The 266514-nt window shown below is 33.3% G+C and overlaps 19 protein-coding genes, 1 long non-coding RNA gene and 1 pseudogene across 42 annotated transcripts; 13 read left to right on the plus strand and 8 right to left on the minus strand.

Annotated features, from left to right (window-relative positions):
• Window positions 1-416: 416 nt before the first annotated feature.
• LOC149487658 (facilitated trehalose transporter Tret1-like) lies at window positions 417-22197 on the plus strand. Its single transcript, XM_089696292.1, has 4 exons — window positions 417-747; window positions 17858-17998; window positions 19437-19693; window positions 20091-22197. Exons 1-4 carry the CDS (start codon window positions 702-704, stop codon window positions 21057-21059), a joined length of 1413 nt encoding a protein of 470 aa, XP_089552418.1. The 5' UTR covers window positions 417-701; the 3' UTR covers window positions 21060-22197.
• On the minus strand, window positions 2103-66707 carry LOC149487659 (uncharacterized). Its single transcript, XR_016315735.1, has 4 exons — window positions 66332-66707; window positions 3769-4350; window positions 3581-3642; window positions 2103-3506 (listed from the first exon to the last, which is right to left on the minus strand). It is a non-coding gene; the product is annotated as an uncharacterized LOC149487659 (long non-coding RNA).
• Window positions 31793-45391, plus strand: LOC149487660 (facilitated trehalose transporter Tret1-like). The gene is made up of 4 exons (XM_089696230.1): window positions 31793-32206; window positions 39240-39637; window positions 42257-43018; window positions 44834-45391. Exons 1-4 carry the CDS (start codon window positions 32155-32157, stop codon window positions 45020-45022), a joined length of 1401 nt encoding a protein of 466 aa, XP_089552356.1. The 5' UTR covers window positions 31793-32154; the 3' UTR covers window positions 45023-45391.
• LOC149487661 (myrosinase 1-like) lies at window positions 45068-62835 on the minus strand. The gene is made up of 7 exons (XM_089696229.1): window positions 62563-62835; window positions 53527-53645; window positions 51587-52162; window positions 49640-49734; window positions 49200-49505; window positions 47988-48229; window positions 45068-45338 (listed from the first exon to the last, which is right to left on the minus strand). The coding sequence occupies exons 1-7, from the start codon at window positions 62604-62606 to the stop codon at window positions 45128-45130; spliced, it is 1593 nt and encodes a 530-aa protein (XP_089552355.1). The 5' UTR covers window positions 62607-62835; the 3' UTR covers window positions 45068-45127.
• Window positions 66708-72485: 5778 nt separating the features above from the next.
• Nhe3 (Na[+]/H[+] hydrogen exchanger 3) lies at window positions 72486-85250 on the plus strand. Of its 14 annotated transcripts, XM_089696291.1 has the most exons (17): window positions 72486-72918; window positions 73152-73301; window positions 73605-73765; window positions 74781-74996; window positions 75294-75367; window positions 76789-76935; window positions 77169-77269; window positions 77563-77765; window positions 78037-78148; window positions 79657-79828; window positions 80991-81042; window positions 81709-81738; window positions 81977-82042; window positions 82425-82499; window positions 82804-82992; window positions 83356-83442; window positions 83701-85250. In XM_089696291.1, the coding sequence occupies exons 1-17, from the start codon at window positions 72690-72692 to the stop codon at window positions 83764-83766; spliced, it is 2130 nt and encodes a 709-aa protein (XP_089552417.1). In that variant the 5' UTR covers window positions 72486-72689; the 3' UTR covers window positions 83767-85250. The 14 variants fall into 14 exon arrangements, with proteins under 14 accessions (XP_089552417.1, XP_089552405.1, XP_089552412.1 ...); XM_089696279.1 differs by lacking the exon at window positions 82425-82499; XM_089696286.1 differs by lacking the exon at window positions 81977-82042 and having other exon boundaries at window positions 83356-83453; window positions 83567-85250.
• Window positions 85251-85265: 15 nt separating this feature from the next.
• LOC149487663 (metallo-beta-lactamase domain-containing protein 1) lies at window positions 85266-86147 on the minus strand. The gene is made up of 4 exons (XM_089696299.1): window positions 86015-86147; window positions 85769-85933; window positions 85590-85700; window positions 85266-85510 (listed from the first exon to the last, which is right to left on the minus strand). Exons 1-4 carry the CDS (start codon window positions 86106-86108, stop codon window positions 85311-85313), a joined length of 570 nt encoding a protein of 189 aa, XP_089552425.1. The 5' UTR covers window positions 86109-86147; the 3' UTR covers window positions 85266-85310.
• A 1944-nt stretch (window positions 86148-88091) lies between these two features.
• LOC149487664 (uncharacterized) lies at window positions 88092-110539 on the plus strand. Of its 2 annotated transcripts, XM_089696255.1 has the most exons (16): window positions 88092-88417; window positions 88491-88679; window positions 88864-88973; window positions 89579-89737; window positions 89829-90233; window positions 91622-91745; window positions 92228-92337; window positions 101923-102034; window positions 105177-105254; window positions 105390-105607; window positions 105683-106067; window positions 106389-106486; window positions 107918-108152; window positions 108337-108442; window positions 108573-109283; window positions 109614-110539. In XM_089696255.1, the coding sequence occupies exons 1-16, from the start codon at window positions 88366-88368 to the stop codon at window positions 109762-109764; spliced, it is 3243 nt and encodes a 1080-aa protein (XP_089552381.1). In that variant the 5' UTR covers window positions 88092-88365; the 3' UTR covers window positions 109765-110539. The 2 variants fall into 2 exon arrangements, with proteins under 2 accessions (XP_089552381.1, XP_089552382.1); XM_089696256.1 differs by lacking the exons at window positions 89579-89737; window positions 89829-90233.
• A 57-nt stretch (window positions 110540-110596) lies between these two features.
• Window positions 110597-113539, minus strand: NKAIN (Sodium/potassium-transporting ATPase subunit beta-1-interacting protein). Its single transcript, XM_089696295.1, has 5 exons — window positions 113268-113539; window positions 112862-112999; window positions 112702-112782; window positions 112095-112347; window positions 110597-111890 (listed from the first exon to the last, which is right to left on the minus strand). The coding sequence occupies exons 1-5, from the start codon at window positions 113319-113321 to the stop codon at window positions 111169-111171; spliced, it is 1248 nt and encodes a 415-aa protein (XP_089552421.1). The 5' UTR covers window positions 113322-113539; the 3' UTR covers window positions 110597-111168.
• Window positions 113540-121418: 7879 nt separating this feature from the next.
• Uch (Ubiquitin carboxyl-terminal hydrolase) lies at window positions 121419-122539 on the plus strand. The gene is made up of 2 exons (XM_089696231.1): window positions 121419-121599; window positions 121680-122539. Exon 2 carries the CDS (start codon window positions 121692-121694, stop codon window positions 122379-122381), a length of 690 nt encoding a protein of 229 aa, XP_089552357.1. The 5' UTR covers window positions 121419-121599; window positions 121680-121691; the 3' UTR covers window positions 122382-122539.
• A 558-nt stretch (window positions 122540-123097) lies between these two features.
• LOC149487667 (major facilitator superfamily domain-containing protein 12-like) lies at window positions 123098-127744 on the minus strand. Its single transcript, XM_089696294.1, has 8 exons — window positions 127219-127744; window positions 126937-127144; window positions 126568-126652; window positions 126193-126378; window positions 125513-125810; window positions 125109-125259; window positions 124710-124837; window positions 123098-123380 (listed from the first exon to the last, which is right to left on the minus strand). Exons 1-8 carry the CDS (start codon window positions 127496-127498, stop codon window positions 123322-123324), a joined length of 1395 nt encoding a protein of 464 aa, XP_089552420.1. The 5' UTR covers window positions 127499-127744; the 3' UTR covers window positions 123098-123321.
• Window positions 127745-130505: 2761 nt separating this feature from the next.
• PIG-T (phosphatidylinositol glycan anchor biosynthesis class T) lies at window positions 130506-132494 on the plus strand. The gene is made up of 3 exons (XM_089696233.1): window positions 130506-130796; window positions 130881-132170; window positions 132250-132494. The coding sequence occupies exons 1-3, from the start codon at window positions 130637-130639 to the stop codon at window positions 132468-132470; spliced, it is 1671 nt and encodes a 556-aa protein (XP_089552359.1). The 5' UTR covers window positions 130506-130636; the 3' UTR covers window positions 132471-132494.
• A 2930-nt stretch (window positions 132495-135424) lies between these two features.
• Window positions 135425-139198, plus strand: LOC149487669 (uncharacterized; annotated as a pseudogene). Its single transcript, XR_016315678.1, has 6 exons — window positions 135425-136937; window positions 137238-137242; window positions 137519-137623; window positions 138000-138177; window positions 138257-138395; window positions 138469-139198. The product of XR_016315678.1 is annotated as an uncharacterized LOC149487669 (transcript).
• A 2066-nt stretch (window positions 139199-141264) lies between these two features.
• On the plus strand, window positions 141265-152855 carry LOC149487670 (uncharacterized). Its single transcript, XM_089695782.1, has 7 exons — window positions 141265-141312; window positions 143782-143866; window positions 143950-146291; window positions 150631-150735; window positions 151491-151668; window positions 151902-152040; window positions 152126-152855. Exons 1-7 carry the CDS (start codon window positions 141265-141267, stop codon window positions 152853-152855), a joined length of 3627 nt encoding a protein of 1208 aa, XP_089551908.1.
• Window positions 152856-156149: 3294 nt separating this feature from the next.
• RagC-D (Ras-related GTP binding C/D) lies at window positions 156150-160053 on the plus strand. The gene is made up of 8 exons (XM_089696296.1): window positions 156150-156339; window positions 156416-156549; window positions 156645-156873; window positions 157685-157780; window positions 157863-158081; window positions 158678-158820; window positions 159299-159447; window positions 159751-160053. Exons 1-8 carry the CDS (start codon window positions 156337-156339, stop codon window positions 159918-159920), a joined length of 1143 nt encoding a protein of 380 aa, XP_089552422.1. The 5' UTR covers window positions 156150-156336; the 3' UTR covers window positions 159921-160053.
• Window positions 160054-173927: 13874 nt separating this feature from the next.
• Lpin (phosphatidate phosphatase LPIN) lies at window positions 173928-204633 on the plus strand. 4 transcript variants are annotated; one of them, XR_016315734.1, is made up of 17 exons: window positions 173928-174082; window positions 183589-183878; window positions 185991-186223; window positions 186769-187242; window positions 187540-187635; window positions 188450-188832; window positions 190356-190494; window positions 192956-193148; window positions 194149-194270; window positions 195773-195990; window positions 196528-196634; window positions 198463-198611; window positions 200425-200563; window positions 201003-201218; window positions 201539-201642; window positions 201974-202096; window positions 203443-203581. XR_016315734.1 is itself a non-coding variant. In XM_089696257.1 (16 exons), exons 2-16 carry the CDS (start codon window positions 183699-183701, stop codon window positions 203588-203590), a joined length of 2901 nt encoding a protein of 966 aa, XP_089552383.1. In that variant the 5' UTR covers window positions 173928-174082; window positions 183589-183698; the 3' UTR covers window positions 203591-204633. The 4 variants fall into 4 exon arrangements, 3 of the variants coding, with proteins under 3 accessions (XP_089552383.1, XP_089552385.1, XP_089552384.1); XM_089696257.1 differs by lacking the exon at window positions 201974-202096 and having other exon boundaries at window positions 203443-204633; XM_089696258.1 differs by lacking the exons at window positions 173928-174082; window positions 201974-202096 and adding an exon at window positions 179710-179901 and having other exon boundaries at window positions 203443-204633.
• Window positions 204634-205656: 1023 nt separating this feature from the next.
• On the minus strand, window positions 205657-218317 carry RpLP0-like (ribosomal protein LP0-like). Its single transcript, XM_089696298.1, has 5 exons — window positions 218285-218317; window positions 207477-207610; window positions 207098-207342; window positions 206358-206606; window positions 205657-205937 (listed from the first exon to the last, which is right to left on the minus strand). The coding sequence occupies exons 2-5, from the start codon at window positions 207502-207504 to the stop codon at window positions 205719-205721; spliced, it is 741 nt and encodes a 246-aa protein (XP_089552424.1). The 5' UTR covers window positions 207505-207610; window positions 218285-218317; the 3' UTR covers window positions 205657-205718.
• LOC149487674 (uncharacterized) lies at window positions 207719-210830 on the plus strand. Its single transcript, XM_089695815.1, has 5 exons — window positions 207719-208523; window positions 209040-209252; window positions 209677-209751; window positions 210516-210575; window positions 210754-210830. The coding sequence occupies exons 1-5, from the start codon at window positions 208478-208480 to the stop codon at window positions 210828-210830; spliced, it is 471 nt and encodes a 156-aa protein (XP_089551941.1). The 5' UTR covers window positions 207719-208477.
• Window positions 212616-218139, minus strand: LOC149487675 (uncharacterized). 2 transcript variants are annotated; one of them, XM_089696235.1, is made up of 8 exons: window positions 217744-218139; window positions 217078-217152; window positions 216915-216992; window positions 216455-216556; window positions 216007-216078; window positions 214934-215731; window positions 214408-214707; window positions 212616-213824 (listed from the first exon to the last, which is right to left on the minus strand). In XM_089696235.1, exons 1-8 carry the CDS (start codon window positions 218024-218026, stop codon window positions 212632-212634), a joined length of 2901 nt encoding a protein of 966 aa, XP_089552361.1. In that variant the 5' UTR covers window positions 218027-218139; the 3' UTR covers window positions 212616-212631. The 2 variants fall into 2 exon arrangements, with proteins under 2 accessions (XP_089552361.1, XP_089552360.1); XM_089696234.1 differs by having other exon boundaries at window positions 215992-216078.
• An 802-nt stretch (window positions 218318-219119) lies between the features above and the next one.
• 14-3-3zeta (tyrosine 3-monooxygenase/tryptophan 5-monooxygenase activation protein zeta) lies at window positions 219120-224256 on the plus strand. 4 transcript variants are annotated; one of them, XM_089696236.1, is made up of 5 exons: window positions 219120-219269; window positions 221349-221686; window positions 222343-222466; window positions 222593-222756; window positions 223321-224256. In XM_089696236.1, exons 2-5 carry the CDS (start codon window positions 221387-221389, stop codon window positions 223474-223476), a joined length of 744 nt encoding a protein of 247 aa, XP_089552362.1. In that variant the 5' UTR covers window positions 219120-219269; window positions 221349-221386; the 3' UTR covers window positions 223477-224256. The 4 variants fall into 4 exon arrangements, with proteins under 4 accessions (XP_089552362.1, XP_089552365.1, XP_089552364.1 ...); XM_089696239.1 differs by lacking the exon at window positions 222593-222756 and adding an exon at window positions 222855-223018; XM_089696238.1 differs by lacking the exon at window positions 219120-219269 and adding an exon at window positions 219288-219425.
• Window positions 224257-230175: 5919 nt separating this feature from the next.
• LOC149487677 (uncharacterized) lies at window positions 230176-232445 on the minus strand. Its single transcript, XM_089696240.1, has 2 exons — window positions 232110-232445; window positions 230176-231177 (listed from the first exon to the last, which is right to left on the minus strand). Exons 1-2 carry the CDS (start codon window positions 232246-232248, stop codon window positions 230276-230278), a joined length of 1041 nt encoding a protein of 346 aa, XP_089552366.1. The 5' UTR covers window positions 232249-232445; the 3' UTR covers window positions 230176-230275.
• A 2370-nt stretch (window positions 232446-234815) lies between these two features.
• On the plus strand, window positions 234816-257085 carry LOC149487678 (A disintegrin and metalloproteinase with thrombospondin motifs 14-like). The gene is made up of 13 exons (XM_089696276.1): window positions 234816-234907; window positions 239181-239356; window positions 241239-241410; window positions 244358-244678; window positions 244802-245010; window positions 245165-245356; window positions 245717-245845; window positions 246306-246420; window positions 246698-246838; window positions 247980-248192; window positions 248600-248723; window positions 253966-254141; window positions 256605-257085. The coding sequence occupies exons 1-13, from the start codon at window positions 234833-234835 to the stop codon at window positions 256869-256871; spliced, it is 2310 nt and encodes a 769-aa protein (XP_089552402.1). The 5' UTR covers window positions 234816-234832; the 3' UTR covers window positions 256872-257085.
• The last annotated feature ends 9429 nt before the right edge of the window (window positions 257086-266514 follow it).

Here is a 266514-nt window from a genome sequence, read left to right on the forward strand (position 1 = left end):
TGTAAAAAAATTACTAGTATTTTTTAATTGGAGGTAGGTACACTGGAACTAAAATTATTACAAGTATTACCCATGTCATTTATGGTAATAAACGTCCTAGTATCCTTAAATACCCATTCAGAGTTCACATTATTGATTAAACAAATGATCAAGGTTCTGACATAGACCTACTTAATACGTTGTTAATTGTCCCAGAAACAACTGCTCGCATGAGAAAATGATATGGTGCCTTGAAATGCAAACATGGGTAAAGGTTAACAACTTGGAAAAAGTCAGTTACATTTCTTTCGCAAGATTAACATAAAATGAACCGATGTGCTTTGACTATGGGGCTCTGCTCTGACGTTATCAGTCTCTTTGACCAGATCGCAATAAATGATAACGCAAAATACAGCGTGGTTTTATCTGTGGCGGCGCACAGACACGCTCGCGGCGCCCCGCAGCGGCCGTCTGCTAGCAAATATTGACAGCTGAAACCGTCAACAAAATGAGAATTCATTCCGCATAAACACGAGCAGCGATCAGTTACCATTCACGATCACGCCGAAACGCGAATAGCACGTGGGGATCTAATATTAGAACGAAGATACTCGTTTCCAAAACATAACACAATACGGACACAGTGTTCGCCCACATGGACTGTATTGCCGGCACAGAACATTCATAAATGTTTTTTACAAGAAATTGTGTGAATATTAACAATGATAATCAGCCGCAAATGGAGGGAATATGTCACTGCACTCAGTGGTGAGTAATTTTATTACATTTTTAATATTCATTTATAATGTAAACAGTTGTTTTTCCGTACGAGCAACACTGCATAAATTGTAAAACTTGGCGTGTTTATAATGTATTGTGAGTAACGCCTAAGCTTGTCTAGATACAAGTTTATTTTTGTTACAATATAGTTTGGCTTTGAATTATAATTTGAATAAATTAATGAGCGGTATCGACTCTCGATTTAATTCTTCGATAGTCTTGTGTGATCGATATCCGTGAAATACACATAAACCGTTTGTAAATTTGATTATTGAACAATGTGATCTAATATGCCCAATTTAAATATAATAGCCATATTATACTAATTGGTTGCGCAATCATTACGTATATTTATTCAACCGCTAAACGAATTAATTATCTACCCACTTACCAATTTACATTTTGAAAATATTCAATTGAAACCGTTACTGTTAGTTGAAACAGTCCGATAAAAATGTTGTGTAGTACCTATCATAATTTATTTTATGTAAGTATTTTAGTCAGTCAACTTTATCCTTTTGATATCGTTAAATGAGTGTTTTTAATACATTTTCATATATTTTAAATTATGTTTAGTTAAATAATTTTCTAAATTTGATATACTTACCTTGTTGATTCGTAGAAGTGTATCTAATGTAGATAATAATAGGTAACACTTCTTCGATACTTTTTTACTTGGTATAGAGTACACATTGCAATTTTCTTACATTACCTACCCATGTCAAATATTTTCTCTGCTATCCTTCTAGGATCGCAGTACCAACCATCAAAACGTATTTTGTGTCTTATAAATAGTATTTATAGAAATGTTATTAGTTGATTAATGAGAAACTTAGCCAGATCAAATACTTTTGAAATAAAATGCGACTTTTACAAATATGGTAGGAAAATGGCCAGTAAAGTAAGTTTCAGAGGAAAATGGTGAATAAAACATTATTTATACCATATTCGAATGGGTCAGTATATACGTATATAAGAGTATATACGTAAATGTATTTAAATTTAAAATGAAATCCAAACAAAAATTTATATTCAATAAGTTCGATATGAATTTAAAATTAGTGTACGCATTAATGCCGTTCACGTACCTATCCAGAATACACTATCTTCTTATCTTTTGGCCTCATCTCGATGTCTTCGTTCATATAAATCAAATTGTTAGTTAAAATTTTTAAATACAGTATGTAAACGTGAAGAATAATTGATAACCAATCAACTTTTGTGGAATAAATAGAAAAATACTGTACTAAGAACGTAGAAAATAGGATTATCCTAGAATGTTCCAGAGCCGCGCTCGTAATTAAGACGATACACAAAAAAAATCTACTGCTTGGCGGGCGGAGTCTAATAGCTCGCTATCGCGAACGCGGGTGTGCGCGAAGTCATTCTTGCAATCTCGCCGCGCTGCCGCTGGCCGACTCGGTACAAACATGTATGGAGTCGTCATACAGTTATAATATTCTTATACATATATTTAATTGTTGATTTATTGGTTTTATTTTCTTGCTTATAAACAAATAATCTTCTTTTTAACAACTACTTAGACATTATTAATAATTATTATTATTTCGTAATGTTTACTTTATTACAAAATAATACAGGTTATAAATAATCTTTAAAATAACAAAAAATATTGTTACTCTGAAAAAATGAAATGGTACTCAATAACGCGGACTACTGAATGGATTTAGATAGAATTTGATGCTGACGTAGATATTACGTCATGCCCAGAAATGAAAGGTAATATTTCTGAAAGAAGTTATAAACCCTAATTCTTCTCAGTCAAAGTCAAGAGTGGAAGATATCACTAATACAGTAAAACTGATGCGAAACTTTGGATGTTAATTTGTATATTTTTTTGTTAGTTGTTACTTAATCACGTCAAGACTACATTACCAATTTTGATAAAATATAGCTAATTGCCGGGATTTACACATAGGATACTTTTTATCCGAACTGAACACTTCTGTGGGATAAGACAGGATTCACGATATAATCTAATTCCACGCGGGCAAAGCCGCGGTCGGAATGATATTTTTTTAAATAAAAAAATTGTTTAAAAAAAACACAAAATATATTGACGCATGTATTTATTTTTTGCACTCTATTATAATTGTAATTATTCATTACAAATAATCAAAATAAAATAGCCAGAACAAAGTTAGGCCCTGGTAGGGTAGGTAGGCAGGTACAGCAATGTGAGACGAACACTGGCTTATTTATACCAATAATAATGTATTATAAACATTAAATTAAGTTTACTTTCTAACAACAAAAATACATAATATTAGCTAATGTGAAAGCGAATCAACCAATCATCCCACAAAAATGAAATGTGCACACAAATATTCATCCAAATCGGTTCATGTCATTAGGAGGAGTGACTGCAGCGCCATCTTCCGGGCCCAATTGTGTTTCCAGATCACCCAGGAACTCAATTTAATATACTTACACAAAATTTTTCGAAATGAAAACTCACATTACTATGTAAATATGAATATAAACCTGTTTTATTACTAAGCAATTTCCCGCACAGGTGTAGTAAGTATAAATGAAATAAATATCAACATCAAATTCTTTATACAACATACTTATCTACCACCTTCTAAGAAATGTAATTCTTGAAATTATTTCGTATTTTTTTAAATATAATACTACTCCAATGAGCTCCTGTTCCATATTATGTCCGCCATACTTCCACTAAGTTCACCATGATTTTTTATTTCTTTGCACTTTGTTGCTTTTTGCTAAAAATGGAATCATGCGATAAAACCAGTAGAGCTTTGATAACATACATTTTTGACTGAATAAAGGTACTTACGAAGGAGTGGATTCACATTGTGAACAATCAGTGGGTTTATTTTCCTTCTGGATTCCGGATTTCTGAACAGATTATTTATACTATAAATGAAAAAATCTTACACATTCGTTATGTACTTAAAACAGGGGTACATATCAAACATCGTCTATAATACAATTATCATCAAATTTAAAATAAAACCAACTTACTTCATTAATTTGTTCCAATTGTAAGCATTCTTTTTCCTCCAACCTTTATGTTTCTTCTTCTTATTTTCTTTATTGTCCCCATTTGTCTCATTTTGTCTTATCGTGTTGTCACCCTTTTTTACGATTGCGCGAGCGACACAAGTTCCCCGTGTGACGGCCGTAGCGGGAATGACTCGTGCAGCGATCGGGGTAGGAAGGTACAGGGCGGCTCTCGCTATATTGGCTGGTCGCGCGCTAATTTCAAGTATTTCTTGTTTATTTCAAAACCATCGCATATTTCAAAATTCTAACACGGTAGACGTATAGGTTGTATATTTTATAGTTAATATCCAAAAAGTCGTAACTTAACGTTTGTTATTTTGAAGATGCCAGAGATTAAAAAAAAATAACAATGATAGCTTTGTATTTTTTTTCTATCGAGAAAATATCATGGAATCATGTTTCTAAAACGGTAGACGTATTGTGTTACTATTGAACTTTCTTGTCAAGAATTTTCATCACGATAACTTTAATAATATAAAAATTACGAAGGTTTGAAAAGGGCCGTAAATGTTCGAAAAATTAATTCATCACCTTAAACTACTTTATTAGACTAAACCCGAGCCGTGACAGCAGCATTCCTTTTTGATTAGTCCCGTTGCAATCGCCATATAACCTAATTGTGAATGAAAAGAATCTAAGTGTTATACCGAGAACTCGGAATAAAATTAGGTTAAAAATAATATATAGTGTTGCGCAAATAGAACAAACTTCCAACAACCAAACGCCATTACTACAGATTAAAAAAATTGTGCAATGTTGTAATGATTTTGGCAATAGTATACTGAAAAGATAATACAAGTTGTACAACGAGATAGAGAAGTTATCACAGAAATCTGTGATAACTTCTCTATCTCGGATTGAATAGATAACCCGAGTTCATAAAAATCAATCTGAACCGCGCCTCATTTTGACACCTGTCAACAGCTGTTGTTAGGTCACGAAACTGCTAGTTGATGTTGGCTACTCACGAACAAATTAATCATTTAACTTGTGTGAGTTTTGTAAATAAATACCTTTACCTATGCCACCACTTAGTTACTACGTTCCTTTCTTATTTTTTTAATACATATTTGTAAATTAAATCTAATGATATGAAACTATTTTTTTGCATCTATGTTCACTTGCATTTCAAATTATTATCAGGCGACAGCTGGTCGTGCTAGATATTTCTATTCCCTATTTCACCACTGACAACTTTTTCTCTTCGTAGAAAGAGTCCTTATCGAAGATTCTATTAGGCTATACATAAAACACCAGCAAGAATGTCGGCAGTTCAGGCATGACAGGGAAAACGCAACATACAAAACAAATAGGGTTACTTTCGCATTTATTATATATCTTAATTATGAATGCCATACGTCATAGTACAAAGTATTTTATAAAGTAGTTAATCTTACACAGAATAATAAATTGTTATTGTAAAATGTAAAGCATACGGTGCGTAATATACGAATGAATAGTTGGGATTCTTTAGATGCATACAATTGATCTTAATTATTTTTAATCACTACTACTAACCATGGGTGATGGGGCCCCTTTGAAAATTCCAAACAAAATGTATCGCTATTGCATAATATTAGGTCTTAGGCCAACCGTTATTTCTAGAACGTTTGGCAAAAAAGTTTATTCTGCGAAGTATAAATTTTTATATGAACGTTTAATATTTATAAGTCTACTAGCGGCCCGCCCCGGCTTCGCCCGTGGTACATATGAAAAATAGATGTTGGCCGATTCTCAGACTTACCCGATATGCACAGAAAATTTCATGAGAATCGGTCCACCCGTTTCGGAGGAGTATGCAGACTAACATTGTGACACGAGAATTTTATATATAAGATTGCTATTCTGAGAATTGTTTATTGTTTGCTGGTATCATCAAAATCGTCAACACATTCACACCTTGTTTTATGTGAAATCCGATTACTTATGCAGAAAAAGTTTTATACTAAAAAGTATATACACTCGGTATTTACTATTTAGTCAGATTATTTTCTTTGAACGTGATTTAATGATCTATGATCATAATTCATAACCCAAACAAATTGCGTTGCTTACCTATACTAACTGACAAGAAATTTTTTTTTTAGTTACCACTGTCTTTCTTTTACAATATAAAAAAATACGTAAATTGTATTATAATCCACGGGTTGTATTGTCATAAGGTTTATGTATGAGTACGTCTGATATAAGCTACTCAATACACTATGATAAAATAATGTCGCCGTCTGTAATTAACTGCTGGTATTATGGATTATTAACGACGTATCAATTAAAACGCCCCATGGAATTCACCGCACATAGATAATTATTATATTGTACATTGTAGGAAAATTGCTTAAACAACCCAAGAATTCGCGTGGTCAGTGCATAGTGATTAGTGGCCTATCATCATTAATTGTTTAATGCGTCACCTTCTTTCTAACTACGAATATGTTTGTCACGTATTCATTAGATACTAAGCGGCTAGATTCCTGAGATCTTGCTAGTTTTCAAATGCATCTTCAGAGTCATCGGAAGCAAAATAAGGGAAGCTTATAATTATAGTCATCAACTCATTTGAGAAAATAATGTAGGTACCTAGGTAAAATGTTAAGGGCTATACAACAGTTTGATCTTTTTTAATAAAGCTGATAATAACTAGCAGATAAGGGTATATTATAGATAGCATGTGTTCAGTTTCTATCACTAAATGCAATTCTTGAATGAATATCGATTCTTTCAGGACGTGTTCATATGTTCGGAGAATATTGCTACATTGGACTTGACTACTAAATGTCTTCATGTGAATTAAAGTTCTTTCGTCAATATCCTAAAATAAATGTGTAAATATTTCTATTCTTTAACTAAAATGCTATTTTATATTCAGAAACAAGAAATCAAATTGACAACAATTTAATATTGAAGTTCGACTACGATTAAACCTGACCTTAAGAATGGGTATCGTTAAATAATTCATGATTGAGATATTGTTATTGTCTAGAAAATTTTAATGTTAAGTTGTCTAAAGATATTTAATATTCATAGACCTTTTGATATAGGTACGTAGAATAACTAGTTACAAAGAAATCATTGCATTTTAATATTATGTTTTTACTTTTTTTCGTTTAATAATAGTTCTCTAGATTTCGCAGAAAAATATTAGTTGTTGATCAGAACGGGTAATAAAAGACCTTCCTGCAAATAACACTTGAAACAGAACCAAGCTCACAATTCTGAACAACGTATATTTTCTAGATTTTTGCTTTCCTTTTTATCTTAGCTAGATATTATAAAATAAAAAAAAATGTTGTGTGGTTTTATGAAACCACGGTAAAAGTGAAACTGTTCGAACGGTTCCGAACACTGCTTTGTGTAGCGCATGTCGCGTGTCGGTCGGCTGCCGAGTAGGTATACCGGCAGCCGCGATACACGCGACATGCGCTACACAGACCAAAAAAATTGAGACGATGTAATAAAAGTTTCACATTAATAATTAAGGGAATTTACAATGAAAACTCATTAAATGTAACAAAAAAATATTTTTAATGTGTAGTATAATTACAGCAATATTTTGAGTGATGCAAACAGTTTAAAATCTTACTTAAAAGTCCTGTGACACATACCTATAGGTACATCATTTACCTATCTCTGCAAACTCTCAATGACCGCAGATATTTTACCATTCAGCTATAATCCATCAGCCTATGTTACAAACAATATACAAAAAAAATATTATTGATGACTTTTGTTCTAGACAGGCAGTGACGAATTTGATTCGTAACGTTATAAATAATCAAACACGTTTATGTATTTATTTGATATCGAATTCGTATTAAAATGATTTCCAATTTCTTCCCTAAACGTTATGGTTATAGGCGATATTATAGTAATCAACCTCGCAATCAATTAATTCGCGTGTCAACCAAATGTGTCATAATGGCTTTGCCAGATAGAATGCGTTCTTAGAGCGCGTTAGAACGCTAAACAACCGCCGCGCTATGACTGTGCTATGACGCCGAAATGTATTGTACTACGCCCTATTGGCTTTGTCAAATTGAAATCGTACTTTGCACGCGTCATGGCGCGACGCTCTGATGGTATCTTCCCGCGTAGTACAACACAATTCGGCGTCAGGTAGCGCTCTCACTCGCGCTAATAACGCGTTCTATCTGGCAAAGTATTAATGTATATTAAGTATGTATGTATATAATATATTAGCACTTCCTGTTTGTTGACGACGCGTTTCTGTCAAGCCAAGTGTATGAAACACGATATCCTATAAAGATAGACGTGTTATAAAGTTGCAGTGGTTTTTCAGGTTTTCCTTTTCACTGAATATAAATAAAAACTAATGAGGAAGTATCTTTACTGCGATATTCAAATAATATATTCAATATTTTATTATTTTATGAAATAAAATGCAATTTTATTCATAGCTCGTCCTCATAAGCTAAGTTTGATACATACCTACATGTAAATATTTCCAGAATATAAAAATAATTTATGCGTAATGTATTCTCTATTCTATCAAAAGAAGCTACTTTCCCCAGTAATGACACATTAAAATAATTACAGATTACATTTTCTTTTTATTTATACATCTATGTACCTACTGTCAAATCTACTTTGATAAAAGGGAATCGCAATTTTCATAAGGGGATAAGTCTTATCAAGGGCCTGGTGTCATCAGCCACAAGTCAAGCAAATTTATTTCAAATATAAATTGGGATTAGTCACTTTACATACAGTTTATATTAAGCCAGATAAATAAGGTACACTTTTAATTCGGATAATTTTAAACTATTTGCTGCCAACACAATCATGTATTCTTATTTTCGTATCAAGTAATAAGCCGCTTATCATTTTTTTTTAATAACTTTAATATTTTTTCCATTTACAACCTAATGAATGAACTACTGTTACAATCAATTTAATAATCAGTTATTAAACATTTTGTTTACTTCTAGAGAATAAATACATTATTATAATAACAAGATTTCCGCCCGCGGCTTCGCCCGCGTTTGCAAAGGAAAACCCGCATAGTTCCCGTTCCCGTGGGATTTCCGGGATAAAAACTATCCTATGTGTTAATCCAAGTTACCCTCTATATGTGTGCTAAATTTCATTGTAATCGGTTCAGTAGTTTTTACGTGAAAGAGTAACAAACATCCATACATCCATACATCCATACATCCTTACAAACTTTCGCCTTTAGGCCAAGCACGCACCACGATTTTAATTTTTGCGACACGATTTCAAAATCGCGCTGTAGAAAATCGCAGAGAGTACGGTGCGCGCACAGCGATAATTTAATAGTGATCATTACTCACTTTCATCATGGATTTCGTACAAGTTGCTTGTCTTTATTTACTACTTCGAAGGATAAGAATAAAAAAAAAAGAAAATTCGTCAATATTAGACTCATCCTTTTACAGCAGATAAAATTGTCAAAGGTTTCTTTTATCAGAAATACAATGAACTTCCATGTATGGTATATATTTCTGATATGGATGTATCCCAAAAAATTCTTTGGCTATTATAGAATGAAAATTCCGCCAAAAGGCCACCCTTTGTGCTTTTTTATTTTTTTTTATTATTGTAACCTTTATGTATATTAATTTGTTTCTTGCACAATAAAGTGTTAAATAAATAAATAAATTCAAACTTTTGACAGATTACTGAGTTTATGTTTACCAAACAACACCTATAACACTATGATGTTTACTGTTGGACAGACGAAACACAAGTGAAGTGCCAGCCGGGCCCGAGTGTGCGATTTTATGATCGCAGTGCGCGCGGTACCATACAATTTCATATTCTGCATTTCATTTTCGCGACAATCGCGTCGCGAGCAGTCGCAGCAAAATGTGACAAATCACAATTTTAAAATCGCTGCGATTATTTATTCGCATGTGCGCGCATTGTCATAGTAACTCATACGTTGTATTTCTGCGATAAAATAATCACGCTGCATAAAGTCGTGGTGCGCGCTAGCTCTTATAATATATATTAGAATATTAGATATTAGATATGTATTAGATAAAACATAGGTAGCTAGCGTTAGCTACTAGGTATTAAGTATTCTGTGACAAGGGTTTAACTTAATGTGTGAAATTGAATATATTATTAACGAAAATTGCTACAAGACCATGCAAATCTATATATATAAAACTCAAAGGTGACTGATATAATGATCTATCAACGCACAGCCCAAACCACTGGACGTATCGGGCTGAAATTTGGCATGCAGGTAGATGTTAGGACGTAGGCGTCCCCTAAGAAAGGATTTTAGAAAATCTAAAGGAGTAAAATAGGGGATGAAAGTTTGTACGATGAAAATTTATCTTTTCCACGCAGGCGAAGCTGCGGGCAACAGCTAGTTTAAATATAAACGGCTTTTTAATATAAGTATGCTTTTATGTTTGTTTATGTTTATTCGATATAAATAAGCAACTTGTTTGACCTGTAACAGCAACGATACTGGTAATGACTAATCAAATTATGAACTGAACCACATAAGCAAGTCGTATAATGACATTTTGATAAGTGAACAATGATAAAAACCGTTTAACTGTAACGTCACTGAGAACTGTTATAGTAATTATATAGTCATATAAACTGTTTCACAATACAGTTTAATCATTAGCACAATAAATGAGTTGCTAACTAGTAACTGTGAAATACGTTACATTACATGCCATGATAGGCACAACGCTGTAATATTTTGTCGACTATATATTATCCTATCCTATCCTATCCTACCAATATTTTAAATACGAAAGTTTGTAAGGATGAATAATTATATGTGCATGTGTATGTGTATGTGTATGTAATGTATGTTTGTTACTCTTTCACGTAAAAACTACTGAACCGATTACAATGAAATTTAGCACACATATAGAGGGTAACTTGGATTAACACATAGGATAGGTTTTATCCCGGAAATCCCACGGGAACGGGAACTATGCGGGTTTTCCTTTGAAAACGCGGGCGAAGCCGCGGGCGGAAATCTAGTATTATATAAATACGAAAGTTTGTGAGGATGGATGTATGTGTACGTGTATGTATGTATGTTTGTTACTCTTTCACGCAAATAATACTGAACCGATTATAATAAAATTTAGCACACATAAATAGGGTAACTTGGATTAACACATAGGATAGGTCTCATCCCGGAATTCCCACGGGAACGGGAACTATGCAGGTTTTTCTTTGATATCGCGGGCGAAGCCACGAGCGGAAAGCTAGTAGGTTATAAATAAAAATGTTGTTAACTTATTTATAAGAGTAAAAGCAATAAAATAACCACTTAACTTATTATATATGCGGCTCCCAGACTGGACTTGCAGAACTTGAATTTTGTCCATTTGTGTTACGAACAAAAAACTTTAATGTCATCATTAGGATTTTCAACAATTAAAATTTTATTTCCTCAGATAACAGTTTTACTACGCGTGAATACTCTATTATCGCCTTTACAAATGATACGTTTGCTAAATAATAGCCAATGACAAAATAAACGAAAATTAAACTTCTAAAAAAGGAAATGCGGCTAAATATACTTACATTTTCATATTACTTAGTCTACCTGTATTTCGTAGATTTTCCTGCATTTTCAATAATATATGACTGGAAACATAATCAGATATTACATAGGAAGATATTTTTTATTGTTTCGATTTAAGAAATTCTAATGGAATTGCATCGATGATAAATGTAGAAATAAATGATAAGTGTATACAAATAATGTACCTAATATAAATATAAAAAATAATCTTTAAAATAATTCTATTATGTCGAAATTTGAGCTCAAACACAACAATCTACTTAAGTTTTTATTCAAATTGATAAAACTAATATAGATTTTCCGCAGTAAATTAATGCAAATTTGAGTTTTTTATAGAAGACTATTTTGATCTTAAAAAATGCATAATGCCTGGTTTGTTCTTTCTGTAAATGATTTATTTAAACATATGTATAATATGTTTAATTTTTGACCCTCGAATAAAAAATATACTTAAAATGTTCATTATGTGTTTAAATGTATGATTAATGGATGTATTATTATTGCTATTCGGCGTTTAGAATTCAGGTTGCGAATAATGACAAAATAACAAAATAAATTCTTATAAAGATCACGTACAATACAATAAAAATGCAATTCATCTAATTTATTGTTGTCTTGTACGAAGTCAGCAAAAATGACCACACCAATAACTCTCAACAATAACTAAAAGGAAAAAAAATGCGTTGTCATGTTTTTATTTTATCGTACCGTTATGATTATCTCTTTCATAGATATTTTTACTATATTTTTTTCCTCCTAATTATTACCTGAATCATTTTTAACACGCTTTTATTAGCTTGTATGTTTGTATAGCTTTGTAAAGAACGCTTTTTTCACAAAAATACTATGTATTGGTTATTGCTTGATTCCTAGATTAAGAATTATTTTTAGTTGTATCTATCTTGCAAGCGTGTTTTTTAGTTTTTCAAACTATATTTATTAAGTATATGAATATTTGATTTCGGGTCTTAAAGAATTGGCTCAGTTACTAGCAGACAAAATTTAGATGAATAAAGAGAAAGAAAAAGAAATACCATTACAATTATTCTCAAAAGACTCGTTTAACACTTTATTTGTTAATTTTGTGAACGACCGAAATATATAGGTAGTTTTCTAAAAATATTCTTAACCTGTTATTTATAGCACGTTACCAGAATACCTACAAATTTGACAATTAATATTTTATGAAATGTAAAAATATGTTATGTAGGTCATGCGTTGATGAGTCACCCAACTCGAGGTAGGCAAACTTTATCGCGTCATCACGCCACTTATTTGATATTCTTATTATGATGAACATTTTAATTTTATTGTTAACCAAAACCCCTGGGTCCTCTATAAAAGTTTAATAATTATAGATTATACTTAATCCAAAGTATCGAAAACATTACAATCAACTCAATTAAATGTACCTACTTAGGTAATTGTATAGATTTCAGTAGATTTATTTCGAAAATATTAAGAATCAATAATCTTATCAAATGAATAGTAAATAGTTAATGATATAAAATTGAAATGGTAAATGAATAATCTAATCCTAGCAATGAGGTTAACTAGATAAGGAATGTTAATAAGTCTAATTACTAAGTCCTTGTCCATCTACTGAAAATTTACATTCTGCGGATGATAAAACTATGATCTTATTCATTGGATTTAAGCTTGATTTAAAATAGAATGTGCTAATATATCACCTAAAACATGACTTTTTAACCTTTAATCTTTTTACACGCTTTATATTAGCTTCACCTGTATGTTTGTATGTTTGTAACCGACTTCTTTGGGCGCGATTTTGACCAACTTTAAACGGCCAGATTTCGTTCAAACTTTGTAGATTTATTTAGGACCGATGACAATACACTAATTTGATAAAATAAATAATAGTTAAAAAAAAAAAACCACGCGTTTTATAAAAAACCGAACTAAAAGCGTGTTTTTTAGTTTTTTTTAACTATTATTATTGTAGATTTTATTTCATGGCATCTGTGGCATGTGTATTCTGATACAGTCCGTCTGGAATGACATACAATTTTTACTTTATATGTATAAATAAAGCTCAGACTGTAATAGTACCTACATATTATAAATCGACTTACAGTTTAATTAATAATAAATATGTAATTATAAAAAATAACACATTATGTAGTACCATTTCGTCCATGGTAGTATTATTATACATATATGCTGTGGTTGGTGACATTATTCATATTATGATATCTTATGATTTATGTCTCGCCGTTAATAGTAGGTAGTTAATTATATCATAATAATGAGTACTTATTAAGAAATCCAGATTCTTTGCTTATCTATAAATTTGTCCCATATTTTAATCGTTATCTATAACTCCTTTGAACCTATCTGATATGTAGATGATAGGCCGAGCGATAATCATATGTAAATTGTTTATTTATGTTATTTTTCATTTGATAATAATTATCTAAATCAATGAAGTTTCCGCCAACACAGCTTAGAATAACCTCGTATAAAGACAGCTGCTGTTTAAGGAAACGCATGGTAAAATATACGTCTTCTGCATGTAAATTGGTTTATCAATTTTCAATATTGTATGTAAAATTTAACTTCAAAAGGAAATATATTGGCTATACTATTAATCGATATAAATAGTAACAAATTTAATATTTAGTATTTGAGGTTTTCCCAGGACAGTCCTCTATACTCATTCCAGTTAATTCAGGAATAATTAGGAATAATTAAACTACAATAAATTTATTATTTCTGTTGTAATAGGCAAATATTATTATCTGTATTTTGGTTATTGTATTGTCTGTATTTGTTAATTGCTCCGAGGTCTGTATCATGTATGGTATCACAGTTAACTGCAATTGTCTTTGCCCTCCTCCTGTCTCCGTGATTCGTGGTGTAATGTCGTGTGCGCACAATGTAGTTTGTAATAAAGTATTATAAAAATAAAGATAATTTATCAGCATCCACAAGTTGTGTTTTAATATACAATTATTTCAACAATTTCAATAGTACCTTCATCCAGGAATGCCCAATTCATTTTTCAATAATTTGATTTTTAAAATCAATGAGTTATTAATTAATAACGAATAAATCGAGTTAATTATGGAGTACCCAAACCAAACCCAAACCTAACAGTATCTACATATTGGTACCTACTTCATAAAACCTACGTTATTGAATTGCATTTAGCACACATTCAAAAAGCTCCATCATCAGGTTGTAACCATAGAATTAAGATTTTTGTTATATCTACCTATACAGTATACCTTCCAATCGCGTTAGAGTATATATTCTATGCTGTTACTGAAAACCTGTGCAACATTCCTGTATTGTGTAACCCGCGCACCGTAAAATGTGAAAGGATTTAAATTGAATTGAGCTACATTTTATTCCCAACTTGAACTCAAAACTTCACTTTTCAGGTATACTTGGGCGAAGTTTAATCAAGTTACTTTTCGACTTAAATTTGAATACAAAACTTTTTGCGCAGATTACTAAATATGCAGTTACTCTGAGTGTGATTTAAAATTGAAAATTAACAGTAAAATTCAAAATCCATACTAATATTATAAATGCGAAAGTAACTCTGTCTGTCTGTCTGTTACTCAATCACGCCTTAACTACTCAACCAATTTGCGTGAAATTTGGTATAGAGATATTTTGATACCCGAGAAAGGACATAGGCTACTTTTTACCCCGGGACATAGGATAGGTTTTATCCCGGAATTCCCACGGGAACGGGAAATATGCGGGTTTTTCTTTGACTGCGCGGGCGAAACCGCGGGTGGAAAGCTAGTACAGTATAAAGTGCTAATGAGATCTGTCTATCATCTATTTGAAAATTAAATGAATTAGCATTTGTTGTGAAAATTGGCAATTATTTAAACGTTTAGTTGCAATGAATCTAGGTTCTGTTGTCACATCTAGGTTACCGATTTCAATTGAATAAATGGAATAGAATAGAACATCTTAATAGAATTTTACAGAACTACTCACAGATTTATGCATCGTCATTCCTTTAACTTTATTTAATTGAACAAAAGTATAACCCTAATTCAATTGTAGGTACATCATATTTAAGTTTTTAAAACATCCAACTTTCTAACCAACATTCTCTGTCATAGTTTTCCTGTTAGTTCTTTAAAATTTTCAACAACACGTTCCCAAATCGATACAATAAATAGTTTATGTATTTTTGAACAAATACTTCATTTGGATATTATTACAAAGCGCAGCTGAATAAATTAAAAGAGATATAACATGAGTCAGATAATAGCATCATTATACAAAAATAAATACAATACGAAATGGCAAATCACTTCATATCTTTGGTATATTTAAAGATTTTTCTGACAAAATATGAATTAATAATTCATTCGAATATGCAGCTTATTAGAAATGTTAAATTATAGACCTGTACTGTCGTATAATCATGTTAAATAATTAATAACCAGAGTGCGTGTTGAACCACATATTATAGTGAAGGGTGGAAGCTAGGTTGACGCTTTAAGATTGCGTTTCAACTTTGAGATTATTTGAAGTACATAATAATACATTGAAAGTTTTTTATTGATTTAGAAATTTTCTTTTGGAATGTCACCTATCATTGCTGCAATTGCTATTTCGAATTAAGTTTTATTTTATAAGAAAAAATGAAAACATTGAAAGCAATATTGCGAATAGACTAGACTTGTTAGTTACTCGGTTACAACTTACACTATGTATCCTCCTAATTAGGAATGTTATAATAAAACAACCTAACAAATAATGCATAGTACATACAGAGAAAATCTATATACATATTATACCTATAAAAGAAAGTCGTGTTAGTTACTCCACTTATAACTCAAGAACGGCTGAACCGATTTAGCTGGAAATTGGCAGGGAGGTAGTTTAGAGCCAGGAGAAGGACATAGGATACTAAGAATGTACCGGGGCGGACCACTCGTAGATCATAATATAGTACCTAATCGATACGAAATTTCATAATATTTAGCAAGATGTTTTCATACAATGAGGCAATCATTAAAAAGTCTCTCGTAACAGGTTTAATGTTTTCGACAGGGGCGTAGCTACCGCCGTATCTGCCGTATAAATTATACGGGGCCCCCGCGCCAAGGGGGCCCCCAACGTGCGCTTTTATGAGAAATTTTTACCCTTCCTGAGGGCCCCCAAACAAATTTTTATACGGGGCCCCGCCAAGGCACGCTACGCTTCTGGTTTTCGAGATAAAAGAGGATCAAATATCAAGGGTTAGACGATGCGTATAATGCAAATTACATGCAAATGTAAGAGATAACATCTACCTTTTATGTTTCTTAAAATAAACCATATATTCGACTGGTATAAGACGCAATAAGATCTTTCCAGATCAAATAAGATGCAAAATTCTAAATAACATAAATTGAGATTGGTCGGAATTTCTACTATTGGCAATTTCATCAACAAAAATAGTCATCGTCGTCGTCGTCGACAATGTTGACTGATTCTCAGATCTACCCTGTGCTCAAAATTTCATATCATTCTATTAATATTGACTGAAGTTTGATATTAGGTACTGTATACTGTATTATTAATATTATAATAATATTAATATTTAATGTTAATCTGACTTACACAATTTTTCGAAAAACATTTTATTTTTTGTCCTCTAACTGAACTCTATAAATAGACGAAATACAAATAACGTATTTTATGTTCGCTAACAATATATTTTGCTATTGAGAAATGTTATGATATCATACAATTTATCAAAATAAGGTATTCTCTTAATTATATTCAAGACACGAATAGTACTGTTTTCAATACTAAACAAAGTACACCACGTATTCCTTTGTTTCTCTGTTTACCTAAAACATGTACTTTGGTGTACGCTATTGTAACTATTATATTAATAAAATTGATATACATAGTATTATTATCTTTTGTAGCGGTTGTTGTATGCAAAATAATTACATATCTACCCATTGTAATGCTGTTTACTTTGTTAGAAATTCATACGCTGATACCATGAAAAGGCATTTGAATATCTTTATATTCTACAATTACTTACCAATTCCAAGTGCATAAAATAAAATGAGTATAAAAAAGAATATATTTCACCTCCTCAGACAGTGTGACTGAAATTAAAGAGAGCAACAGCGTAGGTATAGGTACTATAAAGTTTAAGGAAAACAATATACTTAAACTAATTAATTGTCGTCTATTAGGTCGTGTACTTTAGGGAGAAATTTCCGAAATCACTGGTCAATCTGCCTTCATATTACATTACTAGCTGTACCCCGCGGTTTTACCCGCATTGCCCCGCTCCTGTTGGTCTTAGCGGGATGGTATTGCCTTCCTTGATAAAAGGACACTAACAGTGAAATAAGTTTTCAAATGTTACCCGTAAATCCTGAGATTAGCGCGGTAATAAACAAACTCTTCAGCGTTATAATATTGGTATAGATGATTACTAATTCTACTACAAAAATGTATACTTGTTGGAAATATACTAAAGAATCTTGATGTATTTTTCAGCGACTCTGATCACGGCGGCGGCCGGCACGACGGTTGGCTGGACCTCCCCGACGCTCCCAAAGCTGCTAGCAAAGAACTCCCCCATAGAAACGACGCCAGATCAGAGCTCATGGATCGCCTCTCTTATGATATTGGCTTCAGGTAAATAGTGTTTTGGATACATTTTCGACATGCTTATTTAATGGTAGCTACCGCGCTGTCTATAGAGAACTATACTAGTTTCGTAATGGCAGAAAATGGTAAGAAAAAAAGACGGGTTGCACTCCGGGAGTGCCGGCAGAAGTGAAAACTTGATTATTAACGTTGAGCATGTTTGATATTTTTGAATGGTATCCGTCTTACGCTTTTTCGATCAGGTCACGTGTCCTGACGCGAGTTTAAGATTTTATACCCATTACAGAAAAAGTGCTCAACGTCGCTAAAGAAGTTTTCACTTCAAAAATTAAGTCAATCGCAGTGTTTTTAAACCCTAATCAGCGACATTTAAACTTTATTTAAATAGTAAATTAATAAACAGTTTTGAGTTAACCACTCATAACCAAACTTCCCAGACTAAATATATTAAGATTTAAATATATTATCTGATCTTCACCGTCGAGTCACTTGATCGAAATAGTTTAAATTTGTCCCATTCAGACAGATGACGTCGTTTATACCTGTGGCTATATATATTTTTCATGAAACTAGCCGTGCCGCGCAGATTCACACGCGGACGAACCCGTTAGCTTGTGTTTTTCTGATTTAACTTTTATTAATTGTGAATTTTTTTCCAAATCCGTCCAGTATTATTTTCGTGAAAGAGTAACAAACATACCTACAATATATCCATCCATACAAATTTTCGCAAATTATATTAATCATTACATAACAATAGTCAATGGGGAACCCTATAATATATTTGTCATTTATTATAACCACAAACTGGTTATACAAATAAACGTGTTTATTTTTCTAGATCGCAATGTAGTTAAAAAATCTGCAACCTATATCTTTATTACGTTGTTTGATAATATTCCACTTATGTCTACGTAATACGTATTCACGTAATTGTATGTAATTAAGAATACTTGCATGAAATCCCATAATAGTCTACATGTACAAAATAATCACCATGAACTCTGATCATTGTCCAAATTTAGTGTGCGCTTCAAACTTGAAATATCAGTTGTCAAATTCAATTATCATCTTTAAATCAACCGGGGAAACCAGATATTACTGATGAAAAAAAAATTATGCATACGTTTACAATGTAACACGAGTAAAATTATTCTAGTACGAAAATCATATTAAAAATAACACTTAGATACAAAGCAATCGAAACGGCAATTTTACGATACAATTTTCGCAATCAGTTATGCAATACTGTATTATTAAATCTAGTAACTACATATAGGAAGTACATATAATTCAGAAGTATTTAAAACGAAGGTCTTCCAATGAATTTACGTATGCAAATCTAATGATGATATAACTATTCTAATATATATGTATCAGGTACCCGCTTTACAGACAGACTAAAACTATCTACTTTAGAAAACACATAAAAATTAATACTTAATATTACATTTATACATTTCAGCTGTAAGTCCGATCCCTGCGTCGTACCTGGCCGACAGGATAGGCACAAAGAGAACACTTCTGCTCGCCGCGATACCATATATAATTGGCTGGATCCTCGTGATGCTGGCGAACAATGTGCCAACCATATACGCAGCTCGGCTCATATCAGGGCTCGGCTACGGCATCGCTTACACCGCAGCGCCTATGTACCTTGGTGAAATCGCCTCCAATGAAGTGAGAGGTGCCATGGCTACTCTAATCACAGTCATGTCTAAGGTAAATGTTTTAAATGGGCAAATAATTGCCATGATTAGTAGTTTAACATCATATAAAACAGCTATTGTTGACAATTGAAAAAGAAAAATAGCAACATTTGAAGATTAGTTTGGAATTGTTTCAATATCTCATTATCATGCAGAAATATTCTAATACGATGTATAATAAAACGATTAATGAGCAATAAGTCCAAAAAAGATACCTTATCGCATTAAAAAGTATACAATTTGCTCCATTACAAAATTAGCATGTCATTTAAAATCTTCCAATACATGTAGAAGACCATAAAACGAACAGCTTATTTTCTGAATAAAGAATATAAAATAGAAATTTCAACATAGCCCATTTGATGGATGTACCTTAGCCCTGTATAAAAATATTTGATTTTGTGTTTCAGTTTGGAATCCTGTCACAATACTGCATTGGACCATACGTCTCGATGCTGGGACTGGCAAGCTTTAACATCGCGATACCAATTCTGTTCGTGGTCACATTTAGTGCGATGCCTGAGTCTCCGTACTATTTCCTCAAATCGGGACAGAACAATCTGGCTGAAAGATCCTTAAAGAAATTAAGAGGTCGAGACTACATGATGGAAGAACTCGAAAGCATGACTCATCTCGTCAACGAAAACATGAAGGAGAAGAGCCGGTGGAAGGATCTTATCGCCGTCGGTGGAAACAAAAAAGGACTGATCATATTATTAGGAATCTATTTTACTCAACAGTTTTGTGGAAGTACAGCTATAATATCGTATGCGGAACAAATATTTGGAGCTGCCGAAGGTGGATTAGGTCCTCAGGAGTCATGCATTCTATTTGGATCCGTCCAACTCCTAACATCTGCTGTATCATCCCAATTAGTGGATAGATTAGGAAGGAAACCACTGCTATTGGTGTCTTCGTGCGGAGTCGGTATAGCAAATATTATTATAGGCGCGTATTTCTTTATGAAACATGAGAATAGTGAATACATCGTTAGTTTAAGGTTTATTCCTATCGTTGTGATACCAATATTTATATTCTCTTATACTATAGGTTTAGCTACAGTGCCTTTCGCTATTACGTCGGAAATATTTCCCACTAACATCAAATCAAAAGCCACATGTATTATTCAGATATTCGTGGCAATTATGACATTTGCTGTTACTAAGTTGTATCAAGTAATTGCCGACAATTTAGGAAATTACGTAGCGTTTTGGTGTTTTGCCTTGTTGTCTGTCGGTGGTGTTATTTTTATATTAATGTTACTTCCCGAAACTAAAGGGCAATCTTTTGCTGCAATACAGGAAAAATTATACAGTAGTGAAAAAGTTGTCTATGAAAAGAGAGAAGGTGATGTGGCCAGAGTACGAATTAATTTATGAAAATTGTATTTAATACAGCGTCAATTGCTTATTTGATGTACTTAATGCTTCCGTCCTATATATTTATTGAAAAGCATTCCGCATTTAAATGAGCCCTACATAGTCGGCTTAAATTGTCTTATTACATATCTCATTCAATTACTTACCTTACTAATTCTGTTAAAATATTCAAGAAGATGAATACCTATCGTAAAAAATTCCTATGATTTGTTCACTTCTCAAATCTTCGAATATCTAATTAATTCATTCATTTATTTAAATTATTGATTACAGATTAATTTAGGATATTAATATTAATGTCTCATTTATCATTATCCATAGGTATGCTCCAAGACAAACAAGATTTTAAGTATTATTATAATTTACTAAATTTTATTATGTATGATTATTTAAAATATTAATAGAACAAAATATCGAACTTATTATAACTGGAATATGAGACCATTAGTTGTAAGTAAATAAATGGAAGTAGCATAGTATTATTTCTATTTTTATGTATATGTACCAAAAATGTATAGAAAAAAATGTAAAAATATGTATGGAGTTTGAAACTTAGTTAAATTGCCTGTAAGGTACAGCTGGTAATTATTATACAAAGTATTCTTGAATTGCGGTTAGATATTTTTTGTTTTCATTCAATTTATGTTACTATGTATTATAAGCATTATAATAAATCTATTTTTAGGGTAATAATTAATTCACCTATTCGAATAAAAAGCTTTATTACAATCCGATTTCTGGCATATGTGCATTTGCATGTTTTTATATTTATTTTTCAAGGTACTTTAGTGAGTTTAGACGAATATAAATCCTGCAAATAAGTAATTTTGTATTGTTCTAAAAAAAATGATATCGTTAAATATTTTAGAGAATATAATTATAGGAAGTTAAATTTTTAATATTTTTCTACTCTACTGAATTTGAAATGCCTCGTAATTTCTTAAGGTAGCATAAATCTGCACGAATTAATATGAATAATAGAAATAAATTTAATAATTATATGCCAATGTGATGTTATACATTCCTAGTGCCTTACTTATTGTGCCATTTTCATCTGTTGTGCAATCTCGGTTATTATAATAAAGGGAATCTAACATTAGTATACTTTTAGGAGAATAAAACTATTTTTGATTGTTTATTTCTTGTTTTTATTTGCATTCCTTAAACGTTTGCTAAAATTACACCTCACACTCAGAAAAAGCTAAATATTAAAATAATATTATAGGACATTATTACACAAATCGACCTAGTCCCACAGTAAGCTCAATTAAGGCTTGTGTTGTGGGTACTAGGCCACGATAAATATAATATTTAATAAATACATATATAGCTATAATAACATCCAGACCCAAGAACAAATAATTGAGTTCATCACACAAATATTTGCCCTGACCGGGGATCGAACCCGGGACCGTCGGCTCAGTAGGCAGTTACTTTAGCACTGCGCCAACCGCGTCGTCAAACTAACGCTAAGTTTTAATTATATACCTAGTTGTTCGTTGCTCGAAATTAAAAGAACTAGGTTCCTATAATCTATATATACAATACCTACTAGTTTCAGGACTCATTGCAGTGAGTTACAGTTATGAACTATAAGTATGATTTTTAATCATATTTTATTAATGAGACCGATATGGGAAATTCTTCATTTTTAGATAAATCGATTTCTGTGCAGAAAATGACAAAAAACATCTTATACCTACTTAAGACTCTTATGAAGTACAAATTACAACTTGAAGTGTTTTATGGACTTGTTAAACGCAAATGATTGTAGGTACATAAATTATATACGTACATAAATAAATACGTTTATAATTACTTCCAATTCAATCTTAATTATTTGTATGTTAGTATCTAGTGCCAACTAGGTCAATAAAAAAGTAATCAATTTGTACTCTACACAGGATATAGAAGTCATAATTTTTACTAAACATGTTTATTGACTTTTTAAATATTAAATGTAGGAAAGATAGATCATTTTCATACTCAAGGAAAACAGCAAAAGATTCTGTGGAAATCATAATTTCAATATGTTTTCGAAACGTTGACAAAAAGACTTTTCCTTTCATGTTTTCCTTTCACTGAATTTTAACTGAGCTTTTGGAATTAAACTTAAATAGATCAGTCAACAACATTTTTATTTATAACCTACTAGCTTTCCACCCGCGGCTTCGCCCGCGTTTTCAAAGGAAATCCTGCATGGTTCCCGTTCCCGTGGGATTTCCGGGATAAAACCTATCCTATGTGTTAATCCAAGTTACCTTCTATATGTGTGCTAAATTTCATCGTGATCGCTTCATTAATTTTTGCGTGAAAGAGTAAAAAACATACATACATCCATCCTGACAACTTTCGCATTTATAATATAACTAGATTTCCGCTCGCGGCTTCGCCCGCGTATTCAAGGGAAAACCAGCATAGTTCCCGTTCCCGTTAGATTTCCGGGATTAAACCTATTCTATGTGTTAATCCAAGCTACCCTCTATAGGTGTGCTAAATTTTATTGTAATCGCTTCAGTGGTATTTGCGTGAAAGAGTAACAAACATACAGACATCCATCCTCACAAACTTTCGCATTAATTATAATGCTACTATTAGGATTGGATAGGGTTCAGAGGAAGTATTATGATTCAGACTGTTATCTATTTATTACCAATAACAAAACGTTATCTTTTTAATGAGAGAGAGAAAATGAGCAAGTGTTTCTCTGATAACATTACCGACCCGATTAAAGGAGTTATTAATTATTTCTATCAGATTAAATGGTTTTTATCCAATCTAAGTATACATATATAATAAAATCGTAGAAAAAAAGATAAGAAATCTGTACATTGAATTTTTTTAAAGAATACTTGGGGCGTGATCTACAATCGATATCGAACCTACATTATTATATTTATTTATACTAAGAATTATTTAAATAAGAGAACATCGTTGTACCACACTTAAAGCAAGCCAATTTGCGTAGGCGATATAATTTTCTAGTGGTAAATAATTTAATATTAAATCACTGAAAATGTCTGGATAACTATTTTAGCCATTATGTGATTTCGTATTTGAATAGCTACAAAAAATGTATGCAATGTTTAGTTTTGTATGTTTGACGACACTAACATTCTATATTTATTTATTTCATTAAGGATCACCAACATGACATACACTGATACATAGATAAAAGCATTAAAGTAATAACAACCGTAGACATAGTGCTGTCACAATTATAGGCAAACACCACTTTATATTTGTTAAAATATAACATTAAATCAAAGACATAAATATAAATACCTATATAATATATACTTTGACTCTACTAAATGACTTAATTCATTTTCTAACTGCACAGTCTAACTGCTTCTTTTGATGTTCAGGATTACCATAGTAGCATAAAAAAAATTAGAGTTAACAAGTTAAAAAAAACTGATGAAGTTGCCTTTTAAAAATAACCAAAAAACTATTACTCTCAAATGGCGGATTAAAAAAAAATGGAAGATTTCATTCAAATAAAATCAATCAAAATTAGACTTTATAAACCTGAAACACATTCTATAACTTATTGTCATTTCCTCAATTTATTTGACCCCATTGTCACTAATTGGATGTCAAAAATAGCATAAAAGGAATTTATTAAGTTATCGAATGTATTTGGAAAGTAAATATGTATGTTAAGTTAACTAGAAACTCATATTGTTTTACACATTGAAAGAATGTTTCGAACTTTCATGTGCTACTGCTTATCTACTGCTTTACTCGGTAGGTTTCAAAAGGACCTAAATACATTAAGATAATTCTGAAGTAACAAATGCCATATGCAAAAACTACATATGTCAAAATCCATGTAACGTGATTTTTAAAACGATAACAAATCTATTAAACTCACACTTATTATTATTTATTTATATTTATTAAAAATTCTACGCTTTCTACAGTAATCCTAAAAAGTATTCTGCTCTTCACAAGTGCATTACTTCAAAACACTAAACAAGATAAAAACAGAATCACTTTCATTCACCTGTTTTTCCACGTCAAATTGATGAAATTTACATAAATTTACCCAGAGATAATTATCATTAAATTATCCAAACATCAACAAGGGGTGACGCTATCCTACGCATTAGAAAATAGAATTATATTTATTCACGGAGTAACGTGTTTAACTAACAGTATGTTTACAGTAGGTATAGGTAGGTATAGCATTCGGTTATCGCTGTGGGTGTGTTCATACGTCACTGTGGAACATCTAAATACATCTAGATAACAGTTCACCGTTCACCCGCTTCATTATTGAATATATTATTATTATTTTAAAACTACACCGACAAGCGCATATCATTTAATGTCACTGGGTCAAGGTGTTCATATTATCATGTTTTTCATATAATAAACATTTATTAAGAAAACTAGATACTCCATTTATTGTTTTTCCAATTTAAAATGCTCAATAGCAGTTTTTCTGATAACAAAAACTAATTGTTTGGGATATAAAGAAGGGACAAGACCACACTAAATTAATCTATTAAATTTAACACCTTGTATGTAAAAATATAATAACTTACTACATATTTAATCATAGAAGTATACATGTCTACATGATTAATTGTTTTAAACAAGGTGTAAAAACGCTACCACCTATTTTCTAACAATTAAAACCGCGCAACTATGAGTTCATTAGTTAATGACGCTGGCTGTATAATTTTATTCATATTTTATAGTCACAGAACGTACATGAAAATTTTATAAATAGGCTTATAGAGTATACTGTCTATGACTGTACCTTTAGTGAGATATAATCTCAATGTAGAGCAATTGAACAATCAATTAAATAGTAGTAAAACTAATTTACTTTTGAAAAACATGTCATAAACGTCAATTAAACATTGTCAAGATACACATTTTCACGTCAAGTGATAAGATTATTTGACACGATTTGCACAATTCTGTTGTTGGCTTTCATCAGATCACGCTAGCAACAGAACAATTTAATGTAAATTTTCAGTATTCGTCCCCGCATGTAATGTACTTGTGTGCAGTTATAAATCTCTCACACATGCTGAATGCCAACCGTGTAACAACGATGTGTATAAATGAGTAATGAGACACACATGCACGTGGTGTGGTTTCCATGTGTGTGTGAGCTTCACGTGTCGAACGGCTGATACCACGTCCACATTCCAGCTCACTCGTGAACGATGTGAAAAGATACAATGATTGTCACATATCTTATTTTAATTAATAAGCTTGGCCGGTGATAAGGAAACAATGTGTCATTTTTAAAAATAGACCATAAAAACCTTTTCACAATACACTGTGTATATACCCGGAAGATAGATAAATCTATTACAATGTTTTTATACATACTTATGACCTTTGTGTAAAACATTTGAAAGTACATAGCAAAATAAATTATTTTGAATTTATTCTGTAGGTACGTATTTAAGTTACATTTAAGTACCTACATCCTAGTTAAAATATAAACAAATGTTATCAAATGCATCCGTGTAAATATTTCGAAAATCGACTGACTTAATCCCTAAAGAAATATAACGTCGACTGCAAGCAAACATTATACTAACAGGCGAACCTAAAATTTCCCTTCCCTTTAAACAAACAATAAAACTAATATTATTTGTTGATCAAAACAGTTAAATATGTTATAACAACTTCGATAAGATATGGCTGAAAGTGGACGCATGTCGGTATGCACTCTTGTCCTTACAAGCTTGGAATCTTTTCACTTCATTTATACATTAAATGGTTTACTTGTCTTTATTTATTTATTTAATACTTTATAAACATAGAGAAATACTGAAAGAACATAGAATAAAATAAATATTTTATGAAGAAAATGGTGGTCTTATCGCTAGGTAGAGATATCTTTCAGAATATCTTTATCATATGTATTGCATCAGAAGAGATATATAATGGAGGTGGGTGAACAAAAAATAACGCTGTAGGAAAAATAATACTTATATATTTTTACTCACAATATTTGGCAAAAATTTTCATTGCGATGATTTTTCCAGATTCTATTAGATAAACATTCCACTTATTGAAGCGTAATTCGTAGCTTGGATACCTATTGCAACCAGTCAATCACTACATAGTACTTAAAAAACAAAATCGCTTTCTCTGTCCCTATTTCCCTATGTCCCTTTGTATGCTTAAATCTTTAAAACTACGCAACGGATTTTGATGAGGAGTGATTCAAGAGGAAGGTTTTAATATATACTTTATTAGGTTTTAGACAAAGCGGGCGAAGCCGCGGGCGGTAAGCTAGTACCATATAAAATTGGAAAATCCGAATCTGACTGATATAACAAGCAATCTCATAGTACGAGAAAGTATTACTACAATAATAAAAGCTCGTGCCAAAAAATGCACATTGGTTCATCGATTTTGTAACTAAAGCCACATGTAGAGCTCTGATGTTGATAACGCTTAACCTATTTTATTGTTACGAAAATAAAAAGCAATCATTAAGCCACATAAGATACGCATAGATCCGTTTGAAGTGTCGCCATAGTATAAAATACAGTAATTAAATGCTTTTTCTTAAATGTTTTTAAATATTTCAGGACATTTTTGACACACGGTACGACTATCTGATCCCATACTGAGCTTTCGTTTGTGTTATGGAAACCAAATGGTTGATAAACATACTTATATAATTTTAAATGAATACTTATAGATATAGACTAAGTATAGATAATTAACACCCAGACAAACATCACAGCAAACATCGATGTTCATCACACAAATGTTTGCCCTGGGTGGGAATCGAACCCACGACCTCTGGCTTGGAAGGCTGGGTCACTACCAACTACGCCATCCGGTCAGTCAAAAAACGTTAAATAATACCCGTAAGTTAAAAAATTGAACTATCACTTAATAACTAATATCATAAGCAAAGTTCACTTCTATAAGTAACTTACAGTTTACTGCAAAATTTGATAGATCAACTATTATTATAATACGTAATATGTCAAAGCAAAGCTTTCCTATCTGAGCTTTTATGCTAATGAGCGGATGTTATTATGACGTTAATCCTCTCATTAATTTATAATTCATTATCATAATTTACACGATATTATAATAAAATGTGGGCTAAAGGACAGGTGTTCTCTGTTTCACTAATTGATTTTTGTAAAGACAAGTACGAATATTCTTTTTTACTGCCAAACTTAAAAGACTTCTTCTACAAATATAGAAAGACTATATAGAAAGTCGTGTTAAATTATTCGTTTAAATTATTCTTATCTCTTCAGATTCTTTAACTTGGAATAGGACATACATGGAAATTTGTAAAATATACAAAAAATGTCTACTGAGTGGAGCCGGGCCGAGTAAAAGCATATTACATATAATATTATAGTAAATAACAATAGAACCATTAATGATATAATAGCAATTTTTATAATTATAATTGACGATTTGATTGAACACGCTCTTATCTCATTATCCATACAGTTATGGATATTAGAAGCTAACAAGCATTTGTCATTGTGCACAATTGCATTATCCGTTTATTAACAAACTATACAGGCTATTGCCCGCGACCTCGCCCCTTATATTTTGGTATTATTTTAGTTTTCCAGAAAACGGTACATACTTAAGTTATCTGTCTTATACTAATGTAGTGGCCGATTTGAAAGCATTTAAAGTTATCAATAAAAATAAAGTTAAAATTAATATTGGAGCTTTCGTTATATTCCTGTAAGTTGTATGCGTAGTATATTATTATAAGTCTGTGCTGTAAGTATTTATTGAGAAGATTCCTAATAAGTTACTTTAGTCCATTCTTTAGTCACATTAATGTAATGTAACGATTAATGTGACTAAAGAATAGTTAATTGAATCGTAAACAATGGACTATTGTTAATTATTTAAAATAATAATTTAAAAAATATATTCATGAGTTTTCAATCTATAGTGGTTTAAAGTTAACTCAAAAATGGAGCATTTTCGTAAATTTTCTAAAAAATCTTAGAGAAAGTGTAAGAAATGTTATAGTATGCTATATATTCGTGATCTACTCAATAAGCTCTTTCATTTGATACCCCACACGGCATGTTTTGGAAATTTTTATTTTTTTCTTTGTATGCCATATTTAATTACCGGGGTGGGGAGAGGGGGACCACAAAACTAGTTGGCAACATCTGTCTATAGGATGTCTGGGATCTATACAATATATATCAGAAGTCAGATTTAGGTCCGCTATTTTTGCAAACGAAACTCCACTGAGAGTCTGGTCTATTTATAATTTTTACCCTTTTTAAAACTGTTTTTAAAAAAGTCATAGATTATATTTATAGAGCTTACAATCTGAAACTTACCGAATAGTAAAAATAATAACAAACTTTTGTTAAAAAAAATTAAAAGAATTTTTATTTTTATTTTTTATTGAACAATAATTGTCTCTCAACAAAACTGCCGCTTTCACAAGTCACTGTATCCACATATACGACTCAACACTATAAAATAAATTTTCTTTTTACGACACACCAAGATAGGACTTCACTTTACACTAAATCTTTATTGCCCAGACGTGTTATCAAAACAAAATAAAGACAAAGGTATTATCTTGAAGGTATTATTATAAAATACATTAATAAATAGTCATTATGTAGTTAGCTCATGGTGGAATTGCACATAAGGAAAAAATAAATGAGAAGTGGAAAAATGTGACGTGATATTTATAGTGTTACTTAGTTTTAGTGCAATTTTTTTATAAAAAACCCCAAAAATATGATTGAAAAAATTGTCGCTATATATCGCAATATTTTTCAAGAGTTTGCTTTTAATATATACTTAACTATAAAATCGTGTAAAGTGATTAATACTTTTTAAAAAATCTTTTACGGTTTTGCACTTCCCCCTAAAATTGGTTAAATAAACATTTTCTTAAAAAATTAGTAAAAATTTATGTTTAATTAATAATTTAATAGAAAAATGAACCATAAACTGTGCTTAAAAAAACTTACTCCACTATACATTTATATTTTCCCTTCATCATCACTACATAGTATAAAACAAAGTCACTTTCTGTGTCTCTATGTCCCTATGTATGCTTAAATCTTTAAAACTACGCAACGGATTTTGATGTGGTTTTTTTTAATAGATAGAGTGATTCAAGAGGAAGGTTTGAATATATAATTTATTATGTTTTATACAAAGCAGGCGAAGCCGCGGGCGGAAAGCTAGTTGTAAATAAACAACAATTGCTATCATAACAAAGCCCGCGACCCACAGAACAAAACTTACATTTTGCTAATCTTGTTTAAATATTTAATTGTAAGACAAACCTTAATTCAAAATTTTCATCTGTGAATAAATAAACACATAAATAAGTTTCTAAATTAATATTTATTTATATAATTAACCAGCTTTCCGCCCGCGGCTTCGCCGGCTTTGTCTCAAACCTATAAATTATATAATAAAACGTTCCTCTTGAATCACTCTATTTATTAAAAACCGCATCAAAATCCGTTGCGTAATTTTTAAGATTTAATCATACATAGGTAGGTATAGAGAAAGCGACTTTGTTTTAAACTATGTAGAGATAACTGCAACCCTAGAACTATGACAGATATATAAATATCAAAATATAAGCTATCAAAATATAGCTATCACCATTAATGATAGCTACCTACAGATTTTTTTATTATATTGTACTTGCAACTCTAAGAAATTATTTTCTTTAAAAAATAATCGCAATTAATACCCATAAAAGTAAACAATGTAAAAAAAACAAATATCATACCTAGTAGGTAACTCAATTACTAAAGATAGGTAAAGAGTGCCTTAGTGTTGTGGATAAAAGCAATTATTTTTATCTCAACTAATGCAAACAAGAAATACGTCATATATAAAGCAATAAATAGTACTTATAATTATATAACTCTATAAAATTTTCCTTTATAATCGTTACGGTGCTTCACTTAATTATTTCAAGGTACCCTGCTTTTATAAACCAAATCATGTGATGTTATTTTATCTATTTTACTTTTTTTTAAAGTTACTATGGAAATAATTTCATTTTTTTTAACAAAAATAAAATTGTAATAGAGTCTCTACGGCGCAATTCAATTTTTTTTTATTGTAGAATTGAAAACGCATAATTCAAGAAAACTTTTTTTTTTATTTCTATGTTACAACTTGTTAATTTTTATTTTATTTCCTTATAGGTACTTATTTCATTTATAGTCACACGAATACGCGTCTTAGAAAAGGCAAACCAAAATGTTCAAATGATAAAATGGCTCTACATTTCTTTAAATAGATACGCGACTGCTGGACTCGCATAGTTTTGATTAGATAGTTCTCCAAATAATACAAACAACTTAAATGTATTAAGCCCACTAAAGATATCAATGCTTCATTAATTATTTTAAGCCTACCAAGGTCCTAAACTCTTCATTGTCACATAGAGCGGTAATTATGCCAATATACTATTGTCTCGTAAGCGTCATGTCCGTTCTAGTGTCCGAGATATTTTTGGATTATATTGGCTAAAAATATATTTGTCTTTGCGAATAATCGAAAGCGGGATGACTCTTGCAGTGTGGTAAAAAGCGTGCTACTGACGCGCTGCGCTCCGTGTGCCGATAGAAACTTATGTGATATCAACATTTTCGTTATCAGTTAGAACCGCTCGAGTCACCGGCAAACCAAACCGACCGATAAACACGGAGCAAAAGCGTGCGCCTACGCCGATCCACCTCATTCCATTCCTCTGTGTGCGATCCGTTCAGTTCGTTCGCCTCCGACAGTGCTTCGTTCAGTTATTCACTCGCTGCCGTCGCGTTAACATATTTTGCGCGTTTTCTCGCATTATGAATCAGCAGACCAACAACACATAAACCTTCCAAAATGAAGCCAAATCGGTTATAACGTTTGCTTTTAAAAACTACATTAAATTTTAGATCGAATATATTATATTGTGATATTTAGCTAGTATCTTCTGTTATTATTTATATTTTACCATGGGGTCGAATTATATTTTATAAAATTTTAATTTTAATAATCCAGTGCTCAAGATAATCTCATTCCAATCGATACAATAAATTTTATAGATTTGTAAAACGTATATAACATTGCAATGACAGCAAAAACTCGTTCACATTGGAAGGAATATGGAACAGCGCTATGTGGTAAGTTCGTTTTCTAACCTATCAGGAATTCGTCGGCATCGACTGCTCATTGCAGTTCGAACTCTAATCTTTACAGTTACAATGTGTATTGTTCAGTTTTCAGTTTATAAATAGAGTGGTCATGTAACGCTTTCCTGGTAGAGACAGAAGCTGAGCACAGCATTATACGCAGTCACGTTTTTTGCGAACGTATGTGAGGCTAACCAGTGTCGGCAGACTCTCGACATTTTAATGAAACGTGTCGCATTCCTCACATACGTCAAATGAACTTATTAGCTTCACATTGCTCTTATCACAGCATGATCCCATGACCTTTATTCATCGTACCACACAATGAAGAATACTAATTAATTTCAATACATGTTCACACAAAAAAAATAAATACAAGATTCCTATAAAAAACATAAAATAACATGTGACGATGTCTTCGCGACTTCTAAAATCCTATAAACGAGTGATTGGTACCAGTTTATAGATTTTATTATACTGTCTCGATGAAAGCTTTTCTAAATTTAACACCCATACACTATTTTAAAACTAAGTCACTGATTAACTTCATTCTCACGAAACAAAAGTTGTTTAAAATCTTCATATAATTTTTTATCAATGTATTTGTAAACATCGATAGGTTTTTTTCTACATTCGGATCACGAAACATGCCAACTATTTAAAATAATAGACTAAAAAGGGATTTCCTGGAAAGGCTTCACGCAGGTAGGTATATGCTGGCTGCACTCTAAATATTATTTTGTGGCTTATTATAAAATGCTTCAAATGGTAAAACCCGCCTATTCATAACCTATATAGGGATTGGCTATTGACAAGCCCAATCCATAAATGTAGAGTCGACTTTTATTACTTTTTTACCTCAGCGCGCAATATTTTATATCTAAGTTTGCTTAGGCATTACTACGCAAATATTTGCAAATATTTTTTATTTGATTATATTAAGATGTAATATTTAAAAATATTACATATTTAACAACAGTCACAAACTCAGAACAAATAATGACATTCAAGATGACATGCAAGATTCTAAGAATGCAAATAAGTAGGTTTCTGATTGTACTGTAATTATGTTTTCATCAATTACATAATATTATGATCAAATAAAGATGTTGTCTAAAAAGTGCAGTTTGAATTTTCAAGTTGTACATGTCATAAAATAACGGAATTTAACTGAAATATTACAGCTGAGGTGTTAAGAAAATTTGCAGATTACTTTGTGCCATGTAAAACAAAATATTTCCTTAACCATGAATGTATGTATTACTTATACATCATACGCTCTAGGTAGAGCGATCAAGAATATTAAAATATATAGCGGAGCCCCGTTTCTTTTTCTTCAGGCTTTCCAGTCCTTTACTCGACAACCCTTTTCTTATAATTAATCCCTTGAAGAAACGCGTAGGGCGTTTCTGCAAATATTCATGATGATCTCTTACCAACAGGCAAATCGGCAATTTGATTGACCGATGTGACAAAAAGAACTCATACATTCCCTATTCCCATTAAAATAGTATATTTGCTTCATCAAAGAATTGAACGGGAAGCAATCACTTAAGAAATAATTTGCAGCTCCTATTTGGGCCGCTTTAATTTCCTAGAATCGCAAACGAAACTGAACGGTCATAACAAAATTATGATTAAAACTTTCGTGGAATTGTTGATTTTAAATCAAAGTTTTCCACTTAAATAAACAATTTAAATCAAAACAAAATTAACTAACGAAGTTTAATTCACAAAAAAAATATAGGTACAACTATGTAAGAATATAGTAAATGTTAAAATAAATACATTAATCATTGTTTTACTTAATTTAAGACGCAAAATATAAAAAAAAATATCGTTACAATCAGTCTAAAGGCTTAGACAAGATATCAATGGAATTATTCCAGGTATTAATTATTATAAAGATTATCAACTTTACATCTCTCAAATTAATACAACATATTGTTATTATATTTATTTAATTACGTGTACACATAAATGTACCAATGCATTCAACATTCCAAAATTAACCACGTAATACTCTCTGGAATAAATTCATTCAATGCTGCAATTTTATCCAAAAAAATAAAGGTCAATATATTTATAACTGTAATAAAATATATAACCTTTATATTTTCCATAAAAATTTGCGAGTAAATAACAAAGTTATTGTTGTTATACAATATTAGACACGGGGCTATAAAATCAGTACCGCTTATTAGCTATTGTAATAATGTATTTATTATTAGGTATACATTGTTCTATAACAATATTCACACGAGGAAATCTTTTCGGTAAGTTTATTCATGGTCACGAATCTAATTAGATCATTGTCGGTAATTGGCGAGTTGCACTATAAAATTAATTGGACAATTTCTCGCTTGGCTTTTTATGTCAAAATTACTGTTTTCTTAACTTTCTTTTATTAACATCAAGATGTGATTCATTCGAAAAAATAGTTATGGTTAATCTTTTATACTATCTCAGCTTTTCACATTATGCTTTGAAAATTACAATGAATAATAATAATATTTATCAACATTTAAAGTATTAATATTAATAATTAAGTACAAGCCCCTTAATTATTAATAGTAACAATATAATATTTGTCTATGTGTCTATTAAAACACAAATAATTTTCATCAATAAATCGATTTTCAACTAAAAGGCAAACTTTTCAAAAATCTTCAAACTTGCAAACTTATTCATATGTCTATGATTAATCGAAACTAATTATAAATAATCCCGATAATTTACGATTGCTTAGTAAATAATCTCCGCGAATTCATTTTATGTTGGAATATCTAGAAACGTTGTTTATAAACACTAGAATAACGATTAATGCTTCAGCGATTTAATTCTGAGAAAATAATATGGATAATGGAGTTATTTGTCTCAACATTGGCGTTTCTAAGAAATAGTACTTTCACCGCATTTATTATTCCACTGATTCTTATTTGTATTAACTCATATCTATTAGTTTTCGTTGTTTTAGAGTTCATATAGATTAAGGCTCATCAAAAATTAATAAGTGTAAAATTTATAATGTACTAAGTACATTCTAATAAATTAAAATACTTTATATTTTCCATTTACATAGAACTTTGTACTGAAATGAAATAACATAATAATATAGAGTATAGAGTATTAGGTATTAATACTTAAATAATTTTGAATAAGTACAACTAATTACAAATTTATTGTATCGCTAATTGTTTCATAAGTGATACCTATTATCTAACCTGACTGACTCTGATCTGACTATGGAAATGTAAAAAAATTTCGACAGAATATTTAAAACTAATATCTGTAGGCAGTCATAATGTTTTTCCAACTCACAAATTTCTACAAAACATGCATGTGAATAGAAAGGCACGTGTTACATCAATAAGCGATTTATAAGGAAAATCTTGTTACTTGTGAAAGTCGTATGTGGTTTTCGTTATAAATACCTTTTAGTGTATTTGATTTAGGTATTTTATTCTACCTACGCAAAGAAATTTTAATATTCATCCGGTAATTTTGGATCCACCCAAAATAAATTTTAATACTCATTCATAGTTTCGGAAATTATTGGGTTCCTACCAGGAAATAAAAATTATTGTATAGGTACCTATGTAAATAATAATTAAAAGATTTGATTATTTGGCTGAAAACAAGAACAAAACATCTAGATCGTTGACACGGATCAAGAATAACACTGGTCATAGTTTATAAGTCCACGATCCGTAGTCACGTGCATTCCTATTTATAAAATAACGTATACTATGTTCCAATTAGATTGATACCAATTTAATCAGGAAATCCAATTGATAAGTTACTTTCTAAATTCCAGCTATAAATAAAATAGATTTTTCGTTATATTGAAAATGTAGAGTCGTTCCAATAAAATAGGTCAAACGTAAACGGTAGCCATTAAATTAATACTTATTGTATGTAAAAATAGACATCTAGTAGATATTTGGACATTACGTATCTCTTCATATATCTATCTAATTAGATCTACCACATCCATAGTCATAAAAATGCTCCATTTCTGTTTAATTAATTCCGCCGTTACCTTTGTTGGAAAACTGAAAGTTAACATAGGTGTATTTCGAAATAACACGCATCTATTTCTTATTACTAGTTGTTGTTAGTTGTGGCTTTGTAAATTTTTATTCAATTATATTTATAAGTGTATATATTTGTGCAATATCCTTGTTGACTAACCATGACTAATTTTAAGTTTTTTGCGTAGCACGCTTAAAATGTAGGTACCTGATATTAATGATATGCATTAGGCAGAGGTCACAATAAAATAACATATGTTACATCACGTCTGTTTTACGGTTTAGATTTGAAACTCTCAGGAACACTGATTTGATTTCATAGACAAATTAATTATTGATGTAGAGCCATCAAATAAAAATTGCGGCCGTGTAGCTTCAAACCAATATGGTTAATTGTAGTTGTGACTTCAAATTCCGCTCTTAGTTTTGCCCCACATACATAAACATAACAAAAATATGATAAAATATTCATGACAAATTTAAATAATTACTAATTTTCATTTTGCGCGTTATAAAATGAACTTTAGCATAGCTTGCGTCATCGCAAGCGCCAATCGCATTGAATTGCGACTGCCCCTCCCTCCGCACCTCCCCCGGACTTGTGATACAAACCCATAATAATTTATAGTTTACACACACATTATAACATTCAGTATAAAATACACTTAAATGCGAGTGTGGGCGTGAATGAACATTAAAACATTACACATACTTAAGTATTTTCGTCTGTAACTTAAAACGTAATATTCATAGCACCTTAACAATTTGCACAGCGATCCACTTAGGATAAAAAAGCTAATCTTGCACGTTATTATATGACTTCGAGAAGTTTCCACATGTAACGCTTATCTTTGTGTTATAAAATTAAACAAAACTTCTGAACAATCATTCTTGCATTAACATTTATTCACCTCTAACAAGGAAGAATAATTATAAATACATAATTTAGTTACTTATTTACCGTTTTCATTTGACGCGTTTTGTTTTCAATTATTTTAATCGAAATAACCTTGTTTTAAAAGACGATAATAACAATATTTTGTCAGAACCGTACAGTAGGTATCAATTTAATACGTTTTATAAGAAATCAAAATTGTTTTTTTGATGATGAGTCATTGATAAAAAAAAACATAAATATTGTGCATCACAACATTTGAATTCGCGTAATTAAATCTAGATCAAGATAAAAATGATAATAGCAAATTGCAAAATCATTTTTACATAAAATCAAAATAAAAATGAAGCAATTTATCACCAAGTTGTATAGTTTTGAATATTTTTTTTTTCGCAAGATTAAATTTTAAAAGAAAAATATTATTTAGATGTACAACATAGATCACTGATAATATTTAACTTGTATGTAACTGATTGTTCCTCAAAGTTAATGAGAAACAGATAAAAAGAGAAAGATTTAACTGGGCATTCAGGAATATCGTTACGCTGTCCAAGTTTACACCACAACATAAATTCTGAAAGCTGTGCCAACTGGCAATCGTTCTTTGTCCACAAACGCACTACACTGTACACATTACCCATTCTATACACGCTTCGTTCAAACAACTTTCGTCCAAATTTGCTTTATATTAGCGTGTAATACGACCAACGAACCTAAAATGCAGTAACGATCTTTCAAAAAATGAAATAAACATTTTAGTATCAACATTGTTTGACGACAAACTGAAAATTAAATTCTGAAAATATGTATTACATACACCCTAATAATATCCACATGACGCTTGTTGAAAAGATTCTCATCCAATTACAAGACTATTTAAGTTATCTTTAAAAACAAAAAGCTACTTCTAACTTTTAAAATAGTAATCGTAAAGATGGAGAGATATGGTATAATAACAGTTTCTCATAGAATTATTCTATTACACGAAGCGCTACCCCTTTCTTTACAAAGTGACTTGGTTTCCGCTCTCAACGGCAAAAGCTTCTCAAATTATTTAATTTGCTCTTACTCGACAATTGTTATCCGCGTCCGGTAATTTAATACCAGATAACCTCTGTCGTCAATAGAATAAAAGTGACATTTAATAAAGTCAATAATAAGTACAGCTTGAGATAGTTGTTCAAATTGCAGTATTGATATTTAAATCAACCGATATTAACCATATCCAGTAGAAATCGTAATCGATATTATACATGAAATAAATGCCTACAATTAGCAATCATTACGTGCACAATTAATTCATTATTTCCATTAAGCAATGTAATCATTGACCTGAAACCGCTTTAGCAACATAAATATGTACGTACCGCGTTCACATTTTATTTCTTTGTTCAGCAAATTTAATGCATTTCAGTGTTTTTAGATGCTTTAAAATTATCAAAGTCAAGTAACATTAACAATAATATGACAGCTGTTATTTACAAGCGTCAAGAAAAATTATCATACATAACTTTCATCACTTCAGATAAAAGAGACTGTAAAAAGATTAATTACAATGTATTCAGTGATAGAAGTAATACTTTTATTGGTGACTATTATTTCCGAGTGTTTATTGTAGATAAATTAGATCGGAAAACGTTGTTCTCAGAAGTTTCCACTAATGTATGATAAGACGGCCACGATAACTGGACAACTTAATTACGCAAATGTAAAAGATGCTGTCCAAAAATCGACTTAATTGAATTAGAAGTTAAATCTATTTTATGACGCTCTTATCTATTAAGCGCATTTATAGATACTTATATCATTAATCCGTGTAGATATCCACGAAATAGCTTGTAAACTTTGAAAATAAATAATGTACATTTCGTAATTTATGAAGTATCTACGCTTGTTCTTTATCTGTCTGAAAGTTAACCGACACCTTATCTAGGTAAACATTTTCATGCTTGTTTTTCAACACGAGTTACATAGATAAATACATCAATCCGTTCGTGGAAAACTGTTGACAATTGACGTTACTTGTAGCAACCTCTCTAATCTTAGTTATTATTTACGTGACACAAATACTTATATTATGTCTCTCTCATTTCAGCGACGCTAATTACCGCAACTGCGGGAACCTGCTACGGTTGGCCATCACCAACACTATCCTACCTACAGTCCGCTTCGAGCTTGATACCGACGACATCAGACGAGCGATCATGGATAGCGTCCATCATGATACTCTGCTCGGCACTAACTCCAATACCATCAGCATACTTCGCTGACCGTTTTGGAAGAAAAACAGCACTCCTCCTCGGTGCAATACCGTTTATCCTCGGCTGGGTGCTGGTCATCGTAGCTAAATCTGTGGCCGTGCTCTACGTGGCCCGTATGTTCTCCGGCCTGGGCTATGGCATCGTGTACACGGTGGCGCCGATGTACACGGGAGAGATCGCCACCAGTGAAGTCCGAGGGGCCCTCTCAACGCTCATCACTTTAATGAATAAGGTAATCCATACTAATATTATAAATGCGAAAGTAACTCTGTCTGTCTGTCTGTTACTCAATCACGCCTTAACTACTGGACCAATTTGCATGAAATTTGGTATAGAGATATTTAGATACCCGAGAAAGGACATAGGATAGGTTTTATCCCGGAAATCCTACGGGAACGGGTTTTTCTTTGAAAACGCGGGCGAAGCCGCGGGCGGAAAGCTAGTCGTCAATAAATTCATATCATAAACACCTGTCTCAATAACGTCACTTTAATTGGTTTACACAGGTGTCTTATAACAGACACGATGAAATGATAAAGGTGTGAATTTAAAGTATTATAAAAACCAAAGTGACCTCAATATTTAAGAACGTTGGGCTAAAATATCCAACGAAACTTTTCTTTATTCTTTGAAGTTATTCCCGACTTATTTGTAAATAAATTATTCTTAACGATTTTGAATTTAACCTAGAAAAGTTTTATTCCTTACAAAATGACTTTATATGTCTACTTTTCAACAATAAAATAATAATCGACTCAAAATAATTATTAACACAACTAAGCACAACCAAAACGACCGTTACGTCCGAGAGCCCAACGGAAAGTGTGTCAAATCCGCTGTTCAGCTCATTTTTATAAACACCCACTCGGTTCGGGTTGCCAGTTGGGAATTAATTTACAACACGGCCGTTCCTGACAGTGCGGCGTCCTCGACCGCAGCATGACTTCTACCACTAGCAAGTAACATCAGATCCATCCAACCTGCTTGCTTCATCCCTTGAAATCTACTCAACATCGCCTTAGCACTGTCTCAGGAACATAAAGGAAACTTGTTAGCAATCAACCTAGTTTCGCGTTATAGTCTGAAGCGTATATGTTATGCAGGGGAACGAAAAATGACCTTCATCTCTATTTTACCATTACCAGTGCCATGGACGCAAGCGTGCACTCAAGCGGCCATAGACAAGGTGTATTAAAAAGCAAATACTTATTACAGAATTAGATACCTTCAGACTTAACACGAATATAGATAAAACTCAAAATGTAATACACCGTCGTAACGACAGTGGCTCCAAGTGCTCTCATAAGCGACAACCTGTAAAAAAACAGAGACCCATACATTTTGCATGTTCTCTAAGTGGCCTAAACACATTAGCACCACAAAAATTTAAAACAGAGAGACCCATACCTTTTGTACGTTCTCTAGTGGTCTATAAACAATAGCACCACAAACTTTCAAAACAGAGACCCATAGCCATGTATGTCCTCTAGTGGTCTATAAACAATAGCACCACAAACTTTCAAAACAGAGAGACCCATACCTTTTGTACGTTCTCTAGTGGTCTATAAACAATAGCACCACAAACTTTCAAAACAGAGACCCATACCCATGTATGTTCTCTAAGTGGTCTATAAACAATAGCACCACAAACACAAAGTCTTCGACAGCAGCGGTGAGTGGCTACCGTCGTTCCTCGTTCACGCAGGCATCCCGGCGCCGTAGATTGGTTGCAAGCAGCCCGGAAGCCCGTTGTCAGCAACTGCAGCGGCGCAGTGGATGTACAGCGCACGTGCCATTGCCAGCGCACAGCACATCGTACCACTGGGAACCCTTGTTGCCTCCTTCAACACGTAGCATGTTGAGAACTGTCCCGTAGCACCTGTTATTATCATAGCAACTAGTTATTTTCTTAACAACTTTGCTTCCCCGACTCGGCCTAACCTGACCATGACTAATCAATAGCCCCAAGGTACTTAATGACTCCCGCTCACAGGACGCAACGGATGTTATTTCGCTACGGTTGAGATAATGTTCTTTCAACACTGAACAACTGAACTGAACAACTACTAATAAGCACTAAATTTAGATGGCAAACGGTCTAAAACGCGTGGCAATCCCAATTCTGATCTTAACGATTTTAAATTTAACCTAGAAAAGTTTTATTCCTTACAAAATGACTTTATATGTCTACTTTTCAACAATAAAATAATAATCGACTCAAAATAATTATTAACACAACTAAGCACAACCAAAACGACCGTTACGTCCGAGAGCCCAACGGAAAGTGTGTCAAATCCGCTGTTCAGCTCATTTTTATAAACACCCACTCGGTTCGGGTTGCCAGTTGGGAATTAATTTACAACATTATAATAATTGTATATATCTGTATTATTGAAGTATATTAAGGGCCGATTTTTCAATGCTTGGATAAAACTTATCCGTCCAATAAAGTATTACACGATAATATTAAAATGTCACGTAAACTGTCAAAAACGGGCAATTAGAATACGTTTTTAAAATGGTGGTTTTACACATTATTCGACGAATAAGTTTTATCCAAGCATTGAAAAATCGGCCCTAAATCGTTTATATTACGCTTATGTCAAGTTATTCTACTTATCTCGATGTTTTGTCTGAGACTTGTTACAAAACCATTTCACGCTATATTTACAGTGCACACGGCCCGGCCGCGGCGCTGTAACTATTATGAGTTTACCAGAGTTAATGAATAAGTGTTTGATGATTCATTCACTTAATAAAAGCGACGCAAATCTTAAAAGTAGAATAAAATTTCAATAGCATTTTTAATCTTTCAAAATACCTATCTTATATGAGAATTTTTCAATTTCAGGTCGGAATACTGTCTCAGTTCTGCATCGGGCCATTCGTAACGATGCGAACTTTAGCTGCCATCAATTTGATCCTACCCATTACTTTCGTAATTACCTTCATCTTTCTGCCTGAATCGCCGTACTATTATTTGAAATTCGAACGTAGTGAAAGAGCAGAACGTGCTCTTAAGAATCTTCGCAGTGGAGATATCAGATTGGAATTAAAGAATATAGAAATCAACGTTCAAGAGGATATGAAAAATAGAGGCTCATGGGGCGACTTGCTTTCCGAGGCCACCTACAGAAAAGCATTGTGGATCAGCTTGGGTGTATTTACCATTCAACAACTGTGCGGCAGTGCCGCGGTTATTGCCTACGCTCAGGGTATATTTGAAGCTACCGAAAGTCATATAGAGCCATACCAAGCATCCATTTACCTGGGATGTGTACAAGTGGCAACATGTTGCCTATCAGTGATCTTAGTGGACCGTGTTGGCAGAAAGCCGCTCTTACTCCTTTCTGCGTTAGGAGTTGGGTTGATGAACGGCGTAATCGGAACATATTTCTACTTCTATTTGACCAATAAAACGTCAGTCGCTCATCTCCATTGGCTGCCCATAACGGCGCTTCTAATTTACATCGTGTGCTATGCCATCGGGCTGTCAACGGTGCCCTACGTGATCATCGGAGAAATGTTCCCGACTAACGTGAAATTGTACGCCTCCTGCGTGGCTCACATTTACACAGGCATATCCATGTTCGCAGTTCAGAAACTCTTTCAGGTAATATTTCTTTATATTTGACGCTTCTTATCTTAGAGCTGATTTCACCAATAATTTTTATCGCGATCAAAGTCATATAAAATTAATTTAAGCGTTTAAAAAAGATCAACGCTTGCAATTTAAATTTAGATGATTTTTTGCTAGCATAGCACATAATATTTAAACGAGTTTAAAGTTCAGTCAGTGTCAGTGTTGTCTGTTAGTGTCATTTTAATTATAATATGAAATTTTGTATTATAAACGTAACAACTGGTGAGCATATAAATTAGGTAAACGCCCTTGATCATACGGATTGTCTACTTAGTTTATTTTTTTTAGTTTCTAAATATCACTAAAAACGCGTCATTGCAGTATTTTTCTAAAGTAATGGAAAACCTTTGATTCATTTCTTATTTGCTGTTTACGATATTTGCAAGTATCGTTGTCATTAACCTACCAACTAAGCCTACCAAGTTAAATTGTACATATTAGGTAAATAAAGTTATACTGTACATATGGAATAAACGTTAAATTTTAATTTTTTACGTAGTTTTGAAGAAGATTAGTCTCTATTTGGTAATTATATACCCTATTATCCATGTCTTGTGAACTTTGTTTTAATGGTGAAATCGGTTTGTTTTAATCGAGTTTAACTGACACCAGATTGGCCCATAATTTCAGAAATTAGTTATCCAATGTACCTAACAAATATATAATAAGGGGATCGTTTAACTATCAGATAATATAATAAAGTCGACAATAATTTTACAATAGAAAATAACCATGCATATTATATTTGAGGGATCATGGATTGATTACCGTATTTGCTCCAATTGCATAACTAATAATGTTATAAAATAAGAATCACTACATAGTATAAAACAAAGTCGCTTTCCCTGTCCCTATGTCCCTATGTCCCTTTGTACGCTTAAATCTTTGAAACTACGCAACGGATTTTGATGCGGTTTTTTTTATTAAATAGAGTGATTCAAGAGGAAGGTTTATATGTATAATAATATCCATTAAATAGTGGAGAAGTACTGTTATTTTTGAGGTTTCTAATATGATGTCGTAAAAAATTACATTTTTTCCGCTTACATTGCAAACGCAGGCTGAACCCTACGAGTTTTATCAAAATTATGTACTAAGTATTATACACATTGAAAAGGTCAACAGAAAAGTCCGCGATGGTATATGTCTATCTCTTATGCATAACCCACAATAACTTTTTTTTGTCATTTACTTTTTACGACAAATAATGGCTAATTTTCGATGCGATTTCAACCAATACAGCATTAATTCTTAACCAATTAAATACCTTGAACACATTGTTCATTTAATATAGATCTATATGGCCCTTTACACCGAATGATTTAAGTGAATATTTTCGAAGATATTACAGATTTAAAAATTGCGGGACGTGGCGTTTGCGGCGGTACCGGCCGGCCGCCCGGCTATCTGTTTTCTATTTTAGACCCGTGCGAAGCCGGAGCGGGCCGCTATGTTTTTATATACAACGTTCACAGTTTTTCTGTAGTGTATTTATATTTAGATTATTTAGTATCAGCATTGCACCCGTGCGAAGCCGGGGCGGGTCGCTAGTTCAAAATAATTACTAAAATGATTTTTTTTTTTTGTTATATAATATACCTTCAATACGTTAAGCTTTTTGAATATTTTCTTATAATCATCCCTGGATTCATCCCTGGACCCTGTCCCATTGAAATTTTTATTTTTTATAACAATTCATTCATATACAGCATATTCATCAACCGCAATAATTATAAAAATAAGCTTGATAGTAGCATTTATAAATGTGTATTTTTTCAATTTCAGGTAGTGGATGATGCCTTCGGTATTTACACAGTATTCTGGGGCTTCTCCGCGTTTTCCATACTCGGCCTGTTCTTCATGCTCGCCGTCCTCCCCGAGACCAAGGGGAAATCCTTCGCGTGCATACAAGCCCAGTTACGAAGAGACGTCGCTCGCGACAACGCTAGCAAGCTGATGACTGTCGAGTATTAATTCGAATAAGCGTAAATTAGGGATCAATTGAATCGAAACATAAGATATTAAATACTTAATTTTATTATAGTTTACATACGTAAAATATAAAAACTACAGAATCGTTCAGATAATTAGTCTGTAGAGCGGTATGAGAGGAAGGACAGTGGGTATGAGGAGGGTCGGCGCCCCAGAGAAGGCGACGTAGTCTTCGGGGTCGTAGTCTTGCGGTAATCCTCTCGTGGAGACGACGCTAGAGTAGAGGCGCGCCGAATCCTTAGCCGTCCTCGTTTTATTCGGGCTCTTGAAGTCAACCAAGTAAAGACCGAAGCGGGACCTGCAAATGCATTTAAAAACATGACGAGTGAAATTATATCATGATTTGACTGACACGGAGTTTTATTTATCTCTTTATCGATAACTGACCTATTTTCGGCTGTCTGAGTTGGCCTAATCAATACAGATAAAAATAGTAATACGTTTTAGACGTTATATTGTATCGAATAATAATATAATGTTATTTTAAGGTATATTGTATTATTACAATAGCTGTTGTGTTTGTATACAAATAAACTTTGTATTACAACGTAGAATTTGACTTTGCTTTTTTTAAGTACTTTCCATTTTATTATTAGAACTTTTTCCTGAACTACATTTTGATAATTATATAAATTTTGTTTAAGTACATTAAAATACAAATCTGTACATAACATTAACTAAACTTATATATATTTCCTAGTTATACATAAAGTGAAGGCGGAAGGCCTTTTGTTATAAATTTCTGTAAAATATCTGTGGAACGGCATTGTAAATTTATAAAATAATTTTATGCATATTATAAAATCAATCATATTACACTACATTATTAAAGTGTTAAACCAAATTCCGCCAACAAATTATATAGAGGAATTTCAATTTAAAATGTAATTTATGTATTATATTAAGACTGGAATTACAGTTCCTTGACTCAATATAATAAGCTAATAACGGTCATTACTTGCATTTCGATACAATAAGCAAGACTATATTGAATTGAGGGAATGTTGTTTGTGTATTACGTGACATTCCAACAATAAATGTAACTATGAAGCTAATAAGTTATAACTGAACATGCAATGTAGTTATTTTTTATTTATTTCGTATAACTTCAATGTAATAAAGTACCTAGGAATTGAATACGCTTACAATTTTCAACTAGTATTTCAGTTCAGCATAAGTCAGAAAAAATAGAACACCGAAAATGCCCCCGAAACCATTATTGAAATGTCCTAAAATTCTTCGACTAGAGTATGCTAATTATTATAATATTCGGAAAATGTATGCTACGATTTTCAACTATTCTAAAATGATGACACGGTGAGTACATGCTAACTTATAACCAAGGGCTTTGTTTTATAGTACAAAAATATAGAAATTTGTAAATGTGACGCGTATCTTTAAAAAAAAATTGGTTGTCTGTAAAGTCGGTTTACTGACGATAGTTGAACGTGACAACGTCCGATTGTGTTTCTTTGTCGCTCGTTCCGCGCTCTCGCTTGCACTTCAAGCCTTACATGGAACGCCTCAGAGCGAGGTAACGCCGCATGAGTCATAATAATTTAACAGAACATACAATACAAGTAAGTACCTACATATTATGTTACATTTAAAATCTATGAATGTCTTAACACGTTCACTGCGACATCATTATCAAAGAACTTTCAGCTGGTGCTTTGGAGACCTAAAAGATCTCGAAACTTATCCACCCTTTGGTGCGTTTGAGACCTAATCAGTCTCCTAAAGATACAGTTTTGAAAATAATTTATATCTTCCAGAAAACAATGACATATACTTTGAAGTTTTTGTGGATGAAAGATAGTCTATTGTTTTATATTTTGCTAGGTTCGCACGCAGTTATGACATTTGAATAAACTACAAATACCAAAAAAAAATTAGATATCTATTGCATCTCGTACCGCAACCGAAGATAGTTCAATATGTGTAGTAAGTAGTGATGGGAATGTCAGTTGTCGATTGAAATATAATAGTTTAATTAATTATGCAAAGTGTTTTTCATTAAAACATGGTAAGCAAATTGATTGCTTGCATTGCGCGCATATGGTAACAATTTGTTTTCCGAACATTTTCCAAAATTTTTATTATACTGGACGATGCAGCAGTATAATCCGGCTTTGATTTTTTGTTCTTCTCCGTAGATACTGCTTTCCGAATCGGTGGTAAATGTTAAAAATATGTAATGGCGTTTCAAAAGTGCTTGTTGAAGAAGTCTAATTGAATAAATAAATGTTTGAGCTTGAGTTTGTTAGAAATCTCACCAAAATAAATAGATTTTTTACACTTTTTTCTTTTAAAAGAACTCTGTTTCTCATTGTTTATAAAAAATAAGCAACACCTAGATACGCAAGTATTATTTCCAAAACGAGCGAGCTCCCACATCGATGCTAGGACAACACTAAACCGAATCAAGCAGCGCCCGCGCCGCCTACCCTCCCTCTCTTGCGTCTACGAGGCCTACGTTTCCACGAGTACCGACATATCTCCTAACGCAAGGAATGAATATAATTACAGTACTGTGCGTTAGGGACCTAATCCATCTCTAATTTATTTTTTAATGTTATTGAACTCAACTTTTAGTAGGAAGCAAATATGTATATTTGTCCTACTCATACTTAAAGAACTTTACAAGTTAGACCTTCCCGCAAGGAGTGAAAAAACACGATCATATTCAACGCACAAAACAAAAGTCCTGCAAGGGATCTGATAGATCTCGTAATGCAGCGAACGTGTTAATTAATAACAAAATTAAATATTTGAGAGCACAACATATATAACAGGTACCACAATATGATATGTACATTGTACAATATAATCAATAATGGCGCTAATGTAGTTAGGAAGTATCACGTTCTACCGTGAGATACCATGCCCTTCCGCGCTCTTCCATATTACACCCAATAAAAAGAACATTATACTATTAAATACTCACACAAAACCATCATCCCACTCCCAGTTATCCATCAGACTCCAAGCGAAGTATCCTTGCACGTTACTCTTGTCTTCATGAATCGCATGTAACAGGGCATTCAAATAATGACAGTAGTATGTGACTCGGGCCTTATCATCTGTACCGCTATAGTCGGCGTAACCGTTCTCAGTGACAATGATCGGGATGTTGTTATATGTTTTAGTTATCCAGGCTAGGAGACGACGGAAGCCGAAGGGTACGACCTGTAAGTGAAGGTCTTTTGAGTTTTGAAGTAGTCAAATTATCTGGTTGTAGCCAATAGCAACGCGTATATGGTCTGCTATTAAATTTCATTAAATCTAACAAAAAATAAATTTGAGCATGATAAGTATCAAGTTATAGAGAATGAGAGTTTTAAATCGATCGGATAATTGCATTGCCTAATTTCCTTGTATTGCAATATGATAAAAAAATATCAATTAAACGTTAAATAATTAACGATCGAATCGAAAAGTATATGAAATTTCAATATTAATTGAACTATAAAATTACTTTCAAATTCCTATACATTTTATTGCTCAATAAAAACCTATAAACCTAATTCTCTCCTTAAATCAATCTGATAATGTTATTACAGAAACAGACATTAATAATAAATTAAGGCTATTATATTGTAGATACTGAATATAAGATATTTTGGTAACAAAGAAAAACAACGACTACCTGTTCCAAGAAACCTCAATGTTTCGGCCGAATGTTTGATAAAAAATATATGATATACGCGCAAACATCAAATTAAAAAGATTATTAAAAATATGTAGGATAACAAGCTTAATCTAAAATATTTATATTATGTCCTTTAATCTGAAGTGAATTCTACGCAATTTTCCCTTATTCAGCATGCATGATTCAGATGTGGTTTACCCGAGGCCCGGACAGTAGGAATAATTGCAGTAAAGATTTATGCAAAAAGTTATTAGCGACACCACACATGTAATTACCCACAATCCTATTGCAGTAAAATATGAATAATAATTATAGGTTTTAATTTATATGGAATCAAGTAGGTGACAATTGGAGCTGTGCAATGTACATTGAACAAATGTAGATAACATTTCTGTTTTTTTTTAAGTTATGAATACGGCCTCATAATTGATTGTTCCTAATTAAATTCCTCAAAGAATATCCGTATATGTAAGTTTATTAAAGTATAATATATTTTGTGAACCTCACCTTCAACCAACTTGATGACGACATTGACGGCCAGTTCGGGTCTTGCACTCGAACTATACCAACGTCATTCTCATGAGATGGGATTTGTCCCACTTCTTCATCCGCCATACTCAATAGGTATGTTGTATAATGATTGAGTCCGAAGAAATCAGCTGTTCCCTTTATAAATTCCACTTCTTCAGGTGTGAATTTTGGTAACCGGGAGCGAGAATAATTTTGTTGTCGGCTCTTCTCGTCTACTAATTTAATTAATTCTGGAGGGTAATTGCCTTCACTCGAGTATATTGGATGCGCGTACCAACCCAACTGTATGAAAGGTTATTGATATAAATATAATGGACCATTTTTTCGTAAAATGTACTCAACTGAATTTTATCAAGACATTCATTATACCTAAAGCTTGTTTAAATTATAGAATATATAGAAAAATACATTCTTACGTGAGTTCTCAGATATAATTCAGCCGCTTTAATATCACTGGTAGAATTCGTTTTCGGTTCAGCCCAGTTAGAATCTAGGGACATTCCAATCTTGCCTAAAACATATAAATAAAGATATTATTGATCCATATAATAACATTGTATAAAGATGACCCTGAATTTGGCAGACAGCAGACAAAATGTAATTTCAGATTGGGATATCTATAAGCGAAATTAAGTTTTACATGTTTACCAAATTGGAAATTGTTTGTCGTTGATTTACCTACAGGTGATAATAAAGAAAATTTTATTTTATTCTTTAAATTTTTTTTTAAATAAAAAATAAAATTTTGGGATGCTCTCACCGTGTTCCCAAATGTTTTATAAATCTGAAACTTTCAAATTTAGTTTATTATTGGATTCTGAAAAGGTGATATCGGTTAGTTTTTTCATTTCGGCTTGGAATATTCTGGGACGTGTATCTACCAGAAAAATTAATTTTTAGTGGAAAAAAGAAAACTCATATTTTCGTCTTTAAAAAATCTAAAGGTGATATTTTTTTAATTTTAAATTTGTCAGTCGGATCCTAAGATATCCTAATTTTTAAATTTTGATGCTGGATATCAAAGTGAAAATTAATCAAAATAAAAATCTAAAAAATGTCATGTCTTCATTTTTAGTAAATCTACAGATGATGTATCTCGGATTTTATATATTCTTGTTTATTTGTTGTATATCCTCATCTTTCGATTTTTTATCCGAAATGGAATGCATGGATAAAAATTCTTTTTTTTATTAAATAAAAAATAACATATTATCAAGGCAATGCAACTGTTAATATTCAGCCCATAATAAGAGAAAATTATGGAATAAAATATTTTCAGTGTTTATATCATAGCCCGGTCAAATTAGACCTAGGTATTTTTTTATAAATTTACCGTCCTGTCCATTTTTCCTTTGATCCCGAATAACTTTTGTTGCACACATGGGATCTTAAAACTTGTACTTTCAAAACTTTATTTGTTTTGGTACACCCCTACCAAAATTAAGCTCTGTAGGAATTATTGTTATTGCATTTGACCGGGCTATGAAAATATTTTATTCCATAATTTTCTCTTATTATGGGCTGAATATTAACAGTTGCATTGCCTTGATAATATGTTATTTTTTATTTAATAAAAAAAAGCATTTTTATCCATGCCTGATATTCCATTTCGGATAAAAAATCGAAAGATGAGGATATACAACAAATAAACAAGAATATATAAAATCCGAGATACATCATCTGTAGATTTACTAAAAATGAAGACATGACATTTTTTAGATTTTTATTTTGATTAATTTTCACTTTGATATCCAGCATCAAAATTTAAAAATTAGGATATCTTATGATCCAACTGACAAATTTAAAATTAAAAAAATATCACCTTTAGATTTTTTAAAGACGAAAATATGAGTTTTCCTTTTTCCACTAAAAATTAATTTTTCTGGTAGATACACGTCCCAGAATATTCCAAGCCGAAATGAAAAAACTAACTGATATCACCTTTTCAGAATCCAATAATAAACTAAATTTGAAAGTTTCAGATTTATAAAACAATTGGGAACACGGTGAGAGCTTCCCGAAATTTTATTTTTGATTTATAAAAAAAAATTAAAGAATAAAATAAAATTTTCTTTATTATCACCTGTAGGTAAATCAACAACAAACAATTTCCAATTTGGTAAACATGTAAAACTTAATTTCGCTTAGAGATATCCCAATCTGAAATTACATTTTGTCTGCTGTCTGCCAAATTCAGGGTCATGTATAAAGTCATATATTGTCTACTTATTGCTATTTTTATTGGTTTGTTATTATCATTGTCAATGACTGCATGCCATGCGGTGTCAAACCAGTTTGTAGATAAAGCGGAAATATTTTACCCGACAAAATATACAGATATGTATCTATTTATAAATTCTTACCTCCGTATACAGGCCGGTACTGTCTGTTGAACAAGTGGTATACGCTGGCATGAGCTTTCAAAAGATTGTGCGTACATAGATACTCAGCAATGCCATGTCTGTTGATCGCTGGTGCCCTGTATGTCCCACCGTAACCTTCTAAACAAGTCTGCATCGGCTCATTGAAAGTCACCCAGTATTTAACCTTATCAGCGAAGTTCTCAAACAAAACATTAGCGTAGTCCGTGTAATAATCGACTATGTGTGCGTTTGTCCACCCTCCGATATCTTGGAGCCTCTGCGGGAGATCCCAATGGTATATCGTTACCATCGGGGTAATTTTATACTTCTCGAGTTCATTTATAAGATTACGGTAATACTGAATGCCGAGGTTGTTCACACCGTTCGCTAGACCGTTGGGCAATATCCTGGGCCAAGAAATAGAGAAACGATAAATGTCAACGCCCAGTTCATGGATCATCTCTGCGTCACGTTTGTATAAGTGGTAGGAATCAGCAGCGACCGCAGGAGTGGACCCATCTCTTACAAAGCTTCGATTTGTCTTGACTAAATGGTCCCATATACTTTCAGTCTTACCTAAACAAACAAATAAAATAGGGTAAGAATAATAGTGGTTGCATAAAATCCGGTATAGGAACTAGTAGAGCCACAAGTAGAGCACACTGCATGACGTCCATACTTAAATGCCATGCAAAGAACTCTAAATTATTAATTTGAATACATATTATATTTTTAAGAATGTATTATGATCTTAATCCACGTCATATTTGTAATAATATTTCGCCTGAACTAATTTGCATAATAGATCTATGTCATAGCAAAAGCAAAATACCAATTGTGAACCGAATACCTTTACCTTCCTTTCTTACATATCGCATATTTTTACAAGGATAGACTACTATCTAGTTCGTTATTCAGATGCCTGAGTACTTAGCGAACTAAGTCGCGGGTAAAACTTGTTTCTTTTACGTTGACATTTAAGAAAAACCCCCGGGAACCTTTGCAATCACTACTTAATGTGAATAATTTGTGGTTACTGGATTACTTACAGGTTATTTTTTTATCACCGACATAATATGAATATTTATATTCGAAATGAACTTCGTATCACCTGCATTTATATATTCGCAAAAAATATATTCCGTTATTTACAGATACTTGGGTGATACTGTGGTGATACGAAGAAATTATGTTTCTCACCCTTCACGAAAGTTTGAAGAACAAAAAAGCTAAATTGGTCTAGCCATTGCAATTGGTTGATTTCTTTATTTATCTTCTAGATTATAATAAATAAAACCGGCCAAGTGCGAGTCGGGCTCGCGCACAAAGGGTTCCGTAGCAGCAAATATAATAAATTACAGTTAAATCAACCTATCTCAAAAACTATAAGAGATACTTTGATCAAACCAAAAATCGTTGAAAGAGTTAATTAGCATGCATCACCTCTATTTTTTTTAGAATTTTATACCCCGTAGTTATAAAAATAGAGGGGGGGGGACATACTTTTTACGACTTTGAGAGCTGATATCTCAAAAACCGTTCACTTTAAGAAAAATGTTTTTTAGAAAACTTTATATCATTTTAAAAGACCTTTCCATTGATACCCCACACGGGTATGTACATCGAAAAAAAAAATTTCATCCCTCAGTTACATGTATGGGGGGCCCCACCCCCAATTCTTTTTTTTACTATTTAGTGTCATATTTTTGTAGCGGTTCATACAACACATATTCCCATCAAATTTCATCACTGTAGTACTTATAGTTTCCGAGTAAATCGGCTGTGACAGACGGACAGACGGACAGACGGACAGACGGACATGACGAAACTATAAGGGTTCCGTTTTTGCCATTTTGGCTACGGAACCCTAAAAAGATATATTAAAAATGCCAAATACAACAGCAATATAATACAGGATGTTATAAAATAAATAAAATTACCATCCTCATCCCAAGCACCCTCTATTTGTATGGCAGCTGTGGAAACCCCAAAGACGAAATTTTTCGGAAAAGTATAGTTTGACTTCGGTCCACCCGAAAAATTTACCGCCTCACTATAACTGAAACAAAAGGAAGCAAATTAAATCGCAAAAATTACAAGAATAAAAATTAATTTTATTTTGTAAATATGTAAATTTTTTAATTAAATACCAATGTTCAGTGTCGTCAGTCGTCACCACTAACTTTTGAATTTTAAATTTTTTTACTCGTAAAAATTTTACTTGGATATCAAAATCTAAATTTGTATATACAAATTTTGTGAGTTTCAATAATTTATTTTTATATGAAAACTTCAATAAATGAAACAAAAGATTTGCTATGTACTAATAAATAATACATTTAAGATATTATAGGTAGATATATAATAATATTATAGTACAACAGATTTTCAAGCTGTTGAATGTAATAATCATAAATTACAAAATGTTTTTTTGGTTAATTAACTTTATCCTGTATAATTCCACAGCAGAAAAGAATTAACAACGTCAAATAAGAAATAACAAAAGCTTTATTTTTATACAACAATTATTATTATCACGTCATTTAAATTTTAAATTCACTTTTTCATTATATTTTGTTTATCTTATAATATATATAAATCTCGTGTCACAATGTTTGTCCTCAATGGACTCCTAAACCACTTAACCGATTATAATAAAATTCGCACACCATGTGTAGTTCGATCCAACTTGAGAGATAGGATAGTCGGGGCGGACCGCTAGTACTTTATATGTTTATATCTTTACATACATATACAATACATTTTTTATAAACACATAACATAAATAAGGCATGCAAGAAAAAAATATGTCCTACAATGATGAGGATATCAATTAACTATTGAATTCTTGACATAGACATTTCACGGTCTCATATTGTTTAATGTTTATGTCCTTGACTTACGAGTTTTAACATGTATGTTAGCATGTAAATAAAAAATTGTCATACCTGCTTATTTTTTATTCACATTTGACACGTATTTACAATTCAATTTAATTTGAAACTTTCGGCTCGCCTGTTCCACCTAGGTAGATTAGGTACTTAATATTTAAAAAATATATATTATCCTAATCCAAACAAGGATAAATCAAACTAACAATTTTTTTTTATTTAAATCCGTGCAGCCGTTCTTGAGTAATAAGTTAAATAACACTACTTCTTTTATAAGTATACTAGCGACCCGCCCCGGCTTCGCACGGGTGCAATGCTGATATTAATACACTACAGAAAAATTGTGAACGTTGTATAAATGTATAGGTATAAAAATATAGCGGCCCGCTCCGGCCTCCGGCATCGCACGGCCGGGTATAAAATACATAGCCGGGCGGCCGCAAACGCTACGTCCTGCAATTTTTAAATCTGTAATATCTTCGAAAATATTCACTTAAATCATACGGTGTAAAGGGCCATATAGATCTATATTAAATGAACAATGTATCCATGGTATTTAATTGGTTAAGGATTAATGCTGTATTGGTTAAAATCGCTTCGAAAATTAGCCATTATTTGTCGTAAAAAGTAAATGACAAAAAAAAGTTATTGTGGGTTATCCATAAGAGATAGACATATACCATCGCGGACTTTTCTGTAGACCTTTTCAATGTGTATAATACTTAGTACATTATTTTGATAAAACTCGTAGGGTTCAGCCTGCGTTTGCAATGTAAGCGGAATAAATGTAATTTTTTACGACATCACATTAGAAACCTCAAAAATAACAGTACTTCTCCACTACTTAATGGATCTTATTATACATATAAACCTTCCTCTTGAATCACTCTATCTATTAAAAAAAACCGCATCAAAATCCGTTGAGTAGTTTCAAAGATTTAAGCGTACAAAGGGACATAGGGACATAGGGACATAGGGACAGGGAAAGCGACTTTGTTTTATACTATGTAGTGATAAATATTTAACAATTTATGCACACTTTGCAATTAATTTATTTATAATATATTACTAGCTTTCCGCCCTCGGCTTCGCCCGCTTTGTCTAAAACCAAATGAATAATATCAAATTTTATATTGTAATACTGTGATAATGAACTGAAACCTTCCTCTCGGATCACTCTATTTATTAAAAAAACGCATCAAAATCCGTTGCGTAATTGGTTTTAAGTTTATTTAGGTAAAAGTTCTATTAAATAACAAGCTTTAAATTGTTATTTGCTTTGAAGATATTCAACCATTACCATAAAATTTCCAACCATATTAATGAATTCTATAAAAACAACTTTTCATTAAAAAATGTTCATTTTTTTATTTGAAAGATAACGACAGTGTCATCATGTCCTCGAATTGTTTTCGCGTTTTTAAAAGAATATTGATACAAGCGAATCTAAAAAATTACTTCATGTGTAAATACTAATTGTTCGTTATTCATAATGAAAATCATGAATATTAGAGCTTATATGGGAGTCAAAAATTTCTATAAGTATCAACCAGGTATCCAAGACATACTGAAGTCTGAAATAACATTATTGTATATTCAAATCAATATAAAAAAATATTGAAAATAATAATAATATTGAAAATACGTGAAAATACGTAATATTGAAAATACGTGAATATAAATGAGAGTAAATATGTTTTGTGTTTCCTTAGTACCTTTATTATCGAAGTAATTGCAAAAGCACAATTTAAACGGAGATTATCATTTACGATACCATCGTATGATCAAATGATAGCATAGATAATTTAAGGCTAAATATAACAGATCGTGTTATAAGTAACATTCATAGGGAAATCCTTCGACTGTCACCTGAACATTTACGGAAAAGCAAACTCACAGACCATAAGGTTAACGTAATACAAACACACGCAAATAAATAACGGCTTTCTATTAAAACATGATAAGGATAAAAGTTGCTTGCTCAACAGTGGCCTTAGTTGCTATAAACTTTATTGCACCTTGCTCTCGTGATCAATTTAAAACCTTTTGCCATTGACACACGAATAAATTAACTGCGTTTTTATAATTATTGCATTTTTACTTTTATCTCTATTGCTCTACATTTTATTGTGTTTCGTATAATTAAAGCATTATACAGTCAATTGAACTTGCATTAAAACGTTTTAGTAACAAGCAATGGCTTTGCTATAAAGAGACTTGCAATAAAAATATAATAAACAATGCAACATAAAACAAGTCGCTAAATACTGTTTAATCCTTATAAGATAACGTTTGTTGGCACTTAAATGATATTCAAATAATATTTCGCATACAATTTCAGGTGCATTGAATTTAAAGTAATATAACTGTTTGGGAATCTACTACATAGGTAGGGTCATTGCGCCTGTTCGCGTCCACATGCCTATTCGCGTCCATTTTGCGGATATCTTTTAGAAAATTCACAAAAATAAGTATACTTTTAGTAAAATTGTAATAAGAAAAATTTCCGATAATACCTCAATGTATAAGAGACATGCACACATATTCAAAATATGCCTGCGCACCGCCTATCCTATTTAAAAAAAATATTTAATTTTGGTTATTAAACGAGAGAGCTAAAACGCGCGGGATTTTGCGAAAAAAATAGTGCGCAGCGTCGCGTTTGACGGTAAGTATCTTATTATTAAATGTGAATTTTTGAATATGTAACTGTTTCTTTACTTTGCTAACAAAACATGGAATAGTATGGATTATAAATCAGCTTATTTCTTTTACAATTAATAGCTAAAATAAGGTGGACGCGAATTACTACACCGAATTTGTACAACTTCCATTTTGCGTCCACGGTGGGCGCAAACTATACCTATAGTGCATAACAATAGAACATATTGCGTCCACATTGTTTTTCACTAAGTAGCAATGAATTGTTTGTTAAAATATGTAATTTAAACTAGATTGTAAATTTTTGACTAAGACCACAAGTTGATAATTTAAATTTTCATTCAAATTAGCAAATTTTTATGCAATTTTTTTCATTTTAAAATGGGTTTTCTAAGAATGAGACTAGTATCTTTGAGAATGAGAATCAATAAGTCTGTGGTTAAGAAAATAATATAAACAAAAAAGAAATTTAATTCATTAGAAACTAAAAAAAGGGTAGGTAGGTAATCTTAATAGAACTGCAGATTATTATTTATTTACATAACGTAACTTTGTTTTTTGTTAATTTTTAGTTCTATTAATGATGAGAAGATAAATATAAATAAGTTTTTCCAGTTTCCTTACAGTGAATTATATTAATAATAATGTTGATTTTAGGGTTCCGAACCTCAAAAGGAAAAACCGGAATCCTTGTAGGATCACTTTGATATCCGTTCGTCTGTATGTCCGTCTGCCGGTCTGTCTTTCTGTCAAAACCCTTTTTCTCAGTAACGCGTTGAGATATAAAGCTGAAATTTATATTGAATACTCAAGTCTACGGTCCCTTAAAGCAGTGAAAAAATCAAACTTATAAGCCAAAGCAATCAGAAGATACAGCCGTTTATGCTGCAAATTTTCGCAAATTTCGACATTCGCAAGGGAATCAAAACCTACAGGGTACTTTACGTGAACACAGACACTTGAAGTTTGGTACGAAGCAACGTCTTATAGCACAAATAAGGGAAACATTGAAAAAATAATCATTTACAGTTAAAACATATGAAAAAAAACAGTTTATACAAGAACCCTCGGTGTGCGAGTCCCACTCGCATTTGGCCGGTTTTTATTAAATAACTATATTCGTAAATAAATAATTTATTAAAATCTAATTTTTATTTGCATTTATCTGATAAAATATCACCCAATACACTCTTAATTCTTTTTCTAAGCTGGTGGACGCGAACTGGTCCACGGGTGGACGCAAACTGGAATTTTTGGACGCGAACTGGGTAAAACGCCTAATTCTGCTATTTGTCTAGATAAATAAAAACCACATGATATTTCCAACACAATTGAAAGTAAATCTTAAAATAGACTATGTAATGAACACGTTACATAAATTTTGCGTTGAAATTAGTTCTGGAACATTTTTATTTTCTCCTTCAAACTTTCCAACAGCACTAAGTGGACGCGAACAGGCGCAATGACCCTATATTTTGTTTTAGCAAACGGTGTAGTTTTATGTATTCTGTGGTGGTAATTATTCTTTATCTATACCTATAAAACACTAATATTTCCCAAGACTCAACACACGCAAAATTGCACGCCTCATAAGCGAAGCGTTGAGGTGGGTACTACTGTCACTTCGCGCAAAACATCTGATTTTTCAAACTTAAAATGTCTTTATGTATCATACATTGCACTTGTAAGATAATACATACACACACATATTAAGAAAAAACACTATTTTTAACGTTCATGATATTTTTGATGTCATTTTTGTTATTTAAACTAGTTAAAAAACAGTTTAAAAAAGTTCTGTCTTGGACGTCCGTGTGTCTGTATGTGCGGATCCTTTTTCTTGTTAACACGATAGCGACCGAAATAATTTACTAATCGAGTCTTTTTTTTTCTCTTACGCTTGAGTATGCTCAGGAATAGAACCCTTTCATTTTTCAGGGTCTGATTCGATGTGGTTTAATTGTTATTAAATAAACAAAAATAATAATTAATAAATATTTATAAAAAAAAAATTATGAGGCGTGCACTTTTGGATTTTCCAAATTATTTTTCAATGCACAGTCAAAATTATAGATTTCAAAGTTTATGTAATACTAACATTTTTTTTAATAGTTTACTGACTTATAAATTATTATTTTGTATTAGTTAACACGTATATAGCCTTCGATTCAAGGGTGTGACGAAAATCATATTTGATCAATTGTGACCGTCCTTTGTTAAAACTTATTTTTTTAAAACTATATAATACTACTACCTATATAACAATGAATTCACTAGATAAACATAGATAGTACATAACTATTATTAAAATTAAAAGGTCACTGACTTCTAGCTTAAACTCAGATTTGTTCTACTTCAGCCTCTATTTAAATTAGGTCCCCCTCCGTATTCGTCGATTTATGTAGTTCCCTTTCCCTAGCTAATTTGAATAGGTAAAAAATTACTTGTCCCATATTATAGTAAAATGATGACCTATTTGCAAGGACTTCAGAACGTTTTATCTACCTATATCATATTTTATAATTAATTTCTCCAGTAATATTTAATATTTAGGGCCGATTTTTCAACCCCTGGTTAAAACTTACCCGTCCAATAAAGTATTACACGATAATATTAAAATGTCTCTTGTAAACTGTCAATTGCATGCAATAAGAATAGGAACATTTTGAAATGTTGTGTAGTTAAATACGTTATTCGACGAATAAGTGTTAACCGAGGATTGAAAAATCAGCCCTTAGACTATATATTTGATTTGAAACATATCCTATCTATTAATGTATCAAAATATTGAATACCTACGTTTAACATCAATGCAATAGTTTCATTTGAATGGCATGACTGACATGAATGACATGAATGGAAGTTTGTTACTCTTTCACGCCAAAACGACTGAACGTATTTTGATGGTACTTGGCAGTGCTGTAACTATCAGCTATCAGACCAACACATAGAATATAGCAATTCTTGCTTTTGCCCGTGGTACAGCTATTACACAATAACATTTAAGTGCGTGATTCTATAAACCTGCAATTATAGTATAATTGTAATGTAATTTGTGCCGTTATTACAAAATAAACAATTTGAACTTCAGGTTTTCCTAGGCAAACTGGCTGTGTATACCTAAAATTCTTATTTTCAGGCGCAAAGAAAAATTGTTAACGATATTTACAATTTACATTGAAATACAGATGCATAAGTAATATGTATAAAGAACTATGCCGCGCGGTTTCACCCGCATTGCTCCGCTCCTGTTGGTCTTAGCGTGATGATATATAGCCTATAGCCTTTCTCGATAAATGGGCTATCTAACACCGAAAGAATTTTTCAAATCGGACTAGTAGTTCCTGAGATTAGCGCGTACAAACAAACAAACTCTTCAGCTTTGTAATACTAGTAAACCATGTCTGCTGCTCGTATTGTTCAATAGAAAGAAATGCATATAATTAATACTAAAACCGATTAAACCTAATATTATGTAAGGTACTTGTTGTTATTATGTTGCCAATATGTAGTAGGTAACAATTAACTAGTTATACTTACTAATTATAGCTATAAGGTAAAACTTTGTTGAATTTTTTATCTACATTGTAATACATTATTGTAGATATTTTTTCATCTTTAGTTTTGAAATAAATGTTACCAAATATTTGTATATCTCTAAGATAATATTATCCTATAAACTTATCTCAAGTTTTACTGGCATGTATAAATATCTTTAAATATCTTATATTCTCAAATGTTTTACCTGATGATACCTAGTTGGTATTAAAATTTGAAACATACAAGAAATGCGAGGCAATTCATTAATAATTCAGTTTTTAACATCGAGATAGAATGTACTACGTACTAGAGAGGCGATCGCTACTACACTCTCTTTAACACGAGCTAGAGGTAAGAATCACAAGTCTCTTTAGTCTGTGTCGGACTGTGCCCCCCGCTTGCCGCGTCAACACGTGTTATTGCTCTGTTCAAAATGCCTTCGTGTTTGCTTAGATATTGTTTTAACAGTTCCCATAATACAAACAAAGCCCGAGGAGTGACTTTTCACCAGTAAGTTTCCTTATTATGAGTAAGTCATGCATTTTACTAATATTGTTATCATTTTGCGAAAAATCACCACGCGTTCTGCGTTTCGCGCCATTTTTCATAGACTAACAGCACAGACGTGACACTATCGATGAGTCTGTTAAAAAAATGTAACTGGATTTTTTTAACTATGTATATACAATATCTACTAGGAAAGATTACCGTGGTGTAGTACCTAAATATTTATACTTTTACCCGACTACGCAAAGTAAAACGGTAGGTTATATTAAGTAATATTTATTTATTTACCTATTTTTATTTATTAAAAAAAGCCTAATCAATAGTTGTTCCAATAGGATTTATAAATTATTATGCACAACAATTACAAATAAACACAACATTCACAGAAACTAATACAGTAAAAGTTCATAATCGCGCTTCCTTTATTCGTGTTTTCACTATTCGCGGATTAAAAAAATGCGACCCAATTTCTATATTCACAACTAAAAATTTTTTTTATTCGCGGATTTAATAAGTACATACATAATAATACAATTATTCCAATAGGTATCTTACCCAATATCCTTGTCAAATGGACTAATAAGAAAGTAAAATAGATCTTATAACAAGTTTGCCTAAAGTACATAATATTATGTTCTTAAATGATATCGCCGAGGCCTTTGACACAAGCCGCCTTTGTCGCAAGCCACCTCTGCAGCGATTGATGTTTTTGAGAATGTTAATAAACAGAATGGAAGCAACCTTATAACTCAATAAATAAAGTATATTTTTAAATGTAGTTCCGTTTATAGTAAAGTTACAAAAATTGTGATCGAGTAAGGGGGCGTCCATAAATTACGTGAGGTGTTTTTTAAAATTTTCTGCACCTCCCTCCCCCCCTGGTGAGATGTCGTGAGAATTTATTCAACCCCTCCCCCATCCTCGAATCTCGCGTGAGATTTTTCAAAATGTGAGTTTCTTATACGTAAACGCCATCAACATTGAATCATCATATCCATTTAAATTACATCATGAAGCAAAAACTGATAAAACTATTGATTACTACACAAAACGACAAAAGCTTAATAAATTGATATTATTTAAAGGAAATTAAAATACATAGTTTAATATAAAATCCTCGTTTTATTAATTCCCTAGTATCAGTACCACCAGATAGTACCGAGTAAACAGATTGCACAATGTGTCGCATCTGCACGCATTGCTTAATCTTTGAACTTGAAGCCACGCCTCGCTCGTTCCACACGTACCCCACCACATCGGCCGCGCGCAATGTTTTTGTTTGGAATAACCCCTCTAGTAATATATCTCGATGGTTTTTAATTAGTTGCAGAAACAACATTGTGTTCTTAATAGCTCGTTAAATACGTGATAACTTACCAAATATTGTTTAAAACAGCAACAAATAAAATAAACTTAATCATTTTAAATAATAACACTTTGACGATAAATAATTAATTTCTGTATAAAATATCACTTTAAATATCACACTTATTTTATAAATTATATTGAGTGCATTGCTACGAATACTAGTTTAGATTTGTTCAAAATGCAGTGACGGTATTCTGAAGGCTGGCAAGGAAGCGTGCAATACGCACACCTAACGAACGCGCACTGCACGTTCAAATATTACTTCGGTGTTGTATCGGTGCAACTCATTCCGCAGACACACTGTAGGATTGAGAGCAATCCTTGCTATATAATCATTACGTCTCGCTGCCAGCTCAATGGCAGATAACCAAATTGAATCTTAGTTGATACCTACGTAGGTACCTATACGCGCAGCAAAGGTGCAACGTTCATATAGATATCCTATCAATTGGTGCATTTTTAAAACATATTTCCACAATATTTCGCTATTATCATTTTGATATAATATGAGGAAAATATTTGACAATCAGATTAACACTATGACAAGTTTAAGTTTATGTATCTAAAGGATTTAGATACAGAAACTGCATCAGAGCTGAAATACATACGAAAAATGTTGACACAGTTTTTTTCAAGTTACATATATGTATACAAGGATACATGTATATATTCGTCGACATTATACATACTAGATTTCCGCCCGCGGCTTCGCCCGCGTTTTCAAAGGAAAACCCGCATAGTTCCCGTTCCCGTGGGATTTCCGGGATAAAACCTATCCTATGTGTTAATCCAAGTTACCCTCTATATGTGTGCTAAATTTCATTGTAATCGGTTCAGTAGCTTTTACGTGAAAGAGTAACAAGCATCCATACATCCATACATCCATACATCCTTACAAACTTTCGCCTTTATAATAGTATTAAGATTAAGATTATGATATCATCGTAGATATAAATAAAAATTCAACAAATTTATTACTGGTCTTTTTTCTATAATTGCTCGTGAATTTTAATTACCTATCTTGAATGTAAAAAAATAGTCAGTGTATAACAAAAGTAATTATACTGTAACTCATTTCGTTAACTTATCAAACACAGAAAGGATGTAGAAGATTAAGTTGTCATCACCTGCCCCTATATAATATATTTAAATTGTTTATCAAATAATTATTTTAACGCATTTAAATTTATGAACAATTCATTTTTATTTTAATAGATATTATTTGCATCTGAGAGATGAATTTCGGAATAGAAATCGTAAATTAAAATTATATAAATAAACATCGTCTAAGTCCTAAGATATCGTAGACTCTTAGACAAAATTATTTGAATGTAATCCGTAATCGCATTGTTTAGTTAGATTCCAATAAAGAGGACGATTTTAAACCACACATGTATGAACTTTTTTTGCCTGATCTTTGGATATGAACAGGTTCTCATAACCTTTTTTTACCTCAAACAAATACAAAATAAAATTGATATGCGAGAAAAGGTCAATCAAAATTCAAAATATTATTACCTATTAAATACTATAAAAACATGGGCCACTATGAGTCTACGACAATAAATAAAATACGTGTGGCACTCGGGGACTGCTGCGATAAAGCTATTGCATGCTATGCCTTCAAGCCACACCTCCGTGCCCGTCGGAGTGGGGAGCGTGAGGTTTTTTCGTAACGGAATTTCTCGATTCGGTTCCCGCGCTCAAGGCCGGAGTTATAAAAAGTAAAAACTGAAGAGTAATAGTTTTTCTTTTCCCTTTCCTACAAATTCAGTCGATTCCTACAAATTCAGTCGAAGCACGAGGCACGGCACACGTGCTGATTGTAGGTGCAAGGCTTCGTCGCGGATACATACTTATACCTACGTAGTATCCGCACTTATCCGCAGGTCGTTTAAAGACATCGATTAAATAATTAAAATTAATTGGAATTAAGATCTGCGTCAAATGTAGCTTTGCCTCTCTGCTTCATAAATTCGATGCATTCATGTACCCACACTTTTAAATCTATGTTTATATCCTTTATAGTCAAGTTTACGAAACACGTGACTATGTTATGTGGGTTTCATTAATACAAAAAGCAAAGGTACTTTTTATTCGCGCGTCACCTCACCGTTCAATCACCCTCTATTTCAATGGTATTTAAGACAAATAATCTTCTAATCTATTCACATTTTAAGCAAGTATTGAGGTCAATCAACAAGGAAATCAAGACAGAAAGTCTGTGACCTTTTTGTTGGAAAAATAACTTTGAAATTATTTTAATAGTTCACCCACTTCCATGTAGTTACGTAGGTACTCAACAAAATTTAATTTACGTGTCTTCTATCATTCACTGATACAATCGAATATAACAATAATTATAAAGATTATAGAATTATTAATCTACTAAAATTCATTGCAATTCGGGTTTACCTGCTCTTGGACCTTAGTCAATATCAAAGAAAAATGCAATCATTTCAATAATGTAATTTCCTATTCATTTTTAAATTTAATTCACATGCCTGAATTTTCCTTGTGGGTTTTACACATGGGATGAAGTGTTAAAAGTACATAGAGAAATAATTATTAATTTTGTTAGAATATCCTCAACTAATTCATAATTTCCAATAAATGTTATCACTGTATGACGTATAATTTTCAGATTTAAAGAACTTCATACATACAATAACACGTCATTTTAAAACACTGAGAACAAGAGCAATTTGAATAACAATATTATATCAAATAGTTAACAATTTTAGTCAAAACATAGTTTGTTTATTAATCTACTCCTAATTCCGCTAATTCCTTTTATTTTAGATGCAATATATTAATATTATTGCATAATGCAAAAACAGCATCCGAGCAGTTTAAACGAAGGAATGCATTTAATCTATGTATTTTTATTTACCGTAACGGTTACCTTGACATACAATACAGATATTTACATTGAACAAAAAAATAATAGCGTTGTCAACATAATTTATTTGTAACCAACAGATCATAACGAAATAAAAAAAAAAAAAGAAACTCAACTAAACCAAAATCAATGAATCAGAGTAGTTACGGTAATCTATAATATAATACATACACATACATACATACATAGTATAAAACAAAGTCGCTTTCTCTGTCCCTATGTCCCTATGTATGCTTAAATCTTTAAAACTACGCAACGGATTTTGATGCGGTTTTTTTTTAATAGATAGAGTGATTCAAGAGGAAGGTTTTAGTTTATAATTTATTAAACTCAAAACTCAAACTCAAACTCAAACATTTATTCATTCAATTAGACTTCTTATAGAAGCACTTTTGAAACGTCATTACATATTTTAAAATTTACCACCGATTCGGAAAGCAGTATCTACGGAGAAGAACCGGCAAGAAACTAAATAGTTGCTCTTTTAAATCATGTCAGTTTTACAATTTTACAAAATACATATAACATTATAATATATTATAATAACATGCCAAAGAACTGTCCTGTGGTTTTTTCGCGACAACCCTCCATGGGTTTTTATCGTCCATATATTCCTGAATACTGTAGTACGCTCTCTGAACTAGTACATTTTTTATATAAATTTTAAATTTAGAACTACTAAACTCTTTAATATTATGAGGAATTCTATTGTAAAAGCGTATACCTTGACCCATAAATGAATTTTTAACTTTAGCTAATCGGAAAAATGGCATTTCAATTCTATTTCTGTTCCTTGTGCCATAACAGTGTCTATCTCCTACTCTTGTGTGTAAGTCGGCGTTTTTGTGTACATGCAAAATATTATTAAATATATACCTACTGTGATGGTACAGTAAGGATACCAGTATTCTTAAAGAGATCTCTTAGTGAGTCCCGAGCACGTAAATTATATATAGAACGAATGGCTCTTTTCTGTAAGATAAATATAGTTTCTATATCTGCTGCCCTGCCCCATAGTAGAATTCCATAGGACATAATACTATGAAAGTAGCTGAAATAAACCAATCTAGCTGTATCTTCATCGGTGAGTTGCCTTACCTTTCGGACTGCATATGCTGCTGAACTGAGCTTACCTGCAGCGGTGTTGACATGGGCTCCCCACTGTAGTTTCTCGTCCAATGTTAACCCAAGAAATACAGTCGATTCTGTAGGGTGTAATACCTCCCCGTTCAAGGTAATATTTCTGCTTAACTTTTTATTATGCTTTAGATAAAGCGGGCGAAGCCGCGGGCGGAAAGCTAGTTGTTTTATAATGAAAATCTGTAACAAATATGACGTTAGGAAAAGTCATTGAGCTACTATTATAGGCCGGAAGATACTGACACAAAATTTCGGGTCATTTGTAACATGATGGCGGTTCTACAGGGGTCTGAAAAAGAAAAATGATGGTCAGAACGCTGGTACCGGCGCGGCCGCGGCGGCTTAGTCGCGTGGTCCGTTAGTCGAACTCGTCGCAAATCGTTTACAGGGGTGAAACCGCGTGGCACAGCTAGTATGTAATTTATATCAACAAAATACTACAAGACTCTTCAGCTAAGTTCATTTTATTCTATTTCACATGAGACAATCTACAGCAAAATGCACTATAATTAGGTACAAAAGTTTATACAACGAATACGAGGTGGAAGTTAATAAAAGGAAATAAAGCATTAGCTGTTGATACCAAGCTAGTTTAAATTTAAAATATGCACCTCGACTAATTCATTGTCGTGAGTTCCGCATGTAAATAATTATTATCTATAGAATCATTAAAACTAAGCATAAAATCACAGTCAATCAATCATTATTAATGTTTAAGATTCTGCATATTATTAAATAGTACTTACCTTTGAAGTACGTACGAAGTTAATGCAAACGTATTTTGCGTGATTTAAAAAATAACCAGATTTAAAATTATTTTACTAAATTATTAACACTTGTATTTTCCAAAGAAGATAATTTCCGTGAATGTTCGTTTTATATTCTTAAGGTGACAAGTACGCATATCCTATCCGTACTCATACTGAGACTTTCCACTTGGAAAACCCTGAAAACAAAATACCCAAGCTTGAGTTGTAAAAGCTCATTAAAAAGAGCATGCAGTAGAAATTATTATTATTATTTTGCACTAGGTAATATCACAGTATTACCTGTGGTAATATGTAGTTTTAAAGACACCTTATGAAATTATGAAATGATTACCTTAGTAAATGAGTCTCGTCATTATCTTTTTGTGTTTTTACCATAAAATATAATAAGAGAATATTTATGTCTTCATGCGTTCAAATATTCTCAACTACAAAAAAAATAATGGGACCACGAATGCATCCGGTGATTTCAAATAAATAAAGAATTGCGAAGCACAGATACAGTCGAATTGAGTATCTGGCATCTGCTCCTTCTTTAATTCGGCTGATAAAGTATACCTACTTATTCAAACTTAGATTAACCTCGTATGTCAACGCTAAGTTAACCCTTTAGGCTAAAACGACATTAACCTTAAGAAAAATAGGAAGTAATGCTAACCGAGGGTCAATTATCAATTTCTTCATAAGTCATTTGCTACCTACCTAAAACATGTTCTCTTATACCTAACGCCAATAATACATTCTATCATAGTACCTAGACACATACTGTATCAATGGAACCGATTTATGAGAATTTTATATCTGGATTCGGAGTAGGATATCTTGTAAAAACAATGTGCATGGTTCAGTAAAGATCGAACAGCCCAGATAGTATTCGAAATTGGGAAAAAGACGTGATAGAGAAGCCTGATTGTTGTAAGCTGAACCTTCTCATGCTCGCTGGTCAACATACAGACTACTTAAGTTTAGAGCGTTAGTATCTACCTACCTAGAAGGAATATCGAGTACCATCCAGAGTTTTTTTTTAATTAGAAATCTAGAAAGTATTTAATGGAAACAGTCACTAGTGTCGGCATCTGCCAAAATCCATTCGCAAGTTTTTACCTCAGACGCACATAATATAATGCTCTTAGAATATAAAAAAAAGTTAAAATAACACACATACATGCATATTGTATAATACCACAGACTAATAATAATATACTTCGACAATAATACTAAAGGCTCCCTAACAATTCTTCGGAACTCACAGATAGGTATTAACTACCTTATGACCTCCAACATTGTCTTAGCTTCCGCCCTTCACTTTTACACACCAATGTTTTAAACTGAATTTTTTAAAACGTAGTTATGAATAATTAATATATCGAGAGATTAAGCCTATTGAGAATAAAAAAAATTGTCTACTTACATATCTAATTGTAACACTTACAATTACTACTACTACTACACTAGTAGGTACTCATAGTCATAGTTCTGCCTTGACGCTTTAAATTTGTATTTATTATTTTACATTTTGGTTGTAATTAAAAATTCTATTACCTACACTTTATTTGTCCATTGCAATTGTCACATTTTTTAAGTCTTCGCGTGCATTACTTAGCCTTACTTAACTTCAAGTTTGTGTGATCACCAGACACCACCCTAATCCCATAGCCATCAAGTAATCAATGAATTGACTGTAATTATTTTATTGATACGGTGGTGACTATATAAATAATATTCATTTATTTGAAGCAAAAAAATGTTATTGTTTTGTAAACTAAAAATATTGTAGGTAATGTTATTTCATTTTCATGAGTAAAACACTAGATTCGCGACTTTCGATTTAAGTCGCATTAAACTCAAACTCAAACTCAAACATTCATTTATTCAATTAGACTACTATTTAGTAGCACTTTCGAATCGTCATTACATAGTATTTTTATTAACCAAATCAATGACAATATAAATAACTTTAAAAAACTACAATTTTATCAATGTTTTTAGAATATCTTTTTCAATTGTAAAGTTTATTTACCAGTAAAATTTTGTCTAGACTCTAGAGCACCATCGCTGTCCATATCTTTTCTATTTTTTCTAATGATTTTCTTCGTTTGAATGACCCATTCAGCACCATAGCGTTTTTCACTTCGGAATTGGGTACCTAGTGAAAGATTATTTTTTTGAAGTTATACTTCTTTTGGCGCGATGGAGAAAAATGATGAGAGTGAATTTTTACGATGCGCGCGCACACCGAAATTTAACAGCATGAAGTTAGTTCTAGGTGGTATGAAAATTGATAACTATGTTTAAGTTTTATATTCTAGCTTAGATTACAAAATATCTTTTATTTTGTAATCTAAGTATTCTAGTATTTTTTTTTATAAATTCAAATTCAAATTCTCAAATATAATATTTGTTTGCTCGTATATGGTCATTAAGGTGTTATACAATATTTTTTCTCGCATATACTGCTATTTTAAATGGGTATCATTTAAGCTATCACCAATTTAATTAGTTTTGTGTTTCTTAAATAATAGGGTTTGTCCTCAAAATAGTAGATCTGTCACCAAAATGTAGTCACCAAACAATGCAAAATCAGTTCCACAATAAATCACCTAAAATCCTGAGATATAAGGTCTAGTACCAAATAAATGTTTTTGTATGTATTATAATAGGTGTGTCCTAATAAGTATTTAAGCAAACTAATTTAAAGAGATCACCAATAAATCATAATATTATGTTACTAGAAAATTGCATTAAGTTCAAATAAAAAATTAGGGTTGTCATCATCGTTTCAACCAAAATATTCTGCTACTTAACTAGACTCCCAAGGTTCTAAATTTCCACTGGTAGTATAAATTATATTTAAATAAAACTTTTAGCAGAGTAGTAAATAAAACAATTAAAGTCAAAATAATCAATATTTATTGTTTAAAATAATTACCACTGAACAATCAGCGCTGGTTTAAAATAGCTGGCTTATGGCCAGCAGAATAGTAGATAAAACACTTAATTAAAGTTAAAATAATCAATATTTATTCTTAAAAATAATAACCACTGAATAATCATTTGGTCATCATTGGTCAATTTTTAAAGCGCGCCAATTTGTCTCCGCCCCTTTGATCATTTTTTCATTAAAATTATAAATTGATGTATTAAATTGATAACGAATACTATTATAGTCCTTTCCACCTAAGATGATTTCTGTGACAACTGACACATCGATTTTTGACACGTGTAGAGATGTCGGTTACTGAAATCGTATCAATTGTTTCCGATAATCGATAATATTCTAGTATGGAAATGAAATCGATTTGAATAATGAACCAAAATTAGTTTTTTCGGCATTTCGCCAACAATTAACTAAGGAAACTTAGCAAACAACAGCAACAAAAAGTCAACAATAACAATTAGTAACAATAACAGAATACCACGTAAAGTATCAATATAAAAATGCAACTTGTATACAAGGCTGACGCACTCGTACAGACGATTGACTCGATTGACAAACGATCACAAGATGGGCGCCGATTATATGATTTTCCAACTCTATGATTTTTCAACGATCCATTTCATGTACACGAATTGCGTAGGTATTATATTTTTGTGTTATTTTATTTTATTTTTCATTATATTAAACTAAACATAACTGTTTTTTATTTATAAGCTTACGATGTTTCATTTTTATATTTTTGGTAATAATGCCGCCATAAAATAAAAATATTATGCACTAAAATTATTTTGACTTTTTAAACATAAAATACGTAATTCGGAACACGATGAAGTGTCACAGGAATCATCCTAGGTGAAAAGGACTATAATTTAATATCTGAACGAAATAAAATGTTACTACTGTATTGGTGACAAAATATCAAATAAAAAGGAGTCGCAGTCAGGGATCGATAATCGATTTATTTGGTGACAGATCTACCATTCTGAGCACAGAGCTATTATTTAAGTAACAAAACTGTTATTATAAGAACGAAGTTTATATTCACGTAATGCAATATAATTTTATTGGTTATCGATCTCTTATTTTACACATATATTAACATTAATTTGATAATTCATACCTGGGAACAATTTTTGTTTATCTGAGAACGAAAATATTTCGTGGTGATAGATCTATTTATTAGACAACTTGATGACAAACTTAATGACAAATATAAATTTTGGTGATAGAAAATATAGTTCCCATTTTAAATGGCGTGCAAATTTCTTTTTTACAAATTAAAACATTCAATTAAGTAATAACAATTACAAAAATTACAAATTTAAATTAAATACCAATTGAAGAAGTTGTTAGGCTTGTAAGGAGGGCCCGAGGGCCCACAGCAAAATAACTTCCTAATATTAAATGTATTATGAATAGATAATTTGTTGTACATAAACAGCATCTAAAACGCATTTCATTAAAGAAACGAATCTTAAATGGCGGCGCTTATCATTCCCTCTCGCTTACACACGGCTGTACGGCATGCAGAAAAAATAGGGAAAAGTAAAATCACTAAAATGTATTTGATTTTCCCTATAATAGTTTTTATCATAAATTTACAATGACAATCATGTATTTACGATAGTAAATAATGTTTTATTGGAATTTGACATAATAATAATATATTCTTTGGGAAAAGTTGTTCAGTTTTATGGGCTCATTACGAGTATTATGGGGATTTTCTTGCATTCTGTATACGTAAATATGATAATTCATATAAATACACAAATACCATAACAAAATAGTTTGTCAACAAACAAATTTAAATAATTTATAAAATAATTATCCATTTACGTTATTTTTATTTTCTTTTTTGCTAACCCTACCATATGTCAGTGTCAGCTTTGGCCGCCATTGAAGATTCGTTTCTTTAATGAAACGCGTTATAATAATAATTTCATGATCTTTTATTTTAACATAGAAAGTCGGTCAATTCCCACGAACCCGAGTTAAAATGCAAAAAAATCAAAATGTCAACTGTATTGACATTTCAACGACAGCTATCTCTTTAAAAAGAACAACTTTGGATTTCTTGTTTGGATCTTTATCGCTAAGAAAATAAAGATGTATTTCCAATGTCAGAATTAGAAACGAGCAGAAGCAGTTGTTTATATGTCAAAATTATGTCAAATTGTCACAAAAGTTGAAAAATGAAATCGTTTCGGTGTTTTCAATCAATCCATAGAATCGAATGAAGATTAACAAAAGAGGACAATTCGTTAAATAGCTAAAGCCGAAGAAGTTCAGACAACAAATCAGATAACGTAACTGTAAAGTGCTATGTGATGTGTGCTAAACATAATTTTTAATCGATTTTTCCTGTGATGTGATAATTTCATTGTGCAAGATGAATCTATATATTGCTTTCGTAAATATCTTTTTATACATAATAGTGTCATGTGACGCATCAGGAACAGATATAGCCTTAGATGCTAAAGCTACTTTGCTTCATAGAATAGATAGTTTGAATCTACTTATTTATACATGTCTTCTTACTCTTACTGTACTGACTATCTGGGTATTTAAACATCGTCGTGTGAGCTGGCTCCACGAAACCGGCTTGGCTGTTATATATGGTAAGCTAAGACAACAGTGGTTCTTATAAATACTCCTAAAGTTGACCTTGATATTAATGGTACCTCAAACAAGTATATATATATATTGTAATTAACAATAGACATTTACTTATATTAGATAGATTAGATTAAAAGTATCTACATGGAGTATCAATTCATTAAAGTTTATTGTACTCAATACAATACATAAAATTCATTTGGTGCAAAGTTTTAACAACAATAAATGTTTTCAGGTCTCATAGTAGGTGCCATAATCCGCTATGGAAGCAGTACAAACGAAATCACATACATTGATGCTCACCCAGACCCGGACTCCAAATACAACCTGTCTGTCCCACCAGACATGGTGCGATTTCACTTTCCAGATAAAATAATACCTGGAGGTCAGTATATCATTTTAAACAGCACAAGCAAAAAGCTATGAAGGTTACCTAAACTAATAGTGTAAAGAGGAAAGGTTAGATTTTTTGTTTGTTACCTCAATACTCACTAGTATACCTAACTGATTACCAACTACTGATTTTAAAATTTTTTACCATTAATTAATGCCATACTTAGTTGGATAACTTGGATCAACCCAAGTGAATCTGAGGAAACTGATAGTTCATTATAATATTATTTGATGTATTGCTTTACCAATCAATATAATTTCTAAACTCTTACTTACTAATATATTTCTATTGCAGATGCTTCTATACCAAATAAAACATATGCTTACAGCTTTAGAGGAGAAATTGTGAATGTGGAACAAAATGAAATAGATCTCAAAGCAACATTTGATCCAGAAATATTTTTCAATATAATTCTACCGCCTATTATTTTTCATGCAGGGTATTGCTTAAAGCGGGTAAGTCCCAAATGAGTTTTTAATAGCCACATTTTTATTCATCATAATGAAATAAGATAACATATGCACAATAAATGTAGATTTTATTACAAGCACAAACATTAGTTTTAATCATATTTAAAGATATCTGCCCCAAACCAGATTGAGTTTATATTTTTATAATGATGGCTATACAGAAACATACACATACAAGAAGTTCTATTGGTACGTGAGCTAGTAATGTTTTAAAAAAAGTCATTTTAGTATAGTTCGGTTTTTGATATACTGTTTCTCTTGCTATTTCGGTTAGAGTCCGGGTTGTCTGGCTGGCGGTAGTGGTTGTGTTTAATGTTGCTAGCTCCTATACAATATTTTGTTAGGATGATGACACTTAAATAACTCTAATAAAATATATGGATATAACAGAGTAGTTGTTATTCTACCTGTGAAATATACATAAAAATATTATGGATGAAACTAAAACTATCAAATTTGTGTTACAGTACTAGGAAATGGAAATTTGAACATTTATATTAATTAACATTCATATTAATAAACAATTGTTATAGGAAAATTTTGTGATTGATAAGGAAAAGTATTCATAGCACCAATAGCTAAAATAGCCTTTGTAATATGTATGTTTTGTTAAAATAAAATAGGAAGAATTTATGTGTTTTGCTATTGTAAAATTTTCGTTTACACTTAAATTCTTAGCATTATTATACTTCTAGATGTTGTCACATTGTTGAAAACACCACTTCATTTATGAATACAAGCTATTTAGACACTATTTATTTGTGAATACAAAGGACTTTGATTTTATTTGAATGTTAAACAGGACATTATACTGTAAGCAATTGAACATACTGAATTTGCAAGTTATTTTTAAGAAAATATTTTCATACAAACTTTAAGACTGCTTTTTAGTCCTGTACAAGAAGATCCATATAAAACGGATTCTACTTTACTAGTTTTCAGATCAAATTATAATTATACTTTTCATGTTTTAAATATTTTTTTAATGATTTTCTTCCAGAAATACTTCTTTCGTAATTTAGGTGCTATATTGACGTTTGCTATGGTCGGAACAGCACTCTCTGCTCTCGTTATTGGATCGTTAATGTATGGATTCGTACAACTGATGCCTGCGTCGCTGGCTTCGAGTTTTACTTTCCTGGACACCTTGTACTTTGGTGCTCTAATTTCGCCTACCGATCCATTGACTGTACTAGCTATTTTTTCGCAATTGAAGGTATGTTATTGTTGTCTGAACTATAAAATTACAAATGAATTAATATTTTAAATAGAAAATCTTGGACATTTCCTATATATTGTTATTGTATTAAATTTGAATTAAATAAATAAACTACAAAGAATTAGAAGAAGAATTAGAGTGATTATGAAAATTCAAGTAAAGATTATAAAGTTACTTTGTTTCTGCCAACCCAAGGGCGCGCAGCTAGTATTTATATAAATACGCTCTTTAAATAAGATTACTTTTAAAGAACAGCACATGACATTTATTTACTCTTTGTATGTTTACTTTTAGGTTGATGTCAATCTCTATGCAATGATATTTGGTGAGAGTGTTCTCAATGATGCAGTGGCTTTAGTACTCAGCGGGTAATCTTTGTATAAATTTATTCAGTAATCTACACTAATATTATAAAGAGGAAAACTTTGTTTGTTTGTTTGTTTGTTTGTTTGATTGTAATGAATAGGCTCATAAACTACTGGACCGATTTTAAAAATTCTTTCACCATTCGAAAGCTACATTATCCACGAGTAACATAGGCTAGGTTTTATCCCGGAAATCCCACGGGAACGGGAACTATGCGGGTTTTTCTTTGAAAACGCGGGCGAAGCCGCAGGCGGAAAGCTAGTTAAAGATAAATTGCATGCATGCACTTTAAAAGATCTGGACTCATAATCATTAAAAATAATCAAAATGTGTCCGAGTGGCGTTATATAAAACTTTCATTGCAATTATTCCCTTATTTTTTGGCAATATTGTTCAAAGTCCACTGTTATAAAAGTCTGCCTATTACACACGTCGGCAGAGTTTTGCTACGGGAAATTTTTGAATGTTATTGTAAAGGTGCGTATAAATTAAGCGCGGCAGCCGCGCGAGCCAATGTTCGACCAGAGTTGATGTTCATTTGCTGCGCGAGCCAATATGTAGATATATTTTAAGTTGAACGTAGTTGCCGCGCGCGGCAGGCGATCCATCACGAACATCTCTTCTGTAGGACGCCAAAAGTGTAGTCATTTTCTTTTTCAAGTCAGGAATAGGTATATCCATTTTCTTACTGATTTCTACCCACACATCATACCTCAGCGATTTATTGTGGTATTGGGAGGATTTGCTGTTCCACAAAAATTCATTAGCGCCATACAATTGTATTAGTAAACGGCACTTTTCGTTGTCCATTTTTACGTAGTCGCCGCGCGAGCCGAATCACCAAAACTACAAACCGTCCACACGGCGCGCGAGCGAACGCCTGAAGCTCCTTTGATGCGGTCTCAAAAACCGACAGTGAGCGGATCGCCCCGCGGCACGTTCGAGCGCGGCAATGTTCGCGTCGCCGCGCGCGGCGATCCCGTCTACATAGTGCGCGGCCGCCGCGCGCGCCTATGTTCGATGGTTTGCCGCGCTTAGTTTATACGCGGCTTAAGCCTAGTTGTTAATTATATGACACTGCTTGCGTGTCTATTTTTAAGATTAAGATTTAATACCTAGTCATTTCACATCTTCAAAATTGATTAGGTACACAGATTGAGTTTAAATTATTCAAATTATAAAAACCTTTATTTAAGTCTTTGTAATTCATTCAATTAATTGTCATGATATTTTTATTGTATTCTGTTTGTATATTAATGACTTCTGCAAGACTTAATGTTAGAAGCTATTTAATTAATGAATTGTGCTATCAAACAATTATAAAAGAATATATCAATATACATAAGTTTCTGAAGAAAACGCAACTAACGATCAATAAAATAATGCAGAATTTTATACATTTTCTTAAAATATAATATTCCAGAGCCATACAAAATTATGAGAAGAGATACTCAACGGATGGTGAATTTGAAATAACAGCATTTCTAGCGGCCATTGGCGACTTCATCGGAATTTTCAGTCTTTCACTAATCGTTGGTGCTCTGATGGGATGTTTGACTGCATTTATATCCTTTTAAAATACATTTTTATGACTTGCCTCAGTGTAATACAGCCAATTTTCAGTTAATTATTAAAATTTATTTGAAAATAAACTAAAAATACTAATTTAAAAAAAAAATCTAATTTTTCCAAAAATTTCCTTGAAATGAAATATGTTCTTTGTGTACATTTTTACGTTATACCTTTTTCAAATAGAAATAGTATGTGTTTGTTAATTATTTCCTTAACTCCGTAACACATGACAAAGTTCACTCACGTGCGTGATTGGCCGCTGCTCGAATCTGCCCTCTTCGTGCTCATGTCATATGCTGCTTTTCTTATTGCGGAAGTTTGCGAGCTTACAGGTAATTTTTTGTTTATTTCTTTTATATTTTGAATCCAATGGATACCGATTTTTGCGTTATTCAAAAAAAAAATTCAATGAAGGAGACTAATAGAACTTTTTTTTTCGTTGTGATATTTCTAACTATTTAATTATTTTTATCCGATTATAAATCAGCCCAATCGGTTTTGTTATCGATTTAAGAAGCCCGGTTTTGTAAAAAAAGGTAGATTTTTTTTTTTCATAATACAAGACGGCGCAATTAGTTAACAATTATTTATGATTTTACATTAACAAATCACATCTTTATTACAGGTGTCGTAGCTGTACTATTCTGTGGTATATGCCAAGCGCATTACACATACAACAACCTATCTGCAGACTCAAGGAATAGGACGAAGCAGTTGTTCGAATTGCTCAATTTCCTCGCCGAGAATTTCATATTCACTTACATCGGCGTGTCTATGTTCACATTCCCGAAACATCACTTCGATCCATGGTTCATTATTGCTGGATTTGTATCCTTTTTAAAATAAACAAACGATTCTTCACATATTGATACGATACTTTGCAGCTTTCACAGCTTCCTGATATGATCTGTTTGTATGAAAATTTACTGCAAAATTAATCAAATAATCTGTCAGGGACAATATGAGGAAGCCTTAAAACATATTTTTTAAGAAAAAATATATTTGAAATATCCATTTCACTATTATAAATATTCGCCAATTTTTAACTTTTTACTGAAAATATTTTAATGAAAAAAATAATCCTTAACATAAACTACAGTTAACCTCAACTCTTGGTCGGGCTGTGAACATCTACCCTCTGTCATTCTTGCTGAATCTCGGACGAAAACCACCTATACCCCTGAATTTCCAACACATGCTTTTCTTCTCTGGTAAGTTAATATTTATTTGTACTTTTTATTAGTAGATTTTATAATCATAAAGTTGAAAATATAAAAAAAAAATCCGCTGTCTATCTGATCCGGATGTTACTTTTATACCTATTGACGTGAATAATATTTACTATCACACAAAAAATATTATAAAGTTAATAGATTATAATAAAACAAAAACAACACGTGTTTTGTCATAAATACATAAATGTAATATGCTTCTATGTGTGGGAGGTGTGTCGGACTTACCTGTCTTGCACTTTAAACAAAAGGAAATCGTCTTGCTAATAATTATATCTTTTGTTTGATAAAAATTGCATTACACATAAGCTATGATAATTATTGATAAATCCAATAAATAATAAAGAAATAAATCAAATATATCTTGTATACGTAATGATAACAACTAATAATCTTGTTAACTTTGGTATTTTTCTATTTACAATAACTTTATATATAATTATGATGCCTTTGTTAGCATTACGACTGAAAATAATAGTCATAAACTAATAAAAAATAATCGTTTCTACATTACACGTTGTAATTTTATTTAGTCATTAAAATTTTCATTTGTACAATGATAACCCTAACCTTAGTATGTCATTGTGACGTCATTCATAATGAGTGAATTTTCTATTGTAAGAATTTTAAGTCCCTTAAATTGCAAAGTGACTGTATGAACTTTTTCGAGTGTTCGAATAGCTTTCTTGTTTTAGGTTAAATTTCAAGTCCATATTTATATATTATTATGATACTTAAAATCTAATCTTCTATGGATTTAGAGAAAACTATAATTAACCTTTGCACATCACAAATGATTAAAATGACGCCCACTGGACATCGAATAAAATCAATTGCGCTTAATGGACAGCCAATTAGTTACAGCTATAATTGTCACAAATAGGCAAAGATATTAAACTAACATTAATATAATTTTACTTCTATTAATAAAATATGAGCTATTGATGGTTTAAATGTACTACTTTCTGTTACAAACTTAGTAATCATATTAGATTCAATAAAGTATTCATAGTCTATATGAAGAATTTGTTTTATTGATTGAGTTGGATTTTAATTTAAATAAACATTGGTGGCAAATTAACGTTTCAAGCTATCATGGTTAGGCTCGCACTGAAGTGTGAACTGGTACTAACAATATGCTATCGAGTATCCCATTTCATACGGTGAGTGAGGGATCTGTAGACCCGAAAACAACCCCTAAATGCAAAGTACCTGCGACAAAACAAGTGTTTCTAGGCGGAAGTGACCATAGGTGGCCCATCTGTATATACTATATAAATCATATACATATATAAATCTCGTGTCACAATGTTTGTCCTCAATGGACTCCTAAGCACACCATGTGCAGTTCGATCCAACTTGAGAGATAGGATAGTTTTTATGAAAAAAAAGTAAACATGTAGGTACCACGGGCGAAGCCGGGGCGGACCGCTAGTTTACTATAAAACCTAGTCTTAATATTATAATTATGTTTTCTCATCATCCAGGACTCCGAGGGGCCATGTCTTTCGCACTGGCTATCCGGAACACGGTATCCGAAGCGAGGCAAGCGATGTTAACAACCACATCGCTAATAGTGATCGCGACTGTGGTGCTACAGGGCGGGGCCGCGACGCACGCGCTCGCTTACTTGCGCATACCCACTGGGTACGAGCTTAGGTTGAACGATCATTCCATTTTATATTGTGCATGCAAATTAACGAACTAATCATATTTCATTGCTAATTTGGGTGGGTTGTGCTCGATTATTTAACGTGTTAGTTGCAAACACATTAATTGTTCATAATATGCTTTCGTGAAAATAGTATTTCTAAGTTTTCGTAAAGACATTCTTAGACTGGTCAACTGGTACAGCCCGCTCTCAATCATTGGACTAATACTCTTATTATTATTTTTAGTTCAATATTAGCTTTATTTATTTATGAATATCATCCAATATCTGTTATACTTATGTTATGTTAGAAAACCAGCTAAGTATTGTTTATCGTTAGAAAACCAGCGGAATAGATTATATTTTCCTGTATTGGTGCCTTAATTTTTAAAAGGTTGCTTGGTAATTTTAATTTTTAACCTATTCTTATCTGCTTCTAAATCTCCGAATCAGTTTGTAAAATTATTTGCAATTGCACGCCGCATAAGCGAAGCGTTGAGGTGGGTACTACTGTCACTTCGCGCAAAACATCTGATTTTTCAAACTTAAAATGTCTTTATGTATCATACATTGCACTTGTAAGATAATACATACACACACATATTAAGAAAAAACACTATTTTTAACGTTCATGATATTTTTGATGTCATTTTTGTTATTTAAACTAGTTAAAAAACAGTTTAAAAAAGTTCTGTCTTGGACGTCCGTGTGTCTGTATGTGCGGATCCTTTTTCTTGTTAACACGATAGCGACCGAAATACTTTACTAATCGAGTCTTTTTTTTCTCTTACGCTTGAGTATGCTCAGGAATAGAACCCTTTTATTTTTCAGGGTCTGATTCGATGTGGTTTAATTGTTATTAAATAAACAAAAATAATAATTAATAAATATTTATTAAAAAAAAATTATGAGGCGTGCACTTTTGGATTTTCCAAATTATTTTTTTAAACTCAAGATAATTAACCTTAACTACACAATTCTTTTACCATAGACATGACATAATCTGTAATATTTTTCATCTCGTGTCTCCCCGTGAAGCTGTGGGAACTCAATACATAATTCAAAGATTTTATTCGCAAAATAAAATACCTAATTTACTCTATAATTTAAAATTGTAAGTGAGTTTATATATGTCTACAATCTACATGAATCCTGTTTTCATTTTTACAGTCAAGGGCAGAACGATGAAAGTGACGCTCTACCATTCAGAGACGTGAGAAATGTAAGTATATGGATATAAAAATATTATATTGCACGATGCTGGTATCTGAGCTAACTTTAAAATACACATTGCAAGTTTTTTTCTATTATTCATAGCAATCTCTATTCTATTCTGACGGCATATGGTACAAAGACAGTATTTAATATTATGTAAAAAATAATAGTGCTAACAGATTGCTCTTGCTTAGCAAATTATATAAATGCACTAATTTTGTAGTACTTTATGCTTTGTTGTTACGTAATAGGTTCAGGTAATGTTTAGAAACATCGAATCTTTTTAGATTCATCACTTCGTGTTTACGAGATAATCAAATATTAGTTTAGTCGTCATTCAGTGTCTTGTTATCCATAAAATGTCGCTTCACTCATTAGTAATGCATCCTCACAAAATAAATTAATATATAATAGCAGGCAACATTTTGCTTTGTAATGTTCAGTGTTGCCATTGCAAATTTATTTTTTATTTTTTTCAATGTTCCCCAATTTATTGACGTATCTGAATTTTTTAAAAGGAACTTTTATTAATAGCTATTATAAAGCTGTTTCAAGTCAAGAAATATCTTATTTTTATGTGTGTAACAAAGTGAGGTTGCATTATTACCGGCAAATTGCGTAACGTACTCGGATCAGTACCGCGCATGTGATTAACAAACGATTATTGTGGCAGCTGTACCAGGCCACGGAGATGGGCAGCCCGGTATGTATATACAAGAGATATTTGCAGAGCTAATACGTGTGCTTCTGTTACCATTATAACATTAATATCCATGAAAATATCGTGTTAGGATACCATCCAACGCTAATAATGCCTGAGAAATTTCCGCGAAGCAATTGTGTGAAAGTATTCGATTTAATTTTCCCACGAATTACTTATCTGTTTTCAAATATGGAATATTGTACAATTTTTATTTTAAAATAAAAATATTTGTCACCAGCCTGCGGAAATAAGTTTGGGGCTCCGAAATTTGGACGGACATACTGGCAGTTGTGACAGAATATCTGTAAGCCGCTTTTATTGCATGCGGAAATTTTGATGGTTTCTAACCATTCATTAATAAGCGCATAATTGCATGATTATCTTCTTTAACTTTTAATATTTTTTTCTTACCTGAGCAATAATATTACCGAGAATAACACTGACATTTCACTGGTATTGTGCGCTTTCTTTGCATGTTTTATGCTAAAAAGGAAATTAATTACTACTTATTCTTTCTTGTCTGTCATCTTTTCAACTTACGAATATTTTATCTGTATTTCTTTGCATGTTACACTGCAGTATTAATTTGCATGAAACATACAAAAGAAGAATGAAAAGGCACGCATTAATCATTATGCAATACTGCATGTTATATTATGTTCAATTTCTTTGGTTTTAATGTCTAGAGCGGCCGCATGGTAGTTAAGTGGGGCAAAGACGAGAGCGGAGTGATAATGCCTTGGCAACTAAACTATCAAGAAGTATGTAATTTACTTTTCTTCTTTTATGTGTTGTACTATACAAATGCATGTGCTGCATCCAATTTTAGTTTTAATGTTATCTCTATTTTTAACTAAATGTGTTTTATTTGATTTAAATTCATATCTTGCCATTGAAGACTATAAAAATATTCGTAATTGCCCCTTTTTAATTAAATTTACTTATCCTTACGCTTAACCAAACGTGTTAATTCTGACCTTCCTCAGTTTCTAACTTTGTTTTGTTACTTCATGTTAAATCAAAACTCCTAACCTTTTCTCATTGCGTTATTTTTGTATTCATCAGGATAGCCAGCGAGGCAGTGGTGACAATGGTAGTGAGAAGGCAAGACTGGCCAAGCTCTGGGGTGCTATAGACTCGCGTCTGCTCAAACCTCTGCTAACACACGCGAGACCACCGCTCACTGAAACTTTGCCAGCGTTCTTCAGACCTCTAGCACGTTTATTGACCACCACACGGCAATATACCCAAGGGGTGAGGAATTTTTATGAATTAATAACTCAGGTCCCGAAATCACAGACACAATAGAAAATCTATTGTGTCGTGGACCGATCGGGCCGTTCGGGGCTCAATGGGTTAATTGCTTTAGGATAGGAAAATACAAAAATATAGTCGCAGGTCACTCCTCACTGTTGGTAATTGGTAAACGACACCACCGAAAAAGATGGTAGTAATACTTATAAATAACGATTAGGTACCTAAAAAGTATTTTTTAAGAATATCCAATTTCGATTTTCTTAATCTCAAGCTTCTGTTTTTTTTCTGACGTGATATTTATTAAACTTAATTTCTCAGTCTCTTCAGTTATTTATAAAAAATATTTAATTAATTTTTCAGGATAATAATGGTCTTCGAAGGACCGATTCAGACTCCGACTTGTGTATTGATGAACCACAGCCTGTTCCTACAAGTATTGACCCACAGGTATTTTAAATGTAATAATAATTACTATGCCTCATTAGTTATTTGCTTGAGCATTGGCTTTATATTAATATTTAGTTTATTCTTGAAGTTATTTACTACTATATATTTTCTTTTTTGGTTGCAGCTATCTTTTAGCGTTCGGAATGGATATGGGAATATATAAGTGTTTATCGTTATCTATCATCGACTGTGATATAAGGTCTTAAACAGTAATTTAATTAGAAAAATTTAACATTTGTTTTTAATTATTGCACGCAGCAACTTTGGCCAGGATTAGTGGACACACGGATTTCTGTAGAAGGTATAACGGGAAGTAATATATAAATGATGTTTGTGCGATTGCTCTTTGTGCCACGAATTTTTTATGAATTTGAAAAGTCGCGACTTCGATTTAATAGCGTATTTCCGGTGTTGTGGAATACGGTAGCTTTCGGAATGTCCAAGCGCGTAGTTGTACAAGCCGTGTTTAGTTTTTTGTAGATAATTATGGGTTTTAATTGTCGCGTCATGGAATGAGACCAGACTTTTACTTATTCGGGTGTTTTATTTTTCATAAAAATCTCACTTTATATAATAAATTTATTTTAATATGTTAGATAAGATATCGCATTTAGTCTCGATCCATGACCGATACATTGAAACTCCAATTTAAACCAGAAATATAACCTCCGATTATAAATCTTTATAGGTACATTAAATTTGTACGCATTATCTCTTTTCATCTTGATCGTAGTGTATTTCTTTTGATAGTTGTAAGATAAAATCTTTCTTATGTATCTATTTGAAAGCACATTAAATAGCTTTATGTGTTGTGTGCAAATTATTTATTAAAGGACACAGTTTAGCACTTATGTATTGTATTTTCTTAAAGATAACACAACAGTGCACATGAAATTATTATTATCCATGTCAAAGATTTTTCTTTATATGTATTTCTTAAACTGGAAGCTACTTTTGATTGTAATCCATTTAATGGACATATTACGAGTTCAGAAAGGTTGTAAAATTTTTCTTTTTTTGTTTTATATTTGTTATTGTTAATTTATTAACCATACACGTCCCTCATTTGGCTTGTAAAGCGTAAAAAATCTAGGATTGTATTAAATTGAATTTGTTTTTTTATTTTTAAGCATTTTTCCATCAGAAATTTTTATTAAGTAAGTACCTAACACAGAAAATGTAATAAAATCGGTTCAAAACAATGTCGACCAATACTTATGAAATATAATTTCTGTATAATAACATTTGTGCCATCTAATACTATGAATAAATTGATAACAATCATATTCATATGTCTACAAATACTTCAGCATAAATAATTCATGACATTCTGAATAATAAAGTATTATATTTTAAGCTGAACATCTTCTTAATTACTCTATTAGATTAGATATTTTAAAATAAAATCCTAATAAAATAAAACCTAAATTGATAGAAATAGTTTTGCTTAAAATGCAAGTACATAATTTTAATTAATAGATCAGAATAATTTTGGTAAATATTATAATGGATGGATAAATTATCGATCTAAATAAGCCTTTTGCCTTTAACAACTTGGTTGTTGGTTGCTTGAGCAAGTAAAAGAAACAGCAAAATTTAATATCTCTATTTTGTATCCAATTTGGTAACCACTCAACACTGTGACCAACATTTCATATAATGATTAAATGATTACCACAAATTTATAACCTTTCGTTATTTAATTGAATTGTCTTAAACAAATGTGATTTTATTATCTCAATATGTAATTGATTTTTCACCAAATTTTTAAAGAACATTTGTAATATTTAATAAAACTGAACCAAATATCTTGTGTTTATTTTTATTAACAAAACATTATGATATCATTCCATTTTACATACTACATTTTAAGCACCTGTAGTTTGTTTTTTCAACAACATCCTGATTTCATCTGTGATTTCAAATTTTGGGCCATGTCCAGGAATTATCCAATTTGCGATATCAGCAATCTTTGTTCTATTTGTCAATTGTTTGGCAGGATCCTCTGATCCTGCTTCTTGCCAAATGCTTTGGTTATTAATATCTTCATACTTCTCAAACAAATCACCTTTAACAATTAATAATAGTATGAATTTAATTGATCACAGATACACACAACAAGAATACTCATAGACTATCTTTCTTACCAGCAATTGCTATATTCTGTCCTTCAGATTTGACTAGAACTGTTACATCTGATAGAGTATGACCAGGCGTTGGAATTATTTTAACAAAATCATTTATCACATACTCTTCACCTAAAATGTAGTTAAATGCATTATACATACACTATAAGTATTACACTTCAATTTAAATTTTTACTTACCATTTTCAAATGGATGAATATAGTACTTATCTCTAAATGATATGCTAAAACCGACTATATGGGTTGCTTTAAGAAAGAGATTATTATTGCCGGTATGATCTGAGTGTCCATGTGTTGATACCACAAAATGTATATCATCAGGGGTTAATTGATGTTTCATTAGAGCTTAAACAAATTCAATGAAAAGTGAAGTAAACACACAACATAGTACAAACAATCCTCATCATTTATGCAATCATTTTATACCAGTTAATATTATTTCCGAGTCCCAGGGAGTCATGGTATCAACAATTATATTGTGAGAACCTTTTACCAAAGTACATGAACAATTTGCCATCATTTCACCCTCATTATTAATAAAGGAATAACCATCATGCAAAACAACGGCTAAAATGTACCTTAAGGGCCATCGAGTTGGGCAACCAAAATTTTTTTGGAGAAAGGTCTATGCCTAAGTAACTGACCCGTAAAATCTTAACCGGCGGAGATTTATAGTTTTTTAGAAATTAATTATCAAAGTTTCATAATTTTTCATACAATTTCGAGCAACCATCTTGACATTTGTTTTTTTTGTTGCGTTTCGTTTTTGCAAGTACAATTCTTGTAAAATGGAATTGTTTTCAACGATGGAATATTATGTATTCAATATTGAGCTGCGAAAGTCCGAATCTAGCTAAAAAACGTTACGCTAAAATAAGCATTGCATTATCATAAGACTTGCCACAGAACCGAAGCTGTCAACCCCGAATTCCACGTGGTCTTGTCTGCCCTACCCCTAGAGTGTATGTAAAAAGCCGGAGGCGCGGAGGGAGAGCAGCCCTCGCCCGCCGTGACAAAGCTCGGGAGCCGTGCGGAGCGGAGCGGCTGAGGCTGGTCGCTGAAGGCGACCAACAAGCCGAAGCTGCGAAGCGGAGTACGGGCGACCGTGCTTTGTCACGCAAGGGCGGAAGGGCTGCACTTCCCGTAGCGCCGGAGCTAAGGCAGTGTCTGACACAATATAAAAATCGATTTCTGAAAAATCGATTTTTTTCAAATTTGTATTTGCAATGTAAATATAAATCATTTTTATGTAGCCCAAGAATGGTACCATAATAAACAATCTCTGGGATCTCTTATCAGTAGAATCAGGAATTTTTTTAGTTCAGGGAATTCGATAATATTGTGAGTACATTCAGTTAATTCTAAATATTTTTTTTACCATAAAAGAAAAAATCGAAAGTCGATTTGAGATCGAGCACACCAATTGGGTTAGCCCGCTTTGAGTAGCAGATCTGAATCGGAGCACCCTGACTTGAGTCGATTTAGGTTACATTGAGTAGCATATCCGAATCAGAGCACCCCGACTTGAGTCGAGTTAAGTCACTTCAAGTAGCAGATCCGAATCGGAGCACCCCGATCCCACGTGGTCTTGTCTGTCACACAACTAGAGTGTTTTTGTAAAGCGAGGGGGCGACGAAGTGAGTCTTCTGGCAAAGCCCACTCGTTTCCCCCTCCTTAAAAAAGTTTACATTTTCTCCCGAAACTATTAAAAAAAATGTCAAAAATTACTGTATTTTATGTTGTATTCTTATCCCCCCTCCTTTTTCCAACCCTCCCTGCCAAATCTCCTCTCCATTACCCCCTTTTTCCTATTACATTTCGTAACATAACCTCAAAAATTGTTTTGCACATTTCTCGAAAAGGGGGGGGGGGTTCCGCACCTCCCCCTTCACAGAGAGGGTTCCTCTCCCCCCCTCCTCACCTCCCCCCCCCCCCTTTACCCCCCTCCCTCAACGGCCCTTAAAGTACATTTTTACCAAGTGAACTCTTATCCTTTATTGTATGATATTCTTATATAAATATAAGTATTTCGTATAATAAAACTATATTTAATACGAATAATACTTTGTATGCAATCGATCAGCTGTTACACATGATCAATTGTCATACTTGAAGTTTATAAACAGCTGACACTGACATGATACCTGTAAACAGATGATCAATACTCCCAAATTCTAAGGAAATTTTGCTCATATTATGTGGAAACAATTTGATCAAAATGTTTATATAAAACATGTCATATGAAAGAAGTCTAATGTATTCCATATCAATTTTGGTTGTTTGGTCGTCCTCAATTTAGGATTAGGATTTTTCCATGCCAAAGTTTTTATTTAATATAAAAAGGTAACACCTTTTTAAAAAAATACTATTCAATTAATATAATTTAATATAAATTAAAATGATTTATAGAATAAATATAAATATATTTATATAAAGTTTACTAATGCCTACTGTATCGTTTGGTCAAATTTATAATCTTATGACTAGTAACACTAACTAGGAGATCCGTCCCTTTCTTGAGCTGTCTTTGCCGGTTATTTTTAGGTTAAAATTCTAAAATAAATTCAAGAAAGCAGCAGTGATACGTTTGTCATGTAGGTTATTTTAATGAGAAAACGTGCGCAGAACTTAATTAAAGAAATATTTAAGATAATTGCGCACTTATCCTTCTTGAAACCCCTTTGTCAAGTGGCTTAGTCCCATTGTATTCTTTGTTTACCAAGTGTTATGAAACAGTAAGAAGCACTGTCGCTAAAGCAGCGTCAGGCAAATTAACAATGTCGGGAGATGTACAGCCGAGAAAACGTAAAGATAAGAAAAGGAAAAAAGGTCAGTATTGATTTGATTTATTTTATTCTTCACAAATCTAGATGAATATTATTCCGGTCTGTATATGTTACAGATGAGCTTGGCGTAGAAGAACCTCGTGGCACAGCTGCTGCTCTCGGCGAAGGCGATGTTTTCATACACACTTACCATGATCATGGCACTGGTGGACATTGGTGTGCTAAAATAATATTCTTTTCACTCCTGGCTGTCTTAATTACACTGATTGGACTTATTATATTGGAAAATAGAGGCCTTAGTGAATGTAAGTATCAATCTTCAAACATATTTGCTCTCAAAAAAAACAATTAAATAATTATTGCACAGTTGCTTTGTTATTGAGTTCAAAATATAAAAAAACTTCACAAACAATGGGTTATATTTGGAAAATAAAATAAAAAATATTGTATGTGCTTTGTTAAGTTTAATTCGTGATTATTTTATTACAGTGGAAGCTAATGCTGTTGAGTCCAAATACTCTGGGGTTTTAGAAGGTTGGATTGAGGATGTTCCAGATGATGACCACCACGATGAACATACTCTAGAATTGAAACATCCGGTAAGCAGCTAATATACAATCAAAATCAAATATTATTTCACATGAGGGTCAATTTTCATACTATCTCAAATTTATAATCTATTCTAAATCACAACCCTATAATTCCAACATGGAAGCTCTGCTCAGATATTTAGTTTAAAAAAATCAATTCATACCTGTTCTACCTTTTTATTATCAATCTGTCTTATTTTTTGAATTAACATAAATATTACATTTTCATTTGTTATTCAAACTTGATTCAATTTATTATTTATTAAGAGATTTACTACATATACTTATTACACAGACACATTATCACCATAATATTGATTCAAGGCTGCAGAAAATTATATCTTTACTTTTAATTAAATTAAATTGCTGAGCACCTGCATTAAAGTTACATTGCAACCCAAAATATAAAGGCAAATATTTTTTCTATTAATTAATACATAGTAAGTTAACTTACTAAGAGGGAAAAAATTGTTGTATTAAATATCAAAAACCTTAAGTTTTTAAAATTCTACTCTTATTTCAAAACAAATGTGTTACAAGTGCACATTACAGTTATAGATTCTTAAATAAATTTTGAATTCCTATTGTACCATACTGTTTGTAAACATCACAAGGATGATGATGATGATCATGACGATCTGCATGATGATGATCATGAAGATGAAGAAAGTGATCATGAAGAGGAAGATGATGAACATGAAAGTGAGGAAGTTGATCATACTGAGGATGACGATGCTGATGAAGTACAAAGTGATGATGAACAAGAACAAGAGGTGATTAATAATAGCTTTGAGTTGCATTAATAACCTTTATTTATGTATTTTTTCACTACAATTTTTGTCTTTATTGTTAACATATGAACAGGAGGATGAATCTATTGCATATAGTGCTTACCGAAACATTTATGAAAAAATCATAAAGAGCAGTAATATAGATAAGGATGATGCAAATGATGAATTAGTTGATGAACATGTTGAACAAGATGATGAGGATGCAGATGAAGATTATGTTGCAAATGATATTAATGAAGACGATGATGAAAACGAAAGTAAAGAAGAAGATAATGGTGATGATGATGACAATGAAACAAATGAAGATGTCGATGATGAAAACCAAATCGATGAAGAAAATAATGATGATGGAGACAATGATGATGAAAATGATGAAAATAACGATGGTGACAATGAAAGTAATGAAGAAAATGATGAAAATGAAGTGGAGAGTTTTAACAATGACGAAGTTGATGAAGACACATGGCAGAATGATGAGGTTCTCAATCATATTAAATGAGTTCCTATTTTTGTTTAGTTTGGGGTTCCATAGTCAAGTATTGATTTCTAGTTTTTTTTTATCCATTGTATTAAATTAATACAGTATCTATGGAACCCTGTGGTGTGTGCACTGTTATTTTGTAATCGTGGTAATCTTTAAAAGATACTAAAAACAAACATATACTTCTCTTTTGGTTTGATTGGCAAATAACAGCATTGCTTTCTAAATTTAAATTTAACCAAGGATTATTTTGAAGTGATATAATAACATGATATATCTATAATTCTATATATATTTATTACTATTTTTTATGAAACATGTTAAAATTAGACATATAACATGAAGAATTTAACAATAATTTAACCACACTCTTAAAAGCATGTGCTTTTAGACCTGTATCGGTTTTATTGATTGGATTTTGTTTTTTAATTTTTATTTACATAATTTGTAAGTAATATTATAATACCTATTACATTATCGAGAATAATGCGAGTTGTGACTTATTAACTGAAATTGATTGCGTTTATTTTGTTAGATTTATTTAATTTACTATGTCGAATGAATTAAGTATTATTAATAAAATAATTTGTCTATTTGCTAGAAGGCTCTATCTATACAGGGTGTCCCGCTATTGGTATACTAAGCGCGAAGCAACTTGTAGTTTTGCATACACTGATCACGTAAAAAATACATAAACAACAAAATTACGTTAAATTTTTTTTGATAATTTTTTCCTGAAAATCCATGTTTTCTTCTCTAGCTTCGCGCAGCCGTCATATACCGCTTCTCTAATGTGAGCATTTTGTCTATGAAAACATAATCTTAAACGATAGCTCACGTGCTAGTGGCAAAAATGGGCGGGTTGCTTGTTATGGGTGTACACATAGAGTTTTAAGAATTCATCTATTTGAAAAAAAATGCGTCTGGATTTTTTTAAGTATTTTTTACATACTCAGCGTATGCAAAACTATAACCTCCTTTGAGCTTAGTATACCAACAGTGGGACACCCTGTATAGTTATATTAAAAATATCTCCACTTATCACAATCTCGACTGACGCTAGAGGCCCACCACACATTCAAACCTCATGTACAGAAATAAAAAGTTTCACATTTATTTATCTTTAAATTGGTCAATAACAAATTTCATTACAATCCTACCTCTGTTCATTTACGTAATAGAACAACAAAAGTTTTAACAGATAAGTTATAACTTTTTTTTAATATTCGTGTTGGGAGGAAGATAATAGAAACTGTTGCTCGATTAATTTTGTCATAATATTATTTATTTTTTTGTAAATTCATAGTACATAAAAAACCCAAATACAGTCGAATGGAGGAACTCCTCCTTTTTTGAAGTCGATTGATAATTGATTTATCTTTGAGGTCGAAGATAACGAAAACGATGACGATGATGACGACGACGAAATCGTTGAAAAGATCGAACGAGAGATATCTGATGAGGATATTATATCTGGAGAGGTTACCAATATGAATGATGATGATGATGGTAATAACAAAATCTTTATTTTACAAAACCTTATGTACTCTCATAAATAAGCTCTGTATATGAAAAGCCAGTGTTCATCTTTATTAGGGCCGATTTTTCAATGCTTGGATAAAAATTACTCGTCGAATTATGTATAAAACTACCATTTTAAAAACGTATTCTAATTGCCCGTACTTGACAGTTTACGTGACATTTTAATATTATCGTGTAATACTTTATTGGACGGATAAGTTTTATCCAAGCATTGAAAAATCGGCCCTTAATGTATAAATTTTAAGGGTGTAAGCAAAAAATTGAGGTTGCTCCCCCTTGTAATACTAAAATTGAATATTTTCAGTAGTTAAATTAATTTATGACTGCTTGCTTCTGGCTTCTAGTCCTTTATGTTGCAAACATTACAATAGTAAATTTTGGCTATATGTTTTCTAATAAAGCAGGGTTATTAAGTTGAATTTCTAGGAACATTTTTTTCTCACAAACAGATGCATCAAAAGAAGAACAAGAAGAAACAAAAGAAGATGCGACAGAAGATGACGATGAACCACCAGTCGAACGCATCACAATACCACCAGCGGGCAAGCCATACACAGAAGTAAGTTTATATTCAGCTCATTTTGTCTAGATACTATAATATACTATATAATACTATATATATACTATATTACTATACAGGGTGTAATCGTTAAGTGTGCACAGGCGATTTTTCCGTAAGTATTACAGATAACAAAAAACTTTAAACTGATATCGAAAGTACTTAACCTAATGAGTAAAATGGCCGTAATAAATTTTTAAAAATAAATCGAGAAATATCAAAAAAATTATCTTTAAACCCTCCCATACATTAAGTATGAAATATGAATATCCCGTATACATTTAATATGAAAGATTTTAGCTTTCTTTTTCTTTTTTGGTTTTCTGCTTTAATTACTTCGCAAATTTGAAGTGGCATTTTCCGAGCATTTTCCGGACATTTTCCAGGCTTTTTCCGGAATTTCCACGCATTTTCCGGATATTTTCCAGACATTTCCCTGGCATTTTCCGGTTATTTTCCGGGATTTTCCAGACGTTTTCCGGGAATTTCCCAGGCATATTCCGGGGATTTTCCGAGCATTTCCCGGGGATTTTCCGAGCATTTCCCGGGGATTTTCCGGATGTTTCCCAGACATTTTCCGGACATTTCCCTGGCATTTTCCAGGGATTTTCCACGCATTTCCCAGGCATTTTCCGGACATTTCTCAGGCATTTTCCGGACATTTCTCAGGCATTTTCCGGACATTTCTCAGGCATTTTCCGGACATTTTCACGCATTTACCGGATATTTTCCGGACATTTTCACGCATTTTCCGGATATTTTCCTGGGATTTTCCACAGTTTTTCCGGAAATTTCCACGCATTTTCCGACCATTTCCCAGGCATTATCCGGTTATTTTCCGGGAATTTCCCAGGCTTTTTCCGGGGATTTTCCGAGCATTTCCCGGGGATTTTCCGGATGTTTTCCAGACATTTTTTGGACATTTCCCTGGCATTTTCCGGGGATTTTCCAGACATTTTCCGGGGATGTTCCGAGCATTTCCCGGGGATTTTCCAGACATTTACAGGCTATGTCAGGGAAATGTCCGGAAAATGCCTGGAAAATATCCGGAAAATATCCGGAAAATGCCTGGAAAATCCCCGGAAAATGCCTGAGAAATGTCCGGAAAATGCCTGGGAAATGCGTGGAAAATTCCCGGAAAATGCCAGGGAAATGTCCGGAAAATGTCTAGGCAATATCCGGAGAATCCCCGGGAAATGCTCGGAAAATCCCCGGAAAATGCCTGGGAAATTCCCGGAAAATGTCTGGAAAATAACCGGAAAATGCCAGGGAAATGTCTGGAAAATATCCGGAAAATGCGTGGAAATGTCCCAAAAAAGCGTGGGAAATGCCTGGAAAATGCCCGGAAAATGCTCGGAAAATCCCCGGAAAATATCCGGAAAATGCGTGAAAATGCCACTTCAAATTTGCGAAGTAATTAAAGCAGAAAACCAAAAAAGAAAAAGAAAGCTAAAAATCTTTCATATTAAATGTATACGGGATATTCATATTTCATACTTAATGTATGGGAGGGTTTAAAGATAATTTTTTGATATTTCTCGATTGATTTTTAAAAATTTATTACGGCCATTTTACTCATTAGGTTAAGTACTTTCAATATCAGTTTAAAGTTTTTTGTTATCTGTAATACTTACGGAAAAATCGCCTGTGCACACTTAACGATTACACCCTGTATATAATTACTATACAGGGTGTACCAAAAAGTAGTGATGAACGGAAGCTGAGAGGTAGAGGACCTAGAGGGCTATCCGAATCACCCCCATGTATGTTATGCGATTTTTCGTATTTTCGGAGTTATGACGTTTTTTTCAATTTTTCACCTATCGCCGAGTACGATGATATTTTCACTCATGCTGACGTCAATGATTGCGGAAGATGCTTGATTTTTTTTGTGTGCTAAGCTGAAAGATAGGCCAATTCAGTATTTATTTATTTATTTATTTAAATAAATAAATAAATACTGAATACAGATACAGATACAGAAACCGGAGACCGAGCAGGCCAGGCTAAAGGGCAAAGATACCCTGAAAGATGGATTGGTCGTTGCAGCCTGCGCATGCGCCGGTGACGCCTGCCTTAAAGCCTGGCCTCTACGGTCCCTCGACCTAAACCCCATTGATTTGTTTCAATGGGAATACTAAAAAGACCTCGGCTACTTGAGAGAATGCCACGATTTGGACGAAATAACCCGGAAATTCATAGTAGCAGAAGAAACCATTAAAAATGATAAAAGGGCATTCAGACATTTAAAAGACAACTTTTTACGGTGATGTCGCACTTGCATTGAGCAACAGCGGGGTTATTTTAAAAATTTCTGGTAATTAAACACCTATTTATTGGTTTTAATGATCATCATGTTAATTCAATTTTTGCACTTACCACATTTAGATTTAAATTTTTCTATTGAAGCCTTCTGAATAAGTAAATGAAATTTTCAGGGTAGCTATCTGATAGATAGAGCAAGTTTTTAAAAGTCAAACGGAAAACTTTTTTTATGTGATTTTATTTTTTTACGGGCCCTTGAAGTGGTGAACATACTGGGTAATTTTATCTTTCTTGCCATTTAATTCTTTTTTTTATTCCATTCAAAGATCTAACGATAGTAAATGTTACCATACTGAATTGGCCTATCTTTCAGCTTAGCACACAAAAAAAATCAAGCATCTTCCGCAATCATTGACGTCAGCATGAGTGAAAATATCATCGTACTCGGCGATAGGTGAAAAATTGAAAAAAACGTCATAACTCCGAAAATACGAAAAATCGCATAACATACATGGGGGTGATTCGGATAGCCCTCTAGGTCCTCTACCTCTCAGCTTCCGTTCATCACTACTTTTTGGTACACCCTGTATATCACTATCACTACATAGTATAAAACAAAGTCGCTTTCCCTGTCCCTATGTCCCTATGTCCCTTTGTACGCTTAAATCTTTGAAACTACGCAACGGATTTTGATGCGGTTTTTTTTAATAGATAGAGTGATTCAAGAGGAAGGTTTATATGTATAATAACATCCATTAAATAGTGGAGAAGTACTGTTATTTTTGAGGTTTCTAATGTGATGTCGTAAAAAATTACATTTTTTCCGCTTACATTGCAAACGCAGGCTGAACCCTACGAGTTTTATCGAAATAATGTACTAAGTATTGTACACATTGAAAAGGTCTACAGAAAAGTCCGCGATGGTATATGTCTATCTCTTATGGATAACCCACAATAACTTTTTTTTGTCATTTACTTTTTACGACAAATAATGGCTAATTTTCGAAGCGATTTTAACCAATACAGCATTAATCCTTAACCAATTAAATACCTTGAATACATTTTTCATTTAATATAGATCTATATGGCCCTATACACCGTATGATTTAAGTGAATATTTTCGAAGATATTACAGATTTAAAAATTGCGGGACGTAGCGTTTGCGGTGCGTGGTACCGGCCGGCCGCCCGGCTATCTATTTTATACCCGTGCGAGGCTGGAGCGGGCCACTATGTTTTTATATACAACGTTCACAGTTTTTCTGTAGTGTATTTAGTATCAGCATTGTACCCGTGCGAAGTCGGGGCGGGTCGCTAGTAATATTATAAAGAGGAAAGGTTTGTAATTATGTATGTATGTATGGTTTTCACGCATAAACTACTGGACCGATTTTGATGAAATTTGGCACAGACAATCTTTAGACCCTGAGAAAGAACATACTACCTTTGATGTACCACGGGTGAAGCCGGGGCGGACCGCTAGTGCAAAATATGTTGTTTTGCACGAAGCTGAAATCTCAGATACTCTATAGTATAGCAAAAAATTGAGTCTATATGAAATGAAATGAAATGAAATGAAATGAAATGAAATGAAATGAAATGAAATGAAATGAAAATAATGAAATGAAAATAAGTTTATTATGGACACAAAAAAAAGATACAATTTAGTTAAAAAAAAGGAACTTAAAAGATAATATGCCATAATTAGGCCAACCACTCAGTGTGTTATCACTGATTTTCAGTGGCCGCCTTAGGATGTCTTATTGACAGTAGATGTATTTCCGTTCAGGTATCCAACAATATGCAAGTATAAATATAATTGAATCGATATATATACTTTATAAATATAATAAGTAAATGAATAATATATAATATATTGTGTATTAAATTAAATTTGTGCACATTTAATATACATAAATAAAAGTCAGCAATATAATATATTCAGATATTGATACATAAATATTTATATTTATATGAAATTTGTATAAGTGAGTGTATTTTGACAAAAAGAAAATTGATCAATAAAGGACAATTGGATGGGGTTAAAATTTCTGATTGCGCTTTTGAATGTCAAGAAGATAAGACTTCAGTTTGTTTTTAAAAGAGAATAAACTTTGCTGGGAACGAATAGGCGGCGGTAGGTCGTTCCAGCATTTTGAAGCTTGGTATCTAAAACTCCCCCTAAATGCGGATGTTCTGTGAAGAGGTATTTCTAATAAAGAAGTTGCGTGACGAGTCTGGTAGGCTGTATTATGATCCGCCAGCCATTTCAGTTTGTCGTACAAATACACAGGCACTCTGTACTTTAAAACATTAAATAGAAGCGTGGCCAGATGCACGTGGGTACGGTACTCCATTTTTAGAGAATTGTTATTCGACAAAAATGGTGTTACATGATCACGGTAGGGTATTTCATAACAAAAACGGGCACAGGCGTTTTGCACCCGTTGCGCAATTTTTTTCGTGGATGTAAGCAATCTAGGCCCAACTACCGTATCAGCATAATTAAATTTGGATAATATAAGTGATTCACATAACAATTTTCTAACATTAACACTTAATGAATGTCTAATACGATAGAGCAGTTTTAGCCGATAGAAACAATTTTTTGATATGTTTAAGATATGCTTGTTGAATCTCAAACCCTCATCGAATATAACACCGAGATTACGCGCTTCAGTTACTCTTTCGATAGGTTCTCCATTTAGAAATATAGCAGGTTTTTGAGCTACTATTGAATCAATTTGATGAGGTGAACCTATGACCATGTACTTGGTTTTACTGGAATTAAGAGCAAGGCAATTCGACTCTGACCATACTGATATGCGATGCAAGTCTTCGTGGAGCCTTTTTAGAGCCATATCCATCTCACTGACCTTGAACGAAAGGTATAATTGAATATCGTCCGCATAGAGATGGTATTTACAATATTTTATGCATTGTGTCACATCGGCCGTATACAGTATGAACAGAAGGGGACCAAGAATGGAGCCCTGCGGTACTCCTCTAGAAACTTCCGCCCATGCAGATGAACATGCCCTTTGTCCACTATCCCCTTTTATTTCGACCATTTGTGAGCGACAAGAAAGATAGCTTTTAAACCACTGCAAGGTATTTTCATCAAAGCCATAGTAAGACAGCTTACTGAGAAGCAATTGTATATTAATACAATCAAAGGCTCTAGAGTAGTCCAAGAGAATCAGAAAAGTTCCTTCTCCTCGATCTTGAGCCTCAAGCATATTGTCTACCACATCCAACAGTGCTGTCGTAGTGCTTTTTTGCTTCCTAAAGCCCGATTGCCTTGTTGGTAATATGTCATTTTCGTCCAAGTACCGCCTAACCTGCGCACACACTACTTTCTCTAGAATCTTTGATAGACACGGTAAAATGCTTATTGGTCTGAGATCTTTAAAACAATTTGGGTTGTTAATTTTGGGTAACGGTTTGATGAGCGCTTTACGCCAAATAGAAGGGAAGGTGCAAGTAGATAAAGATGTATTTATGATACTTGTAATTATTTCAGCAGTATAGGGTAACGTTAATTTAAGCATGTCTAGTGAAATTCCGTCGCACCCAATGGCATTAGAATGCAAAGACCGACAGTACTTAAGTACCTCGTCTTTAGAGACAGTCGCAAAAGAAAACTGTGAAATGTATTTTTTGTTATTTACAAATAAATCTAATTCCTCTTTAGACACACCAGATTTACCTGGAATATCCAAAAAGTGACGATTTATATCATCTGGGTGTCTAAGATGATCTGGCAACGAAATTATATTTTTTACATTTATGTTAACATTTTTCTTTATATTATTCCACAACATACGAGGATTATTCAAGTTTGAATTTACGTAAGTTTCAAAATAACACATTTTTTCACGTTCAATGGCTTCTGCAACTACCTTTTTTAACTCTAAGTAGTAAGATTTGTGACTGTCTTGTTTAGACAATTTAGCTCTAGTATAAGCACTATCCCTGCGTCTCATTAACAACTTGATATTATATGTAATCCAAGGGTAGTTGTGATTTTTTACATAAAAAGACTTTAAAGGAGCAAGCCAGTCAAAAATTGATAGAATAGTTGAATTAAATTTAAAAACGAAGTTATCAATGTCTTGGTGATCAATTACAATATCCCAGTTAATTTTCGTCATGGCGGTATCAAATAAATCCATGTCTATATCTTTAATTGACCTATGTTCTATTTTTAAAGGAATGGGCTTATCCTTAACGATATGAAGTTCGCACGTAACCAAGGCGTGGTGACTAAGATCATTAATATAATTGACTGCAATCCGTCTAACACTTATATCAGTACACACAAGGTCAAGGATGGTTTCACTATGATTAGTGAAATGGGTGGGTTCGTTTACGATCTGCGATAAACTCGTCATCGTTAAAAATTCGGTTAATTTGCGATATCCCATAGTGCTTGTATCTGTAAAATTAATATTAAAGTCACCCATTACAATCATATTGTCAGCCCACGAAAAACTTACAACCGACTCATAAACCGCATTAACGAATGTGTCGATATTTAGCCATGGCGGGCGGTATGCCGTTCCTATTACGAGTTTCTTACATCTTATGTTTAGCGTTATCCACATTTGTTCAACATTAGAACAACAAGGATGTTTTAACACTTTAAAATTCAAGCTATTCCTAACATAAAACCCGACACCGCCGCCGCGAGCTCGCACATGGGGCGGTCGAGGCTTGTGAACAAGGCGATAACCAGAGATTGTAGGCGCACGACCCTCCTCCCCTTCCTTTAACCACGTTTCGTTAATACCTATAGAAACTATAAAATACCTCGGTACCACTATCGACCAACTTTTATCTTTTAAACCCCATGTAGACACTCTAGTCTCCAGACTGCGAAAATTGATTTATGTTTTCAAAAGTCTTACACATGTTGCTGACAGAGAGGTGATAAAAATAGTATATTTTGCACTTTGTAATTCACTGATAGATTATTGTGTTACATCTTGGGGCGGTTGTGCAAAGTCACACCTTATTGAAGTTGAAAGAGCTCAACGTGCTATCCTTAAAGTGAGTGCTGGACTTCCATATCGTTACCCCACGTTAGAGCTCTATAGAATGTGGGGTGTGCTTTCGGTCAGACAAACATTCATACTTCACACCATTATGAAGCAACATTCAAAGCTGGTATTTGACCCCACTTTACTCAAAAATAAGCGCCGTAATAACACAATTTGTTCATCTGCCACCTATTCATCAACTCATTCACATCATTTCTTTTGCTTTTTGGGACCCTTTCTTTATAATAAAATAAATAAGAAATTAAACATTTATCCCTTGAACAATTACAACTGCAAAAAGACAGTTTCTACTTTTTTAAAATCACTGGATTACCAACAAACCGAAGACCTTCTCAAACAACTCATTTAAAATTGCTGTGGGCTTATCTTTCTACTGCAAATTAATAACGCTTTATGTAAACTGATATAAACATATAATCACACCTACACATACGATTAATCACACAAACACATACACTTGCGCACACACTTACTTACACACACACACACACATGCGCTCACACACACTAGCATACTAGCACTAACACACTCACATTCATACCTTTTAGATTTGGTAGGATTAAAATTAAATATATATATACATATATATATATTTTTTTTTCTCTTTACTTTTTTGTATTAGTGTTTTTAAGGTAAAGTTGTCTTCTTATAAAATTTGTAAAACTTTATGCATTTTGTAGGTACGTAAACTTGTGTATTCTCGTATGATATCCGCGAGAGGGGCTGGTGACCTGTACCTCAGACTTCTATGTAGTCTATTTCAGGCACCAGTTTCTCACAACGTTATCTTCTACTGTACATTGTGTAGTATTAATAAGTTTTTGTAACCTTTCTAATGTTGTGAGAAACAAATAAAGACCATTTTATTATTATTATTATTATACCCAGTACGTCCACGTTATGGTGTTCCATTGCAACAATAAGTTCTTCGTGACCAGTACCAAGAGAACATATGTTTATTAAACCAATTACGAGATTTGACTTAACCATAATTAAATACATTAAATATATAATTTAAATGAAGTACATATATGTAATATATTGGCCAAAAAATAAAATAGATAAAATAAAACATATAAAAGCTTGAAACACGAATAATACACACCACCATCAATAAGGCAAATCCATACGAAGGTACAGCAATAAGGATACTTGCAAACATCTTTGAATGTATAAAACAAATTATAAACACACTATAAACTGTTCCAGGAAGCACAAATGCAAAATAAACACTATAAAGCCTAAGTTTTATTTCTATTTCTGTGAATGTAATGCTTAAATAATAATTAAAATTAACTGTAAAATAAATTATCACACCCAAGACAACATCTTTACTGTATATATTATGAACAAAATTGCTGTTTAAGTATAACAATATAAAATAATGCATCTTATCCAACCACGACAAAAACATATTATACGTCGAAATAATAAATAAAATTGTTACATTATACAAAACAAGCTCATTCCCAATAAAAGGAGGTGTAAGTTGGTGATAAAAATATGCTTCATGTTTGTATAGAATACAAAAACAATACAAAAGATTTTTTAGTAATATAACAGATAATAATATACTATGCAATATGTTCTTATAAGGCATACATTTAACGGCATTACATTTTAGGCGACAAACCATAGTGACATTTATACATATAAGTAGAACCACGTAATTATTGCAATAAAATTTAAGTGTATAAAGGCCAAGTAAATCACTCATAACACAGTTCACAATTATTGCAATATTATAACAAAAATCAAGAATGAGTACATATAAATATGAAATAAACATATTCGTATAGGTTGGGGATAATTGCGAGTTCAAAAAGATTATGAATAAAAAACCTTATTTATGTCGTCTTCCGACTTAATATTAACTACTTTAGATTTATTATCCCGTCTAGCATACACATGACCCGCGCGAGTCCAAACGAAACGCCAGTTCTTAGACCGCCCTAACTTCTCACGCGCTGCAAAGAACAGTTTTCGGTTACTGTACGTGAGATGTTCGTTCACATAAAAGCGGCGAGGCTTAATAATAAACCATAACCATTCTAGCATTGTGTTTTTTTTGTGGCAAAAAACATTATTGTGATTGTGGTGTGATTGTTACTGCTTAAAATTATTATTATACTTTCCGCATTTTCCCATTAAAAAGATGAAACTTCTACAGCATCATATTATCCAAATTACTAGTAATCTATTATCATATCATATACTATTATCTCCTTGAATTCTTACAAATATTATTTTTTTAACAGATCGAAGAAGAACTTCTTCAAAGTACACCAGACACGCTCGCCGCAGAGGAAGAATACGAAAGACAACAAGAGGAATTAAGGCGGGAACGTGAAGCACAGGCCTCACAAGGCAGTGAGTATAGTCATAGACATTTTTTATTTTTTATTATAAGTACCTATATTTCTTTTTTTTTTTTCGCTTCCTGCTTTATGTGCCTAATGTTGTGTGGTTAACTGTGGCATTATTTGCATATTTTACTAAACATAAATGTTTGAAGAAATGAAAATGTGTTCCTCTTTAGGTCCATTTAAATAAAATTCTACGTATTTTAAGTGTTGCACTAAATACATATCACGAATATTAACCTTGACTAATTCTTAAATTTTATGTTCGAAGTAAAAAAAACTTATACTAAGAATAAAAACATTCCAATTTTTTTAACATCCATTTTAAATAAAACAATTATAACATTTTCTATCATTTTGAAAACAAATAACTATAAGTAACATACAGTATTCAGCATCCCAAGGCACTCGCTTTAAAAATGTTAAAAGCGAAATATGGTTTTTATTCTTTAACCTACGTAAATACGTGGCATATCGATATAGCATACTTAACGAATTAAATACGAAAATAAACTTCTTCTGGCTGCTGTTTTGTTTTTGCATTTGACATACATTTGATTTGAAATAATAACAAAAACGCCCTCAATGGCTGTAGTTGTAAGCTATCTTAAGGATTTGTAGCTTTAGTTTTTTTTATTTTTTATTAACTTAACGCTATTTAGTTGCAAGCATTTATATTAGGATATATTTATATAGGATCCTTATTAATTTATGAGCTGTGATTATACGATATGAATACTATAACCACTGATTTTTTTTTCATAAAAATCAAAATCTAATTTAAGTAGGTACTAAAAACAAATCTATATAGAAACCTTCCAGAAACCACGAACAAAAATAACGTGGACTGTTTCCCATGGTAATTTCTTAATACCGAAACATTTTATATGTATTTTATCAAATTTACAAAATTACATGCCTGAATATCGCGTGTAAATATTAAAAACCAAGGTAGTATTTTGCTTACTTTTAAGTATTTCCACATTTATGTATAAAACGTCTTCCAGTCACGATTCTACATATTATTCATCGCGATACAGTTTGCGATGACGTCAATCAAAATACAGGAAAATTATAGTGCATTGTTTAAATGGTGATAGATCGTAATTTTAAAATAATTTGGAAAATCCAAAAGTGCACGCCTCATAATTTTTTTTTTATTAAATATTTTTAATTATTATTTTTGTTTATTTAATAACAATTAAACCACATCGAATCAGACCCTGAAAAAAAATGAAAGGGTTCTATTCCTGAGCATACTCAAGCGTAAGAGAAAAAAAAAGACTCGATTAGTAAAGTATTTCGGTCGCTATCGTGTTAACAAGAAAAAGGATCCGCACATACAGACACACGGACGTCCAAGACAGAACTTTTTTAAACTGTTTTTTAACTAGTTTAAATAACAAAAAAACCGGCCAAGTGCGAGTCGGGCTCGCGCACAAAGGGTTCCGTAGCAGCAAATATAATAAATTACAGTTAAATCAACCTATCTCAAAAACTATAAGAGATACTTTGATCAAACCAAAAATCGTTGAAAGAGTTAATTAGCATGCATCACCTCTATTTTTTTTAGAATTTTATACCCCGTAGTTATAAAAATAGAGGGGGGGGGACATACTTTTTACGACTTTGAGAGCTGATATCTCAAAAACCGTTCACTTTAAGAAAAATGTTTTTTAGAAAACTTTATATCATTTTAAAAGACCTTTCCATTGATACCCCACACGGGTATGTACATCGAAAAAAAAAATTTCATCCCTCAGTTACATGTATGGGGGGCCCCACCCCCAATTCTTTTTTTTACTATTTAGTGTCATATTTTTGTAGCGGTTCATACAACACATATTCCCATCAAATTTCATCACTGTAGTACTTATAGTTTCCGAGTAAATCGGCTGTGACAGACGGACAGACGGACAGACGGACAGACGGACATGACGAAACTATAAGGGTTCCGTTTTTGCCATTTTGGCTACGGAACCCTAAAAATGACATCAAAAATATCATGAACGTTAAGGCGTGAATCGGGTAGAATGACCTTTTAATACCGAAAATTAACTCTAGTTATAACCGTTTTTCTTCTTAGATTCTTAATGTACATATCTAAAAAAAATGTATATTAAAATTTCGAATATGATAAAGGGCATGGTTGTTTTAATTTTTTTATTTTACAATCAGGTTTTTTGGAAAAAAATCATGAACTGAGGTAGATTTTTTGACTTTAAACCAAAACGCTAAGTCAATATAACGTCAATTATTGTAGTGTTTTTACAGTGTGTTTATGAAATTGAAACACAGGGCATGGTTGTTTTAAATTTTGATTCCATACCCAAATATAATTTTAAATAATTTTTATACGTACTTTTACTACGGTAGATTCGCGCCGGTCCCCCGATCCCGCCTTGTAAATCGTCGTCAAGGTCGCTAGCCCCTATTAACGCCTTAAAAGTAGTGTTTTTTCTTAATATGTGTGTGTATGTATTATCTTACAAGTGCAATGTATGATACATAAAGACATTTTAAGTTTGAAAAATCAGATGTTTTGCGCGAAGCGACAGAAGTACCCACCTCAACGCTTCGCTTATGAGGCGTGCAATAACTCAAATTAAATAATAAAATTTCACAAAGCAGCTCGAGAAATATTTCTTGAATGCTTTCGGTAGGAACGGCGGACAATTAGTGAAACAAAAATACATCGTTGTTGAGAACGACTGCGTAATTCCGCATCGCCCACGCACCTCGTAAGTCGTACGAGAAACTCGCTTATTTGTGTCAACTGCAAGTGCGAACGTGCACGTATGAACTATTTATAAAAAGTATTCAATTTACATAATACATGACATGAATTCAATACTCTCACTGGGATTAGACATTTACCATGGCTTCGTTCGTATGGAAGGTAAATTAAACTATTACGTAACACTTGCAAAAGCAACGCGATCAAAATAAATCTGATGCTAAAATTACTCAAATTTTACTACAAACACTTTCTTACATTTGCCAGTTTTTACCATTTAGTGGAAATTGACAGCATAATATTTAAAGACTATAATGAAAGCGATGGATAGAAAATGAAAATAGACGATTTCGGCTAAATCACGCGTATTAGTTACGGAAACATGTGTTCTGAGATGGCGCATATGTTGCAGTGTGGCTGAAGCTGGTGGTGGGCGGCGCACTGCTGGTCGCCACGCACGCGGTCGTGCGACGCGCCACAGCACGCCGTGGTGCGTACTTTCTCAATATATTACGCGATTTCTTTTGTCAAATATAAAACAAATATTCAATTTTTATTTAAGTTTTCATAAATTTACATTCAATTTCGATAAAACTTATACTTAATAGTAAAATTAATCTGACAGATGAACCGGATAATGACGAACAAGTAGTTAGGGAAGATCCACCCGTGATAGATAGGCGTATGACACTTATTCCACCAGCGACTGAAACGAAACAAATTATTCAGCCTGTTCAAGAAGAAATTGTACAAAAGACCGCACCTGCACCTGTACAATCTGCACCGGTATTGAAAAGAGATTTAGAAGACGATAAAGTCGAAATTAAAAAGCATGTCGAAGAAGTAAGTAAAATACTTGGCCTTGGTTCTACAGACAAACCTTTTCAAAGACTATATATATTGTTTTACATTTCCTAGGAAATTCAAGAGCATTATAAAGATAAAGACAATGAAAAAGAGCTTTACAGTGACGAAGATGAGGAAGAAGAAGAAGAGATAGACGAAGAAGAGTTAGAAGAGGAGGAGGAAGAGGAAGAACCGGTGAAACAGGAAGTTATTGCTAAAAAAGTTGAAGTGAAGGAAACTAAGAGTGCCGTTGTAGCAAAAGCACCTCCAGAAGTAGAACCCGATGAAGATTCAGAGGATGTTGAAATAATTGACGAGGAACAGATTGAGGAAGAATTGGAAGAGGAAGAGGATGAAGTGGAAGAAGAAATATCAGATGTCGATGATACGGAATTATTAAATCGTCTAGAAGCTAAATACGGTCGACTGCCGGAACCGGAGAGGCCGGGCAAAAACAGTAAACACCTCTCGTCAACGTGTACTCGCTTCATAACCACAGCCTTGGCATGCGCAATAACATAACATAAATTCTTATTTGGCATGACTAACATGTGAGTGAAATTAACTTTTGTTTGTTGTCCGTATTATTCGAGAATTACCTAAATGATAGCTAAGTTCAAATTGGGTAAAAATTAAAGATACATTCTACCTACTTCGTTATTGATATTGTTTGGTGTCGTAAAATATTAATATATTGTAATTACGAAGGTTGATGTGTGCTGTAGATGTTACAAATAAATCTACAAATCATGATTATATGTAATGTATATTTTTGCAGAAGGTGGTGGAAACAGTATAGAAGACGACTGGCCGGGCGAACCTAACGATCCCTACTGGAGTGAACAACTTGACCTTGCCGAAGATGAACTTCGACAGGTATGAATGTTCCTGATACTTTCTCGAATATGTAAACTCGTGAAAACAATAGAAATGGGATATCCACATCGTAAAGATTAAAAATCTGTCTACTCTCGGCACTAAATAAGGGCTGAATTTAAATATTTCTAAATTATCTTTATAAATATATGCATTGTGCCTAGAAATATATGCTAGATGCTTAGATCATTAAGTAAGGGATAACACTCGCAGGCGTTTCCCCTTTTGCCGAGGTATAAGATTATTTTCATCGAAAAATCTTATCCTTTCATAAAAACTACTTGCGTTATCGATTACAAGCACTCTGCGTATTCGTAAAACGTCGAACGGACGTCTGCGAGTGCTCCGCTAAAAATGCCGTTTTGTACTGTCAAGTCTTGCAGAAGCAATTCAAACATGTCGAATATTAAAAAAGATGGAATAACCTTTCATTTGTGTATATTTTTTTATTTTTTTAACGTACATTTCTAATAAAATGCAATTTCTAATAATCGTCGATGTATCGTTTAGCGATATGATCAAGAAAAATAATCGAGTCATGTTTACTCGATCATTGATGCGGCCCCACGAGACTATCATGGAAAGAAAATATACAAATTTAATCTTTATGAACTAGGAGATAAAGTTGAATTTAAAACGCCTTAATGAACCGCATTCCTTACGAGAATATCTTGTAAAGAAATACAAATTTAATCTTTATGACCTAAGTGATAAAGTTGAATTTAGAACGCGATATTGAACCCCACTCCACATGACTATCTTGGAATGAAATACAAATTTAATCTTTATTATCTTAGTGATAGAGTTGAATTTAAAAACTCGTCGCTTAAAAGGTCGTAAATTTTTACGACTTTCGTGACACAAATTATTTTTGTGAATGTGTGATTATGTTTCATTGTGTTTCATCAGTGTGAGTTACCCTCCCCGCACCAAAATCAGCAGAAAGTTTAGTTAGAACATTTGCCAGCGTACTCCATCCATTACTTAATGATCTAAGGCTAGATGTATATCGGTCATTGGCTCAATTTTCGCTTTAACCGATCTTAATTTATTGTATAAATTATAAAAAAAAATGTAAAATTTTGAAAACAAAATTTCAAAAATTTGCTTTTATGGTACTTTAATACAAATTTTTAATTTAGAATATTTTATTTATTGCCTTTCAGGATTGGCTAGAATAACACTTTTTTGCCTATAACTGCTCGTTGTGCCATTTTTTTCATAATTTCCTCCCCTAAAATCTCGTCATCAGATGCGTCAGACTGTTCTGCGCGCCTGCACCCTGCGCAAAGTTCTTCTGGCGATCTCTTGACGATAATCCTTAGAATAGTTGCCATCCCCTGTATCTTAAGTGTCTGGTAGACATTGTAGTTTGTTTGAAATGTTGTGTGGATATGCATGTGAATGTTTTTTTTTTACTAACGTATGGAGGGAGCGTGGTCTGCGTGCGAGCGACGTGTGTCAGCAAAAGAGCTACAGAACAGTGCTCGCGGGCAATGGCTCGCTGCGAGAGCGTTGGACATGATGGCTGAAGCAAAAAGGGATAATAAATTACTGTCCCGAGCTATTGCAGCATATCTACAATTGCTCAAAATGAATGAGCGCTTGTCTGATAAAAGGCTGCTGGAAATCGCTCAACGGGCCATCGATAGAATACAGTTTAGAGGTTGGTGTTTACTCCTTACATGTTGTATAAAAACTCGAAATATATTACATTTAAAAAAATACTGAATAGTAGGTATTTTTATGGTCTCTTGTATGTTAATCCTACTTTTTAAAATAGTCAATTCGTTGTTCTAAAACAATACATCTACCTACTAATAGTTATATTAATATAATGCCTGTTTTAGGAACATATTTGAATGCAGAACCAGTATACCGCTTACTTATCCGTCGGTTTCCAGATGATGTTCACTATAGAAACAATTTAACAATATGCTTCTTGATGGCTAACAGGTGAGAGATTTGTATTTTGAATTATTGAATTATTGTTGAATTATTGTATTTTGAGTTATTTCGTACTTAATTAATCAATTATTTAAGTACGAAATAACTATGTACATACTATTTTGTTTTCGAATTTCAGAGCCGACCTAGCAGACGAAGTCCTCAAGGAAACTATTCGAATTTGGCCAAATGATCGTGTAGCTTTAGCTCATTATGGTTTCGTTTTAAAAACGCAATATAATAAATTAGAAGAAGCCATAGTATATTTACGAAAAGCTCTCGAAGGCGATACAGGGCCGGCGTGCGAACCGCGCTTTTATTATCATTTAGGTGATGCGCTGTTACTACTACAGAGGTTTGATGAAGCTCATGAAGTGCATAAACGTGGAGCACGCCTTGGCCATTTCCTCTCTCCATCTCAAAGATCTCTTTACAACGTGTCACGGCTCAAAGGTCAACCTTGGTGGTCCATAAAAGAAACGCCATATGCGAAATTAGCACAGGCCTTGGAAAAGTCATGGCGTGAAATTTTGAAAGAAGGCCTTGCTCTTAAGACGTTATACGAAAAAGAAAAAGAAGGCTTAAAAGAACGCGGAGAGTGGTCGCAATTGGATATATTCGTGAGAGGTCGAGAAATTCCTGGAAGATGCAAGAAAGCGCCAGTTACTTGTTCAATAGTTCAACAAGAAGCTGCAGCTGCGGGATGTAGGAGAGGCCAAATTAAATTCAGCTTAATAGATCCGGGAACCCATGTTAGACCTCACGTCGGCCCAACGAATTGCCGACTTCGCATGCATTTAGGCTTAAGTAATACCAAAGATACCTTTATAAGAGTGGATAAAGAAACCAGGTAAGAGAAAATGGTTTTAGGTAACGCAATTAGTGAAATTTAGAAAAAAAAATTCAAACATTTATTGCAAACATTTAAATACCAAAACATAACTTTTTAGTCTAATTTTCTCTTTTCACCAGAGCACTATAAAAAAAAGACGGGTTGCACTCCGGGAGTGCCGGCAGAAGTGAAAACTTGATTATTAACGTGTTTGATATCCATCCGTCTTACGCTTTTTCGATCAGGTCACGTGTCCTGGCGCGAGTTTAAGATTTTATACCCAACGCCGCTAATGAAGTTTTCACTTCAATAATGCCATTTTTAAAAGCTAACAATTATTTTCCATAGGCAATGGGAAGTTGGTAAAGTATTCATATTCGACGATAGCTTCGAGCACGAGGTGTGGCACAACGGCACGGCGCCGCGGCTCGTGCTCATAGTGGACGTGTGGCACCCGGACCTCACGCCCGCCGAACGACGCAGCTTACCCGCGATATAAATTATCTGTGCTATGCGATTCTTCTTAGGAATGTCGATGTCCCAATTTCAAAAAAATGTCATATGTCAATGTCACTCGCAAAATACGATATTCTTGAAATCTTTGTTTTTGCATTTCCATAATCGTTTGTTTTTTACTGTCTGTCTCAAAAGCCCTATCTTATCTTAGATCGTTAATTATTTTGAAGTAATAATGATGACGAAACAAAATGTCGCAGAATCGATCCTGTTCTTGTTTGAATCGCATAGTATTAAGTTTGTTATTTTTATTTTTTCCACGACGTGATCTGAAATTTAAAAAAAAATCTAAAAACTTAATTTTGAACGTCTCCACACCATTCTTTGTTTTGTATGAAAGATTCCCAATGTAGTTTGTCTTGTGATTAATAAATAAAATAATATTATGTTAAATGAAACATTATGTATGATTGGACTTCTTTAGAAACTAGATGTAATATTATTCATAAGTTTTAAGTCAATTAAATTTAAGAGTCAATTGTTTTATACCTATAAGTATGTTTAAATTATAAGGTAAAATTACAATTACAATGCAGCCCTATTTTAGTAACCTTTAACGCTATTTTGAATTCAAATATCTCAAAATAATATCTTTAATGAAATTGAATTTTCTGTTACAACAAATTAAAGCATTTTCAAAGTACATACATTACATTATGTTTTAAGAAAGTAATTTTAGGATTTATCAAATTGTTTCAACCAATTTTTTATTATAGATATATATAATGTTTTGTAATAATATATTTACAATGCTCATATTTATGCAATTTTATTTCACACTCCATATATAACGTCACTAAAATAAAACTACGTAATAATGTATTTCTTGTATATTTGGTATAAAAGTTTCCCAAATTTTGTTTTAAAAGTAATCTTAAACTAATAAAGCTCATTTTGTATTTTAGTTACAGATATGGTGTGTATAGTACACACGCATATTTTAGGAGATTAGGTGGAAAACGACATACGTCACTCTTACTGTCTAGTATTTGTAAAGTTAGAAATCTTATATTAAAAGAAAAAAATATTTCTTTGTTTGGACGGATACAAATTTGTGCAAACAGTTTGGAATGTCGCTTTAAGTACCTAGTTATAAAAAGGAAATAACAAATTCCAACGTGATCTATCACGGCGAGATTCATAAAAGTGAATAATAATAATATTTTTTGTATATCATGATTTTGTTTACAATTAAAAAGAATGTATTTTATACATCAACAACAATTACTAAAAATATCTAAGTACATTATTACCTACCCAATTAACAGTGATGTCTTATCTCTATTCTTAAAGTTAGGTTTTTAACAGAAAAAGAGTAAATTACTTAAAAATATCAGGGAAATTCGTTGAGCTGCAGTGAGCGTTACTAGAAGGACACTTGTAAAATTTAAGGCACTACATTGTAAGGGTCATTCACTTGTTGATATGCTGGTGGACCGGGAGCTTGGGGCGTGGCTCTTGCGGTGTAGGGAGGAGCCGGAGGAGGAGGCGCCTCCCAACCTCCATCGACTGGATATCCTCCATACCCATTAGCTCCATACGGAGATTCATTTGGTGACATTGTGTCAACTCTTGGCTCATAGTTTTGGGCGTCATATCCCCGGCCAACATTATCATAAGATGGCACGTTTGTATCGTAGTTGCGAGGAGGGGGAGGATCATATCTGTTAGGCTCATTGTACGGACCGACGACGTCGTGGCCGCGTTCGGACTTGACACTTCTCCGTACGGTCTCATACCTATTTGTCATGATTGGAATAGATTCTGCGGGTGGTGGAGGTAGTTCATACGTGTCTTGTGATCTTAAGGTACCATCTCGGTCAGTTGGATGATATGAATTCGGGCGAGCTGCATGGAAATTCGAATATGACGAGTGTGCTGACGTTGGCCGCGAAGGTCTCTGATCCGACGGTAATGACGCATTAGATGCCATATAACCAGCGTTTCTGTATGACCGGCGCGATCTCCGCGTCGAGGATCCTGCTGCGCCTCTAGATCTACGTTTGACACGACGCGGTGTCATGGGTTTGAGAGAACTTTCACTCATATTTGTTTCGGTGGGACTTAATTCTATTGTATATACTTGACGACGTGGCAAGGTACCTTTATCTGAAAATAAATATAAATACTTCGAATTAGCTTCAGCATATAATTATTGATCATAAATTGGTCTGATACAAGTTTTATTAAGTACTAGTTATGTGAAAGTGATTAGCCAAACTTCAGAAAATTGCATTTACAATAATAAAGAATTTTTCACTTTTCCTCATATCTTGTATATTTGTATTCCTGAAACAAAAATAATTATATTACCTGAGGTAGGCTTCTTTTTCTTCATTGAACGGTAAGCAAGAATTATGGCAAGCGGCAAGGCTATAATAGTGAACAGAGCAGCGACAGTTGACTGCGCTAGTTCAACATGATGCCACTGGAAGAAGCATCCATCAACATGAGCTGGTCTCCAGGTCCCTGGCCCATCAACTTCCCCCCACACAGGCTGGCAGCCCCATCCATTGCTCTCCCACCAGCTCACACTGCCTGTCCCCAGTGATAAAAGGCCACTTTCCTACAAACAGGGTACTATGAAATATGAATTAATCTAGTTTGATTCATACTTAATGGCAGTTCAAAAATTAGCTGCAAATGCAAGGTACCATTCCTTCAACATCCTACTGATATCTAAAATTGTTTTCTGCACATAGGAAAATTTGATTTTTCAAGCTGCCATTAAGTTTGAATCATACTGTGTTTGTTAGTGTAGTAAATTAATTTATTAATCATGATTATAACCCTTATAGATGGATTCTAGATGAAATTTTTTTATACCGAAAAGTATTTACCATTCCAAAAATTTATTCCCAACAAACTCAATATAAAAAAACATGCATTTAACATAAATATTAAAATTGCAAAAACTCACTCTGTTTAAAGTTCCAAGATTTAGATAATAACATATCAAAAATGTATTCCAAGTCAACCACATCAAACTCCAAATAGCATACTGAAAATTGTTCAAATAATGTCAAAACACCTTAAATACGAAATAATTAATTGATGTATTTAAATATCAAATTACTTACAGCAAAAAGATATTTTGTCACATATTGCACTGCTCCAAAAGATCCAAATATTATCAAGAGGATATTAATAAAATTTGTTATAATAGGTAACCACATATACCCTAGAAAATCAAATACTTGGCGCTGTATAGTAACAATCTGTAAGAATTCAAATCATTAGAATATATTCTACCTGAGTTATTTCAGCATCTTATCAATATATTTAAATTTTAGTAATGAATAATGATTTTACAGCATATAAAATTGAAGAACAAGTCAAGAATTAGGGCATCGATTTAACATAACACTTGTTGCTAACAATGTGAAGTTTTGTACTTGTTAACTGAACGTGAACAACAGTTTTTAACATTATAAGATTTAAAATATAATCGAGTGATAATCATATACAATTTATAAAAATAATTACCAGTTCGAGTATACACACAATCAAAAGTACCGTTCTAAGGCTACAAACTGCCATTTTTAAAACTAGGAGCCACACAAGAATGTGTTTACAATAACAAATTCATTTCTTGTTGTAAATTGAAGATCTCCATTCACAAAAGCTAAGAATCTTCATCGTAAATCCAAAACATAAAAGTTTATAATAGTCACTGTAGGTACGTGCATGAAACAAAAGTTTATTAAAAATTTGAAAGTTCTAACATTGTGAGTTGTGACACATGAGTATGACAATAGTGAATTGACAGTGTGACAGTGATGACACATTTTCATAGAAATATGAGAAGTTTTGACGCTGTCAGAGGGGCGTTGGTTTTGGTTTGCCCAAGGTTTGCCGCATGCTGATATCTAAAATTTCCTTTGTTTTAGGGAATTTAAACAAAACCATTTCATTCTTTGGATTTTTTTTTGTTATTGTAGTGTGTAATGTGTAAACCTGTGGTGTAGACGCTGAAGTCACGATTGCGTAATAATTAATTTATGTAGGTAATTTGAGCTATTGAAATAAAAATAACTACGTTAAAAAAAACCACTTCAAAAAGGAAAAGCAAAAAATAAAAAACATTTGATGTACATATTATTAATTACTAGATATTATTTAGTTGTGCTATTTACTATATAGGTATGATGCCGGTGCCAAGCCAATGTAAAACTTATGTTAATAAAAGCATCTACAGACGCTCCGATTCGGTTGGTGCCAACCATCCGACCACGACCAAATCGGAAAGTGAAGAGAGCGGTCGGTCCGACATAATATATGATCAAACGAACTTCAGAGTGAAGTTCGATCATTATTATATGAATCGCTTCATTCGAAGATATTATTTACTATGTAGTTCCCTTTTTCAATGCTAGCAACCACGCACGCCTTTAGATTTTTTTTTTTTTTAATTGAGGGTATTACGACCTGACAAGTATTTGCTCGCTTTGAACGATATTCATTATTTTTAGAGTCTGTAATCTTACAAAACTTTGGGTTAGGGTGTGGTGGGTGTTAATATCTTCGAATGAAGCGATTCATATAATAATGATCGAACTTCACTCTGAAGTTCGTTTGATCATATATTATATTTCATCGCTTCATTCTTCAGATATTATTTACTATGTAGATGTTAAGAGATAAAAGTTTTGTAAGAACCATTTTGGGTGCAAGTTTAGAATAAAACGTAAACATCAATATTATTAATTTTGTTTTATAAATTAACGAAAATATAATTAAATACTATTTCTGTAAAATCGATTATGCAAATTCGTTCTCATTAAATACATTAAGTTTATGCAAAGGTTTTGGAATGTTTTGTCCAACCAGCAGATTTACGTATATTATTCAACACTAGAACAGGCAGCAGAAGTTGAAGCGTGTCTTGTGCTATGTGAATTAAATATTGAAATGTTGACACTACTTTTCGATAACACATTTTTGATCCAACAACTTATTGTTTGAGTTGTGGCAGGTTTCGTAAAAAGCATTCAGTTTTGTAAAAGTAAGTAATAATCTATTTTCCTCATCCTTCCTAAAATGTTTTGTGACATAGATAATATAATCAGACAGTGCAGTAGCGGGGCAAATACTTATATTTTGTTTGAAATATGGAAGTATAAGAAAAGGTTGATCTCTACCTGGAGCCGAAGTTTTTACGAGGTCTGTAATGAAAAATTTAGCTCCACTGCCTGAGAAATAAATATTATTAATATTTATAAGAGATAACGTCTGCAGTCTGCACTCGCTGTGCTGTACACAGCGCTAAAAAAAATTACTAATTTTTTATTCAATTGTTCCAAATTTACGTTTCTATTAGGAAACCAGCTTGAAATATGGTTCAAAACTAAATGTGGGTCCCAAGAATAATTGTATTTAGGCATTCATCTGACCCGATATTATTTCCTAATATTAAAGATAGGCAGACGTGTGAGTTTAAAGTACCATACGAAGCCCCTTTGTTAAACTCTTCTGTTATAAATGATATGACAGCCGCTACTGTACTCTCAAAATTGGAAATATTCCAATTTAGACAAAACTGCCACCATAATTGATATGTTACGTTATATCATGGACTTATATTGCTTCTTAGTGTTACTCGAAAGCGATGCCAACATAAGTTCGATAGCTTCCGATGGGATGTATCTCCGTAGGAAGGCTTCACGGAGAGCCTCGCTGCAGCCAGCGTAAGATGTGAGTGCAGTGGGCGCGACAGGTTACTGGGATGAGAATGCGTTAGATTCGTATCTGTTTTCAAATATATAATGTTTGATGATATTAGCTTTCTGACGAGAGGGAACCATGGCTGCGAAGGCCACCACGGAAGAACTTGTATCCCACACGCTTCATCATTAACTATTTTTTGTAAACATCTCAAAATAAAAGTAAATGGGGAAATGCGTAAAAATTTATATTATTCTAATTTATGGTGAATGCGTCGACACGTGACGCATCAGGGTCGAGACTCGAGATGCCACGACACTTACTTTCTGCATTCAGCATTGTACCTAATGCTCTTCCAAATTTTTTGATATGTTTCATTGCATAAACTCCATTCGATATCCGGATTTATTCTTCTTGGCTCTGTGTCAGTGTCGACGTTATCTTTACTATTAATATAAGACGCGAACCACCATATGTTTCGATGCTCGCATCATTGCCACAGTTACTTTGTTAGTTTGTTAAGGTGGAGAAATTGTATGCCACCCATTTTATTTATGTTACTAACTGCAGTTTTGTTATCAATTCGTAATAATATTGCACAATTAGAATAGGTGTTTGCGAATGTTTTTTAAAGTTAAAAGGCAAAAAAAAGGCAGCTCTAAATAATTTATGAGATAGATTTTTTCACATTCTTTCCATGAACCATGCACTCGTTTATTATTGCAAAAGTCACCCCAACCTGTCCTTGAGGCATTTGAAAAAATCTCTAATGTAAATTTTGGATATTTCATAAAATTTGTTTTATATAATATGTTGTGACCACCAATTTAATTCACCCAGAATATAACTTGATAACTGAACTTTGGAATCATAATTATTGTTATGTTGATTTAAAAATAAATATTTTTGACGTTCTAATATCTTAGTATAAAGACACTAACGACACGAATTCTCGGATTGTGCAAATAGGTCATTTTGAAAATTTATTAATTAAATGTGCAATGTTATTACGGTTATCATCAGGCAAAGAAAGTTAGGTTACATGAATCATATATAACCCCAAGGAATTTACATTTTTGACTTGGAACCAATGAAGTTTTTTCAATATTGATTACAAAGCCTAGACAAGATAATAGTTTTATTGTCTCTTTTAAATTATTTAGGCATTCTGTATAATTTTTACCTGTACATAAAATATCGTCGAGGTAAATGACAGACTTAAAACCTCGGCTTAAGAATGCTATAACTTCCTTCATTAATTTAGTAAACACTCTTAGCGCAATAGAAAGACCATAGGGCATAGCTTTAAACTCTTTAAGTTACGCTATTACCTTTATTTATGAAAAATTTGCGAAATACCGGCTCAATTGGCATTAAAAGGTAAGCTTCTTTAAGGTCTATTGTAGCCCATGAAACCATTTTCGGGAATAAGTTTCCACGCCGTCCTATGATCTTCGATTTTTAAAGTGACATTTTTGATGTAAATTTATTAAGATTAAGTATGAATTTTTTACCGCCGTTTGATTTATGTGCTAAAAATATATTTGGGATATATTTGCCCTCTACTGGGTTACAAACATGAATATCTCCCAAGTCTATAAGGTTATTTATTGCCACAGGCATGTCAGCTTTATATTGCCCCGACCAAAATTAAATACGCACTGAATTTTGAAAAACTTCATTAAAAAATGGTAAATCCACACCGTCTTTAACCCATTTAAGAACGGTTGTATTATTAGTAATTTTACGCCAACAATCGTAAAATAACGTAAATCTTTATTGTTATTTTGGTGCACAATCTTAGCTCGAGCTGGTCATCTTTGGCTACGAAGAGGGGATTGGTCTTTGTATGTCCCTCTTGTAACCTCCTCGCCCCCCCCTGTTTGAAAGCGAGAAGGTGTCTGCCAGTTTCCCTGGAAACTATTGCGAGATGTGTGTGCTGTATGAGCATGTGAACTAGAAGGTTTTGGTGTAATAACCTTCGAAGCTTTTATTTTATCCGATAAATTGTCTCCAAACAATATATTATCCTTTTCAGAATGATCGACAACTTGCAAAAAAGTTTTGACTAAACAAGGCCTAATAAACTTTTTTCTTGATTCCGTTTGTCGATGATGGAGGGTCCGAGAATATGCGACATATACACTTATAAACTTATTGGCCTCCATCTTATATTATTTTCTTACTACGCAAGTTCTTACTACGTAAATAGGGGGTTATTATTAACGCCTGTTATAACGGCCCCCAATTATTGCCAATGCAAATTAGCCATTTTCTTATCCCAGAATTTACCGGATTCAGCCTGAATCTCCGAAATAATACGCAATTTTCGGGAATCTAATAAGTTTTTAGAAAACTTTCTTATGGATCGGCAACCATATTTTGGCGAGACTTTCGTGAAATTTTTCACCATATTCTGGAATCACATCATTATCTTCGCCCAATGCTGCTAAGATATCAGGTTCTAAGTCGACAGGCTCCGATTGAGGGGCCGTGGTATCAACCGTTACTGGTTCATTTGCTTGAAGCGCAGCTGGATCCGTCGTATTATACATAATTCCCGGCAAAGAATTTGTTGGTGGATCAGTTTCTAGGATATCTGGATCCGGTAACAAAAAATTTTGTTATCGAGGGTACTTATAAAATTATGATTTAGGGTTATTTTATTTTTTATCATAAGTTGATATTCAACTAACAAACCATCGTGCTATTATCTCGAATAGCCTCCTGGTAAGCTGGTAATTATTAAACAAGTAATTACTAATTATATATGTACCAATAAAGATTTATAATTTTCCAATAAAAATACCATTGTGATATCATCGCGGATATCCTCCCGGCTTTTATTTTTATTTTTTATTCTATTAAAAATTTTCGATTTTAACCTTCGTGATGCTATCTCGAACATCCTCCCGGTATAAATATGTATATCAATACATTAATGAATGATATTTAAGTATGTACTCGAAAGTAAAAAATTACATAACCTTTGTGATGCCATCGCGGACATCCTCCCGGCATAAATTGAGTAATATGTAAATATTATTTCACTTCTAGAAGTCATGAACTATTAAATTACCTTTGTGATGCTATCTCGAACATCCTCCCGGTATAAATATGTATTTAAATACATTAGTAATACTTAAGTATGTACTCTAAAGTAAAAAATTACATAACCTTTGTGATGCCATCGCGGACATCCTCCCGGCATAAGTTGAGTAATATGTAAATATTATTTCACTTCTAGAAATCATGAGCTATTAAATTACCTTTGTGATGCCATCTCGGACAACCTCCCGGTATAAACGAAAAATATTTGAATATTTTTCAACGCTTCGATTTCGTAAGTTATAAGAAACTTTCATTCGTCGTATTACAGATCGAAATAAAGACACTTTAAAACTCCAAAGTACTTACTTGTGTCGTCTTCGGATTCCGAAGATGATATTATAGGTTTTATGTTTCTTCAACTTCCTAATCTTCATACTATAATCAATTTTCTCCTTCTAATTTCTCTTCAACATGACGAAACTTGCACTTATTTGAGACGTCCGTATGTTGCGGCGCACGAAAAAGGAATGAATATCGTTCAAAGCGAGCAAATACTTGTCAGGTCGTAATACCCTCAATTAAAAAAAAAAAAAAATCTAAAGGCGTGCGTGGTTGCTAGCATTGAAAAAGGGAACTACATAGTAAATAATATCTGAAGAATGAAGCGATGAAATATAATTATTATTCTTCGTAGTACATTAATTTTTAATTATAGTTTTGATTTCACAATGCCCGGTCTACACGGGTTTAATACCAAGTACTTAGTCCTTTTAATTTTTATTTAATACTTTTTAGTGTATTTTTCAACAGGAATCAAACGAGCCCAAACTCGATAAAGTTGAGTCAATTAATTACTTAGTTCCTATCGCCACCTTCCATCCTCAAATCCATGATTCCATCATCAAATCAGCAGCTCTATGCTATCCAATTTACATACGTATACAAAATTTCAGCTCAATCGGTAACCGTGAAGTGAATCAAAATAACTTGCTTGATTTTCAATTAAGTCAAAAATGCTCATAAAATAAAAACTACTGGGCCTACCCGAATCAAATTTTTAGGGGACCAATTCGAAACTATTCCGCATCAAACAAAAAAAAATCACGTAAATCGGTTCAGAAACTTCGGCGTAATCGGTGTACATATATAAAAAAAATGTTGTGTGGTTTTATGAAACCACGGTAAAAGTGAAACTGTTCGAACGGTTCCGAACACTGCTTTGTGTAGCGCATGTCGCGTGTCGGTCGGCTGCCGAGTAGGTATACCTACTCGGCAGCCGCGATACACGCGACATGCGCTACACAGACCAAAAAGTTTGAGACGATGTAATAAAAGTTTCACTTTAAAAACATACCAGCCGAATTGATAACCTCCTCCTTTTTTTGAAGTTGGTTAATGAGATAAGTAATAAGCAAAAATAATTATAACACACAATAAATCCAACGATCTGATGAAAAAACGTCTTAGGAACGTTTTACAAAAGAACAATAATTATTTAAAAGCTGCAATAGTTCGGAATTACGCTTCAAGACGAATTTTCTGTGTAGGACTATATCATATTATATTTTATTGATAGTTAATATAATTGAAACTTAGATCATTAAGTAATGGATAACACTCGCAGGCGTTTCCCCTTTTGCCGAGGTATAAGATTATTCGAATCGAAAAATCTTATGCTTTCATAAAAACTACTTGCGTAATCGATTACAAACACTCTGCGTATTCGTAAAACATCGAAAGGACGTCTGCGAGTGCTCCGCTAAAAATGCCGTTTTGCACTTTCAAGTCTTGCAGAAGCAATTCAAACATGTCGAATATTAAAAAAGATGGAATAACCTTTAATTTGTGTAAATTTTTTTATTTTTTAACGTACATTTCTAATTAAATGCAATTTCTAATAATCGTCGATATATCGTTTAGCGATATGATCAAGACAAATAATCGAGTCATGTTTCGAGAGAGAAAGAGACGAGACTATCATGGAAAGAAAATATACAAATTTAATCTTTATCTACTAAGAGATAAAGTTGAATTTAAAACGCGATAATGAACCGCATTCCTTACGAACCTATCTTTTAAAGAAATACAAATTTAATCTTTATGACCTAAGTTATAAAGTTGAATTTAGAACGCGATATTGAACCACACTCCCCACGAGACAACTTGGAATGAAATTCAAATTTAATCTTTATGAACTTAGGGATAGAGTTGAATTTAAAAACTCGTCGCTTAAAAGTTCGTAAATTTTTACGACTTTCGTGACACAAATTATTTTTGTGAATGTGTGATTGTGTTTCAATAGTGTGAGTTACCCTCCCCGCACCAAAAACAGCAGAAAGTTTAGTTAGAACATTTGCCAGCGTACTCCATCCATTACTTAATGATCTAAGAATTGAAATCATTTTCTACTAATTTCAAAAATCCTAACCGCCGACCATGTTTTATTTCTGCAGCAATATGTCTTTTATATTATTAATGTTTTTTCAAAGTTTTTTATGTGATTATACACATTAAATAAGTCGTGGGCATAGTGTAGATGAAATACAAAATATGAAATGAGATATGGCCACGACATATTAATATATAAAAATAGTCGTGCCCTGCGGTTTTACGGGTAATGATAAAATAATATTGCCTTCCTCATCGACAACACAACCACTGGTGGTTGTGTGGTCGATGGCCTTCCTCTTCCTCGATAAATGGGCTATCAATTAAATAATTTTTCAAATCGGACCCAGTAGTTCCTGAGATTAGCGCGTTCAAAAAAACAAACAAACTCTTCAGCTTTATAATATTATAGTATAAAGTATAGATGAAAATACAACTTCTTATTTTATTATAATTTTAAAAATATTAGATGTTATCAATATACACGCACCCTCTAAAAATATAAATAGAAAGAAACGGTGACTTTGCAGTTTCAGTGTTTGTAATTTTGACATTTGACAGTAAAACTTGGATCAATAAACCGTCGGAAAGCTTGAATCTAGTCTAGACTTGTATTGATTTTTAATTATTAACTACGAGAAGCGAGCGGTGTATTCGTCTCTCTCAAAGTTTATCGCATTGTCACATTTTCTCACCTTCATCTTCCTAGTTTGAGGTGTGTATACAGAAATTGTGCACTTATTCTTTAATTTGAAAGTAGAAATATTTTCCCGGTAACCTTAAAAATATTTTCAGACCCAGAACGACATGGCGGCTGAAGCTCTAGTTCCTTTGGAATCGAATCCTGATGTTATAAATAAGTTCCTTCAGAAGCATGGAGTTCCTACTAAGTGGAATATTGTAGATGTGATGGGACTGGAGCCTGAAATGCTATCTTGGGTTCCGAGTCCAGTAGTCGCAGTTACTCTTTTGTTCCCAATATCTGAAGCATATGAAGAACACAAAAATAAAGAAGAAGCTGAAATTCTATCCAAAGGCCAAGAAGTCTCCAATAATCTTTTTTATATGAAACAAAATATAAGCAATGCTTGTGGTACTATTGCAGTTATTCATGCAGTTGCCAATAATACAGATAAGATAGAGATTGCTGATGGTCACTTGAAGACCTTTTTGGATGCTGCAAAGGATTTAGACCCAGCTGCTCGTGGTACTTTGTTTGTCAATAGTGATGGCATTATTAATGCTCACAAAGAACTGGCCCAAGAAGGACAAACTCCAGCTAATCCCGATGAACCTGTTAATCATCATTTTATAACTTTTGTACATAAGGATGGAGTATTGTATGAACTGGATGGTCGCAAAGCTTTTCCGATTAATCACGGTCCTACAACTCCGGCAACTTTCCTGGAAGATGCAGCTAAAGTCTGCAAGGAGTTTATGGCTAGAGATCCAAAAGAAGTTAGATTCACAGTGATGGCACTGGCTGCTACCGAGTAATGTCTTTCATATATTATTAATCTTCAATATTTATTTTTTTCTACTTGTGCTTGTAACTGCCAAGCTTTTAGTATTAAATTTTGTCTAACATTTGAATACCAAAATTTATATGCTGTGCAAGCTTACATGTGATATTAAAATGTGACTGTACTTTTCAACTTGTTTTATTTTGATTGTCCATTATGTAAATAGTACTCATCATAGATCAAGTTTAGGTTCACATATTAAAATTAAACAGTTAAGAAATACAAAAAAGATTTATGGTGTTATACCTATTTACATTTTTTTTAAATGTCAAAAAAATATAACCCTAAGAGCATATACGCACTATGCGGGTAGCCGTCCGGCTGACCGCAAGCACAATTATGTACGTAATATTCATTTCTATGCGCACTGTGCGGTCTGCGGTAGCCGCATCGCAGTGCGCATAGAAATGAATATTACGTACATAATTGTGCTTGCGGTCAGCCGGACGGCTACCCGCATAGTGCGTATACGCTCTAAGGCCTCTTGTACACACGGTTTTTCACTGTGAAAATAGTACATATATGGTAAATTTGCCTTGTGGCGCTCAGTCACCAGTGTTCTACATGGTTCACTAAGAAAGCTTAATTTTCTAGGCAAAAAACAGTATATGTACAAGATCTTAAATGTATTTAACATACAAAGAAATATCTATTTTATATTTATTAGTGTGAAAGAAATGAAACAACTCATAGAAAAATAGGTATGTATTTTCATAATATCACATGTTCATACTATCAAAATAGACGATAAGATTTCTTAAACCTTAATTAATACAAAATATATTTAAATATACTAGTGGCTAATAAGTTTCGAGGGCTTCTTTGCTAAAATTAGTTAAATTCGGAGCCTTTAGCAGATCTCCTAAGGTAGCTGTCTACCAAACTCGTTTTATTTGAGCAAACACAATAAGTTATTATATCTCTGGCCCAGATGGTACTACTTCTTGATCCGAGGCATTTATAGATCCATCATCTGTAAAATAATCAAAGAATTGAATTTTTAAAAGATGTCATAGTTATCATTTTATTTAATAGGATAAGTATAATAAAGGTTACATGTGAATGAGAAGTAAGTCATCACAGCCATAATAATGTATTTTAAGATGTAGAATATATAATTTTAAGACAAAAATATTATATCTATATTAATATTAAGTGTTTGTTTGTTTGAACGCGCTAATCTCGAGAACTACTGGTCTGATTTGAAAAATTCTTTCGGTGTTAGATAGCCCATTCATCGAGGAAGGCTATAGGACACAGGCTATATATTATCTCGCTAAAACAAACAGGAGCGGAGCTCTGCGGGTGGAACCGCGGAGCACAGCTAGTATAGAATATTGCTCAATTAAATAAATCTAATACAGAATAGAATAGTAATATTGCAAAATTAAAATATTCATCTATACTAATATTATAAAGAGGAAAAGTTTGTAAGTATGTATGTATGTATGTATGTATGTATGTATGGTTTTCACGCAAAAACTACTGGACCGATTTCAAAAATTCTTTCACCATTAGAAAGCTGCATCTTTACTGAGCAACATAGGCTATATTGCATTTTCAAAAAAAATAGAGATCCTTACCATAAATGCAATAATGTAACCCAAGGTGTAAAAAAATCCTCAATAAAACTTCTGTCATCGCGTGCGCTGCGGAATCTATTGAAGATAGAACAAAAAATGTTCTACGGTATTATAGAATGGATCAATATCTACAAGAAAGTCCGCGATACCATATGTCCATCTTCAGTAGTTATGTTACTACAACAACTTTTTTACGTTTTCAAAGTAAATAGAAGTGCCGACAGTAATCAAACCATGTTATCCATACACATATATTAATCCTTATCCCATTAAATGATGTTTTATTATAGACTGTTTCAATACCAGCAAAATACTTTTTAAATGAAAAGAATTGGATATTCCATTCAAAAGATATAACGAATTTTTAAAAGTATCAATCTACAGAAAATAGTAGGTATACTGTTCGAGCAGGCCGTAGTGCGGGGGTCACGGAGGAATTCTACCAATATGCGTCTTGACGGAACACAGTGGGGTTTTGGTCGGTAGGAATCCGACATAACCCACGGCCCCTCCCCCGGAGGCCGTGGGTATCTATGAAAGATTTCCCCACTAAAACAAAAATAAAGGCCGTAGTGTGGGACGGGGTAAAGGTGATTTTCATGTGATTAAAAATTAAACCTATAGTCCGACCTATAGACTTAGACTTTTCACAGTAACGATATCGTTATCTATGCGGGTGAAACCGCAGGGCATTGCTAGTTTAATAATAAATTACTTACTCGCAACTATTAATGTATTGTGAGTTAATTTAGGTAGACAAACTGTGAAACATAATCCTAGTAAACATGCTGCGCCGCAAACTATCGACAATGCATAACGGTAATACATTGCACCAGACTGGTCGGCACTGAAAAAGAAACTTTTATGTATTAACTATATACTTACCAAAATTAATTAACTAAAAATTTATTTATAGAACCTCACAAATTCTGAACAAGGTACTAGATCTGTGCTATAGGTGAGCCGTGAGGTTCAATGCAAATAATTGGAAATAACTATGTACTTAATCTTCTTAATAAATATCCATACCTATTTAATACTTGTTAGTTGTTCCCTATTTGCTTAAATGCAGAAAACAAGTTTTAGTGAATAAATAAACTAAATAGAGTACAACTTACTATAGCTGTATCAAAGCTATTGCAATTCCACAAGAGAGCTTATCTGTAAAACTCATTAAACCATATACAAAAGCAGATCCTTGTGTATTTTCGCCAACTAGGTCAGCTGTTAAAGAGAGGCTAGTCACTAGCATTTGTGCACCACCAAATCCTGTAAAATATTATATTAAAAAGTCAAATATGAGTATAATAATATATTTTAAATAAAAATAAAACAGATATGTTATTAATTTCCTATTGCTTTTGAGTTTTATGTTCTAATATACAAAAACAGATAATTTGTTATATTTATAAATAAGTTATCAAAGGGCTGATAGACATAATATGGTTTACTTAATTTATTAATTATATTTGTTTCAATATTGACAGCAGAAAATGATAAACTAATTGTCCTATGTACTAACCTATTAAAACAGCAACAATATAAATGAAATAGACTTTAAAATTATAGTCAGTGTCAAAGTAAATCCACACAAAACCACAAAGGGAAAATGCGGATCCGATAAAATAGCTTAGTTTTCTAGTGATTGATCTTGGCGCCAACCTCTGCACGCCGGCAGCCGCGAGACTCCCGAGGTACATAGCCAATGGCACTACAGCAAGAGAACGAGCAGCTAATCCCAAAGTGCGGTGCAAATATAAGGGAATCAATACTTGAGAAACATTCACAACAAGCCTTGTACACATATAAACACCAGCTACCTAAAATTTTTAGGGATGTTTAGTTTAATATTGAAATGTTAAATGATGAAAGCAATGCTTTTAATGCACAGAGTAAAATGAGAAAACAAAGGTTTTGTCTTTCCAAATTAATGTTTATGTTAGTATAAGTAAGCAGTGCATCTATTTCAATGCTTCTTCAAATGTAGACCTACACAGTTGTTGCATATACTACAGTCTACACAATAAAACATAATATTTAAGGCGTCACATTCCACATCAAAAAAGATAAAATTACAATGTGTTTAATTATGGATATTTTTTAAGGTTGAAAACGTTTATATAAGAACAAAATAATACATAAATTACTACATATTAAAAAATAGCAATTGCATATAAAATTATAAAGCCTCTAAAGAAGTACCTGATATAACAACCATTTTTTAAAAATGCTGCAGTGAAATGTTGCATTTTGAGTGTCTTCTGCTATTGCATATCTAGCTTGTTTTTCTGTTATACTGAAGTGAAATAGTATAGTTGCCAATGTTCCAATGCTTAGAACAATTAACATTATCTGTTTAAATTTCCAGGCATCTCCAGGACCAACTTGCTGAAATTTTAAAATATTTATTATTTACATTACTAGAAGACTATTATAGTATTGCAAAGTATCCATTGAATATTACATAATTCAACAACAAAAGTTAGTGAATTATACTTGCAACAATGAAAAATAATATCTTTAAAATAACCAGACACATTTTATTTGACCAGATTTTTTTCATATATATTTTCATACCTCCTTGTCACATTGTCCAGTGAAATGTAAAATGGCCCATGTTATAAGATACACAAACAAGTTTGAGAAAACAGTAAATCCATATCTGTAATCATAAAAAAAATGTGAATACCTTAAATTTTAGTAAAATTAAAGAAATAATTGTAAATTATTTGTATGGCCTATATTTAATTGTTTGTACTTTGTAGTTGATACAGAAATTAATATTTAATATTCATCAAATGTTATTTGAGTTTAACAAATATCAGCTACTAGTTAAAGCTTAGAAAATGTTCTTATAACATTTGCAATGATTTAACATATTGTAATGTTTTATGTTTTGTTTTTAGTAATATCTATAACTTTTGTATGCAAGATTGTTATACTTAACTTATTGCTGTAAGATGAGTACGGACATGTGGATCTTCAGCTAGTTCTGGTATTAAACTCAAGTGTGATATTTGTACAGCTGCCCATCCAATTTGAAATATTAAAATAAATGATGCATAATAATACATCTGAGCCCACTTATGTGTTAATGAACATCCAATACATTGAGAGAATATAAATGGAAAAGACATAAGTACACATGCTGAACCTGGAACAATTGATTAATTAATTAATCAGGAAGTGATTTAGTTATGATTAATGCAAATTGCAAACCATACATACCAAACAAATGCCAAAGCTTTCTTCTGCCATACCATGCACTTACAGAATTATTTGTGTGATCGGAATGGTATCCAATAAAAGGGGTGGATACAGCATCGACCACTTGTCCAATTAACATTAAATATCCAGCTTGAGAGGCAGTAAATTCAAGCACAAGGTGAAAAAATACTAAGAAGTACGTAAACCATAAACTAGCACATACATCGTTCAATATATGGCCAATTCCATATCCGAGTTGCAGTCTTAAACTCGTCGATATATCAAAAAATTCATTATCCATTGTATAGGTACCAAAACTACCTCCAAAAATAAAAACCACAAAAATGAATCAGCGATACTTTTTACAATAAACAACATAAACAAAAGATGACATTAATACAAATATATCCAATACATTTGTATAAAAGAGTTAATTAAATATATCTTTTGAAACACACGCTTTCAATAAACTTTATACTATTAAAACTATAATTAAAGTTACAAAATATTATTATAATTAACTTGCAGTTTAAAATTCTCACAGCTGACAGCTAAGTATTTGACAAGTATCAGCTGTGCCACAGAGCAAGTAATCTGCGCTCAAGCGTCTTATTTACGGTCCATCTTGACGTACGTCCCGCCAAGGTCATACACGATGCACGACGCAAAACGACAGTGAATAGCGTTGACGTACGTCAATAATTATTATTATTATCTTGTTGGATGTGCACGACCAACTTTTCATCCAGCAAGCACCCCCACCACCGCGAACGTCGTGCAGATGGACAGTGAATAGCGCGGACGTACAGCAGATCAGTGTTGCCAACAGAAATTAATGTAAATACTTGGAAACGTGGCCTATTGATATGATTTTTTTGTGATAACTTAGTGAGTAGTGAGTACATGAGCAAGCAAGAAACAGTTATTTTATATTTTTATGTACACAGGAAATACCCAATTATCATTACTTTTGGATCAACCTAGTACACATGGACAGTTTATATTCAGAAGTTATTATTTTAAAAGAACTCCAAGGCGAATTGTTGAATAACACAGCAAAAGTCCACTGCAGAAAAATGGCAATTTATTTAAAAAAAAAATGTCTTGACGAATTTGTTTGTTTAAAAAAATGATTAGCTATATACTCTCTGTTCCCGCCACTTCAGCATTTACTGAAAGAGTCTTTTCGGTCATGAATGTGAAGTGGCGGGAAGAGAGAAACCGAGCTTCATTAAAAATTAATTAAAAATGAGCTCTTGAAATATATAAATTTAGATTTGGAATGTTTGGATTCATATAATTCATTTAAAAATAATGAAAAGTTTTTAGGTACTGCTAAAAGAACAAAAAAATACATTTTTAAAAATATTTATTTACTCTTTATTTACCTCCTTTAAAATCAGATTTACTCTATTTCTTCAAATAAAAGTTGGCAACCCTGGCCATGCTTGATGCGCGCACGATCGTCAGTAGGATACATCCAGCACCGCGGCCTTGAGCCGACGTACGTCGGGGATTGACCGTGAATAAGACGCTTCAGCAAATCCTATGCACAGATTATTAAAGATAGTTAAAACATTATATTACTTGCTCTGTGGTTAAAACGTTTATGACCACAGAACAGTAAAGTAGATAGAAGTGTGATGTGGGCGTGGCCCACGTGTCACTTGTAAGGTAAGATCACCTAACTTGCTCTCAGTAATTGTGCGCAGAAAAATATTCGAGTCGGTTGTCAGCTGTCAAACCTTTATTCCATATATTTTATTCATTAATTAGGACGTGTTGTTCGGTATTAGAGTGCAAAAATGATAGCAGACGAAATAATATCAGCAATGGAGACATTTAATACCATCGGTAAGTCTTATTTTTATTTATTTTACATATAATATTTTATGTTATAACTTCGCTTGTAATTTGTCAAAATTGTATACAAATATCTAGTCAAAATGAACCTTAATCCGTAAGAAATTAGTACTATTATAGATTGAACAGCAAACAAGAATTTCTGGAATATTATTGCAATAAACAAACGAATGTCGCTTTAGTGATGCTTGTGGCGCATATCGACAGTATCGATACTTTAGAAAAGACAAACATTATAAATATTAAATTTTATTTTATTTTTCCTTAGCTTTCATTTGTCCAATTTATTTATAGATTTCCCAAAGAGGCTAATTTAAAAGAGAAATGGATAAATGCAACGTGACGAGTTAACTGGATCCCGAGCAGCACTAAGCAGTCTAACAAAGGCCACCGATACAGCAAACCTACGGCAGTTCCAGGATTTAAAATAATGCATATTTTCTGTTTGTATTTTGTAATTATATAGATTAATACTATTCTATTCCGTTTTTTATTTAATAATAATAATATAAAAAGACGTACTTAGTAGTAATAAACATACTCCAAAATGTGACACATTATACTATACTCGTATAATAGAAAGAAAAAAAATACACAAAAAATATTTATTTGTGAATTATCGATATCTCGATATCGATAACAAAGCTGACATCCCTCAGGGCATAGCATCAGATAAATATCAAGTTAATGTCATTAATGTTGAGTGACACAAATTTCAACCTTATCTCTATGTGTTGAGGATCAAAGTTATATCTATCGAAAACTAACGCCCTCTGTTGTGGAGTAGCTGAATGTTTTCGAATTTGGAATTTCTGTGCAATGAGAAACAAAACAGCTAATATACCTAGAGATGTTATACTAAAATAAACCGTAACATGGTGCGTTAGGGTACATAATGAAATGCTGAATTTATAACCTAAGTCAGTTTTTACTCAAATTAAGCTGTCCAATCAAAGGCATAGTTTACTTGTAGTGCACTGTATAACTATCGGTTTAAATGTGTGGGTTTGGCGACACTGGTTTTCATACTAATTATGACATTATAGCACTTCTATTTGTTTTTATTGTTCTGTGAGCTAAAATTTAGATAAATAACAAGCATCTAACCCAATCTAACCACATTGTCCTAAATTTAGTAACTAAATCAAATAATGAATCAAGTGTTTTAGAACCAGTGTGTGCAGAAGTAATTGAAGATAGTTTTACATAATATTGTAAAATCTCATGCTTCCTATTTATTCAAAGAAAGGTCGTAATCTGCGATAAATAATTTCTGCATCACAGTATTGTTCGTTTATCTAAAATATAAGTTCTAAATGAGCTTCTAAATTTTGTGCCTAAATTAAGTGTTGTGTAGCTTTGCCGTGGGACTTTTTTGGTGGCGAGTTCTCTATTATTTACTCTGTGGTCTATACGTCATTTGTCATCACAGGCCACTGTTGTCATTTGTCAATCGCAAAAAAAAGGTTGATGTCTAGTCTTTAAAAAAGTTAAATATAAATATTTACTAATTTACTAGTAACAAATGTAATGTTTTAGATTGTATTTAGTCTAGTTGTGAACTTAAAACTAAAAAATGACGAATCCTTTCTTTCTCTGCTTTACCTTATTTTTATCTACCCAAATATTCTGTGTTACCGGTGATGTTTTTAAAGAAGAAATATTCATTAAACCCTTACTTCCCATTCATTTATATGTTAATTTTCAATTCATCACACAAGTAACTGGTGGCGCTTGTAAGTTATTTTTACATTGATTATAATATTTACACTTGTTTTTGTCTCGTTACTAATTTGAAATTTCACATTGTTTATTTCCAGCTGAGCATTCTCATTTAGCCCCACGTTCACTACGAGAAATTATGTCTCATTATCAAGTTGAAGAGTTACATTTAACTTTAACTGAAGGTCAATGGAGACATAAACAATGGGGATATCCAGTCCTGGATGCCGCACCTGGTGCAGAACTATATGCATGGTTTTCTCCAAATGTTTCAAATATAGATGATCAATTTAAGAAATTGAGTTCTACTCTTTCTGGTCTTTTTTGTGCTTCACTAAATTTTATAGACAATCACAATACAATATCACCACAAATGGCTTTGTGGCCTCTAGGAGCCATGCATACAAATATTAATAGTACAGCATATTTGAGATATGCTTCACTACCCAGAGAAATAGTATGCACTGAAAACTTAACTCCTTGGAAAAAATTACTGCCGTGTGAATCTAGTCATGGATTTGCAGCACTTTTAAATTCAAGGCTAATTCATAATACAAATTATCATTCTATAGGAATCCATGTGAGAAAAACATGCCAGAATGAGGATTGTACTGAACATAATTTGGAGATAAAACAAACTGTTTCTCTTGTGTATGACTTTAAAATAATTAATAATGTAAATTGGTCATTCAAATCACTATTTGGACAAGGGCTATTCGGGGCATGCCCCATGTCCACATCAAGCAAAATCTATGTTGATATAACATCAAATGTAACAGAACCATTTAAACTATCACCCACACCAAATAGTATAGTTCAGTCAAGCAGGGGTGGAAGTGAAACCATATTTGCAATATATGAAATAAAACATGACACACCAATGATAAACATTGGTGCAAAATATGGAATACACACTAAATTTTTAGTACCAGTACCACCACCTCTACATTTTAATAGATATGTCCTGGGATATGGAAAGGAGTTTGGTGGGATAGTAACTGAAATTGTAAATAACTATTGGGCACCAATTGATATTGTATTATTAGAGAATGCCCCGTGGTGGCTGCCAATACAATTGAGCACACTTAGAGTTAATGGAGAGGCTGAAAGTAATTTAGTAATGAAACAGTATTATTCCCCAGGCAGAAGTAGACAGAGGCCATACCACTTGGAATTATTGCTAAGGTTGCCACCCAAATCAACAACAACAGTGACAATTGATTTTGAATTTGTATTCTTAAAATGGCAAGAATATCCACCAGATGCTAATCACGGTTTTTATATAGGGTCTGCAATAATTGCAGCAAATTTACCAACAGCAAAAAATTATACTAGTCTTCCTGTAGACGGTGTGTCTTTTGATTCAGTTTTTAATGCTTCCAAACCATGTAAGTATAAAACAAATTTTACTAATTTAATTTCTTATTATGTTTCATAATGTTATAACTTGATTTTTTATATTTTTAGGGTACTCTGCAGTATTCAGAACCAATGGAGCAATGGTCTCATTACCTACACCTGACTTTAGTATGCCATATAATGTTATTTGTCTTGCATGTACTGTTGTTGCATTGGCATTTGGCCCTCTTCACAACATATGCACCAAAGAATTAGTATTAAAACCAACAGGATCACCTCTATCGTTACGCCAAAAAATTATTAACTTTTTTAAGAAAAAGAAGGATTAGTAATAAATTGATATAAATATACAACAGCATTTTGATTTCAACTTTCTCTACAATAAGAATATTATGCTTTATCACTTACCTATCCCATTTAAAACAATTTTGAAACATCTGTTATAGGTACAAACACCAGCATATTATTCTGTTGGACAGCCTCACATCTATGCTCCATCTGTGCTCACATTACCACACCAAATTAAAAATTTATTTACAAGTTAGTATACCATATAGGGTATATAATATATGTAGCTGTACATACATAAGGCGGCCTTATCGTAACCTTCTTTTTAATTAGCGATCTCTTAGTTTAGATTGTTAGGGATAAAAAAGGTAAAATAAATACGGGTGGCTCTTAAAACTGAAGCAGAGGGAATACAAAAAAATTAAAATACATAAATCTCTGCTGCGTAAATGAATCTTGTTCTGTTACATTGTCACGTATAACTGCAGACTGGATTTTGATGAATTTAGACGTGTAGATAGTAGTAAAATCTGTGGTCTACTCACGGTTTAACACAAGTAAGAGCTAGCGCGCACGAGCAACTTTGTCTCCGCAACTATTTTGTCTCTCCCATCAATTTGTATGGGGAGTTGCGTCGCTACGTGCGCGCACTTTCATACTAGCCCATAGGTGGGAGAGACAAAATAGTTGCGGAGACAAAGTTGCTCGTGCGCGCACTGTCTTACACAACCCACAATCTGTTGACACAATTTGTTGAAGTCGCGATTGAGCGTTCTCTACTCACGATTCATCCAACCCTCAATCTGATTCACAATTCAATTTGTCTGGTTGCTTCCGCGCCGATGCAATTCGCAACATTTTGGGTTACACCCCCAACGTGCCCTCAACTATACTATTGACGACACAATCTGTCGGCTTACTGCAGATTGTGTCAACAGATTGTTGCTGAAATTGAATCGTGAGTAGCTAGACCTTACAAGTGACACGTGGGCCACGCCCACATCACACTTCTATGCCACGCCTGCCCTGCCCTGCCACGCCGTGCCGGCAGTGGGCGCCGGCCCTTACTGTTCTGTGAGTAAAATAGATTTATACGTGCAAAGCCTTTCTGGCCTATAAAAATAACTTCTTTCAATCATAACAAATCTTTGAAGGATTTATGGTGGATCACTAAATAGTGCCTTAGTTCTTCGTAAAGAAATATATTATTATCTGTAGTTCTACAAAATAACCATATATATAGCTAGGTAATAAAATCGTGGGAAAATTACGCCAATCACGCCCCAAGTATTATTTTTAAAAATACTTTGAATATTTTTTAAAATAATACTTCGGGCATGATCTACAATCTAATATAGGCGAATCGAATATAGTTTTTAGAATGTTTGTGTGTTTGTCTGTACTCTGTATTAATGGGCTAAACTTAAAAAAATACTGCATGGATACGTGACTACGTGGGCGAAGCTGCTGGCGGAAGCTAGTTTGAAATATGTGTTGCCGTTTTTAATGTTCCGAACCACAAAACGAAAGGAAAAAACGGAACTCTCATAGATCACTTCGATGTCTGTCTGTCTGTCTGTCTGTAAAGATGATTATTCGACAGAACTCGTGGAGGTCTCTTGAAGTTGTGAAAAAATCAAACTTCTCAATCTAAGCCAACACAATCAAAAGATATTCGTCTGCTAAAAATTTTCGACATTCGCAAGGGAATCAAAACCTACAGGGTATTCCCCGTGAACGAAAAATCTTTTATCTTGGTATCATAAGAAGCAAGGTAACTTCCAATAAAATACTTTTTTTTTATATATATAACTATTTCTGTGATATATTAAAAAAATGCTTGAAGGATGGACTGTCATTTATTAATAATCTTCAATCGTTTTGTAGCACACTGTTCTCATTTTCTTCTTTTATTCAACCTTGGTATACTTGTTACGTATTTGTTAGTAGATAATTATTTTATTATTAATCTGCAAGTAGTTAATTTTAGTGGATATATATACCTATAAATCATATCTTTTACGTCGATGAAATTTTAGACAAGGTGAAAAAAAAATTAGGTAAGGTCAATGGCTAAGGTGTAAAAATGTGTGTTTTAACTTCTAGCTTTTATAAATAGCTGCATGCTTCGTTCGGCTCACTTGAGATAATATATAGCCTAGTTGGGTCTTATGTACCTATGTCCAGGCTAAACTCAAAAAGTATTTCATATATTTACCTAAAATATGGTAGGTACAGAGCTATAATAGCCTATTGGCACCCGAGGAAGGACATAGGATAGGTTTTATTCCGGAAATCCCACGGGAACAGGAACTATGCGGGTTTTTCTTTTACTACGCGGGCGAAGCCGCTTACAGAAAGCTAGAACATATACGGGAAGATATATAAATATTTTTTCTTCATATTTTTGATCTGTTCTAGAATGAGCAACGATAATATGGACAAAGGAGAAAACGTTAAAGAAAAATCAGTGGAAAAGATCTGTAAGTAGTTACAATTATTTAAAATTACACAAATATCCTAGTTACCTAACTAGTTAGTAGTTAACTAAGGTACTTTTAATTTGCTTTAATTTTTTGTAATTTTTTTAGATAATTTAATAAAATGTAAACGATGTAAGCGAAACGTGAAGTGTATGCAAAGAAAGGTTTTGAATATTGGAAAAAATATATATAACCACATTTGCGATCATTGTTTAACTGATTATTTTCTTCATAAAACAAGTAAAACTCGAATACATAAGAAGATTTCTTACAAGAAAAGTACATCAAAAAACTACATTAAAGAAAAGGTTAAATTATGGTTGACAAAGATTATAGAATTGTTGGATAACAATGTGATTTTTATGGATCCCACTTATCCTAGTACTAAATCATCGATAAAAACATCGTGTAGTTATAAAATATCGTTGAAAACTGTCCAGGAACCTAAAATAGACTTTTTGTTTAAAACCACGAAAGATGTGGCATCTTTGGCTGAGGAAAAGCCGGAAAAAATGAATGAATATGGACTGATATATAATGAAGATTCAATAAAAAAGGGAATAATTACTTCTATTGAACTGTTGGCGCCCTCTGAAGACGAACTAACATTATCATCTGAATCAAGTCTCAGAAAGCCGCCGAAGAAATGTAAGCATGAACTACATATTTTGAGAAAAGAAAAGGATAAAGAACATCATTTAACGATACAAAAATTGTGCAGTCACAAAAATCTGTTTCAAAAGAGCGTTAAAAATGATTTAAAGATGCTTGAAGAAAACAATGATAAGTTCTCCAACTTACCAGATGATTCAAGCTCTAAAAACTTTAGAAATATTTGCGGTAAAAGCTCTTCCTCTGATTTTCAAATATCACAGTCTGTAGAAAATTTCAATTCATCATTTTCCAGCCTGAAGGATAGTACTTTTAAGACCAATTTTAGTTTCTTTTTTCCTAAAGAAAAACTTAAAAAACCTGTTAATCGTCAAAGAAGTTCCTCAGAGATTATAAAAGAAATAACCGAAAACTTACTAACTTTGGAATTAGAAAAAACTAAGAAACAAACAGATCAAATAAGTAAATTAGGAGCAGAAAAGAGAAACGACAAATTTCAAAAACAAGTACAAAAATCTGACCTAGAAAAAATAATCCTGCAACCAAGTATAAGGGACAGTTTAAAAAAAGTTTTGCACAAACCAAAAGAAAAAACAAAAGAAAAACATAATGGTACATCCACACGCGCCAAGGATCCACTTGATGCAAGAAAAAATGAGAGTGAAATTCAGAAAAGAGATAAAAAGCTTAAAAAAATGGATCAGACATCAAAGGAAAAGGAACAACACACACAGATAAAAAACAAAGAAGTTGAATTGCAGTCCGAAACACAGGAAAAAGACGACTTAGGTTCCGAAACGCCGAACGCAGCCAAAGATACTGCACAAAAAGACAAAGATTTTGGCCTAGACATCATCAAAGCAAAAGAAAAGGACATGAAATTTAGAATGAAAAACAAGGAAAAAGAGAAATCTAAAAATTATAACACTCAAGTGCAACCCACAACCACGGAATTATCTATAAGTAAAGTCAAATTGAGAAAACCATCTACCGACGATTTAGTTCTACAACTAGTAAAAATTAAACATTCCGAAGGTGAACACCGTGTAGTACCGAGACGCTGGTCGGAATTAAATATTTCCCCGCTGATCATAAAAAGACATCAAGGTCATAAATTGCATCAATGCATGCCTGGAACCCGATGTTTATTTTGTGAAGATTCTGAGCTAGAACTCGATATAGATAACATTTTATACAACGAAGAAAAAAAAGAAGAACTAGGCGATGTTATCATAGGCACAAAAATTCAGAAAAACCTTATTCCTAAGAAAAAAATATGTAAGGAAATAGATGTTTATGAACCCTTAATTTTCAATACTAAGTACGAACAAATTCAAGAAGATAATTACGTGAATGAAAAAATCAAGTCTTCAGAACCTCTCAAAAAACAGGTAAGAAGGTGCTAGTCCACAAGTAGTAAGTGTTTCTATTGCAGTCCAGGAATTTTAACAACCAAAAAAAATTTTTTTGTAAAAAACCCGATTGAGACGTACTTACTTACTTATTTAGATATTACCTACTTCGACGAATCGGAGCTTTATAGATTTTTCTATGGTGAGGTACGTGCCATATGATATATAAACATAAGTAATAATAAAATTATGTTACTCCTACAGTCTACAATTGTGTAGTTGTCTTACTCATTGGAGTAAGACGAGAAACAGGGAAAGAATTAAGGTTATAGTGATAGATATTTTTAATAATTTCAGTCAGGAATAGTTATCTTATTAATAACTTATCTTTAATTGTATCAAATGTAGATCCGTTGGTTGTAGGAATTGGTGTATGAATAGGTGTCCTACAGTTCGTTCAGGGTAGGAATCATGATTGATGATTATTATTACCTTATGGCGTATAGATATAGACACTAAATTAATCCAGTGTTGATGATTAATAAAAACAGATTTAATACTGTTGCTGTAAAAATGTTATATAAATGAATTATACCTTTTGATTTTTATACAATTTACCTAGTTAATACCTATATATTATAGCAAGAAAAAGAAGTGACCAAGGGTGTTATGCGATATGCTTTATCAGATCGCTCATTCATCGAAAAAGGCTGGACAATATTACCTACTGAAAAAATTGTACGACAGGTACCTTATTACTCGATATCTATAGGTATGTTAATACAAGAAGCACAAACGTGGATCCGAAAGTCCATTATACCTCGACAATTTAGATATTAGGTATAAACTACGTATATTGACTCATCCATTTAGTATCGCTTTTATTACGCTCAAAATAAATACATAACACTTATATTTTATAATATTTATCGAAGCATGTCCTAAAATACATTTCAACTTATGTATTAATTCCAAAGCGTCTTTAATACAACAGGAATAAAATATCTACAAGAAAATGTTCTCGGACAAAAAATGCAAACCATTCATATTTACCTCACAGCTATCAATGCAACGTTTAGGTATAGGCAAAATTCATTACTGATGTCGAATATTTATAACACAGATGAATGTATATCGTATGAAACCCGCAAATCCGGAATTTAATTGGTTTGAATACAACAAGAACAAAAAATTAGTGCTGTATGACACTGGAGAGAAACTAGCAGAAATTGATGATAATGGTAAAGGACACTGGTTTTATAGAAATGGATGTAAGGCGCTGGATTATTATGATGCGGAAGGTAATTTAATTAATGACTTATCTATAATTCTATATTCTAAATCCAATATATTCAATCATAATTATTATTATCTTTATAGAAATGCATGCTCAGCAAAGATATGTCATATACAGCAACGGGGAACCCGATGACCGTGGGCGATCACGGCCCCTAACAATTTTAGCCATGTTTGATTATTTAGGAAATGGTATTGTTTTCGATCACAAAGGAAAAATAAGGTACGTTTTTACAAAGTTTTAGATTTGATAGGTAGTTTTGTAAGTAAATTTACGTTGAATGTTTTATTTTAAGGCTTAAATATAACCAAACAGAAGGAGTCGTATTAGATCGGAACATTGGGCCAGTTTCTCATTGGAAATGGCATACATTAAACGATCCTCCTGTTTTACAACAAATTTTGATTGATACTCATTTGACCCATAAAGATCCTGATATTCTAAAATTCAGTGGACCTGGAGATGATATTCCGCGACATGAAAATGAAGAAATGGTAGCAATCGAATTCGATAATTTTATAAAAGAAAAAGGCAAAAAGTTGTCACAAAATTTTGAACCATTTCAAATAAAAATGAAAGCACTAAAAATTAATGAAAACTTTTCACTGAGGGTTCTCGGACAAGATAAAATTTACCTGACATTCCGAGATGGATCGACAAATTTAAAATTAAATTTAGGTATGATACTGGATCACAAAGAGATCGTGGATACGGACATTGCTGAAGTTGGGGAAGTTTCAAATAGCCTCAAACGTTATCCTGCTCCATCGTCTAGCATAGCTGCTCTGCAGGAGAGCATAGAACAAACAAAGCGTATACAGAGGGCTCGACTAGAACGCGAGCGACGTATACGGCCAAAACAGATCTATTCTAGTGCAGATAGACTCATATCCGGCGTATCAAAACCTTTGCGAAAGCCAGTCCTCCCGGTGCATTCACACGCAACAACAAATACAACAGAATCCCAGTGTAGGTGTAGAAAACCTTCTCTTAAAAATTTGTATTATGACACTCGTTTAATTTAGTAGTAATTTATTTTGTAAAATCGTTAATTATAATTTTTATCTTGTTGTTCTATAAGGTGTATTTATAAGTTTTTGAAATATAAGTTATAGGACCCATTATTTGTAGTTTTATTTATGGGACACAAGACTGAGACACTTGAAGATTTTAGGTATTAAACCAAGGATACAAAATATAATAAAGTACAACATATAACTTTAACTAAATATCTTTTCGACCGAATTTCGGCCATATTCTATAACAGCCTTTCCCAACCTTTTCCTAAGGTGGACCCATAGAAATCTAAATAACAAGACACATAGAAGTGCTATAATGTCATAATTCGTATGAAAACCGCTGTCGCCAAAATCAACACATTCAAACCGAAAGCTAAACAGTACACACAAGTAAAATATGCCTTTTATTGGACAGCTTGATTTTAGTGAAAACTAACTTATCTATTAAATTAAGCTTTTGAATATGTATCCTAACGCACGAATTTACGGTTTATTTTAGAATAACATCCCTAAGTATATGAGACTTTTTGCTCCAATACGAACAAACGTGATAATAAGAATGGTCGACTGTGTCATTCATTGTTATTTCGATTACTATGGTGACACTCGTAATACTTGTAAATATTCTATAATTTTAAGGAAAAACGGCATTATTTCTAAAAAAAAATATTTTCCGATGAAATATTATTCCTTTATAAGTATAATTACAACTTGTGGAAGAATTTCCGCAATGGGAATTGCTGAAACACACTATGTATACACTCATACGTCTCCAGAGCAACTGAACAGTGACGAATGCACTGGTGATGTGCAAATCACCTGAGTGGCGACAAGGTCACGCACGCTTACGACTTCTAGTGTCTTGTTATTTAGATTTCTATGGGTGGACCCCTAGTGCCACTTTATCATGATCCGGACCTCCCAAAAAACTAATTCGCATAAGACAATCTATATTATTTTAAAAATTGATTGATTTCTTGCAGTGTTTTTGAATGAAATAGCTTAGATAAATTATTCCATCTTAAAACTGAGAAATACAAATCCGGCCATCAGAATAGTCCGGTCACTAAGGCTTTCGGAATTTTCTTGATTTGTCTGCGGACCCCCTGGGATATGCTCGAGGACTGGGGACCCCTAGGAGTCCGCGGACCCCAAGTTGGGAAACACTGTTCTATAAGGAATATAAACAGTGAAATATGCTTACCACAAACCAACGAGACTGTCAAAAGTTTGAGAATAAATACTCTAATCACGAAATCTCAAAAACGTATAAAGGTGAAATTTGGTAGGAAGCTAATTTAGACGTTCCTTAAGAACCATGCATCAAAGGCGTCTAGCCATAGGACCTTCATCAGTTCAAAGTCCTTCATTTTTTAAAAAAGCTCCTTCACCCGCGCTTCATACCAAAAAGGTACAACTATTATATCCTTACTAATCCTTACAATATCATTATTATGCTATAATAACATTATAAAAACGAAATTAACTCTGTCTACCCCTTCTTCACGCCTAAACCACTGATGACTGAACCGATTTGGATGAAATTTGGTACAAAGATTGTCTCTATAATAAAAATGAATCGCTAACTGAATGTGTTAGTAATCGCAAAACTCGAGAACGTCTGAACCGATTTCGGTAATTCTTTTTTTTTATAAATTATTCCTTGTAAGTTGAAGTACCAGGATAGAAAACGTAATCATGTGCCACGGTAGAAGCAGGAGTGGTCGTGACCACGTCGTAACGGAGAGTTTTTATGGTAAGTATACCTACCAATTTTTTAATTTATGAAGAAGTAGACATTAGAGTGACAAAAAATACTTTTTAGTTTTTACCGTCTTGAAACGTTTCATTCCCATGAGAATTTATTTTGGGCACACGAGCGAAGCTGCGAGCAACATCCCAGTATATATTTTATATTTAAATAAATAAAAAATAATAAATAAAGCCACGGATACACTAGGGGACAAATGGAGCAACATGTTGCGGAACATGTTTCTCAACAAATACGTGGGATGTGCCGAGATACATGTCGCGGAACATTTTGTCGACCACACTTCTCAGTGTTTATAGAAATGTCGCCCGAGGAGGTATCATTTCCCAACACTACAGACATTTTAAAGGTACGTTGCGTACGCGACTACACTCGGTGATAAATGGCGCAACACTGACGCGGGACACGTGCGCTCGCTCTCGAGGCGGGAGCAAGCAACACGCCCGGCGTCACGTAAAATGTTGTGGGTCATGTCGCGGGACACTATGCAACGTTGCATCGTCACGTATATTTAGTGTCGCGCGCACAGTCGCGCGTTATGTTGCGGGACAAAATGTTCCCTAGTGTATCCGGGGCTTAAATATTTCAGGACAATTTTCACACACGGCACGATCATCCCATACCTACTAATGCTATGCTTATTGCTTATGCTTTCGCTTTTGTTAGGGAATCCAGATGGCTGATAAACATCTTCTTCTTCTTATATATAAAATTCTCGTGTCACAATGTTAGTCTGCATACTCCTCCGAAACGGGTGGACCGATTCTCATGAAATTTTCTGTGCATATCGGGTAAGTCTGAGAATCGGCCAACATCTATTTTTCATATGTACCACGGGCGAAGCCGGGGCGGACCACTAGTACATATATAATTTTAAATAAATAATTATATAATTGAGACCCAGACACAGAGCAAATATCTATATTTTTATTACTCAAAGACCAAAAGATGGTAAATAAGGCAAATAAAGATCATAGGTTACAGCGGCCGCGGCCGCCCAATCGCGTGAATAACAGAAGTCGAACGATTTGCACCAAAATTCTTATGCTTTTGAAGGCGGTACAATAATGCCATGCTTCTCTGCCCGCCAAACCGACGAAAATACGTTATTTAAAAAGAAACAGGATCAGGCTAAATTTTGCACAGCTTATCAAGTTATGTTCAAGCTCTCTCCTCTTTTAAGTTAAGTTTTAAGTGTTCAAGGCATTACAATGGTATTAGCTCAGATATTAGCTATTATAGTAGAGCCATTTTAATAGGCAACATTTGACAGTTCAACAAAATTCAACAACGTAACCTAGTAACGACGACATAGAATAACATGATATTTCGTTTTGTTAGAACTGCACATTTGCTTAACTTTTTTCAATTACGATTACATATTTATAATAATAATGACCGATGCAACTAATTTTAAGATTTGATTTTACTGATAAACCATTCTAAACATAATAAACATTTTCTTATTGAAAGAACTGACGTTGCTACAATTTTGTGTCAATAAACCTTTTTAGGGTTCCGTAGCCAAAATGGCAAAAACGGAACCCTTATAGTTTCGTCATGTCCGTCTGTCCGTCTGTCCGTCTGTCCGTCTGTCACAGCCGATTTACTCGGAAACTATAAGTACTACAGTGATGAAATTTGATGGGAATATGTGTTGTATGAACCGCTACAAAAATATGACACTAAATAGTAAAAAAAAGAATTGGGGGTGGGGCCCCCCATACATGTAACTGAGGGATGAAATTTTTTTTTTCGATGTACATACCCGTGTGGGGTATCAATGGAAAGGTCTTTTAAAATGATATAAAGTTTTCTAAAAAACATTTTTCTTAAAGTGAACGGTTTTTGAGATATCAGCTCTCAAAGTCGTAAAAAGTATGTCCCCCCCCCTCTATTTTTATAACTACGGGGTATAAAATTCTAAAAAAAATAGAGGTGATGCATGCTAATTAACTCTTTCAACGATTTTTGGTTTGATCAAAGTATCTCTTATAGTTTTTGAGATAGGTTGATTTAACTGTAATTTATTATATTTGCTGCTACGGAACCCTTTGTGCGCGAGCCCGACTCGCACTTGGCCGGTTTTATTTTTTCTTTTTAAATACCAGAGACGTTACTCTAAAAATCGAAATCTGACATCTAGAATCGAATGCATTGATTACTTGGGAATAAAAATCATCATAAATTATTGACATGTGTTTCAAGTTCGATTGACAAATGTTTCAAGTCCGTATCGATTAATTCGCTTTAATCGATGTTTTTAAGCAGGTTACCACCCTATGAAGATAAAATTGATAGACGTCAAATGTTGCCTATTAAATTGGCTCAACTATAGGTACTATTAAGTATTCTGGGCCCTTTTTGGACCATGGTTATTAATTCTATCTGTGCGCTGAGTGGTCACTGAAGAAAAATCATTTTTAATATTATATTGTCAAATTGACATTCTTGATTATTCTTGATATGGTTTTGCTTAGTGGTTTTGTATGATAATATTTGAGTTTTTTAATCATTTTATTGTTAAAGATTTTAATTGGTATAATTATTATAGCATTATATTAACAACGAGGAGGGCGAAACTGCACACTATGTTAGTTAATTTATTTAAATAACAATATAAGTAAACGATATTTTCATATTTATAATACAGATCGAGTCGAAAACAATACAAACGTTAACTTAATCTTATTAATATATTATTATAATATCCCATCTTTATTAATTTGTATCTATCTTACATTTTTAGTATTAAATAATAACAGTAGAACCTGGGGCTGAAGTTTAATTTATTAATCAAGTGTGTGATATTTTTTAGATTTTTAAAATGCAACAGGATAGCATGAGCGACTGTATTTTGGGTACAGTCGTCTACACAAATGATGATCTTGTAAAAAAAATTGGTGGGTAATTCTTTTAATTAGCCTAAAAATTCATTTATTTTATTGTATATTACATGTTACCAATCATTCGCTTTATTTTTTAGAAAGTTTTATAAAATGCCCACGATGTAAACAGAAATTAAAATACTATAGAAGAAAATTACTTAACGTAAACAAATGCAAATACAAAGGCGTATGTGGTCACTGTATAAACGAGTATTTAATTCATAAGACAAGTAAATCTCGATTAGATAAGAAGCCAGTTGCTAGAGAGATATCAGTAAAAAAATATAGCAAAGAAAAGATCAAATCATGGCTTTCAAAAATTGTAGATTTATTAGAAAATAATGTGATTCTTTTAAAAGCAGCAAAACTATCCAAACATGCTCATGCTAAGGAAAAACGGTATAACAGATACGAGCCTTTAACGAACATTGCCGGGCCTAAAATTAATGAAATGTTTAGAACAACTGATGAAATTAACCAGGGAACTTTAATGAGAGAACAAGATCTTATAAAAAAACAAAAACGTGATATAACCTATAATGAAGATGTTCAGTTCGCTACTAGTGCAAGAAATATTCACAAAGCGAAATCTTATGACAATTTTGCAAGTCCACTCGTGAATGATGATGATAACTTAACTTTATCTTCTAAAGATGATATTCGGGAGCGACCATCATTATTACAATATAAGCTACAGAAATTGAAAAAAGATATAGAGGATGAAAAGTCATTTCCAATGGAGATGCACTATGACAAAACAAGATTTGATAAAAATCTTGACACTAAAAATGAAATATTTGCAAAACAAATAGAACAGTACACAAAATCACCTGAAATGTTAAAAATCAATGAGATAATAACAAAATCAAAAGATCGATTAAAATTTAAAAAAAGTAAAAGTCTTTCGAATTTATCTGATGTTTTCGAATTAGAAAAAATAAAACTTTCTGAGAAAGGAAGTGCTATTTCAAATATACAAAAATCCTTTTCTGCAGAACAATTAAAGTTGTCCATAACCGATTTAACAGATAGCATACAAGAGCAAAACTTTAGTTACCTCTTCCTAAAAGAGGAACGTGGTAAAAAAACTATTAAAAGGCAAAAAAGTTCATCAGAAATTATAAAGGAAGTTATGGAAATGTTAAGTGTTCGTGCAGAATTAGAAAAGATAAATAAGGAAAAAGAACGACAAAGAAAAATAGCAGAAGAAGAGAGAAAGAAACAAGCACGACTCGAAAAAGCAGCGAAATTAGCTGAATCAAAGAAAGAATTGGAAACACAAACAGAAAGCTTATCAGTAAAAATAAATGAAGTTGAAAAAAAAGATGAAGTTAATTTAAAAGATAGTAAAAGAGAAAAGAGTGGGGTAAAACCTCAAAGCATTAAGCCTGAAATAAAAGCCAGACAGTCTAAATCAGATAAAGAATCATTAAAGTCAAATAAAAAGGACGAAATGAAAAAGGAAAAGGAAGATCGTGCTACGTTGGAGAAAAATAAAAAAATGAAAGAGAAAGAGGAAAAAGAAGAGCGTCTTAAAATGGAAAAAGAAAGAAAAATGAAAGAGAAGGCTGAAAAGGAGGAGCGTTTAAAAATGGAACAAGAGAAAAAATTAAAAGAAAAAGAGGAAAAAGAGAGAATCAAAAAAGAAAAACAAGAGCAAATGCAAAAGGAAAAAGAGGAACGACGTAAACAAAGGGAAGATCAAGACAATACTTCAAAATTGAAAGAACCTAAAATGGAGCCAAAGTCGAACGTAGCTTCAGAAAAAATACCTATAAACAAACAAGATACAGTAAGGGATGTAGAATTGAAATTAAATAATAAACAAGTAGAAGAAAATAAGCACTTGAAGGCACTTGCAGATGAAAAACAAAAGGAAGAGGCATTTGAAAAAATGGCTCTTGCCAAAACGGAAAGAAATATAAATAAATCCAAAGAAGAACCGACAGTGCAAGAATCCTCTAAACCAAAAGAACAGCCCACGACAAAAGAACTGAACATTAATAAAGTTAAACTAAGAAAAGGTTCGTCTGATGATTTAATACTACAACTAGTTAAAATAAAACAAGCTGAAGAAAAGAAGCAGAAAACAAAACCAGTGCGTTTGTCGGAATTAAATGTATCTTCTTGTACAATGAAAGCTCATCTCAGACATAAATTAAGACGTGGGGTGGAGTGCACGATTTGCGAAGATTCTGAGCTAGAACTCGATGTAGATAACGTTTTATATAACCAAAATAGAGAGAAAGAACCTAATAGTATCATTATAGGTGACAGAATTCTCAAAAATAGGATTCCAAACATTGAGACACCTGTGAAGGGTAATCTGTTTGAGCCCCTATTATTTAAATCACTATTTCAAGAAGAAACCTCATTTGAAGTTAAAGATGACAATGAAAAAAAATCTGAAAAAAATCTTCCCGCACCTTCTATAAGACACGTGAGTTAGCATGGACTTAACTACATAACTATTAACTAGGTTTATTTATATAATTTACATAATTTACACACGGAGACGTATAATAACTATACCTAATTTAATACATAATATAACATAGTTGCACATCAATGTTATAATAATTACAAAAGAAGTAATGGATATCCACTGTGCACATTGCACACACAGTTTTATCTACATTGCAACACACGTTGGTGATTATTTATATAAACGTAGTCTAGGTACACTATAGTAATGTAAAACAGAACGATTGGATTACGTGTTTGTTTTAAATTAATAGGCTCTGAAAGTACTGGATCGATTTTACTAAATCTTTCATCGGCAGAATGCTACATTATTCTTAAGGGACATAATAAGCTATATTTCTCATACCGGTTCAACTTGGGCGGAGCCGGGACATGCGGTTAGAAGAAGATGCACTTGCACGGTTCAGATTCTTTTAGAAGGTTAAAGTATCTCGGTTTTTGAGATATTTGACATTTTCGATAATTCCACTCTTTGCCACCTTCATTTTGGTGGCAAGACTATGAAATCTTACTATCTGTTTGGCATGATGTCCCTCGATAGATCTCGCTATCGATGGTAAAACTAAAATAGTTATAAAGGGGCGCCTTTTGTCATTCAACAAAATGATACGCTCGTTTTGTTTACGTCACAGGATTTATTTTAATATCATTTAAAATTGCAAAGGGTTATTTTTTTTTTAATTTTCGAAAATATTTAATATCTCGAAAACCAAAGCACCTCTTTCCTTATATAAAAAAAATTCAGTACCAGTACCGTACAGTCACGAGCAATAATATATGCCTAGGGGGCGATGTGCAAAAATATCTGTCACTAGAACAAATTCAATAATATCTGTCTGCCCGTATACAGCAAAAATATCTGACATTATTAGGCAGCATAATAAAGTGGCATCAAAATTATATGACGAAAATGTAGAGCAAATAATTGTGACAACCTCTCGAAGCATAAATATGTGACGTCACCTAGGAGGCAATAATATCTGACACAATTTTATATTTCTGTATTGTAAAATATAATCTATTCCTCACAAAAAGCATAAATATGTGACACTAGCTTTCCGCCCGCGGCTTCGCCTGCGTTTTCACAGAAATACCGCATAGTTCCCGTTCACGGCATAAATATGTGACATCAACTAGGTGGCAATAATATCTGACACAATTTCATATTTCTGTATTTTGCATCGATTCCTCACAAAAAGCATAAATATGTGACATCAACTAGGAAGCAATAATATCTGACACAATTTCATATTTCTGTATTTTGCATCGATTCCTCACACAAAGCATAAATATGTGACACCAACTAGGTGGCAATAATATCTGACACAATTTCATATTTCTTTATTTTGCATCGACAAAAAGCATAAATATGTGACATCAACTAGGAAGCAATAATATCTGACACAATTTCATATTTCTGTATTTTGCTTCGATTCCTCACACAAAGCATAAATATGTGACACCAACTAGGTGGCAATAATATCTGACATCAACTAGGAAGCAATAATATCTGACACAATTTTATTTTCAATTTAATTAATATTGAATTAATATAAAATAAATAAATTTTATTTTAACTACGTTGTTTTAAAACATGATTACCATATTAATTAATATGTGCCGTCGTTGTAAACTACATATTGTATGTCTAGATATTATATCCTACTAGCTTAACACTCGCGGCTTCGCTCGCGTTTTCAAAGAAAAACACGCATAGTTTCCGTTCCTGTGGGATTTCCAGGATAAAAGCTCTCATAAGCGTTAATCCAAGTTACCTTCTATGTGTGTGCCAAATTCCATTGTTTTGTCTTTTATTTGTGTGAAAGAGTAACAAACATCCTTACATGATACGAACTTTCGCATTTATAATATTAGAAGGATATCATATCATGACAAAATTAAAGTATTCATATACTTACATGAATACCCACTTGGGTAGATCTATTTTATTTGAAGGTTCAGTGTAACCTTCGTGTATTATTTAGAAATTGTTTTGTTATATTTGACGTTAGCGGCGTTTGACACGATTGCTCCGTTATTCATTTTCATTTACCTATAATATTGCTATTATTTTATTGAGTATCGAAAATTATGGCAAGTTATCATATTATCGTAATTTCATTTAAATAAAAAATATTATACATATTTACAAAATATAATGTGTCTTTTGTTCATATTCTTACCCCAGCAAAATACAAAACACTAATTCAATAAAAAAACGTTTGGCCTTTTTAAAATCCTATCCTATCTTATCCTACTAGTCCTACTATAATCCTACTTCCTATCCTACTAATCTAGTATTATAAATGCGAAAGTTTGTGAAGATGTGTATGTGTGTGTTTGTTACTCTTTCACGCAAATACTACTGAACCGATAACAATGAAATTTAGCAGACATATAAAGGGTAACTTGGGTTAACACATAGGATAGGTTTTATCCCAAAATTCCCACGGGAACGGGAACTATGCGGTATTTCTGTGAAAACGCAGGCGAAGCCGCGGGCGGAAAGCTAGTGTCACATATTTATGCTTTTTGTGAGGAATCAATTATATTTTACAATACAGAAATATAAAATTGTGTCAGATATTATTGCCTCCTAGGTGACGTCACATATTTATGCTTCGAGAGGTTGTCACAATTATTTGCTCTACATTTTCGTCATATAATTTTGATGCCACTTTATTATGCTGCCTACTAATGTCAGATATTTTTGCTGTATACGGGCAGACAGATATTATTGAACCCGTTCTTATGACAGATATTTTTGCTAATCTGCAAATGGTAATATATTTATGCTTCTGACTGTACAAGTACAACGCGAACGTCTTCTACCCGCCCATACCCATAAAATGGGTTTGGATGGGTAGAAAACGTTGTATTTGTACATGGGTTTATCCAAAAGTAATGAAAATCAACATTAAGCAACTAGATCATTGTTAAAATATTTATGCATATCTCTAGATAGTCTTCTTAATAGAAAATATACCTACTTCGTTCTTTTTTTTCTAAAATCATAATTTCCTAAGAAAAAAAAACTTTGACAACATCCTTAAAAACCCCTCGTAAGCGGCTATCACTTCGCTGTCGTCTTTAAATTTTTTGCCTTCGAAGGTGTTTATTGTGCCAAAGAAAGAGAAAGAAATCGCTAGGAGCTAGATCTAACGAATCGAGTGGTTATTCAAGCAGTTGGAGTGCTGATTTTTGAATTGCAGCCATCGCCACTGACGCCTTGTGATGCGATCTTCTTCTCGTCGGATAACATTCTCGGCATCCAACGTGCGGGAGACCTTTTTCATTTGTAATTAGTTTTTGAGAATTTTTTGAACTCTGCCATATAAGATGCCTGTGACCTCAACTATATGTCTGATGGTTATTCTCTGTTCCACCAACACGATATCTTCTATTTTTTCACATTATCTTCAGTGAGGGACGAGGATGGTCGACTTTCGCGATGTTCATCTTCCATGGATGATCTGACCAGCTTAAACTCCTGGACTTAGCGTGCAACCATGGAATATAACTATGGAAGAGCAGACTCCCCCAATGTTTCCACCAAGTGGATGTTTATGTCTTTGTCCTTTGATACATATTTTTTTCAAACAGAGGTGCTTGATGATTTCATTTTTCTTCGCTTTTGATGCAATCTCTTCAACATTTCGTATTCAAATTAATGTAACTTCTTGGAAACGTGGCCTGCTGATAAGATTTTTTTATGCTAGCTTAGTGAGTACTATATGAGCAAGCAAAAAACATTTATTTTTTATTTCTATGTCCACAGGAAATACCCGATTATCATTACTTTTGGATCAACATAGTAGGTATAGTAAAATACTAAAATACGAACTTTTTGTCGTACATAATATTTCAATACAAACTTTTTACATGAAAAAATAATAACGTTCAACTTCATATTCACAATGTCAACATCATTCATTTAATTTTGTTAGCCTTTTTACATTTTGTCTATTAACTATAACTTAGTAAATGTTTTAACTAATTTTGTAATATCTTTATTTTGCAAGAAATAATTATATTTGATATTCAATTTTATTTCGAAAGAATGTCGAAAACTAAAAAAGCCGATACGACTACAAAGGTCCAGAATCAAAATATGTATATCTAAAAGCACGTTTTTACTAGTAAAGATAATAAACATACTCAGTGTTACAAAATACAGTCACAATTTATATCCCTACATAATTATAAATTTATAATGTAGCATCATGTTTTTACATAATTTAAGAAGCGGAACCGCAAAATTTTAAAATATCATCAAGATTTCGTTTATTTTTCAGACGGAGCAAGAAGTTGCCAAAGGTGTTATCCGTTATGCTTTGTCAGATCGTTCGTTTATTGATAAAGGTTGGACTATGCTACCCACTGAAAAAGTTGTGCGAAAAGTATTTTTCTTTTCTTTTTTCTTTATTTGTATGAATTCTCTTTATTTATACAAAATAGCATTTTATAATTTTAGTTTACCCTAGCTAATAGCTTTTCAACTTAACAAATTATAATATACTAACGTATCTATTGCCCCTTCCCATAAGTATTATTAGGATGTTTGTATGTATGTTTGTGACTATTTCAGAAAAAAAGCTATATATTATAGGTTTCTATTAATAATTAAACTAACATACTTATACCACAGACTAATAATTATATACTACGAATACAACTATACAACATATACTAATATTATAAAGCTGAAGAGTTTGTTTGTTTGTTTGAACGCGCTAATCTCAGGAACTACTGGTCCGATTAGAAAAATTATTTCGGTGTTAGCATAGACTAATAATAATATACTACGTCTACAAGTGTTAGGTAGCATATTTATCGAGGAAGAATATAACATCACGCTAAGGCCAATCTAAGGATCCACGCGGGTGAAACCGCGCGGCACAGCTAGTAGGTTATAAGTATGTAGATACGTCATATTAACTCATGAGTTACTTTCTGCAAGCTACTAGTTATTATTCTGTGCTTTCTGTTACTCATGAGTTAATGTTGTCGAGTTGAGTTAAATTCATTTTTAACGGTGGATTCACGCACGGGTGAAACCGCAGACACACACACACGGCACATCTATAATTGTCTTTATAGTTATATTTTGTTTTTTGACTATTACAAATACTTATATCCTCTTACAATATAATAGATGAACGTCTACCGTATGAGGCCCGCACATCCTGAATTTGATTGGTTCGAACATAATAAAAATAAAAAGATAATGCTATATGACACCGAAGAGAAACTAGCAGAATTTGATGACAACGGGAAGGGTCGCTGGTTTTATAGAAATGGAAGAAAAGCTCTCGATTATTATGACGCTGAAGGTAATTGACGTGTAAATATATTGAACTAGTCACTCATCGGGCTCTCTATGGATAAAAATAATAAAATATTAGCTATCATTCAGTAATAATGTCGCTTCTGTTGTAGAAATATTTTTTTTACTTAATATTAGTCGTGTAATTTTGTCATTTTGGTCACAAATATTGTAAAATTTAAAAATGCAAATCGTTTCACTATAAGATGTTGTTACAATTATTAAAATGACTCTTTTCAGAAATAAATGCCCAGCAAAGGTTTGTTATATACAGTAATGGGGAACCTGATGAAAGAGGTCGTGCACGACCCTATACAATTCTGGCTACCTTTGATTATTTAGGAAACGGAATTGTTTTTGATCACAGTGGAAAAATAAGGTACTTAAATTAAAAATAGTTACTCTAGCATTGATATAATGGCCACAGTAGACTTTAATAAAAAAAATTCTTCTTTTGTTTTAAGGCTTAAATATAACCAGACTGAAGGGGTTGTCCTTGATAGAAATATAGGTCCCGTGTCTCATTGGAAATGGCACACATTAAACGATCCCCCAGTACTACAGCAAGTTATGATTGACACTCAAATGGCACATAAAGACCCTGACATATTGAAACTTGGTGGGCATGGTGATGAAAAACCGAGAAACGATAACGAAGAAATGCTCGCAATTGAATTTGATAATTTTATTAAAGAAAAAAGTAAAAAGTTAACTCAAAAGTTCAAGCCTTTTCAAATTAAAATGAAAGCACTTAAAATAAATGAAAATTTTTCATTGAAGGTTCTTGATCAGGCCACAGTGTACTTGATATTTAGAGATGGATCTGCTAATTTAAAATTGAATATAGGAATGATCCTAGATCACAAGGAAATTGTCGATACAGATACGGCTGAAGTTGGAGAAGTCTCTAATAGCTTAGAACGTTTTCCGGCACGAACAGATAGTTTAGCGGGCTTGCAACAAAGCGTAGCATACGCCCAACGAATCGAAAGGGGTAGACTAGAAAGGGAGCGTCGATTGCGACCTAGTCAATCATGCGCAAGTGCTGATAAACTTACAGCTGGTGCATCAAGACCTTTACGAATTCCCTTTCGTACGGCTTCATCAAGTACATCTACGAATACGACTGGATGTTGTTGTCGATGTAGAAAGCCTTCGACGAAAAATATTTATTATGACACACGATTAATTTAATAAAGCATATAAAATAATAACTGTACAATTTTACATAAGTTTTGTGAATAAGTTGTTTTAAGAAAATTCATTTGTTTTGATCTATACACGAAATGTTTGCAATCGAATTCAGATATTCGCGAATAGCGCGCCATTCGCGAGAGAAAAGTATTTTATTTCAAACTAGCGGTCCGCCCCGGCTTCGCCCGTGGTACATATTTACGTTTTCTCTACATAAGAACCATCCTCGTACTTCAATGAATATAATAGAAAAGAATTATCGAAATCGGTTCAGCCGTTCACACGTGATGCCGTGACAACGCGAAACGGGTGCAGACCCGCCGCCTTTTTATAGCTCCCGCCGCGAAGCGCGTCGAACGCGGCAACTGATAGGTACACAAAAATAATCCTTATGGCATGATTCTGTATTCACGCGCGATGACTTATAGCGTATTTCATGTATAACTTTGGTGTTTCTACACCGATTTACATGATTCTTTTACTATAACCTGCCCAGGAGTATGAAGAATAATTGTGCCAAATTTGGTTAAAATCCGTCGTGTAGTTTTAGTTTCTATAACGAATATACAGATAGACAGACAGACAGATAGACAGACACACAGACAGACAAAAATTTTACTGATTGCATTTTTGGCATCAGTAGATCGCTACTGATGCTATAATGCTCAAAAAAAAACTATGAAGGGGTGATAAGGGATCGCCCTTATCACCCCTTCATAGTTTTTTTTTAAATATATTTCATGTACAGAATTGGCCTCTCTACAGATTTATTATAAGTATAGATTAGTTTCTATAACGAATATACAGACAGACAGACAGACAGATAGACAGACAGACAGACAGACAAAAATTTTACTGATTGCATTTTTGGCATCAGTAGCGATCCCTTATCACCCCTTCATAGTTTTTTAAAGTGAAACTTTTATTACATCGTCTCAAACTTTTTGGTCTGTGTAGCGCATGTCGCGTGTATCGCGGCTGCTGAGTAGGTATACCTACTCGGCAGCCGACCGTCACGCGACATGCGCTACACGAAGCAGTGTTCGGAACCGCTCGAACAGTTTCACTTTTACCGTGGTTTCATAAAACCACACAACATTTTTTTTTAAATACCTATATTTCATGTACAGAATTGGCCTCTCTACAGATTTATTATAAGTATAGATTAATTATGACAATAAATTACAGATTAAATAGGTATCAATTACACATGTCCAGGATTTTTTCAGTCAACCCATCTTTAATAGATTTTTTAATAGACTACATTTATTATAAAATTTGTCTCATTCTATTATCACGCCGGTGAAGGTCGACCTATATTCGGATCTTAGACCATATCGCTTAAAGGACTATCGAGTATTGATTGATGAAAACCTTTCAACACAATAATAAAAAAATGTTTCCAATATTCTTGCGGAAAGTAACCATAAATATAAAGAATAACATAGAAAGAAAGGGCTATTTTTTAGATGTATATTTTCTTATGTCTGATTTGAATTGAATACCAGTATTTATACATTGACCATAGACGCCAGCGTCTGGCAAACTCTAGTACTAGCAAGTACTAGTGTTCTGTGGGCTCTCGTGTCACGTCTGGCAAGCGTCTGGCACATTATTTCAGGCACAGCGCCGCGCTAGAAATTAGCCTGGATACAAACTTTCAGGTTTTTCGATCAGAAATTCAGATTCTCGATTCATAAAATTTCAGATCTCTGAAATTTTCGAATGTGGTTATTTTAACTTGGTCCATAAGATATCTAAGGCGATAGACAGATGGACAAACACAGGCTGTTTTCCAATTACAGAGCATAATGCGACCTAGTGCTGTAATTGAAAAACGGGGACAGATATTCAGGGTAGTCTCAGTAATAGGATCCCGATCTGTACAGCCGAACCCTAAAAACAAATGCTATGCTTTTTCCGTTCGGATTTCGGAAATACATGATTTGCTAGCTTAACTTTAAGGCCGGCCACATACATCAGTTTTCCTGATACGTTTTCCTGATCCGTTTTCCGAATCAGGGCCTCAGAACGCAGTAAATTCATACAAAAGCAATGAATGTCACACACATTCGATAACTTTCCGTACGGTTTTTTCTCCGTCCGTTCTTTCCGAATGCAAGCCCATGCATCAGGAATTCCTGACGGAAAAAAAACGAAACGGATGCAAAGCTTACATACTTACATTTTGTATGGCCCGCCACACACATTCGAAATTCCGAACGGAACATTAGTCAGCGCAGCGCGATCGAGCTGAGCGGACCCGTACCGTAGTTATTGTTGGGACACCCACGAATACGTAATATTTAATTATTATTCACGATGAGTGACATTGAACAGTTAATAATTGGTGTAGAGGGGTACCCATGCCTGTGGGACCTTAATAACGAAGATTATCATAACAGGGATATGAAAGATCTTGCTTGGCAACAAAATGCTCTAGGCGATAAAATGAACATGATAAAACTTTTTACAAAATAAACATAATTATTTATTTCATAACTATTGTTATTACATATATTATCCATTGAAATGTTACATTTTTTAGGCCTAATCTTGCGTTTTTTAGAGGACGTAATTTTATTTTTTTGATATGTAGGGGGGGTCAGTGTGAAGCTAAAACCAAGTTTGTGGGGTGATTTGTGGGGTGCCATCTTGAAAATAGCGGTTGAAATGGTTTTTACGATATATCTCTTACACTATTTATCCGATATTTTTTTTTTTTTAACATTATTTATTGTAAATTAAATTCTCTACAACTTTGGTCCATAAGTTTTTGTTGTAGAACTATAAATAAAAAAGTTATAAGCGAAAATGTTCATTAATTATTAGAGTAATTTATATTTTTCAATAAAACTTTTTTTTTATCATTTTACGAAGAAATGATATCAGATCATTTTTGTAGATTGTATTTCGAGGAACAACTTTTCGAACGAAATTCATGCTTCTTCCAAACGTGTGCACTCCACTGAAGCTACTCCAAGACTAATCTCGATATTACGAACGGAAAAAAAAAGGATGTGTGTGGTAGTCGTACGGAATTTTTCGTGATACGGTTTCAGAATCAGGAAAACTGATGTATGTGGCCGGCCCCGAGGGCCGGCCTAATAGCTTCGCTTCTAAATTCCCTGGGACATCCGGAAGTGCCTAAAGATCCTTGCGTCTGTGTCCTTGCGGCACTTCAAGTGTTTATTCTATGCCTTCTATGGTCAATAACGTCAAGAAAAGTCAGTGTCAATCATGTCAATTGTCAATGTTCAATTTTCATGTCATAACTCATAGAAGTTGACGTTTCACTTTAGAAGTTTAGTATGTATTGGTGGAAGATTTCCTTTTGTATGTAATTTCTTCTAATAAACGATATTTTACAAAATATTTATAATAATATAATATCTTGGTATTCAGTTAGAATTACATTGTTTATCGATATTGTATGTGCAATGTAATTATTCGGTAAAATTTAGCATCTGAATTTTTCAAAATGGTATGTATCTTATAAATCTGAAACATTGTTTTATACCATGGCTTTTTAATTGTTGCGTTATATATTCTATTTTTAGAGTTACCAAGATGAATATGTGGGCTCCTTTCCTAAGGACTTTAGTTATGGACCGTTTGAGCAAAATGGTGAAAGTGATAATGGGTCATTACAGGAAGATCATAAACCCAGAATTCTTCTTATGGGTCTGAGGAGGTGTATATCCCTGATGTTATTTGTTTAATTTAATCATGTCTGTGATTTGTGTGTAAACAAAAATTATAAAATTGTTTGTGTGATTGAAATTGCAGGTCAGGAAAATCTTCTATTCAAAAAGTAGTTTTTCACAAGATGTCACCAAATGAAACATTATTTTTGGAATCAACAAACAAAATTGTTAAAGATGATATCAACAATAGTAGTTTTGTACAATTTCAAATATGGGATTTTCCAGGTCAGATAGATTTTTTTGATGCAACATTTGATTCTGATACCATATTTGGTGGATGTGGTGCACTCGTTTTTGTTATTGATGCCCAGGTACTAGAATTAAATTATTAATTTCTCATAAGCAGTATAATAAAATAATTTGGAAAATCCAAAAGTGCACGCCTCATAATTTTTTTTTAATAAATATTTATTAATTATTATTTTTGTTTATTTAATAACAATTAAACCACATCGAATCAGACCCTGAAAAATGAAAGGGTTCTATTCCTGAGCATACTCAAGCGTAAGAGAAAAAAAAAGACTCGATTAGTAAAGTATTCGGTCGCTATCGTGTTAACAAGAAAAAGGATCCGCACATACAGACACACGGACGTCCAAGACAGAACTTTTTTAAACTGTTTTTTAACTAGTTTAAATAACAAAAATGACATCAAAAATATCATGAACGTTAAAAATAGTGCTTTTTCTTAATATGTGTGTGTATGTATTATCTTACAAGTGCAATGTATGATACATAAAGACATTTTAAGTTTGAAAAATCAGATGTTTTGCGCGAAGTGACAGTAGTACCCACCTCAACGCTTCGCTTATGAGGCGTGCAATTATGGAATGTTAGCCATTAAACATTAATTTAATTCTATCCATACCATTGTTCTATGAGAAATGAAGTTCAGTAGGTATTTCTTAATTTTGTGGTATAATATATCTATGGCTTATAATTTTTTTAATCTTTTTGGCAGGAGATAGCTTGTTTTGTAAGAATGATATGAATAGATGGGTGCTTGTTTTATTGATTTGAACATATGTAATGCAAGAGACATAATAACATTAAATATAAAGAAGCAGTTACAATAACTTTGTTGTATTTTAAATATAAAGGCTAACTTAATCTTTTTTTTAGGATGACTATCAAGATGCCCTAGATAAGTTACAACTGACAGTAACTAAAGCATATAGAGTTAATAGCAATATAAAATTTGAAGTTTTTATTCACAAAGTGAGTATTAATATTGATTATTTAATTTTTAAACAATTCTTTTCATAGTTATTTGTATAAATAATGCTGTGTACATTTATAGGTTGATGGCCTTAATGATGACTACAAAATGGAAACACAAAGGGACATACATCACAGAGCCACGGAAGATTTGGCAGAAGCTGGCCTTGAACATGTCCACTTATCATTTCACTTGACCTCCATTTATGATCATTCAATATTTGAAGCTTTCAGCAAAGTAGTACAAAAGCTAATACCCCAACTGCCTACATTAGAAAACCTTCTCAATATTTTAATATCTGTATGTATATAGATTATAAATAATTAATTATAACTATTACTTAGTTAATTTATTGTGAAGTTTCACATCATTACACAATTGCACGCCTCATAAGCGAAGCGTTGAGGTGGGTACTACTGTCACTTCGCGCAAAACATCTGATTTTTCAAACTTAAAATGTCTTTATGTATCATACATTGCACTTGTAAGATAATACATACACACACATATTAAGAAAAAACACTATTTTTAACGTTCATGATATTTTTGATGTCATTTTTGTTATTTTAAACTAGTTAAAAAACAGTTTAAAAAAGTTCTGTCTTGGACGTCCGTGTGTCTGTATGTGCGGATCCTTTTTCTTGTTAACACGATAGCGACCGAAATACTTTACTAATCGAGTCTTTTTTTTTCTCTTACACTTGAGTATGCTCAGGAATAGAACCCTTTCATTTTTCAGGGTCTGATTCGATGTGGTTTAATTGTTATTAAATAAACAAAAATAATAATTAATAAATATTTATTAAAAAAAAATTATGAGGCGTGCACTTTTGGATTTTCCAAATTATTTTTTTTTTATTTGCAGTATATATCTTAATATTTTGTATTCATTTCAGAATTCAGGGATAGAAAAAGCGTTTCTTTTTGATGTTGTTTCTAAAATCTACATTGCCACCGATAGTTCTCCTGTGGACATGCAAAGTTATGAACTCTGCTGTGATATGATAGATGTTGTTATTGATATATCATGTATCTATGGGTATGTATAATAATTAATCAATCTTTAATTATTGGAATACATATAGACTTGAACAATGTTAAATAGAGATTCTGTCTACAGCAGATAGAAACTATATAAAATAGTGAATAAGATTCTTATTAGAATTTACACTACTACACTAGTATATAATTAGTATATTATTAGACTGCAATGCCAGTGAAGTCACGGGAGCTAGCGTTGTATATACTTCTTCAAAAATGTTTAATATTATATATTGCTCTAATTGGATTCAATGGGATAGCAAATCAGTTACACAATTTAAATTGCTGCTAATATATTATGTATAATGAATTAACTTGACAATACAATTTCTGCTTTGTGTTCTGGTTGACTCACATCAGTGCTCAGTTGAGTCATGAAAAAATAATGATTAATTGATTTCTCAATGCGTATTAAAACTACATTATGTCATATTATTACTTGCTATTTATGAACAAATTTTTGTTTCTCTTTCCAGTATGGTTGATGATACGGAAGCCAATACATTCAATAGTCAAAGTTCAAGTCTCATAAAATTAAACAATGGGACAGTTTTATACTTGAGAGAAGTAAACAAGTTTTTAGCACTTGTTTGTATTTTACGAGAGGAAAATTTTCAGAAACAAGGTAATTCATAGAATAGGTCAAAGATGACTATTATATAGGGAGATATGATTAATTAGCCAGATCAATGTTTCAAACAATATATTTAATAGACAACTAAACTCAGCCATAAATATAAAACTGATGAAAATGAATACTGTTGAGAAATTGTTAACTCTTCAGATATTTTGTAAAATACACAGTTTATTTAATAAACTTGAGATTGTCATTCAATAATATATTGATGCAACATGGTGCAATTTTTATTTGTAACATACATAAAACATGTTTGAATTAAAAATGTTAAATAGCAACAAATCTTTTCAGGCGTTATAGACTACAATTTCTTATGCTTTCGGGATGCGATTACGCAAGTGTTTGAATTGCGTAATAAATCACAAAATGCAGTCATATCACGAAGCGACATTGATCTTCCTAATGGTGCAGGCGATTCGGTCGACAATACTTCAAGCCACCCAGCATTACCTCTACCATAGCACAATATACATCATCATTCTCGTTACCCCTAAATATAAAGTTTATCATTTCATTTTATATGTACATCAGATATTAAGTGTATACTTATTGTAAAGAAAGAAAATATTATTATAAAGAACATGTTTATTTTCACTTTGTATTATTTATTTAACCCTTAACAATGACCACTCATGAAACCTAATATAATTATATTAGACCTTGTTAAGAACCCTTGAAAGAAGTTTTAAGTGGTGAGCGGTGATAACCTTAACTCCCTCAATCACCCCATTCACACACACAACCCTCGTTATAACTTATAGGCGCCGTATTTCCTAGTTTTTATTAGGTACCCTTGATCCAATTTTTTTTGACCGCCTCCTTGGTACCTACAGTGGTTGACGCGTGAGCGTAGAACCGAGGGGTCCTGGGTTCGATTCCCGGTGGAGACGAAGAAAAAGAAAAATGTCTCGGTCTGGTAGGACACAGAAGGCTGATCACCAACTTGTCCCTAAAGAAAATCGATCAATGAAACAGATGTAATGTAGATAATACATCTGCCCCTTACCCCACTACGGGGATACGGGACTTCACTTTTTTTTTATCCAATTTTACATACGAATTATTGACATTTTTTTATACCAATAACTCCCAATTTTAAAATTTGATTTATATACCGTTTCAAATGCGGGCAATGTAATATTTTATTATTTACTATTTGCGCCCCGCGGTTTCAACCGCGCGCTTGAATGAGTTTTTCTTTTAATCCTAATGTTCCTGTGGCTGTTGGAACTTCGGTTTAAAAAAATAGCCTAAGTTATAATAACAGCTATCTTAAGTGAAAGTCCCGTCAAAATCTGTCCAACCATTCCTGAGATTAGTTGGAACAAACAGACAGACAAAAATTGTTGTTACATAATAGTGCAAAGTCAAACAAAATGCATGGTCACCCTAACCACAGCCTTAGGGTGACAAATCAACATCGAGCTATGCTGCGCTGTACTGCGCTGTGCTGTGTTTGGTCAACTCGCTCGTCTAATATTTTAATGAGGATACAAACAACCCATGCTGTGCTGCGCTGTGTGAGGCTACGCTCTGTTTAAAAACGCAGCAGTCTCGAGCGAGGCGCGCTACCCGCCGTGCTGGGCCGCGCTGTGCCGAACTGCGCTATGTTTTTATGGAGCTCTGCCATGCTGCGCTGTGTCGAGCTATGCTAGGTTTGCAGCACGCTGCGTGCCCCTCCATTGCCGCATTAAATTCATTAAAATTCTCCGTATTTTTCACGTATGGTGTGAGGTACCGTAACTGAACTCTTTTAACGACAAAATAACACATAAAATATCCATATCCGCTTCTTCTTCACTTTCATCGGATTCAACTATGTCGTAATGTTTACGTTTTTTTGAAAATAGGGTCATATTTGACGAGATAAACGACTACACGAGCTGCTGATTACTTTATACTGAGCTAGATTGTTAGACCTTCCTATACTCGCGCCAATTTTTGTAACACCTATACTCGCTCACGGTGTCACAGACCGATAGTGTTTACCCCTACACTATATATATTTACTAAGAAAACCGACAACTATAACAATTTTTTTAAAGTTTAGGATGTTCTGAAACAAAATAGTGATATTGATCATGCTTAGTTTTTTAATTATTTTACTGACCTATAGTCTATCACAAATCAGTCCTCGAATTTGAGATGTTTTTCTTAAGTACTAGGGAAAAAAAACAGCACTTCTTTTTCAAAACAAAATAAACTTCTAAGTAATAATAATAAACATATCAAAGCACATATTTATCTATGTTTGGCTTAGTTTTGAGCCTTGTCTGTCCATCTTTTCCCAAGTAAAAATCACGGGAACTTCAGATATCTCTTCATTGTCATCGTCTTGCTCGGTGTCGTATGTCTCTTCTTGTACCTCCACGTTGTCTTCCACCTCACTGTCATTTTCGTCTTCATAGCAGAACCAAAACTTGATTCTTCCAGCAACAATCTGATTTGATCATCGTTCATTTTGACATGAAGTATGGCCTAAAAAATTGGTCAAAATATAATTTAGAGCAACATTCATACATATATTTTACTATACATACTTCATAAAGTATTCAAAGTCTTAAAAAATATATAAATGTACAAAATATATAATATTAATACTTACACAAAAAGTTGCACCTATACTCGCGTCGGTCTCATGGACCGATGGGCGCCAAATGCCATGATACGTGAACTTCTGCCGACCACGCGACCTGCACTAAAATGAAGTTAGCCCCAAATCCGGAAACTAGCAAGGAACTCGACTTCACAGGATTTACCTGCATAAAAATAATTACGAAAATGTGTTTCGTCGGTCTCACAGACCAACGCGCGAGTATAGGAAGGTTAAAAACGTAGCTTAAGAAACACAGCACAGCACAGCGCAGTACAGCGCAGCATCGTTTAGGGTGACAAATCAACATCCAGCTATGCTGCGCTGTACTGCGCTGTGCTGTGTTTGGTCAACTCGCTCGTCTAATATTTTAATGAGGATACAAACAAACCATGCTGCGCTGCGCTGTGTGAGGCTACGCTCTGTTTAAAAACGCAGCAGTCTCGAGCGAGGCGCGCTACCCGCCGTGCTGAGCCGCGCTGTGCCGAACTGTGCTATGTTTTTATGGAGCTCTGCCATGCTGCGCTGTGTCGAGCTTATCACTACATAGTATAAAATAAAGTCGCTTTCTCCGTCCCTATGTCCCTATATCCCTTTGTACGCTTAAATCTTTGAAACTACGCAACGGATTTTGATGCAGTTTTTTTTAATAGATAGAGTGATTCAAGAGGAAGGTTTATATGTATAATAAAATCCATTAAATAGTGGAGAAGTACTGTTATTTTTGAGGTTTCTAATGTGATGTCGTAAAAAATTACATTTATTCCGCTTACATTGCAAACGCAGGCTGAACGCCCTACGAGTTTTATCAAAATAATGTACTAAGTATTTATACACATTGAAAAGGTCTACAGAAAAGTCCGCGATGGTATATGTCTATCTCTTATGGATAACCCACAATAACTTATTTTTGTCATTTACTTTTTACGACAAATAATGGCTAATTTTCGAAGCGATTTTAACCAATACAGCATTAATCCTTAACCAATTAAATACCTGGAATACATTGTTCATTTAATATATTATGGCCCTTTACACCGTATGATTTAAGTGAATATTTTCGAAGATATTACAGATTTAAAAATTGCGGGACGTAGCGTTTGCGGCGGTACCGGCCGGCCGCCCGGCTAAACTAAGCTAAACTAAAAAAATGTTGTGTGGTTTTATGAAACCACGGTAAAAGTGAAACTGTTCGAACGGTTCCGAACACTGCTTTGTGTAGCGCATGTCGCGTGACGGTCGGCTGCCAAGACCAAAAAGTTTGAGACGATGTAATAAAAGTTTCACTTTAAAAACAGAACTTCTTTTTCAAAACAAAATAAACTTCTAAGTAATAATAATAAACATATCAAAGCACATATTTATCTATGTTTGGCTTAGTTTTGAGCCTCGTCTGTCCATCTTTTCCCAAGTAAAAATCATGGGAACTTCAGATATCTCTTCATTGTCATCGTCTTGCTCGGTTTCGTATGTTTCTTCTTGTATCTCCACGTTGTCTTCCACCTCACTGTCATTTTCGTCTTCATAGCATAAACAGAACTTGATTCTTCCAGCAACAATCTGATTTGATCATCGTTCATTTTGACATGAAGTATGGCCTAAAAAATTGGTCAAAATGTAATTTAGAGCAACATTCATACATATATTTTACTATACATACTTCGTAAAGTATTCAAAGTCTTAAAAAATATATAAATGTATAAAATATATAATATTAATACTTACACAAAAACTTGCACCTATACTCGCGTCGGTCTCACGGACCGATTGGCGCCAAATGCTATGACACGTGAACTTCTGCCGACCACGCCGCGACCTGCACTAAAATGAAGTTAGCCCCAAATCCGGAAACTAGCAAGGAACTCGACTTCACAGGATTTACCTGCATAAAAATAATTACGAAAATGTGTTTCGTCGGTCTCACAGACCAACGCGCGAGTATAGGAAGGTTAAAAAACGTAGCTTAAGAAACACAGCACAGCACAGCGCAGTACAGCGCAGCATCGTTTAATTGTTAAAAAAACGTAGCTTATGAAACACAGCACAGCACAGCGCAGTACAGCGCAGCACAGCTCGAGGTTGATTTGTCACCCTTAAGGGTGACAAATCAACATCGAGCTATGCTGCGCTGTACTGCGTTGTGCTGTGCTGTGTTTCTTAAGCTACGTTTTTTTAACAATTAAACGATGCTGCGCTGTACTGCGCTGTGATGTGCTGTGTTTCTTAAGCTACGTTTTTTAACCTTCCTATACTCGCGCGTTGGTCTGTGAGACCGACGAAACACATTTTCGTAATTACATATTTTTATGCAGGTAAATCCTGTGAAGTCGAGTTCCTTGCTAGTTTCCGGATTTGGGGCTAACTTCATTTTAGTGCACGTCGAGTGGTCGGCAGAAGTTCACGTGTGTGTGCGATTTTTTTTTTGCATTTGGCGCCAATCGGTCCATGAGACCGACGCGAGTATAAGTAACTTTTTGTGTAAGTATTAATATTATATATTTTGTACATTTATATATTTTTACAGACTTTGAATTCTTTATGAAGTATGTATAGTAAAATATATGTATGAATGTTGCTCTAAATTATATTTTGGCCAATTTTTTAGGCCATACTTCATGTCAAAATGAACGATGATCAAATCAGATTGTTGCTGGAAGAATCAAGTTCTGGTTCTGCTATGAAGACGAAAATGACAGTGAGGTGGAAGACAACGTGGAGGTACAAGAAGAGACATACGAAACCGAGCAAGACGATGACAATGAAGAGATATCTGAGGAAAAACACAGTGAAGTTCCAGTGATTTTTACTTGGGAAAAGATGGACAGACAAGGCTCAAAACTAAGCCAAACATAGATAAATATTATGTGCTTTGTTGTAATAAATATATGTTTATTATTATTATTTAGAAGTTTATTTTGTTTTGAAAAATAAGTTCTGTTTTTAATTTAGTTTTCCCTAGTACTTAAGAAAAACATCTCAAATTCGAGGACTGATTTGTGATAGACTATAAGTCGATAAAATAATTAATAAACTAAGTATGATCAATACTATTTTGTTTCAGTACATCCTAAACAATCTAGCTCAGTATAAAGTAATCAGCAGCTCGTGTAGTCGTTTATCTCGTCAATTATGACCCTATTTTCAAAAAAACGTAAACATTACGACATAGTTGAATCCGATGAAGATGAAAGTGAAGAAGAAGCGGATATGGATATTTTATGTGTTATTTTGTCGTTAAAAGAGTCCAGTCACGGTAGCTTGTTACCTCACACCATACGTGAAAAAAAGGAAAATTTTAATGAATTTAATGCGGCGATGGAGGGGCACGCAGCGTGCTCCAAACCTAGCATAGCTCGACACAGCGCACATGGCAGAGCTCCATAAAAACATAGCACAGTTCAGCACAGCGCGGCTCAGCACGGCGGGTAGCGCGCCTCGCTCGAGACTGCTGCGTTTTTAAACAGAGCGTAGCCTCACACAGCGCAGCACAGCATGGGTTGTTTGTATCCTCATTAAAATATTAGACGAGCGAGTTGACCAAACACAGCACAGCGCAGTACAGCGCAGCATAGCTCGATGTTGATTTGTCACCCTAATTGTTAAAAAAACGTAGCTTAAGAAACACAGCACAGCACAGCGCAGTACAGCGCAGCATAGCTCGATGTTGATTTGTCACCCTTATACTGAAAGCAAAATAACCCGACTCTATAGAATTTATTACACCGTCAGCAAGTTAAAGATCAGTTATCTCTTTAGCTGCTAAAGTCTGAGAGATAAAAAAATAAAACGATTGAAGACGATAGACTCGGCGCTCGTGTAAGCGCCAAAGGCCTGTCTTGTTTAGTCAGTAAATACGTATAGTCAGAGAGCGAGAGTTAGTAGGTATTTCTTAAGTCATCTGTTTAGTTGGAAATTGGAAATTATTGTATCAATAACTGTCTAAATATAGCAATAATCCATAGCATATAAGTTTGCTTTAGGAAAAGCAAGTAACAACAACAAACACAATTTAAAAAAATGTTACAATCTAAATTCTTCATCAACGATGCAATTAACAACAAGATAGTAGAACGTGACAACGTCCGATTGTGCTTCTTTGTCGCTCGTTCCGCGCTCTCGCTTGCACTTCAAGCCTTACATGGAACGCCTCAGAGCGAGGTAACGCCGCATGAGTCATGTTTTTTCGAGCGTGCAGCCGGCTCTATCGAATTATAAGACGTTGTCACGTCAAAAATCGTACAGTATGTACACAGCAATTAATAAAACGTCAATATCACATCTATTTCTACTTATTTTTTTTTTCATAAATATAATATTCCAGGAAAATCCCCAGCCAGCACTCGGACTATTATAAAATGGTCAGTACCTTATACGTTAAGGACATGACACTTGGCGGGGAACTTAAATCAGCTGCCAATGCACCTGAGGAAATGTCGATTATGCAAATAAGCATCAGCTTGAAACTAAATGCCGCTTCAGAAGTCACTATAGAGACTTTGCGACCTTATTCAGAGAATATGCTTTTTTGGGCGTTGAATGGATGGTGTTGATGTTTTTGTTAGTTGTTTAGGCTCTTTGTTTTCTTGTGAATATATTATATAGTTTTATCCCTTTACTGCTTCCTCCTTTTAAAAATACACACATCAGTAAAATATATGATTATTATTATTGTAGTTAAAAATAATTATGAGTCATTAAATAAAAAAACCTGAAAATGTCGTCCTGTGATCGATATTTATTCAAAAAAAATTTTTGTTAAACACATAGACTACAAGCCCGCATAGGAAAAAAATATGGGTCAAATGAACCACCAGGGGACATATCTAGAACGATAGAAGAGTAAAAAATAATAAGATTCATCACTATGCCGTCACTTGTAAGCTGTCCAACTGAGTGCAGATGAGAATTGAAAAGTACAGGTAGACTCGGTAAATTTTGGTCATATATTTTTGTACGGCATTCTTAACCATCGATAGATCCATTAAAAATAATAAGAAACCGCTCAGTGCCGTACAAAAAAGGTGGTCCACCAAGTCGGAATTTTTATTTAATTTCCGAGAGTTACCGGGGGTAAATTTGGTCATTTGACCATGTACGGCATCTGTGTCATACTATTACTATACTGCTTTTAATCCATTATTCCGCAACGCCGTACAAAAATCATGGGGACAAGGGGAAAAAATCGAGAGTTGTAATCCCCTCTCTTTCCCCACTCCAGGGGGTCATTTGACACAACACGAAATAAATTTATTTTTAAAGTATTTTATGCATAGATAATATTTTTTCATGTGCCGTACATTTTCGTTGGTTCAAAGGGGAAAAATCTGAAAAAGAAAAAAATCCATATAACGAAAGGTTTGCTTTATATTTTGATAATAAAATATAAATATACATTAATATTAAGAAGCTCGAGGTGGTTAATTATCACCTTGGAAAGTTGGAGTCAGGTGGAATGGACTCCGTTAAATTGATGAACTAATAAAAAAGCTATGAACGAAAAGATGTGAATTATATGCAATCAGCCCATGAATACAGGTAAAGTCACAAGCAAATGCTAGTAATATATACATATTCAAAATGTACAAGTAAATAGATTAGATTGATTGATTGATTAGATAGTAGATTGTTGCGCGATACTATGTTCCTGTTTAAAATCCTCAGAAATATAAATCATAGCCCGCAAATCTTAAGTCTAGTTAGGTTTGCTGTACCAAATAAATTACCACGTTATCCTGTTTTTAAAGTTTTTGACCTTCCAAATTATCGTAATAATGTTGGTAGAAACTCTCCAGTAACTCGTATATGTAGTACTTTTAATGACCTATGTAAGTCGTTGGGTGGTATAATAGACATAAATTTTGATTCACTTGTAGTTTTTCGCAAAAAAATTACTAAATTCTTGTTTGGTACAAAAATTCAGTAAAAAAAAATGTTTAACGATTTACATATTTATTTATTTTTATTTTTGTAATTAAATTTATTTAAGCACTTAAAATAACAGTAACGTAATTATATGTATAAGTTTTCTTGTGCATACCTGTAATTGGTGTATACATCACATTAATATTCGTTAGTTGTTAAGATCTAATTGTTATAATTTTTATGTGTACTCTGTTGGTATGTCTAAATAAATAAATAAAAATAAATAAGTAAAGCGCTTTCAAATGATACCAAACACGACATATTTATCTTAACTTTGTTTTTTTACTCTGTATGTTTTGTCCGCTAGAGGGCGCCACATTAGATTTTGTGAAACCCCATATAGCCTTTAGCTAGCTGGTCGCTGGTTATCCAGTGAACAATTCAGACGCTTCTAATGATATGTCATTTGTCGAATTCTGATAAGTAGTTTAGAAGTTACGAGGGAATAGATGAACATGCATACATGACCTGTCAAAACCATAACCCTCCTTTTGCTTTGCCGTAGTTGAGTAAAAATATGTTAATGCCGTACTGTATCAAATGGCCATAAAGCACCCTTAAAATTGTAACTTTCGTCGCTTTCATCAGCCTAAAAGATGTGGTCTGCACAAAAATGTACGGCATCGTTTTTTCCTAATTTATCTATGTTAATACTATTTAAAACAACGAATAAAGTGTAGAAAACTATTATATTTCATTAATCTACGATGTTTAAACTTTAACAAAATTTCTGGTTTTGCATTTCTCTATAACTTTTTTTAGAACGGTTTCTTTTGAACGGCAATACTATACAACAATTGAATTTTACAATATCATGTTAAAAAAAAAGTTCCCGTACAGGGTCAAATGACCTTACAGCTCTTTATATCAAGAATTCGATGAAATTAAGATGATTATTGGTGTACATTTAAAAGAACAATTATTTTTTGACGGCATTGCTTTTAATAGTACTTTTGAGTGCTAGATAATGTTTTGGAACCGAAGCCGTACTTAGTCAAATGACCCCCTGGAGTGGGGAAAGAGAGGGATTGCAACTCTCGATTTTTTCCCCTTTTCCCCATGATTTTTGTACGGCGTTGCGGAATAATGGATTAAAAGCAGTATAGCAATAGTATGACACAGATGCCGTACATGGTCAAATGACCAAATTTACCCCCGGTAACTCTCGGAAATTAAATAAAAATTCCGACTTGGTGGACCACCATTTTTGTACGGCACTGAGCGGTTTCTTATTATTTTTAATGGATCTATCGATGGTTAAGAATGCCGTACAAAAATATATGACCAAAATTTACCGATTCTACCTGTACTTTTCAATTCTCATCTGCACTCAGTTGGACAGCTTACAAGTGACGGCATAGTGATGAATCTTATTATTTTTTGCTCTTCTACCGTTCTAGATCTAAGGTTCTAGATATGTTCCCTGGTGGTTCATTTGACCCATATTTTTTCTTATGCGGGCTTGTAGTCTAACATTTTAAATTGCATTTTTAATAAATTACTTCCTCAAATTGTATTATTTGCTTCCTGAACTATTTATTCAACAATTTAATCTGTTCATATAAAACATTTTCATGACACAAATCACAGTTTTATTGAAGGCACTAAAACTACTTCAACAATACGACGTGTCACTGAAATAAGTATTTATTCAGCTTATTTTCTCTAGTTTTATGTATCTGCGGGATATAAACAAACGGCAATTTGTTGAAAAACGGCTTCAATTGAATGGCGAATTAAAGTGCATCCTTTCAATTAATGGACCTTTGGTATTTTTGTTTGGAATTCATTCTCTATTAAGTTTCCTATATGGTAGTCGTTTCATTGTGTTTTGTTTTCTTTAGGCTTTAATAAAGTATCTTATATAATATTATATATATAAGCTGTCTCGGCAAATGCTGCCTTACTCTTGTCATTTAGGAGAATGAAAAATAGATGTTTTCCGATTCTCAGATACGTGAAACACAAAATTTCATGAGTGGAGCCGTTTCAAAATAAAATTAACTTCAAACACCGCAATACAAGAAGATAGATATATATTTGATTAACTTCACGTGAATTTGGTTCAAGGTCGAGTCGGTTATTAATTTATTATTGCTATTATTTCAATAAATTCTACATAACTGTCATTCATTTTCATTGCTGCACCACCTATTATTTTCACCTCTTTCTTATAATTAACAATCCTACCCATAGGTTGCCTGGTAGAAATCGCTTATAGCGTAGCGATAAGGCCGCCTTCTTAGCTTTATAACATATTGTCTGTTTCTTTTTTTACGTGTATTTACTTGGTGTTGAATAAAGTGTATTTATTATAACTGTATAATCGTCTTGGTAATAAAAGGAGATATAAATTTTACCTCACACCATCAAAGCTTCAATAATTTACATAGAAATTTATGATTCCTTAGCAATGATTCTTCTTTTGTATACCGTTTCATTTATGACGTGATTTTTCCATCTTATAAATTTGTAAAATCACAAAAGGCATACAAAGCTTGAATACTATCTATGAAAATACTCTTGAACTGTAAGACTTCATTTAATTATACACAGTAAATATAGAGCTCTGTTTTCTTAAGAACATTTCTTACGAAGATAAAAAAAATAAACCAAAAAAACTAAGTGATGAAGCACCAATTTAAATCTTTGGAATTGCTTTCCGCGTACATTCATTCATTGTAAATACATGTGGTCGCTATCTTTATAACCTTTTTGAATGCAAATTACGTTAAGCTTGAACTTAATTGTGCAATTAATCCGCATTGCTAATTGCTGAGAATAAAATAAAGGGAAGTATAAAAAATATTTTTAAGGTTAAACTTTTACCTGCGTGCCTCTGGGTATGTTTATTAGTGGTAATATAATCCATACTAATATTATAAATGCGAAAGTAACTCTGTCTGTCTGTCTGTTACTCAATCACGCCTAAACTACTGAACCAATTTGCATGAAATTTGGTATGGAGATATTTTGATACCCGAGAAAGGACATAGGCTACTTTTTATTGGGAAATATGTACCACGGGCGAAACCTGGGCGGACCGCTAGTGTTTATGGTAGGAACAGAAAAGGCTGTTTTACTTCAATATAAAACTGTATAAGTACTTTCATAGTATAACAATGTTCGTAAGTACACAGTAGAACGCTCAAACTAAACTCAGTTTAGAAACCTAGTTTTGCTTGTTATATTAATATAGCTTCAGTTATCGGAATATGAACAATACCTTCTATATTATAATACTCATACTGTTGCGTAACATACTATGCTTGTTCCCAAAATAGCCGAGACTAAACGTTATCCCGAGAATCTACTATCATATAATCGTATTATACATACATAGAATGAAGCTGTCTAGTTCTATATATAGTAAACAAGCAAAAAACATCATTAACATTTATTTTAGTTTTATTTTCATAACAGTCTTAATATAGTACCTGCTAAGGTTATTTATTTAGCATTAGATTCTCACCAACCACACTGCTAACCTAGTATTAAAGAATTAAAAAGAGATCAACTTTTGTACCTAAGTAAATGTTTTTTACCTAGGTAAGTAAATGTTTATTTCTCTATTGCATCGTATTTATTTTCTTATAGTAAACTAGCAATGCCCTGCGGTTTCACCCGCATAGATAGCGATATCTTTACAGTGAAAAGTCTACTATAGGTCGGACATGAAAATCACCTTTACCCCGTCCCGCACTACGGCCTTTTTTTTTTTTTGTTTTAGTGGGGAAATCTTTCATAGATACCCACGGCCTCCGGGGGAGGGGCCGTGGGTTATGTCGGATTCCTACCGACCAAAACCCCACTGTGTTCCGTCAAGACGCATATTGGTAGAATTCCTCCATGACCCCCGCACTACGGCTTGCTCGAACAGTATACCTACTATTTTCTGTAGATTGACACTTTTAAAAATTCGTTATATCTTTTGAATGGAATATCCAATTCTTTTCATTTAAAAAGTATTTTGCTGGTATTGAAACAGTCTATAATAAAACATCATTTAATGGGATAAGGATTAATATATGTGTATCGATAACATGGTTTGATTACTGTCGGCACTTCTATTTACTTTGAAAACGTAAAAAAGTTGTTGTAGTAACATAACTACTGAAGATGGACATATGGTATCGCGGACTTTCTTGTAGATATTGATCCATTCTATAATACCGTAGAACATTTTTTTGTTCTATCTTCAATAGATTCCGCAGCGCACGCGATGACAGAAGTTTTATTGAGGATTTTTTTACACCTTGGGTTACATTATTGCATTTTTGGTAAGGATCTCTAATTTTTTTGAAAATGCAATATAGCCTATGTTGCTCAGTAAAGATGCAGCTTTCTAATGGTGAAAGAATTTTTGAAATCGGTCCAGTAGTTTTTGCGTGAAAACCATACATACATACATACATACTTACATACATACTTACAAACTTTTCCTCTTTATAATATTAGTATAGATATATAAAAGATACCAAGGTGACTAATGAAAGGTGATGCAAATTAACTTTAAATACAAAGCTTCACGAGGTAAAGTTACTTACTCCGCATGGGCCGATTGCAATTGCATACGGAAGCAAGCTTATCCCGAGGTGTCATTTCATGTGCATGTCAGGTGCATCGTGTATTACCTACCTATGTATAAATGTTAAAAAAAAAGAAAAGTAAGGCTTAAGGAAGAAGAATTAAAATACTATTGACTGTACCTATTACCTACAACAGTACGATTTTTCTAATGTCTAAAAACTTTCAGTATCGTAAACTCATCGTCTATTATAAAGAAATCAAAATTTCCAGCATCAACGCCATAGTAAAATAAACATATCAGTATGCAAATAAACACATTTCACTTTATTTAAAGAGGAAAACACTTCTTAAATTTACCAAGCATAGAAGCATCGTTACAGTCCCGCGTAACAATATAGTAGGATAAATCTACCATTCCAAACATCAATCAATCATTGATTTTGATTGAGTTGTCAAAACGTTAGACAAAGACCATTTCCCGTTGGGTAACCTCTCGCTCGGACCGTTTTTGATAAACTTCCGCAGAGGGAAAGTGGTATAGGTATAAGTGTGGTATGTACTAAAGGGAGAAATCAACCATTAGTACATACCACAGTACAAACCAACAGATCATATTTAATCAAAACAAACATTTTTAGATGCACTGTCTCGATAACTTACCTAGTTACATAACTTTTTTTTTATGCAAGAGGAGGCAAGAGCAGACGCGTCAGGTGGTAAGTGCTCCACGTCACCCATATGTACCCACCAAGTACCCGCAGTGCCAGAGACATAGTGAGTATGTGGCCAGCCTTTCAGGTAGGAATATGCTCTCTTCTTCAAGTTCCCCAGTTCATAGCCGTTTGGAAAAGCTGCATGAGGAAATTGTTAACACTTGTCGCGTAGTGCGTATACCTCATAGAATTTCATAGGAAGAATATTTTGTTTTGTCGCGTCGCTACGCTGCAGTGCAGTGCACATACGCCTAGACTGTGGCTTAGACGTGGGTCTGAGCCCTTGGGGTCGGACAAGAAGCTTGCCCACTTGCCAAGTTAGGTGTGAAAGGGATAAAAAAAACATACAGGCGTCATTCAACGTCATATTTTCTTGTTACAAGTTAATATTTTCTAGTTAATACTGAAATCTCCAGTGTATTAGATATAAGTTTCTTGGGGTCGGACCTAGTTCGAAAATAACGCCCTCATTCTATAAAACTTTTATGACAGATTTTTGATGGTGTTGTCAGTGTGTTATTAGCAAACACCTTACCTTAATTTTGAAATATTTATGAAAATAACTGATTCATTATTATTATTATTTATTAATTTTTACCACTTTGTTAAATTTTTGTTTAATCTGCAAACCTAAATCCCAAAAAAAAAATAATTATCTGTCTAAGTGTTGTGGTCTATTAACTATGTAGTCTGTGGACTGTGCGATTTGACGTCTGACGATTTCTAATTTCTAGATCAAGAAGCGCTGTTCTAGATGATAGTGATTATTCTTTGTTCTGTGTTTTAAAAAATAGTATTTCACCAAAAATAACTTATAGTGTCTGTTATTATACAGTGTTAGCTCAGAAAAATTATCATCGATAACGTAAGTAAAAAATTTATTTCAATTTTTCGAATAGGTATATAGCAGAGGATAAACAAAGGAAAATAACATTTTACAGAGCAATTTCGCGAGCGAAAAGTGAGGGTCCAGTAATATAAATATAACTTATGTTTTTAAACATGAGTGTAAAATATTATATGTATAATATTCGTGATTCCAGCGAATTATAGGGTACATAATTATAGGGTAGTAGGATACAGAAGTTCCGATTTGTTAAATTGTAGGTATCTGAATGTATTTGTTTTTAATTTGTGGCTGGTAGGTATGTACTGAATGTAAATATAGATATTTTAATTTATCTATATTCTATACAATCTACCTTGATGCAGGTTTATAAATTTTATATAACTACCTAGTTATTAAAAAAGAAGAACCAACATGTATTTTTGATATTTCTCATAAGTACTAAAGTTTTCTATAATATATAAGACTTTCTTAATTAAAAATAACTATTCTAATAATTGTAACTGTAGAGTAATATCATTAAATATTTTGATACTTTGTCAGAACCTCTGATAAATTAATACTCTCTTAACAATTTTTGATGAGTTTATTATAATTATAATGGCTTATTTACTATTTTAATTGCTTTGAAAATTTTTAGTATCATATGTTTGTCAAGTGATAGTTTTAATTTTAACTAATATATGTATAACCAAAATAAATTTCAAATATATGGTATATGAGTCATTAAATAAACAGCTGTATATTATCTGATGAATGCATAATAACTACTGTTGTTTATTTGATAATTGTTATCTTATAGGTATATAAAATTCTCATGTCACAATGTTAGTCTGCATACTCCTCCGAAACGGGTGGACCGATTCTCATGAAATTTTCTGTGCATATCTGGTAAGTCTGAGAATCGGCATCTATTTTTCATATGTACCACGGGCGAAGCCGGGGCGGACCGCTAGTAAAGATATATATATATATATTGGCCAGTTCACTTTTTATCAGTTCACTATTCCTATAAACACATTTAATACTACACATCTATGTTGCTTTATGTTAATAATATAATTCAATTTGGGCATACACCTGAGATAATGTGAATCGAAGAGCGTATACGAGCGTATGCGTATGCGATGCGGCTACCGCAGACCGCACAGTGCGCATAGAAATGAATATTACGTACATAATTGTGCTTGCGCTCAGCCGGACGGCTACCCGCAATGCGGCTACCCGCATAGTGCGTATATGCTCTTAAAGGAGTTATGACAAAGTTAAATGGATAATGGATATTGCCTATTGGATTGTGTATTGATCCTTAGTTTATTTTATTTTGGACTAGCGGTTCACTCTGGCTACGTCCGCGGTACATGTTTATGTTTTCTCTGTATAAGAACTATTCTCGTACTTTAAGGAATAATATATAAAAAAAAACTTTAAACTGTGTTCTACTTAATCAATAGTAACAGAACATCATCAATAATACTTCTACAATATCCCTTATTCATGAATTTGCTACACAAATCAAGTAGTGTATAATATATACTGACGCATGCTATTCTAAATTCTATGTACAATAATAACAATTTACAAATATTTGGTTGTGATTGTGATTTGTAAGATTGTTTTATCCAGTGGAGAAGAAAGAAAGAGAAGAAGCATGTTATACTTGTTTTCTCTATGAATTTTTTTAATTCTTTCAAATAATTTGTTGTCAAAAAAAAATGTATTTTTGGTACATTTTGTAAGAAAAAAGATAAAACCTTTATATAAGTTTTCTATTACTTACATAAAAAAATATGGGAGAGTTGAGGTATTTTTTGAAGTGGTGCCTTGTTGTGAGGAAACTGCACTTTCTTTGCCAGCTTTCTTTTCATTGCTTCACTCAAACATCAAGGGCAACTTCTTGATTTTTCTTTGAAAACCGCCGTGGTTGTCCCAATTACTTTCCCTGCCTTTTTTGAAGTGAAACTTCTTTATCGGGGTTGGAAAAAAATTTAGTGTAACATTTTTTCGTTAAGCGTGACATTTTTCCGTTACGCGCCATCTTTTTCTTATCCCTACCACGAGTGATTCGTCGTATTTCTGTAAAGTTGCATATAGTACGAGATCCGGCTGCAGGATCAGTGCGTTCATCGGTTTTTTGCTGAAAACCGAATTTTTATGTATATTTATAATTAGGAGAATATATATCGACTAGGTTGCCAGTCAAAATTTGGCCGCAAGCATGTTTAATTAAAATTTTTCTAATCGATTTTTGGGAAAAAAATTCGTTCACTTGTTTTTTGAATAAAATGTAATAAAAATTCAGTTTTCAGCAAAAAACGATGAACGCACTAATCCTATATTTATAATTTTTAAAAGCCAGCAACCCTTATTTGCGGCGGGATTTAATTAGGCAACCATGATAATAAATAGAAAAAAATTAGCTTTAATTTGATATATGATTCATAAATGTGCGTTATGAACGTAAAAATGAATCGAAATCATACCTGTTTGCACCAGGCTGCCAAGATGTTGCGGCCAGGTGAAAAGCGGCAACCGTGATTTTTTAGAATTTTTATATCATTTGACGTGATGTAGACTACATTTTATTCAAAAAACAAGTGAACGAATTTTTTCCCAAAAATCGATTAGAAAAATTTTAAATTTTAATTAAACATGCTTGCGGCCAGATTTTGACTGGCAACCTAGTCGATATATATTCTCCTAATTATAAATATACATAAAAATTCGGTTTTCAGCAAAAAACCGATGAACGCACTGATCCTGCGGTGGGATCTTAGACTAATAGGTATAGTAAATTATTTTATGAAAAATAAGGTTATAAAGAAGTTTCATTTCTTACGTGTGTACACTAGACACTAGTACACGCACACATTTTTTAAATACCCTTCTGCATGGTCGATAGTGAAATAATCTTTATATTTCGCTGTCTGTCTCTCTCTCACACACACATCACACGTCATGTTTTTTTCCTTGTTTAGTGGACTGGGTCGCAAACAAACGAACGAAGTTGAAAAACATGAAATTTTATATGACTACCCTCAGATAATTTACCTAATGATATATCTTAATCTTAATATCTTAATACTATTATAAAGGCGAAAGTTCGTATGGATATATGGATGTTTGTTACTCTTTCACGTAAAAACTACTGAACCGATTACAATGAAATTTAGCACACATATAGAGGGTAACTTGGATTAACACATACGATAGGTTTTATCCCGGAAATCCGACGGGAACGGGAACTATGCGGGTTTTCTTTTGAAAACGCGGGCGAAGCCGCGGGCGGAAATCTAGTTTTAACGAAATTCGGTCTCGGTATGTATAATTCTTATAGTAGGTACTTAATATTAAATCTCCCCAATACCGAAAATACATAGAACGCCCCTCGTAAATTTCTAACGGTGACAGAAATTTTAATTCGGTCCAACAGTTCTCGAGATAAGCGCGTCCAAACATACAAACAAATTAACTCTTTTAAATCTTAATGCTTCAGCGTAAGGGCGGAAAGTTAGTTATAGTCCGGGATACATCGCCCATTTTTGCAAGTGATTACTATCAAGCTAATTTTTCGTGAGTAGCTTTATTTTGATGAGATGCCCAATAATTTCATGAACGAAACTCTCGATTGTGGTAGCTTACAGAGGTAACAAGGATAAAAAATTTTGATTTGACGGTTCTCAAATATTTATTACGCAATTTGTAGGACAATATGTCTGTTGAATTATATAAGTATTAAATAAGTGAAAATAAAAAAATCTGCTGGTTAGTAATCATTTATGATGACTTCGTTATCGATACACATTGGAAAGGGGGACTCTTTGATCAAACCATAGATTTTGTAGAACAAATATTTTTTCGAATAATTTAGATAATTATCTTGAGATTGAACAAAAAAAAACATTCAGTTTGTAACTAATATTTGAGAACCATCAAATCAAAATATTTTATCCTTGTTTCCTCTGGTAGCTACCACAATCGAGAGTTTCGTACATGAAATTATTGGGCATCTCATCAAAATAAAGCAACTCACGAAAAATTAGCTTGATAGTAATCACTTGCAAAAATGGGCGATGGATCCCAGACTATTACGTGTCGTGGCGTTTCGTGATGATAACTGACGTGACGGTGACATGACATGACATTGACATATGTATATATTAATTATTTTTTTCATGAAATTTTTAAATAGTGAAAAATACATTCACGTTTCAAAATCTCTGCCCTGAGAACTGAAAACCGAGTTGATAAAAAAAATAATAAAATTTAAAATATTTTGAAAACTGATAAGGATAAAATTTATGTAAACTATTTATATCTAATATATACCTACGCACTCGATTTAGTATACCTGTAACTGTGCTGTAACTTTGTATGTACCTAGATAGAAAACAGAATGGAAAGCGGTTCAGTAGATTACTCAGTTGGAGAACTTGATTTCAAAAAAAAATCTTTATCAGAAAAATAATATTCGTTGGTGTTTAGTTTTCCACATCGAAATCGTCCAAAATCTTTGGTATTTACATAGCTCTCAATGGAGAAGGAAGTATTTAACTTGTTTACTTATTACTATGATTCAGTTACATAATGCAAAACATGTTTTTGTTTTTCTATATAGTGCTGCCAATACTTTGCAAAATGCGCATTAGAATTTACTGCACGAAGAATTGTTGTGTTACTAGTGTGCTAAAATTTAAATGGGGTATCAGAACAAATGTGATGCTTAACGTAAATAGAATACGGTTCAGTATTATATGCCTTCTATTATCGACTACAAAATACTGGCCTTGTAAATTTTAATAATACGCAGGAGGCAAGTAGATAAATGTCTCGTAAACACAACGTCATGACACACCCATTAATAGACGAATAAGGCGCTTTGCCATTTAAAAATTTGATTTCATAAATAGCCTTGATCAAACCGATTCTTGAATCACCTTTTGAGGGGAAAAAATAATGCAAGTCAATAATTTGAATTATAAATTTAAATATACATTTAAAGTAATAAATTAATAAAAATAGATTCTAGGACCTAGGTGAAAGTCAACAATACATAATATACGTGTAATATGTACCTACATTCCAATTATAATCAAGAGGAAATAATTATATTTTAAGGTAATTTTCTAAAGAAACAAAGCCAAATTTACTAACTAAAATATTAGGTAAATATAATTATGTGCTTTAACATAATAAAATAAAAAAATATTTTTTTTACTGAATTAATTTATGAGCAAGAACTTGATATAATATCAAAGGCAGTATTAATAATTATTATTAATAATCATACATTCAGATTAGCTGTAATTTAATAAGCGCAATAAGATAAGCGCTTTTTAAAATTGATATTTCATATCTTTTACATATTTTGAAAAGAAACAAAAGAATACCTACCATATGATATTTAATATTTATCATAATTTATGAAAAAGTATTGATAACCAATAATTAGACTGAGCTCGTTCTACTCAAGTGACTTTCATAACGGAGTGGTACGACATCACGCCATCCAACACGCGTATTGGGCCGGTCGGTTTCCCTGAAGCAGGGCTCTGTGGAATGATACTATGTGTACGTACTAGTGTGCGTACAATCATTCGACGTCACGTAATCTGCAACACCAACGTATCACGGTAACGTGAGTGGCGAGCGACTGTGAACACGCCATTCAGCAGTTTGTAAGCGTATTCGATATAATCAACACGTATCTTTTTTTGTATTTGTAAAATCGGCGTGTGCATTTGTTTACGAAATAAGTGCATTATACTCCCTTGGATATAAAACGAAGAAGTGCAAAGACTAGTGTTCAAGTTTGGTGTCATCGGTTTTTTGATTAGGTATTGTTTTATGTTTACTTTTTAGTCCTACTTATTAAAATTAAAATATGTATATAAAATTTTCATCAAGATTCGAGATTAACATTTGTTTATGAAATTCTTCATTCTATTTTTATGAAGTTTATATGAATTCAAAAGCTCGTTAAATTTTCTATTCTTTTATTTTAACATAGACAAATATTTTAATAAACATTGAATTTTTTAATCGACCTAGTGGGATAGATAATATTTAGGTACGCATTTATCAAGAATTATAATAACTTTTTTATAAATATGTACTTACTTAATTTTGAGTTTAAAATACATAGGTATTTTAAAATATCGTCCTGTCAGGTCCTGTCCGAATAGTTTAGACCGGACTCTCAGTGGAGTTTCGTTTGCATAAATAGCGGACCTAAATCTGACTTCTGATATATATTGTATAGATCCCAGACATCCTATAGACAGATGTTGCCAACCAGTTTTGTGGTCCCCTTCCCCGCACCCCGGTAATTAAATATGGCAAACAAAGAAAAAAATAAACATTTCCAAAACATGCCGCGTGTAAATGCGCGCGTGCAATAATAATTTAAAAAATATATTCATGAGTTTTCAATCTTTAGTGGTTTAAAGTTAACTCAAAAATGGACCATTTTCGTAAATTTTCTAAAAAATCTTAGAGAAAGTGTAAGAAATGTTATAGTATGCTATATATTCGTGATCTACTCAATAAGCTCTTTCATTTGATACCCCACGCGGCATGTTTTGGAAATGTTTATTTTTTTCTTTGTATGCCATATTTAATTACCGGGGTGCGGGGAGGGGGACCACAAAACTGGTTGGCAACATCTGTCTATAGGATGTCTGGGATCTATACAATATATATCAGAAGTCAGATTTAGGTCCGCTATTTATGCAAACGAACATCTCCTTGGAGCCTGCTCTAGTTTTAGTAGTGCTGAGGTTCTGTACCTATTAGAGGACGTTTTTAAAAGTGCCCCACACTACACTGTTAAATTCCATTGGTAGGTATATCTGCGGTTATTAACGTGTAAGACAGTCGAATGAAAAAGTTAGTTAAGCTATTTTTAAAATTTGGAAGATTTTTTTTTACATTTTTTTTCTAAGAAGTTCCGTTGAAGACACTTATTGTTATTATGAATCACAATATTATTGTATTTTTTTTTTGTAAATTTAACACTGATATACTTAAGTAAAACTGGGCATAAAAAATCCTTGGTAGGTGGATTTGGATGTATCGTAAACACGAATTCAATTAGATTTTAAAAATATTGATGATAAATCATATACCTATATGCTTTGACTAAACCAAGGATTTATATAATGACTTTATTTGTTGACTTCAAATTAAAGTTGAAATACCTACTATATCCAGTCAAATTACCGAAAAAATAGAAACATTTAGGCAAAAATTGAATTAGGTATTAGAACATTTTCGTCATTATCAGTTTTATTTTCAGGAATATTTTCTGTGTTTAGTAATCATTCTTTCAAAGTGAAAAAAAATCTTGTTTGTCAAACTAATTTTTATCAGACTAGGTAGGTATACCGTTTGCCTAAAAAACCATATGCATTTACATGCTTGAGATTTTTTTGCATTTTCAATTTTCATTTATAAAATGTATTCCGAACATTCGTATTAATTTTCAGCTCCATGCGAATTTTGGCACTTTGGATTTGTTCAGTGATTGAATAAGAAAATAAATAATGGCTATTGGTATGTCATATTTTGCAGTTTAATAAAATATTATTCTATTAAAATCACTAGTGTTGATTATCAAGTCTGATGTGCGATCCAAGTCCTTAGTATATACTTACCTATTATACAACCGTAAATTCATATTTCTATTTTACTCGGATTAGTCATTTTCTTTGGTGTTTGAAGTGAGGTTCAGAGTCCTCAACGAAGATTGTCATGAAAAAGCCACGTGCGTTAGCGTAGGTATGAAGCTAGAGCCAATGTCACGGAAAGGCACAAGAACTGAGGTGAATGAAATCTAAATACATACATATTTATAAATGCAAGATATAATGAGGGGTACTATACACTTACAATCATAGACATGTATTCCAGCATATAAATGTTAAGTAGGTACCTACGTTTAAGATTTCCTTTGTCATGTGCTTCGCAGTTATGCGTGAATCATAATATGTAATACATAATAAATAGGTCAACGTTTGTAACTCATGATCATTGTTATGAAATTGAAAGGAAAATAATAGTAGTTCCTTACACATAAATTATTAATTTAATTACCTACCTACCTACTGTATTGTTAGGAATTAGTTAGGTATATTGTATTTAAGGCAGGTGCTCATATTCTGATGATATTTTTTCTGAATGTTATGTTCGCAAAAACGAACGTTACCTACTTTTAACGTTACGTAGGTAGGTATGCTAGTTTTTATTTTATAATATTATAGTTGAATGAGCAGTCCATTCTTTAAAAATTAGAATATAATAGGTATTTGTTTATACAAAATTATATAATAATATTGAAAACACAACTATTAGGTACAAAATTCAACTAACATTTTGATAGTAATTTTGAACCTACGCATAATTTTATTTTTTATCATGTTTAGGGTGCACTCACACACATCAGTCACCGTCAAGTCACCGATGACTGATCGGTGACGGTTCGTGTACGTATCCACAAACACCAGTCACCGTCATGTTGTCCGTCAGTCACGTCGCCGGTTTGACTGAATCATTGAACACATACATCAGGTTAGTCAGTGATTAGACGTGTGTCACGCTAGAGAACATGTAGCAATTGACGGTAGCACGACGCTGACTGAACTGAGACGTGACGGCACCGGGTGAGTGGGGATAAAAGTATGATACATGTATGGAAAGATTATTTGACGTGCCTGACCGGTGACGTCACTGATAGATTTCGTGCCGGCGACTGTCGTGTGGGAACAGAGTCATACTAGAACTATTGATACATATTTTTTTTTAATCCTGTCCGGTGACGTGCCGTGACGGTGACTGATGTGTGTGAGTGCACCCTTAATGTCCAAAATTACATAACATACCTACCTATGACAGATAACTAAATTCTTGTTAAGCTATCGGCGGATATGTGATTACTTATAAGCTGTAATATGATTAAAAAAAAATCGGTCAAGTTCGACTTGCACTGTCGTGGATTCCTATACCATCGTGATTCTTTTTAAATGTGTAGGTTTGTGGTATTTGCACAAAAACACAAAAAAATCAAAGTCAAACTGTGTTGCTGCTTTTTGTGTTGACCAAATCAGCTGGTTTTAAATTGGTTGATTGATTAATTTAAAATGTAGATATAATAATTATTATGCCTGATGATTTAAGATACTTAATTAAATTATCTTATTAATCTTATTATCATGTCAATATGTCTCTTATGATCTGCCCGGTAAGATTGAAGTAGATAATAGATATAGAATTTTATTACATAATGACGCAAAGTCGTTGTTACCGAACAAAATGTAGGTGTAAGACTTTAGAATCTGTAATATGATGACCGCTAATAGTTATATTTATCATGAACACTAATAAGATTGTCATAATCGCCATTGACGTAGCTTGACCTTTACTTCGGTCGATAAAATTCCATGTAATGTAGGTAGTGGGTACAATTTTCTATAAGTACTTTGTTATGACTGACATCAAATAAATTAATAATCTTTTATTTGTTACAGATTTTCCTCTGTTTCAAGATGGGCTAATCTGTTCTGAAGGCGATTGAATAAATCACAGACACTTGATTGCAATAAGTGAACAAGAGCCGAAGAATAAATCGGCTATAATCATGTATTCTATGAACTACATCGGTACGTTCTTCAAGAAGTTCTACAATGAGATAAACAGTGCGACGTTGACGGGGGCCATCGACGTGATCGTGGTGGAGCAGCCCGATGGCAGCTTCACGTGTTCCCCGTTCCACGTGCGCTTTGGAAAACTGGGCGTGCTCCGTTCCAGATTTAAAGTGGTAATTTTCTTTCTTATAATTAACAGATTCTCTAGTTGGATAAGTAGGTACATTATACTTCATATTCAACGACTTTACTAAAATATTGCAAATATAAACTTTACTAGATTAACATGAAACTTAACCTTGACATTTTGTTACAATATTGATTTATCAGCTTAAATAGATAAATGATTTTAATCTTAGAGATCGAGTTCTCAATTTTATGTCAATATATGCATATTTAAAAACAGCAAAATTTAATCAGTTGGTGTCCTTCCTATGGATAATAGACTGCTTAAATATTTAATTCAAGAACGTGTATTTTTTACACACATTATCTATGCTCGATCCTTATGTTTATTTATGGTTTCACTAAGCTATTGATATTACAACGATGAACCAACACGTTTATATAATAAAGTTGCTACATTCTTATTCATGTCAAAAGCATTGCCTCAATAGGCCAATACCAATAGTCAATACCAACAGTTGCCTTCCTAATGAAATGGAATGAGTTTGGTTATCTTACAGATATAATGTTCGATATAAGATTATTCTCTCTTTTTTTATGAACCAGTAGAAAAGTTTCATTTAAAAATAATATGTTTAATGTCATATAAATTTTGCATACAATTTGCAAGTTTTTGTTCTATATTTGCTATAAATTTTGAAAAGCAAATGTTGAGATTTACAGTCTAAATAAATAATGGGACGTATATGTTTGTAATTGGCGGATAAGTGTGAATTAAATATACACAAGTACTTACATATAAATCAAATACACTTTTATAGAACCAACATTGTAGGAAGATTTTATGTTAGTTGTTATATAACAAAGGTACCAATTTAGTCGTCATGAAGTTTTCCTAACAATTATGAACGCAGTTTTGTACGTACTCATAAAACATACCTATTTATTATTTAGTTGCAACTTGCAAACTAGGTACTTTTTATATTTTTCTCAAGAAGAAAATGTTACAATTTCGTACATATAATAAATGTAAGGGTGGTATGCTAATTCGGACAATATTAATTTGCTGGTGAAACAATTGGCGTTAACAAACAATTTCAATAAATGTAATCTTTAATTACAATGCCAAATTGGTTATTAATGTGTACTCAATTGGTAAAGAAATTACGTACAATATAAATAGTTGTCGTCATAGTATGATTTCACGCATTATTTTGTAAGACGAGCACGAAAGCGATTTGTATACCTACACATATACATAAGGCTTACTACATTGTTAACTTGGTATGCGTATGATGCGGTAGAGCAGTCGACAGTGAGTTAGATTAAATCGCTGCGGGAGTAGTTACAGCTCACCGAGTTTACGTCTAGACTATTCTGGAAAAGAATAATAGTCAATGAAGCGACAGAGCTGTGGCTCACCCACGTTATAGGAAAATAGACTCTGTTTAGTTCTATCAAGTTATCATTTTGTGTGCTTACTGCTTAGATGTTGGGAAATTCATTGCCAGGGCTAACCGGATGGGTGCAAAACATATCAATATGTTTTATCGAATCAAATAGTCCATTGAAGTATTTGAAATGCTTACATATTTGACATACCTAGGTAATATTAGTGATGCTCGTTATCTATTGCCAAATCGAGAGAGGAAATCTGCGACTGATTCACAGTCGAATTGGAATAATGCCAGTCGAGGGATACAAATTCACCAGAGAATTGTATGAAAAATTTGGCACAAATATTTGTCTTCATGAGGCCACCTGTTTTATTTTTATAGTCTGCTTAAGACTTTTCGCAACGTGATGGAAAAAAAATGTGTGTGACATTGATGGCTATAGTGACGATAATTGAATTAATCTGTATTTAAACATGGTACATATAAAAACCAAAGAACTGTCTTCCTCAACTGTTTAGACACTCGAGTAAAACCCATACAATGATTCGACAAAATTCAATCATGCCGTCATGCAATATTCCTATTTTCCTATAGTTAAGGAAAGTTCCACTAACGATTAAGGATTCTGATAATTTTTTTAATAAAACTCATAATAATTTAAAGTACAATGAATGTATAAGTTATAGGCATACTATCTTTATTTATTACTAAATAGTTACAACTTACATGATATCTATTACAATTGAAAATTTTCGGGTATAGGTAGACCTCGAGCTCAACGGAGAGCCCCTCCCGATTCATATGAAGCTAGGTGAATCTGGTGAGGCGTTCTTTGTAATGGAAGTCGGTGAAGATGAGGCTGAATGCTCGGCTCACTTGGCCACATCGCCGATACCGGCCAATCGTTTCGACGATCTCTATGAACCCCGCCGTAGAAACTCGCTGTCCGTTGTGGAACCCGACCATGGACAAGCATCTGATTATACCAAAAGGAGGTAAATTCATTTCACTTAATACTTTTCATGTCCCAGATAAACGTAAAAATGTGCAGTCACTAGTCTCTAGTCTAGTGTAAAAATAAATATTGATATTGATCTTGAAAGACGTCTGTTGTCTGTGTATCCGGAACATCAATTTATTTTCTTTATTGTATTAAATACAACTATAAAATGCTAATAAGTTTGAGCAAAAAGTGGTATAGAAAGTATGTCAAGTTAATTTATAGCCCGTTAAGCAGGAATACGATGTTTGGACCGTGAGTGCACACAATAACTAGAATGGCAGGCAATGACATTGCCCTCCAAAGTCTTTTTTTGTGGTAATAGAAAGCTGTCTCAGTAAGTTCTAATTATTTGACTAAGCGTGAATTAAATTATCTAGACTGTCTTTCTATTTCTTCCACCCACAATAAAACTACAACAACAATAAAAATGACAGAGATGGAATTTTGAATTCCCATTATAAAAATATTAATACATATTTATACAGCTGTTTTCCTATATGAACCAAGTTATAATATATTTTATGACATTTTAATCAGGTACACAGCAGACGGCAAAACGATGCAGAAACCTGACTTAAGTAAACATTCAAAGAAAAATACCAAAGAAGACAATAACAAAAACGACGAAAATGAAGCATTATTTGAGATGGATGGTCTCAATGAAACCACTGACTGGACAGATTCCAAACCAAAGACATTTTCGGCGACGCAGCTCGGTGCCGGCACTGAAGCGAGCCAAACTGTGCAAAAAATTAGCGAGACCAATGACTTTAGACCTATCGACGTCATACCCACTAACCAAGAAGATACGAAACAGAATGGAAATGGCAAGAAGAAGAAGAAAACGCGGAAAGTTAGCTCTAAGAAAAAACATCAAAGGAAGTCTTCTACCAGCTCGATTTCAAGCCAGTCTGAAGTCACCGGCTCGGAGCTGCGCGCCTCACAGCCTACCGCCATTCCAAATACCACCGATATTAATTTCTTTAGCGACTCCGAAGCTGCAGCTCTCAAGTAAGTTAAATATTAATTTCATACATTGTTCTATACCCATTTATAGTAGCACACAAATCCCAAAATTGAATTAATTAAATATGCTAAACGTAGCATTCTGTCTTAGTGTTTACTTCTTTAAAGCTGCAGAACTTCGACAAAATGTCATTTATATGTTTACATTTACTGTTCAGCTATAGCTCGATTCCAATCTTAATTAGGGATATTGGCAGGAGATCAAAGAAAACAATAATCTATACGTTGTACGTTTGTTGATCGAAATTTGAGAAAATTCTTAAACTCGGCATCTCGTTGCAGTGAAGAGATGTCAAATATGAAGCTGAATGGTGAAAACCGCATACCATTGGCGTTGTCTGATACAGCGTTCGAGGTGCACGCTGCCTCCAGACATACGTAAACATTATTCATAAATCTTACAAACGCTTGCTGTAAATAGTGTTTCATGTCTTATGCAATAACTATCTTGTAGTCTATAATAGTGCCCTACATTAATCATAATAAGGGTACGTCCACTTTTCTGCCAGATGCAAAGTACTTTGATAAATCTTTTAAATTAAAACTCCATAAATAGATTATGAACAACGATCTAGACAAGTGGACGTTAACCTTATTTCGTATCATTGAATAGTCACGTGTGATGTCTATATGTTTGAATTAACGATTTTCAAAGAATGCATTTTGTAACGTAACCACGCTTGAAGTAGAAAATAATAATTATATTTATACGTAATTAGGCAGTAGTCACGCTTTCGCACGTACGAAGTTCATACTGACTCATAGTAATAATTATAAATAGATAAAATTTTTGAAAAGAAAATTTTTGTTCTGATATTAAAAATAATGTTATTAGATATTTAACTGTCTTTAGTCTAGACTTATAGTAATAATAATATAATTTTATCGTTTAAACGGTAAATACATACTTATTACTTTTACAATAAATTCATATTGTATTTTACCTACTATACTAAAATAAAAATATCTTAACATACTTGAACTGAAAATGTCACCGTAAAAGCAAGTAGAGTCGTAAAATTTAAATCAAGATTTACACGCAAGAATGCGGACACTTGGATTACAATAACAATCTAAAAAAAATAGAAGAATGTAAAATAAAGAATGTTAGTTTCGCCCAATGTATTATTAGATAGCGCAATGTGGCTCGTATATAATCGGCATAGTATTGAGTTGATAATTTGGTGTACAGGAAAGGATCTCGTCACGGCACGCCCGTGCAATCGGACACGGAGGTGGAACTGGCGCGCACCACATCCGGTGATAAGTCGTCCCAGTCTTGGCGCTGGGGCGAACTACCGGAACCACCGATTCGAGGAACTCAAGTTGTGGAGACTCCAGAATCGCCAGCTTCTCCAGTGTCACCAATAGAGCCAGCATCTCCCACAGAACCGCTCAGTTCTGATGAGGAAAGACACGGCCGGCGAGGAGTTCTCAGCGGAATGTTCAGATTCATATCCTCAAAGGAAGCCACCGAACCGGGCGTAGAAGGCGTCTACCTCGACGATCTGGACAAAGGAGAAGTCGATCCGGACATTTACTTCCCCAAACATCATGCGGGCCGATACAGAACGGGTATGTAATTTATGTATCTGACTTTATCTACAGGAATAAATAAATCATTTGTTATAAATTATTTGCTATAAAAGGAATTTTATGACATTATTGGTAATAAATTACATATAACATGTTAAACCTTTATGTGATTCACTAATGGAAAATATGACACAATAATATTATACTAGGTAGAGAATAGTTAATTATCTAGAAAAAACATAATTACTCGTCATTGGGAATTTAAATTACGACATGCGATGTATTCTTTAGTGGAACTTTTAAGAAATTAACATAAATCAATTCTGCATACCTTCCACCAAACAAATATTACGGTACCGTTTAATTTAGTGATAATTCAGGTTACAAACATGAATCTTTCTTTTGTTATCCTCCTTGTGCGTCACCAGTATGTGTGGTTTTATTTTTTATGTTAATTCTCATACCAATAATTAAGAAATGTTGTCCTTTATTGTGTTATTTTCTACCTATATCAATATCTCCAATCAAAGTCACTTTAATCAATTTTTTGACGTTTTTTTTTTTGTTTTTGTTATTTTCATGTATCGCTACTGTTTTTCCTTAGTTTGCAATATTAGTAGAAAATCGGGTTTTTCATTGTGCATAGTTTTAAATAGTGTATTAAAAAACTATCGATCCGCGCATCTTCGTTTGCATAAGAAAAATTTTTCTATTCTGTAATATTTTTTTATTGCTATTCTATTCGTCACAGTCATATTGTGATGTTATAATATTTGTAGCTTTCCTCGGTAATGCTCCTCCCATATTGCACGCCTCATAAGCGAAGCGTTGAGGTGGGTACTACTGTCACTTCGCGCAAAACATCTGATTTTTCAAACTTAAAATGTCTTTATGTATCATACATTGCACTTGTAAGATAATACATACACACACATATTAAGAAAAAACACTATTTTTAACGTTCATGATATTTTTGATGTCATTTTTGTTATTTAAACTAGTTAAAAAACAGTTTAAAAAAGTTCTGTCTTGGACGTCCGTGTGTCTGTATGTGCGGATCCTTTTTCTTGTTAACACGATAGCGACCGAAATACTTTACTAATCGAGTCTTTTTTTTTCTCTTACGCTTGAGTATGCTCAGGAATAGAACCCTTTCATTTTTCAGGGTCTGATTCGATGTGGTTTAGTTGTTATTAAATAAACAAAAATAATAATTAATAAATATTTATTAAAAAAAAATTATGAGGCGTGCACTTTTGGATTTTCCAAATTATTTTCCAATTCGACCAAACGCTAAACACCTTTAGTTAACATAATTAGTACTTACATATATGAGCTTTATCATAATAGTAAGCTTATAAGGGCCGATTTTTCAATCCTTGGTTAAATTTATCCGTTCAATAAAGTATTACACGAACATTTTAAAATTGACATTTTAAAATGTTCGTGTAATACCTGTCAAATATGGACAATTAGAATACATTTTTGAAATGGTAGAGTTTTAGAATAAGTTTTAACCAAGGATTGAAAAATCAGCCCTAAATGTAATGTATCCCGTTCAGGTACAACAGGCGCGCCATGTCCCACAGAGGAGGAGTACGAGTCGGGCAACGGTCCGTCGCTTCCGCAGTCGCCCGCTTCGCCCGCCTCGCTCGAACCGCCCGCGCTAGACTCGGATGACGATGAAAAACTTCTTGCCAAGTTAGTACTCGTAATTCATAGAAATGTTAATTTTCTTTATTTTTTTTTGTCGTGACAACGTCTTATAGTTCGATAGAGCCGGCTGCACGCACGAAAAAACATGACTCATGCGGCGTTACCTCGCTCTGAGGCGTTCCGTGTAAGGCTTGAAGTGCAAGCGAGAGCGCGGAACGAGCGACAAAGAAGCACAATCGGACGTTGTCACGTTCAACTATCGTCAGTTAACCGACTTTACAGACAACCAATTTTTTATTTTGATTTTTACTGTAACATTGTTCTATCGAAAAAATAATTATTGAGATCGTGGGATGATTTGGGTTGTGTGGCTTCGAAGGTTTGGGAAGTTATGTGCAAAGTTAGTATGATTTTTAGTAAAAAATGGCATAGGCATTTGTGTTTTACCGGTTATTTTTTCTAATACTGATTAACCGCTATTGTAGAGAAAACAATTTCTTAAAACCCGGTTTAATTCCAAAATTGTAAAAATAATAGTGCATAGGTGATTAGAATAATAATTATTATAATGAAACTCTTTGTTTGATATGAACTAGATGTGCTCGCATTTTCGTTTGTAATTTGCATTTTTATCATTGCTAGTGTGCTCTTTTTGGTTGAAACGAGACATTACAATTTACAAGGTTTTTAAAAGGATAGTAGTGTCCGACCGAAACTGGTTTCCAGGCCGAAACCGAAACCGAAACCGAATGTTCGGCCGTGGCTTCAGTTTCGGCCGAAACCGAAACCGAAACCGAAACTCACGTGGTCAAGTATGAAATTTCTAAAAATACTGAACTTTGGTGCATTTTACCTATTATTTAGCCTTAATTAGGACATGAAATGAAAACACAGTACATATATTAAATTTGTTGTAATCGTTTATTTAATATAAAATAAAATAAAAATATTTTTAAAATATTAATAATAACAATTTTTAGTATTTTTTCAAATTAAGTTCTCAGTAAAATCAGTCATCTAAATCAAATCAGTAATTGTTACTGTTACTTTAAATACTAAGTTTTGGTATTTTGAGATCTTTCTCTTTATTAAAGAGTCTTTAATACATACTTTGGATTGGTATTTGTACTTAGAAGAATAATCAGTCTCTTTTAGGTATGACGCCTGTATGTTTTAAAGTGAAACTTTTATTACATCGTCTCAAACTTTTTGGTCTGTGTAGCGCATGTCGCGTGTATCGCGGCTGCCGAGTAGGTATACCTACTCGGCAGCCGACCGTCACGCGACATGCGCTACACAAAGCAGTGTTCGGAACCGTTCGAACAGTTTCACTTTTACCGTGGTTTCATAAAACCACACAACATTTTTTTTATCCCTTTCACACCAACTTGCCAAGTTAGGTGTGAAAGGGATAAAAAAACATACAGGCGTCATTCATATTTTCTTGTTACAAGTTAATGTTCATACTGAAATCTCCAGTGTATTAGATATAAGCTTCTTGGGGTCAACCAACACTTTGACAGCGTCCGTCAAAGCGTTGCCGAGGAAAAGGTAGTTAGACGAGCGTGAACGTGTGTGAACTAAGTTCACTGAACTTGCGAAATAAGTTTCGGTTTCGGCAAAAGTTTCGGCCGATTTTGGCCGAAACCGAAACTGCGGCCGAAACTTGATTTTTGGCCGAAACTCGGCCGAAACCGAAACCGAAACCGAAAGTTCGGTCGGACACTAAAGGATAGTAATTACTTATAATTCGCGTTCAACCAAACAGAAAAATTCATTAACTTCATAGTATTTAGTAACAAAAGACATGTCTCTACGATTCTTATAATTTAACGATCTCCTGATGAAACGAATAAGCCGCGTTTCCACTAGTTACAATTGGCTCACGACACATGGCGCTCAACAAGTTTATTCAACTTTCTTGATAATTTAATGTTTATGATGAATACATTTTCGTACAATAAACAACTATATTATGTACTCACAACGCCTATAATAAGTAAGAAAAAAATGTGCCAGCCGCTCGCTCGTACGTAGAATTAAACATAAATTGAAATGAACCTTATTTCGTAGCCGTTATGTTCAAAGAAAACTCTGCCTCTACACGCGTAGGCAGAGTTTCGCTTTGGACAATTATTGAGCGTGATTGTAAATTGACTTGTTTATTGTACGTCAATGCATGAATGCAAATCTAGTATTTATTACAACGTAAACTAACCTAGTAGGGTTATATGTATGTATGTGTATGTTAAAATAATCATCTACTATATAAAAATAAGTCGGGTTTCCCTTCCTGACGCTATAACTTCAGAACGCACGAACCGATTTCCACGGTTTTGCTTTCGTTGGAAAGGTCTCGGGCTCCGTGAGGTTTCTAGCAAAGAAAAGGTGTCTCTGGTGGCGAAACGGAGTTCGCCCGGTTGGCTAGTTCATTATAATGAAAGGTCATATTTAGGGAATCGCATTGTCTGTACGATGAAGTAATCGTACAAATTGTTTGTCGTAGGGGGTGCGTGGAGGTGTACGCGCGTGAGGGCGCGGTATCGCACGCGCTGTCGTACGAGGAGTTCTGCGCGGCGGGCGGGCGGCTGGCGGCGGAGGGCCGGCTGGAGGTGCGGCTGGCGGGCCGCCGCCTGCCCTGGCGCAGCGCCGGCCCGCTGCTGCTGTCGCTGCTCGCGTACCGGCGCCCGCTGCCGGCGGTGAGTGCACGTATACACGTACTTTTAAGATTTTTGACGTGACAACGTCTTATAATTCGATAGAGCCGGCTGCACGCACGAAAAAACATGACTCATGCGACGTTACCTCGCTCTGAGGCGTTCCATGTAAGGCTTGAAGTGCAAGCGAGAGCGCGAAACGAGCGACAAAGAAGCACAATCAGACGTTGTCACGTTCTACTATCGTCAGTAAACCGACTTTACAGACAACCAATTTTTATGAAAAATTGCCAAAGGATTTTGTTTTTGCTGTTCACATATAAACGATCGCTGCCATCTCTGAGTAGATGTCGCAATTTATTTGTTAAAAAAAGGTTCACTAATTGGTATGATAAAAATTTATTTCTAAATCAAAATGTTAATTTGGTAAATGAAATAATATAGCCAAAATTTACAAACGTATTGCACGCCTCATAAGCGAAGCGTTGAGGTGGGTACTACTGTCACTTCGCGCAAAACATCTGATTTTTCAAACTTAAAATGTCTTTATGTATCATACATTGCACTTGTAAGATAATACATACACACACATATTAAGAAAAAACACTATTTTTAACATTCATGATATTTTTGATGTCATTTTTGTTATTTAAACTAGTTAAAAAACAGTTTAAAAAAGTTCTGTCTTGGACGTCCGTGTGTCTGTATGTGCGGATCCTTTTTCTTATTAACACGATAGCGACCGAAATACTTTACTAATCGAGTCTTTTTTTTTCTCTTACGCTTGAGTATGCTCAGGAATAGAACCCTTTCATTTTTCAGGGTCTGATTCGATGTGGTTTAATTGTTATTAAATAAACAAAAATAATAATTAATAAATATTTATTAAAAAAAATTATGAGTCGTGCACTTTTGGATTTTCCAAATTATTTTCATATATTTTGAATAAGAATAAGCTACTTCCTAAAATGTTCCCACAGCAAATTATTTCACGAATATTTGCTTATTTTCCTCAGCATTCATTTATTTTGTCAATCCATAGCGTGTCATGGAATCATTGGAGAAAGACGACAAGGAAGTGCCCGAGTTACAGCGCGCAGACGCAGCCAAGCCCAGGTCTTACTCCTGGTGGTACTGGAGGAGATCCACTTCCGATTCCAAGAGGTCAGTATACTTTATATTTTGTGGGCATTATTGTTTTTCTATTATAATGTTTAAAAGTGTATAAAAAGAGGACAGTGTTGAAATTTATTAAAATTGTGTATAAATAAAATCCTATCTATATATATATAACTCAAAGGTGACTGATATAGTGATCTATCAACGCACAGCCCAAACCGCTGGACGTATCGGGCTGAAATTTGGCATGCAGGTAGATGTCATAACGTAGGCGTCCCCTAAGAAAGGATTTTAGAAAATTCATCCCCTAAAGGGGTAAAATAGGGGATAGAAGTTTGTATGAAACTTTTTATTCCTTCAATGTATTTGCATGAAATTTAGCACACATATAGAGGGTAACTTGGATAAACACATAGGATAGGTTTTATCCCGGAAATCCCACGGGAACGGGAACTATGCGGGTTTTTCTTTGAAAACGCGGGCGAAGCCGCGGGTACATTACATTTCATAGTACATTATATTTCGTGGGCTAGACGTCATTGTTTTTCTATTATGTTTAAAAGTGTATAAAAACAAAAAGAGGACGGTGTTTAAATTTATTAAAATTGTGTATAAGTAAAATTAGAAAATAAATTCATAAATTAACCACGATAACAATTTATATCTGACCAATGACCACACTTCACGTCGAATCTTAAAATATTATATGAAATCAAAGTAAGAATATTGATTTTTTACGCTCGATAAAAACGAATACAAAAAACTACAACAATATTGTTGAGTCACTCAGAAAAATAAGCGAATACAAAAAGTAAAACAACATTTCTTAAACTTTTTATATCCGTAAGCCGTTGTGCCAAAAAAAGTACACATAGTTTACGATGTATAGCACACAAAGACACGTGTATTGTAGTGAAATTGTCTCGATTCTCGCAGACCGAGAGGTGAGCCAAATGATAGCCTATTTTAATATTATCACATTTTCCGGCACGTTATACAGCGTGTGACGTTATCTCAACGATTGGATATGGACTCATTACTGTTTTCTATTTTATCTACAAAAACATTAGGAACACTCATGATTTGTTATTAAATAAAATCGATTCGCATCTGCTACTTAGTAATTATCTATTGCAAGAAACAGAGTAATTCATATAGCTAAAAAAATTAAAATATGCTGAATATTAAATGTTCTAGCAATTAACTGACTAGTAACGTAAGTTTCTTCGTGTAAACAGTATAAATTAGCATAATAATATTAAATTATGTATTAAGACTAGTTTTATGTATTTATAGATGAAGTCTATTAACAAAGACGAGACTATAATAAAGGTTATTTTCAAAATCTTAAATCCAGTTTTTTTTTCCCAATAGTTATGTCTCAGATGTACATTGCGTGATTACAAAAAAATATATTTAACCTATAACCATTTCATGATCGCTACATTTATCTTAGCGTGGTAAAATGAAATAATTGTTATATAATTCCTTCATTAATATTAAATAATGTGCTATTATAATTAACCTCGTGTTAAATATTGTTTTAGAACTGAACCATCACCCAAAGACGAGTTAAAGAATGCGTCATTGCCACCATTGAAGATAGAAACCACGGGACATGATCAAGTGGACCATTTCACTGATGAAAAACTCGAAGAAAACAACCTTGAAGAAACCAATATTGTTGAGGAAATACAACCCGATGATTTAATTGAAAGTAGCGCTAACCAAGAACTGTTGGATGACAAACCAATGTTTAATCAAGGTATGATATTACCTATCAGATTATATATGATAGTAATATAATTATTTAACACTCCACATGCCATAAATTATTTTGCAATCTCAAGCCATCATTGTAATCTGGTTAATCATTATGTTGTTATGTTGTTATTTTCATCACGTACACAATAACAATTTTATGACATGTGATGTTTTTAGAGTTGCTTTTGCCAAGTCATATTGCTAACTTTGAAGTTATGCTGTTTATATAAGATCATAGATTTCTCTCTGCAATCGTTTTACAATAATAGTTATTAAATACGTTTTTTCTAGCTTTACAAGCTGTACCCCGCGGTTGTACCCGCTTTGTTACGCTCCTATTGGTCTTAGCGTGCGTAAATGATCTATCTAACACTGAAATATTGTTTCAATTCGGACCATTCTCATCATCCATTCATCATTCGGTTCTTGATATTCGCGCATACAAGCAAACAAACAAACATACTCTTCACTTTTATAATATTGTTATTACAGATATTTCGAAAAAATTATCATTGTTATGTGATTATTTTTTTCTCAGGTGATCGTCATGACCAAAGCTCGTCGGATTCCGATCAAGACACTCAACAGGGCTCTCGACGACCTTCCACATTCCGCAAAACATTGCGTCTATCGTCTGAACAAATTGTAAGAACCTTTATTGAATGTACTATAAAACAAAGTCGATTTTGATGCGGTTGTTTTTAATAGATAGTGATTCTCAAGGAAGTTTTTAGTATATTATGTATTAAGTTTTAGACAAAGTGGACGAAGCGCAGGCCGGGAAGCTAGTATTATATATCTTAATATATATAAATCTCGTGTCACAATGTTTGTCCTCAATGGACTCCTAAACCACTTAACCGATTATAATAAAATTCGCAAACCATGTGCAGTTCGATCCAACTTGAGAGATAGGATAGGTTTTATCCCGGAAATCCCACGGGAAAGGGAACTATGCGGGGTTTTCTCTGAAAACGCGGGCGAAGCCGCGGGCGGAAAGCTAGTATGTTATAGTAATTAATGTCTTATGTTATAAATCCGGTTCATACAGTATTAACTATGTATTTATATGTTATTTAAATGTACATAAAGGTTATTTGCTATCAAATCCGGATACGTGCGAAAACAAATTAAGCATGTGTTACATAATGGTGATTGATAGTATTGATTTTTATCCTTTTATCAACAACCTCTGCTTCATTAATGCGTCAAATGAAAACATTTCTTATAATAAAAGTTTTAAGATAAGTAATAAGTACATTGCGTAACATATGATTATAATTGAGAATCGAATGTTTTTCTTATCGCATTATTATAAAATAGTTAAGTTAAAGCGATAAGCGTAAATGTTCGTCAGCTGATCGCGTCCTTGTGTTTACTTTGACGATATTGTCCTTAGCTTGGGACAAACCCTATTTATTATTGAATATACATTTATTAAACATGTGCTTCAAAAAATATTATTGTGTAAATATGCGATTTCTTATTCCTGAAAAGTACAGCGAACCCTTTATACTATTTTTTAAACATATTGGAATGTTTGAAATCGAAACAAATTTTGATTTGAATGAAAGAAATGTTATATCGTGATCTAAGAATGCAAACATTATACACGTATCTAAATATTTGAGACAACCTCTTTCTTTCAAAAAGGAGGAGGTTATCAATTCGGCCGGTATAATGTTATTATTTATCAGTTAATAAGATAAATACGAAGTCGCAACAAAACAAATGTCCTGTCTATTAATCTATAAATATACACAAAATAGAGCGTGTGCCGATCACATGTGTCAGAAGTGAAACTTCTTTGGCATGATACAAAGATACCAAAATTGTCGCCTTACTCCGTGGCGGGTGGGTATTGCCATGACGCGACCTCGAAATTTTGCTCTCAACGCGCCCAAAGAAGTTTCACTTAAAAATAACAAGTTTAATGAATATCCCCTCTGTACCCATTGAGATAATATTACTACGTATGGAGGAGACACCACGAACAAAATCTGTGCGCCATTTTTTTGCTCTAATTAAGTTTTAAAAATTATTATCTAGTTAGGTACTTACTGATGAAAAGTTATGTTAGACACTTTTCCGTATTATTTTATTTGTATTATTTGTGCAATATCGTAACACACACGAAGGCATATTTGATGCGTTTCACTTTAAAACAAATAAAAAATGAGCGTGCAGTTAACCCATATGGCTTATGTTGAGCGGAACAAAAGTGATGTAAGCGGTGTCGTCTCCATATGTATATCTGAATGTCTGTACCTTTTTATTTATTATTAACGTGATAACGTTATTAAAATCGTTTTAGTCGGGTGACATGTTCAGAAACTTGTGTCACACCAAAACCTCACGAGCGCGATCGCAGGTATAACGAGAGAGAGACGGACCGATCTCCCGTCTCATCTCGAGCGCTGCCACCAATAAGACGTTATCACGTAAACATATAACTAATTTTTTTTATGACCAGAAAAAGCTGAACCTCCTTGAGGGCATGAACGAAATGGTGTTCAGCGTGACGACCGCGTACCAGGGCACCACGCGCTGCAAGTGCAACGTGTTCCGCTGGCGGTACGACCACAAGATCGTCATATCCGACATCGACGGCACCATCACCAAGTGAGTGCTACTGACTGACCGGTTGATGTTGGTCCAAGCCAGAGGTCGTGGGTTCGATTCCCACCCAGGGCAAATATTTGTGTGATGTTTGCTCTGTGTCTGGGTGTTAATTATCTATATAAGTATTTAATATAAATTATATATGTATGTATGTTTCTCAGCCATATGCTTTCCATAACACAAGCGAAAGCTAGTATGGGCACACCCCGGACACTCCATACAAAATTATCGTTTTGACAGTCAAACTGCAGGGACTGCAAATGTGTGTGTTAACGCTTTATGGTTGGCACATTTGTGACTAGCGTAAAGAAATTCGCGTTTTTCTGATGAAATACATATCCGTAAACAGCACGATATCTAACCATTTTCTACGAAAAACGATAATCACAAATCCAAAATAATAAATTACTTTAAATCAATTTGATTAACGTTGTCAATCTTCGTTGCGTATCGTCCTTTCAGAAAAATACGGGCCATCTATTGCGTGATCGTGCGGGGTGAGGTAAGTGTTTAATTTTGGCGGGAGGCGGAGAGTGTCCGTTCTGTAGCGTTTAGCTACTATTATGTATTCTGTGGCTAGGTACAAGTATTCTGTCCTAACAAGTCTTCCGAACTTGTCTCGACAAGAGTAACGTGTATAGTAATCTACGGTGTCATATAAAACAAATTATATGTGTAGACATGTAACGCTCGCGACGACGTTCAGACAGTCGGTTTTTGCGCGACAAATGGGTTTCAGTGCTTTGGTTCGTGTGCCATACTCACTATTGCCATAACGTATCTCTGGACCCGATTGCTCCGCGAGGGTGTAAACAACGAAAATTAATTTTATTTTTAATCAATGAATCGGGAAATATATAATAATTTATAACCTTCGCTTAGTTAATTAAATTTAACTATAATGAGTCCATGTACCATTTCTCTTTGTTTTCAAAAATTTATAAAACAATAAAAAGAGCCAATATAAATAAAATACAATTTAACATTTTATTGTTCTCGTACGACAAAAAACATAAGGATATCGTGTATTATCAATGTATTGAGAACAATACATATGTGTGTCACGTAAACAATAACGTCGCATTGTTTTATGTTATTGCGGTAGCGCTGCTAACGTGTATTTAAAACCACAGATAAAATATAAGAGCACCGCACATGCGTAATCAGTAACCGCAATGTTTTGGCATATATTTTATAATATTATTATTCAACGTTAAAAATATATTAATACTAGCTGCGCTCTGCGGTTTCACCCGCGTGGCCCCACTTCTGTTGGTCTCAGCGTGATGATATAATATAGCCTATCCTCGATAAATGGGCTATCCATCACCGAAATAATTTTTCAAATCGGACCAGTAGTTCTTGAGATTAGCGCGTTCAAACAAACAAACTCTTCAGCTTTATAATATTAGTATAGATAAAACACAAACACCGCGATGTTTCTTATTCATTTGTACATATAACACAGTTGTTTAATAATAAACCATAAATGGTTTTTAACAGCATTAAAAATACAAGATACAAGCCATAAAGTGCCTCATAATAATAAACCATTATGTACTTGTCAAATACATTCTACAATAGACAATAAATAACATGCATAAAACGTAAAATATATAAGTGCCTATTTTTTACACATTGTTTATTTACTTTACATTATTCTTCCTTTTCTAGTTTGTTATCATACTTCAGTTAGTTGCTTGAAATAAATTACTCATATGTGATAAGGCTGCCTTCTGTGACTTCTTTTTGTATTTTATGTAAGTAGCACAATAAAGTGCTTAAATAAATAAGTATGCAATGCTTGTTACAGGTCTGACGTATTAGGACACATTTTCCCCTTGGTCGGAAAGGACTGGGCGCAGTCAGGCGTCGCTCAGCTGTTCACGAAAATCAAGAACAATGGCTACCAGCTACTCTACCTGTCAGCGAGAGCTATTGGACAAGCTGGGGTGAATATACATTCAATTTATACTTTTTTATGAATGATTTTGATTCACTTTTAGAAAATTCTGATATATTTATTAAATAATTAATTTAATTTTACTTGTATTTTTCGTTAGCTTTATATTATAAGGAAAAATCTTACTACTGTGCTACTCAATCTTTTCTAACATCCGAACTTTATTGTATTTGTTTGTCATTGTTTCACGTCGCTATGGAGCGATTTTATGATAAGATTTTTGCGTCTGTAGATAATTAGGAGGCTAGTGTTTACCGCGATAAAATATCTAATTTTCAAGGGAATTTTCTGTGACTATTCGCCCGCAAACTGCGGGCGGAAAGTTAGTACCTATGCAATAAAATAAAACTTCTCTATTAATTTAAACCATAAAAACAAACAATAATATCATAATCAAGTTTTTCTTTAATATTGATATATAATTACAGGTTACCAGAGAATACCTGCGCTCGATAAAGCAAGGCGAGGTGTGTCTACCCGACGGGCCCTTACTACTCAACCCTACGTCGTTATTACGAGCCTTCCATAGAGAAGTCATTGAGAAGAAACCGGAAGAGTTTAAGATTCAATGCCTCGCTGATATTAAAGCGCTTTTCCCCACCGGATCTAACCCCTTCTATGCTGGATATGGAAATAGAGTTAATGTAAGTGTTTTTTTAAGGTTATTGGGTTATGAAATAAGCGAGAAACAGGGTGTCAAGCATATTTTATATGAATGTGTGCTATTATTGGAAGTTTCACTTTAGAAAGAAAATACACTTATTCAACGTTTGCACTAAAAAATAAAGGAGTTGGTATACAAAAAATTAAATGTGGTCAGGTGTGTCTAATGCAATCAATGAAATGAAATCAAAGCGATGAATTTAATTTGATATATTGCATTCGCGAGTATCTTTAACAAATATTGTCACATAAAGCTGGTTTCATTAGTTTTAAAATCAATATAATTTTATAATTTTCGCAGGACGTGTGGGCGTACCAAGCTGTCGGCATTCCCATAGTGAGGATATTCACAATCAACTACAAGGGCGAACTCAAACATGAACTGACGCAGACATTCCAATCCACGTATGTATTCACACCATTTCATAAACCGTGAATCATCGAACATTTGGGTTTTGTAGAGCAATCAGTGATAAATAATATTCAGTTCACTTATAATGTAAAAGACAAAACATTTATTATCTCTTTGTCGTTTAAGCGATAATAACAATTATCGAAAGTCAACGTTACAATTTTGCGTTCGACTTAATTGAATCACGTACTCTAGAAAATTTGAAATTCGGCGAAAACAGCTTATCTAAACATTCATTTGTTACTCACACACGTGTATATAAGCAACTATTAAACACTAACTACTCACACGCACATGTAAATTTAATACATATTTCTATTTCAGTTACCACGTGCAAAGTGACATGGTCGATGATTTCTTCCCGCCGTTGAAAAGCGATAATGTTAGCTAGCGCGAATAATAATTAAATTTATTTCGATTAAAAGGAATAAGCACGTGACTGTTATGGTAAGCCATATGGCATGTTTAGGGGCTTGTCACACTCGGACCGCGCATAAACATTAATTTTCCATTGCTCTAACAAAAGCAGACGGCTCAATAAGAGTGCCAATACCGATTGGACTCGGTAATATAGAAATTGGCATTCGAAATTGAATTGTTTGTGACCGCCTTTACTGTCTTAACTGAATTAACAATCGACGATCATGTCATTTGTATGTTGAAATAAATCTTGTGAAAGTGTCGTAGTCTTATCGAATATTTTAAGTGCTATACTTACTTGTCTTATATTGTCCTATACAACAAACAGATATACTTAATCGCGACAGTATCGATGTTTTTCAGAAGCAGTAAATTATTTGTAAATTGTCTTTTGTGCTTTCTAAAGGCTATAACATATTGTAATCAATTCACGTATTTCCAATTATCGATAAATATGTGCATAAGTACATACTTATTTTTATTATTGCGTTATTAATTTTGTGAAAATTGATGAATAATGAATAGGTATGCAAAATCTACAGGATATCTTTAATAATAAATCTTTAGAATTATTCATCGAAAAATAATAATTATAGTAGATATTATGTAGATGAATCATGATATGGGTGTTGGATATAAACTAAACAAGTTGGGTGGTTCTTCATATAACAACGGTGCGACATATTTAACACTAACACTTAAAAACATAATTCTCATTGTTAATTCTTCAGTTTTGTTCTTTGTGTATTTTGTATTTTAAATTGTGTCATTTTTGTTCTTTATTCATTAAGACATTAGACAAACATTTATTATCTCTCTTACACTGTCTCTTCTATCAATTTCACCTGAATCTCGAAAAATATTATCTAACCGGATACAATAATTACTCATAAGGATAACGATAACAATATCTTGTCGTAACATTTATATTTTAATGCATATAATATACAAAATAAAAACATGTGAATTTACATTATAATTTATAATTGATATTCTTTGATCCATCTTATTTTTACCGAGCGAAAATATATTTGTTACACAAATTCCCCCCCTTAAAATTGTATAATCTTACACATACATATTTAAAATTTAAATACAACCTAATTACCTTCGTATTATTACTACTAGCTTTCCGCCCGCGGCTTCGCCCGCGTTTTTAAAGAAAAACCCGTTCCCGTGGGATTTCCGGGATAAAACCTATCCTATGTGTTAATCCAAGTTACCCTCTATATGTGTGCTTAATTTCATTGTAATCGGTTCAGTAGTATTTACGTGAAAGAGTAACAAACATCCATACTTACTTTTCGCCTTTATAATAGTATTAAGATTAAGATATGTATCTTTGTAATAAGTGTGTATTCACTATTCCCCAGGTACTCGCACATGAGTGTGCTAGTGGACCAAGTGTTCCCGCCAGTGCTGTGCGAGCCGACCGACGAGTTCTCTCAGGCGGTGTACTGGCGCGAGCCGCTGCCCGACATTATACTACCCGCTATTACGACAACACCTACTAAGACATAAATACTGTATAAGAAATATAATAAACATGGATTTGTGCAATAAAGGAATTGCCAGGAGCGATTTTGTATCTGATTTTGAATTTTCAGCTCAATTTAGCTGGTTATGTTGTAATTTTGTTTGTGAAAGGCAAAATATGTCACTTGTTTGTGAGCAGCTCGCAATAGCTCTTACAGTACAATTATTACAAATGTGTCATTTATGGATTTATGTACCGGGTAAAATAGAATTAAATAGACGTTTGGCGATATAACAATTCAAGGCTAGATTAATTAGTAATATTAGGGTCTGATCTGTGCATATAATGTGAAATGATAAACTCAATACATACCAAACATAAACTCAGCTTTTCTGTTGAATTATATATTTAGTTCCTATTACGAAAATTATAAAGTCGACGTAATTAAACTTGTAGAGTTACTACTAGTTTTACGATTGCATTTCTAGAAATTTTCATTGAAATACATAAGCGTGTCCCAGAAAACAATGTTAATAATTTGATTGTAGAAATAAAATACGAATTGCAAAATTACTCATTACCTTATCTAGTACCTTTAGTAATAAGTTCCTAAACAGACCTTGGGCTATAATAGTATAAACGCTGGAAATAGGTAAACTTATATTTTTTCTACCAGAGTACTTTGACAAATACTGATATATTCTACAAAAGAACCGGCGCCTTTAGAATTCTAATGACGTTTTTGATAAACCTAGAATTCATTCATAGCTGATTATTCTTAGTAGGCTGTGATATAAGGGTGATCTCGGCTTGAATGTCACTCAATTAGAGTCGCTTCGAACTAACTCATACTATTAATATTATGCTATATTTAGTTAAACAAGGTAATTTAATTGAAAGACATTCTAAATGGATAGACTTTTTAATGCAATTTTTGTGTAATGTACCATGTATGTAACCAATACGTAGTTTTACAAATAGTTGAATAGAAATATTCTTGTGGCGTAACGTTCATAGTTTTCATGCAAGCACTGCTATGTAAGCGAATAAACGCAAATATCGCGTAGATGTTCAATGTGTAGAACTTTTAAAATAAATTAATGTCGTCACTCTGTGTGTATCTTATAATTAAAATTTAAATAACGTTTTGTAGAAGGAACGTAGATAAATGTCATAATATGCATCTCAAAGACTGTAACATAGTCGCTATGAAATTGTTATATTTTGCTGGGTGTATGAGCTGTGATGTCGTCAGATGATGAAGCAATGCTTTACTTTTGTACTGTGATTACCTATTTATATATAAGTTATGTTAATGTAAAACACAAGTGCACATTTCAAATTTGTCCCACTCAGGCAAAGCCATTGATGATTTTATTTTTGTAATTCAATTGATTTTTGTTAGAATACTGATATTTTTTGTAAAAATTTAAGTTACTTTGATATTGTATGTATAGAAAACAAATGGACACCTGTTTTATGTATTATTTTTCTATTATCTTTAATTTATTTTTGTCAATAATGAAAAATGATAGTGCTAATTAATGATTTCAACAATAAAAATCAATATGCTTCGTATAAAGTATATTTTGTTGACACAGATTATTTTATTATTTGAATCCTTTATACCCAAGCGTCCCAGAAACATTGCCAGCCTTTTCCTTCGTGCGCATAAGAGAATAGCAATTACGAATTCAGACTGCATTATATTCGTGGAGTAAGGACTTATAAAGTAATAAAGGCAGGTTCATTTCAAAACTGTCACTAATCGATTTCCTTATCAAGAAAAAGCATTTTCAAGGAAATTTTGCCTAAATTGTGCCTATTTTTTTATGATAAAGGTGTTTGCAATTATTATTCATATTTGACACAATATTTTAATACAATTAATGTATTAATTTTAATTGTATTCCTGTAAGAAAATCTCAAAATTGACAAGCAAATGTTTTGAATAGGCAAATGTGAGTATTTCTGTTTGAAATATTTCTGTCTATTGAGATCTCGACAATACATTATTATTTATTATTAATTTTTCTTGACTTGAAAAGTCCACCTAACTTTTTAAAATAGTTTGTAAGAAAATAATACTTGTTCAATCAAAATAAACATATTCAGATATAGTCCTTTAATTATATGAATATTTAAAATTAAAACAAATGCACTGCACTAATATTACGTTTCATCGTCTTCCATAGCAACATCTTCAATAGCATTATTTTCATCATCGTTATCGCTTTCTTCTTCATCACTAGGTACATCAATATCTTTATGGAATCCTTTTCCTTTTGTCCAATGGCATTTAATTACTACTTTAAAGTTTGCCATTTGAATACCCAAGAGTTTAAGTATGCTCGCCTGCTCTGGTGTTAGTGCTTGACCTTTTTTGCAAACCTGCAATCAAAAGATATTTAGTTTGTGGTTGATTAAATTAAATTAATTTTAAAATTACTTTATTGTCTTAAAATCCATATTAACCCATTGACCACCGAGCGGCCCGATCGGGCCGCGACACAATAGATTTTCTATTGTGTCTGTGATTCCGGGACTGAGGGACTATATTATAAATGCGAAAGTAACTCTGTCTGTCTGTCTGTCTGTTACTCAATCACGCCTAAACTATTGAACCAATTTTCATGAAATTTGGTATGGAGATATTTTGGTACCCAAGAAAGGACATAGGCTACTTTTTATCCCGGGAAAATGAAGCAATCCCGGAAATCCTACGGGAACGGGAACTATGCGGGTTTTTCTTTGACTGCGCGGGCGAAGCCGCGGGCGGAAACCTAGTACTTATATATTTTGAATAATTACCTGATATTCTTTGATAAGATTAATGACACCTCGTTCTAAAGATGTGGGCAGGCCGAGCCTTCTGAGATGAGGCTCAATTGTGTGTGAAAAATCTGCAAGTGGACCTTTTGGCAATATCACATCTTTAGTTGCTACAAACCCTGCTCGTGCATATTCTGAGTCTTCAAAATCTTTGAACCATTGCAGCACATCAATAACATCTCGGTTTGTCATAAGTAGACCACACTGGCCCTTTAATTTCTTTGATATCTGAAATGATTATGAATAATATTAATAAGATTTTTCTATGTAAAAATAATATAAGTCCAAATTATCAAATATAACAGCAAAACTGTCCTTACAACTTTACTTGCAAGTTGGCAAACTGTTGGAAAATTTTTATCCATAACATTCACTTTACATTAAATGCTTAATTTTTTGTAAGAGCGTATACGCACTATGCGGGTAGCCGCATTGTGGTCAGCCGGACAGCTACCCGCATAGTGCGTATACGCTCTAAGACTAAATCAAATATATTGAAATTAGGAATTATGCCTAAAATTTTCTTTTTCCAAACGTCCATTAAGGCTACAATTAAATGGAGCCCTACTCTGGATATATAAATTTAAAGAAATAAAACTTGTACAGTGTAATTATTCATAACTGGACTTAGTTAATTTTGTTGATTAAAGATTGTTCATTCTATGGGGACAATATGATACTTATTACAGACATTTAGATTTGGTTGAAATGATTCTTACCAAGTTCAACTGATCTTCGACTTCATCACTTTTCGTTCGTCCCAGAGCAACAGCCATAACTTTATTCTTTCCGAAGAAAAATCTTGAATCCTTCCATTCGTTACGTAAATCTTTTAATTTTGTATTTCGCATATTGTCCACGGAAAACACAAAAATGTTTTCATATTTTGATAAAGAATTTCTAACTTCTTCTATAGTTTTTTGTTTTAACAGAAGTCCCTTTTTATTAGTCTTGGTAAGTGAAACTGTAACATAAAATGTAAGAAAAGTCTTGAACAAATAAAATTTAAAGGGGTATCCATTAATCCTATTTTATTCTCCATCGTGTGCTCCATTTCATCGCATATAGGTTATACTTATAGAAAAAAATATTACTTACCCTTTTTATCACGTTTTGATTTAGGCATGTTGTATAATCTAATTAGTTTATCTTAGTACCCTTAAATTATATTCCGTTTTCCTTTTTATTAATAATATTAATAATAGTAAGTAAAATGAAGCACACGTGCATTTATTTTGACCACAGATTACTATATATTAGTCAGAGACAGATAGGACAGTACTATGGGTGACGTGTAGTTCTAAAAATATACGCAAAGCGCTAGTGTCGTAACGTCACCTGTCACCAGGCTGTGCAATCTTAGAACATTTTACCGTGCAACTGGGCGAAAGTAATGATACCAAATTGAAAGAGCACCGTCATCTAGTGACAAGTCCTACAGTGAATGCCTTTTTAATTTTGTTGTATTATAAAACCATGTATTTCCGGTTTGTAGATACAGATGGCGCTTGTTGCTGTTAGCCGACTAAGTTGAAAGTACGGTTTTAGTTCATTACAGCTGTAGTGACGAAGTGACCATTTTATTCTTGAATCATTATAATCCGTATGGTGGATGCTAAATGTTACCATTCAAAAAAAAAAAAATTTTAGTAGTTTTATGTTATCATCATTGTATATATTTTGAGATATAGTTTAAACAAATAAATTATAAAAACTGCCATAATTTTAATTTAATTTAAAACAGTAAAAACTTGATCTAAATAATTAACAAAATTCGCGTCGTAGTAGTTATTTTGTACTTTTTACTTGCAGTAATGAAACAAGCTGTCAACAATCAATGGCGGTCTGTCTGTCGTTAGTGCCGGTTGTTTTTGTTGATAAATTCATCAATTTATAACCTAGTGCTTCTCCGAATCTCCGTAATTCTTCAAGTTGAGCCACTGCTCCTTGGGTTTACGTCGAGTGTTTTCATCAAACTAGTGCTTCTCCGTGAATTCGTTGAGTTGAGCCCTTGCTCCTCACGATTAGCGTCGAGTGTTTGTTCTAGTATTTTTCGAGATAGAGACTCTGAGACTATAGTGCTTCTAAGTGACATTACCATGTCTAGTAAACGTTGTTGTGTTCCTCAGTGTGTGGAAGTCGAAGGTACGTAACCAGACTGTTTCAAACCTGATACCAAACCAGTTCATACGCCCTGTCTTTGCACTGGTGCAATTTGAAAGTAAAACATGGCCTTTTGAAAGTAATGCGCGTACAGACAGGCTTATTTCAATACTCAATACATTTATTGCATTCCACAATGTGAACATGAGGTGTGGCCCTGACGAGCATAACAACCCACTGACCAAGGGCTCTTATAAATATTTGTTTCAAGCTCATGTATTATTATTTTTGCATTACATGAGCTTGAAACTTCTCTGGACGTCATTATTTTTTATTAAGAAAGGGGGTTTATTAAGAAAGTGGGGTATGTACATAGAAATATGCCTGCAACATAATATAATGAAAAGTACACAAATAGTCTCTATGCATTTAAACTGTCTTAAAGATAAATATAATGGAGAAGATGCTCTTAAAAATAATAATTGAAGTAATTCTATATCATAGGTCTGTCACAAGTTTTTTTTCTATAAATGTAATGCTTAAACTCCTTTTTTGCAGGCTCTTACAGAGTTCTTCATTGGTTTCCAAACCCTGATAAGGACATTGCTCGTTTCCGAACATGGGTTCATGCTATTGGAGGAGAAATTTTGAGTCTGAGCAATGAAAATATTTATAAACTTCGTCGAGTTTGTCATGCTCATTTCGAAGAGAAATATTGTTGCCGTTACAACAAAATTTCTAACATAGCTGTTCCAACATTACATATGCCAGGTTGGTAAACTATGTAGCTATATAATTGTCTATTAAATCTATAGTAGCTAAGTATATATTTTAGTAGCTATAGGCTTTTAATGTGTCATAATAATTATGGCACCTTATGTTATTGTCATAATATAACATTAAATTGAAAATAAATGTTGCATGTATTGTATCTAGTAAAACATTACTATAATTTAGAAAGTTTCATCAGAATTAACCTGTTCATTTCAGGAAATTTGAATTAGAATTTGGAATGGAAGATAATATTTATTACCCTTAGGATTTAGAGATATTATTCAGTTTGTTCTTGAATTAATTCAATGTGTTATTCAACATTATTTTTTACAACAGAGAGGTTGTTTCTTTCGTTTCTACACTTTGGTAGAAACAAAACGAGATTTTGAACTTATTAAAATTGTCTATATTATTTTTGCAGGACCTTTATCAAAATTTATCTGCACTGATAGAAAACCATTGAGGGAAGTTGAAAATTTACCTTCTACTTCAAAAGGTCAGTACCTACACCTAAACTTCACATAAAGGTGCTAACACAGCAGTTGTGTAATGAAAATGAAACATTCTATAATCTTATAGAATGTTTCATAACACTTGTTGTCTGAAAGTTTCAAGTTGTTTTGTGAGAAAATCTTCAAAAGTATGTAAATTGTAACAAAATATTGTCATGTTACACAATGTTTTATAACATTATAACTGATGTGTCAACACTTCAAGAAGATTTAAGGAGATAATGTTACTTAGCATGTCTATTTTACACTTGTAATTTGACCAGAACTGCTACAGTGACTGAAATAATGCTCAGCCAAAGTAATACTATGTATTCGTAAGTGCATATATTATTTTTGCATGTTTTGTTTTACTATAACCTCTACAACTTTTAACCCAGCTGGTAATAACTTGGTTTAAGCCCATGCTATCAGTTCCTGGCTACCTAGTTAGCCAAGCAAAAGCAATACATGCAAAAAAATATGTATTTCTTAGCCATACACTTCAATTTTGATTTAAAGTAACTATCTGAATAAGTTTTTCTATAAATTGGCATTTAAAGGATAAATGCCTGTTATATATATATCGGTCCCTACACACAAACTGACAGAAAAGTTGATGTTTACAGGAAAGCATTTTTAATTTTCAAACTGCTCTAAGAATTATTTTAAGAGCAGATATATATTTAATTTAATGCAAATTTATTTCATGCAACAGCAAGCAGCAACATAAAATTCATTTATAACAATTTTCCTATTGTGTTTGTTTCAGGACCACTATCACTTCAAGATTCCCAAAAACCATTAAAAGAAAATGAAGCACCAGCACCAGGTTGGTATCTAAATATAATCCAAATTTTTCTTACTATTTAGCTAATTGCAAATTTTAGGTTTTACTATACATATAACAGTTCAGCAGCAAAAACACATTATGCAAAAATATTATAAAAGTACATAATTATATAGTTTTAAAACTATAAACTTACTTAATTATAACTTTCGTTTTCCAGCTACTGTTGAACCTGATACAGTTGTTGAGAATCTTGAAATACAAGAATACAAATTGGAGGATACGCTATGTATATAATAATATATATAATAAGCTATGGCACATGAACACTTGAACAGGTTGGCGAGTAGTAATGTAGATTTTGTAATGGTACGGATCTCCCTCGTATCAACCTCAAGTGAACTTACCAATTTTGAACACAACTCTTTGTTTTCCTTCGCTAGTGTGTAAACGGCCAGTATATGTAATAAAAAACATAATTAAGGTACCTTTCAAGCAAACGCATTACCATCTGTTCGCATCCCATGAGTTGCTTCAATTTCCGTATCATCGACAAAGTCCACTTGGAGTTAATTCAGTTGATATGAGGGGGATTTGTACTAGATCATCTCCATGGTCGAGATAACCACTCGCCATCCGGTGGCCTCTCCGACATACATGTATAGAGCTATGGCTTTGAATATTTGAGAATGACATCGATCGGTCGCCAGCGCTGAGCGTACTGGCTTGTCACTGTGGACCATCAGCATGACTCTAAAACCAGCCTAAATAGTCCAATCAACGGGGCTTAAGTTACCAAAACCCTCCCGCCTATGTAATTTGGCATTGATAAAATTAGGGGATATTATTACCATTTCTTTATTAGTTGTTAGTTATTTTTTAAGTTGTTTGTTACTGATTGTTGAAAAATCCTCACAGTGATTCGTATATAATTATACTTTCTGTATAATTATATACGAATGTACTACCTACTTAGTATAGTTATTTATATGAATCCAACTCTTTTAAATTGTAGACAATGAAATTCTAATTTCACTTTCACGCTGTAACTTCTACTGAACTATCAGTCTTATTTTATATAAAAGAGAATTATCAAGAATGCATTAATAATAAACAAAGCTATGTAATCAGGATATTAAAATACAATTAATAACAATAATTAGCAGACCTTATTGTTCAGTAAAAGTAATAACGCATAAATGAAATTTGGAAGTTTCTCTGAAATCGAAAAATTGTGAGATTCCTTTCGAAATGATACATTCGTACATAATTTAAACAGAACGTGTTTCAGTGTGATCTTTTTTTACTACTAACTTCTTGTAATCTGCACCTAATTTCATCATAAATGCTAAATTTCAAAGGTGGGAGAATTTTTCGGAGTCTTAATTAATATTCTATGATGAGTTGACATAGGACGCTAGTATTCGTCCCATGTCAACTTATCATTCTAAGTTAAGTTGGCAAGATAAAACATAAGATTAATGTATGACCAAAATTGTATCCAAAATTTTTAATTAGTTTTAATCATGTAACTGTTTGTGGTGAGAAATAAACTATTTTGATTATCATAATATATGGTTTTATTTTCTGCATCCTAATTTGAATACAGTTGAGTTTTGTTAATTTATTTATTAATCCGTTAGGTAATTTACTCAGTCAATTTAGTAAACGTATTCTCCATTGACTATGAGTAAATTACGGGATTAATAAATAAATTAACAAAACTTAGTACAAACAAGGCTCAAAGCAGGAATGATAGTAGATCTATAGTTATATACATCGCAGGAAAGTTGCAAGTTTGTAGATACAGATGGCGCTGTCAATCACTTTCCTCCTGAACCCGCCGAGTAAAGCCTCTATACCTATATATATAAAAGTACTCTGTGCCTGTCACCTACTAGTGATGACCCACTGACAGCGCACTATAAAAGCCACGATGACTGGCATAGAATATCGATAGCATAGTGATGTACCACGGAAAATTTTTGTAGGGTTAATTCTATAATTTGCAAGGTTCAAAGTATCTTTCGTTACGTGCAATGGATACGAATATAACGAAAGAAATATGAAAATAAAACAACATTTTAGATTTTAGTTTTTATTTAGTTTTCCTCAGCCTATGGGCTTTATATTTTTCAAAAGCAATTTGTTGAGGTGCACACATCTGTTTAACAAGTTTTTCCTGTATCCCTCCTTTTAAAATTTTATTTATTATGTTGCACCAATTATGCACATGGGTGCGTATTATTAAATTGAGCAACCACTCTTTTGCTTCCGTTTTGTGATGTGTACACCCCAACCAATTTATATCTAATCGTTTCAATATTTGTATTTTTAAACGTTTTTTTAAACATGTTTCATATGCATATTTATTCAAGTAATCATGAATAAGGCCCGAGATATCCCTATATAACATTAAAAATTTCTTTGATGGATAGGTTAAATTGTGATGTTTTAAAAGGGTGTATTCTCTTTGTTCAATCCATTTATGAAATATATCTCTTTTTTTTTGGGTATAAGTCTCAGAGCATCTCCTACACTTAAACTTTTTTGTCACTCTCCTGCACATATACCCCGCTGTATATGCAGAAGAGTGCACGCGCAATCTTTCATTCACTGGATTTAGTGATTGGTTGCAATTGCTAATGTCATGTGTTATGGGTCTAGTACACATGGCATTTTCTTTATCCTCATCAAATGTTGATGAGGAATTCTCATCAACATTGGATGAGGATATGAGTTTTAAGAAATCAACTACTGTGTCTCCTACATCATCCTCACAGTTTGCGTATATGGAATGTGGACCCATAACATTGGACATCAGTAAGGATTTAAACGCATTCATAAATGTATTTGCATCAGGATTGACATTCCTATAATTGATGGCTCTGATCCTACCAAAAAAGTTCTCTAGAGGATCCTGATTTATATTTCTAGGATAAAAATATTCTATTTGATATTTTTCGAACAACAGTTTAGACAACCTTTCAAAACTCTCTACAGTTGTAACCCATCCATTAAGAGAAGGAACTCGAACCTTATAGATTTTATTATTTTTGCGAGCTTTCTTGCTATTTGCATCAATAAATTTTATATTTTTCAATATTTGCTTGGCTTCTGTCCAAAAACTGAAAATTTGATGTGTTTTCGGCTTTATAGGTCCACGCAGTTTGCCCCGGACAGTGCTTCCTCGAGAACCGTTCACGCTATCAAATAGCTTGTCAATGAACTCCACAGCTTCGCCTGTTGTGGCCATTGTCTCACTGACATTTTGACCCGAGGCTGTAGTTTCTGAAATATTACATAATTAAATAAGTATCACATATTAAGTATCACTACATAGGCAGTAAACAAAGTTGCTTCCCGCTGTCTGTCCCTGTGTGCTTAGACCATTAAAACTATGCAACAGATTTTGATGCGGTTTTTGTTAATAGATAGGTACAAGTGATTCAAGAGGCAGGTTTATACTCATAAAGACTAAATTGTAAAATATGATTAAGAACCTAATTCTTTAATAAATATTTACATAGTGTGAATTCATGGTGTTTATTATGTTGGAGACTGTAAATCCATACTAATATTATAAATGTGAAAGTAACTCTGTCTGTCTGTCTGTCTGTTACTCAATCACGCCTTAACTACTGAACCAATTTGCATGAAATTTGGTATAGAGATATTTTGATACCCGAGAAAGGACATAGGATAGGTTTTATCCCGGAAATCCTACGGGAACGGGTTTTTCTTTGAAAACGCGGGCGAAGCCGCGGGCGGAAAGCTAGTAAATAAATAAAAAGTAAAGGGAGTGAGTGATTAAGAGGATAATTTTAGTATTTTTAGATACTTAATGCATATTGATAACAGAGTAAATACTTACTGAACAATGCAGTGTATTTAAGCATTCCACTGGTTGTTGCACTCAAAGTTTGGGCAGCTACACTAACTTTCATCTTCTTCATTTTTGCTGCGTAAACATGGTGCTCTGTCAGCTTTTTATGCATTCTAGTGTGACCTAGTTGGCAATCAGCATCAAATACTGTTTGTATATCCTTCCATGTGGCAACTTGTCCTTTGAAGAGCATGTCTTTTGTGAGCAGGTTGTTCCTAAGGCCCTTAAGTAGGTGTGGGGGATCAAACACTACACTTAACTGTTGTCCTGACACCTCAATAGTTCCATCTGCAAACAAAAAAGTATATTGAGTTCAAAAATTTAATTTGATGCAAGTATTACAGGTCAGATTACAGATGAAAATTAGCACACAGGTGACATATGACATGTAATGACATACAGATGGATAATTTGATATAATGTTGAAGGGTACTTTTTATCCCAAGTGTTTTCCAACTTCTAAGCAGACAATGTGCATGCAAGGGCTATTCATAAAGAGATTTTATCTACTCACCATTGCATTCATCATTTAAAATCCTTTTGCGTGCAGTCTCCAATTTCAACATATTTATGGCTGTTCTAAAAGTCGAGCCCTGGTCACATACAAGAGCTAAAGGTATCAGTCCTGACTCTGACACTTTAGTGACCACTTCCTTTAAAATTCTAACTACTGTAGCGCCTGCAGTTGTTCCCTCACAAAAGTAGAAACATATCGGTTGTCTCCAGTTTGAGCACACTCCTTTTAGCATGAAGACCAAGGCATGATCGCAAAAGCTTAGTACTCTTCCATACCCAAAGTCTTTAAATCCTCTTATCTCATCTTGGGACTCAACATAAGTCAGATGAGGTGTAAGAGCAACCTCATCAAACAAAATAGAACACAGTTTCTTCTTTGTGTCCCATTTCTGTGTTTTGTGCTTTATTACTCGAAAAATATTTTCATTTAGCCCCACATTGAAAATGATATTTTCAGCCAAACGATTTAATGTTCGTTTACTGGGCAAATTAAATATTTTTTGGAGCAACCGATATCCTTTCGGGCTTTCCTTCATTAAGGTCAACGCCAAATGCTTTTCATTGGTTGTGTATCTCATTGCCTTCTTCTTTCTGTTTGCCATTTTTAATTGCATGTATAGAAAATCTTGGGCTTGTTGTGACATTTTCTCAAAATTTTTATTAAACAATTGGCTGCAGCTAATTGTCTTAGCAGCATCTAATCTTTGCAAAAATGGCTTCTGAGTCTTGTTTTCTTCAACAGCAAGTTTTCTCATTTTTTTTATAAAGCACCTGCTGTGTGTGGACAATTTGTTACCTGTAAAAGAATAAAAAATAAAATATAAATATAAAAAAATAGGCTTTGACTGTATACTTTTTAGGTTCATAGAAACATGCATATTACATGCAGTGTAAAGAATTTTATCATAACTTTCTGTAAAACATTGTTGACCTTATTTTTAGTTCTTTATTTTTATGAAACTAGGATAGGTACCTATAGCTGTTCTGGTGAGTAAATATAGTAAAAAATAAAAATCTTTTTGAAGTTTGTGTTAAAAGTACTTAGTAAATACTTACTTAGTAAATATTTACCTGCTCCGCTAATAAAAAATTTTTTTGGTGCTTTATTTTTCAATCGAGTTTGACCCACACTATGAATCACATCTGTAAATAGAAGAAACATTCAATTATAAGTAAGGGAGAAGCAAGAATATCAGGTAACTATCTAGGTATCTTGAGCAACATTTTAACATTTGCCATCATACTATTTTTTAAAGCATTATTTATTCCAAAATTGCTTGTATAAAATTTCGTTTTTGAAATCATTTATTAAATAATATCAATGACACTAAGGATATGATATCCTTACCAAAGTAAGATTAATACTTAAAGAGATGTGCATGCATGTTTCCTAAAACATAGAATACAGTTGTGTTATGAAACCATTTTTGTTTCACAACAAAGTAGCTGGTAGTCTTTATGAACATCACATAACAATGTTTAAATATTTTAAAATTGATTAAGTTTCTATGATTCTAACCTTGGGCTCCCAAAGGGTCAATCTGTATGTTATGATGTGATAATTTTTCACATTTGCTTGTTGATGGTTGACTTGACTCAAAGACATTGAATGTAGGGAAATCTGCAATAAAACTTTAGTAAATTACTGTTTCTCCACTCATTTTTTTTTTGAATTGGATAAGTATCTCTGATGATCTGATCATAAATTCATACTTATACAAATATACATACTATAATATTATTATTTTATGCAGGTCTTGCAACTTTATGTTTTCTAAATGCTCATATTTAGATATGACAAACAGATTATAGTATTGGTACATAAAAGCAAAATTACATTTGTTTGTGCGAAAGAGTTATTGGTAACTTTCAATTGTATTGTGTACACAGGGGTTTCACATGGGTTGATGAATGTAAGAGTAAAAACCATAAATAGCCAAACAGGTACAAAAAAATTAAAAGTTTTTAAAAATTATTACCAGTATTGAGAAATGAGGATGCAGGAGGGTCTGCAAATATATCTGCTGGTCCTGAATATAAATGATCAACTGGATGTTCTAAAATTAAAAAATGGTATATTAGAAAACTGAACATAAGTTTTAGCAAAACTTAAGCTAGATTGAAAAATGAGTTTTTCATTACCTCGGACAACAACTGGATTTCCCACAATTTCCTCAATGTCTTCCTTTTTATTGTAGTTATGATCATAATGATCACCTGAAAGTAACCATATAAACTAATTAAATATAAGTTTTGAAACTGTCATGGTCACTAACATTATTATTAACGCAAACAGGATATATATGTTACATACATGTTTAATTAAATAATTTAAGTAAAGAAATGCATAATTGTAAACAGGAAGAATAACTATTATAGGATATCTATTTCTTACTAAAAACGCGAGAAATTATTCATAATACATGTTTCTATGTTCATTGGAAAATAACACATGTCATTATCATAGTTGAATAATACAGGCAATCTAACAGCCAAGTGACAAATGGTATTTGGTTTTCTTGCATTGGTTACACAAGTTATTGGTTTCATCCAATTGAATTATGATATCTGTTTAATTTCTGAGGTTTTATATGAAATTATGGCATCTTCATTTGGTGTCTAGACAAAATAAAAATTCAATATTGTTTTCGGTACTAAATGTGCCTATATATATGCCACATGGTGATTTAACCCTTTGAGCTTCAGGAAGGATTTAATATACAGAATAATTAAACAAGCACAGCTACATGATATTACATACATATATACATTTATAATACAAGCAGTGTACCTATATGTACAGCTTACCAGATAAAGGCACCCCATGCTTGATTTCTTCAGTAGAAAATAGGCATGGATAACCATCTTTGAGACGGTTACCCTTGTCATCCAGTTGGTATCTATCGAAGTGTTTTTGGCACACACGTTTATTTACTAACTGATCTTTTGATAGACCAAGAAGTTGGGAATTCACTGGCACCAAAAATGACAGCCACAAAGCTCTAAGTTTATCGTCCTTTGGTAAATTATAAAGGCGATGAGTATTGTTGGTTGAATTACAACCGACAGCACAGCATTTGATAGGAGCCATGGCCACAGACGGGACAAAGCACCAGACCACTGCTGTATAATTCGTATCGCAAGCAAGGAACTTGGAATCAATCTCAACTCAAGCAATAAAGCGAGGAGAAAGACAACCAAACAGTACACGAGTTTCGACACGAATGACATTCGGCAACTCCATTCTGTCAGATGTCAGTTTGACAAATAGCGATACAAAATGGCTGCCAACATGGCTCGCGAAACTAGCGCTTGACGAATTTTTTGGAACTAAGCTGTCGCAGGCCTGATTTTGACGAGAACAGCGGACAGCATGACATTTGACGTAATGAGTAATGACGTTGGTAGTTGACGTTTTTCTGCCAATGTCAAAATTCAAGCGTTAGGTTTTTTTTTTCATAATTACGGCAATGAGGGAAGACTTTTTGCTAAAATCAAGTTATAAAACTTCACGCTTGCATAGCATTTTAGGTGCCACCGTGCACCATGCGTGCGTGTGTTTGAAGAGAGACCGAAGATTGTTTTATCGGTTTCGTTACTATTTTCCCTGAAGAAAAAAGGAGTGTTTTACGTCGGCAAGTCTTTTTTTTTACACCTACATCCAAAGACTAGTAGTCTTTGGATGTAGGTGTCTGTATAAGAAAAATTTAATTATAATATATTATTACGGGTAGGCCCTTGGGTAGGCCCTACTGCTACCCTCGGCAGTGTCATCCAAGTGCCCAAAGTTCATTGTTACACTCTTGTTAAAATGTAAAGACGAATGATTACCTTTCTTCTGATGTATTTACTTTATTTTAAGCCTTTTTTCGTGGATTTTCTAGTTGATGCGTTCAGTTTTGGGGTGTATTCTTCTGTATTGAAATAAACTCATAACAGTTTGTATCCGGGTATATTTTTACACACAGATTGTATCACATTGTATATTGTGGATATTGCCAGCATAAAAAAATATTATACAATATTATTTGAATATGATATTTTGAGACTAAAATATACTTACTGAAAAGTTTCCGGTAAAAATATGTTTGCTATTAATCATTAAATTTATAAGAAATCAGCAGCATTCATCAGAATTTATACCTTACAGTTTAAATAAAATAATACGTGCGTTTCAAGATGGCTGGCCTATTTGTAGTACTATTTGAGAACCCCGTTCCGTTTTTGTTTCCCCTCTGGCCCCGCAGCCGTCAGTGTAGTGTATCGTTCACAGCAAGAGAAAAATTGAAATTGTGTTGCTATCGCTGGCTTAATTACTTTAATTCCCTTCACAAGTAAGTGTAGATAATTAAGCATTGTGTGATATTCATTTTGTGATTTTAAAAGAGTGTGTATTTTTTAAGATAACTTTATACATTTGTGACTGTGACGCATAAAAGGAGTGTCCCATAAAGCAGCCATTTTGCCAGAGCCGGCGACACGATATTGCGGTGCGGTTACCTATCGTTATAAATTTTAGTAATTAAAATCTAATGTAATCTAAATGTATTCACATATTATTTAAAAGTTACTAGAGTAGGCTAAGTACAGTGGTAAAGAAATTGTTCCTACTAAAACTACACGTAAGTTATATGAACATTCTTGTAATGAGGTGCATGGTATTAAAGTCTTTTCTTTTTGTAACATGTCTCTCTCTTAATACGGTTCTATTTTAGTTCTCGATTACAAACCATATTGGCATGTGTGTTATATATTTTTACTCTATTCTATCACGATAAATGAAGAACCAAGTAAGTGCGTCGTAGTTTGGCCTTGCGTCTCAGTCACGCCGTTATCTTTTTCGATAATGATTTATGTCATTATAGTTAATATAAAAAGTTAAGTGTCGACAAGATGAGATTTAAGTGTCTCCAAGCAGAATATAATGTTCCTTGTACCCTTTTCCTCAGCTGCTTTTACATTTACATGAGATAGGCACGTGTGTATTTTCCATCATAGAAGGTCATATAAATAGTTAGGTAGATTTATTTGCTGATATTTGATTATTTGTGAGCCTGGAATGATCCTTCTTACTAATTCACCCACCACTATGTTTAACCTTAATGTTATGACTCATCTTTAGCTGCAGATGCTGCACAGTTTTAAGCCTTTTGTAAAGAGAACCTTTAGACAAGGATCATTTATATTTGATAAATTAGTCATTGAATTTGTTCTGACATTTTCATAAAAAAATTATATCATATTCTATAATACTTTTGATGTTTGAATTGTACATTTTGTTACCGCTAGAAGATGGTCTTCTAAGAAAATATCACTTCATTCAATTGACATTATTCGGATGAATACAAATATGTAGTATATGAACCAAATACTATTTAATAAAACTATTAGTATATATAATTAATTTTCTCTGTTACTCTATTGCGAGGGACGCAGGTATAGATATTATAGTATAATCAATAATGACCAATTACAAATATTAAAAAAGGTTTGAATTATTGATTAAAGCAAATCTATTGTAATACATATTTTCATTTACAACTGTCTGCTATACTTTGTGAGTGCAAGAAATATTGATATTATAAGTCGCATTTGGTATTAAAATTAAAAATTGCATAAATGTGGTTTTCAGATTGGAAATCAAAGTCTTGGCTGTATATTCTTAATTATGTGTAGCTTCAAAAGCAATTTATGTTATATACATTACTTTGTATACAACATAGATATACTGCCACACCCAAGATTTAGTATAAAGTGAAAAGTAATCAATGCTGGACTGAACCATATAGTAGTTACCTACTATTTGGTTTCCCTTCTTTTTGATGATAGGTTAAAAGCTTCGTAAAGGCCAATTATCACGATTAGTGCCCTAGCAACAGGATATTGAACAGAAAACAGCATAGTAGATAAGCTAGATAAGGGTAGAATGAGGTAGGCGCCGGGTTGTCGGGCGAGGGTGCGGTGCAAGCAGTGGGGGTGTAGGGTGGCGGGTGGCGAGGGTGAGGGGTGTGTGCAAGCGTCGCGCTAGTCGTATTTCGTCTGGAGTGTTCATCCCGTGTCGGCGGATCAATACTGTTGGCGCAGTGGCGTTTGCTTAGCGGCGGCGCGGCGACGGCGCGTACCTTGCCAGTGAGCCGAGTCTGTGAGATGCTGTCAAACCGAACGGACGCCGCGTCGATGTCGCGTTTTGCGTGAGGGTCGCTCTTAGAGCTACGTTGAGTTTATACATTGCGCCCGTGCGCCCCGTGAGCCTCTATCTGAAGGTGCGTCGTATTTTATGATGACTCATATACCCAATTGGATTCACTTGGTGAAAGTGACGCCCAAACGATTAGTCTTTCTGAGAAATTATTGAACGCGCATTCATCGATTCGCCTTTATCTTCATCTACTTATAGCATTAAATGATTACAGGGGCATCAGTAATATAGTCCTCACACACATCATCCACGATGTCCGTCGACAAGGAGGAACTGGTGCAACGCGCCAAGCTGGCGGAGCAGGCTGAGCGATACGACGACATGGCGGCCGCGATGAAGGAAGTCACCGAAACCGGGGTTGAACTCAGCAATGAAGAAAGAAACCTCCTTTCCGTTGCCTACAAAAATGTCGTAGGCGCCCGGCGGTCGTCATGGCGAGTCATATCCTCAATTGAACAGAAAACCGAAGGATCGGAAAGAAAACAACAGATGGCAAAAGAATATAGGGTAAAAGTAGAAAAGGAGCTCAGAGAAATCTGCTATGATGTACTGGTAAGTGATGAGTCTTATTTTTGAGTTATTTTCTTTCTCTTTTATTTCAGGATTGATGATTTGATTATTAAATATAATCAGATCGGCAGATATTACAAACTTCGAGTAAATTAAAATTATATTGATGTCAGTTTTGCGTAGGAAACTACGCAAATGACGTCATCGCCTTTACTTGTTGCCAATTTAAGGCGTGATGCAACAAAGGTCGCAGTCATGCTGGGTATTTGCATAAGTTAATGGTGGTTTATAGGAATAGGTAGGCATGTGAGAAGGGGCGCGGTGCGGGTTTTCCGCGGCCGGGGCGGGCGGGGTGACGTATTGCGCCGCGTCACTGCGCGCGCTGCTCTCCTGTCTTCGTTCGTTGCCCCGTGTCTCACTTGCATTTTTAATTTAATGTCAATTCGCTAAAATTTTATTAAATTCCGTTCTTTAAATCACGTCAAAATATATTGCCATACTGGAATTAATAAAAAAAAATCGATAGTATTGCTGAAAGGATAATGAACGTGAATTGAATACAAATCCATTCTTTAACATCGAAAATAATTTTTAGAATTCTCAGTAGATTAAATCTTCGATAGGCTTGACTTGTATATTTTTCGAAATGTTTTAATTTTTATTTTCTATTTATTTCAATTTTCTAAATTTTGTTTCAGGGTTTACTTGACAAACACCTTATCCCTAAAGCTAGTAATCCAGAAAGTAAAGTATTTTACCTTAAAATGAAGGGAGATTACTACAGGTACCTCGCAGAAGTGGCCACAGGAGAAACCAGAAATTGTAAGTTAATTGAGTAAATAATTTCAATTCACTGTAAGTAATTATTATTTATGCTCATTAATATTAGATAACAAAACGAAATTGGTTTTTATGATTGTGTTATTTAGATATGAATTTAAATTACAGCCGTTGTAGAGGATTCACAGAAAGCATACCAGGATGCTTTCGAAATCAGCAAGGCGAAAATGCAACCCACACATCCAATCAGGCTGGGCCTCGCGTTAAATTTCTCAGTTTTCTACTATGAGATCTTAAATTCGCCAGACAAAGCGTGCCACCTCGCCAAACAGGTCATTATTTGTGTCAGTTATGCATAGGCTCTGTGCTGGCTGGCGCGAGAACGGTGATAGGACGCTGATTGGTAATTGTTGTTATCGATTGTCCGCAGCGGTCGTGGACGACTCGCAGAAGGCCTACCAGGAGGCGTTCGACATTGCCAAGGCCAAAATGCAACCGACCCATCCCATCAGGCTCGGTCTCGCGCTCAACTTTTCCGTATTCTATTACGAGATTATCAACTCTCCTGCGCGAGCTTGCCACTTAGCTAAACAGGTTCTCAATATTGCACAGAGATATGGAGTGTGCTACCGCGACTATATAACTCCATCCCACTAACTTATATGAACCTTAAATTCCACACATCATTTTGCATGAAGTTAGAGTCATCCTTCGTAGTCTTAATTGACTAATATCGCCTTGGCATGGTCCTGCAACGCAATTAACTCACCTAATACTCGATCCAGCCAGCATCAGGTGTCCTATTAGTAATTTAATACATCGTGTTTTATATGTGGTTTTGAATATTGATTGCGCGTTAACAACGAATGAATATAGAGGGCTCGGTGTGATTGCAGGCTTTCGACGACGCGATCGCGGAACTGGACACATTAAACGAGGACTCGTACAAGGACTCGACGCTCATCATGCAGCTGCTGCGGGACAACCTGACGCTGTGGACGTCGGACACGCAGGGCGACGGCGACGAGCCGGCCGAGGGCGGCGACAACTAGGCGCCGCCTCCCCACCACACGCATTTGTTCTCATCGGTGTTTTATAAGAAAACGAGTAACATTCGAGAACGCCGCGCGGCGCCTGTCGCGAGTCGTCGCTTGTATAAAATGTTAAAAAATGTCGTTCGCAGCGGACCTTTGCGATCCGTCTCAAATTAAATGTTATGTGTCATCTTTGACGGTTTTGTATTTCTGTATTTACACTGGATTACAGATATCGAGCTGACCTGATGAATATAAATATTTATAACTTAAGTTATTAAAATTACGGTTTCTTAAGTTAAAAGTGTTTTCCTTTAAGATATAGTGTAATAACAGCCCGGTCGGCCCCCCGAATATAACATTCCTTTCGCCGCATGTCCGCAGTGAAATGGAGATCATGATGATGAATGTTTTAAAATTATGCAATTAGTTATTATATTTAAACATTGTTAAATTACGCCCAATAACCCGATGAAATTTAGATTTTCATAAGTAATAAATCGCAACTGTACATAATGGCTGTATTAAATTAGGGCACAAAAAACTTGTTAGTGTCTGTTTATGTGGTTTTTGTGATGTCCTCGACCATTAATAAATTAACCAAAGGAATAATTATTATTGACATTAACCATTTTATTGTGCCCATCACCAATTTAAACATTCTGAAATTTTCAGGCATTTATTAGCAAAATAGATTTTGTGATGGACAAATATTGTAACATTTCTGCTGCATTTTATCAGCCATTAATCTATTATATTTTTCATGTTTTCACCAATAAACTTTTGTATTAAATACAATTTTTAGTTTTAGAAATCGATATTTAAAATAAACAGCCACCTATTTACCCCTAAAAAGATTTTTGTCTCATAAATCATCAATTTTTTACGTTTCCTAGAAAACGGGCGGTTGAAGCTGAAGTCTGAAAATGATTTGCACATGAACATAATAAATCCACTAGGTACCTACCTGGGATGAATGTGTAGACACATACACATTTCATGATTAATTATAAATGACCTGTTAATATCATATACTATTGATAGGGCTTAAGAGAATTTATAGTAAGATGAAATTTTTCCTATAAATGCAGAAAAATAACATTAGATTCTTCAGAAAATGTAGGATTGATCAATCAACATTCTGTTGTCAACAGTAAACTGTTGAATTAAGTTTCTATACTCTTGAGGTTGATTTGCGAAATACGGAAAATCTATCTTACAAGGTTTGATTACACATCAAAATATGCATTGCATTGGTACAATAATTCAAATAGATCTTTATTCCAAATAATCGTCATTGCAAACTATTTATTACAAGATAATAGATATTATTTGGTAAAAAAATTAAATGTACCAATTACCATGTACAATTTTTCACATCGTATCTTTTCCGCTTGCGCCGCCATATTGGAAAATGGCGTAGTAAAGCAGGTTATTTGATTCATCATATCTTAGTTCATAGTCATTTTCGAAGTAGTATTTTTGACGTGACAACGTCTTATAATTCGATAGAGCCGTCTGCACGCACGAAAAAACATGACTCATGCGGCGTTACCTCGCTTTGAGGCGTTCCAGGCTTGAAGTGCAAGCGAGAGCGCGGTACGAGCGACAAAGAAGCTCGGACAATCGGGACGATGTCACGTTCAACTATCGTCAGTAAACCGACTTTACAGACAACCAATTTTTTTCAGAAAAAAAGAGACGCATTCCAATGAAATAATATATGAACAGCTATAATTCGTCGAATATATTTCTTAAATATATGTAAAAGAAAATGTTAACGTAGAATATTAGTGTACTACGGTCGCAATACAAGAAATTATACTGCGGTTAGCGGTTCCTAACCTATTCCTAGGACGTATCACAGATAATCCATACTTAATATTATAAATGCGAAAGTAACTCTGTCTGTCTGTCTGTCTGTCTGTCTGTTACATAATCACGCATAAACTACTGAACCAATTTTCATGAAATTTGGTATGGAGATATTTTGATACCCGAGAAAGGACATAGGCTACTTTTTATCCCGGGAAAATGACGCAATCCCGGAAATCCCACGGGAACGGGAACTGTGCGGGTTTTTCTTTGACTGCGCGGGCGAAGCTGCGGGTGGAAACCTAGTATTATAATAATACTATACTAGAGTCTAGACATTGCGTAGTTTTTGATGATATCTCCTTTCAGAAGCCTTTCAGAGTAATTTTACGAAGAAAATATTCCATCCTATGATACAATATCAAACTAACGTCCTACGTTTTGTGTCCCTTCGTCCAGCATACTCACCACAACTCACCATGGAATCCTGATATTTCATGAATGTCAAAAAACTGTTCTGAAATAGTGCTAAATAGTGCCCAAAGGAAAAAAATAGTGCTCTTGTACTTGCGAAGTTATAGCCATAGTTCGATGAGTATGCTGGACGAAGGTTTCGCCCAGCATACTCACCTCCGTCCGGAGAATCTGTATACGCTTCAAACATAATTCATACTTCAAAAAATAGTTCCCAAATAGTGCCAAACGGTGCCCAAAAAGAAAAAACAGTGCTCGAATAACTTCGGAGTTACAGGCTTCGTTCAGTGAGTATGCTGGGCGTAGGTTCTACGCCCAGCATACTCACCTCAGTGCGCGAATATCGAACGAGCTATAGGAACAATTTACGTCTCAAAAAATTGTGCTTGAAATAGTGCCCAATATCAGTCCAATTTTTGCTTGACTTTTGACCTAGAAAACCATTAAATTTGATTGTAAACTTCTACATACATTACATTGAGTACAGTCGAATACAATATTATTAACTTTCTTTCTAACAATTTTTGTCTTGTGTAAATTATTTGTTTTGTTATATTGTCTATGTAAGGGAGTATTTACTTTAGAATCGCAATATTATTAATTACACATTATTTTAATAATACTTTATAATAATATGATTAAGCCTTCGCGCGTCGCATGGGACCCCGGTAGCTAGGAACAATGATTTTATATATTTGTCTAGATCACGGCGCTTGAAGGATTAAGATATCAAATGAAGTAAATCATGCATGAAAAATAAAGTTGCTGTTATTAATGCTTACATTACAACTGACAAAATTATTCAAAATAATCATTTTCCGGATCAAGGACGGTATCACAACGTTTAGGGCGCTTGTGCACTACAAGGAATTTTACTGTCCGGCATTCCGATTTTTTACGGTCCGGTGTGGCATGAAAAAACCGATGAATTGCTTGTGCACCTGTCCGTCTTTACTCGGATCAGTGCGGTACAGTTCAAGGAAGCTTGGCGGTATAATGCTATCATAAATGATTGTTTTTGCATTTTACAAGAAACGAGTAAAAAATATAGAAGGTGAAATATTATATTATTTCGTTATAATAAAAAGTAAAGTTCCGTAAGAGATTTAAAATGCGTGTTTCACTTATTTATTTTAATCGGTGACGAGGAGCTAAAGCTATTCCCACTTGAACTTTAACTTACCAACACTTACTTAGATAATAATTATAGGTCAATGCTTGGTCAATGTATATAAAATAACAATACCGACTTCTCAAATCTCATTGCCAACTAAAAGAAAGTAAAACAAGAGCTTGCTTTCAATTGGCATATGCAGTAAAAACAGTACAAGTCAATAACTGCGTTAAAAACAACCGACTTCAAACTTGCACTTGCAACATTTACAAATACAGACAAAAATGCTCATAAAATAAAAACTACTGGGCCTATCCGAATAAAATTTTTATGGGACCAATTCGACACCATCCCGCATCGAACAAAAAAGAATCACGTAAATCGGTTCAGAAACCACGGAGTAATCGGTGTACATACATAAAAAAAAAAAAACATACCGGCCGAATTGATAACCTCCTCCTTTTTTTGAAGTCGGTTAAAAATCCAAGCAAGTGGGCATTCGAAAACAATTATACCTACAGCGACTCGTAGACACAAAAAACCATCCGGAATAGGGAAAAGTAAAATGTCGGACAGTAAAATTACGTATAGTGCACAAGCTAGTATATAGATTAATGGGGTGCCATACCGGACCGTAAAAAATCGGAATGCCGGACCGTAAAATTCCTTGTAGTGGACAAACGCCCTTACGGAATTGACCTGTATTCCTCATGTGATAAAGTTCAATATAGTGTGGCAGTAATGGATGCACGTACGGTCAATAGGTATGGGGCTTACGACGCGCGGCGCCCGCGACGCTAAACATTTTTTTATATGTATATTATATACAATATTAAAACTACAATTTTTTCTATTTACATTGATTATATTATGAATGTTAACAAAAGCTGTGAACTAGTTAACTAGAATTCTGATTACTTTGGCCCTTTAAATAGTAATAAATAACGTAAGTAATTAAAAATGTTTTTTATTGCTAAACCTTTCATTGATGAAACTATTGGAAAGAGTTTTAAAAATTTGTATAACTATGTCACAGTACTAGTTTTGACTGGTTATAAGTTTTGCCTGCAACATATATACAAAAAGAAACTGTATAATTTCCTTTTTACAATTTTTCAAGATATTAATTTTATTGGCTGCAAATGACTGTTTTTATTCAGACAAACACACAATGCAATGAAGTAATAGACTTCATTTACGCTTAAAGTTTCATTCATTTATTATTATTTATAAAATATATAATAATGCATTTAATCGAAAGTTTTTGACATGTGAGAAAATACCATAATTATTTCCAATAACATGAAGTCTACAATTAGAAAGTTTAATATTTTTGTCCAAAAACATGTGTCGACGACTGTACCCCATTTTACGTTAGTATGTAGAAGTTTACATTAAAATTTAATGGTTTTCTAAGTCAAAAGTCAAGCAAAAATTGGACTGATATTGGGCACTATTTCAAGTACAATTTTTTGAGACGTAAATTATACCTATAGCTCGTTCGATATTCGCGCACTGAGGTGAGTATGCTGGGCGTAGAACCTACGCCCAGCATACTCACTGAACGAAGCCTATAACTCCGAAGTTATTCGAGCACTGTTTTTTCTTTTTGGGCACCGTTTGGCACTATTTGGGAACTATTTTTTGAAGTATGAATTATGTTTGAAGCGTATACAGATTCTCCGGACGGAGGTGAGTATGCTGGGCGAAACCTTCGTCCAGCATACTCATCGAACTATGGCTATAACTTCGCAAGTACAAGAGCACTATTTTTTTCCTTTGGGCACTATTTAGCACTATTTCAGAACAGTTTTTTGACATTCATGAAATATCAGGATTCCATGGTGAGTTGTGGTGAGTATGCTGGACGAAGGGACACTACGTTTTTTATTAATATTAATGTCTGTAGATGTTGCCGCTGAAATAAATAGGTACAGTGGTTTCCAGATTTATTGATCTGCCACGACGACGAGCAATTGATATCCAATTTCCAAACCCCGTGTTCTCCGTGTCCCAATTATTTTTAGGCGGTATAGTTACTTATTTATAATATTTAAACTATTGTCGTTTTATAATACCAATAATAAAATTGGAATGTTGTTTTTAATATAAAAATAATCGCTTTTTACTAAATACGTAGGTATGGATGTATACACGATACATATATACCAAAATAGAAATTTAAAATTTTTTTGTCTCTGTTCCTGCATCTCTGGAAGTAATGTACCTGGAATCCCACAGGAACATAAGGATTAAAAGGAGAAATTTAATTAGTTGCGTGGGTGAAACCGCGGGACGCAGCTAGTTTAACATAATTTCAATAATCTTACCGAATTTTGTCCTGACTGAACTTGAGCCAAAGGTTACAAAGAGTTAAACGGAAAATCTTGTATGACGTTTGTAAACGTTTTACTTTTTACTCTGACCTTTGTCCGACTATTATTTATGTTACTATCCGCGTTGAGATAGTTTATTGGAGAAATCTAGAACATGTGACCCTTAATGAACGTAACGAAAGGAAATACCTAATAGGTTTCAGGTTTCTGGCAGCAGCTATGAAGCTTTATTGTACCTAGGTACTTATTTTTATAGTGGGGAAATCCCTAAGGCCGATTGCAGAGCTTCACCGACGGCTTCAAGCTCTGCAACCGGCCTAAACCTACCTTCCTATTTACTATCTACCTACCGATCAAATGAATATTGATGTTAACTTTTGAGGAATGATCTGAGCCCTACATTTTCTAATTTGTCGTATTTAATGTCAGTAAAAAACGGTAACATGACAATAAATCAATACAATCGGTACATATTTTTAAACCATGACCTGAACATTTGCTCGTTTTTAATGAATAGGGATTTATCGTTACCGAAATAGCCTTGCGGTTGTGATGTCTTTTATTTTTTTTACTGCTAACGGATGGTTACTTTTATTAAATTATGTATACCTAACAAATAACAATATAGTAGTTACTCTTTTTCAATTCATTTTTTTAACATGAAAGTTCAATGTAGACATTCAATTATTTATTATACAATTTTATTATTAGAAAATACCTATTACTCTATTAGGTAATATGATACTGTTTTGACGATAAGCGAGTGATAGATCAAATTATAGTATCCTATCCACATCCTATCGATGAGCATTTCAAATGGTTACTAATAGTTTTAGACAGAGTAAAGCCTGGATTCATCGTTTCAAAAATATATAAGGGTACCTATATTATATTGTCAATTATATAATGCTTATCTCCTAAATGAATTATCGTTTAAATTATTATTGTTTAGGGCAAATTTCAAAATAATATACAGTATACATACTTAACTGTTTATTACTAGTTATGTATTTTTAAAACTATTACTTAATTGCAATTTACATCGAATATAAGAAGTTTTCCTTATTCATCTAGTTACTTAAACATGTTCTGCATCTCCTTTTCCAAATCCAAACGAGAACTTTTTTCGTATTCGGGGTAATAACGATATACATAGAAGGGGTCGTACTAAAGTTGATAAAAGATGTAAGCTACTACAAATCAAATTGATGAATCTTAACCAATCTTCATTAATTATAGTATGCTCTTTTGCACTATCCATTGTGGCTGTAGAATAAATTCCATACAAATTCAAAAGAGTTCGCGGAGCACACATTACAAAATAAACCACGATGAGGCATAGAGACAGTTTTAAAGCTGGTACCAATTCATTGAAATTATTTCGTTTTTTAGATATTAACTTGAAACTTATAAGAAAGCTTATCGTTGTCATGATTAAAACCGGTAGGAAAAAGTTAAATAGAGCTAACATAAAATGCATGTTTAATTTATGACTGGAATCCACTAAACTGCAAACAATACCATGGTCCAGACGAATTGTTGTAGCTAATGTGAATTCGGGGATACTTAGCGACGCACACAGAAACCATACAAAAAATGTGGGTGGAGCAATTGGAACTCTAGTATCAACGAGCCGATAGTCCAAATTCATTGTTCGCGGTGGAGTAGATGTATCGCTGCTAGCAACCAGGCTGTGACGCGAAGACCGCATTTCTTCATCTTCTTCAGTACTGTTGCGTTTAACTTTTTGGGCAGCGAGCTTATCTTCCAGATTTATGGTCGCTAATGTGTGTAATGCTATAGTTGCCACTAAGTATATTGATGCAGTCGATGCGAAAATACTGATTCCTCTGAATGCTACACAACTGCTTCTGCCAAAGTCCCAAGTTTGTGTGTTACGTGACCATAATTCGGGCCCAATTGAAACACTGAGCAGCATGAAGTCTGCTATCGATAATTGGATGATGAAACAAAATAGACCTGAAAAGAGAATGACTACTTGTAATGAATTTACAACTTAAAAAAAGTATTATTACTACATATTTATATTGGTACTGGTACTGGTATTATATTGGTACACATATAAAAGTTTTTATCTGTGTACCAAATACCAATATAATACTTAGGTACTGAACCTATTTAAAAAATTCTATTCTATTATCATTTATCAACCTATTTCCAATATAAAGGAGGTTCTATGCTCGTATGTATGTAGGTACTCAAGTATGTACTATATAATATTATGTAGGTACTATATGTACCTTTTATTTTTATTCTCATCTTAAGATAGAGCTAGCCGGGGTGAGCGGCTATTTGTATATTTTAATAAAACTTAAAATACACAGCGATAAGTCAAATATCTTCAAAAGGTATTAATTTTTTCAGTTTCAGTACCTAAAGTTAATACTAAAATCTATCGACATCTTATAAAATAATATAACTAACTAGCGGTCCGCCCCGGCTTCGCCCGTGGTACATGTTTACGTTTTCTCTACATAAGAACCATCCTCGTACTTCAAGGAATATAATAAAAAAAGAATTATCGAAATTGGTTCAGCCGTTCTCGAGTTATGCGCTTACCAACACATTTTGCGATTCATTTTTATATATAAGATGTATCAAACTTTTGATTTTTATCAAATCGACTGTGGTCGAATGTCGACCTTGATTCTAACGACTCATCTGCATTCCACTGCACATACCTACAAACAAACTTTGTACAAGATCTAAATTGCAATACGAAGACAATGATATAGGTACATACATACTTTACATATACCTAATATATCATTAAACAAATTAATGAAATTTGTTTATTTATTGTTATCTAGTGCTTAATATAATAATTGTTTCTATAGGTACTTATGTTGACATAAAATCAAAATATTATAGTACAAATGAAAGTAAATTACCGTTTTTCGCCCGTCTTATTATTGCTGCTATCAAAGCGCAGTTAGCGAGGCTTGCAGCGCCGGCGACGCACGCAATAAATATCGCAAGGACGAGCGGCGGGAACAGCGGAGCGGCCGCAGGAGTCGCGGGCTCCGACATGGCGTCGGCCGCCGGGGAACGCAACGGGATCAATGACTCGGCTGCGTCACCCGCGTACACCGAAGTCCCTTAAGTTTTTTTGCCACAAATGAATCACCGATCTCGAAACATGTGCACTGTATAAAGAAACGGTTCAAAATACGCTTAACCGGCTTTATTACTTTGTTTTCGTGCGTGCGAAGTGGCCGCTATGAACGACACTGTTCATCATATCGTGAAATGTGTGCAAAATTATGATTAAGGTCTAAGCATATAATTATTGGGTAGCTTTTAGTATTCCAGGCTCGTATCGCACTACCTGTGCCGTGCTGGAAACGCACGTTGGAATGACTGTCACTGGCTCCTTACGGCAAAAATAACTGTAGGTTAGCAAATAGCACGTATATATTTTTTAAATTCGCCGTTTTTATAGTACTTTCATTAAGTAAGTATTAAAACTAACTATATAAGTATTAAAATTTTATCAAAAATTGTTAATTTGTAGACTTTACTGTTTAATAACAAAGTCAAAAATAATGTCTATATCTACTATACGTTCAATCGCTATTTTATGATTGAATATTATACATGAACATACATTGAATATTACGACAAAGTAAGTAAATGACGATCACATAATATATACATAGGTTCTCAAAGTAAACTGTAGGTATAATTCAAGATGAATGTAAATTGTATGATTAAACTTCTCCAATCTTAAAAGTTTATACGATAATAATAATAGGTAGCTCTAGCTATCTGTAGCTGCGCCCTTGGTAGTTGGTACAGTGGTTGACTCATGAGCATTGAGCAGAGGGGGTTCGATTCCCGATGGGGACTATGAAAAAAACGTCCCGATCTTTAAGGACACAGAAGGCTTACTTGTTCTTGAAGAAAATTGGTCAGCGAAACCTAGACACATAATGAATTTGCCCCATACCACAAGGGGAGACGGGAATTCACTTACTTATTAGTTACATATTATACTAACTACACACTTTGTTACGGGGATATAATTAGCGATCGATTAAGGTACGATAAACTTTCCAGTATTTATTTTTAGTTTTTACCTAAATACAGTAAGTATTAAGAATCAACAAACATATATTCTGCGACCGATAACAATACAGCCTACCAATAAGGACCAAAAATCCAAAAGGTTCTACCTGCATCGTATTCACAGGGGCGCATGAAGCAGTTTCCATTGACATATTTTATATGCTTATTGTGCTTCTAATGTAGCGATCATTCCTAAAAATAAGTAGTTAGAGTTATTGTGTTTCTATATTTCCTAAAAGAGATATATGGCTTTTACATACATAGGTAAGTAATATTATGTAATATATTTTTAACCCACAGAAGAAATAATAAATCATCTAAGAACTTGCACCCTCTATAGTTTCTGAATATTGTAGGTACTAGTACTGAAATAGTAAACCTTTTCAATATAACTAGTTATGAAACATATTGACTAGTCTGCGTTAAAGGAAATAACGATTTTTAGAGTCCGAGGGCGAGGCTGTTGTACTTTTTGGCGCATTGCCACTTGAAACCGCTGTAGTTGGGGTGAACTTACTATTATTTATTTGCTACTTACGCTACTTTGTCACGATGTAGTAGAAGGTGGTAGTAGTAAGTAGTAGTAGTCTAATTAGGCTAAATTTTGATTACAAATTTATAAATAAAGGATTAACTACCTATTTCAGACTACATATTGTAAAAGCTCGTCATATCAATTTCGAAGTAACTAAGTAAGTAGACGTATTACTTAATTCCTACTTATATTTACGCGGTTCCTCAAATAGGTAAATTTATTATCTTACCATATTTACAAACCTAATAAAGAATTAGGTTTTAAATTTATATTCTTCATTATATTTCTAAAAATTTATTTATTTATTTATATTGTTCAGTTTATCAGTCTATGAAGAATGAAGATACACATGTCTCTTGCTTTCTGTAATCAATTTTTATGGTAAAAGGATGCGGGTTAAAGATACGCGTAATTTGTAATTATACACTTAGATAAAAGAAAATTTATTAGAAAGTTTCGTACTTACAAACATTGCAAAAATGAGAAGAGCTGAAATGATACATTAATAAGCTTATATTTTAAGCATAGTAGAGAAATAGTTGCGTAATCAGAAAAAATAGTTCTTAGATGTACAGTAGGACTTAATGTAGATATGTACTTGCAATAAGAGGCTTTGTGTTTATTTGTTTTGGTTAATAAGACTGCAGACGGCCGCGGGCGACCGCCCGTTGGATCGGAGTGATGGATGACTCGCTACAATGCTCCTACGGGGACGAGTGTAGGCGGTGACATGACAGCCAAAATCTGCACTTTCCTCCAACTTTCTCTCCGAGGTGCGAAAGGTGTACTTTAGGGGCACGCAGTGGTTATTCTGTCTTTCGGTAGCCGACGAGGCAAAAGTGTACGCATTCTAATCTCTATAGCAGCCGGATCGATTCCTTGTCGCACAGTGCATCGTTCGCATTTATGATATTCAAATAACCTGCATGATATTTCCGTCTTTATAAAGAAGTGTTGAAAAGTTTCTTTGCTAATTTCAAACGAATCTCTGAAGTGAAATGTTACAAGACGATGGCGTTTCAAGTTAAAACAGTGATAGTAGTTTTGTTTTTCACGCTCCGAGCCGGTACGCCTGCGCATTTTCCCGTAAGTAAGCGAGGGCGGGCGGCGCTCTTTATATTTAAAGTTAATTCTTGTGTTATATTTTAATTATATTTTATATATTTTTAATGATATCATTGTTTCAATTTGATATATTAAATTACTGAATGAAATGTAGATATGAAAAAGAAAATTCAATAACTTATAAATTTCTTAAGTACATGCTAATTAAAAATATCATAATATGTGTTTTTAAATTCTCAGAATAACTAAGTACATATAAGTATAATTATTATTTTGTATGTTAAATAGGTAGGTAAGATATTATTTATTTTATAAGCGAAACTTAAGTACATAGGAGAAGTAATTTGGCATGAGACCACGCCAATTGCAGACATATCTATAATAACAAATGTAATAGCACCAGAGCTGTGCCAAATATCCCATCTTTTGTAAGGAGTGTTTCAATTTCCTAAAGTAAAAATCTACATAAATACCTACAACATAGAACACGAACCGATCGGGACTGTTTAACTTTATTTCTTTCAATTGCCGAAATCTAAATATATAGTATAAATGTTGTGAATTTAAATACTTATTCAATATTTTACTAAATATTATTTTAAAATCGCGACCTTTAAATTCTTCAAGAACTCTCCGTAGCTTTTCGTAGCGTTATTCACGTGTGAACTCGGCTATTTGCTCATGGCAAGTGTAATGTCAAGTACGGAGACATCTTTTGTAATTGCTCCTCGTATTGCTCTGTCAATATTGGTATGTAATGTACATATTTGGTACATATACGTATGTTTATTGGAAGCCTATTATAATGTTTTATACATCCAACATTTAGGTCTAGGTACATAAGTCACAAACAAGTTATAGGTACAATTAAACCTAAAAGTTCTAATACTTATTTGAACTTAAAAATTGAAAATTACAGTAAAGTTAATTAATTCAGAAGATATTTATTAATAAAACTATCTACTAGGTATTAAATATATTGTCAATAAATAATTAATTGATTGTTGCTTTACCATAGAGCTGCTCGATAACTAAGGACAATAGTTAAGTAATGCGCTAACATTGAAAAGTTAATTAAATTACTTAGGTAATATATTATAGCCTGCATATATTTTTCTGCATTAGCATTTGAATTAAGTGATGATGATGAATAGAGTCGATTTTTGTAACATTTATATTCTGGTGTCATAGAGCAATTATTATAATAGATCGCAAAAGTGGTATGTGTAAGTATACAGTGTTCAAATACATATTTAAAAACTATTATAAAAACTTGTATATGATAAAAAAGCTCATTATTTCAAGGTTAATGTTTTTCTTTATATTATTTCATACTTCCTTTTATAAAATAGATTAGACTCGGATTTCGTACTACGTTTTTCAATGGAATTCAGTGAACATTTTCTTGCAATGGATTTTTTTTAAAATAACATAATGCAAAAAATTGGAATAGTGGATTAAATAAATATAATATTATAAACGTGAATGTTTGTGAGGGTGGATGTATGTTTGTTCCTCTTTCACAGGAAATTTACTGAACAGATTTTGAAAATACTTGGCCAACGGGTTCATACTTCATCCACGGGTGAAACCGCGCGGAACAGCTAGTATATCCATATATAATTATGTATTACTGAAATTTATACACGTGCCAGTCAGTTGAATTACAAGAATGGGGCAAATGTTTACATTTGCCAGCTTTGTATACTATTTTACCTATAAAATCGTATCAAGAGCTAATTTTATTCACTTTTAATAAAGCAACAGAAAAGTCCTTTTTTTTTCTTTTATCCCATTCAATGTTAAGGTACTCCTTTAGATAATGTAGGTACTGATTCAATTTCTATTAGCATTCAGATTCCGCTCAGCATGTTAGACTCATCCTATTTTATAGTAACTATTATTCTAGTAAGATAAAATAAATTTCCAATTAACAAACTCATGAAAGTTACAAATAAATAACGGCCTTTTCGAAGCCTTGTCAAAAAATATAAAATAAGTGTTCCTGAAGAAAATGCACTTTCTCAAGTGTTAAAAACATGTGTCATTCTGTCACTCACAATCATAACGGTAATTCATTCAAGTCAACGCATTTGTTTGAAAAACAGTAAGTAAATAACGAAACCGTTGCCATGATATTTAAATTCAGAAGTGTTTAATAATAAGTAAACTGATGTTCTCGTTTCTGTGGTGTTAGGTGATTATTAAAAGTTAATAGGTTAAAAATGGACAAATAACTATTTAATATTAACATTTCGCTCTCTACCCCTTCTTTATTCCTTTTTATGAGTTATCGTTTCGGACGTATTTATACTGTTGTGTTTTCCATTTGCATTTGTCATGAAATAACCTCATATCAGCTCCTAACCACACAATGAAATATGTATCTGTACCTACGTTAATTAAACGTGGTAAAATAAGCAAACAATAATTATGAAGGTACATATTATATTATGATGTATTAAATTTATCATAAGCATAAATTCGAATAATTAAGTCAACCTTAAATATAATTTTTGTATTTAATAAGTACATAGGTGTAGGTAGGTACTACAAACAGTATTTTTATCCATTTGTTCTTCCGCAAAAAAAGATTAAAAGTCTGAAATAAATTGACATAATATCTATTTAATGACTCTTTTTTATTAAAAGCGTTATAGCTCTATAATAATATCATTGAACAGTAAGTGGGTGAAAAAATACTCTGTGACATAATTTTATGACTGATAATACTACGGTACTGTTATAAAATTTGTCTAAATTACTTTCACCTCAATTCGCGTAACCATTTGGACCGATAATTTTATTTTGGCAATTACATTACATAAGACGATGCGGCGTTATGGTTCCACTGTACTGGATCACGTAGTGAGTTACACAACAGTTAACGGCACGTACTTAGAGTTTTCAATCGAAGTGCGATGATTCATATAATGCCCCGTTTTATTTCAACTGCGGGCGACGACGCGACGACGAGACGCTAAGCTCGAATATGATGACTGATGAAGTCACTTTCATCCGCAATGCTAACGTAATAGTCGAATTACTACCATAATTGATTTTAAACATTAATTATTCGCATTTTTTGCGAACTCTTAACACCATGGAATGTTTTTATTTGTCTCATTGAGGCTTACGATAGAAAATCACATAGTTTGACTTTCCCTTTTAGTTTGCTTTACAAGCGCTAATTTATCAATGCCCTGCTCATTCACGTGGTGACAATTTCGGTTTCACTAACCTCTATATTTTGGATGGACTAGTTTTAAATGTTTAGAGGTGTCATTTTATGTAGATGCTGCGAGAAATTAACCAATAATTAGTAATTAAATCACAACGTAAATATAAATTTTAGTATTGAAATTCAATTATCATCATTCATAATTATGTCGGAAACCTACCTTATTTATACGAAGCACTTTTGTAGTAGCAACAAAACTACTTAATTAAACCATGTTTACTATGGATATCTCCCGAAATTTGCTAAATAATTTAAATTAATTAAGAAACACGTAGACAAAACATGAATACGAAATAGGTCATCAAATTCATGAAATTGTTGGGCATTGTTGCTCTACATGCGTGTCGACGAATAACAGTTAATAGAGACAATTAACCGTTTTGTTAATTAACGAAAACAATAAGATAAATATAGATAGAGATACCTACATGTTTTTGAAGTCAAGTCAATTTCAGAACGACTGTTAGCCATGCACTCGACACGAGTGAACACATGTCGAAATTATCATTGACCTTGTTCATTTTTCTCAAGTTCCTCACACGACACACGACAGTAGCGTGATCTTGATACCCACATTGATATTATGTTGTATTGAAAAAGAAAGCACTAATGCATTGTATGAGTAATCCTATAGCGGAAATTATAATAATAAGTCGAGTGTCGTGTTATTCTAAGTATGTACTTATTAAAAAGTAGTTAGGAAAGTGTGTCATTTAAGACACGTGACATACTAACATAGGATTTTGATTTCTTCTTTCTTTTCAATTACTTAGAACGGTAGCTTTGAATTGTAAACAGACACTGAATGCTTATCCTACAAAAGATATAGGTGTGTTTACCTCAATGACAGTAAAAAAAGGTTCAGGAAATTATTTTTGTATGTATTTGGGTCAGTCGGCCCATGACTGCTTTGTATCCATGTTATTAATACAATGAATCATAAAAGGTAGGTACTTCCGTGATCCGTCAATTTCAGAAACAACGTATTAAATGAATACCAAAAACATTTTATACCTAATAAACAACCTGTTGTGATACTTGATGTTATTTTAGAACATATTACCATTTTCTTCGTGGTTGCTGCAAAACCAAGAGGCTGAAGGGAACCCTGATGGTGACGAGGTACAAGTTGTATATTTGCCGAAGCCGGTGCCTCGAGAAGCATTATCATCGTCGGATTCATCTCAGGATGCAGTTCCTTTTCCCTACAGCTTTAAAGCATTCGGAAGGTTTGTAATTACTATCAAGCTTTTTACCTGATCTTAAGTTTTACCATGGATGGATGAAGTTGAAAATAAAAACTTATCATGAAAACATTAAAATCATATTATAATGCATTAATAAAAAAGTATTAGTTTAGTAAGACGTATCGAAAGAACAAAAGAAACAAACTAAAGCGCTGCATTGTTTTCAAAATTATTATTTCTAATCGCCCAAATAAAAATTGTAATGCGCTAAACCAGAATGAAATTAATAAAATAAATCGATAGGTAATAACTTATTACTTATGTATTTAGTCTAGCTTTAATTTTAAACTCTACTTAAGACACAGAATAAATTATAGTACTACGCTTGAGACCGTAGAATATCGATCCTGCGTCCTCCTGTCTGTAGTCTGTACCTAACGGAGTAGACGTGATATACTTACATTTCATTTGGTTCATCGTAAATTTAATACAATTAATTTGTGCTAAGTATACCTACACGTTATTTTATACCTAACTATAAAAAGTTTACGCAAGCGATTTCACTGTGTTAAATTTTTATAATAATTACATCCGGAATCATAACAAAGAACGATTTATTTATGGGCATTGTAAACTACGGTTTTTTGTCATCACTTTTCAACTCAAATACATAATTATATATTTATTTCCCACAATCATAATATGTTGTACATCAATTCTATACTAGAGACTTGATTTACCAATAATTCAATTTTAGTTTACTTATTTTATACTAGCTTTCCGCCCGCGGCTTCGCCCGCGTTTTCAAAGAAAAACCCGTTCCCGTAGGATTTCCGGGATAAAACCTATCCTATGTCCTTTCTCGGGTATCCAAATATCTCTATACCGAATTTCATGCAAATTGGTTCAGTAGTTAAGGCGTGATTGAGTAACAGACAGACAGACAGAGTTACTTTCGCATTTATAATATTAGTATGGATATATTATGTAGGTAAAATAAATTAGTAAAGATACTACACGTCGATACGTGAGTCATGAAAATGTTTTTTAGTAACTTTCCTTTCCTTTATTTTCCGATCCTATAGGATTTCCGGGATAAAACCTATCCTACGACCTTTCAGGTCTCAAGCTATTTCTGTACCAAATTACATCAAAATCTGTTCAGTGGCTGAGGCATGAAGAAGAGACAAACAGATAGAGTTACTTCCGCATTTTTAATATTAGTTAAAATCTTAAAAGGGTTAAATTAAGATAAAGGCAAACACAAAAAGGAGAGCGATTTTATTTTATTTCAATATCTTATTGTAAGAATTAGATATAAATAATGGAATACTTATTAATGTCGATTCTTCTTCAGTTCGCTGTTTGCTAAGAAGTGCTTGCTTGAATTAATAGTCGATAAACATCTTCAACAAATCTATTAGATAGATCGTAGAGTCGTTGCTCTACAAATTCGATCTTAAAAAAAGACGGGTTGCACTCCGGGAGTGCCGGCAGAAGTGAAAACTTGATTATTAACGTTGAGCATGTTTGATATCCATCCGTCCGCTTTTTCGATCAGGTCACGTGTCCTGACGCGAGTTTAAGATTTTATACCCATTACAGAAAAAGTGCTCAACGCCGCTAAAGAAGTTTTGACTTCAAAAACATAAATAAATGATCCTGGATTATCTAAGTCTTAAATGTCATAGGGAGTATTTTGTGCCACAGTTCCATGGCTTATTCCTCGACATATTATATTCTTATGCAACAGTTCTATGCAGGCTATTACTATTTGTATGTAGGAATGTTTTTGGGGTCAGGGTTTAACTTAAAAATCGCAAAGGCTATTTTAGTTAAATACTTTAATGATATGTTGTAAGCTTTTTAAGTATTCCTATTTCGAACCATAATTACTTATTACAAATAAGTTAATGTTTTCCAGAAATTTCGACCTGCAATTAGTTCCGAACAGACGGCTGGTATCACCGCAATTCCGCGTGTGGTCAGAGCGGGGCGAGGAGGAGCCGCTGTCGGATGTGGACGCAAACTGTCATTTCCTGCACTCCGGCCCTGGCACCGTCGCTGCGATCTCTGCGTGCAAGGATCATGCTTTTGTAATGACATTATCAATTATGATTTCGCGCCTAACTGGTGAACAAATATTGATGCGATTTGATATAGACCTATTGGCATCATTTTTCTTTCTTATCCTTAAACTACGATCTTTAAAATAAGTAGTGTCCGACCGAAACTGGTTTCCAGGCCGAAACCGAAACCGAAACCGAATGTTCGGCCGTGGCTTCAGTTTCGGCCGAAACCGAAACCGAAACCGAAACTCACGTGGTCAAGTATGAAATTTCTAAAAATACTGAACTTTGGTGCATTTTACCTATTATTTTGCCTTAATTAGGGCATGAAATGAAAACATATTAAATTTGTTGTTATCATTTATTTAATCGTATGGATTAAATAAATGATTACAACAAATTTATAAATGCGAAAGTAACTCTGTCTGTCTGTCTGTTACTCAATCACACCTTAACTACTGAACCAATTTGCATGAAATTTGGTATAGAGATATTTTGATACCTGAGAAAGGACATAGGCTACTTTTTACCCCCGGGACATAGGATAGGTTTTATCCCGGAAATCCCCCGGGAACGGGAACTATGCGGGTTTTTCTTTGACTGCACGGGCGAAGCCGCGGGTGGAAAGCTAGTATAAAATAAAAAAATAATATTTTTCAAATATTGATAATAACAATTTTAATTTTTATTATTTTTTCAAATTAAGTTCTCAGTAAAATAAGTCATCTATATCAAATCAGTAATTGTTAATGTTACTTTAAATACTTAAGTTTTGGTATTTTGAGATCTTTCTCTTTATTAAAGAATCTTTAATACTTTGGATTGGTATTTGTACTTAGAAGACTTTAGAAGAATAATCAGTCTCTTTTAGGTACCTCTTATATAAAAATAATAATTATTAATTACTATTACAACCAGTTCCAATCTCAACATAGATAATCAAAAATTGTTTCCACCAGCGTGGGTCAACCAACGTTTTGACAGCGTCCGTCAAAGCGTTGCCGAGGAAAACGAAGTTAGGCGAGCGTGAACGTGTGTGAACTAAGTTCACTGAACTTGCGAAATAAGTTTCGGTTTCGGCAAAAGTTTCGGCTGATTTTGGCCGAAACCGAAACTGCGGCCGAAACTTGATTTTTGGCCGAAACTCGGCCGAAACCGAAACCGAAACCGAAAGTTCGGTCGGACACTAAAAATAAGACTTTTTGTATTTAATTAATTTTGTAATATTTTGGATTAGCCGATCGCCCCGGCTTGTCGCATCATCCTGAAATAACATGCCTTTCTATTAATGTAGTAAAAATCTGTGACTTCTAAGTATAATAAATATATAAAAAATTGTCATTAATAAGTAGTGTACTAAATAAATAAATTGTATATCAAAGCGCTAGTACCAACGCACTATATGTTTTTAGGCCCGAAAAAGTGACATTCTTGTTTTATTGGAAATATCTAAGGAGCTTCTCTTTTTAAATGCACGAGTAGAACACCCAGAGTTTTATTTCAAAAACACGATTTTTAAAAAAATATTTAAAATATTGGAATTTTCGCGGCCGAATGAGCTAAATAAATTCGTATAAAAAAAAATAGATACACTAGATAATTTATTATGTTGCTTATACATATATGTAGTGATTACAGGCGCAAATTATCCCTTTTTGAAATTTTCGATATTGTCGATAGAGGCGAAAGTATTGTAATTTTTATTGATTTTCGTTTTTATTTTTTTATATTACCTATATGCAGGCATTAGTAGAAGCTCTGTTTAGTACCAAAAGAAGCCTTGAACTGAGGTCTACATGTGACAAAAATACCACATTTTAACCACGAAGTTATTACGAGATATAGATTTTCAAAGAATTCAAAGATAGGGTTGTCACTATTTTTACCGTTAATTCCGTTTGACTTTTAATGAGATTACTATGATCAATGCTCGAAATATTGACAAAAAGGAGATTAATTTTTGTTAATTTGATATTATTGAATTGTCTTAAAAATCTAAGATATTTTTTTTATTCAGTTAATTAATTACATATCATAAGGATTACCTACCTATAATAATATATTGAATAATATAAAAATATCGACTTTAACTAACGACTTAAAACATAAACAAAAACTTGGTAATAGATAGATGATATAATATATAATTGTTAAAAACAGCTTTGACTTTTTCTTTACTAAGGACAACCCTGACATTGAATTCTTTGAAAATCTATAACTCGTAATAACTTCGTGGTTAGAATGTGGTATTTTTGTCACATGTAGACCTCAGTTCAAGGCTTCTTTTGGTAAACAGAGCTTCTACTAACGCCTGCATATAATATAAAAAAATAAAAACGAAAATCAATAAAAATTACAATACTTTCGCCTCTATCGACAATATCGAAAATTTCAAAAAGGGATAATTTGCGCCTTTACGCCGTTAGTACACCGACGCATTCGCGTGCAGCAGCGAAACAACGAAAAATCTGTCAGTAGTATGGCAGGTTTTCGCATATGATATGTCTCACTCTAGCACATAGATAGATGAAATAGTTGCGTCCTTGTCAGTATTGTTTCGCAAGGAACTGCGAAATGGCCATTACACAGACGCATTGCGAAAAAGTTGCGAAAACATTGCTGTTTACTAAGGTTCCGCAGATATTTGGCTACGCAGTAGTTTCGCAGAGATTCGCTGCCGCACGCGAATGCGTCGGTGTACTAACGGCGGTAATCACTACATAATATATAAGCAACATAATAAATTACATATCTAGTGTATCTATTTTTTTTTATACGAATTTATTTAGCTCATTCGGCCGCGAAAATTCCAATATTTTAAATATTTTTTTAAAAATCGTGTTTTTGAAATAAAACTCTGGGTGTTCTACTCGTGCATTTAAAAAGAGAAGCTTCTTAGATATTTCCAATAAAACAAGAATGTCACTTTTTCGGGCCTAAAAACATATAGTGCAACGTTGTCACAATTTCACAGCACGGCCTAATCGTAACCGAGAACTCAACATACGAAGTTCGTCCATTATCGAGAGGCGCGGGGCGCGCAGAGGCCGCACGGCAAGGACGCAGCGCGCACATCATCCGCCGCGCGACGCCGCCGCCGCTGACGCACGACGACGCCAGACCGCTGCGCCACAGCCCGCGGCGTCCACGCGTCCACCCGTCTAAGCCCGCCCCCTCGTCGTACACTATCGAAATAGCCTTGTTCCTTGACCAGTCCGCGTATAAAATCTTCCACCCTTACCACAACTACAATGAAGGCGACCTTCGGGATATGTTGCTCGCCTACATCAATGGAGTAAGTTTTATATTTTATTTTGACATTCAATTAATTTAGTTATTTTTTATTACATGTAAATTGTAATCAAATTATACCTAATTGGACTTCAACCCGCAACTCAGTAACTATTATTTATCACAGGTGCAAGCTCTATACCACCACCCATCTTTGGGCACCCGTATCCAGCTGTCACTGGTCCGCCTCACACTGCTCCGATCGCAACCACGCGAGCTGCCAGCTCACGCGGAGCGGGGCAGACTGCTTGACTCCTTCTGCGCGTACCAACGATCCCTGAATGTTGAGGATGATGATGATCCGCAACATTGGGATATGGCTTTGCTGCTTTCTGGGTAAATTCTGAATACATTTTACAATAACATAACTACGAACGAAATATTTATGTCAGAAACGTGCAAAATATATAATATAAAGCATGATAAAACAGAATAAAAATTAATCAAAATTTAAAATCAAAATTAATAACCGAGACATATTTAATTTCAGGCTAGACTTCTATTCAGAGGAAGGCGGTCGCCGCAACGGAGTGACGATGGGTCTGGCTCCCGTGGGGGGAGTCTGTCTCCCGGCACACGCCTGTGTTGTTTCCGAGTTCGGCACGACGGACACTTTGGGCCGACCCTACCCGTCCGCCGGCTTCACCTCCGTCTACATACTCGCCCATGAAATTGGACACAAGTCTGTTATTTTTTAAGTTTACTTTGTATAATGAAAAAAACATCAGGATCATAATTGATTGTTTAAATTTTTTGATTGAAATTATAGTCTATAGAACTTTGATTGGCATGAAATAGCAAAATAAATTAGTTCTGATAAATTCTAAGAAATATATCCAATTATAGACATGATACCGCCGCGCTCTAAACGACCGCAAAAAATTCACATCGGTGAAGCGTCGAAGCCTTAACTTGTCCGTAATCAACTGTTTTTTTCCTTTTCTTAATAATTTTGGACTTCCTATTTTTTCAAATAAACATAACTTACCTAGTTAATGATTTGCTAACAATTTGACTAGCGTTCTCTGTACAATACTTTCAGCCTTGGCATGCACCACGACGGTTCGGGCAACTCGTGTACTCGAGAGGGATATATTATGTCACCATCCCGAGGCACAAACGGTGAAGCCACTTGGTCACATTGCAGCGCACGTGTCGTCGCTGATTTGCAGTAAGTTAACCATGTAGTGGAAAAGGTATGATTAGAACTAGAGACTAATTTGATTATTGCTTGTCTATGCTTACTTCATTGTAGAAGCCTGTGCAATCTGCAAGAGGGAAATATTTATGAGGGTTCGCTACGATCGTTTTCCTATGAATAAGTACTAATAAAATAGTAAAAATAACTGTGTTGTAATTAGATGATAATGAGTAGACTGTAGAAATAATTATCCAAGAGGCCAAAGTGAAATTATGTCTAACTGCAATGTTTTTCTCTCTTTAATATGTTTTTCAATTATACAATAATTCTAGTTGGAATTTTTATTACACGTTTTCCGATGTCGCGGTCGTGGTACGGAAATTATTATTGAAAAACTTATTATAGGTATAGGTACTCACTTAACTTATTTTTACTCACATAACATATTCGTTGCATATCTATATTCATCTTAGGGGTTTCTTTTTTAAAGGTGGGCAACATGTCTTTTTGATAGTGAAGATGACTTAGACACACCAAATGAATTGCAACATGGTAAATTCGGCGGATATCCAGGCGTTACTTGGGGAGCAAAGAAGCAATGTGAGGTAGGATTATTACTGAATTTATTCTAAAACAACTATTCTGTCTCTATTATATAGTTTATTAACACCAATTTGTGTAGCAGGGACATTAAAGATCCCAGGATACTAAAGGATAAATTAGCAATGCTAATTCCAAATAATATTCTTCTTTGGATTAGTCTGCATATTTATTTCCATGCGAAAAGAATTTCATGCGTGTTAGCTACTTTTTGACCAACTGACTTAAATAAATACAGCAAGTTTATTAATTTATGCTAATCAAATGTTTTAAAAATTATAGGTGCTGCTACGTGACAAAGATGCAGTTCCCGTGGAAGGAGGCAGCAATCTGTGTGCTCAGCTAACTTGTCGGACTCCACACCGTGCTGGCTTCTATTACTCCGGACCGGCTTTACCTGGCACATCCTGTGGAAATGGAAAAGTAATTAAAGCTGAATTATTTATTTTATTGAAACGTGCTAAATTCACACAGTAGTAGCGAATTAGATTTCAATGAAGATGAGAAATAAGATAGAATCGTAAAGTAAAAAAGTAGAAAATATATCATAAAAACAATTAAACATATGTATGTATGCACCTCTACATATTACTAGCTGCGCTCTGTGGTTTCACCCGCGTGGCTCCACTCCTGATGGTCTTAGCGTGATGATACATAGCCTATAGCCTTCCTCGATGAATGGGCTATCTAACACCGAAAGAATTTTTCAAATCGGACCAGTAGTTCCTGAGATTAGCGCGTTCAAACAAACAAACAAACTTCAGCTTTATAGTATTAAGTTTAGATTTAATTTATAGAAAACACACCGGTGTTTCCGGCCGATGAAAAGCGAGTCTGCCGCTGCGACAGGTGCGGAAAACACTCCTATCGTCTCGAATTCGCAACACAATATTGATTTTTTTGTGACTGTGAATTTGATATTTAATAAAGAACTCTTCAACTTGTCTTGCTGGATTGACTACTAATCGTTATGGTGTTTGACGTTTACATCAAACAAGCGAATGCTCATTCTAACCCCACTATGTCAAATTCTTTTTAGTGTTAACAGGCGTAGAGCATTCTTAACTTGTTCTTAGTGCATTCGAAAAGATTCTATGCAACTGAACAACATTGAATACGAGTTTTCGTTTACACTAAAAGATCACGAAATAATGTACCTACTGGCTCTAGCTCTAGCTCTATGTTCATTTGATGTAAATGCACCATTCATTATATGAATTTTATGCTGGGTAGTTTAGTTTTGTGCTAAATTGCATTGTATAGGTATGTTGGAAAAGCCTTGCGGGGAAGCAAAATATTAAATAACGTTATTTTAACTGTATCCCTAAATGTTACGATATCAAATCAATAATTATCCCACGATTTGCCACCTGCGGTGTTCCCGAACAATTACGACATTGGGGCCTTCAAGAAAAGAGCTTATTTGTCCATAAAAGGCCGGCAAAGCACCTGCAACACTTCTAGTGTTACAAGTGTTTATGGGCGGTGGTGACCACTTAACATCAGGTGGCCCACCTGCCCCTTTGCTTGCTCTGACATAAAAAAAAATCTCCAATATTTCCAGTGGTGCGACGGTGGCGCGTGCCAGAGCACCGACCCCTCATACAAGCCGAGCACGGTCCCCCCCGGCACGACTTGGAGCGCGTGGAGCTCGGGCGAGTGCCGGTCCGGCTGCACGCAGCGCGGTCGTGGCGCGCTCGAGCGGCGCCGCTCGTGCCCGCCCGCCGCGAGCTGTGAGGGCGCGTCATATGATGTCGCGCTTTGTGATGATACTAAGGTATTCATTTGTATTTGTATTGTTTAAGTAAAAGATGAATGCAACACTTCTTTGGTACAAATGATGGATAATTAATAACCTATAACAAGATCATAAGGAAAATCTATATAAATAAAAGAAAATCGTGATAGCCACATAACTTGTAATTCAAAAACGGCTGCATGGCTTTAAATTATTTTTTATGTATCTGATTTGCAATTTGCAAATTGCATATTTCATAGAAATCAGTCAAGACGTTTCGTGGAGTTTGGTTACATCAATAGCTAGACCACATATTTTGAAAATGACATCAAATGATCAATTAAATTTTTATATGTACTGAAAAATATGAAGGTTTATTTAAGCTATAATCGAATACTATTTTATAACGCCTTTTGTGAATTTTAGCAAATGTCTGAATGTAACAGGTATGCGGCAAGAAAACGAGAGTAAGCGCAAACGACTTAGCTGCCAGAAAATGTACTGAATACGCTAGAATACTTCCTGAGCTGGATTCTCGAGGTGGAGGTTTGCAGGCTCCTCACGATCCCAGTAAGTTATTTAAATAATTAATGGTTGTATTGCCTCATAATGTTCATAAAATAAGGCTCATATTTACTATCACTACATAGTATAAAACAAAGTCGCTTTCCCTGTCCCTATGTCCCTATGTCCCTATGTCCCTTTGTACGCTTAAATCTTTGAAACTACCCAACGGATTTTGATGCGGTTTTTTTTAATAGATAGAGTGATTCAAGAGGAAGGTTTATATGTATAATTGCAGCGGTACCGGCCGGCCGCCCGGCTATCTATTTTATATCCGTGCGAAGCCGGAGCGGGCCGCTATGTTTTTATATACAACGTTCACAGTTTTTCTGTAGTGTATTTAGTATCAGCATTGCACCCGTGCGAAGCCGGGGCGGGTCGCTAGTTTACTATAAGTGAGTGTAAGTGAAGTCCCGTGTCCCCTAGTGGGGTAAGGGGCAGATGCATTATTCATACATCTGTTTCACTGATCGATTTTCTTTAGGGACAAGTAGGTGATCAGCCTTCTGTGTCCTGCCAGACCGAGACATTTTTTTTTCTTCGTCTCCACCGGGAATCGAACCCAGGACCCCTCAGTTCTACGCTCACGCGTCAACCACTGTACCAAGGAGGCGGTCAACTATAGTCCATAGTTACTATTGAAAACTAAATAATTTTTTTAATCATGTGTTAAGCATAATACATATCTAAATATTCCTGCTTACGATTATTAATAAAATAGACATTAAAGATGTAACTAAAAATATTTATTCAAAGACTCTACATTTAAGCGGTGTAGGTAAGATACAGATAACAGTCAAATTACTACAAGTCGTACAGTTAGGAATGTCGGTTTTATCATAAACAAGGAAGGAAACTACTATTCTTGATACCATAGGCACCTACAAAAAATAGAAAACCAACTTAAATAGTTCACTAACACTAAGTTGGGAATTTTTACAATTTGTCTAAAATTTCTAGGTACCCAAAAAAAGGTTTGACTCTTCTTTTTAATAAAGAATTATTCAGCTTATTATCTAGATATGTCATAACTTTCCGATTTCCTTTATCGTACTTATTAATAAATTAATAATAATGTGTGCACAGAGAATACAGATAATTAATTAATGTACCTATTTATTTATTACTACTGTACAGTTCTTTTCATATGCTTTTTACGGTTAGGTTTATAGGTTTTAATAATAAAAAATATTTTTAACTAACTTTAAATATTGAGCAATGTAGTGACAGAGAAATTTAAACTGGCTGAATGGAATCCCGGCAGATAATATCACAACGTGTCGGTAATCTCTATCCATATATTTTGTTTATAATATAAGTAGTTTGAAGTTTTAATGCAAGTACAGCAATTAATAGAGTTAAGTCCCATAATATGTCCCCTAGTGGGGTAAGGGGCAGATGCATACATCTGTTTCACTGATCGATTTTCTTTAAGGACAAGTAGGTAATCAGCCTTCTGACCGAGATTTTTTTTTTTCGTCTCCACCGGGAATCGAACCCAGAATCCCTCGGTTCTACGCTCACGTGTCAACCACTGTAATACTTAATTTATGATTCTATTTCACCCTTTAAATATTTAATACGTTTCCACTGCTGGGAAACGGGCCTCCTATCACCTGTGAGGTTTCAGGCCATAATCAACCTCCCAATCTATTTAGTGTAGCAGTAACAGTAATCACGATAAAAGAATCGTCATATTATAATATGTAATTATAATGTAATGTAATTATAATTTCAGTCATCCTGTATACTGACAAGTTTGATACCACCTAAAATACTTAATAAAACATCGCGCCATCCGATAGGATTACGCGTGTTTTATTATGGTATTAAACAAATGAATAATGAACAAACATTGGCAGTAGGCTTTCACACGTTTTCATAGATCCGTGAAAATTTTGTCAAACATAGTTAATTTAATACTTGGTTTGGTGGTGACTTCAATGTACGATTTAGATTAGCGCATGCACATTGCCGAATAAATCTGTGCCTCCAGTGAATAAGGGAATAACTCAAAAACAGCACTTTTCAGGAGAGACAAAAAACTGTATATCAATACTAAATCTTTAGTAATTCAAAATTTTAAGCTTGTATGTGTAAGATATGATGTTAGACTATATTTTTACATAGGAACACATATTGTAACAACCCCATAAATATACTTTTTTCGTGTTTTTTTGTAGTTGTGGCCTTATGAACGAGTACTTCATGGAATAACTCAATGTATTCACATAATTTTTTTTTTACTCTTTGCAATATAACGACTTATGCCCTTATGCACTATGTTCATAATCGCACAACACGACTTATATTATTGCCAGTTTTGGTTTTATAGAAATGATGTGACTTATTATGCTTGAAATTTGTGTACTTTATGACTCAATTGAGGCATTTTAGTGGAAAAACTATGCACGTAGCTTGAAAAACGAATGAAATCAACGGGTTTTTTTTCGTTATTAGATAATAAAAACAAAGCAACATTTAGGTATTTATGCATTTAACCCTAGAAGTCCAATCTACGTAAATTTGACGTATATTTTCCATCGAATCGCTGCAAAATCCAGAACCAACTTATAAGCCGTCGAGACCTAGCAGTACATAGTTGGCTCATCCAGGTAAATTCCGCCATTTGGTTGTAAAGAGGATGTTGTGCGTCATTTTGACGTATAATTGGGCTTTTCGTAACTTTTAAGATTGTTTCAAATTTTTATTTTGTGATTTATTTGAATAATTTTTTTCCAAGTCACGTTTCACATGATATCTATAGTATTATACTATAGATTGTGTATAAAATGGGATCCAGACAACTTTTATACTAGGACGAAAAACCTTCAATTTTAGTAAATGACGATTATTGTCCTCCGCTGGATTTGGACTTCAAGCAAGGGGATGGGTGGCTGAAGATGTTGTCCGGAGTAAAACCGAATATGTTATGGGGTTTTGTTACCCATGTATAATGAAAGTCGTAGATTGTAAAATAAACGTTTAATCGATCTTTCAATAATACAGTACTATGTTGTTAATGCTACACAATGTTTCACCAGTCACCACAATGAGCCTAGTCTGTACAGGTTAGCAGGAGACAATCATTGAGTATTGGTATTAAATACGTATCAACTGCGTATTGCGTTTTGCGTATTAACTATTGTCCTAGTGAAAATTAATCGTCGAATCAATTTAAAATTCGATCAAGTGCGTTCCGTTTCGTAAAATATAGATAATAAAAGTGGCAACGCCACAATGTCATGGTGGTATACATTGAGGATACAAGCACTATAAAGAGATAAGAGAAGACCGAAAACCATATTCCTGTATGTTCAGTTAATACAGGAAAAGTTATAGGTGGTCAGTGGCGATTTTTTACGGCATGATATAGAATTTTAACAATGTCTATATCATATAATATCAATATAATGTAGATAATTAAAGAAAATACAATGAGCCGCAAAGATTTTATGCAAAATTAAGCACAGATTTGAAGGTGCCTTGGATGCAAATACGACTTGTGGCACGCACTTTGAAGAGACTCTACGTAACAATAGCCCAATTTTTTCAAAATATGTGGTACCAGACCAGAGTATCCATAAAATGTTTACGAAAATGCAGGACCAAAGAAGTATCGATATTGCGGATTTTTTTCCTATAAAAAAGGCAAATTACCAAAGCACAGTGGCTAAAACGCTATATGCGGAGAAAACAATATTCATAATTATTGTCAAGCCTGGTTATAAATACTTTTTTTTATGCGACTATTATAGACTATAATATTATTGTCTTGATTATTGTAGTTAGATAATTTAAAAAAAAAATTAAAAACGAGTTTTTTTTTTAAACTTACCCAATTATTTAAGAAGAAAATATAAGTTTAACATTTTTGTTGGCTTTTTTTAGATGATTCAATTATCGTTCTGTATTTATATAAACAAAGAGTATAATATCATTAAATGCACTTAATGTGTTAACTGTATTTTTAATATCTATTGCAAAAAATAGTTAATTTCCACAGAAATATATTAGTATCCCAAGTTAACTGATAAATACCTTTTTTAAAAAATATAAAGATTTGTTGTTGGAGATTTATTGAAAAAAACGATTTAAAAATAATAAGGAATAGGTATGGTGTGTTGTTTCCGTGCAGTATTCAATTAATAGACCAATAGCAACACGGCATTAATGCCAAACTGTCTCATGTCGTCACTTGAACCAATGACACTAAAAGAGTTGTTCCTTTATGCTCATGTTAGAAAAATGACACAAATGCGTTTATACTAAAATAGTGTTAGGACTGATGGAACAAAATGAATTAAGTCTTTATTCAAAAACCGGCCAAGTGCGAGTCGGGCTCGCGCACAAAGGGTTCCGTAGCAGCAAATATAATAAATTACAGTTAAATCAACCTATCTCAAAAACTATAAGAGATACTTTGATCAAACCAAAAATCGTTGAAAGAGTTAATTAGCATGCATCACCTCTATTTTTTTTAGAATTTTATACCCCGTAGTTATAAAAATAGAGGGGGGGGGACATACTTTTTACGACTTTGAGAGCTGATATCTCAAAAACCGTTCACTTTAAGAAAAATGTTTTTTAGAAAACTTTATATCATTTTAAAAGACCTTTCCATTGATACCCCACACGGGTATGTACATCGAAAAAAAAAATTTCATCCCTCAGTTACATGTATGGGGGGCCCCACCCCCAATTCTTTTTTTTACTATTTAGTGTCATATTTTTGTAGCGGTTCATACAACACATATTCCCATCAAATTTCATCACTGTAGTACTTATAGTTTCCGAGTAAATCGGCTGTGACAGACGGACAGACGGACAGACGGACAGACGGACATGACGAAACTATAAGGGTTCCGTTTTTGCCATTTTGGCTACGGAACCCTAAAAAGTATAACTACACATACGTCTTTGTGTTCGTGGGTACTTTTGACTCGAGACAAATAGTTCCTTTGCGATTGCCTAAAATGATGGATAAGGTAACTTATACCGTTAATCACACCCTACTTATACCGTTTGGGTCATTCGAAAAAATGGGTTAGGACGCAGCTAGAGATATGACCTTTTGATATGTTGTGTATTTTGACGAGCTGAATCCAATGGTGCAATAAAAACCAAAGGGAATAACTCGTCTTACTCCCTTATTCACTGGAGGCACAGAAATATTGATTTAACATGGAAATGCAATACATTTTAAGTAAAGGAAATAGAGGTTAATTAATATAATTTCTCTAAACAGCTCGTATGTGGATGGGCTGTGCTATATTCTGTCGACGTGCGGCCGGCGGTGGCTTCTACGCGCCGCGGGTTGAGCTAAACGACGCTGGACTCGACCCGTACTTCCCAGACGGCACCTGGTGCCACCATGATGGTTCTACGAATTACTATTGTCTTCAACACCATTGTCTACCCGAGGTGAGTGGTATTTTCTATGATTCTAATGAATATTTTAATATTTTTCCACGAAGTATAACTCTATGTAAATAATTTTATCTACTCCAAATTAAACACAACATCTTCATTGTAAATCCATGTTGATCTTTTTATGTATCATCCAAGAACGTACTATTACTATCTGTTATCAAATCTTCATTCAGAGAACTAAGTACTTACATAATATTAAAAAGATAAGATAATTTTTTTTTTACCTATTATATGGGATATACTTAGGTAGGTATGTAATGCAATAAAAAATGTGTATATTGTAAGTAATTTGGCTAGTTTTAATACTATCTGTATTCATTGATCTTTTTAACAAAAATGTTATACAGGGTGTCTCAGCGCCGATTTTAAACTTTGAAAATTTGTATAAAAAAAACAAATTGTATTCATAATATTTTTACTGTAGTAAATTAAAGTGTATTAGTGCGGATTTTATGTAGGTACAGAATATTACACCGTCAAGATGTCTTCCATCATGGTGAATGCACTCTTCAAATCGGACACGCAAATTTGCCGAAACGCGCCGAAGGATGTCCGCTGAAATGGCTCTCACTTCTGTCGTTATTTTAGTCTTCAACTGCTCCAAATTTGTAAGAGGGGTATCAAAAACTCTTGCTTTGAGACAACCCCATAAAAAAAAGTCAGCGGGGGTTAAATCGGGAGATCTGGGTGGCCACAATATGTCTCCAGAGCGGCTTATGAATTTTAACATATTTACTTAACAAAGACAAAATCCACTAATGCCATGCTTAGCAAATTTCTGCATTGTGTAGAGCCATTAAAGACAAAATAAGCGTTTGGCGGGCGCTCTAATCCTATTGTTTGTCAACACGGACGTCATCTCACGCGCTCTGTTCAATCAAATGGACCATAAAACTGCCTTTAAGATAAGGCCAACTCATGCACCAGCGTCACTTAAATACTTACAAACTACGCTTTTAGCTTATTAAAACATGATAAAATCGTTAAGATAGCATGGTTTTACTTGAGTGTAGCATAATAAATTAGTCACGGTATTATAATGTTCTGTACTTAAAATATTGCTTTCTATTGTTAACATTTTGGTTCGCTAACTCATATGAATATGTATAGGTAAATGTTAATAATATGAGTTATTATTTGACGATTTGTTAGTACTGAAGGCACTACAGTCCATCGATGATACGTACATTCCATATTATCTATTTAATAAAAGAGCGTGTGTGCCGAGCACACGTGTCAGAAGGGAAACTTCTTTTTCCAGAATCAAAGATACCAAAATCGTCACCGTACTCCATGACGTGACGGTATTGCCATGACGCAACCTTAAACTTATACTCTAAACGCGCCTAAAGAAATTTCACTTTCAAAATATTATCTATTGTCAATGATGTGTCAAATTAAATAAATGAAGTAGAAAAATACCTATTAAAACCAGATCTGCAACTGCTGCATGCTGATAACGATATGATTTTAAATAAATTAAATAAATATTTTAATTTAATGGGTATTAAAGTATTTAACAAGGCTTTATATGTGTGACATTCTCAAATATTATTTTAGTATCTGATTTCCACGTTGTGTAAAAGTAACCTACGAAAACAATAAGTTAACATAACGCTAGTAGACACTTCAAATTAAATACTCTTAAATAAGTCGTCAGACGTCACGGAATTGAAGGGTTATTGGTACAACAAACAGCATGCTTTATGACTTGTCTGTGCGTCATGCTCATGATTTACCAATATACGGTAAACTTTGTTGTTCACTAATTTGTCAAGATTAATCGGGCCGTTTGAACTAGACCGTGACATATTATTTTCGTCGTTTGACGTGTTTAGTCCTTCTTTTATGTGCTTAATAAACAAAGGTAAAAGATACGTACAAATATTTTGATACAAGAAGATAATGCAGATAACCCGTCAAAATACATAATGCGGAATATTTCGAAATTTGTAAATACAAGCAACGATGTCAGTTACAGACGTAGTAAAAGCAAATCTGATAGGATTTCTTAAAATTAATAAGCAATAAAGATTAATGTTGCGTTATCATTCTTATTAAATTTATTGCGGATGTAAATAAGAGCGCATGCGGCATGAGATTTATTGTAGTCGGTGGCTCGCGTCAAGGCGTTCAAGTCAGCATATGTGGAAATAATTATCTTCTATAAGTCGGAAGTATAAAAACGGAACACAAGATTTTTAAATAAAACTACCGTCACTTGCTTCCAATGCATTTATTTAAATCAACTTTGAGCGTGTAATGCGTACAACGTAATGTTCCCTATGTTTGCTCTGTGCTCATCATTAGTAATAATTTTATTGTTTAACACGATTAGTAAAGTATCTAATTGTCTACATCTAGTCATAATATTAATATGATGTATGTGTTCCTAATCCTTCTTCCTTCTCTAATTTTCAAACGACTTTTCAAAAATTTTATTTATGTTCATAGAATTTCAAGATGACTGCGCAGTATCACATTTGGGAGCTGCCAAGTGAAGACGTGGGAGGGCCGTTCAACGCGCGTGCGCGGGCGGCTCCCGACGATGACGACGCCCTCGCAGCTCTACGATCTTACCTTTCGTTAGATGATAAGGGAACTCCATATGCTCGTGCCGCTATTCCACCCCAAATGCCCGAAGAGCCAGAAGATAATTGGGAAGTAATGGACTACATAGACATACCGTCAAAAAACAATTCATCAACAACTCAGAATTAATATATTCTATGGGTACTACGCTATTCCAGTGGTTTGCTGAACATAATTTTAAATCTGTATGTGCTTGTAATATTTAATGAGATACATATAAGTGCGTTTTAAAAATGTAGAGTCGTTATTCTAAGCTTGGATACTTTATCGTTTTCGCAATTCAATCTATCTTGCTGAATACTTAATTATTATAATATGTTAAGTTTTCTAATAGTACCTAATACGAATTCAATTTAGTAATTAATTTTAAAGAGTATTTTAGAGTAAATTTGATTTTTATGATTTTGATTAAATGCCTATCTTACTGCCTTCAAAATGTGTAGACTACCTAGGTACTTCTGTAGAAATATAAAATTTATTTTACAATAATTATATTATGTTAAAAATACAACAAGTATTTGTTCATGTGCTAGTCAATATAATAATTATAGCATATAAGTTAATTTTATTTTAATTCTTAGATTTACATTAATAAAATAATAAAATCTTTTCAATTTCACATTGTTTCTTTTTTATTGCCCTGTATTATATTGCGCTGCTGCACTAGCTGCGCTCCGCGGTTTCACCCGCGTGAAACCGCGGAGGGGAGGGGGCGATGGCCCCAGGGCGACAAATTCTGGGGGGCGCCAAGGTCTGAAGTTGGAGTCTCTTGTCTCTCCTGGTGCAAACCTTCAGAACACCTCAAGTGGGCGCCACAATATTTTCGCCCAGGAGTGGCCCTTACACCGGCACTGCGCGTGGCTCTGCTCCTGTTGGTCTTAGCGTGATGATATATAGACTTGTAGCCTTCCTCGATAAATGGGCTATCTGACACCGAAATAATTTTTCAAATTGGACCAGTAGTTCCTGGGATTAGCGCGTTGAAACAAACAAACAAACAAACTCTTCAGCTTTATAATATTAGTATAGATTTTACTACTTTCATGATTTCCGCGACATACATAGTTCTTTATTCATAAACAAGTACAGAGACAATTTCAACGCTTTGTTATTTCTTTGTGGTTTGGTTTTTCCCGTAATATTTTTCTGAATCATGGCCAAACTAATTTTAATCTCCCTTCATAAAGTTCCAACAGAAAAATAATCATCAAACTGTTCATAAACGACAAAGTTGTTTGTGTTTGTTAAAATTAAAATAAAATAATTAATTGCATAATGTTAAATCTACTCTATAAATTATAATAGAGAGATACATCTCTAAACGCCATAGAATCAGTAGATGTTATCTATATTGTATGTTTATGAAAATGGCAAGCCATTACCAATGTTTTGGTTGTTAAAGAATGGATAGTCCAAGTTGCTATGCCGGTAAATATCTCGAAGCCGTTTAACTCGTCGCGAGCACATCACGCGGACAGTGATTGACGCCCATCAAATAGAATGTACGTGACGATCGGGTTAACTTTAACACGCTAAACGCTTTAGCAGTTTAATTTATGTGTCTCATACAATTTTTGTCGCTTCTCAAATGGCCATACTTATTCTTATTCTTGTCATAAGGATGCAAATTTACACAATGATTTCTCAGTCTTTCCATGTAGTCGAGGACGTGTTATGTATTTTTTGGATTATATTATTTTTACATAATAATGTAGCCATAACTTCAGCACAGGCCCTCACTCGCATAGTATACAGTCGATATGAAAGCTAATTGTTAGCCGATATAAAAGTAAATTCAAATTCTCTATTAGTTTTAAGGTGAAAACAAACATCTTTTTTGTGAATGACTCTATCTTTTTTGTTTATCCTTGCTCTAGCCTCTATCCATTGTTCTACTTATAAATTTTTCCATCGTTCATCCTTTTAAAAAAGCCGACAACACATGTTTTAATATGGATTGCAGTGATTGCATCCCATCAGGTGTACAAGAGCATTAGCTTTTGTTCGCTATTGTATAAAAAATAAGGAAAACTCTGTTGGGTCAGCTTGCAGGTTATACTTGTAGGTCATAACATCTTACCTAACATATTTTAACCGCATAATTACCACAGTACCTACTTATTTTAGTGTCTCTGATAACAATAGCAACTTAAAAAACAACTGTTTGAATAGTTAATTAGTTAATAATATCCGCATTATGTTTGAAGTTGTTGAAGTTCTGTAAAACTAAACGTGTGTTTTTTATGTGATATTTTCCGAGAGAGATATTTTCCAAGTCAGAGTAGTTCTTTAGGCCAAACATATTTTGGCAGGATGTATAGGTATGTAGATATGTTTTTTTCTACCATTTATTAATTCAACAAATTTAATCAGCCTCTTTCTCTTAATTTACGATTTTCTTCGATTATATGTCACAAGCGCTAATAGGTAGGTATTAACACAGATTAATAATAATATTATACTACGTATGTATTATTGTAAAGTATAAACTAAACCACATCTAAAGCTTTTTTTGCTACTGAAAAATAATGTAAAATGAAAAAGGTGCTTTGGTCGAGTGTACGATTTGAATGGATGGAGCAAGCGAATTAAGGTTAAATTCTTGTAGTACTCGACCACAGCCTAGATGCTATATGCTGAGTGTAAGTTTTATTAATTATTTATTAATTACTCACATTTTATATTTGTGTAAAAATATAAAAAGGCTACTTAAACAATTTATTCAAGTCAATATTTCCCTAGCTAGGTTACTGGGCAACCTGTATTTAGGAGAAACTGCTTGCCTCTAAAATAATTTTACAAAAAGCCTCTTCAAAAATTTAACAATGTACCAAATTACTATAAATTATATACAAACTAGCTTTCCGCCCGCGGCTTCGCCCGCTTTGTCTAAAACCTAATAAATTATATACTAAAACCTTCCTTGACAAACACTCTATCTACAAAAAAAAATTGCGTCAGAATCCGTTGCGTAGTTTTAAAGATTTAAGCATACAAAGGGACATAGGGACAGAGAAAGCGACTTTGTTTTATACTATGTAGTGATGATATACATATTATCGGTTGTTTTTCGTGAAAGAGTAACTTCATTATCTATGTACATATATCATTTTACGATAGGTACCTTTACAAAAGTTATATTCGCAGTTCGCTGTATGGTTTTCGAACTAAATTAGTTACACTATTGTCCCTTTATTGTGACAAAGACCTGTTCACGACATATTATGCTGTTTGCATACAAAAAGGCTTACTTATATATATATGCTTTTGTATATTGATTTATTTTTGATGTTGAGAAATTTTGAATTTTGAATACTGAAATAATTATTTGTTATTAAAACAAATATACTTATTAGCCTTGAGCAAAACTGCGTGGTTCAAAATTAGGGGTACCTTCAGGGTGAATTCTTTAAATCTGTGTTCATGTCTATAGCTTCATAGTTCCTTAATTTTGACATTTTTAATTTTCGTTGATAAGAATGGACTGAACAAGGAACAAGGTTCCTTGTTCCGTGTTCGCATCAAAAATGGGATTGATAGTCGGATAGTAACATATATAAAGAGATCTATATTTACATAATATTGACTTAGGTATATTATTAAAAAAAATTGACTGCCCTCTCTATCTAGATTCTAGATACCTGCCTAGTTGCGGAAATTTGACGAAGACGTGAAAAGCTAATTTAGCATAGAAATGTTCTTATAAATTCACTGTTTAGAAACACATTATATAAACCGTATAAGTAAATGAAGCAGGACACATGAATTTACACTCTTATTGTGTGTAAATTCAACTTGTCCTTGTAAGTGTAACAGCGTTGTTCACGTTCATTAGTATTAAAACGTCGTAGTCAAATCAAAATTACGTTTTGTAAGCGCTCGTTTGTTTAATATTGGCGCTATTATGTTTAACAAAGAAATAAATCACTGTCATCCGTAATAGAGCCAAATATTCAGATTCAGAGCTACCTATCTGCTATCATTAGATGTTTTTTCTACATTTGACGTTTTATAAATTCGATTCAATTGAATATATTTTTAAATATGCAGTTTATATAGCGAGGTGACATGTACATATTAATTTGATTATGATAGTGGTTTAAATTAATCGTGACTTCGTTAAGAAAAGTAGAGCCTGATGTTCCTAAATGCAGCGTCACTCCGTAGTTAAAATTCGTATTTATTGGCTGTTTTCAGCGAGTCCGAAGGTTAAATGGCATCGAAAAATTGATTAAAACAATAAAATGAATATTAAATGAATTGCCTAAATGTATATATACCTACCTATTATACAAAAATTAAAGAGTATCCAATGTATTTTAATGTAGCAATACCTACTACGTTACTGGTAGGCGGTAGCCCGTAGCCGGTAGCTGTTTGTAATGTTACACTGAAATCTATAGTTTTGTATTCTTATTCCTCTATTACACCACGTTTTAAATTACCCATCAAAGCGATTTGCCAAGTTACGTTGGCCGGGTTTTAGTATTTTGATTTTGCAATAATTTTTATATTCCACTTGCGTGTGACTATAAAGTTTATAAAGAACAAGTGACTACTTTATAATGGAGATCCATCAACGTGTGTGGATTAATAAGTATAATAAAAGTATATAAATAATGTTGTGTAGGTATGTTTAGAATTTTCCTTATATATTTTTAACTGAAGTAACTCTATCCACTTTAACGTGTCGTGGAGCAGCTCTATTTTCATTTTAGGAAATATTTTCAATATTTTGCGATGTTCTTTACAAAACAAAATGATCAAACAAAAGAAATGATTTGTTATTAGATATTATACATGTAAAATTAAATTTCGTTTAACACTTAACAAGTAAACTGTTGTCGTCAACTATCAAACTAACAACCTATTACCTACTAGTTCTTAAGTAGTTCACTCTAAATTCCTATTTCTCACGCCATCCGCACGTTGTTTCCAAGTAGAATGAAGTGATAGGTATAATGACTTACAATTTTCTAGATTGAGAAAATTTTAACTGAAATATTGTAAGCACTATTGCATTCTGCGCATCGTATTTATGCTTTGTTCCTAAATATAATATTATGAATATTTATTGGAAACTACCAACACTGGAATAGCACAACCGGGTAAAGCATTACAAAGCATATAGGTAAATGAGCTGTTACAATTAAAGATTTCTGCACTGTGCATTACGAAACCTTTTTGCTATTATCTATTTAGGTTAACCTTTTATTTAGTGGGATAAAAAGGCTTGTTGATCTGTGATTAATCTTTATAAGTAATCCTGTCGGCTTTCGCTGCGTCGCATTACCAAGATGTAACAAAATGGTTTCAGAAGGTGGTACTAATACTTAACTAAAGGAAACAGAAGTAAATTAAACAAGTAAACAGTGCATATTTTCATCACTTCGTCAGTCACAAGTATTTGTACCTTATTCCAAATTTATAAAGTAGAATTATGTACGTATATATCTGTCAACTGTGGTAGAATGCTACACCATTATCATAAACACTTTAAATATTTGGATATCCTCCAAGAACAATTTACGATTCATGAAAATATCAAAACAGTAATAAACCCTATTACGATATATTTTTGTTGGAACTTATTTTAGGCTACTAACACATAACTAAACTGAAATAAGTATGTATGATGAAGCCTTGTGGAAAACACAAAGCTATACGTTTACAATGTAAACACAACAACATAAGAGTAATTCCATCTATAAATTATAAGTACCTAGATTTAACATTTTTTCAGTGTTGTATTTTTGAAATAACAATGTATGCAGGAAATGTATCTTCCAATTGCACCCAGATAGCTAAACATGTGGGTGAACTATTTTTTATAGTTTTCCTTGTAGGTAATCACTTGTACAGTGTACTAAAACTAAAAGCCTTCAGAATACTACCATACTCTTTTTTTCACTTGAGATGTTCTTAGTAAAGTCTTAGTATAACAATTATTTTTCGCTGAGCAATATATTTTTACTATTCAGCAAAAGAGTAGACGATACTCGATAATTAGGATAAAAAAGATGAGTTGCTCAAGAAGAACATTCTGTCGGAAATTTTTGAAAATTAGGTATTTGAAAAATTATCTCTGACAGTACTCTTCAAGCGCTCGCACTCGCGATATGGACAAGCTATACATATACTTTGAGGTTTGGCCACAGTTTGGCTCGCACATATTCCTCCAATACTATTTGATTAATTTAATTATTTAAACGATTTCATATAAACTTAATAAGATGGAAAAATGTATTTTTTTTCGCAATGATATAATATATATATCTAGAAAACACTATAGTACAATACTACCATTATCCGGATAATTATTCACCATACCAACTGCGAAGAAAAGGTGGAGTTCTCAAACAACTTTTTTATGACCACCAAGACATGTAACATCTTATACTACTCACTATTAAATATTCGAAACGTTGAATTAAATAATATAATGAATAAATCTCGTTTAAAAGACTTTAACTTCTAAATACTAACCGCATTTCTCTTAACATCTATTTAACGTTCATTGACTGAAAAGGATAATATTGCAGATAACGACGATGAACATATTTTTACAGGTATTGATATATTTTTAACCGACTTCAAAAAAAGGTGGAGGTTATCAATTCGGCCGGTATTTTTTTTTATGTATGTACACCGATTTAACGACGACGTTTCTGAACCGATTTACATGATTCTTTTTTTTTTTTTTTGATGCGGAATGGTGTCGAATTGGTCCCATAAAAATTTTATTCGGATAGGCTCGCTAGTTTTTATATTATGAGCAAATAACTTTGGTTCACGGTAACCGATTGAGCTGAAATTTTGTATACTTACGTATGTAAATTATTGGATAGCGATGAAACATTATCATGACATAGAGCCGATTTGATGATGGAATCGGGAGGCCATAGGAACTCAGTAATATATTGACTCAACTTTATCGACTTTGGGCTTGTTTGATTCGTGTTGAAAAATACACTAAAAAGTAGCACTAAGCACTTAGTATTAAGCCGGTGCACAGACATCAAATCTATTTAGTAAATAGCACATCTAAATAATATGTAGTAAGTAATTAAATAAAATATCAAATCTTTTTTATTTTTTACTTTTCCCTTTTTTGAAGTCGGTTGTTTTTAACGTAGTTATTTTTTTGAAGTGAAACGTTTCTTGAAGCTGAGAAAATCTAACTCATAGGCAGAGCCAACAAAAGATACAGTGGTTTATACTGCGAATTTTCGCATATTTCGACATTCGCAAGGGAATCAAAACCTAGAGGGTTGAAATTGTAAAAAGCAACGTCTGATAGCACAGAAAAAGGAAAAAAACACAAATTTAAAGTTACAACGTAATAAAAAATAGGTTTAAATACGGAACGGTGCGCGAGTCTGACTCGCCCTTGACCGGTTATTTTTTTTTTTTTTTTTTGTATAGCTACTAGCTATCCGCCCAATGCTTTGCCCGTGTATAATATAGGAAATTCTAATGGAGATGTTTCCCCGTGATAAAAAGCAGCCCTTAGTTTCCATATATCTCTATTAAAAATAAATGTAAGTATATATTTTATGACATAGGTAATAATTTATAATGAGTTTATTTTATTAATTTGGTGATGAATTCTATCTAGTTAATAATTAATAAATAATAGAAATATACCTTTTTTGAAATAATCGATTAGGTACGAATCTAAACCCCCATATTTACCTTCTTTATATTCTGTCTGTTTATTTACACGACGCAATAGATTATGAAATGAATTTCAATAAAGTATCATGTAAATAATGGCGATCATGGACCATGGTCATCATCAAATATATTATTTTTCCAGAAGATTAATTATTATTGACTATTGTATTTAAACCGGAAAATTAATGATCAGTGACATCCATATTCCAAACCGAAGTTCCTATGTCAACAACATATTTTGGAGCCAATAAAAAAGACTTAGTTTTTTTATATTATCGTTTAGCTAAGTTAAAGTTAATAAGAATAGGTCGGTAATACCTACTTATTATACGACTGCCCAAAAAGGCGAGGAACGTAACTAACTTTAGGTTTATGAAGGTCTATAATGTCGGTGTAACTTCAAAGCAGTAGCAGTTTATGATATTATTACAATAAGATTTTAAGAATAAAGGTGCAGCTATAACTTATTGGCTCTAACTTATCGGAAGTGGCACGTCGAAATATGGCTGAGTGGCCACATTTTACTTGACTTGTCTCTTTTTCGCTCACAATAGGCGAATCTTGACATCTAATCAACATCTAATAGTGTGTTTGAATGCGTTCCGTTTTTGTAGAACCTTTTAATTAATATCATTGCTACCAGTATTTTAAAAGATTCAGGATTTGAATGTAAGCAGATAAATTGGAGATGAAAAATACGATATTTTTATTACTTTGTTTTTACATAGGAATATTTGTATTCTAAAATAGAATACCTACTCTTTAATATCATTGGTACCAGTATTTTAAAAGATTCAGGATTTGAATGTAAACAGATAAATTGGAGATGAAAAATACGATATTTTTATTACTTTGTTTTTACATAGGAATATTTGTATTAGGGTTGTAACGGAGGCCTACTTAGCGGAGGCGGAGGCGGATGCGGAGGTGAAGAGATTCGCCTCCGCGGATGCGGAGGTTAACGGAGGCGGAGGCGGAGGTGAAATTTGTTGGGAAAATATAAATAAATTTATGATTAATAGAGTCAGCAACATTTATTTATATTATATATAATGTGTACAATTGTACATACAATATACATGTTCATGATTCATCTTAGTAATCAAAATTGACAAGAGGCAAATTATATTTTACGAACAAAAGCTTTGCGGCTTTTTCGCCTTCTAAGCGGTGTTAAAGACGATGTCTGTTGTAATTTTACTTTTCGCGTTGTTCTTCTAATTTACAAAGCTCTTCAAATTGTTCTTTATGTATAGATTTTAAATGCCCTTTCAGTGATGTTGTTGTCCGGCCTTTTCTTGAATAATTTTTCCCGCAACTTTTTCATTTTGCATAATTATATATTATTATTATTTTATATTTGTATGTATATATTTATTTGTGCTCTGCCCTATTCCTATCCTTTACTTAATTTCTCTCTGTACAACCGGTTGTCTGGAAGAAATCGCTATTTAGCGATAAGACCGCCGTTTGTTATATTGTATCCTAGGCTAAGTCTCGATTTGTAGGTAATTTATCTTGAGCAATAAAGCATAAATAAATAAATAAATAAATTATCGTCTACTTCTACAAAGTACTGCCTAATTTCACTAGTGTTCGGCTTCATCACGTTATTTAAATAACAATAACTAATAATTATGCACAAAATTACTTAAAACAATCACGGCTCAATTGCAACTACGCGGTACCGAACGCTTTGACAAGTTGATTTTTGTTATTCATTCACTCACACTCCCACCACCCGCTTGGCCGTGTTCCCGCGGCTTAAGCAAACTCTCGACCATTTCACTTGAAAACACGCAGCCGAGCGGCCACGTCGCCTAGCATCGCTCCTTGCGCGTTGTTTGTGATCGTAAATGAACTTCCGATATGACTCCGCATAAATTTTGCGGAGGCGGATGCGGAGGCGGAGGTTAAATTCTTTGCGGAAGTTCCGCAGTAACGGAGGCGGAGGCGGAGTTCCGTTACAACCCTAATTTGTATTCTAAAATAGAATACTCTTTTATACTTCTATGAATATAAACATGTTTTATAGGCTGTAAACTGAAAGATAATAAAATTTTGCTCTTTATATTATGGCCTAAAGGTGCTTCTA

Source organism: Colias philodice, chromosome 6 (assembly GCF_061535455.1).
Source record: "Colias philodice isolate Cphi_HAF_F1 chromosome 6, ilColPhil1 Martin Lab GWU primary, whole genome shotgun sequence".
Taxonomy (NCBI): domain Eukaryota; kingdom Metazoa; phylum Arthropoda; class Insecta; order Lepidoptera; family Pieridae; genus Colias; species Colias philodice.

Coding starts and splice junctions, on each gene's coding strand:
- LOC149487667 (XM_089696294.1), bottom strand. CDS start 127,498: ATGGATAATGAATTTTTTGATATATCGACGAGTTTAAGACTGCAACTC. Junction 126,653..126,936: donor ACTCATCTTACAGCAATAAG/TTAAGTATAACA, acceptor TTATGATTACAG/ATATGGATTTACTGTTTTCT. Junction 125,811..126,192: donor AAAAATGGTTGTTATATCAG/GTACTTCTTTAG, acceptor TAAAAATTTTAG/GTAGCTGGTGTTTATATGTG.
- LOC149487660 (XM_089696230.1), top strand. CDS start 32,155: ATGACAGCAAAAACTCGTTCACATTGGAAGGAATATGGAACAGCGCTA. Junction 32,207..39,239: donor ATATGGAACAGCGCTATGTG/GTAAGTTCGTTT, acceptor CTCTCATTTCAG/CGACGCTAATTACCGCAACT. Junction 43,019..44,833: donor CAGTTCAGAAACTCTTTCAG/GTAATATTTCTT, acceptor TTTCAATTTCAG/GTAGTGGATGATGCCTTCGG.
- LOC149487677 (XM_089696240.1), bottom strand. CDS start 232,248: ATGTCGGAGCCCGCGACTCCTGCGGCCGCTCCGCTGTTCCCGCCGCTC. Junction 231,178..232,109: donor AATAAGACGGGCGAAAAACG/GTAATTTACTTT, acceptor TTCTCTTTTCAG/GTCTATTTTGTTTCATCATC.
- Nhe3 (XM_089696291.1), top strand. CDS start 72,690: ATGAATCTATATATTGCTTTCGTAAATATCTTTTTATACATAATAGTG. Junction 78,149..79,656: donor ACACATGCTTTTCTTCTCTG/GTAAGTTAATAT, acceptor CTCATCATCCAG/GACTCCGAGGGGCCATGTCT. Junction 82,500..82,803: donor GGCAACTAAACTATCAAGAA/GTATGTAATTTA, acceptor TGTATTCATCAG/GATAGCCAGCGAGGCAGTGG.
- LOC149487670 (XM_089695782.1), top strand. CDS start 141,265: ATGTCGCCCGAGGAGGTATCATTTCCCAACACTACAGACATTTTAAAG. Junction 141,313..143,781: donor ACACTACAGACATTTTAAAG/GTACGTTGCGTA, acceptor GATATTTTTTAG/ATTTTTAAAATGCAACAGGA. Junction 151,669..151,901: donor CGATTATTATGACGCTGAAG/GTAATTGACGTG, acceptor GACTCTTTTCAG/AAATAAATGCCCAGCAAAGG.
- LOC149487661 (XM_089696229.1), bottom strand. CDS start 62,606: ATGATTAAGTTTATTTTATTTGTTGCTGTTTTAAACAATATTTG. Junction 49,735..51,586: donor GTACCGGCCTGTATACGGAG/GTAAGAATTTAT, acceptor TATATGTTTTAG/GCAAGATTGGAATGTCCCTA. Junction 45,339..47,987: donor GAGTGGGATGATGGTTTTGT/GTGAGTATTTAA, acceptor ATGCATTTGCAG/GTCCCGCTTCGGTCTTTACT.
- Uch (XM_089696231.1), top strand. CDS start 121,692: ATGGCGGCTGAAGCTCTAGTTCCTTTGGAATCGAATCCTGATGTTATA.
- RagC-D (XM_089696296.1), top strand. Junction 158,082..158,677: donor TTCTCAATATTTTAATATCT/GTATGTATATAG, acceptor TATTCATTTCAG/AATTCAGGGATAGAAAAAGC. Junction 159,448..159,750: donor GGAAAATTTTCAGAAACAAG/GTAATTCATAGA, acceptor AAATCTTTTCAG/GCGTTATAGACTACAATTTC.
- Lpin (XM_089696257.1), top strand. CDS start 183,699: ATGTATTCTATGAACTACATCGGTACGTTCTTCAAGAAGTTCTACAAT. Junction 183,879..185,990: donor TCCGTTCCAGATTTAAAGTG/GTAATTTTCTTT, acceptor TTTCGGGTATAG/GTAGACCTCGAGCTCAACGG. Junction 193,149..194,148: donor ACCGGCGCCCGCTGCCGGCG/GTGAGTGCACGT, acceptor GTCAATCCATAG/CGTGTCATGGAATCATTGGA.
- PIG-T (XM_089696233.1), top strand. CDS start 130,637: ATGACGAATCCTTTCTTTCTCTGCTTTACCTTATTTTTATCTACCCAA. Junction 130,797..130,880: donor ACAAGTAACTGGTGGCGCTT/GTAAGTTATTTT, acceptor GTTTATTTCCAG/CTGAGCATTCTCATTTAGCC. Junction 132,171..132,249: donor TTTTAATGCTTCCAAACCAT/GTAAGTATAAAA, acceptor TTATATTTTTAG/GGTACTCTGCAGTATTCAGA.
- LOC149487663 (XM_089696299.1), bottom strand. CDS start 86,108: ATGATGGCAAATTGTTCATGTACTTTGGTAAAAGGTTCTCACAATATA. Junction 85,934..86,014: donor CTCGGAAATAATATTAACTG/GTATAAAATGAT, acceptor AATTTGTTTAAG/CTCTAATGAAACATCAATTA. Junction 85,511..85,589: donor ACAGAATATAGCAATTGCTG/GTAAGAAAGATA, acceptor TAATTGTTAAAG/GTGATTTGTTTGAGAAGTAT.
- LOC149487675 (XM_089696234.1), bottom strand. CDS start 218,026: ATGGCTCCTATCAAATGCTGTGCTGTCGGTTGTAATTCAACCAACAAT. Junction 217,153..217,743: donor GCATGGGGTGCCTTTATCTG/GTAAGCTGTACA, acceptor GGTTACTTTCAG/GTGATCATTATGATCATAAC. Junction 213,825..214,407: donor TAAATACACTGCATTGTTCA/GTAAGTATTTAC, acceptor GTAATATTTCAG/AAACTACAGCCTCGGGTCAA.
- LOC149487664 (XM_089696255.1), top strand. CDS start 88,366: ATGTCGGGAGATGTACAGCCGAGAAAACGTAAAGATAAGAAAAGGAAA. Junction 88,680..88,863: donor AAATAGAGGCCTTAGTGAAT/GTAAGTATCAAT, acceptor ATTTTATTACAG/TGGAAGCTAATGCTGTTGAG. Junction 105,255..105,389: donor ACGCGCCACAGCACGCCGTG/GTGCGTACTTTC, acceptor TTAATCTGACAG/ATGAACCGGATAATGACGAA.
- LOC149487658 (XM_089696292.1), top strand. CDS start 702: ATGATAATCAGCCGCAAATGGAGGGAATATGTCACTGCACTCAGTG. Junction 748..17,857: donor ATATGTCACTGCACTCAGTG/GTGAGTAATTTT, acceptor TGTATTTTTCAG/CGACTCTGATCACGGCGGCG. Junction 17,999..19,436: donor TCTTATGATATTGGCTTCAG/GTAAATAGTGTT, acceptor TATACATTTCAG/CTGTAAGTCCGATCCCTGCG.
- LOC149487678 (XM_089696276.1), top strand. CDS start 234,833: ATGGCGTTTCAAGTTAAAACAGTGATAGTAGTTTTGTTTTTCACGCTC. Junction 234,908..239,180: donor GTACGCCTGCGCATTTTCCC/GTAAGTAAGCGA, acceptor ATGTTATTTTAG/AACATATTACCATTTTCTTC. Junction 245,011..245,164: donor ATGGCTTTGCTGCTTTCTGG/GTAAATTCTGAA, acceptor ATTTAATTTCAG/GCTAGACTTCTATTCAGAGG.
- NKAIN (XM_089696295.1), bottom strand. CDS start 113,321: ATGGCAGTTTGTAGCCTTAGAACGGTACTTTTGATTGTGTGTATACTC. Junction 113,000..113,267: donor TTGTGTGTATACTCGAACTG/GTAATTATTTTT, acceptor GAATTCTTACAG/ATTGTTACTATACAGCGCCA. Junction 111,891..112,094: donor GAAAAAGAAGCCTACCTCAG/GTAATATAATTA, acceptor ATTTATTTTCAG/ATAAAGGTACCTTGCCACGT.
- RpLP0-like (XM_089696298.1), bottom strand. CDS start 207,504: ATGCCTAAATCAAAACGTGATAAAAAGG. Junction 207,343..207,476: donor ATCAAAACGTGATAAAAAGG/GTAAGTAATATT, acceptor TTTATGTTACAG/TTTCACTTACCAAGACTAAT. Junction 205,938..206,357: donor ATCTTATCAAAGAATATCAG/GTAATTATTCAA, acceptor TTTTGATTGCAG/GTTTGCAAAAAAGGTCAAGC.
- 14-3-3zeta (XM_089696236.1), top strand. CDS start 221,387: ATGTCCGTCGACAAGGAGGAACTGGTGCAACGCGCCAAGCTGGCGGAG. Junction 221,687..222,342: donor AAATCTGCTATGATGTACTG/GTAAGTGATGAG, acceptor ATTTTGTTTCAG/GGTTTACTTGACAAACACCT. Junction 222,757..223,320: donor CGTGCCACCTCGCCAAACAG/GTCATTATTTGT, acceptor GTGTGATTGCAG/GCTTTCGACGACGCGATCGC.
- LOC149487674 (XM_089695815.1), top strand. CDS start 208,478: ATGTCTAGTAAACGTTGTTGTGTTCCTCAGTGTGTGGAAGTCGAAG. Junction 209,253..209,676: donor TCCAACATTACATATGCCAG/GTTGGTAAACTA, acceptor TTATTTTTGCAG/GACCTTTATCAAAATTTATC. Junction 210,576..210,753: donor AAATGAAGCACCAGCACCAG/GTTGGTATCTAA, acceptor TTCGTTTTCCAG/CTACTGTTGAACCTGATACA.